The sequence below is a fragment of the Rhodamnia argentea genome, chromosome 2, assembly GCF_020921035.1.
Source record: "Rhodamnia argentea isolate NSW1041297 chromosome 2, ASM2092103v1, whole genome shotgun sequence".
NCBI classification, from domain to species: domain Eukaryota; kingdom Viridiplantae; phylum Streptophyta; class Magnoliopsida; order Myrtales; family Myrtaceae; genus Rhodamnia; species Rhodamnia argentea.
This window is the reverse complement of record NC_063151.1, coordinates 24,129,266-24,396,521: the sequence shown is the minus strand read 5'-3', so window position 1 is coordinate 24,396,521 and position 267,256 is coordinate 24,129,266. Positions and strand designations below refer to the sequence as shown.

At 41.6% G+C, this 267,256-nt stretch overlaps 19 protein-coding genes and 3 pseudogenes across 46 annotated transcripts; 7 read left to right on the top strand and 15 right to left on the bottom strand.

Moving 5' to 3' along the window:
* The first annotated feature begins 3,557 nt into the window (after positions 1 to 3,557).
* On the top strand, positions 3,558 to 4,629 carry LOC115752669 (B-box zinc finger protein 32). Its single transcript, XM_030690951.2, has one exon. The coding sequence runs from the start codon at positions 3,738 to 3,740 to the stop codon at positions 4,611 to 4,613; it is 876 nt and encodes a 291-aa protein (XP_030546811.1). The 5' UTR covers positions 3,558 to 3,737; the 3' UTR covers positions 4,614 to 4,629.
* Positions 4,630 to 8,592: 3,963 nt separating this feature from the next.
* On the top strand, positions 8,593 to 13,984 carry LOC115752668. 2 transcript variants are annotated; one of them, XR_004016777.2, is made up of 10 exons: positions 8,593 to 9,152; positions 10,595 to 10,792; positions 10,994 to 11,096; positions 11,492 to 11,571; positions 11,655 to 11,732; positions 12,055 to 12,146; positions 12,846 to 12,957; positions 13,265 to 13,390; positions 13,480 to 13,763; positions 13,866 to 13,984. XR_004016777.2 is itself a non-coding variant. In XM_030690949.2 (9 exons), exons 1-9 carry the CDS (start codon positions 8,904 to 8,906, stop codon positions 13,594 to 13,596), a joined length of 1,155 nt encoding a protein of 384 aa, XP_030546809.1. In that variant the 5' UTR covers positions 8,593 to 8,903; the 3' UTR covers positions 13,597 to 13,816. The 2 variants fall into 2 exon arrangements, 1 of the variants encoding a protein (XP_030546809.1); XM_030690949.2 differs by lacking the exon at positions 13,866 to 13,984 and having other exon boundaries at positions 13,480 to 13,816.
* Positions 13,985 to 14,266: 282 nt separating this feature from the next.
* LOC115752665 (uncharacterized membrane protein At1g16860-like) lies at positions 14,267 to 20,079 on the bottom strand. 4 transcript variants are annotated; one of them, XM_030690941.2, is made up of 6 exons: positions 19,637 to 20,079; positions 17,229 to 17,965; positions 17,000 to 17,090; positions 16,234 to 16,389; positions 15,670 to 15,881; positions 14,267 to 14,751 (listed from the first exon to the last, which is right to left on the bottom strand). In XM_030690941.2, exons 2-6 carry the CDS (start codon positions 17,885 to 17,887, stop codon positions 14,559 to 14,561), a joined length of 1,311 nt encoding a protein of 436 aa, XP_030546801.1. In that variant the 5' UTR covers positions 17,888 to 17,965; positions 19,637 to 20,079; the 3' UTR covers positions 14,267 to 14,558. The 4 variants fall into 4 exon arrangements, with proteins under 4 accessions (XP_030546801.1, XP_048129803.1, XP_030546798.1 ...); XM_048273846.1 differs by having other exon boundaries at positions 17,000 to 17,978; positions 19,641 to 20,078; XM_030690938.2 differs by having other exon boundaries at positions 17,000 to 17,965; positions 19,637 to 20,077.
* An 863-nt stretch (positions 20,080 to 20,942) lies between these two features.
* Positions 20,943 to 25,762, bottom strand: LOC115752666 (uncharacterized membrane protein At1g16860-like). Of its 5 annotated transcripts, XM_048274420.1 has the most exons (6): positions 25,277 to 25,756; positions 24,416 to 24,478; positions 23,347 to 24,316; positions 22,361 to 22,516; positions 21,672 to 21,883; positions 20,943 to 21,451 (listed from the first exon to the last, which is right to left on the bottom strand). In XM_048274420.1, exons 3-6 carry the CDS (start codon positions 24,232 to 24,234, stop codon positions 21,259 to 21,261), a joined length of 1,449 nt encoding a protein of 482 aa, XP_048130377.1. In that variant the 5' UTR covers positions 24,235 to 24,316; positions 24,416 to 24,478; positions 25,277 to 25,756; the 3' UTR covers positions 20,943 to 21,258. The 5 variants fall into 5 exon arrangements, with proteins under 5 accessions (XP_048130377.1, XP_048130376.1, XP_030546802.1 ...); XM_048274419.1 differs by having other exon boundaries at positions 23,347 to 24,478; XM_030690942.2 differs by lacking the exon at positions 24,416 to 24,478 and having other exon boundaries at positions 23,347 to 24,401.
* Positions 25,763 to 27,909: 2,147 nt separating this feature from the next.
* On the bottom strand, positions 27,910 to 29,858 carry LOC115752671. Of its 4 annotated transcripts, none has more exons than XR_007197638.1 (3): positions 29,347 to 29,857; positions 28,967 to 29,138; positions 27,910 to 28,213 (listed from the first exon to the last, which is right to left on the bottom strand). XR_007197638.1 is itself a non-coding variant. In XM_030690959.2 (3 exons), exons 1-2 carry the CDS (start codon positions 29,750 to 29,752, stop codon positions 29,059 to 29,061), a joined length of 486 nt encoding a protein of 161 aa, XP_030546819.1. In that variant the 5' UTR covers positions 29,753 to 29,858; the 3' UTR covers positions 27,910 to 28,217; positions 29,024 to 29,058. The 4 variants fall into 4 exon arrangements, 2 of the variants coding, with proteins under 2 accessions (XP_030546819.1, XP_030546817.1); XR_004016778.2 differs by having other exon boundaries at positions 28,999 to 29,138; positions 29,347 to 29,856; XM_030690959.2 differs by having other exon boundaries at positions 27,910 to 28,217; positions 29,024 to 29,138; positions 29,347 to 29,858.
* A 3,328-nt stretch (positions 29,859 to 33,186) lies between these two features.
* Positions 33,187 to 40,246, bottom strand: LOC115752670 (E3 ubiquitin-protein ligase MARCHF1). 4 transcript variants are annotated; one of them, XM_048273389.1, is made up of 8 exons: positions 40,187 to 40,246; positions 38,624 to 38,952; positions 38,308 to 38,393; positions 37,933 to 38,079; positions 36,109 to 36,211; positions 35,064 to 35,176; positions 34,262 to 34,390; positions 33,187 to 33,544 (listed from the first exon to the last, which is right to left on the bottom strand). In XM_048273389.1, the coding sequence occupies exons 2-7, from the start codon at positions 38,856 to 38,858 to the stop codon at positions 34,298 to 34,300; spliced, it is 777 nt and encodes a 258-aa protein (XP_048129346.1). In that variant the 5' UTR covers positions 38,859 to 38,952; positions 40,187 to 40,246; the 3' UTR covers positions 33,187 to 33,544; positions 34,262 to 34,297. The 4 variants fall into 4 exon arrangements, with proteins under 4 accessions (XP_048129346.1, XP_030546814.1, XP_030546812.1 ...); XM_030690954.2 differs by lacking the exon at positions 40,187 to 40,246 and adding an exon at positions 39,723 to 40,174 and having other exon boundaries at positions 38,624 to 38,946; XM_030690952.2 differs by lacking the exon at positions 40,187 to 40,246 and adding an exon at positions 39,987 to 40,174 and having other exon boundaries at positions 38,624 to 38,946.
* Positions 40,247 to 42,967: 2,721 nt separating this feature from the next.
* LOC115752667 (7-dehydrocholesterol reductase) lies at positions 42,968 to 54,019 on the top strand. Of its 3 annotated transcripts, XM_030690948.2 has the most exons (15): positions 42,968 to 43,235; positions 43,766 to 43,988; positions 44,129 to 44,184; positions 45,341 to 45,443; positions 45,538 to 45,603; positions 46,307 to 46,420; positions 46,865 to 46,991; positions 47,276 to 47,376; positions 48,308 to 48,433; positions 48,527 to 48,591; positions 48,912 to 48,993; positions 49,085 to 49,167; positions 49,736 to 49,769; positions 52,774 to 52,933; positions 53,353 to 54,019. In XM_030690948.2, exons 1-15 carry the CDS (start codon positions 43,144 to 43,146, stop codon positions 53,616 to 53,618), a joined length of 1,698 nt encoding a protein of 565 aa, XP_030546808.1. In that variant the 5' UTR covers positions 42,968 to 43,143; the 3' UTR covers positions 53,619 to 54,019. The 3 variants fall into 3 exon arrangements, with proteins under 3 accessions (XP_030546808.1, XP_048129350.1, XP_048129351.1); XM_048273393.1 differs by lacking the exons at positions 42,968 to 43,235; positions 43,766 to 43,988; positions 44,129 to 44,184; ... (8 more) ...; positions 49,085 to 49,167; positions 49,736 to 49,769 and adding an exon at positions 52,327 to 52,458 and having other exon boundaries at positions 52,566 to 52,933; XM_048273394.1 differs by lacking the exons at positions 42,968 to 43,235; positions 43,766 to 43,988; positions 44,129 to 44,184; ... (8 more) ...; positions 49,085 to 49,167; positions 49,736 to 49,769 and adding an exon at positions 52,402 to 52,458 and having other exon boundaries at positions 52,762 to 52,933.
* Positions 54,020 to 54,982: 963 nt separating this feature from the next.
* On the bottom strand, positions 54,983 to 61,417 carry LOC115752664 (V-type proton ATPase catalytic subunit A-like). Its single transcript, XM_030690937.2, has 20 exons — positions 61,123 to 61,417; positions 60,462 to 60,588; positions 60,285 to 60,340; positions 60,140 to 60,196; positions 59,948 to 60,059; positions 59,829 to 59,866; positions 59,614 to 59,715; positions 58,921 to 58,977; positions 58,752 to 58,823; positions 58,560 to 58,661; positions 58,367 to 58,429; positions 58,154 to 58,286; positions 57,726 to 57,832; positions 57,324 to 57,518; positions 56,865 to 56,951; positions 56,616 to 56,720; positions 56,127 to 56,224; positions 55,934 to 56,012; positions 55,491 to 55,579; positions 54,983 to 55,424 (listed from the first exon to the last, which is right to left on the bottom strand). The coding sequence occupies exons 1-20, from the start codon at positions 61,198 to 61,200 to the stop codon at positions 55,310 to 55,312; spliced, it is 1,872 nt and encodes a 623-aa protein (XP_030546797.1). The 5' UTR covers positions 61,201 to 61,417; the 3' UTR covers positions 54,983 to 55,309.
* Positions 61,418 to 64,529: 3,112 nt separating this feature from the next.
* LOC115752675 lies at positions 64,530 to 68,263 on the top strand. 3 transcript variants are annotated; one of them, XM_048275031.1, is made up of 6 exons: positions 64,530 to 64,594; positions 64,638 to 64,660; positions 65,708 to 65,968; positions 66,585 to 66,736; positions 67,062 to 67,210; positions 67,937 to 68,263. In XM_048275031.1, the coding sequence occupies exons 3-6, from the start codon at positions 65,715 to 65,717 to the stop codon at positions 68,102 to 68,104; spliced, it is 723 nt and encodes a 240-aa protein (XP_048130988.1). In that variant the 5' UTR covers positions 64,530 to 64,594; positions 64,638 to 64,660; positions 65,708 to 65,714; the 3' UTR covers positions 68,105 to 68,263. The 3 variants fall into 3 exon arrangements, with proteins under 3 accessions (XP_048130988.1, XP_030546824.2, XP_048130989.1); XM_030690964.2 differs by having other exon boundaries at positions 64,532 to 64,660; positions 67,074 to 67,210; XM_048275032.1 differs by lacking the exons at positions 64,530 to 64,594; positions 64,638 to 64,660 and adding an exon at positions 64,698 to 64,953.
* A 4,661-nt stretch (positions 68,264 to 72,924) lies between these two features.
* Positions 72,925 to 82,649, top strand: LOC115752674 (pumilio homolog 5). 3 transcript variants are annotated; one of them, XM_048273863.1, is made up of 10 exons: positions 72,925 to 73,041; positions 73,686 to 74,502; positions 75,474 to 76,849; positions 76,939 to 77,080; positions 77,181 to 77,288; positions 77,825 to 78,037; positions 78,128 to 78,238; positions 79,849 to 80,043; positions 81,122 to 81,293; positions 82,215 to 82,649. In XM_048273863.1, the coding sequence occupies exons 2-10, from the start codon at positions 73,858 to 73,860 to the stop codon at positions 82,244 to 82,246; spliced, it is 2,994 nt and encodes a 997-aa protein (XP_048129820.1). In that variant the 5' UTR covers positions 72,925 to 73,041; positions 73,686 to 73,857; the 3' UTR covers positions 82,247 to 82,649. The 3 variants fall into 3 exon arrangements, with proteins under 3 accessions (XP_048129820.1, XP_048129822.1, XP_048129819.1); XM_048273865.1 differs by lacking the exon at positions 72,925 to 73,041 and adding an exon at positions 73,346 to 73,449 and having other exon boundaries at positions 75,666 to 76,849; XM_048273862.1 differs by lacking the exon at positions 72,925 to 73,041 and adding an exon at positions 73,346 to 73,449.
* Positions 82,650 to 83,129: 480 nt separating this feature from the next.
* Positions 83,130 to 88,029, top strand: LOC115752761 (RNA pseudouridine synthase 3, mitochondrial). 3 transcript variants are annotated; one of them, XM_030691109.2, is made up of 9 exons: positions 83,130 to 83,567; positions 83,745 to 83,816; positions 84,024 to 84,182; positions 84,486 to 84,533; positions 84,633 to 84,713; positions 86,277 to 86,393; positions 86,523 to 86,624; positions 86,718 to 86,876; positions 87,264 to 88,029. In XM_030691109.2, the coding sequence occupies exons 1-9, from the start codon at positions 83,301 to 83,303 to the stop codon at positions 87,639 to 87,641; spliced, it is 1,383 nt and encodes a 460-aa protein (XP_030546969.1). In that variant the 5' UTR covers positions 83,130 to 83,300; the 3' UTR covers positions 87,642 to 88,029. The 3 variants fall into 3 exon arrangements, with proteins under 3 accessions (XP_030546969.1, XP_048131140.1, XP_048131139.1); XM_048275183.1 differs by having other exon boundaries at positions 83,130 to 83,630; positions 83,751 to 83,816; XM_048275182.1 differs by having other exon boundaries at positions 83,133 to 83,630.
* Positions 88,030 to 88,308: 279 nt separating this feature from the next.
* Positions 88,309 to 102,646, top strand: LOC115752685 (uncharacterized ATP-dependent helicase C29A10.10c). 3 transcript variants are annotated; one of them, XM_030690974.2, is made up of 23 exons: positions 88,309 to 88,691; positions 89,266 to 89,650; positions 89,917 to 90,033; positions 90,130 to 90,209; positions 90,952 to 91,098; positions 91,183 to 91,331; positions 91,438 to 91,568; positions 91,655 to 91,777; positions 91,893 to 91,966; positions 92,320 to 92,910; positions 93,386 to 93,497; positions 93,596 to 93,730; positions 94,236 to 94,574; positions 94,858 to 95,128; positions 95,219 to 96,495; positions 96,752 to 97,154; positions 97,227 to 98,143; positions 98,240 to 98,305; positions 98,387 to 98,512; positions 99,483 to 99,727; positions 99,861 to 101,044; positions 101,248 to 101,411; positions 101,999 to 102,646. In XM_030690974.2, exons 1-22 carry the CDS (start codon positions 88,549 to 88,551, stop codon positions 101,256 to 101,258), a joined length of 7,026 nt encoding a protein of 2,341 aa, XP_030546834.1. In that variant the 5' UTR covers positions 88,309 to 88,548; the 3' UTR covers positions 101,259 to 101,411; positions 101,999 to 102,646. The 3 variants fall into 3 exon arrangements, with proteins under 3 accessions (XP_030546834.1, XP_030546835.1, XP_030546837.1); XM_030690975.2 differs by lacking the exons at positions 99,483 to 99,727; positions 101,248 to 101,411; positions 101,999 to 102,646 and having other exon boundaries at positions 99,861 to 100,080; XM_030690977.2 differs by lacking the exons at positions 88,309 to 88,691; positions 89,266 to 89,650; positions 89,917 to 90,033; ... (2 more) ...; positions 91,183 to 91,331; positions 91,438 to 91,568 and having other exon boundaries at positions 92,348 to 92,910.
* Positions 102,647 to 103,798: 1,152 nt separating this feature from the next.
* On the bottom strand, positions 103,799 to 104,858 carry LOC115752709 (auxin-responsive protein SAUR36-like). The gene has a single exon (XM_030691010.2). The coding sequence runs from the start codon at positions 104,452 to 104,454 to the stop codon at positions 103,999 to 104,001; it is 456 nt and encodes a 151-aa protein (XP_030546870.2). The 5' UTR covers positions 104,455 to 104,858; the 3' UTR covers positions 103,799 to 103,998.
* A 4,821-nt stretch (positions 104,859 to 109,679) lies between these two features.
* On the bottom strand, positions 109,680 to 111,681 carry LOC115752746 (F-box protein At5g07610-like). Its single transcript, XM_030691080.2, has 2 exons — positions 110,333 to 111,681; positions 109,680 to 110,071 (listed from the first exon to the last, which is right to left on the bottom strand). The coding sequence occupies exon 1, from the start codon at positions 111,537 to 111,539 to the stop codon at positions 110,337 to 110,339; it is 1,203 nt and encodes a 400-aa protein (XP_030546940.2). The 5' UTR covers positions 111,540 to 111,681; the 3' UTR covers positions 109,680 to 110,071; positions 110,333 to 110,336.
* A 3,393-nt stretch (positions 111,682 to 115,074) lies between these two features.
* LOC115752745 (U-box domain-containing protein 35-like) lies at positions 115,075 to 120,011 on the bottom strand. The gene is made up of 10 exons (XM_030691079.2): positions 119,574 to 120,011; positions 119,281 to 119,414; positions 119,020 to 119,141; positions 118,414 to 118,616; positions 118,282 to 118,330; positions 117,641 to 117,929; positions 117,244 to 117,345; positions 116,744 to 117,172; positions 115,707 to 116,468; positions 115,075 to 115,520 (listed from the first exon to the last, which is right to left on the bottom strand). Exons 1-10 carry the CDS (start codon positions 119,752 to 119,754, stop codon positions 115,440 to 115,442), a joined length of 2,352 nt encoding a protein of 783 aa, XP_030546939.1. The 5' UTR covers positions 119,755 to 120,011; the 3' UTR covers positions 115,075 to 115,439.
* Positions 120,012 to 122,607: 2,596 nt separating this feature from the next.
* LOC125313946 (U-box domain-containing protein 35-like) lies at positions 122,608 to 126,386 on the bottom strand. 2 transcript variants are annotated; one of them, XM_048275308.1, is made up of 6 exons: positions 126,181 to 126,386; positions 126,053 to 126,098; positions 124,693 to 125,759; positions 124,197 to 124,625; positions 122,944 to 123,705; positions 122,608 to 122,813 (listed from the first exon to the last, which is right to left on the bottom strand). In XM_048275308.1, the coding sequence occupies exons 3-6, from the start codon at positions 124,774 to 124,776 to the stop codon at positions 122,721 to 122,723; spliced, it is 1,368 nt and encodes a 455-aa protein (XP_048131265.1). In that variant the 5' UTR covers positions 124,777 to 125,759; positions 126,053 to 126,098; positions 126,181 to 126,386; the 3' UTR covers positions 122,608 to 122,720. The 2 variants fall into 2 exon arrangements, with proteins under 2 accessions (XP_048131265.1, XP_048131266.1); XM_048275309.1 differs by having other exon boundaries at positions 124,693 to 126,098.
* LOC115752710 lies at positions 125,429 to 127,967 on the bottom strand. Its single transcript, XM_048273499.1, has 6 exons — positions 127,815 to 127,967; positions 127,287 to 127,456; positions 126,822 to 126,959; positions 126,181 to 126,383; positions 126,053 to 126,098; positions 125,429 to 125,759 (listed from the first exon to the last, which is right to left on the bottom strand). Exons 1-6 carry the CDS (start codon positions 127,965 to 127,967, stop codon positions 125,429 to 125,431), a joined length of 1,041 nt encoding a protein of 346 aa, XP_048129456.1.
* Positions 127,968 to 128,863: 896 nt separating this feature from the next.
* On the bottom strand, positions 128,864 to 161,944 carry LOC125313908 (beta-amyrin synthase-like). Of its 3 annotated transcripts, XR_007197620.1 has the most exons (18): positions 161,384 to 161,617; positions 160,175 to 160,450; positions 159,866 to 160,063; positions 159,650 to 159,734; positions 159,190 to 159,356; positions 158,905 to 159,093; positions 158,684 to 158,797; positions 158,409 to 158,528; positions 158,180 to 158,302; positions 157,986 to 158,084; positions 157,726 to 157,782; positions 157,419 to 157,609; positions 157,160 to 157,337; positions 156,966 to 157,046; positions 156,792 to 156,875; positions 156,305 to 156,511; positions 135,061 to 135,070; positions 128,864 to 128,901 (listed from the first exon to the last, which is right to left on the bottom strand). XR_007197620.1 is itself a non-coding variant. In XM_048275073.1 (17 exons), exons 2-17 carry the CDS (start codon positions 161,582 to 161,584, stop codon positions 156,389 to 156,391), a joined length of 2,286 nt encoding a protein of 761 aa, XP_048131030.1. In that variant the 5' UTR covers positions 161,585 to 161,617; positions 161,856 to 161,944; the 3' UTR covers positions 156,096 to 156,388. The 3 variants fall into 3 exon arrangements, 2 of the variants coding, with proteins under 2 accessions (XP_048131030.1, XP_048131031.1); XM_048275073.1 differs by lacking the exons at positions 128,864 to 128,901; positions 135,061 to 135,070 and adding an exon at positions 161,856 to 161,944 and having other exon boundaries at positions 156,096 to 156,511; XM_048275074.1 differs by lacking the exons at positions 128,864 to 128,901; positions 135,061 to 135,070 and having other exon boundaries at positions 156,096 to 156,511; positions 158,409 to 158,534; positions 158,690 to 158,797.
* Positions 137,766 to 142,996, bottom strand: LOC115752711 (beta-amyrin synthase-like). The gene is made up of 16 exons (XM_048275075.1): positions 142,793 to 142,996; positions 141,584 to 141,859; positions 141,275 to 141,472; positions 141,057 to 141,141; positions 140,597 to 140,763; positions 140,313 to 140,501; positions 140,094 to 140,207; positions 139,819 to 139,938; positions 139,590 to 139,712; positions 139,396 to 139,494; positions 139,135 to 139,191; positions 138,828 to 139,018; positions 138,569 to 138,746; positions 138,375 to 138,455; positions 138,201 to 138,284; positions 137,766 to 137,920 (listed from the first exon to the last, which is right to left on the bottom strand). Exons 1-16 carry the CDS (start codon positions 142,991 to 142,993, stop codon positions 137,798 to 137,800), a joined length of 2,286 nt encoding a protein of 761 aa, XP_048131032.1. The 5' UTR covers positions 142,994 to 142,996; the 3' UTR covers positions 137,766 to 137,797.
* Positions 161,945 to 192,104: 30,160 nt separating the features above from the next.
* Positions 192,105 to 199,142, bottom strand: LOC125313909 (annotated as a pseudogene).
* LOC125313907 lies at positions 192,105 to 255,828 on the bottom strand (annotated as a pseudogene).
* Positions 192,105 to 256,196, bottom strand: LOC115734062 (annotated as a pseudogene).
* Between the last annotated feature and the right edge of the window lie 11,060 nt (positions 256,197 to 267,256).

The window sequence follows — 267,256 nt, the reverse complement described above, 5'->3', positions numbered from 1 at the left end:
CCTCGAGAACGATCGGTAGCCCGGCAATCGGTTATGACGTGAGCCGGCGAGCTCGAGGCTTGGCAAGTCCATGCCAAAACTAGAAGGACAAAATTAAAAATTTTAAAAAGAAAAGAGATAAAGATAAAGATAAAGATAAATAATTAAAAAATCAATTTAAAAAAAAATAATAAATTGAAAAGAACAAACATAAAAATATAAAATTATTAAAAGGAATCCATGTAGGAAAATCGACCAATTTTTCATACCAAATGACTGAAAATATTTTTTGAGTCTTTTCATATTTTAGCCAAATATCAAATAACTTTCCGAAAATAATTTTTAAAAAGGACTTTTCTCTTTTGGCTATCAAGTAACTATAAAATCTTTAGTACTTTTCCGACGTTGAACGATTAAAATGTATTAGAAGTTAAAATCCATTCATGAAGTTACTAATTTTCCAAAGGTAATTTTCTGTGCTTTAAAAGTAAGTGTAAGTAGAGATGGTGCAGTTTTTTGGGGGCATTAGAGAATTCCCAATCCATGAATTGGAGGTGAACTGTCAAATCTCACCAACTACCTACGGCTCTTGAGACAAATTTTTTTTTAATTTTTTTTTAACATATTACAATTATATCAATTTAGTTCTAAAAATCGAAAAATATCAAACTACTATTAGTAATGTTCTCGTCGGTGACGTTCTCATCACGTAGGACGATCGATGTTCACGCCAGCAATTTTCGATTAAAAATGGTCAGCTAGACTAAATTTGCGTAAATGCAAAATGTTTTGTTTTTGGTAAGGCGCAAATACAAAAAGTTTATAACTTAATTGGCCAAAAAAATATTCATAACTAAATTAGCACGATTGTAATAAGTTTATGATCCTTTTTTTTTTTTTATGCTTCCAATACAAGTAGGGATGCATTTGGTAGGTAAGATAAAACTTTGGATAGAACAACTTTTTATCATATCCGGTGCTTAGAGCGACGTGAACTTCAGATATAGTCCGTACCAAAAAATTTCACGTAGAGGATGGGATAGATCCGAATAAGATATGTGAAATTTGAAAAAAATATAAAAAAATAAATGGTCACGTGTGCGGAAAGCAACCCGGAGAAGCCTTCCAACGTGTTTGTGATGTAGGAAGGCCTGAGCAAACTCCAATGGCCACCGCTCCTCCCACCGGTGACAACCTGCTTCCCGCCTTCCCCTGCCTGGAAAATCGGTGTTGGAGCTCGCTGGCCTTGCCTCTTCCTTCCCAGAGGAGATCCCTTTGAATCATCTCCTCCTCCTCGTTCCTTCGCAGAATTGACGAAACTTGAAAATGTACCGGACCCAATTAAAAAAAATTTAATAAGTTAAAGATATTTTCGATAATTTTCCGATGAGAACCACAACAACAAAGGCACGTGTCCTAACAGTGTCACTAGTTTTTTGACACGTGGGCTCGCAAACCAATTTTCGACACGTCGAGATCGCTGCTTAGATATTTTTTTCACCTAACGGGCTCTATCACCAGTCGCGATGCGACTTGGCTGGAATCTGCCGCGACGCCGTCTACTGTAGATCCGGGCCCCACTCCTTCCAACGGGCGATCTCGAGCCACAGAAAGAGGAGAGAGAGAGAGAGAGAGAGGGATAGACGCAGCCGCCGCTTTTGGATTCAAAAGCAAAATGAAAGCTCTGGCGTTGTTCTCAGCCAGTGGATTTTGAGAAAGGAAAGATGCGTACGCGAAGGCTCTTCGCCTTTTCCTGTCCAGATTTCTTCGCAAAATCCCCCATCCAAGACGAGATAACTTCGATTTTGACATTCCCAACTTGGCCCGTTATCTCGTGAGTTTAGTCGAGCGGTGCAATACAATACGATGATTGGAATATCACGCTTCGAATTTCATGAAATTTAGATTCTCAATACGTGTTTTGAGATTGAGTTATAGCGAAATCAATTGTTATTTGCTCTCATATTATAGTGTTCGAACATCCATTTACTCCATTAAGATATACTAATGTTGTGATTTTTTTTTTCTCGGGCGCAAGTAAGTACCCTGATTAATTCTTATGTATCACGAATAGACCTGTCTCACATGCAAGGGGCCTTTTTGTACGATAATGAAAGCTCGCCAAAATCCAAAACATAATTTAAACTCAAAACTATTTATTACAAAATTATCTGTGGATTTACTCGTCAGCAAATGAAGACTGCGAAAATTTTCAGAGTTTTGGATATAAACAAAGCCCAAATGCTCGAGTCGCAATATGTTCAAATTAAGTATAAAAAAAAAAAAATTCAGAGCCAAACGGCCCGGTCTCTCTCCATTCTAGAAGAGCGGGGCATTATGGGAAACACAAAGCCGACAAGGCTTTCCTGGTAATATTCCTCGCGAGGTCCTTGTCCTTATTCGTTTTTCTTCTTCTTTCCCTTTTTTTTTTTTTCCAGGCACGGGCACAATTCTGAATGGCGAGGACAGAGGAGGCGGTCAAGGCGCGACACGTGGCGGTCGCCGACGGGTCTCTTTAAAATTCCTGGTAGAGAGAGAGGGGATTTGGCCTGTCTTGTTGAGGAAGGACAGCACTTCGGGGGACGGCGGGATTGTGGTCGTGGGACTGCGCGGCCCCACAGCCTAGGCGGTTGAGGGGGAGGAGATATTTTGCGAGTCCCGACCACATGTATATATTTGAATATGATCACGTCCACGTCACTTCCCATGAAGTCCCTTTCACTTTTCTCTGGTTTGCAGATACGTCCCTCGACTTCCAGGGTTTCGTGCGATCGTCCCCGTGTTGTCGAGAATTACGCCGTTCAAGACCACGTTCGGAAACGAGAGCTCTCTCTGTTTTCACGAGACCGACTTTGCTTATGGGGGTCGATTCGCATAGTTAAGTAGGGTCGTCTTCAATGAATTTGACCATGGTAGGCTAAAGAAATGTCTAAATGAGTGAATGTTGAACAAACGAGAATTCGACGACTTGTTTGTATGATCATCATCAATCTTTACATTATTTGGGATTATAGTGCAATGATAAAAAGCTTGAGAGTCATTTTGAGACGTCAAGGGGGGAAAAAGCCACTTTAACTTTGGAAAGAGATAAAAATATTTCAAAATGTTCTAAACTATTTTGGATGCCAATACTCACTTATTATTAAAAAATCAACACGCTCGGTGATAGTACCAATCACATCTTCAATGTCAGAAATAAAATGTAAAACCCGAAAGTTTAAAGCAAATGTCGTCGTTGAGTAATTAATCATCCGCGGAGTCTCGTTCGAAGATGTTTGAAGAAGCTCTCTCGCTATTCTATGTCAGTTTTCTCCAAAGGGCCAAAACACATTTAGAGGCGACGGAGGGACTAGATTGCAAAAAGTCCAAAAAAGTCTCGGTAGTTTTTCGTGGGAAACGAGGTTTTATGTGGACAAACGGGGAAATATGAAATTCACTGATGAATATTTAATGGTTGTTCCCGAATTTACCATTCTGTCCTCCTACCACCGCCATTGTTGGCCCACCTCGTTTCTCTCTCTAAATCTCTTTCTCTCATGCCATTGTGCCCTCTCGGCCACCATATAATCTTCTGGCCTCCCTTCCATCTCTCTTCCTCCGTCTCTCTCTCTAAAACCCTATTCCGCTCCTTCCCCATCCCCCCGCTCTCTCTCTCTCTCTCTCTCTCTCTCTGCACAACTTCAGGAGGAAGACGAAGAAAAAGGAAATAGCGGAAGCTTGAGCTTCGATTTGTTCTGGCATCCAAGCGGCGGTCCACGATGAGACCAACTCCCTGCGAGCTCTGCAAAGAAGCCGCCTCCGTCTACTGCCCCTCCGACTCCGCCTTCCTCTGCAGCGGCTGCGACGCCCGGGTGCACCAGGCCAACTTCCTCGTCGCCCGCCACGTCCGCCTCCCCCTCTGCTCCGGCTGCGGCTCCCTCTCCGACCACCGCTTCTCCGGCGCCGGCGCCGGCCTCGGCCCTCGCCGCTCCGCTCTCTGTCTCTCCTGCTCCGACCATCTCTCCGTGGACGCCGGCTCTCTCTCCCCTTCGTCGTCCTCCTCGGCTTGTATCTCCAGCACCGAGTCTTTGGCCATCGCTCCGAAGGAGGACAAATGCTCGACTGCGAGTCGGAAGCTCGAGAAGACCAGCCTGTCGAGCTCCCTGACGGGCGCGTCCGGCGAGGGTTCCGATTCTCCGGCGAGGTTCGACGGCGCGACCGCATTCTCCAGCGAGGTCAGCTCGGGGAAGAGAAACGACAGGACCAACGATCGGAGAGCTAGGACCGCGAGATTCCGAGAGACGACGCGCGTAGATCCCAAGGCGGAGGGCGTTTTTGCGATCTGGTGCAGGAAATTGGAGCTGAGCGGTGGCGAGGCGGTCGCCATCGCTTCTCGTGCCCTACGCGTGAGCGGGGCGACGCCAACGGCTTTGGCCCCGAGAGTCGCCATGGCGGCGTCGTTCTGGGTGGCGATGAGGTCGGGCAAGGGCAGGGGGATGTCGACGTGGCAGGATCTGAAGAGGGTGGAGGGCGCATCGGGGGTGCCGGCGAAGCTGATACTGGCGGGCGCGGGGAAGCTCGTCCGCGGGGCTCGGGTCGAGAAAGCGCGGCGGGAGGAGCGACTGGAAGAAGGCTGGGCCGAGTGCACGGCCTGAGACCGAGCCGTACGTTGGCGTATGGGTTGCTCGCCTGTACGTTCGAGGGTAGTTGTCCGTAGCTTAGGTGGTGTTACCGTGTTAGTAGTGGTTCCAATTTCCCATTCCCAAACAGACCGAGTTTTGAGATGATCATTATTGCTTCTTTTCTTGCTCACTGACCCTCCCCCCCCAAACCAAAAAAGGAATTTACAAAATTGCCCTTTTTGTGAGCGGCCAATGTCTTTTTTTTTTTTTTTCGGTCGAAGGCCGATGTCTGGTTTACGTGGTTCTTATTGCAAAATGTGTAAATGCTTGATGTGGGTGTATATTTTGTGGGAATATCTCTTGTACTTGGGGTTCTAAACAAGTGCAATGAAGTAGCTTCTTTTTTATGGGGATCATGTGAGCCGTGGAAACATGAAAGGGGGGCTTGGTGGGTCCACTTCTTTTAAACAAAGGCATAAATTTCTCTCTCTCTCTCTCTAAGATTAAGATTATAAAAATCTGTAATGGCAGGAGATATTGTCATCGCGCGATGAGAAATCATCATCCATTGAGCTCGAATTGGCCTTTGTTTGGATTGTTCGTTCGAGATGACATCGACCAATGATCCGGAGTTGTGAAGATTAAGATTATAAAAATCCGTAATGGCAGAAGATATTGTCATCGTGCGATGGGAAATCGTCACCCCTTGAGCTCAAACCGACCTTGTCTCGATTGTTCGTTCGAGATGACGTCGACCAATGATCTGGAGTTGTAGATTATAAAAATTCGTAATGGCATAAGATATTGTCATCGCACAATGAGAAAATCGTCACTCCTTGAACTCGAACTCACCTTGTTTCGATTGTTCGTTCGAGATGACGTCGACCAATGATCTGGAGTTGGGGAGAGAGAGAGAGAGAGAGGGAGGTGGAGATGACGAGGATCCATCCACCAACCGAAGTTGTTGGCTCTAATGATTTGCGTAAATGCGAAGCGAGCCCAGATTCTTTCTTTGCACAGCGGCGACCGGTATCGGCTGGCAGATAAATTATGCAAAGTAAGAGAGGGAAAGAAGAGGAGCGGCCAGGACTGAAACTCTGGGGATCATCGAACGTGAGGCGGCGGCGGCGGCGGCATTGACGCCAGTTGGCGAGTGGGAGCCCTCTTGTGGTTGTGAGAGAGAGAGAGTTGGTTTTGGGTGGTTTGAGATTCTGCGGTGAGGTGGTCCCACCGGCTCCGTACTTCCGACATTTCTTTAAGGAAGTCAGACTTTGTGGCTGGGTTGGGGTTCCTCAGCGTCACTTGTACATAAAAATCTCTTTCACAAGTGAAATTTGCGATTATCCTCATAACGAGAGCACCTTTTTCTATCAAGTGTAACTCACAAGTGTCCGGACATATTCGTCGATAAAATTATTTAAAAAAAAAAATCAATCTCTCGATATTCCCCTACTTTAAATCTTCTGGTTCGCGTTTCCCACTTCCCAACGCCACAAGTTAGACGCGCCTTCTAGTAGACTTACGATGTTTTAAGTCATGTTTAGGAGGAGGAGAACATGAAATGAGTCGAACTCGGCTCACTGTCCTTTTAGGCTTTTCGTTCGTGAAACGGAGCGAGCGGGCCTGTCGTGGTTACGAGTTCTGGGTACGAGGATCGTCACATTAGTTGGATCCAATCGTGAGTGCTTTGTCGGCTTGGAGGGCCCATTCATTCTCTTAAAAGCTTTTCATCTTTTTCCAGAGTCAGCGCTGAGTGGGAGCTCCAAAAAGAGGGTTGGCATTGGACATTGCCCTGCTCACCGTTAGGCTTCACTCGTGGTGTAGTGAATATACATATACACACACACGACGTCGTGTATAGTGTCTTCGCGGGCCCGAATTATAAAACACCTTGCCGATACTAGAAAACACTTCTGCGTTTTAAGACTAAAACCCCGACCTTTCATTATAAATGAAAGCGGCCGGAGCAATCGCAAGCGGGCTTCTTCTTCTTCTTCTTCTCTTTCTTTTGTTTTTCCTGATAAAGCGGCACATCATTGTGCCAAAATGACGTCATGCCAAATCAGTCATAAAATGAAAGGCCCAATACTCAAAAAAAGGAAAAAGTATTGACAAATTTCTAAATCTATTGCATTTGTAACAATTCGGTTTTAAACTTTTCAATTAGACCAATTTTTCGACCTAAAAAAAATAGACTAATTTAGTCCTAACCTTTACGCATTGGTATCAATTCGGTTCATTCGATCAGTTTTGATCGGAAATCGACCACATAAGATAGCCGACGCTAATGTGGACATCTTTTAATAATATTTTTTCATAAATTAATCTGTATTTACTTTGTAAAAATATTATTTTTACTTAATTTTTCTTTTTTTTTTCCTAAAACTCACCGGCCAAACCCTAAGTTAAAGAAAATAAAATAAAAATACTATTAAATAATATCCTCGTCAACGCCGACCGTTTTACGTGGCATCGCCGACGTCCACGTCGCCGATTTTCGATCAAACTTAGTCGGATGGACTTACTTTGTACTAATGCAAAAAGGTTTAAGACTGAATTGATACAAATGTAATAAGTTTAGGATTTTTTTAGTACTTTTTCCTAAAAAAATCCCCAATTTTAGCATATGTTTCAATTACATCTAGAACTTTTTTTGTCTAATAAAAAACTCCAAACTTTTACTTTTGTTCCAATTCTGCCGACCTAATACCCAAAGAAATCTCAACTTTAACATATGTCTCGATTATATTCAAAATTTTTTCTGTCTCATAAAATATCCTAAATTTTTACTTTTATCCCAATTTTACCACCATTAGTCTTCCATCTATAATCAATATTAATTAATCCTACGTGGTATTTCCATATCGTTAATGAACTATACTTTAACAAAGTTGACATGAAAAACCCCTAACTTTTCTTCCACTTTATGCTTTCTCTACACATTACCGGGAGATACAAAGCCCTCAAGACGGCGTTTTTCAAATTCTCCCCGGCACTCAACGACCCAAAAAATAGCTAGATGTAGAGATTTGATTGTTTGGAGAAACGATCTCAAATTTTGTCATCCCCGAAACCTTGTGCTTTCGAATTTCAAAGATTCGTTAGTAAGTTCAATGAGAAAAAATTGGGCCACGCAGTTTAAATATCAATGATTATGGATGGAAGGTCGACGGCGAGAGAATTGAAACCAAAGTAAAAATTAGAGGGTTTTTTATGAGACAAAAAAAAAAATTGGATACAATTGGAACATATGCTAAAGTTAAGATTTTTTTGGATATTAGGCGGGTAGAATTGGGATAAAAGTAAAAGTCGAGACTTTTTTATAGGACAAAAAAAGTTCTGGATATAATTGAGACAGATGCTAAATTTGGGTTTTTTTTTTTTTTTGTATTAGGCCTAAAATAAACAATGAATAAAGGTTTTAGGGTAAATATCGGACAATTCGACTAAGAAATATAAATTCGAGGCATTAATTGGACATTGTTGACGAATCATCTTCTAGCTCAATCACCGAGGTTATTCCCACCTCGTTAAAAAATCACCGGCCAAAAGGCTTGACCTTAATCCTCAATATCGGAACGATGTTGTCTAGTTGACAACGTGCACTGATTTTATGATAAGAAAATTAGTTTAATCCTGTTCAAATAACCATATAAGATTAGTACTCATCCATGTCGACAATACCAAGCAGGTAATAAATTAAAATTCAGTCGAAAGGCCCTAAATCTTGCTCTTTGCATGAGATATCACGATCGATACCTATCAAATAATTTAACCTCACGTCGTTTTGTTCGAAGCCTCCCAATTGGCTCACCAAGTGTCTATGTCCTAGCTTTATTTTGCCAAAAATGGCTCTCTCTCTCTCTCTCTCTCTCTCTCTCTCTCTCCCCGAAATGGAGTTATCATCAGCTAGCAGAACCCTTCCCATACGGAGTTTGACCCATACCTGCTGTTTCACCGTATAGTAGAAGTGAACGAAGGAAAGCATAGGGAGGGTGAAAATCTACTGATTGATGCAGCAAAAGTAATCCAAAAACCCAAATTTTTCCTTTTTTGGCAAACCCAAATCCGAGTTAGCAAATGGTAATAGACCTGCCTCTTTCGGAGACGGAGGATGTCCTGTCCCGTGCGACCTCAATAGCGAAAGAACGCAGCCCACCGTCTTAGACCCATTACTGCGCAGTAAGCACTGCACGAGCGTAGCTCCTCTGATTCTGCCTCACCAAATCCCCCTTTCTCTCAATCTCAAAGTTCTCGGCTTTTCCTCAAGAAGCGTTTCCTCCGTACGTGCTTTCATCTCTTTTTCTGCGTGCTTTTTGATCCATGGAGGCTTTTTCGAGCAAGGTCTTCGTGTCCCGAGTCCCCGAGACATGCCCAGTTGTGAGCAGCCCCGTTTGTTCGGTCAAGTCGCCCAACCAGCGAATTGGGTGTCTCCGGATGATCGAAGATTGTCACTTTGGCGGGCTCAGAGCTTCCGCCTTGGCGTCCCAGGGGTTCGGCGAGGGCGAGGAGGATGGGCCGTTGGATAACGGAATCGATTTTATATCCGAGGATGCTGTCTCTTCTTCCCAGGTATTGTTTAGTGTTTGTGCAAGTACTCGAGTTATTTTCTCTTTTTTTAAAAAAAAAAAAAACTGTGGTTTTCAATTTGATGACGTTTCTGTGTGGGACTCGTGTCACCTTGATGGGTTATGTTTGTTTTGGCTTGCTTGAGAGATGAGTGGCAGAAAGTTTGGGAGAGAATTGCAAATGTGGTCTGTTCACTTGTTCATTCGGTGCTGAAGAGAGTATTGGTGTGACTAGAATGCGGTAGCATAACCATACAAAACTTGCAACTCTTGGGTGGTTTTTTTTTCCAATTTGGCTTGCAGGAGGAAGTCTCTGATCCAGATGTACATACGGAGGTATTTGATTGTAAAGAAATGAGTTTGATGTTAGGAAGTCACTGGCTGAGCATCTATGTAGTACCATTGACAAACAAGCTGAAGACTTTCTGGCCTACACATGATTCTTTTGGGGGGAAGAATATGTTGCCTATCTGCCCACTCACCAATCTAGGTTCTGGGAATACTGAACGCACCATCCAGATTAGGATAAGACGAGTTCTGGATTTATATAATCGACAATTTAGATGTTTCTATGAAGAGCATAAGGGCAAATGATGTAAGGAGAGTCTCTAGTTACTTGCTGGGAATGGTTAAAAGTGTTTTTATTATATGCTGTTACGTATTATGACATTTGTGGTCCAAGGTAGAGTCGACGTGTCCCAGAGAATTATTGTCCTAGCTAAACAGCCCGAACTCTGAAGAAGCATCCTCTTGCCCTAGGTTGGTATATTATCTGTTTTTGTTTCCATTTTGCACATGGAAGCCGATCTTTCTCTTTGTCATGGTGGGTGGGGCTGTCACTTTTGATCTGAACTTGTTGAGATCAGTTTGTTATTGGATCAGACTTTGCTGAGCATATCAAGTCTCGTGAATTCATAGTTTGGGATGATTGTTCTCTACTTATTGAGGAAGAACAAAACCTGGAGTCAGATTCTCTGATGCTTAGATATTTGGTGAAGTGGTTCATTTAGTTGGATACTAGAACTAATAGACCAGTCAGTGTCGGGGAAATTGTCATTTGAGCTGATTTGGCATATTGATCACTTAGTGTACTCATCTGTGGGGGCTTTGGAGACTACTGAGTGAAAGAAGAGCTTTGTATCTTAACCCTGTGTAAATATTTTCCTCTTGATTATGTTTGAAGCTTTGTATCTTAACTCTGTAAATATTTTCCTCTTGATAATGTTTGATGTCATTTTACTTCTCAGATATGCGATGCTACTCAGATATTTTGCATTTGATGAGATGATAATAGTTCTAGTTTATTTTCCCCAGCTTATTGTCCTTTGCTCATTGCCCTAATTTCAGCCATGTGATTCATGGAAGCTCCTGTTTTAGCGCAGCGTATTATCAAAGGGTTTTGTATTTCTTTGTCAACCTAGTCATTATACATTTTCTTGTCTTAAGGGCGACGTGAGGCTGAACCAACACAGTGAAATGAATGTGGCTAAAACATTGGAGAATGAGATGCCTCTTTCGGTCCCATACGGAAGCGGCACGAGAGCTGGGCTTTTCAGGACACCAATATCTGGTGGGGTCCAAAGTGCAACCTCGGCTCATGGTTTACCTCGGCCAGCGTTGGCAGTTCGCAATCTGATGGAGCAGGTAAGTTCTGATTCTTTGGCTTCACTCATCGTCCATTGCTCATTTCTTTCAGTTTTTTTTTTTTTTTTTTTGGGGTCGAAGATTTCTTTCAGTCTTCAATGAGCACATTTCAGTGGAAGAACCTGTCTTTTGGCCTTTGTTTCCCTCCCATTTGTGTTATTGTGTAGATTCTTCTATGCTAAAGCTGACACATGATTACAGGCCAGATTTGCTCATTTGTGCACTGTAATGTCTCGGATGCATCATCGACGGGAAGGATACCCATTTGGTTCACTGGTGGATTTTGCACCTGATTCCATGGGCCGTAAGTCCCTAGTATTCCTAGTTTCAGTTGGAGACATAGGCGATGTTTGAAATGCAAGTGATATGTGGCGAACTCTCTGAATTGTGCACCTCACTCAAGAGTCTTAACACTATGATTGATTGTTAGTACCAGGTGGTGACCAGGCTCTTGTTTCAATGATAAGGTCCAGTTCAATGACTTTTGGTACATGAGTTTGAAGTGTAATGTGCATTTGGTCTATTCATTAATTTAGACTGCTTTTATTAATTTTGAAAACTTCGTTTGCAACATTGACATTTCCCTGGTAACTTGGGCTTAACATGGTTGACTTGAATATTTTGTCTCAGTTATGATTTTTATTATTGTCTTTTCCCTATCATTTGTTGTAATAGATATTGCGTTGTTTGATATTGTAGACCCTATATTTTCATTTTCACCCTTGGCAATCCACACAAGGAACTTATTGGCTGACCCAAGATGCACCCTAGTTGTGCAAGTAAGGTTCTTATCTTGATGGTCTGATTATTTTTTTCTTATTTTTATGGATTTAATTAATTGGCTGTCCTTTTGTCCCCTCAGATACCTGGATGGAGTAGCTTGTCAAATGCGAGGGTGACCATTTTTGGTGATGTTTATCCCCTTCCGGAAGTCCAGCAGGTGACCATTTTTGGCTTGACAAATGCAAGGCTTTGTTCGAGAGTGTTGTCTTATGGATTTCAACAATTTGTCCCATTGAACTATTGGGAGTTAGAAATGCCACAAATATGAAATACGTGACTCGTGACTTTACTTTCCTTCTCGTCTTATATTGTGGTTTTAATTCGGCAGCTTTTTGCTTCCGGTCCCTTGCATCTGTTTACAAATAGCATTTGCATAAAATATATGGGAAGAAAGTGGGTCCCCCTACCGATACTAATTTCTCTGTATGATATTCCTATTTTGGTTTAGTTATTTTGTTTATGAGCTTGTGTGCTGCTAGGAATGGGCGCATAAGCAATACGTTGCTAAACATCAGCAAGGGCCTTCCCAGCAGTGGGGGAATTTCTACTATTTCAGAATGCAGAATATCAGGTGCTTCTTTGGTTTTATCATGTAAATGCTATCTTTAAAGGGGAGACATGGATATTATGTCACAGATGGTCGTCTTCGATGATAATAATCTTTGCAAAAGCAAGTTATCCATTTCCTATTTTTTTTCTTTGTGGTTTGCTCACGGCCATCCATTTCAAAGGGGCTTTCAGATCTTCACAGAGAGCTAAGTTTTGATCCAAGCAGGAACCATTGGCCTGCTCCTGCATGTAAAAGGATGATGTCGATTACAAAATAAGTTAATCTCTCATGATCTAAAGAATGAGTTCATGTGTGTGATATGGTAATTGGTCATAGCAATCCCATGTCATGTTGGAGCAAGCTCTACTTGTGACTGGAGAGATCCTATTGGTGCTCAGATTTATTTAGATTTACGATCTCATTTCAAATAACTCTTTGGTTGCTTATTTATTGGTTCTACTCTGACTATCAAATTACATAGTTTTGGTCTTATAATCCTCATTCTAATAATATATCCTATCTTTGATGTGTGAAATATAGCACTCGCATTGTAATGATTTGTTTTAACATGCATTTGGACAATCTGAAAGGGAAATAATTCTGACACACCTTTACCATTGGATTAAATGTCAATTCGTTTTCCTGTTCCTTTTGTGACCTACTCTTCTTATCATTATTATGTGTCTGAGTGTGGGAACTAACTTTATTTGTTGCCATCAGTGATATATACTTTATTGGAGGCTTTGGCACTGTTGCTTGGGTTGATGTCAAGGAGTACGAGTCCTTACAACCTGATAAAATTGCAGTTGATGGAGGCGAGCAAAATTTAAAGGTTGAACCATTTGACTTTACTTTCTGATATTAGGTTGTTGCAAGATATGGGAAGCATCTTTTCCATGTATTTAATTGATGCAATTTATCATCACCATCATTGTCGCTGTCGTAGAACTTATATGTGTTTTTTATAAGAATCAGAAGATGATAATGATTTGTTGACGTAGGGTTTTAGATGGATATACTAATTTATCCTTCCTAAATTTCCCTGGACAAGGTTATTCTCGTTGTACTTGTATCAGAGGATAAAAAATTTTCCTCTGTTGTAGCAGGGGCTTTAATGTGGTGTATGTCTTCATCTCTAGGAACTCAATGCAATATTTTCTAAGCCCTTAAAGAAGCTTCTGTCGACTGAAAGTGAGGTGGACGATGCTGCTCTTATATCAATAGACAGCAAGGGAACTGATATCCGCGTCCGGCAAGGTGCACAGGTACTTGCGTCATGTAACGACGTGATTTTGCTCTCTGCATGTCGCTGGAGTGTGGTCCTTTAACAAAAAATTTTGTCCTTTTTTCGCAGTTCAATATACAGAGGATATCGTTTGACGAAGGGCATGCTGTCGAAACCTTGGAGGAAGCTAAGACTGCCCTTTGGAAGCTAATCGATAAGGGTAAAGTGCCATACTTGCAGAAATAGACGACAGGGTTGATGTCAACACAATTTTTGATTTTTCAGGTCCTTGTTCACCAAAGTGGTGATTAGAAGCGAGTGATGGACGACAGAGCTACAGAGCCAATCATCATTGCATCATTCTTTGAGTTTTGCTGTACTTGAATATGTTTGTATAAATTAGGACATGAGAAGTCAAGTAATTAGGTACTCTCGCTGATTCGAATACATAGTTTGTTCTGAGGTTTGAGTTTTGCTGTACTTGAATATGTTTGTATAAATTAGGACATGAGAAGTAAAGTAATTAGGTACTCTCGCTGCTTCGAATACATAGTTTGTTCTGAGGTTCTTGGCAATCGGTTGATTCTTGGTAAATTAACATCGGATCAAAGGATTGACCTATGCCCTGCTCTTACCTGCTGTGTATCGTACTCTCTCAGCAGCCACCCTTTGGTGGATACCGGTTTTGACAGGTTGTGTTGAAGTCGAAAGGATCATTGCAAATTTTTGAGTTCGATAGTAAGATTTTATGGTCTAATACCATCTTAATTATTCAAAAGAATGATCTCTTACTTCTGTTTTGTGATTGAGAACTGAATTGCTGTACAGCGCCCGCAAGCACCAAATGGAGATCAAAAGTCACATTTGAAATGTGACCCGCTGATGAGGCCAAAACCAAGAAATGCAACATGCCAAGTAAATAAACAATCCTTTTGATTGGCAACATAAAAGACAAATCTGCTCAACAACCGAAACATTCCCCCAACTACATCAAAGCCAACACCCATTACAAGAGCTAAAGCCATATAAACAAATGGTAAAAGAAAGAATTTTCTTAAAGCTATACACGAGGGAACAAAAACTCTTCTCAAATCTAAAATCATCCCAACCTGACTGCCCCACGTAACTATAAAACATCGCTACTACCGCCGGCAACAAAGCAAACAAAACATTTGTCGAGAGAAGGAACAGAGTTTTCACACACAGTGCTACACAGGTATTACATCAATTTTAGACGTGTCTTCGCATCTCAGAACAATGCCATCAAGGCTCGCAGGAAATATACATCGCGCCCATTGGCATCCAGTGGTAAATGGCTCAGGGGGAGGCACGATCGTGAGCATGTTCTCATTCCTCTGGACGATACCCATCACGCTGACTGTACTGCCTTCTTTGATGTACCTGCAACAACAGCAAAAGCAAATTCAATGTCATCAAGCGCCGCTTTTCTTTAAGCAGGCAGGTAAAACATACAAATGCATGAGTGATGACTCCTTTGAATAGGACAATATCAAGGACCAAACTACAAGGCAACCCTCTGTAAAGGATCATATTCTGATCAGTTCTAAGGTGAGCATAGAGCATTACATATGTTCATGTCCACATGGTAGTTGAAACTACCGGGATGATTAAATACGAAGTCTAAGAAGCACGCCAAATGACAATATACAGGTCAAAATCTGGCATAGATTACCCACATTTCACTTCAAATTCATCTTTACATCCCTGCATGCACCAGCGACATGCTTGTTTATTTGGAAAAAAAATAGGGACAGATCTTATTCTGTTTCTTAGCCTAAGTATGCCCGACAAATCTCGCAATTCAATTAGATATTCAATGACTAGGGTGCATAAGAAAACAATAAGCAGCGATTATAGGTTCCATGAAAACATGCATGTGCTTTCTTCACTTGATGTTCCAATACATATTATCCATTACAGGTTCTGAGGAAGTTTTATCAAAATATTCGCTGCCACCAAATGCTATCCTTTCAGATAACATATCGGTCAAATGCGAATGCCATAAAAACAAAAAGTTCAGTGTCAAAAGCTGGCCAGACAGCTCTAAAGCTAGAATGTTTGGATGCCTGAGACACAAGGCCTGCTACTATGCTCATAGCTGAAGCACAGCAAGTAAAAACATACAGAAAAACAATTCCAAGGCAGAATTTTACAAGTGAGGAAATCGGTTAAACATTTTGAATACGTGTTCTTTATGGCTAGTAGAGAAGGGAAGCAAAGATATATGCACTCTCCTACAAAGATGATCATGATCAAGATCACATAAGGCCATAAGATGGATATTCAGGAGCTCTTTACCCTTCTTTCAGTCGCATCACACGATCATCACTAGAGAGGTTCCTCTCCCCCAACCACATGATGAACTCAGGAGACATATCCTTATTTGATGGATTAACATCAATGATAATGGAATCATCCACGTAAGGAGTAACCCGTGCACCATAGCCAGTCTTGACCAAAGCTCTCAATCCAGACTGGAAATCAGAGATGTAGAAGTCCACAACATGTCTCTGTCATTAAGCAAGAAGATTATTGCATATAATAACGCCAAAAGCCTTAAAAATCTGACAGAGAATGCTGCTTTACAGCACCAAATATTGTCGTAATAAAACTCAAAAGAACCAAACTCGGACAAGGGTATGAGATCCAATCGAGATGATGATACGATAAGCCAGAAAGTGATGCATTATATATTTTGATGATGGATGGTGCCAAGAAATACATTCAGAAAGAAAAGGTTTCCAATGCGGATTATTATTCAAAGAAATGAATCAAACATGGGAGGAAACTAAAACATAATGATATGATAAGACATACAATGATAATTAACTTATAAAAACAAATTCATGATGTTCAACTTACTTCTGCTGATCTAAGTCCCCATGTAAAACGACGATGTTTAGGATTGGCTGCTTTCGAATCCCAACCTCTATACTCGTACAAACTTGTAGATGTATAGACACATCTAGGCACTTTATGGAAAGATGACTGAAGAGGCACATTACCACATGTGATCACCTGTAAGAATTACACATGATTATAAGGTGAAATCAATGGGATCCGTACTTAACGAAGAACAAATGAGATGAACCCAAAATTAACTTGCTTCATTAATGATATGGACACACAAATTACTGAACACAGCTTCCAAACTTGACTGAAATCCACATTCATAGAAATGCCAAATTCACCAAAGCCTTCATTTGCGCTCTCTCTCACACGCACACAAAGTCATTTCGTGCTCAGTATATATCCACATTATCCATGAGACATGCCTAGGTCTCTACATTCCTCAACCCCTCATTGAAGTACCCTAACTTCTCCCTGCTTTCTTTCACCTTGTAGATACTGTAAATGTATTGCCATTTCTCTTAAAAGCTAAAAGAGCAAACGTATCTCACATCCATATTGTTAAAGAACTGTTCTGACCACCTTCCAAATAGCAAGTTTTAACACAACATTCCAAGAATGTCAGCCATCAGCGCATCAGAGTGCGTGGTGGTTTCACTCTGTAATGGTTAGGTTCAATTACCAATGTCCGGATAGAAATTTCAGGCAAATACATCCACATAATTCCAGCATAGAACATGCAAATAAAGATCCCATAAGGACTTCGAAAGAGGCATACCCCTGAGACCTTCACAAACTGGCCGTTCTTTGCAGTTCTCAGATCGCTATCAGGATAACGCGCGATATAGTCTGTGATAGCCTTTCGTCCCCTGCAAGTATTCCATGTGAACAGTGTGGCAACCAAGGCAAAAAGGGCCACGACCACAATTAGAAGAATGGGATTGCGAACAGCTCCAAGTATAAAACCACCAGCAATAAATCCCATCATGAATATTAGAATCACCGACCATATTATTGACTTCGGCAGGTTCCTCATGAAAGATGATTCACTATCTTGGGTAAGAGTATTAACAGCTTGAAGATGAGCAACAGAGCTTTGAAGCTTCATTGACCCAACAGATTCAAGTGGTCCAGACACTTTTCGAGGGGCCCCAGATGAATTTAGTGGCCCTGAAGAAATAGGACCTGACGTGATTAGACCCGTGGTTGGAAGAACTGGAGGGATAGGGCCAGAGTTTTGGCGAGTAACTCCACCAGATTGAGGACCAGAAAACTTTTTTATAGGTTCTCCATGTTTATTGAGTGGCCCGGAATTTGTCTTCTTCATTGAAGCAGAACCAGACGCCTGACCAGAAGTTACAGGACCAGATGCAGTGTAGCTTGCCCGACCCGAAGTATTATGCATGATAGGACCGGAGTGTGAAGCAGCCCCACCAAAAGATCCAGTCCTCGTAGGGGCACCGGCAATAGGCCCTGATTTCCTAGATTTGGAACCATCTGTAGGGATGTCAAACATTTTACCCAGTTCTCCAGATTTTTTTATGTCACCGCCTGTATAGGGCATGGCAACGGAACTCATGGTCGGAGTCTTTTCCTTCGCCTGCTCTGGCCGCCCTGATACGTATAGGCCATTGCTTAGCTGATGAGATGGAAATCTAGAACCCATCCAGTCTATCTAGAGAGCCCACGACGAAACTGAAGTATATACTACAGATCAATAGGAGTTCAAGTACCAGCAAAACTCCTGCAGATAAGAATGGACAAAAAATGCTGTTTAGTACACTTTCAGGAGACAAAAGTAGAAGCAATAACAGGCATACCCAGTCCCAAGGATAAAAATGTCAAAGGTAAACACAAACTCGACATGTGACTGACGATAAGAGAATTTGAACAAATTAAGAATCATCAGCCGAAGAACATCTGCGAACTTCCATCTGGAGTAGCAATTTAATGACAAAATAACCGATCTGGGCTATACAATTTTGGAAGACAGTAAAAAACATAAGGAAAATGATACCTAAAAGCTTCAAAAAGCACAAAGCAACTAAGTATAGCGACGTACGAAGCCTGTAATAATAAAAGTACATATATAGAAAAGTATCAGTTGGTAAAGCTTTTGGAGAAGGCAAAAGGCATGACAAATCAAGTTTATCGCCAGATCCTAATTTCAAACCAGTTATGCGGGTAACAAAAGATTACTGAAATAGTGAAGTCAGGAATAGCAGCATTAAGAACCTATGACTAGATCCTAATTTCAAACCAGTTATGCGGGTAACAAAAGATTACTGAAATAGTGAAGTCTGGAATAGCAGCATTAAGAACCTATGACTAGATTAGACACACGATTGGACAAATCCAAAAACGCAAGCTTAAACATAGTATGAGAGGCAATAAGTACAATATCCAGGAAAGAAAGGATAAATGAGCCGTGTGCTTGACACTATCACCTCCAGGGTAGCCAAGTGTTTTCATAAAACGAAAAGGCTGAACAGAAAAGGAACCATTATCTAGGAATGATAGATGGTATACTAGCCAAACCAAACAACTATAGTAGATACTAGATAGTATATATTTATGGAACCACCTCGGCTCCAATTTCATAAGGTACTGACTTCTTCACAAGCAAAAATCCAGCAATAAAAAGTCATTTTGGCTACTTCTCTTCCAAATCTTAGCAAGCAATAAGAGTAATATGGTGTTTTCCGATTCCAGAGTCAAAGAATACGGTCCCTGTAAAAGATTCCTACAGAAGAATTTCCCGAACAAAAAATACCAGAAGCATTTCACCACCCGCACCTCCCAAAAGAAAGAGAAAAAATAGCGAGAAACTTGTTAAAACAAAGCAGATCTGGAGTGAAATTACAGACTGAACTTGTAAGCGCACCGTTCGGATCGAAGGAGGTTTTGAGCAACACGGAAAGGAAAAATCCCCAAAAGAAAATGCTCAAGAATGTGTCGTCTCTCCGTTCTATACAAGAGATCCAATCATTTTGCCGAAGCACACGTCGCATTCGCTACACTATTTTCTTTTCCCATTTCCAGCAACACCAACTAAGCAGGAGCCCAGGTGGGGAAACGAAGAATGAAAAGAAGTGGCCAAAGTAAAAGTCAAGAGATAGAGTCCAGACTACAAGATAAGAGAATCAAGTTGAATTTGGAAAAAGGGATGGCTCTGAAAGGACTCACTACCCAACTGAAGCTACAACAAAAATCAACCAAATGGGGCATAACCAGATCTGCATTTTGAACATACCCATTGAAGAGGAAAGAAAAAGAAGAAGATGGGGATGGACAGAGGCGTTAGAAGCAGCCATAACTTGGAAAAAAGGAGCACTTTTTTTTTTCCCTCGGGAATTCAAGAGTTCGAAATCCAAGGAGACCAAGAAAGCAAAACAAGAGAGCGAATGGACCATACCTGCGAAGAAGAAGAAGGAAGACGGGGGATCAAAGAGAAGAGAAGTGGGTGAAGCCGGAGCGAGACTGAGATCTCGTCCACGACGTCACACTCGCAGTCACAGTCTCCATCTCCAATCCATCTCCAATCCGTTCTCTCTCTCTCTCTCTTGCTCGCGCTCGATCTCGAGAGCCGCAACAACTGGTGGTTGTCTTGTCCGACAAAAACCACCAAACAAGTCCCCCCAGGTTCTCCCCCTTCCTTTTGACAACAAAAAATTTAAGGAAGAATACTAAATTATTTCTTAGTGAGGAGCTGAAAACACACCTTCCACCTTCTCCGTCTCATCATGTCCTCTCTCTCTCTCTCTATGATCCTTTTCTGCTCCAAAGTGACCTGATCGTGCTGTTGAATTGTCGTAACTGCCCCTGCGCGGTGGCAAGACCATGGGTTTCTTGGAAAATTCCTCTTGGGAAAAATGATGAAATCGGCCCCGGGACACATAATCGACATTTTCTTTCAAAAAAAAAAAAAAGAAAGACCGGTTTGATGATCCACTCCAGCCAAACTATGGGAGGGCCTCGATTCCGCATTGGCAAAATTGCATACTTTACCAATGGCACTTACATCAAAACCGGTTCGATAAAAGGATAAATAAAGCGCTAAATATATGTCGAACGTGGCATACTACTTTAAAGACTCAATCTTATTTTATGCTTAGCATTATTCATAAAGTTTGTCTCGGAACGGCTCCGATATTATCTCGCATAAATTCTTTGGTTTTAGGCTACTCCAATCTTTAAATTTGAAGCGTACTCACAAAAGATGGAAATTTTTTGGTCGAACTTCGTTTTAGCTCAATTATGGGCGTGCCGAATTTATCAGATATTGGTGTACATTTGCACCGCAGAGAAAGATTTAACCATACATTACGGTATGTTAGAAGCCAAGACTCCCCACCTAACGTATTTAGTTGCTGACATTACGTGGCTGGCAATTATAGACCTTTGAAATGGACATTTCCGCCCCCCTCAAAGTTGAAGGATACGATATAACTGTCGTGCGTTGGTGTTATGTGGGTCGATTGCAAAAACCAAGCTTTCCAAGCAAAGAACCGAGGAGTTCGACCCAAAAAAAAAAAGCAAAGAACCGAGGAGGTGGGACTTCATTGGTGTGTGCAAAAATTAAGACCAGATGTCACTTTTTTCAACACACAACGAAAAGGAAGAGAGTAGCCCTTTGAAAACAGCAGATATACACATTCACTGCACATGAGGGAAGAAGAGATCAGTCCAGCTAATTTGACAATCGGAAGCCCGAGAGGACATACTCAGTAAATGCCAACACTCTTTCTTGACTTACAACATGGAGACAGTCTAAGTCTGCAAAGCGCGAAACCTACGTGAAATCCCCACCCATTACAGAGGCCATAGCCTTATAAAAAACATGAAAACAAAGAATTATCTCCAAGCTATACACAGAAAAGTTAAAAAAAGAGAGGGAGAAAACCCACTTCTTCATGTTAAATCACCAAACTCATTGCACCATATTATCACAATGAAACATCGAAATTACCTTCTCACATTAATAAAGCGAACCATGCATTTGCCCGAGAACAGGAAGACAGGTTCATGAGGAGCCAGTTACACGGGGATTACGTCGATCTTGGATGTATCTTCGCATCTCAAAACAATGCCATCGAGACTTGCGGGAAATATGCATTGTGCCCATTGGCATCCAGTGGTAAATGGCTCAGGTGGAGGCACGATCATCACCATGTTGTCGTTCCTCTGGACAATACCCATCACACTAACTGTACTTCCTTCTTTAATATACCTACAGTAGCACCAAGAGTAGAACTATTCTCAGAGCGGATTATATGCGCATGAGCAACAAATCCTTCATAGCATCAGCTTAAGGACCAAGTCAATAGGGGTATCACTTCAAAAGGATATGATTTATGACAATATACGCGTGACATGTATGTAATGAATTGTAATCTGTTACCAATAGCCTGACGAAACCGAAACCCATAATGCACGTGGTATATCATTACCCTTCTTTCAGTCGCATCATACGATCGTCACATGAAAGATTCCTCTCTCCCAACCACCTGATGAATTCACGAGACATATCCTTGTTCGCTGGATTGACATCAATGACAGTGGAGTCGTCGACATAAGGAGTAACCCGTGCACCATAGCCAGTTTTAACTAGAGCTCTCAGTCCAGACTGGAAATCCGAGATGTAGAAATCCACGACATGCCTCTAAACATTAACCAAATAAGATGGTGCCATTAGAAGTGCAGAAATATCCACACATCAGAGAGGTGACATCATGTTCCAGATTCGAGTCCATTGGGACTAGAAATAGGCACATATAACTATTGTAATGACAAAAGAAATTGTCGAATTAAAATCGAAAAATTGACGATGGAATGAAACTTGGTTTTAAATTTGACATATATGAGAATCATTGCAAGCTGTTTCAACCACATCATTAAAGCCACCAAAATGGTGCTAATATCGACTCCTTGCCTTGTTAGACATTGCTCTGCAGAATGGGTAAAATGTATAGCCAAAAAGCCAAATGGCCAAGAAAGATGTTTGAGACTTGAGACAAATGCACATTTTACGAAGAAAAAACATCAAGCATGGGCGCATTTTTAACAAACTAATCAATCATGAAAATGATCCATAAGATGAAGATGCGATGAAATACACAAGGAACATGTAGGAACTCACTTCTGCTGATCTAAGTCCCCATGTAAAACGACGATGTGTAGGATTGGCTGCTTTAGAATCCCAACCTCTATACTCATACAGGGCCGTAGATGTATAGACACATCTCGGCACTTTATGAAAAGAGGACTGAAGAGGCACATTACCACATGTAATTACCTGAATGAATTAAGCACGGTTAAACAAGGTGTGAGTACAGATCAAAGTCATCTAACGGAAGAAGTGAAAAAGAACCCTAAAGATGGGACTCCTGCAATAAAATTGATAGTGAATGCACAAAATACTGAACACAGTTGAGCAAATTGCTAAATACCATCATTGAAAAACAACTAAACTGACTGAAAGTGCAACTTGAATCTCATATCCATTCTGAGCTAATTGCCCACACCAGGCATGACAGCATTATCAACCAGAGTTGTGTTTGTCGGTCTACTTCCTTGTCCCCTCATCAAGGCAGTAATTTAAACACTCAGATTTAACCATGTTTCCAGCTAAATTGTCTAAATACAATCATCAGAATGCACTCCACATCTTTACACAAAAGTGCTTCAACATTCCCAGCTCCAGTGGTTAGGTCAGTGATGCTGTTATTCCGTCTTTACCACCCTCCCCACACATTGACTTCCAACCTTTCTTTCTGTTCAGGTTAAAACTGTCAATGTGGTGCACATAAAGGTACCTCCAATTTTTGCTTCTACAAGCATACAAGGATTCCTTAGGGCTATCCACAAGAAATGGGAAATGCCCATGTCAAAAAACCACAAATGATTTACAGAAGCACTTATACAAAAATCAAGGTAGATGCCACAGTACAAAAAAATCACCAGAAAATCAAAGAACCGCAGGAAAACTCTGCAATTCACAGAGATATGAGATAACCATTTGGGTAAATCAAGACAAAAATCAAAAAGAACAAATTAAGGAAAAACTGTGCCCACCCCAATATGAAAAGTTAATTAGAACTCTAGCATAGCGAGAGTAATACATACCCCGGAGACTTTCACGTATTGGCCATTTTTTGCGGTTCTGAGATCACTGTCAGGATATCGTGCAATGTACCCTGTGATAGCTTTTCTTGCCCAGCAAGTATTCCAAGTGAACAACGTAGCAACCAAGGCGAAGAGGACCACGACTACGACCAGAAGAATGGGATTGTGAACAGCTCCAAGAATAAACCCACCGGCAATGAATCCCATCACAAATATTAGAATCACTGACCACATAATTGACTTTGGCAGGGTCCTCATAAAAGAAGATTCATCCTCTTGGCTAAGAGTGGTTACAGATTGAAGATGAGCAACAGAACTCTGAAGTTTGACTGATCCAACAGAGTCCAATGGACCAGATACTTTTCGAGGGGCTCCCGATGAATTTAATGGCCCCGAAGAAATAGGTCCAGAAGTGATCAGACCTGTCGTTGGAAGATTAGGAGGAATAGGACCAGAGTTTTGACGCGTGACTCCCCCAGATTGAGGACCAGATGACTTTTTTATAGGCTCCCCATGTTTATTCAGAGGACCGGAATTTGTCTTCTTCAATGAAGCAGAACTAGTTATCTGACCAGAAGTTGCAGGGCCAGATGTGGTATAGTTTGCTCGACTGGAAGCATTATGCATGATAGGGCCAGAGTGTGACGCAGCGCCTCCAAAAGATCCAGTCCTTGAAGGAGCGCCAGTAATTGGCCCCGATTTCCGTGATTTAGACCCATCTGTAGATATATCAAACATTTTACCGAGTTCTCCTGATTTTTTTATGTCACCGCCGGTATAGGGCATGGCAACGGAACTCATCGTTGGAGTCTTTTCTTTTGGCTGCTCTTTTCGGCCTGACACATACAGGCCATTGCTTAGCTGATGAGAAGGAAACCTGGAACCCATCCAGCCTTTCTAAAAGAGCCCAAGAAGAATTTCCACAGTCAAGCACAGCTCAATCCAAGTGGAAGTGCCACAGAAATTTCTTCTGAAAATGTGGAAATATGCAGCCTTTTAGGATCACTTCCAGAAGATTGAAGCCGAAGTGTCTTTGAAAAGATCGCAAGCTAGACCTAGTCAACCATACATATGTGAGGATGAGACAGTTGAGAGCAAACTCAAAGGAGTATCACGTAAGCTCGACATGAGACTGCAGATGGCGGAATGCAAAAGAAGCATCAGAACGAGAAAATTCGGAGAATACAATCTCAAGCTACAATTCGAGCTTAATGAAGAAGCATATGCCCCAGCAAAGCTAAAGGATCCGTAAATCATAGCACTTCACAATAAATCCTATCCTCGAACTATCCAGAAGATGGCCAAAGGTAAAATGAAACAAACAAACGTTCGATAGCAATATAAAAAAATCGTATTGAGCAGAAAATTTACCACCCATAAAATCAAATATCAAAAACTTGAACAGACACAAAGCAAACTCAAGCAATCAATGAGCATAACAACAGGCGAAAACGATTATTTCCAGGAGCACAAGGGTGAATTATCAAATCATGCGGAATTCACCACTAAACAACTGACAAAGCAAGCAGAAGCTAGACATAACGGAAAGAGCAGATCTAGAATTGGCATCACTCCATGATTTAGACTTGAAAACATCATTTGGGTCGAGCCAAAAAAAATAAAAATAAATAAAGTTCCTTAGAAGAGAAAAAGAAAAGGGCACAAAGAACGGAAAAAAAGGCATAGGGATACATCATCGCCAAAAATATATGCATTCTCCAATTCTCATTCTCGAGATCCAAGCCCACAGTATGAATTAAGCCGAAGCACTAAAAGACTGAAGGCTGAGAATGGTCGGATCCTCTGCATTCGCCCATTACCAGAAACCTAACTGGAGCTCAGATTCAATTGCCCCACCCAAAAAATGGAAAATCAAGAACAAGTCGCCGAGCTAGTCAAGAGGGCACGACCACTGAGATTAGTCACTCACCGGGAACCAGAAAAGAGAGGGGAGAGCTCCGGGCTCAACGAATCAGGCGCCACCCAGATCTGCAATCAGGGCACGAAATTCGAGAAGAATCTGATCGATCAGCTGGGCGGGCAACACCCCCGCGCGACGAGAGGAGCGCTTTGTACGCTCGAGAGAACCCAATCGAGAGCGGTGCAGGAAAAAAAGAAAAGAAAATGGAGGACACACAACAGCGACAGCAATGGCTGCTGGCTAACCGCAACTGGAGAAGGTGAAGCAGATTTGTACCCTGGAAAAACAAAAAAACAAAAAGCAATCTTGGGTTGGGTGAAGTGGAAGTAGGAGTGAAATTATCGGATTCACAGCGAGTGGGGGGTAGTAGAGAGAGAGAGAGAGAGAATCCGACGAATCGCAGTCGCAAGTCGCTCTCTCTCTCTTCAAACAGCCGCAACAGCTGGTGGGTTGTCTCGTCCGGCCTAAAGAGACCCCCTCCTGATCAGAAACACCCACCAAACTCCCTTAAAAAAAACAAACAAAAAAAACATCTCATGTTGCTCCTAGTCACAGTGATTACAGCGGGTAAATTCTGAATTTTCATTCGACGTGCGGTATCATTTTATTTATTCGATAATTGTCCTTAGATTTTAGTTTGAAGTGCGATTTAATCTTTAAATTCTTAACTTATTCAATATGATACATGAATTCTTGATAAACATTTAAATTAATCTTCAAACCGTATGAAAAGTATTTAATGCCTTTTTACCATCGATTCGAATTTAGGGACAACATTGAGCATTTTTATACGGTCCGAAACTAATAATGACGACATTACACGTTCAGTTAAAGTTCAGAGACTATGTTGAATAAATTGAAAGTCCATATGCGACATTACCCGTTAAGTCAAATTTTATCGGTCATTTTTGTCAAATTTTTTTCATTATAATGCATGTCCTATTTTCTCTCTGTTTAGAAGATTTGGAATAAATTTAGAAAGATTCTTCGTCTACCATCTATGGTGATCGGTAGGGAGCTGAAATCCAAAAGGGTATGTGCAATTACAGCACACACGTAACCCCTGAATTACGCCAGCCTCGAGACACCACACCGCAATTTGCCCCGATTTGATTCATCCTGGCAGCAAATTGCTCAATCCGTTACCTAACAAATCTTCCAAAAGTAGAGAAACCACAAAAAAAAAAAAAAAAATTATATATATATATATATATATATATATATATATATTTTCCTGTGCAATTGGTTTGGTCCCCGAGCATTAATAGGACAACGGCAGGTGTTTTCTCAGGATATGTCTTCGCTTGTCTCGATGAAACGACAGGCTTTTCAAAGTCCCAGCCTCCTCGATCCTCCTCTTTAGCCGTTTTGTCATATCTTTTGTCGTTTTCATAAATTGTCCCTTTTTCCAACCGTGCAACAACCAAAATGTGATATGATAACCGTTAATGAAAGGCAATGTGTAACCGGAACTATAAACAATTTGTTAAGAGATTATAGCATGGCATGACTCTGCTTTCAAAGTCTCGCCAATTACTTCAAATCAAGTGATTTCAACGAAGAAAGAAGATTCGCTCATAACCTTATCGAGTTGAAATCAAGGTTTATTTCGTCTCGTGAAAAATGAATGATTCGAAATGCATTTTTCTGAATATGATTACTTGTATAACGTGAAATAATAAATCAATGAAAATATTTTCGCCATCATTGATGACTTGCGTTTATATATTTTTCATTGATCCATTCATTTTTGCAAGCGATGTACGCAATCATTTTTAAGAAAATATTTATCTAATCATCTATTTTTCGTGAAATAAGCGAAACATTAAAAAAGACTCTTGACGGATGGAAGCTCAAATTTCTTGTGTATTATGATTAGGTGCGGAAGTAGGAGCAAGAGCACAAGTTACGCAAGGAGTGGAAAGCTAACCTAACGAGCTACCGCCTGTGTCATTAAGACAGTTTTTCACTTCGATCGTGCTCATGCCGTACTCTTGTTCATTTTTCTAGTACTAGTACCGACAGCTACATAAATAGAGCAATTCAGAAAACAGGTGGTCCTGGGACAGTGCCTAAGTTGTCTTGAAAACCAAGAACAAATAGGGGTTGTGAAGAATGTGCGGATGAATGAATTAACAAATGTTCACCCAAAACAGCTGGAAGATGGAGGGAAGCAGCAAGCAAGTCAATCCCTTGCCTCAGCAGCAAAGTAACTCGGCGAAATCCCAGTACCAGTACCAGTACCAGCTCGACGCAAGAAAGCCGATCCAGCTTTTCGCACACTCGGAGATTGGCAGGAAAGTCTGTTTACGTGGTTTTCATTTCGATCCCGACACAGGTGATGTGTGGGGTTAAACATGAAAATAAGCCGAAAAACTTTAAAAACAGACATAACCAAACACGTCTTCGCAATTTCCATTCATGTAAACAAAAGACAAATAGCTGTTTCCAACTCCAATTTCAGGTAAACGGAAACAGAAATTATTCTCACTCGGAACCAAATCGGGGCCCCAGCAAATGACTTTCGCCACGATTCATTCATTGCATCACGAGACTGGAGAGAAGCAGAAACATGCAGGAATGCTGCATGCATCAATCTTCCAATCTCATGCCATATCTCACAGGAAAACAAACAATTGAATGAGCTAAAACCCACACAAATATGAATGTTGTGTATAAATTACACTTACGAGTTCTCACCGAAAGAAAAGATTTCACGTTATGTACAAACCATGAGAAACAAACATCTTACATGACTTTATAGCAGTACAAGGAAGAACCACAAATTTTGATCGAGCGGCAATCATCATGAAGAACAACAGTGTCTTGAAGAAACTACGCTGCCTTTTGCTAGCTATTATCCAGGTCATCTGTACAAGCCTCCCTCTGACCACTTCGCCTGTCAGTCAGTTGATACATCAGCATCCTTTGGCCTTCGTCTAGTTCCTGTGTAAAAATGTATGGATTAGTTTCATGACTACCTAAAATATTAGCAGTCCAAAAGAGAGCCGGTTTTACGACATGAAGAAATGAGCGATATCTCGTAATAAGGGAAATTTCAATCGGTATCCAAGAATCCCAAGCGGCATACATATTGGAAAAGGAGTTTGTGTTTGCTCGGAGAGCTTAAACATTCAACAGCATATCTCAAGAGCATCCGAATCTTGAGAAAACAATGGTGCAGCTAGTCGATCAACGTCAACCTTCCATAGTACCACCACACACGCATTCGACTTCCCCCAAGAGCAAAATGATACCCTTCCAAAACCAGTATGCATAGTGGAATCTTTACAACCAAAACACACTGCTATACTGATCATATCCAGGGAGCAGGGTGAGCATCTAAAAACCACACCTTTGGTCCTCTTAAGATCTGTCTCATAGCAGAAAGACATCCTAATTTTCAAAATTGACAACCTAGGACTTGGAACCATAGTCCAAAATTCCACCTCCCCAAAGTTCTTAGATCATCGGAGAACCCAACTCAACCGTTCAGAACCCTATCGAGCAGGGAACAGAATCCGTCCTCCCATACAACTAAAGAACCAGAAACATCACTTGATTCAGATTCAGTTTCAGTTGAGCAACGCAGAGAAGTGAACCATTCGATACCAAAAGCTGCATCAATTCGAGCGAACTAGATTTCGCCAAAGATTAACAGAACGAATGCAACATTCAAATATTGCTCCAAATTCCTAATCATCAGAAGGTCGCTGAGACACGAAACCAACCCAGAGAAAGGAGAGGCTGTGTCACCTCCGATGCAAGCTCCAAAGCGGGATGCAGTAGCTTCATCCTTCCTCATCCTCAGACTGAGATTCGGTATCTAATGTCTGCACAGCTTCCTCAGGATAAGCAGACGGAAGCGCGCCTGCAACAATCACGTCCGGAGGGAACAATGATAATGATAAGCAAGGAGAATAACAAAACCGTCCGTCAATCAGCTCAAGCAAACGAAACAAGAGGAATCGCAATTGCACATCAAAGATTCTTCCCAGCGAGATCACGAAGACAAGCAAAAGATCAAATCCAAAACCTAGAGGGCGGGCGCGGGAGAGAGTGGGGGAGGGGGGAATTACCGTGGATGAAGAAGGAAGAGGAGGGCCAGCCGTGGGGAGAGGCGGCGGCGCAGGAGGAGGAGGAGGAGGAGAGGAGGGAGTCGGCGAGGGGGGAGGAGGAGGAGGCGAGCCTGCCGATGAGCTGGGCGATGCCGCGGGACTTGGAGCGTGGGGGGACCCAGTAGGAGGAGCCGGGGCGGAAGGGGAGCCAGTCGGGCTCGGATCGGCGGACAATGAGGTGGTGGATGACGTCCTCGAGCTTGCCGAGGAGGGGGTCGGAGGAGGAGGAGTCACCGCCGACGACGACGAAGTCCGGAGAGGAGGAGGAGGAGGAGTGGCTGGAGTGGGCGCGGAGGGCGAGGAGGAGGGAGGAGGAGGTCTTGGGGAGGGCGAGGGAAGGGGAGAGACAGCGAGCCATCGTCAACATCGTCGACCTTCCTAGAGAGAGAGGGAGAGAGAATCTTCGCCAAGTGAGAGAGGATTGGAATTTGCTGGAACGAGAGAGAGAGAGAGAGAGAGAGAGAGAGAGAGAAAGACAGTCGGTTTGCCTTTTAAGGTAGAATTTGGGGTTGGGAGGGACGGTGGATCCTTAGAGAAGTCGCACGATTGCCATTGTTTTTCCTTTTTCTTTTCCTTATTTTTTTTTTTGGGAAATATTTTCGAAAATCCTCATGAAATGGTCCGTTTCTCTAACTTCGCGCCCAAAACTTTATTTTGTTTCGGCATATGATTAAAACTTGAACGCTCTGATTCGATAATTCCATGGAGCGGCGTCCATTTCTCGAATTCGCATATGGAATTGATTTCGTTTCGAAATACCGTTATAAGCTTATTTTACTTTGATCACCTCTTTCCTTTTCGAACTCGAGATTTGTGTATAATCCCGAGCCTATTGTCCCGTTGTAAATAATAGTCACAGGATGAATGTGCGCATTTTACACCTTTCCAAAGAGCATTTTGGTCCGAAAAGTCATTATAACTTGGAAAAATTCCCAATTGATCTTTACCTCGTGCGTTTCACATGCAAAACATGACATATTTGAGTATACTTTTGGGCATGACGTACTCGAACATGAATCGAAAATTTCAAGATGGAGAATCAATTACAGACGTAGGAAGGAGAGCTGGGATAAATTTGCAGCATTTTAACGTTCTTGTTGGACTAGAATGCACTCGGAAAAGGGGTGAAACGTGCACGTGACGAGTAATATTTATTGGTTGGCAAATTATTTTTTTACGGCAAAGAGCTTGGGAGTTCTTAGTCAAACCGCTCAAATGGGAAAATTATCAAAAAAATCTAAAATCTTTTGTGCTTTTTTTTTTTTCAATTTAGTTCTAAATCATTTAAGTTTGTCGATTGATTACTAAACAATCCCACATTTGCCAATTCAATCATATTGACCGAAAATCGCCGACGTGAATGCCGGCCATATTACATGGCACTAATGGAGCTAACGTGAATAATTTTTAATAATAAATATTTTTATTTTTCCTCTACCAGCCATCGCTAGGCCTCATCCTCTGCTAGCCTCAAGCAAGAGCGGCCTTCACTGGATAGTGCAAGGGTCAAGACTATCGTAAATAATTTTTAATAATAAATATTTTTTCTTTTTCCCTTCGCCACCCATCGTCGGGCCTCAACCTCTGCCGGCCTCAAACGAGGGTCGCCCTCGTCGGATCGTGCGAGGGCCGCTCTAGCAAGGGGCGGCCCTTGCCGGAAAAGAAAGGTCAAGGCCGAAGGGGGAAAAAAGGAAAAAGAAAAACACAAAAAATAAAAAAATAAATAAAAATATTCAAGAAGCATTAAAATATCGTTAAATGTCGTCAATGTTAGTGTTAGTGGTGCCATGTAAAACTGCTGGTGTTCACACCTTCGATTTCTAAATAATATAACTGAATTGACAAAAGATGAAAATGTTTAAGACTGAATCAACAAACTTAAAAGGTTTAGAATTCAATAAGTAAAAGTGAAAAAAATTTACGATTTTTTTGATAATTTTTTCCTAATAAAATTTAAAGGTATTTTGGAGGAAAGTCAATATTGAGAGGAATTTCAAGAAAAGGATGTTTCGGTCAAAATGCTAAACTTCGTAAGGTATTTTGAAATCGGTCCAGGATTTTTGAAACTTCCCCCCCTTTTTTTTTGTCCTTGACAATTATAAGTCTTTCTTGATAAGAATTTAAGGAAACTACCAAGGCAAGTCTGGGACGGACTAAGGAAAAAAAAGGCAAAATGCCATAAATGATCCTTGAACTTTGATCCAATCTCTAATGTATTCCATGCATTTTTAATTTAACCAACATGATCCCTAAACTTTAATCTAATTTGCAATGTGGTCCCTAAATTTTTAATTTTACTAATATGATCTCTGAACTTTTGGAACATGTTCAACTTAATCTCTAAACTTAAATCAATGGAAGGATTATGTTGAACATCTTCAAATTGTTTAGGAACTAAGTTGAACATGTTTGAAAAGTTTAGGGACTGTATTGGTCACATTAAAAGTTCGGGGATCACATTGCACAATGGGTTAAAGTTCAACGAACACATTGGTCAAATTAAAAATTCAAGAACTACATTGCATATTAAGTCAAAATTCAAAAACTATCTATGTCTTTATCCCAAAAAAATATTGCTTTCCTTTTACGTGCTGGTCGGGGAACATGGTCTTGTGCTTCAATACTAAGTAAACCACCGAGATCCGTGCACTTCGCACGTAATGGTCGCATCGAGTTAGACGAAAATGTCATTATTTCCAAAGTATTTCAAAAGACTTTTTTTTTTTAAAGATAAAAAACACTTTCCCAGATTTTCGTGATGTAATTTTTTTGGGTCGGATTCATGATTTATTAGTAGCCACAAAATTATGATACCTAAAATTTCTACATATTCACTGACCGAGCGTATCAGATTACCATGTGAGATGCTTGGGTACCTCGGCATAACAAATTGTATTTTGATTTGAACCTTCAAAAGTTGGGTACCTTCGCACATGGTATGCCAAATCGAATCTTCGATTAATCTGTGGGCACAGTCAACCTCCGACCGTGGGCACAGTCAACCTCCGACCGTGGGCAATCACATACAGTGCTTTGAAGAGGCCGAGGTTGATTGATGGTTTTTTGTCGGGGTCTTTCTATATATTGCATGGCCTTGCAATTTATCATCCCACTTGATCCTGGATTGAGTTTTAGCAGCCATGGATAACAACTTGCAGGAGCGATTAACCTCACATCCGAAATTAGGAGAAGACTACAACCACAACTCAAGTTACACCCGAATTCGTACGGGGACATTGCGGATCGTAAGAGCTTCTCAAAGGTCACTAAACCAATTCAACAGAATTTTCTAGCTCTCTCCGGATAAGCACTTCATGAATGCATTTGATCAGACAATAGCAGCGATAAAGACATCACAAATATCATAACTTTCGTATGACATTCACTTGAATACCATAACTTTTCTTTTTTATCACTTAAATTCCACATAAGATATGGCACTTGAGTGGTAAAAAAAAAAGTTATGATACTCAAATATATGGCACTTAAGTGTTCTAAAAAAAAAGTAATAGCACTCAAATTTAAGTTAAGACAGCCTTCCTTTTCCCCAACAATGGCATTATCCACTTTCACCAAAGATCTATAGCAATCTCGCGCTTCGCTTTTGCTTACCAGTTCACGGAGCATGTGAGAATTCTCCACATACGGTAAAATACTAAAAATAACCAATTTCCTTTGACATCACTGTGGCGAGCTCGCTCGGTGTTTCATGGGGAAAAGAAAGAGAGATACATGCTCAAAGTTTGTACAAAATGACAACCGGAAAACAAGAAAGACAAAGAAAGAGAAAAAAAAAAATGCTTGAAGCACCAGCCAATGAAAAATGTCAAAAAGCAAAAAGGATTAAACAAACATTTTCATTCTACACTGATCCTGGCCAAGGAGTAGAAGCACATGCTTCACGTACCAAAAAGTCACGAGACGAAAGAATTCTTTTTTCCTCCTGCTCTTATCCCCAAATTTTCGTATCAGTTCATCTATCCGACTGCTAATGCATTAACAAAGTACGAAAATCTGTACGGTGACCGACACTTTTTACAGCTGTGAAGTTTTTTTGAATCTTACAGTGTGTTGCACGCTCAAACAGGATAACAACTTCTGGTTCCTAGTTTCAAGCACATGTACGAACCAACCAACCAACCAAAGGAGCAAATTGGACCTGGGACAAAGAAAGGAACATGATGAGCTTTAAGCAAACCACAACAGTTGAAAGATCACAGACAACTCAAACAAAGAATCCGTGTGGCTCATATGGCAATTTAAACATAAATTGGAAGGATTGAACAGCAGAACAGCAAGAGACCCGTGTACAAGACTATAAGTAACTTTTGGTTATATGACTGCCCCAGTCCCCAGATATCCGCACTAGATCTCCAGATTCTACAAGACCACAACTAAATAGATTACTGTGCGCATGCATGTCCTCAAGTCAACGAAAAAGTTGACATCTAAGAATTTAGAAGTTGAGAATGCATTCTTACACGGTGATATTAACAGATTTATTCAAATCGGGAACAGTACGTCTTTCTCTTAAGACAGAGTCATTTCCGTTCCCTTTTACTAGGTCCAGACGATGCCTACTTCACTTGGAAATAAAGCTAATGAAAATCAGTTCGGAAACATCTAACCCTCATTAGACAATTTTCATGTTATTCCACTGTTCTTTTTGGTCTCAGCAACTTCATGAAAGCAGTTCAAATGTCATTCCAGTCACACTGCTAACACCCTTTCCCCCTTTTATCCTCCTTTGTTTCTCCATCTCTTCTCTCTCCAATGCAAAAGTAAAATCAAGTCTCGTCGAGAGATTAAGGTCTTATCAAGCAAAACTGATGATGCAATTAGACCTTCAAGCACCAGTGAAAGATAGAATACTCACATATGAACACAATCGAATTTCACAATTATCTTTGAGCTAATAAAGGCCCAACATTCGCAACTCCGACACATGGCTAGGATCGAGTTCAGGGACATCCTTCATTTTTTCACGGTCTTCAACTACATATTCCTGACATATAGAAATAGAGGTCATTCATGAGCACACTCAATAATTTACAATGGGTACAGCCAAAGGTTTAATAAACAATATGTGCAAACGTGGAATATGGACCTTGCCAAACACAGAATGATTCAGCTCCCCCAGAAACGTGAGAAAACCACAGATCGCTGAATTTGGCAAGTCAAGGTAAAAGATGTTTTATGTTTCTTCCGCCCTTCAACATGGACTTAATTGGCAAAAGGGCAAGCATTTGCTGATTCAGCTACTATAGGAAATGATAGAATTGCTGAATTCAAATGATCAACATTTTCTTGTTTTTTGGTCAAGTAATGAACAAGAATTTTATGTGTTCATGAAACACTAGAAAACGCAATTTGAAAATTCATTGTTCAAATGGTAGCATGGTAGGATATTTGTGAACATCTTGTTATGGCATGATATGCATTACTTTGCATTTACATGATAGAGATTAAGTACTGTCTCTCAATCCGATGATAAACGCTCTCCTATCACGAGTATGACATGTTCTGCTTCTTTTTTATCAGTGAACACCACTATCTATCTATACTATCATCTATGAAAGAGGTTTGATAACTAAAATCCCAATGAATGATACCCTGATGTGACAATCAAAACGCAATTCATCAGCAAATTTAACATTAATCGGAAAAATTTAGCAGACCTTTGTCAGTTCTTGTTTGGCAAGAACATGATAATGGCGTTCATTGATCCTCTGTCCACATATTATCGCTATAAAGAAGCCATAGAGCAAACCCACCAAAACAATAGCCAGCACTGCACAATTAAAACGAATCTTTACATTAGACAATTCCAGACCTTCAAAAGTGATGCTCAAAGAAAAAATGACAATAAGATAGGGAAAATGCCACCTAAAACCCCAAACTATGTCCATTGTAACACATTTACCCTAAATTTTTTTATGTGACACCAAAAATACCAAACTTGACCCATGTAACCCATTTACCCCCCATCAAGGTGCTGTCAATGAGCACTATAAAAAATCTGCCTACATGGATGCCGGAAAGCAAATGGTGTTCACACGGAGCCCACGTGGCTTAAGTGAAATAAGAATGATATTGTTTTTGGCTGAAAAATCATCTAACGGAACCTTGACACCGTCAGAGGGTAAATGTGCCACACAGGTTACAAGTCTGGGGTTATTTATGTCACAAGAAAAAGTTCGGGATAAATGTGTCTCGGTGGACATAGTTTGAGGTTTTTCACGTCACCTAAAAAAAAAGTTCAAGATAAATATGTCATAGTGGACATAGTTGGCGTGTTTGGTGGCTTTTTTCCAAATAAGATATCCCAAAGATGAGATGAAGCAATTTATCCCATGCCGGTTAAACTTTTCCCAAAAATGCCCAAAGTTTACAATTTAAAGATGTATTTACATGTTTGCGATATTGTCCTTATGACTAAACATAGCAACATGAAACCCCATATTTCTTCTAGATATTGTGCTACTTTTTAGCTATGAGATTCTTTTAACTAGAAAGAATTCAACTTAGACGTAGGGTGCAGAAGAATTAAGTCGCAAATGAAAGAAACAAAGTGTAAGATTTTATGCAATTAAAATAACATCACAAGCAATTGCAGATAACTGCCCTGTACAGATTTACAGTGGTTCCGAACTTAGCACGCAATAATGCCATATCCTAATAACATTCAACGACATATGCATGCTTTGGTAGAGGTGCCGTTACCAGCCATTGTGTAGAAGCCATATGGGTGTTCTTCGTAACCAAACATTTCCCTTAATTCCTCTCCATAGAACTTGTATACCAGCACACCCAAGGATGCAACAATCTGCCATACAAATGCAGTTATACTTCACTTTTGACCATTATAAATTACTAAAGATGGTAAACATCCCATATAGGTAGAGAAACACAGGATTCTAGTCAAACATCTTATAGCTCAACACATGAACTGTATCAGCCATGAGATCAAGATGCCTAAGCATTAATTGCATTCCTCTGGATTCAGGTTAACATATGCGAAATAAATCAACTCTCCTTTAAGTGACGAAAAGAATAGCAGAATGTTTCGGCTTTCAAAATAATCAGAATCTGAAAGTGAGCATATTTTACCTTGCTGTAGCCATCTTTACAAAATTTAATTCTCTGACTTTATGTCACAGTCGAAAGTTCGCTAGTCTTTCTAACCTATCCAGAATCAGCAGTATTAAAACCACAAAAGTTTACCAACTAGACAATAAGGCTTCGGAGCATAATAAAATTGCTTCCTGAAAAGTCCTATATGACTGATTGACAGTGCTTTGAAAGAAAGCAGCAAGTGGTAAAATTCAGTTACAGCATTAAGTGTTTTTCTAGGAAGAAGAGATGAAAGAGAATAAGCAGACTGTGCACCAGCCCTAGCGATGTTCGGATTAAAGCCAATTGAATTAAAAAAATAAAAAAGTAGTTATACAGGAAAATATACACCAAAACTAAGTACAAGATTGAAGTTCAACTTAAAAAGTGAAAGATGAAATGCCATTATATCCACGATAGGCAGTTGAATGCTGAAAAATTAGTATGTGAGCTTTGTAGTCGCAAATTTATTTATCCAAGCGTGGAATTAACTGAGAAGTAAAGTAAACTGCAAGCTTGTTGCCACTGCTTTCAGTGGAAAATCCAAAGCATTAATATACCTTGAAAGCATATTAGTCCCAATAGATAAAAAAAGATTGAGATACGGAGAGTTAACAGGAATGAATGATCATTTATTCTCTCTATATCATTCTTGAATAGAAAGATTCGGTTCATGTTCCTTGCATAGAAGGCTTTGAATGCACATGCCTTCGGATGATGTTCAGCAGGCTACCTTCCAACCATCGGCCTTCAAATGCATACCCATCTGGTGTAATGCAAAACGCATTTGTGTCGTCCAGCACTAACCCTTGGGTCGTCGAGCATAAACCCATTCAAGACTCGACCTCAAAAGTTCAAGTCCGTTACCTCTGGAGCAGACTTTTAAAGGGTTTATTAACATTGTTATACATTCATATGGATCGATCCAAGTCAATCACGAAGGTTGTTTTGGTGAAAATAGTAGTATATCAATTTGAAGCTGGCAAATTTTGCCTAAAAAGCACCCAAATTGGACAAGCCCTTAGAAGTTTGGACCAGTACATTAACTCTATGGGTCTTCACTTTCTAACAGCAACGTTAGGTCTGAGTTTAACCTTGGAAATCATAAATAAGGTACATCAGAATCAATTACTCAAATGATTATCCAGAAATGTGTTCCCCAAAAATCATTGATTAAAATAGTCAAGTTTGCTAATATGCAGAAGCATCAAGTCAAAACCAGCAATGAACAATATACCTTCTCCAGACTCAACAGTAGACAATTATAGAGTCCACTACTCACAATAGCACGAATAACGGTGTGAAATTCACGCCATTCAAATGTATGCAGACAATTCCATACTTCAGAAAAGTAGCAGGATAACTAGCCTAAGAGATTCCACTTTCTTTCATTTCAACAAACACATCAAGTTCATTTGGGAAAAACTATTATACCAGCTGAACGACTATAAATATGAGTGCGTGATCCCGAGCGACGAGGAATTGGAATTTCAATCTCAGCCACCAGCGATCAGTTGGCACATTTGCACGAAGCAGAAAAACTGCCCTGCACTCTGTACAGTGAGAAAAAGCAAAACCCTCCTGGCATGGTGGAGGAAGCAACTCATAAGTAAAACCACTCCACGTGAGAAATTTACAGAAACTACACTACTTGAATCATTCCAAAAAGCCAATCCACATAAATGGCATTTTACAGAAGCTAAAGCATAATTTAATCCCTCATTCTCGTGTCTCCAAGAGCAGAAAATTGCATATCATCCCCTTAGTAATCACACTGAGGAGATTTCAGCAAAGAAACAAAAAAGTCACCTTCGTGGACCTCCAATTATCAAGACATGATCTATGGACATATTTTTGGGTTCCTTTGCAATGGCATGGAGCAATCAAGTCTTCTCCTGAAAAATTAAGAGAAAAATAGCTTCAGCAATTTGTAGCTAGATGGAGATAGTCACATAGGACCTCAGCAATCAACTTATTTTGCCACAAACAAGTCCTCTCCATAACTGTACCGCAAATCTACATGGGCAGAGAGAGAGAGAGAGAGAGAGAGAGAGGTACTTTCCCACCCTGGTGACAAGAAAAACTAAGAATATAGAAGATACCAAGAAAGGTAGCAAATAGAGACCTCCATTATCAAGGCATATGCGACACTGTGGTTGGTCTGTATGAACCAAACTGCAAGTTTCATCGACATCATCATTTTCTAAATCATCAACAGATACAGCAAATTCCCCTCCGGCAGTTGTTATTTCAGATGAAGACGAAGATCCTTCAGATCTCTCCACAACATCAGTCCGCTGCAAAATGGGTACATTTTCTGAAGAATCTTCCCCATGACTATCATTAGGTGCTAATTGCATTGCGAAGGATAAAGAATCAGGACTGGACAGCAACTATCATTGCGAGCGCAATGGTTCCTGCTAACCATTTCAGCAGCAACCCAAGTACCTGGAAGTCAAAGGAAAAGTTACAGCGGCAGTGAAAGAGGATCCACTATAAGTGTCAAATGTTAATTGTACTATCCATTACTTCATCTGCCATCAATATTAACTATTTGTCCATACTGAATATCGGATAGTTGATTTCTCAGTTGACTCTACCCTTCTTTGATGTAACTGATCATGGAAAACTGAAAGACGTGCCAGTGAGAACTCAAGGCTACTTTCATACAATTGAATATTACTAGAGATAGAAATATGTTCAGCTTTTCTGCCAGACTTCTTGAATGCCAATTTCTGCTTCCATTTGGTTAGCCTTATGCTAGGAGTTCTGCACCAATTACGAAGATCTTATGCACATTTAAAAGAGGATTTAGGATAGAAGTCAAAGAAGCCATCGGGGCTCGGGTGTAGTTCTCTACGCCTGATATGGCGAACATGCAACTAATTTTTGCAAATGCATGCTGGATGAAGAGCTTCGTAGCCGCCTAAAACCATGAAGGCCTTTAACTGAGACGGAAAGAAATCCCTGCCCATAAATGGTTGGCCATCTGTCCCCAACAAGAGGAAACTGGATGGATCAATAGGTGTCGCCACCCACCACTAACGCCCAAAAATCAACCTCTTTAGGATCAATCTCATTGCTAGTTTGTCCGTATATAAACAATCTTCGTAGCTGGCAGAAAACGCACGAATATATAAACGGGCCATTTCCAGGTGTGGATGATCAATTGAAGTTGGAAAAACTTAAAAGAAAACAAAACAAAATCAGAAAACGAGGCCAACCGCATTGCTCTAAATCGGATAAACACTAAGGGGCAGCGGGGGGCAGCCAAGCAACGACGTCGAAAAATTCTCGATCACCGACCGCACAGAAGGTCCGCGAACACGTCGAGGCACGCGGAAACGCAATGCACCATGGAATCGACGTGGAAACCAAGCTCGGCACCCGAAGCGCAACCAGAATTCAGCTCAGGAAAGTCAAGAGAACGCAAAACGCGAATGCACCAAACGACGACGGGAGCGAGAGAGGTTCATCGAGGGGCTGACCTGCTCGGGGTCAACATTCGGCGACCTTGACGAGATTACACCGACATAGACGCATCGCCTCGCAGATGATCCGAGGGACAATCTCGCTCCTGGGGGGCGGGGGGGAAACCGATTCCTAGGGTTTCGAGATTGACGCCAACGAGAGAGAGAGAGATTCAACTGGCGCGACGAGGAAGAGAGAGAGAGAGAGAGAGCTGGACTTTGGACAAACACCGAAATGAATAGTGTTAGAATGGAAAATGAGACTGTTGTTCTCATTCTCTCTCGAAGATGACTAAAATACAAGCGACTAGACCGAGGGTGGTCATAAGGTCACAGCGACCGCCCAATTGATCGGAAGACGGACCAATGGTAGGCTAGCCAAGGCAACGAAAATCGATTTAAACAAAAATAAATAAATAAATAAAATTGGCATGAAAAAAGACGTGATATTCAGTTTTTTGCATTAAACACAGAAATTCTCGCTTTCGGTTCTTCCGTGCCTGGGAAAAAAAGGAGTTTCTAATAGGCATGCGGCTCTACTGATAAAGAATCGAAGGGTGAAGATCCTAGTATTATAGGTGCGGAGTTCGACTCCAGCTCTCTGCAGAAAGCCTGAGCAAATGTATAGAAGGAAAAAAAAAAAAAACCAAGATCAACGCTCTCAAATGCTATGATCCATCTTCGTCAATTTTGACCGGCGAGGATCTCGGAAAGTTTCGATGCTTCCTAAGATCTATATGTGATATGGTTACTGCTAATGGGGACAAATTATGCATATACTTTGTGGTATACTCGATGCTACAATGATCGATCTTGATACATATTGACTCTACTATCCCGATGCAGATTTACATGCTCGATCTAATCTCGGTATATTTGATCGCGAATTATTTCTAAGTCTTCTTATAGAAATAGCCATGCGCCTATCGATGATACTTGACTTTATCAACTTGCTTGCTTATATTCGGTTTGAAGCGGGGGTGGTCGGTTTCTGATTTGATTTCGGTTGGATTCCCGAGCGCTTCAATGTAATTGATAAATTATTAATAAGAGTGAGCAACATGGACATGGAATTTATTATATTAATCAAAATTAAGTTTACATTTAAGAAATAAAAAATGATGGATCCTATCCAGCAATTATGTTTCTCGGTTCCAAGGAGAACTAGACCGGAAATCACCAGCTCCAATTATATGAAACCGAGAGCCGTCCGGTTGGGGTTGAGTCGATACGTCTTGTCTCGATCTTCAAGATTATTATTTTGAGATAATTTTTCTCATCCATTAACAACTAATAATCCGGTATGGATTCCTTATACATAAGATTTTGATTGGCTAATTATCTACGCCGACAAAATGTGATATTTTGATTGATTAATAATCATCGCAAATGTAAGATTCTTTCCGTAATCGAACTACCGCACTTTTTGGCAACCGAGATTTGATTGTACAGATGACCAAATTTTCAAAAATTTCGATCGATTAACTTCGGTGACTACCCGATCTTCCGAATAATCGTCCAACAGTTAGCTTCAAGATTAATTCTCGCGAAGACTCGATCGGAAAGTTTGGATGTCGAGGAATATAAAAGAAGGCCAAGACATCTAGGAAATAGAGAAATCAAGTATTCACAAATCCAAAATTTAAGAGAGCTTTAAGCTTGCTTTGTATTTTGACAGCATTCCAATTGTGATAATTCAAGAAGATTTTCAGCGGAATCTAGCCAGTAGATTGTTAGTGTGGGAGAGTAACTATAGGCTTACACCAAAACGAATCACTACGACCTCCGCGTGCATTGTTCTCTATCTCTTGTTCAAGTTCATTTACAATCAGATAGAAGTAATGTGCCCCTTAAGATAACCATAATCTAATTATACAGCACACCGTGTTATCCGATCTCGCCCATATAAAACTCGACGCTGTTAATATTTTGTCGAGTTCTTTGAAATCACATACAATGTTAGCCAGCAACCCCCAGATACAAGAGGAGCAAGGAGGAATCAATAAAGCAAAGCCAACCCCTGAAACTTAACAGCACAAAGGCGAAACAAATGTGCTTACTCTGAATCAATAAGCCAATCTCAGTTTGCTCATTTTCGTCGGCTCACTCTCTCGCGTTCCTCTTGCGAACTTCTGGCGACCTTCCTCCTTACATCTCTTTCCCAGAAACCTCCCTCTTCTCGCAACCGCACGGGATCTACATCATTGAGACCGAGAGTCAGAAGTCCAGACTGAGTGAGAATTTTAGAGAGAGAGAGAGAGAGAGAGAGAGGAAGACGCTGTGAAGAGACGCACGAATGCTTATAAAATTTGGGTTATTTCACCGAGAAAAAACAAAAAAGGTTACTTACATGTTCGGTCTGGTCCGGGTGTGTGTCGGTTCAGTCCTAGAACGAGGAACTGAACAACAAAGTGCAGATTTCAAATTGGATGGGTTCCCAAGTTGACACGATCCGGTGCTCACCTCTTCTCTTAGACGCTCGTGTGATTAGTATGACGTGATATAGTTAAATATATCATAATTAGTCTCTAACTCGTTGCTATAAATTCTCAAGTGAATATGAGGCGAACAATATATATTGATGAATTCGGATTTGGCCGGTGTCTCGTCTCTTTAAGCAAATCACGTGCCTTCGCTTGATTTTGTACTTGGAATTGGAAACGAGGGAAATGACGAGGAGGATCTCTTTCTGCTTTTCGGAAGTGGCCACAGTAGGAAACAAATCACCAGGCTGCTTCAATCATCGCTCGTCGAAGCCAGCCACCGTTCGCTAGATCACGGACCGAACGATACATCTCAGCCGTCGACCGAAACGATTTTCACCAGTACGCTTTATACAGAAATTTATACAGAAACTCGTTAAGCGCTCGAGATTGCGACGAGTTACGGCCTCGGGGTCACGTGGTATGGTCACGTGGGTCGCCACCTGGCGGGTTTTATCAGGGCCGGTGGGGACCACGAGAAAATAGATTCTCTCCCCGGTCCTCGCCCCGTCGTCGTCGTCGTCGTCTTCGTCTTCGTCAGGCACTTTACCCTCGTCTGCTGGTCTCCGCTGGAGCTTCTCTGCATAGCTTGAGCGAAGTCTTTACTCCAACAAGTCAAGCTAACCATCTCTCTCTCTCTCTTCAATCGAGTTCACTCTACACAGAGAGAGGCGAAGCCGAGGAAGGAGGAAATGGCGGAAGCGACGACCGTGCACTCGCCGCTCGTCACCTACTTCTCCATGCTGTCGCTCCTCACTCTCTGCCCTCCCTTCGTTATCTTGCTGTAAGGACTCTCTCTCTCTCTCTCTCTCTCTCTCTCTTCGCGGAAATCCAGCCGTTTTTGATTTCGCGAATCTTGCATGTCTTCTGGTTCTTTCTCGATTGGAGTGAGTGAACCCTCCCGGTTCTAGATCGCGACGCGCTCGATTACGTGGTCACAATGCCCATCTTCATATGAATGACCGTCTAACCTAGATTCGAGTCCATTTGGGTTGTTTGATTCCCTCGAAGCATTGAACACCGAGCCTTGTTCTTAGACAATGCCAATCTTTGTGTCTGAATATCCAAGGCACTTGATGATCTCCTCAGCATTTGAGATTCTAGTCCATCGGATACTGGGTTTAAGTCGACACCCTTCATTTAGAGTAAAAGCACCTGCTATAGAGCAGTGTAAACGAGCTGGAAGAAAGATTTGATGCATTAGCAATTGACTAGCACACATAGAAAGAAATCATTGACTTCGCTCTGTCATGATATGCGAATTTTTACGAAAAAACATACAGCCACTATCTGAGTGGGGTTTTATCCTTGCAGATGGTACACAATGGTGCATGCTGATGGGTCTATCACCCAAACTTTTGATTACCTGAAGCAGCATGGACTGCAAGGATTCCTAGACATATGGCCCAGGCCAACCTCCATCGCTTGGAAGATCATCGCTGTTTATGCTGCATTTGAGGCTGCGCTGCAGCTCCTTCTTCCTGGAAAGACGGTCAAGGGCCCTATATCTCCTGCTGGGAATCAGCCAGTGTATAAGGTCTCTATATCTTGTTGACATACTTTATGTTTGCCATCCCCTTAGTGGTACACCTTGTGGACCATTTGGCTATGAGCTGTCTTCTCTTCGCATGGGATGGATGCATGGACAATGTTGACTTAAACTATTGGTTCTTGCAGGCAAACGGAATGGCAGCATATTTTGTGACCTTGATCACCTATCTTGGCCTTTGGTGGTGAGTACTTTTCGATAATAATTTTATGTACTTCAGCTGCAACGTGGGTTTAGTTCGAGAAATCAACGTTTGTAGGGAAAATGATACAAATAATTCCTGAACTTTGACCCAATATACAATGTGGTCCCTAACTTTTAATTTATTCAACGTGGTGGATGAACTTTAATCCAATGTGCAGTGCCATTCTTGGACTTTAAATTTATTCAATTGAGTCCTTGAACTTTTAGTACATGTTCAATTTTATTTCTAGATTATATGAAAATTTTCATGCTGTCCTTCCATTAATTCAAGTTCTGTGAACACATTGAATATTCTCATTTAGTGCGGGGACTAAATTGAATACAAATCAAAAGTTTAGGAACTACATTGAACAAATTAAAAATTCAGGGACGACATTGCACACTAAAATAAAATTCAAGGACCATATTGCACATTGAGCCAAAGTTCATGGACCATTCATGTCATTATCCCATGTTCTCATAACATTTTTTTTTTTTTTCTTTTCTACTTTTCAAAATTCCATAAAAGGTCGTCATACATTCTACTTATTGAATATCTGGTGGGGAAGGGGAGCACTTGACAAAGGATTTTTATTTTAGATAGCCAATTTTAGTCAATAATTCTCTCATTCACGCATTTGTTTGTGGAAAGGTTTCAACTCACAGTATCTACCGACATAACGTTTTCCCCTTCTTGGATACAATGAGCTTTCTTTTGTTTTCTCAAGTGGTTTCCTAGGTGCTGGACATATCCTGTTGACAATCTGTTGTGTAAAATAAGCGACTTATCTATACTGTCTTCATCTTTCCTATGCTTTCTGCAGTTCTTGAGTAGCTTTCTCAGTCTGAGCATATAAGTACTTGGATCTATTTCTATAGTCTGAATTTGACGTTATTCACTATCAGGAGGACTTCCTCTTCATCTTTGATACTTGCACTAAGTACCCTTTCTTGGAGGTTCACTGATTCACTGGTTGTCATGCTTTGGGTATTTAGAAGAATTTAAGTAGTTTGCCCGGCTGTTTAAGGCTTTCTGTTACAGATTTTATGCTTTGCCGTGTTTCATTCATGGTACAACTATTGTTTGGTTTCTTGTGTTGTTTGATGTCGTCATCAAATAACATTTAGATTAATTTATCATTTTCCATTTCTTTCAGGTTTGGGATATTTAACCCAACTATTGTTTATGATCACTTGGGCGAAATATACTCCGCACTCATTCTTGGAAGCTTCATCTTTTGTATTTTCCTGTACATTAAAGTGAGAATGCAACCCCAAAGAAAAGCTGACATCTCTTTCCCTTGGGAAAGCTCAAAATCATGTCTGATGTTTGACACATTTTCTTCTATTGAAGGGTCTCCTGGCACCATCGTCTGCCGACTCTGGTTCTTCAGGGAATATAATAATTGACTTCTATTGGGTGAGTGTCTTCAGAAAAATTCAGTTTCTTTGCTGCACTGCATGTTGAAAAGCTCAAGTTAGTTGTTCTGATGTCAAAATGTGGCAATTTGAGAAGAAGACAGATGATTTTTTCTGATCTTTTAGCACATCATGAGGTCTGAAAGTTAAAACGGAATTTTCTGAACCGCATTGTTTGGTTTTGTGTAAAATTAAGCCTCAGAAACTTATCTGTTGTGGGTTTCCTCGAGAAGATTTTCTATGATTTTCATCTGTCACTCTTGAAGCAATTCTAGAATCCTTTTTTGTAACATGTGGAAATGCACATTTAACTAGTTGTGATCCGGGCGTGGTTCGTCTTGTTATTGTTGCTAATGCACCGGATCGCATCAGAACTCTGAAGTTAAGCGTGCTTGGGCGAGAGTAGTACTAGTTTTGAGGATGCTAATTGATTACACTTGTGCAAATCGTGTCACTGATATTTATTCAACCTGGAGATGATGCCAATTATTTTCTAACGATGAACGCTTTTAAAAAACGATACCTTCTTTTGACGTGATATATGAAAAATGTTTATGCGCAAAAAATACTTCAAATTTGGTTCATAATATTAGCCAAATGTATCTTTTGAGCGAAATGGCAAGAACAGCTTTACGGCTTTGCTTCTTGCTACTTTTTCTGGAAGCAGCTTTTCTGTTTTCAGTGACATTTTGACCTTGTTGCAGGGTATGGAGCTCTATCCTCGGATTGGCAAGAACTTTGATATTAAAGTCTTCACAAATTGCAGGTTCGGAATGATGTCTTGGGCAGTTCTTGCTCTAACCTATTGCATTAAGCAGGTACCCGATGCTTTTTTTGGTGACTTAGCAAGAATATAATTGATACCAACGATCTCTGCATTACAAAACTTCATCTAGCAAGGAATGATACATGTAGAATTTTTGACAAACATAGTTGAAGCTTAATTTCTGACCCATCTAATTGGTAATATCTTGGAATGGTCCTACTACAAAAATAGAACAAAGGGTGAAAACAATTAAAACACCAATTTCATTTTCTTAAGATGCCTACCTTTTACTTTCACTATGGTTCTCAGAAATACCTGGACCAGCACTTGAAACATAGTCTCGGAATTTGTCATTTTAAAGAGCGGAAACTGCTTTTACAAATGTCAAGTGATGTCATTAATTCTGATTCCTGTTAGACTGATCTCTTTCTTCTGGGAGTGGAGGTTGATGATTTCTTTGCATCATCTGCTAATAGTCTTACCTGCGTGTTTACAGTATGAGCAGAACGGAAAAGTTTCAGATTCAATGCTCGTGAATACCATATTGATGCTAGTGTACGTCACCAAGTTCTTTTGGTGGGAAGCCGGATATTGGAACACAATGGATATTGCACATGATCGAGGTTGACACATGAGTTATTCATTATGTTCTACGTGCTAACATCAGTTTGTCCATTCAATCATTCGAAATAAGCAACAATCAAGAGACGAGGCTCTAGCATATACAGTATTTCATTCTTGGTTAATTACTAGTGAATTATATATGGCTTGATTTGCAGTAGCCACTCGGCATTTTGTTTATGCAATCTTATTGCTTGGGCAGATTTAGAACACCCACCATAATTTTAGCACCTTCCATTTGGTTTTACTGATGCTCAACTTTTTTTTTTTCAAATGACTTTGGCAGCTGGCTTCTACATCTGTTGGGGATGCTTGGTATGGGTCCCATCCATCTATACTTCTCCTGGCATGTACCTTGTCAATCATCCTGTTAACCTGGGAACTCAGGTGTGGAAGTGCATCTTTTAACTATGTTTACCATTATGTGGACTTCATGAGATTATGAATGTGTGCAAAGAGACAGAAATATACTGTAATTATTGGTCTGGCCTTCAGATTAAGTGGGCAATTTGGTTTGGCTTTTCATTTTAACTTTACATTAAAAGTTAAAAAGTGTGACATTTTTTGGATGAAGAACCCAAATTCTTTAAAGACATAAAAAATAAAATAAAATAATTAGTGTTTAAAGGCTCCAAATTTTTTTTTTCTAGTTTTTAAAATCAATTTTAATTGTTTTTACTGGAAATTCAAATGTGGCTGATTGGAAGGGCTTTAACATCTAAACAGGAGTTTGTTCCTCACAGCTGATTCTAGGAAATACTTGTGTGCGAACCATCAAACAATGGTTATCTTCCTTAGCAAGGTCTTCAAATGTACTCTTAGTTTCAATCAAGATGGTTCAGGGATTTTTTGGGTTCTCTTTGTCATTTGTTCTGTGGAGCCTCTTGCTTGATTTGAAGTAATAGTCCCATATCAGTGGTGTACAATTTATTTGATTGGGTCAACATATGCTAATGACAAAATCTGGAATACGGCTAGGAGATTTTTTGTGGCATGCGCACAATGCTCGATTTAAATTTTAAGGTTCTAACTGTGTCCTATGAAAAACTGGTATTAGTATAAATTGGCACGGGACAATTATCTCCGGATAAACTTGGGGCTGTCTAATCTGTGTTCAAGTCATTAACTGTTGTATCTGAAAGAGAGGGCAAGATTGAACGTTAGGGAAAATTTGCTATCAGATTATCATTAAAATTATCTTTCTTTGGAATATCTTAAATTTCCGTCACATAAGTTTAACAGGCCTAAACATAGGCTTGAGAGGACAAATGCATATCTTCTTTTATATAAGGTGAGTCTGACAGTCCTCTTTTTCCAGCTCGCATTTTATATTTTGGCAGCAGGCATTCTGTGCATATACATCAATTATGATTGCGACAGACAGAGGCAAGAGTTTCGCAGAACAAATGGCAAGTGCTTAGTATGGAGGAAGGCTCCTTCGAAGGTGCTTAGCACTAATATCGTTTTAATTTTTTCTTATGCTTTCAATTGGGTAGAATCTGTCAAATGGAACTGAGAGCTTTGATCTCTTTGACAGATAATGGCTACGTACACTACGACATCTGGAGAGACCAAAACCAGCCTCCTCTTGACTTCAGGATGGTCAGTTTGCCTTTAATTCTTCTGATTATTGGCATGAAGATTTTAAAAGCTACTATAAGAGTCCTATTGTTAACTCCGTGATTAGGCGGTTTACTGCTTATGTTTGCTTTTCGAGAGAAATAGTTCTTTCTGCTTTTCAAGGTGATTGGCTTACATTTTTCCTGGAACATAACGAAATTGTCGATAGACCATTGGGTTAACAGTATGAAATCTATTTATTGGTTAAGTTATGAGTTATATGGGTCTACATGAGATATACATGCTTCTGCTTACAACTGATTGAATGTTCTATGATGGTCACTCACTCATTCCTTCCACAGGTGGGGCTTAGCACGTCACTTTCATTATGTACCTGAGATTCTTGGAGCCTTTTTCTGGACTGTCCCTGCACTGTTTAATCATGTAAACTCGGTTTTAACAGTTTCATTTACTCTAAGTTGTGATTTCATGATGACAGTCCTACTTACCTTTTTTCCCCATTAATCTTCTGCAGTTTCTGCCTTATTTTTATGTGATCTTTCTTACAATCCTATTGTTTGACCGGGCAAAACGAGATGACGATCGTTGTCGATCAAAGTAAGTAAATTGTCTATATGTTTCTCTAGCTCATTCTTGAGGACATCAAATGGGAGCAATGTCTCTCAATCAACTCTTATTCATTTTGTATTCTCTGTGTACTTTGTGATTTAGGACAAACTCCATGCTTTAGGGGTCTTGACATAATAGAAACCAGTCTTCAGACCCTTTGCATCATTAAATGATCTGTATCTTTGTTGGAGCAACGTTCCTGATGCTGGAACATGCAGTAATCTAGAATGAGGAAGAGTACTGTGCCAATGTGAAATCGGGGGTGGAGTGACTTTTGGTCCTATATCTTTCTCATGTTTATCTTCGTCACGATTTTACTAATAGAACACATGAGCATGGACACCGTGTTAATAGACCATCTTTGTGATTGGCCCCAATTGTCTCATGTGTTCCCACAATTGTGCTTATGAAGGTCCATAGCTATTCCTAGTAACAATGAACTTTTGGAAAACGAACAATAAGTCTGCAGTCTCGTCTTTGTGCATCATCTGATTTTACAATTACTTGCTCCCTTTCTCAGACTGAACAGCCGCTTCTGATAATGTTTTCTGTTCAGGTACGGGAAGTACTGGAAGTCATATTGTGAGAAGGTACCATACCAAATTATTCCTGGTATTTACTGAGGTTCAGCGAGAAATCGTGTATGGGGAGATACGGTCGGCAAAAGGAGTCCACAGGGATTGGCTTTGGCTCATCCTCCTGTACTTCAAAACATGTCCCTGTACTTGGTTTTATAGGAGATGCGGCGGTCGAGCTACTTTCCAGGTCTCATAGATGCAGCAGCAGCTAATATTGCGTTTATCTTTGCTACTCTCCAATCCTGAATGACATTGATTCGAACCTGGAGTATCGACACTCGGTAACTGTAGCGTTAGCCTTGAACATTAAGGTTTCCAGACGCAGTCGTCTCTATTTCTGCTTTTGTGTTGATTTGACATTGAAATTGCATGGTGGAACTTATTTCGAAGGCGTGTGATTTAAACGGAGAAAGGACAAAAAAATAAATAAGAAAATTCTAGCTCTTAGCATTGACCGATTTAATCTTGTGTCAACGCATTCTTTTTCATCAGTAAAAGTTGTGCCTTTGATCCCGAAATTTGGTCTCTCGTTCGTTCCTCACAGAAAAAGCTCTCAGGACTTCTATCTCGGCCAAAAGTTTGAACAGAATGGAGAAATCGACTCGAAATTTCGAACTTTCATTGATCGAAACCAAATATGATTTTGATCTTGAACGGAAAGTGTGCGGTACTGGAAACGGAGAGAGATTGTAAACGGATCTTCATTAGACAATAATATATATTCATGGATTATATACTTGAGATGTAAATTTTGCCAAGACACTCGTTGACCAAACTAGAACTGGTAGTTTGACCCCAAAAAAGAAATAAAAAATTGAGCTGGTAGGGGCTATTTTCGCCTCATATATGACTAAATAGACGAAATTGGCCTTAGTGGTTTTCATATCTGCATAGCTTCCTTTAGCTTAGTTATTTGGGAAAAATCACCTAAATCCCTAATTATGTCCACTGTGATAAGACCTTTTTTTTCTTTTTGTTGCGATATAAATAACCCTAACTTATGTCGATACATTTTTCTTCCTTCAAGGTTTAGAGGATTTTTCAGCTAAAACGATATCGTCTTTATGTCACTCGAGGCATGTGGGTGCCATGTTAACGTCATTTGCCTTTGGTCGTCCATGTAGGAAGGTTTTTAAGGTGCTTTCATTGACAGAGTATTGACAAGGAGTAAATGTGCCACACAAGTATAAGTTTGAATTTTCTAGTGTCATGAGAAAAATTTAAGGTAAATGTATCCCAATTGGCATAATTTTAAATTTTTTGTGGCTATTGTCCTAGTTATTTTCGTTCAATAATTTTATGTCCGATTTAAACTTATCTATTTTCCTCTTATTTCGTAGCTTTTTCTTTGGAGAAGTTTTTTTATTTTCTACTTTCATAGGAAAAAATGTCAAAAAAGTATTAAACATTTTGCATTGGTGTCAATTCAATTCTAAACCTTTTGTATTTTTGTTAATTGAGCCCCAATTCGGCCAATTTTGGCAAAAAATTCGCCGAAGTGGATGTTAGTTGTCTTACGTGGAATGACCGACGCCGACATGGATGTTTTTGAATTAGGTTTTAATATCTTTAAATAATTTTAATAATTTTTAAATGATTGAGAAAAGAAAAAGAAGAAAAAAACAAAATATTTATTAAAAATATTTAAAAATATAATAAAAAAATCAACGTCGGTGTTAGTCATACCACATGCGGCAAGATAAATTCATGTCAACGAACTTTCAACCAAAATTGACCGGATTGGCTCAATTAAAAAAAATGAAAAAAGTTTGCGATTGAATTGACATAAATGCAAAAGGTTTAGAACTAAATTGACAGAAATGCAATAGGTTTATGACTAAATTGGTATCAATGCAATAGGTTTAGGATTTTTTTAACACTTTTCTCACTTTCGGAAGTCTAAAACATTCTAGTCTTTTCTTTTATTGTATCAAAGAATTTGAGCTTTTTACTTACTATTTGAGAAACACTTACATAAACACAAGTAAGGTGTTATAAAAGTATCAGTAAGCTAAGCACGTTGATCTGAAAAAAATTTATGCACGTGGAGACATCTTGATATATTTACGTAAATATAACAAGAATGATATTAAGTCTTGTTGATCCAAAATGAATAAAAATTTACCAGCATTTAAAAAAAAAAACTTATCTTACAGAAAGTTTTGATTTAATTAGATTCCATCGTCAAATACTTGAAAGTAACTTTGATTTCTTGTTGAAAATATTTAAAGGGTATTTTTTTTTTGTTTCATTATCCTATTATATTTACGTGCATGTAAAAGATAATTTATACGAAGCAGTTTTGACGGTGATATATACTATATACAATACAACTAAAAGTGCCCAAACTTACTCGACAATTAATCAACAATGGACAAATGTGCTTGATAACGTTGAAAAAAAATAAGTTTCTTAACATTTTCTCTCTTAGACAAGGCTAATTTTTACAGAGGTAAAATGTAAAGGTGTGTATTTTTATCTTTTACGGAGGATGAAAATAGCATCGCCAAAAAAAAAAATTATTAAGAGGCTTCATTTTTTTTAGCCCCATAATAAAACGGGCTATGAACCGATCCGCCTTGACCCGCTTCATGACCCATCGGACTCTGGAAATTTACGTGGGAAGAAGAGAGAGAGAGAGAGAGGGGAAGGGGTTTCGACGCAGTGAAAGCAGCGGGAATTCGAGTCTGGTCGTTTCCAGGTACGATTCTAGGGTTCATGTGCCGATGATTTTATACCGGTTTGAGGTGGCATGCTTGATTCGTCCTCCATCCCTGTGTTTGCTGTTCCCGTCGCGCGTGATCTCAGATTTCGTATCTTCCATCAGAATTCGGCGCATCTTTTTTCCAATCGAGTGATCCGGAAGCACGGCGAATTGGTTGCGAACTTTGATCTCGTCGCGGGGTTTTGGCTGGAACTGGATTTGCTAGTCGACGTTCAAGATTCGATCTTCTTGTTGTTTGGCAACAACGTTTGATTTTTATTTTTATTTTTGTAACGACAGTGTTGGGGGGAGATGTCGGGTTATGAGAGTGTCGTGGGAGGGAAGTTGAAGCTGAAAGGGAAAGCTTTGGATGTGAAGGCTGGAGGAGTGAAGAAGAAGAAGAAGAAGCCAAAGCACCAGCAGCATCAGGACCCCATCTCCGAGGTCATCGAATCCGAGCTCCCCGCCGCTGGTTTGTACTCGTTTTCAACGGCTGCATACCACTTTTACCACCGTGTATTAACAGTTAATTTCGTTTGAATTAGAGCTTTAGTTGACTTGATTCACCGGCAATTTTATCCCATCCTGGGAGAATCTCTTCTGCCGTGTGCAACTGCTCGTGTGGGGGTAGCTGCCATATATCTATCTGTATATTGCTGTTGGAATTTTAAGTATTGTCGAGACTAATGCGATGTACGATGTCAAATGGATGTTCTTATGCGGGTTTGAGGCAACTTCCTGTTTCAAATTATGGTTTAAAATCAGTTTTACTATGCCAAGAAATTAATGGTGAAGTAAATTTTGGGTGATTTATCTGCCTGACTCTACATGTCCAATACCTAGAACTCTCTCGCGTGGCGAGTCTATCTGAGCTCTTGGCTACTCGCGCAGGGGATGACGGTGCAGCGCTGTCGAATGAACCTAAGGAAGGGGATGTAAATGATGAGAGCAAGTTGAGTGAAGAAGGCAACGCTGCTCCGTACGATCATCAGCTGACGCCCTCTGAAAAGCGATACATAGAGCAGAGGGAGCAGATCGATGTCAAGAGGCTGGCAAAGACAGCTAACAAGTCTCACCGCGACAGGATACAGGATTTCAACCAGTACCTCGCCAACATGAGCGAACATTACGACATCCCGAAAGTTGGCCCAGGATAACTGAGGATCGGTTCCATGAGCCATGAAGGTTGCCAGAGCAAATTTCATGTATGTTACTGAGATTTCACAACTTTCTGTGCATTATGTCATTGTTGAACCTTGGTTAAGTATTTCGATCGAAAACCTCAAGTCAGTTTGGCAATGGGTGATGGTGATGGAGCAGCTACAGCACCTTTTTCTTGATTTCTTATTGAAAAAAGATATTGGGATTAGCTCTTGAAATTTAATTGATCCTTTTTTGGCTTTCTTTTCGAGTTGTGTCGGAAATGGTTTTGGATTAAGTACTTGTGATTCTCAAGAAAGTTCTTTGGAGAGAACTAAGAGCATTGGAAGACGTTGAAAATGAATGAAGTATAGAGGGTCCGCTCACATTGCATTGATAAGAATTGAATTGGCCCTCAGCTACCTAACTGAATTTTCACAAGACTTCGCTGAACAACGAGGAAGATTGCAACTTATAACGCCAATAGTTGATGCTGCTTTAGTATCATGTTTCTTCCAGACCTTGGATTCGGAAGCGGCTAGTATTCAGAATTGTTGGCTATGCCGTGCTAACCTTTCTTGCAAAGTTTCTTGCGCATTTCTCTGTACAATCGTCCTGATTACGTCCTTTCAACAAAGCGAGACTATAGTCCAAGTACATGGTTCATGAAAGGTTTTGTTAGAAGCGCCAGACAGACCATTGCTTTCCCCGTTGGTATGTGACTCGAACTTCGTAAACCTTCTGGGTTGCATTTGGTAGCCCGGATTTGAGTCCTGTCCGGGGACCTACTCCAAACTGGACAAATTCGGATTCGTCTGGATAAAAATCTGGGGAAAGAGGTGGGATAACCCTGAATTAGATACGAATTTTTTTTTTGGGATCCAACCGTTCGAAAGTTTTCTCATAGGCATATGTATCATCGGGACTTCGAGATGCCCTCTGATCGTTCCAAAGGAAGATTTCTTGCTCGTGTTCTCTTGTTGAACTAATGGGAGCAGTGCGTTCACCACCTCAAACATAAATGGTTGAAACTCTTCTCCGCCTGCACCAACTCATTGACACGGTGACTCAGTATCGTTGTGGACAAAAAACAGGACTCTGCTCCGGCGCCAGATACCTCGTCGAAGGACGCTGAGTCATCCCCTGCATCTCAGGGGATGACGGTGATGAAGAGGCTATAAATCTTCCAGAGGCAACACAAAGACAATGCCGGTGGACGCCGAAAATTCCGCACTTGATGAATTATATATGTCAATCTTTATTATCCGGAGGATTTGGTATTCCTGTTTAGCATATCCTATCCCAATTCAAACACAGCTCTACTGTACAAGTACACGATCCTCCCGGGCACCAGAACAACAAGGGCAAGAAGTGTATTGTTAAGCTTCATCTCATGTCAAATCACGCCTAATTATCTTTTGTAAACACAAGGGACCGTTGGTCAAACCACATTAAATAAGCACAGACCATTGGGAATCTCAGCATCTTTTTCTCACCGGATGCCCCGGAAGAGACAGAACAGCTTGCATCTTATTTTGTACATCCAACCAAAATGAAAATGCTAGCCTGAGGCTGGAGCTGGCAATCTTTATCTATGGACACTCTTGATTCTGATGCACAGCCAAAGGGGCAAGTGAACTTTTTCAGCGCAGCCGCCAGAACCATCGACCTGATGATCGATAGAAATCTTCGGTATAGAACTTTTGAATCAGCGCATTTCATCCTCTAGATTGCGGAAACCAGCTGTTAGATCCTCATGTAGCTTCTTGAATTTCGCAACCAGAGCTTCTTCTCCTTCAGCTGGATCCTCAAATTTCTGGGACCTACAATTAGAAGATCCAATGAGTCATCTAAGTTCCCTTTCTCATAAGTGCAATTAGTGTACTTACACCAAACGGTAGAAGAGATCTCCCAGCCGATGCTTGACAAGGCTGTAAGTTATCTTCTGACCATCCATACCAGCAGCTCTCTCCACAGCCTGCATAAGTGATCAAGTCTCAAACTCTCGAAAAGGAATCACCAATCACAATTCACTTAAATTGGATCTAAATAGGTGCATATGAAACTGCAATTCCCACTGAATTTGACATCTCTTTTGACAAAGCTAAGCAGCATATCTAATACTGTGACTTCACAAGTGATTCAACATATACTGAAAACCATCATCAGTAACGTTAAGTTCATAGAAAAAAAGAAAGAAAAAGAAATCAAACTAAATGCAACATGCCTATCCTCCAAAGAGGGAAAAAGAGACGAAACATAAGATTATGAAGCATGCAAACAGCCTGAGAGAGAGAGAGAGAACGCAAAATATTGGAAGAAAAAACTTTACCTGGTTGGCCAAATTATAGAAATGGATGATATTGCGCATCATCCAAACGGACTTGTAAAAGGGGCAATATTTATCATACCTGTCAAATTTCATGGAGAACAATGTTCCTCTCAGAAAAGACCACCAAAGGATGTAATATGAAAGTACGACAGGCAAGCCACACCAACGGTGAGCAATGTAATCTTGTACTTACGGAGTAAAAGCATTTTGAGCAAGATAATCCTCCCTCAAGAGCTTTGCAGTTTCCAGCGTAATTTTATCTGCTTCTGCTAAAGCATCTTTGCCCACGAGCTGCAGTTAAACAGAAAGCCAAATATCCATATCAACAGTTGCTTCAAATGTCAGAGGATATGCTAACCCGGAAAAGTAAACATAATCCATGTGAATATCAGTCAGAGGAGTGGTTGCGGGAACGATACGCTTTGGTTACCGGCAAACACTTCGAAAGGCGGCTCGCTTTCAATACTAGTCCTTACCTTACGATGCCATTTTTCCAATATCATTAAATAGCATGGTCTGGGGCTAAGGTAACTCAAGTGGGAGAGCTGTGCTATGGGTGACCTTAATGCATGGTTCAGAGAGCACTTGTATATGTGATGCAACTGAACGTGTACGAAAAAGCTGTCGTAATAGAGTCGGTGAGAGTTTAAACAAAAATGCGATCATCGAAGAAAAAACATACCTGCACAATTTCGTTCAAATCATCTTCTCTCTGAAGCACCTCACGAGCCTTTGTCCTGATGTTGATAAAATCTGGATCAAAATGCTCGTAGAATGATTCCAATGCCTGCGTAGCAAAAATAAAGGGTCTACGTTGAATATGCTTGAAAATGGTGCTAGTGGTGTATTTTCTCCATTTGAGGACAGCCTAAGGTATTTCACAAAAGAACCTATAAGCCTTGCACACATGTACGCCCAGTTTGGAGCTCACCGATGAATACTTTGAGTAAGAAATGAGCCAATTCACAGAAGGAAAATGTTTTCTCTGGGCAAGTTTCTTATCCAGACCCCAGAAGACCTGAGAATTACAAGAAAAACAAATTATACTAAGGCTATGCTGTTAAGCTTCACTAAGGTTAAAGTAAAGATGTATGTGAATGGAGACTAGAAAGATTTAATGTTCAATACTGCCCAACTTTGCTTTCGTGTGTCACAATGGATAAAATCTGTAGATCGTAGCCTAGGCTGCTTGCCAAGCAAGATAGGTGACTTTACCAATTGACCAAAAAAGTAAACATAAAGCTTCAGAAGTTGAAGAGGTTATAAACCAACACATTCCTATCTCGTGCTGCTTTTCCAAAATATTTAAAGATAATTATTTTCGCATGTTAACACTGATCACTACACGACATCTGCATGGCTCAATGTTCAGAAAAAGTTAAAGATGTACCTGGACAATGCTAAGGGTTGCAGATGTCACGGGATCTGAAAAATCTCCTCCAGGGGGAGAAACGGCACCAACAATAGTGACACTGCCTGTCCGCTCTGGCGCACCCAAACATTTCACCTTCCCAGCTCGTTCATAAAAGGATGCTAAACGCGCCGCTAGATAAGCAGGATACCCGCTATCAGCAGGCATTTCTGCCTGTAGGATTTCAAGAATGAGAATTCCATGCACAAGAGATTTTCGTTTCTGATTTATGTGACAACTAATTATAGAAGTGGCCTTGCTCAACTTATTAACTAAACCTGCTGTGTAAAACACAATTGAATCTAGCACAAAGAGCATGGGATATGGCAAAATGATTTTGCAGAGGCTGTCAGGTACAAACGTATACTGAGAGCAACTTACCAGCCGTCCAGAGATTTCACGAAGCGCTTCTGCCCAACGAGATGTCGAATCTGCCATCATGCTGACGTTGTAGCCCATATCCCTGAAGTATTCGGCAATAGTAATACCTGATGGAAATATCTAAGTCAAACAGTGCTTGCATGTCCTTGTCATGTTTCCAATACATTCTCTTACAAGTGAATGCCCGATGAAGACAATGGGAAAATACATGTTGATTCAACACAAGGTAAAAGTATCCTAGTTATGAATCTGAAATCTGTTCCCATGTCATTCTTTGCCCCCTCACAACTGATCCAAATTGATAAGCTGTCATCCTTTATACTGTAGTATCTAATGGAGATATCAGAACACCAATGCAGGCAAGGACCTCAGACACCTTAAAGCCACATAAGGAAGCAAAATAAACAAGTAGAGGATGTAGATTATACCAGTATAAATTGATGCCTCCCGAGCTGCCACAGGCATATTAGATGTATTGGCTACCAGCGTAGTACGCTTCATGACAGATTCTTCGCGACCATCAGGCAATGTCATTGTTAGTTGAGGAAAATCCATAAGAACCTGAAGTATGGGTCTTAAATATATTATCTTAAGCAGACAATAAGCAAAATTCGAAGTGATCAATCTCAACAAGCACATACCTCTGCCATTTCATTTCCTCGTTCTCCACAACCAACATATACCACAGTATCAGAGTTGGAATACTGCAAAGAAGACAATGTGCATAGTTTCAATTAACTTATATATGGGGATACAAACAAAAACTTCTCTGGGAGTATCAACAATATACGGTGGAAGATGCCTAATCGACCTCGAACTGATGGTAACAAGTACCTTCGAAAGAGCTTGACTAATCACAGTTTTCCCACAGCCAAACGCTCCAGGAATGGCACAAGTTCCACCAAGAACAGAAGGAAAAAGTGCATCAAGCACACGCTATCATGAGATAAAGCTACACTCAGTACAGTTTTACAAACACAAGCAGTCATGAAAGTACTTTGGAGTTAATTTTTGCAGAGTCATTACCTGACCAGTGAGCAATGGAGTATCAGCAGCCAGCTTTGATGCAACTGGTCTAGGTGTACGAACTGGCCAAGTCTGAAAAGGTTTACAGAATATGGCTAAGGACTTAAAAAGTGATCAAGCTCTCAACAAAGGCAGTTGCAAAATGCATCCATGAAACAAAAGTTGAAACCTGTAGCATGGTGAATTGCTTTTTGACACCTTGAAACTCAAGTTCTAGCACTGTATCCTGCAATTGCAAACAGATTAAGAAGTCGCCCCATGATGCGTAAGGATCCTTTTACTTATGAGTTCAACAATCATGAGCTGCCTATAGAGGACGAAAGTCCATCCAGCAGTAATGGACTTCTTTAATTAAGTTATGGCAATGGATTCTTTGTTGGGAAGCAAGTGAAATTTGAAAAACTATCAATTACAAATTGAAATACAAAAACTCGAATCTATGGGATGGCATGGGATTAAATCTTGACTGACGAGATTGCTCATGGTCAATTCCGTGTCATCTTGAAATAGGATATACTTAGAAGTCCAAGGTCACCGCAGATCTTGTTCCATTCAACAATAGAACAGGATAAGAATACAGCAAGGAAAGGTTGATGCATAGAATCCCTTATCAGTGAATTGTTCATCAAATGAGCTTCCTTCTTTACAATCAATTGATATACAAGCATGCCCACAAGTACATATGAAGTTCATCAAAGACCAAGACAATATGACACATTATCTACATCTTTAAAATATTAAACATATGCAACATAAATCCCAAGTGCCTTGGCAATTTCGACACGGAATTTAAGAACTGAAGATTAAAAAACCAGTTATAGCTATAACAACTAGGAGAAGTCTTGACAAGAAGCAGACCAACCTTCAACGAATATTGACCAGGTGGTGCAATGTAAGTGATTTTTCCCATGGAGTCAGGAGGCAGCGCAATATGATGTTGCATTAAACTATTCTCGAAGACAGTCTGCCATAACATCAACCCACATGGAAACTCGATTAAAGCAGAACGAAAAGCAAATAAAAGCAGCCCTAATAAGCTACCAACTTCTGTAAATATACTAAATGAAACTAGCTTACAGCATATAGGTCTCCTGCAGTTAAAAGATCACCTTCACCTGTATCCAACAATTGCAAGTCGATCAATGAATAAACATCCATACCAGGTCAGTCCAATATCACTTGGAATTTAAAATTACCGATCTTTTTAGGCTGAAACTCCCAGAGTATGTCTTTGTCTAATGCAGGAACAGATACACCACGAGGAATATAGACGTCACCAGATATTTTGGCAATAGTTCTCAAGGGTCTCTAAAATTGTGACAGCACGTTTAAGAGCCACGAACCAAAGACTAGTAAGCCACAACTAATAGTAAGGAGTTAGGGTAGACCTGAATGCCGTCGAAAATGTTTCCCAAGATTCCAGGACCCAACTCCACTGACAGAGGCTGTAAATGGACATGACATTGTTATATACTAATCGTCGAGAATATGCACTAAATAAATCAAAGGAAGACAAATGAGACAGCGAATCACCTTATGCGTCCTCAGAACAGGGTCATTGACCATCAATCCAGCTGTTTCTTCATAAACTGAAATTAGATAACACGATTTATCTCCATCAAAAGTGCTCCATACACACAGACACATAAGTGCTCCAGACACGCACAAATGTAACATCTGATGGTAAAGAGCGAGAGAAGGAAGATGAACCTTGGATAGTCGCAGAATCTCCCTCCAGACGAATGATTTCACCAATGAGATTATCATGACCAACGCGAACTAACTCATACATGGCCGCCCCAGCCATGCCATCGGCCACCACCACAGGACCCGATACCTGAGATGCGATAGTTTTTTGAGTATTTATTGAAGGATGCAACTCAAAGCACAAAGCAAGCACAAATCAGGAAGACAGACAAAATTTGCCGCCTTCTTCAATTGGAGCAAATTGGCTGATTCGGTTCTAGGAAAGATCCTTACAACCCCGTTTAATGGGAGATAGAACGAGGCAATATTATCCTTCCTGTGCATCAGACTATCATTACATCTACCTCTCAGTACTATCAACAGACAGTCTTGAATATTCTTCACCCAAAAGCGTGCTCCATCTAAGGTAGGCACTGGATGCAGTCCAAGTGAGCTAGAGCTACTGAATAAGTTAAAAAGTCGACTCCTCACCACCCGATCGGACATGCTAAAAAGATAACTGACCAACACAGAACGCAAGATCACAACACACCGATGAGATCAAGCACGAGTCGTCCTACGTCCCCGCCAACCCAAAACGGATACTTCAAGTGAAGGAACTTCGAACCAGAAGGAATCCCGCAGGGAGTAACCACGAAGGAACAGGGGATGGAAAAGGCCGAACCTTTCGGACATATCCGTACTCGGCCTCCTTTTCGGAGTCCTCGAACGTCGTGAGACGAGATCCGTAGGCGGAAGGCATTCCGGATGACCTCGGTCGCAGAAAACCGGCGGCGGGCGTGAAGCGTCTCCCAATCCGAAGCGACCCAGATGGCCGGGACAGACTGCGATTCAGAGAGAGAGATAGAGAGGGGCAAAAAAGGTGAGTGACTTCAGCGCACGGGAAAGTGCAAGTGAAGTGGAGGAAGCTCGCCCGCTCGCTCGCTTGCTGCAGAGATCGTCGTCGTTATGTTGTGGATGACGACGCGGTGGCATGTGGTTGGAGTCGATGGTCGATTTTCTATTTTAAAGTTTTAACTTTTTGCGAATAATTAGCATCCTCGTCCTTTGTCTGCTTTCCCATTCCTCTTGTCCTCACCACGCACATACAACGACGACCGCTAAAAATCTACCACCCCCGAGAAAAATGTCACAAATTATTTTTGAAGTTTGACTTTATATATATTGCGATCTTTAAAATTTTAATTTATTCAACATAATCTTTAAATTTTAACTTAATATGTAATTTTTAATCCGTTCAACGTAATCTCCGAACTTTTTCTACATGTCCGATGTAGTCCCTAGACTATATGAAAATATTATTCCCCGATCTTAGATTAATGAAAAAACGACATTGAACATGGGGAAAAATCCAAAAAGGGGCCCGAAGTCCTCATGTTTTTTCAAATAAGCAAGGAATGTTGTTTCAAAAAAGCCAAGTCTCATTTTTTCAAATAAGGCCCGTAATTTTTCAAATAAGGCAAATGATCAAAAATTTCAAAAGGCCGATTAAGGTATTTTAGTCTTTCACTTATTTAATTTTTTTTTTTATTATTCTTTTTGTTTTTGTTTTCTCACCCAAAAAAAAAAAAAAAAAAATGGACATCACGGCGGGAGGGGCCCCTCCCTCCAGGGTTTTTTTTTTGAATTTAATCAAAAAAAAAAAAATGAATAAAAAATTAAAATGTGAAATACGGAAAGGCCCTTCGTGAAACATTATGAACACTAAACATCATGTCACTTTGGGCCCTTTTTGAAACATAGTTAACTTTGGGCCCTTAATTGAAAAAACAAGAGGACTTCAGGCCCTTTTTTGGATTTTTCCCTTGAACATGTGCTAAAAATTTAGATATCACATTAACCATTAAATTAAAGTTGATAGACCGCATTGAATAATTAAAATTTTCAAGATCGCATTACATATTTAGCTAAAATTCAAGGACCATTTGTGACAATATCGATAAAGGGGTATTTCTTGTCCACTCTTCATTTATTTTGCTTCTAACTAGAATTTGAGATTGCCCCGTCGAATACAATGTGTTTTGTTCGACAATAAAAGAAAAGACATTAATTTTGACTATTCTTAATTTTTTGAATTAAAAGGTATTGAATTTTTTTTATTTTGCAACTACTCAGGTTGATTATTTCCACGGAAGATTTTCTTTTTTATTACATTTCATCCAATTTCATAGTAATGTTGTGATTATGTGTTAGAGTCCCTAGATCTTATGATAAATAAAAAAGAAGTTAATAATTTTTCTAACCGTTACCAAGCCTCTGTATATTACTCAAATATATAATGTGAGTTAAGAATTCGACTTTCAATTTATTTAAAATCAAATTCGAATTAACGAATAGTCTATACTAGAAGTACATATCAACCCATTTTTCCCCCAAATATTCATGTCCCTCGCCATCTATTCCAAACTACCAAATGCCCTTCGAGAAAGGAAAATGGGAACCCCTGTCCCACGAGCGTGCGCTGCGTTGAAATGCACCGAAGTCCCGCATCGAAGTTTCAGGGACGAGTCAAGTGACTTACAGTTCGGTTTGTCGGCTCCTTTCGATTGGCTCTCTTGGGACCGGTGCTGGTGTCTCGGGTCGGCCGATCTTTGGCTGTGGAATAGCTCGTGTGGTGCCCGGTGAGCTTTAGAATATCGGGTCAGCCTTCCTTCCATAATTGTTCATAAGAATATTACAGCAAATCGAATCCACATATTGTATTGTACCACGCTCAATTGCAACCTGCCATGACCTTATCAAGAAAGCGGCATCGGCTCCCGATTAATTTGTACATAGAAAACTTAACTCCATCTAGTAAAAGGAATCACCCGAATTAGACCGAACATGTTAGTTCTGGATAGTTCCTAGGATCACACAACCCAATTTCCGGTTCCGTATAATTGGAACCGGTGAATTCATAGTCTATTTTTGGGTCAATCCGATTTTTTTTTTCTTACAATTTTGAAAAAACCATGTCCCACTATGAAAGAAGCCTAATCGCCATCGTTCTCCACACACGTCATGCTCGCGCCCATTCGCTCACTTTTTTTTGACAAACCTCAGCGATGCAAGCGCTCGAACAGCCTCTCAACTGTACGAGGAATTACTTGGTTGATCTGCTCAAGCCCTCCGTCAATAGTGATTTACTTAAATTCCGATTTGGTCGTCGTCGAAGACATCTTCAAAGCTGTGGCCAACCAGCTTGGGCTTGAGGACAATCGGCGAGTCGAAGTACTACCGCGCGAACTTCACCAAGTACTTCACCGAGGGATCCTAGTCGTACTCGTGTCTCGCTGGTCGGACGCTGTGCTACTTCAGCACGGGGTTGATGGTGATAGACCTGACCAAGTGAAGGTGCGTGGGATCAAATGGTGGATGGAGATCCAGAAGCGGGACCGTATCTATGAAGCTCGGCTCGTTGCCGTCGTTCATCTTGGTGTTCGCTGAGCATGTGGCTCCAAGCATCGGTGGAATCATTAGGAGCTAGGTAGTGGCAACGTCAGGGACAACTTTTAGGAGCAACGCTCGATTTCATCGGACCACCCGATAACCGAATCAGTCGGTCCAATTTTAAGGCCAGGTGGTCCAATTCCTATTTCTTAGGTGAAAGTCGGACCACTTGAGAACCGATCACTCTTAACATAAACCACCTTAACGCCACTTTTACGAATCAATTGTATCGCTCATTGGCGTCGCTCCACTCGCAATGGCACATGAATTCGAGGGAACTCGATCCATTATGTCACGGAACTTTCGGTCCGTGACATTAGGCTGTACAAAATTCTCGATCCATTCTACCTAGTACGAGTAAAATGTTCCCCGATGAACGCACTTTACGCCTCAGTGCTGTATTGTCTTTAATTCAGTTAGTGAGCTGTGAGCTTCAAAATTTAATCTCTTCCATCGCGCAAAAAAATGTGTGGAGGAGAGGAGACTAGAGATAAGAGTGTAGGCCCCCCCCTTTTGATGCCAAAAGCCAGGCGAACATCGCAAAGATTCCTCGGCCCACAGACCAGCCATGAAAACATCCTACGCAACTCCGCGCGTGCTAAAGTACGGGGAGACACGACGCGCCCGACCAGCCACAGCTGTAACCTCCGCGGAGATTGACCCTCGGTCGGCCTTCTCTCCCCCCGCGCTTGACCCGGAGCTGAAACCAACGACAACGCTCCCTTGCGCTCGCGGGCCAACGTCTCCATCTTCTCCCTCCTCTTCTTCAGGTGGGTCACCGTTTCGTTTGCAGTGCAGTCATTTCGGTGCTGCTCTTTTCATGGGAGTTCTCGGTTATGAATTCGGGGATCGCCTGTCGCATTTTCTTCTCGTTCTTGATTGTCTCGTGGGAAGCAGAGTTTGCCCCGATTGAGCTCGACCCTGGTCCTTTTTCATGTCTTTCGTTGCCTTTGCTTTTCCTTTTTCGTCGGAAGCAATCTCTAGATGACAGGATTGGAGACACCGATGTTTGTGGACTTTGGGATTGGTTCATTTCTCGTACGATCATGCGACGCGAAGCTTGGTTTATCTTTCGACCGTGCCCCATTTTTTTTTTGTTTGTCATTTGTTTTCGGTATTGTTGGAGTCAGCTGAAACTGTTGGCCTGTTCCTTAATAGTACCGCATGGCAAAGTGGAGTGGATTGGCAGACTGGTTCTTTTCCCCATCAATTACTGAGGATCAGACTGCTTTGATCATCTTTTGCAAATTTTTTCCTTGCTCTTGCCTTCAAAATGGTTGGGCTGTCTGTGTATTCCACTATCCTGGAATTGCATGCCTTTGTTGGCGCTAGTGGGATTGCATTTCTTGCTGGAATTTCTTTCCCCAGACTCCATCAACTCCATCTCTTCAAGTAACAGATGCCCATTCCCATCTCTTTACACGATTCTTCTTTTGTGGCAGCTCATCCTCTCTCTGTTCACTCATCATTTGTTTGTTCCTCAATCCCTCAGCAGATCATTAGGTGCTGAAGTAAGTCTCTTGGATTAGATGCCTTAGATAATAACTTCACAAAGTGACCCTGCGACTATCCTTTGAATTATTTCCTTCTCTTCATATTTGATCCCTATTTAGCCTTCCTTTCATCAATACAAATTGACACGTACACAGCCCATGTGGAAAATCATCTTTTCCATCCTTTGTCCCAGCATTGTTGATAACTTTTCTCGAAACTCCCTGCTGATCAGTCATCTTTTTCTCTTGTTCAATTTGTCTGAATAGTACTAGGAAGTCACTTATGGACTTTTCTGATTTTGGTCCCTCCAAATCTTATTTCAGAATATCAATGACAAATGGCAGTGATGATGATGCTTTAGTCTCAGGGGATAACTTTATTGGGAAGCTTCCTGACCATCTCTTGATAGAAATTTTCGTCCGGGTCCCTGTCATAGAGTGGGCACAGATATCTTGTGTTAGAAAGCATTGGGCAAACCTATTCCGCGGGGAATGCTTGTGGCGAGCTGCTCTTGTGAAGTCCTATCCTTCGGCTAGCCAAGCAAAACGGTGGCCAGGTCCAATCCCACGAGGGTTGAGCAGACGGTAAAGTTTCATTCTCTGTTTTGATGTTATTTCCTAGTATACACACGTGTGCACACACATACACGACAATATGTGTGTGTGTGTGTCCAAATACCCCAAATGAGGAGTAGAACAGAATATGTGATTTCCATGACATTTGCAATTCTTGTTGAAACATGCATGACAATTTGCAGGAGTCTAACTTTACGCGAACACGTACTCAAAGTATTATTAAATAGACTATTCTTTGTAGCACCTCTCGCCCTTTTATTGGCCACACACTTATGGCTGTCTCCTTGTGGATATGTATGCACCTTTTTAAACAGCTTTATATCACTTATCCTCTCAGTTAATGCATCCCATCACCTCTGACTTCAATGAAATGTCTTTTTAGTTACATAGTTGGTGTGCTAGCTATATTTCATGGTTCACATTGTACTTTACAAGATGCACTCTGATGAGAAAATAGGCTACCTCTGTAAGCTTGTCCAGCCGTGTGATATGATTGGGGTGTTAAAGCAGACTCCTCTAGCAAATTTTGTGAATCCTGAATGTTCGTCTTAGTTTAGCTGTTTTTGAAGAGAAATTTCAATTTGCCAGCATAGTCATGTTTTGACATACTGCCCAATGATCTCAGGAGATTTGCGGCTTTGTATATTAGTAAACAGATTTTTTCTATTGATGGAGATATGGATGAAATAGTGGGCCATGCTTATCTATTTTTGAAAGAGCAGCTTGAACTTTCAACAATGCCACCTCCTTCCGGTGTTCTTCATGGAACAATGATTGGTATGGGATTTTTTTACTCCAGGTCCTCTTTCTGGTTAGGCTAATGTGGTTCAGGTTTGCTATTGGATTACATAAGATGAGCCCTTCCAGTTACATCGATCATCTTTGACAATATATTTGATGCTAGTATTCTACGAAGTTTGACGGTACACGAAAACTTACTATCTATAAAAAAAGGGACTAATAGAGCATGGCTTATGTGCTGAATACCAAGTTTGGCGCCCTATCTAGAAAAAGGATAGTGGCATGTGCATGAGACACATCTGTTGCTGTAAGTGATATTTCTATCTCATTCTTTCTGGTAAGCTCCTAACCTTGAAAGTTGCCCTGTTGGCAGATCAGTTCATAGCTTGTGGAAAGTCAAGAGACGTGGCAAATGAGCTTGCTTCACAGATTTGGATTGCTGTTCTTGACAATTTAGAGGAAAATGAGCACACCTTTCTCTTGCTAAAACGTCTCGCCCAAGAAGCTGATGTGAGTTACTGCTGGATCACTATTCTTTTGCCCCATAATGCGCGTTCTCTTTTCCATAAATGTCGATGGGGCATGTATACATATGTTTCTCTTTTCTTGTTGAGTCAGGGGTTATAGGGCAGGGTAGGTCGCCCATGGCATTTGCGGAGGCTGTGTAGAGTTTATGGGAGGGAAGTTTTGATTGCAGTTGGCATGTACGTAAATATTTTGACTGATATTTATTGGCATCTATTGGTAAATAATTCAAGGTTAAGATATCTTCGGACTCTGTGATAGCTTTCTCTGGTTGCTTAACCCTTGTCAATTATGCATGACTCTGAACTGCTTTCACTTGAAGAAGCATGCCGATATCCTGAGGGCTTCTTGCCATGTCGTATGAAATGATCTGCTTTATGTAACATTGATGATGAGTAACATGGTGTCTAATGTGATTTACTTCAAAGTGAAATTGGTAGTAGCATTCCATTCTGGCAATGCATTGAAAGCGAAGAAGATTTTGGTATTTTCTACTCCCAAGTGCTTCATGAGTACCTGAACTGTGATCATAGTATCTTACATTGAATAATGGTGAATTACTTCCTGTTGTGAACACAACTTCTCTCGAAACTGGGGAATCTTATTATTCTCAAAGCGGTCTTTCTGACGAGGAACGGCGTGGTAATGCTTATGAAATGTGGCATGTGGATTTCCTTGTGCACACTTGAACTCATCCAATGCTGGCCGCAGGTATTTCTCCCATACCCTTATTCGAGATCAGTCAAGGTCCAGTGGAGAGTGTTCGAGAAGCTGTTCACCGATTTCCGCGACTGCTTCAATCACGTGGACTACTACGACATATTGTCGTGCGCCAAGAATAGGTTCCAACCGATCCCATCAGCTTGGCTAGGTTATTAGCCATACTTACTGACACTTGATGTACAGAGCTAAAGGCTCATACCGGTTCTTGCTATCTAAGGTGTAGTTATGCATGTGTAACTGTAGCATATTACATATTCTTTGGGAGCCAAACGAAAGAGCTCTTAGAATCTGCAAGTGGCAGATTGATTTGAGGTATACTCATCTCTGCACAAGTGTGTGCATTAATAGAAGCCAAAGTTGGATGGTGAGAGAGCTCTGGTCAGATTCGGCCCTAAATCCTTCCTCAATGCTTGTTCAGAAATCTGGAAGTGGCAGGTTGATTTGACTCTTTTTTTTTTGTTTCGTTTTCATGAGGGATGTCAATGAGATTCTAAACGGCGGTTGACGCCCGGCTAGTCATCGCTCGTCCGTTGGTGCAGCAGTTATCCTGTCCCTTCGTTCCCGGATCATCGAGGAACAAGTTCTAGGCATGATCGATGAGGGTGCCAAGTCTATTGGCGGGGTTCTGGTAAAGGATTTGTAGACCCGTCCATGGTTAAGAGGTCAAATGTTCTACCAAAGCGGATTCTCAGACGCGAGCGAGCCGAATTGTGCGATTGGTTGTCCAAGAAGAGAACTGCTCGCCTATACTCGACCATTTCACCTTTCAGGCCGACCCGACCCGACTTCGAGCTCGATGGGTAGTCAGGATGAGACCACCTCCATGTGCAAATGCGATGATTCGAATTCAGGCACCGGAGTGGTTAATTCGGCTTTTTATATTGCATTAGCTCGTTCGAGCGAAGGAAGTAGAAACTAACAATAAAATCAAATCATTTACCTACAATTCTACATTGCTCTGCCGAGGCTTCGCTTGTCCGGTATTGAAGGCGACATGTCGGCTACTTCCTTCAATATCAGCCGTTGATTTTGAGGAAGAGAGGACGATGAGCCGCACCTGAGGAGAGTTGACTTAGGCAAGCTGGGGACCCAATGGCGGTGGAGCTGTTTCCTTTTAAGCTTAATTGGTACGTACGTCTTCATTGCTTCCTACGCCAATTTGATTTAATTAAATCCTATTATCATGCAACCATGATCAAACTAATTTGATGCTTTGTTTGGGCTGGTAATTTAATTACTCAATAAGTCAATACTTTTGCTTTTTTTTTTTGTTTCCTTTCTTTTTTTATAATTTGTTTGGAATTTGATTCGAAGTTATCTTCGTCCCCAACCAAACCCATCTGCGAATTGCACTAGGTCTCTCGCCTAGCGGCAATTGCGTAATATAAAGTCTCAATGGATTACTCGACACGAGTCGAATAAAAAAAAAACCAATTGATTTGGTTCACAAGCTATTTCAACTGAATGTCGAGATAATTATCCAAAATATTCTAAACTTATCATCCAACAACCAATTCAGTCATATACTTTTCAAATTGGCCAATCTTGTCCTAAAATTTTTTACGATTTGTCAATTTAGTCATTCCGATTAATTTTGACCGAAAATTGTCAACGCGGCGATCCAATTAGTGCCGATCATCCTGCGTGATATGGCCGCCATTGACATGGACGATTTTTGTAATTTTTTTTCTCCTTTTTCCTTATCTCCCTTCACCACTTGTTAGCCACAGGCGAGGGTCCCAATAACTGGCGAAGGGAAAAAAGGAAAAAAGAGAAAAAGAAAGATTTTCTTCCCCTGCAGGCAATGCCCCAAGTGACTAGTGAGCATGGATTGAACTCTAATGTCGGCGATTTTTTGCCAAAATATGCTAGAATGATAAAATGGGCGAATTGTGAAAAGTTTGAGGACTAGATTAGCCTATTTGAAAAGTTTATGGGTGTATTAGAAGCCATCCGATAGATTTAGGACTTTTTGAACAATTAATCCGTCGAATATTGCCCAATTTGCATTTCATCGAGATACGTGTTTTGAATGACTTAAGTAAGGACGAATACAAGCTTTCACTAAGAGTTCAATACATCGACATGCACCGGATTAAAATGCTAGATTACTCGATCTAATCGTCTCAAACATTAGTTGCGCATACGTATGTTGCACTTTATTTTTTTATTTTTCCAGAAACAACACTTTCTGATTGCATTACCATTATTAGCATCCATCGGATGTAGAAAAGGGGCTGCCGGGAGTTTCTCAGCATGGCTTCCGGGTGAACACGAGCGTGAAATGCGTGATCAACTTAACACCGGCTTTGGTGCGATTCAGGTTGAAGTCGTGAACACCGTATCCAATTTTTTCACACGCCATCGTCGCGAGCTTCGGGAAAGATCGGTGGCGAATGCTTGGGGGAAAAGAAAATGGGTTTTCGATTTCGCGGATTATTCATGGAATCGGGTGATCAATTTCTCGGCGTGTTGGCACGAAATTACTTCAGACTTCGTTTAATAATCCAAGGAAAGGGACATGTGCATAGCCAATTTGGAGGTTGGGCAATCATACGATGAATTTACGCACGACCTGCGGTGGGGGCAGGCAACCTTAAAGAGACACGGAATTCATGCGAGTATTTATTTATTCACCGGTCGAAACTGTGAGTATTTATTTATTTGTATATATATATTTTATTTTTATTTTTTGTGGGGGTGTCATTTTCTTTGAATTTTCTCATGCGAATGAATTTTCACCAACTCACACGGAGCAAAAGGCCGAAACACATCCCCACGTGGGACGCCACGTGTCAGCACGTCGCTTGTTTCTCCAGGGAACAGGAGGCGACGCGTGTCCCAAACCCCAACGGTGGGTTTCTCTTCGCGTTCCCAAATACGCCCAACCTAGTTTGGCATATTTACAGAATTAGCCCCACCGGAAATATCCAAGCGTAGGCCTCTCTGCTGTTAGCATGGGCCAAAACTCAAAAGTGCAAGGTCGATGGCAACGCCGTCTTTTTCGATCCTTTTTTTTTTTTCTTTTTTCTTTTTGGCTTGTAATAGAATTTTGTTTTATCCATTCTCGGGTACGTCGGAGGCGTCTTTATTACACACTCCGCCCCAAAAAAAGGAGGAAATTGCAGTTTGGCCCCTACAACTATAAAAACTGCTCCGTCTCGTCCTCTAAAACATGGAATGTAAATGCGCTCTACAATTCTTTTTTCTCAACGTGGGGGATTTCCGAATCTACTGCCCAAACGATCTCTATGGCTCCGTCGTTACAGGAGAAATGGATATGTCACTCTTCACGTCGCGCTTTTCGAACTTCACACGTGTAGTCATCGACGACACAAAACGAACGAAAACATGCGAAATTTCCAATGAGCGGCGGGAAATAAGGAACAGATAAAGATATGTTATAAGGCTGCGTTTGGTTGTTCGGATTTCTAGTCGGGATAGAATTGGATTGGATAAGATAAGATAATAAATCCAAAGATTTTGTCATATCTTGTCTAATGGTTGGTGAATTGCAAATTAAAAATCGGATAAGAAGAGGTAAAACATGACCGAGACCGGCTCTGTTTTGCTAAAACATTATAATGTTTTAGAGATTATCCAATGATGAGTTTTGATGAGCGAGTTATTGTCGAGCAGATTCCGATGAGCGAGTTATTGTTAAGTATAGGTTTATGCCATTTGAATTTAGGCACGACTTCCCGAGCCGACCCTATAGAACTAGCTCTTGATTTGGAGTCGAATAATTTGAAAATGACTTGTAAGACTTGCTTGTTGCTTTGTTGAGTAAGTAAACATGTGCTAAACAATGAAATTGTTCAGCCTTTTTTAGTAAATTGAACACGCACTAATACAAGTCATCTAAGAGAGCTACCTTGAAAATCGATGTTTAATCTCGAGTTCTTCATAACATATCGAGATCCCTTTCGAATGTTGAAAAGGTTCAAATAATTAAAGAACGATAGATGTGATCTCACACCACGCCAAACAATCGATTAAAGAACGATGTCATGAACATATCCAGTTATATGGAGACTCCAACCTGGCGTTGCCGAAGAGGCAACCACACTTGACGGTCGCCGCAGCAAGAGAGGCCACTCGGTGCTGAGAAGAGGTGGTGATTGTGGGAAAATCTGGTTTTTTTTATATCCGCTCTCTTGACAAATCCTAATCAGATCTATCATGCTCTACTTTTTAGGATTTTTTTTTTATCCCGACTATATCCCCTATACCCTTTTTATCCTATTTTAGATAGCTACCAAATATAAGATATGATAAAATCACAACTACCGCCTCTCCGCAGTGCCGCACCGACAAACGCAGCTTGATTTTAGCTCCACAAGGATTTCTCTTTTCCTCCGAGTCGAACAAATTCATTAGTCCCCGGTAAAGATTAAGAATACATCGCGACCAGGCTCGACAAAAAAAGGACGGATCGCGAGTTGCCATTTGAGCCCATCAGTCATGCGCCGGACTCAAAATTAGATTCGTCGCATCACATGTTATCTGTCGGTCTTACTGTGCCCCGACATACGAAATCTTTCGAATATGCTGATGTCGCACCCGAGGGGCTGGAAGTGAAATCACAGGTTTTTAGGGGACGAAAGAGAAAATTGGCAGGAAGACTTGGGAGGGGCACCCCTGCAATTTCCCCCCCCAAAAAGGGAGGCCCCTCGAGGGAAGGAGGGGGGCTGGGGGTTGTACAGTGCGTTGGTTTTTGGAAGCGACATTTGTTTTTTCCAAACCCGAGAAAAAAGAAAAGAGAAAACATCATCAACATAACAGTCCCCTCCTTCGCCTTCTCTCTCCTGCACAGTGTTTTTGCTAGGACTCTTCGGGGAACTTCTAACTGATGAGTGTTGCCTTCGTTCTCCTCGCGATCACCCCCCCCGTAAGAGAAGGACCCCCCCTCCATCGGCTCTAGGGTTTTTTTTTGGCCAGCAGGTACGAGCGAGCATCCATTTCTGATCCCTCCTCTTCTTGTTCCATGGAAGCAGACCTTGGTGCGGTTTCCGTTTCCGTTTACGTTTACGTTATTCGCGTGAAAAACCTCGGGGGCTCGACCTCCTCTGTCGCAACTCTGTTTTCGGCAGGTTGTTTTGTTGTCGATTCCTGGCTGGCTTGTTGGTTTCTCTTTTTTTCTTTTTTTTGGGTCGGCGGCGGTTTGCGCGGTTTAGGTCAGTGGGGCCTTTGGTCTAGTCGCGATCGCCTTCGGTTCTGCTAAGATGGTTTGGGGTTCGGTTAATCTTGCGAGAAGTAGTAGCCCCTTTGGAGCTTGGTTCGGGGGGAACATTTCTAGGTGATCATTTCGTCATGTCTTGAGAATCTTGATTCTGGATAGGTTACAGTGAGTTTTCTGTTGGGAGCGCCATGTCTTTCTGCTGGTTCCTGTATGCTCATCTGTCTTGTTGGGTTTCAACTTCCAAAGGCCAAGGAGTAAAGCTGATTTTATGGATCAACTGTAGCTCAGTGCGTGTTCAAAGTCTCGATTTCTAATTTCTGTGCGGGAGACTGTCAAGAGCATGGTTCTATTATGCCCAATTACTTGACCCCATTCTGCGAAAGAGAAGTCGACCTTGTTATATGCGATCAGAAATGCTGTTTATACAAAATTCACTTTTTTTTTTTTTTTGGATGGGAATTCTGATGGTTAAGCAGGTCGCCGGTTTTAGCCTAATTGTCGACGCCGTGATACTATTATCGTGATTCAACTAACAGAGTTCTTTCTTGATATTAGGTTGGAACAGGCGGTAGCCAACATCTTGATGCTGTGAGTGTTGAGATTGTCTGATTGCTGTACTGCTTTGGTTTGTCACATTAGACAATAGAACCCGAATTTGGCACTACAGTGGCTTGCTTAGATGTAATCTTGAGAATGTGAAAGTCATTGTAATTCCTTTCCATAAAGAATGGCTACTGAAATCCCTATGAGGATGGTGGAAAATGGTGGGGCTAGAAAGTGCCCTTCTTCTAGGGATCATACGACTTTCAGACCTCCACTGAAGACCACGGCAGCGGAGGAATTAGGTTCTATTTTACGTGGGCATAGAGTACAGGGAAGTGAGATGGGAACTATGCCTAATCGAAGTGGTAGTGCACCACCTAGTATGGAGGGTTCATTTGCAGCTATTGCTAACCTTTTGGCGCGAAATAATGTGAATATGGATGAGACTTTGGCCAATCTTGGCAGCGCTATTGAAGATTCTGAGATTGAGGAAAAATTACGCTCTGACCCAGCATATGTTGCTTACTATTGCTCTCATGTTAATCTTAACCCTAGGCTCCCTCCACCTCTCATTTCAAGGGAAAACCGACGCCTGGTAAGCCATATTGGTGGCCTTGGAAATAGTTGGAGATTAACTTCCTTGGATGACAGTGGCAATGGATCTTTGCATCTGTCTAGAGGTTCCCTGTTTACTCATAATGAGGAGCCTGAAGATGAAAAGTCACTCTCACAAAATATTGAATTTGGGGTAGAAAGTAGAATTCATATGCCCATACAGAATGTGGTTTCTTCATCAGGTCGTCACAAGAGTCTGGTTGATTTGATACAGGTAATTATTACTGCTTTGCATTGCATCATTTATCGATTGATGAGCCATATATATAGCAGCCAAATTTTGGGAATCTCTCAGTTTATATCGTCTGTATCTTTTGATTAGTCTAGCTAGCAGTGGAAGGAAGCCTTTATTGTTATGGTTATTATTTTTTGAATTCTCTTTACTCTATAGTACAATGTTAAAGTGAAGGGAACTGAAAAGCTGATGCTTGGGATGTCCTTTTTAGTCAGTTGCTTGCTTATCTTCTGTGGAGGGACATTTTTCTTCATGATACCTTCCTATATAGAAAAAGATCTTTCAACTGTCTAGTCCAAGTAAGTGCACTTTAATGGGTATATTCTAGCTCAACCAAGGATTGAGCGTCCAAGTAGTACCATTGAGAGCCTTCGCACTTTAATGGGTATATTCTAGCTCAACCAAGAATTGAGCATCCAAGTAGTACCATTGAGAGCCTTCTAATACTAATAGGTTCCTGACCATCCTTTTAGTCACTCAGGGCCCCCTTAGCTCTTCTTGTTATCAATTTTGGTACTTTTTGTTGCTGTAGATGTTGATACAAATTAGGTGTTGTCAAGTGGTATTCTAATGTTAAGCGGTGATTAGTAAAATCAATGCGTTATATGTAATTGAAGAGCAACTTAACTTTCCTCTGTTGAAATTGTTTTAAGTATCAGGTGAAGTTAAAACAAATATTTTAAATATATTAGTTGGAACTACTAAAAGGATATGAAAAGGCTAGAACGACTGCAGCTGCAAAAGCATTTCTAGGCTTCATCTTCAAAATCAGTTTCTTGCTCAAGCTTCATCTTGTTTTTGCTTTTACATTTGGCTAAACCACTCTCCTGAAGTTGCTACTGCTTGCTAGCAGTCACTTCTTTAGAAGCCTTCCTAGTCTCCTGAATTGAATTGAATGTAATTCTCTTGGGCCCTACTCTTAACTCTACATTCCTTTTGCTAATATGTAGGAAGATTTCCCTCGTACGCCTTCTCCTGTGTATAATCAGACTCGTTCGTTGAGCCATGTGAACGAGCAATCAATAGATCGTGATGTCCATGGAATTGCACTGGATGTTTCTTCTTTTAATATTACTGAAGTATCAAAATCGAATTCGGGCTCCATTGATGTAAATGCTGAGTCTTCTAACCTGAATCCACAGGAGATTGAGTTGATATCCAATGGTGAGACATTACATACTCCTTTTGCAAGTTCACCAAATGTTGGAGAGAAATTTTCGACCATACATGAAGATGGAACCATGAAAGAAATTAATGTAGGAAATGAGGCATCCATTAGGGGGTTGGATATTTCTGGAACAGATGAGAGTAATCTTAAGAATGCAGAAGAACATGCCTATAGGAGGAGCACTCCTTTGCAGCCTGCATCCATACTAAATGGCACTCAGCATCGAGGTCCAGTTGTTCATGGACAGGGGAGTTATCAACATCCACCGGCCCGAATGGAGAGATATGCTTTTGGGCACCCTAGGTCCACTCATGTTGAGGGACAATCAACGATGCACTCACCTGGGCTCACACCTCCATTATATACAGCGGCATCATATATCAATTCCAATACGTTTTATCCTAATCTTCAGATGCCAGGTATGTTTGCTCCACAGTATAATATGGGTGGCTATGCCCTGGGTTCTGCAGTTCTTCCTCCATATATGGCTGCATACTCTCCGCATAGTGGCTTTTCCTTGTCGGCTCCAGCCTTAAATGGTCGAGGAAGTGGGGTGTCCACAGGACAAGGAATCTCAAATGTAGGTGATGCACCTCATATGAACAAGATGTATGGACAGTATGGTTTGACATTTCAACCACCCTTTGCGGATCCTCTCCCAATGTCTTATTTTCATCATCCGCTTGAAGATGCTTACGGTGCTCCATCTCACTTTGGTCATTTTTCTAGAGGTGGTGTTGGGGGTTCTATGGATTCATTTGCATCTCAAAATGATGTAGCCTTTACATCGCATTTAGCAGATCAGAAGCTAGAGTTTCAACCTAATGGGAGTTTGAACATTCCAAGTCCTAGAAGCAGCAATTTCTATGGAAGCCCCAGAGGTGTTGTTGCAATATCACAGTTTCCAGGCTCACCTCTTGCAAGTCCAATCTTGCCATCATCTCCAATTGGTGGAATGAGCCACCTGGGTCGGCGAAATGATGTAAGATTTTCTCAGGGTTCCAGTAGAAATGGAGGGATATATTCTGGATGGCAAGGTCAGAGAGGAGTAAATGGCTTTGATGATGCTAAAAGAAATACATTTCTGGAAGAACTAAAATCCAGCAATGCCAGGAAATTTGAGCTTTCCGATATTGTGGGACGAATAGTTGAATTCAGGCAGTGCTCTTATCCAGTTTGCTTTCTTATGCATCTATATTATGTGACTTTCTACACAGAACCAATGCTTCTTGTACTTTTTGTTTCAGTGTGGATCAACATGGGAGTCGGTTCATTCAGCAGAAACTAGAAAATTGCAGTTTTGAAGATAAGGCAGCTGTTTTCAGTGAAGTTCTTCCTCATGCTTCGAAATTAATGACTGATGTGTTTGGGAACTATGTTATACAAAAGGTGTGTGTTTTCGACAGCATGTGTTAGCCTGCAAAGAGACTCCTGCAATTGTGTTTATGTAAGTGTTGTCCTGAGTATGTTATTATGGTGCCTGTCTCAGTTCTTTGAACATGGTAGACCCGAGCAGAGGAAAGAGCTTGCAGATCAACTCACTGGACAGATGTTGCAATTAAGTTTACAAATGTATGGATGCCGCGTGATTCAGAAGGTTTGCTTGTCCACTTGAAACTGAAATTTCTATCTAGTTACCTTAGTGTTCTATTTTGTGGTTTAAGGAACTGTTCTAGGGTTGACCTCAAGGTTATGCTGGACTCCAAAAGCATGGGAAACGTTGAATCCTAAGTGGGGTTAAAACAAGGACATGAATGGATCTTCATATGTTTTTAAAATTGGGGCAGTACATGAACCCCTTAACATGTATAACCTAAGGAAAGAAGTCTTAGATTCTGGCCTCTCCCTGGTGGCCTAACACTTTTCATTTTTGGCCACTAGATCATGCGCAGAAACAATGAAGCGTGAGAAAAGCACTTGAGATTGCATATAGTTACAATTAAAAGGTTGACGTACAGTTTGCTACCCTAAGAGCCGTGAAATATTGATGAAGCTGATCAAAATCCTCCTGTTTTGACCTGCTAGTGATTTGCGCTTTGCTTTACTGAACTTGTCATGCTCCATTGAGGATTGAATTCATGTGCTTGTTTTATGTTGTGGACTGCAATGCTTATTTATAGTGGTTCTTTTTAGGCACTCGAGGTTATTGAGCTTGACCAAAAAACGATACTCGTTGAAGAGCTAGATGGACAGGTTATGAGATGTGTACGAGACCAAAATGGAAACCATGTAATACAGAAGTGTATCGAACGTGTGCCAACTGAAAGAATTGGGTTCATCATATCAGCATTTCGTGGTCAAGTGGCCACTCTTTCAACTCATCCCTATGGCTGTCGTGTTATCCAGGTGGGTTTTTGTTCCTATGCCTTGATATTGCTGATGGTATTAATCAAAATTTATTTGACCAAAAACATTAGCTGTTTGGTTTTTCAATAGAGAGTTTTGGAGCATTGCTGTGACGAAGGGCAAAGCCAGTGTATAGTGGATGAGATATTGGATTCGGCTTATCTACTTGCTCAAGACCAGTATGGCAATTATGTTACCCAGGTCTGTATTTGCTTTAAAGTGCTTGTCTCTTGATTTTTTTTTTTTTTTTTTAAAGTTTACTTGCAATCCCTTCATTCAATCTCTTATGATTCATGAATTAACTCTGCTTTTGATTATGCAGAAACATTCATATGGATGTTGTCTGTAAGAGTGCTGACTGATATATCTGTTTCGCTGGGCACAAGCTATATTTCAATAAGATATAGGGGTTTTTCACTTCACTGTACTACTAATCAGGAAACTAATAGGATATAAGTCCAATTACAGAATAAAAGCTTTAATATCCTTCTCTAACAAACATAACAAGGTGGATGATGGATTAATCACTCAATCTAAGGACACATCCTCAGCCTCTTACCATTAGTTGCAAAGGATAAAGATAGGATTTGTTGTCAGAATAATTCTAGTGGCTGGTGGGTCTAGTGGTTTCCATTTCCATCTCTGCTACTGGACAGTGGTCATTGGGTCTTATTCAGGTTTCATATCTTTTTATTTTTTATTTTTTTAATTTCCACCATTGGAGACTTGGCGGTCATTGTGTTCTTTGTAGAAAGATCATAGAAAAGTTGACAGCAATACATGGGGAGAGAGCAGTGGAAATATTTTTATTTCCTAGTCAGGTGGGTGAGAGGGCCCAGGTTTAGCCATGGTATGTAGTATAATTCTTAAATTGCATATTTGGGCATTGTTGGGTTATGTTTGTTTTACGGAGCAGAGTGAAGTTGCAGAGTAATTTAGTCTAGAGAAGTTTTGAGCTCCAGAGTCGGCGTCTCTACTCTTTCGCCGTGTTGAGGCAGCTTGTCCGAAGCATTAGTTGATGGGGAGAGGATGGCATCTCTAGTGGAAGTATGTTAAATATTTGCCGAGGTCTTATGTCTGGGTACTTGGTACTGATGACATCTTGTTTTCTGAGTCTCTGGACATGTAATTTTTTTGGCGGTAGATGTTGGCTGTTACATCAATTGCAGCTTTTGCTCTTTATTCTCCCGTGCTGTTGGGGTGGTTCCATTTGATTGATAGGATTGAATGTTTCTCAGCACTTGAACAAGTATGGTGCTTGACTTCCCTATTTTGGTGACTCATCTACGGGGCAAGGGATGTACTCTCAACGTGATACGTTCTTACTTCTCAAAGAAAAGCTTTAGGTTCACTTTCCAAACAAGTTTTGTTATTGTTTATATGTATTGCAGCGTCGATAGTTGCTGTTCACCATTTTCCTGTTCAAATTTAGTTTATAACAGACCCTGAAGCGAGTCCTTTTCTTTTGCTCCTCATTTGGAATTGATTAGCAATCAGCTTTGTTGGTTCTCCTGTGGTCTCCTTTTCCATGTTCTGACTAGCACCGAAGTTATAATTTTGGCTACGAGTTAAGATAGTTCACTTTTTAGCCAGAGAAATTTTTACTGTTTCTCTCTTAGTGGTTAGTTTTAATTGCATGATTCTTTTTCTGCGAGCTTGAAGTCGCTGCAGATTTCATTGCCTATCCATGGTTTTTTTTAACCTGAAATTGAAATTGCTCATTTCTTTTTCCTTATAGGAGTTTAGGCTTCATGTTTCTTCTTTTCTCTGTTCAACATGTCAATCTTTATGGTTACTTATACTGTTTACAGCATGTTTTGGAGAGGGGGAAACCCCAAGAGAGAAGCCAAATTATCAGCAAATTGACTGGAAACATTGTCCCACTGAGTCAGCACAAATATGCTTCCAATGTGGTTGAGAAGTGCTTAGAACACGGCGATGCTGCTGAAAGGGAACTGTTAGTTGAGGAAATCATTGGACAATCTGAGGAAAATGACAACCTGCTGGTATGTAAACTTTGGTATTTTTGTTAAAATGCAACGAGAACTCATCTTATATTTGCAGAGGCACTTCATTAAAGCAAATTTACATTTGCAATGGCACTTCATTGGAAATATCTTATATTTGCAATGGCAGCACTAAACCCATTTCAACTTTGCATCCTTCAATCCTAATTCATTCTCCATTTCTGAAACTGTTCGGGAGCGCAACTTCTTTCTTTTATTTTTATTGGGGTGTATGCTCTATGTACTGTGGTAGACTTCAAGTAATAGTAGTAGTCTTCTGGTCATGTCCAGTCAAAGGCAGGGGATAGACCATTTTTCAAGAGGGTTACTCCCTAATCGAGTCCTTAGCAAAACGGGTCAGCCGAATCAAAAGAATCAGCTCATCTTACTTGAAGGTGCCAATTCTAGGTCTTACTGGATTAGGGTCTTCAGGGTTGACTCCCTCAACATGGTTCATCCCCTTCTTGGAGTTCCTAAATCAATAGGGGCCAACCCTCTACCTATGACAGGACAAAAGACATCTTAAAATGGGGGCTGACCATCAATTTTTATTTTTATTTATTTATTTATTTATTTTTGACAATCCAATTTCACAGAAGTACAAGCAGTGTCGTCGAAGTATACCTTGTGCTTTTTATTTCCGTTGCAATCGATATCTCTGAAACCTATTGTTTCATTATTGTAACCGTTATTTTTCCTTAATATGCATGTGAAAATATTTGACAACTAGGGTGAGATTTGTTGTACTTCACAAGATTTGCAGAAAGTCGATGCCAGTATTACAATTGTGAAGCTGTTAAAGTAACAGCTTGAGCTTTTAGAACATATGGATGTGATACCACAAAATTTCCTACTGTGTCAGACTAGGTCCTTTGTTCAAATATTTCCATGTGGCTATTTTGGCCCCTGATTAATTTTTTATGCTTTACTCTTAGATCAAATTCCAGTCCTGAAGGGGAGTGTAGAAAATTATTTTCATATTGAGCTACGCTTTCGTCTAATACCTTAAACAGTTCTCACAAAATTTCACAAAAGCATACGATCTTCTCTAAGTCCTTGACATGTAACTTATGTTCAGGCAATGATGAAGGACCAGTATGCAAATTATGTGGTTCAGAAGATTCTTGAAGTTAGCAATGATAAGCATCGGGAAGTTCTACTTAGTCGGATAAAGGTTCATCTTCACGCCTTGAAGAAATATACTTATGGGAAGCACATAGTTGCTCGATTTGAGCAGCTATCAGTTGAAGGTACGGTAATTTTTGTTTTTGATGTTCCTATTTGTCTGGCAATTGGCCAATTTGTGCATATGTCACCTTGACAAGTATTGTTCTTATAAGTAATGGGGTCTATGAAACGTTGGCGATCTGCTCCTTAATATGAATCATAAGCTGTGGGTTTCTTTACCACGCGACCTTATGATGTTTGATTTGCATTGGGGGCAGTTGCCCTCTCCAGTGGCAGTTTTGCTCCCTTATTTTTTAAGGTGAACTGAGCAAGTAGGATGAGGGACGGAGAGTTTTGAACTGATCCCAAGCAGAGAGGCTAAGGGTGGGGATGGAGCCATCCGTTGGCCACTGTCCCTCATTGTAGAAGCACTCTTGCTTATGTTATCTTTACCAGTCTTGCTCTTTATTTCTATGATAGCATTGTCATTCCCCTGCAAGAAAAATTTCTCTTTAAATGTTGTTTGCTAGATGCAACCTCCCCTCTTCCAGAATTCGCTCTTTGTTCCAGCCTCATGCCAATAAAGAAAATGCCGTTGAATATATTTTCTTTACTGAAATGATAAGATATTGTTCATTAGAAAGTAATACTCGGAGGAAGGGATTGATGGTCAACAATATTTAGTCTGTTCAAGTTCAACCGTTAGTCTGTAGTACTCTGCAGCTGTGATTCTGCGTTGGGAAAATGAATCTTTCCCTTTGTTAGCTCTTTCCTGGAGTGTGCAGTACATAAATGGAAATCTGAGCTGTCGAACGGTTGGTTGACCATGTGGAATCTGATGTTGCCATATTGGCATATCACATGGTCAGAACTCTCTTTCTGTGTAGGCATTGGATAAACCGACATCCTAGGAAATTCCTGTTAGAAGGGGACACGGTTAGATGGCCTTATCTGTCTTTGGGCTTTCGCATGCAATAGTGTAATGTGGATTATCAACCTTGCAGATGGCCAAGCCTTGGAGCCAAGCAGTTCCTGAAGAAGTGGCCAAAACTTTGTTACGCTCTAGGGTTCTGTACCCTTTGCGGGAAGATATCTGAATGCGGGTCAGACTTTGAAACTGTGGAGGTGGATCGCAGGTGCATTCTTTGCTAGATGTTCCGGCCAATGAACTTATTGACGTACAAGCCCACAAGACGACCGAGGAACAATTTAGCAAGGAAAAGCAAAGTTCCGGGCTTTAGGGTGCTTTCGATTGTTATGGATTGTAGGACTAACCTGTATTTATGTGTATATGTACATAGGTCAAATCATGGTGTGATGTAATTAGGATTACGAATAATGTTATTACTTGGGATTAGGTAACTGTGAAGAATTTCACTTCAGGTGTATATATTGGCATGTATGACGATTGTGCTTCTGGTATAGTGCCGAGTTTAATGGTCTTTGCTTCTTCCATCCTCTCTTCCCGAAACAGTTTGATTCGACTACTTTCGTCGGTGCATTGTTCTGCTCGATGTCCACAGGTCGCGGGCTGAAACTTTTCCGATCAAGGACAAGCTCTGCGTTGCTTGATGAACCCGGAATATTGGATCAATTTTTCCTCGTTCCAAAGTCTTATGGGCTGCGTATTATCGTTACTCATAATTTAATTCTGGCATTCGATTTCTCATTAAGGGCGCAGAAAATAATTAGTTTAGTTTCCTGTGGCTATCATCAGGAGAGTAGTATCAGTTTCGATTAATTTACGTTTAAAAAAAAAGAGATCTAAGTCAATCTGCATAATTTCTCTAGGAATATACACTCTTGTCGTAACGCCGCGAAGTTCGACTTGTCGGATCAAGTGGGTGCTGGAGAAATTTGGTCGGACTCCCCTCGGCGTCTGTTCCGACGAGATGCGAACGTGGCAGAAGCAGCACGACATTTTTCAAAGAGGCATAAGGCATCCACCCCTTCTTCACTTTCGCTCGTGCGAATGTAAGTCTCGACGCCGGCTTGAATGTCTCCTCGCAGTCGCACTCCCAAAATACTCCGGCATCGACGCTTGTGGTCACGCTGCAGGGCCCTCATTTCCTGCAAGTAGCGTGCCCTCGATGTGGAACCACTCCTCGCCGCGAAGGCGAGCGGCGGCGTGTGTGGGGATGGCGAGGCGGCGCTACTCGAGGGTGTCGCCGCCGCAGGCGACGGTGGTAAGGTTGAAGAACCACATAGCGAGCGTGGGTGATGGCGGGCCGCAGGAGGGCCCGAAGCCACGTCAGCTGCTGTCGCTTCCCCCTTTCCCTTCTCACCCTCTGCCTGCGTTTTCTTTCAATGAAGCCGCTTCTTCTTCTTCTTCATCCCGAGTGACTGCAATCAGCTGGGTCAAGAATTACTTCCATGGCGCTCACAACTCCGTCGTTCAATCTCATTTCAACAAGGGCCTTGTCTGTACTCTCCCCTCTTTCGAAGTTCCCATTTTTTCATATCTGATGATTTCTCTCATTCTTTTTGTTTTTCTGTTTTCCATGAATAAAGTTCGCTTCTTTTTCCTTTTTCAGGTTCAGATGGAATGCGCCAACTCGGATGACTCTTGCCTGGGACAGCAAGGACAAAGAAAATCTTTGAGAAAGGTATTTTCACAATTTAACTCCTCTATTGTAGCATCTAACTCATTTAGGATACGTTTTTTTCTTGTTCTAGAGTCTTCTTTGTGAAGTCAAATTTCTCGTGTATACGTTCTGTGGGGTTTTATCCTGTGTATGTTATCTGTGTGGCCTCGACAGTTTTTATGTGAATTTTAAAGTTTTATCTACTACAATCATACAGCTGACTTGCAGATCAAGCCAAATGAAGTGATGGAAGCAGGGGACAGATTGTATATACCGGTATCAGTCGCCGAATCAAGGATCTCCAAGCGGTTCGACACTATACCTAGTGGGACTCTCTATCCCAATGCTGATGAGATAGAGTACTTGCAGAGGCTGGTCATGTACAAGGCAAGTCTTTGAAATCATCCCTTTTTGTAGTGCCAGATCTCTGCTGGGGAAGTCTGTCATATTAGTCTCTTCGGAGACATCCGATAAAAAAGTCTGTCATATTACAACCTAGCTTTTGATCCCCAACAGACAGCATTCAGACATCTGCTGTTAACTGCTTCTGGTTGGTCTAATAGAAAGTTTGTTTTGCGGTTTACTGCATTTCTAATTGTGAATTAGGCCCGGGGATGTTCTAGTTTCTTTTGTTGTTGTTGTCTTCACGAAGTTTCTTGCAATTTTCACTTGGTAGCTGCTAATTTTCAGGACTCTGCGGTTATTGTGCTTAATAAGCCCCCAAAATTGCCAGTCAAGGTAAGAACCTCGTCTGTTGTTGTTATTCTTTTCTTTGTCTCTCATACTTTTTGTCATGTTTAGCACAATATTTTATCTCCCTGATTTCTTTGTTTATAGGGGAATTTGCCAGTTCATAACAGTATGGATGCTTTGGCAGCGGCAGCTTTGTCTTATGACTATGACGAGGGTCCTAAATTGGTAACTAACTTTTCAGTTGTTTTCGATCTTTGAGGCGTGTATGCTTGTTTATGCCAAGTTGTATAAGCATCTTCTGCATGGTACTTCTCAGTTCGCCCCTCTCTTTCATTCATATGTTTTTCACGCCTGGACTCTGACGTGGCCAGCAGGCTGTTCTTTCCCTCCTTTGATAAGTTGAAATTGGATGCATTCAAAACTCCAAATTGTCCCTCTCTTTCATGCCTGGACTCTGAAGTACATTTTGGCCAACGGGATTTTCTTTCACGCCTTGACTCTGAAGTACATTTTGGCCAACGGGCTTTTCTTTCCCTCCTTTGATAAGTTGAAATTGGAAACATTCAAAACTCCAAAAGCTGACAGGTTACTACACCTTTACATCTCAAAACTTAGGTTAGACACCCCATCAAAGATGTATAATTGACTTTTTTTTACTGTCCCTGAAAGCCTCAGAGCCAAATATTTCTGTTTTTCTTGGAATTGTGTTTCATTTTCATTTTTCTTTTTACTTGAAATTGTGTTTGGTACCTAACATTGAGAATGTTTAGTAAAAATGAAAATGCTGAAAATATGTTCAGTTCTTAGTAATCCTTCATATAAAAGTAACTAGTTACATCATATCTAATCTTTATACAGATCATACTGAGTTGGCAATAAACAATCATCTTAAGCAGAACATAATTATTGAATAGAACTTCCTTCACTATGCTAAAAATTTTATAAGCCTCAGTTGAATAACCTGACCGAAACTAATGATATGCCAATTTTGTCCTGAAAATACATTAAATGAATTATTTCTCCATGTATAGAGTTGGTCTCCCCTTGTATTCAATGTTTTAAGAGAATAAGAGGAAGCGTCCTTGAATCTTCAAAAACACTGCTCCATTACACCAGAGTAGAGACCATTAGAAGCTTGAAGCTTCAGTATCGCTTCAATTTACTGACAATCCTTCCTCTCGTCTTTATCTTCTCAACGATTTGTCTGTCCTTTGCCTTAATTTATGCTTGCCCCTTGCTTTTGAGTGAGAAAAACAGAGTTGGCAAAATTCTTCTTCAACCTAGTTCAGTTCAACAATGAAGATGAAGAGTTGTAGGTGGACCGCAATGATTTGAGAAGAAATGAATTGGCATTCGAGGAAATATGTCAATAGTTGATGTTCCTTCCTGTCTGTTTTCAGTTGTTATCATTTCTAAGGCTAAAGTCTTTGAGAATAATTCATACCACAGTTTTTCAGTGAGAATTTTTAAATGAAAACAGAAAATTGAAATTTTTGACATTTCAAATGGGGCCTTTATGTGCACCTGTGGACATGGGCCCTTTAGTCAAGTATGTCACTGCTATTCCATTGTCTTGAATTTCAGGAGTATATATTATGTTACTCGAGGAAGTTACCTGCTGTTACACATTAAGCAACTCATCCTTCTTGAGAGACTTGATTTTGCAGTTAGAAGTGGTGGTTATTGAATGAGATTTTGAATGCAGTGCACGTGGCAATAGAGGATGTCCATCTTACTTCCCTCAGGGGCTGATCTTTTTTTGTTCTCATGTGAAAAAATCATCATCAGGTGCATCGCCTTGACAGAGAGAGCAGTGGCCTTCTCTTGATGGGAAGAACAAAGGAAAGTGTGGCTCATCTTCAATGGCTGTTTAGCGACATAAACAAAACAGATTCCTCTTCTAAGGTAAAGGCTTGTGGTGTTACTTTATGCAAGAGAAGTTTGAGGTGGTTGGGTAAATGGTGGATCTTCCATGGAACAGATTATACCCATATCATATTTTCTGTTAACATCTGATTCTACGAGGTCTTCTAGGCTTGGAATGATGCATGTAAAGCAACTTATCAAAGATATTGGGCGCTTGTCATAGGCTCACCTAAGGAAAAAGAAGGTCTAATTTGTGCTCCCCTTTCAAAGGTCTCTCTCTCTCTATCAAATCTTTCCATTAGGATATGCAGTTTTTTAGGTGGTGCGTGCTGATGCAAACATCTTATCTGTTTTGAGCTTAAGGTGCTTCTTGATGATGGCAAAACCGAGAGAGTTATTTTGGCTCGTAACTCAGGCTTAGAAGCTTTTCAAGAAGCTGTGACCGAATACAGGGTATTGGGTCCTACAGTAAATGGATGTTCTTGGATAGAATTGCGTCCTCATACGAGCCGCAAGCATCAGGTAAAGCTAATGACATCGTTTGGAGGATTCCGTTTGATTCCACGACTGTGCATATCTGTCTGCCTTTTTAGTTTGACCTGACAGAACTTCCCTTTATTTGGGAAATAAAGTTGCCTTTTTCGAATGATATTGGAGAACATTTGTCCAAGGCTTTATTGGACCATATTGGCCTTGTCCAAGAACATGCTCGTTTGTGGGAAAATACAGAATCAGTGTCTTCACTGCACTTGTTTGTAGACTGTTCTATTTATTGTTCCCAGTTGAAAGGCACAAATACATGGACAGATTAGCTTATTTCCTAATTAACTGTTAAAGGCGAGAGATTGTACTTTAGAAAAGTAGTATAACCTTGACCTTGGTAACATCGTACCAAATGTTTCCTTGCAGGTTCGCGTTCACTGTGCTGAAGCACTCGGCACTCCGATAGTGGGTGACTACAAGTATGGTTGGTTTGTGCACCAGAGATGGAAGCAAATGCCCAGAGTCGATATCGAGCCTACTACTGGGAAACCATACAAGTTGCGGAGGCCTGAAGGGCTGGACGTTCAGAAGGGAAGCGTTCTGTCGAAAGTTCCCTTGCTGCATCTGCACTGCAGAGAGCTCGTACTTCCCAACATAGCCAAGTGCCAGGAGTTTCTGGATCAGAAGTCAGAAGCCGCCCCCCTTCCTGTGCTCAGCTCCAAGTCCCATATGCTGCGATTCGTGGCGCCAATGCCTTCGCACATGAAAATCAGTTGGAACCTCATGTCCTCTTATCTAGTATGAGGAAGCGCTAGGATACTGATCCGGCGTATGGACACGACGCAAGCTTGGTGCAAGCTTTGTCTGCTCTCCTAGCACCACCTGTAAAATAAGCCGGCATTCCTGACTGCTTGGTGCAATAGAAATGCATGAATCGCCGGTATCCGTTCGTTTCGAGTTTTGGTCATTTTAGAATGGGCTTGATGAGCACTGCATGGCATTTCAAAAAGCAGGAAAAGGAGTGCGCTTTCTCTTGTCAGCAACCCGAAAAACTGATGATGTGCATGTAGGAACGGAAAAATGCTAGTCTTGATGGATGGCGATCCTTCACGATCGAGCTCGATGAAGTGAAACCATACATATAATAACCCTAGCTTCATATAGCGTGACAACATAGGAATTTGTTCTCGTATGATCGGGCTATCAATATCTCATTTTCTCTTTATTTAGTATTCGAGATTGACACATCGGTCTTAAATGTACAAAGGCTATATCAGATTGAATTTGATGCTTATAACCCTTTCAGAGGAGAAAGGATTGGATGCATAAGAAGTTTCAAAATTTATCAGGAAAGTGTAATTGAGTGTTAAAATTTTTAAGAAATGCAATCAAGTCGTGGAATTTTTCAATAATCTTAGTCTTAAAGTTAAAAGCCTGTTAGCATTTTCGTTTGTCACAGAGTTAAGCCAGCCCAAGAGGCACCGAAAGGTCCTGGCGAGGGAAGTGCGTACATATATAAAGGAGCTCTCTTGGCGGGCAGTTTATAGGGAGTTGGGATCGACTTCGGTCCATTTTGGCGCGAGTCGGGAAGCAGGAGCAGAGAAGTTGAATCGTAAACCCTAGTGCCTCTGTCCTGCATCGACGAGAAAGGGTTAAGGGATCAGACGCATGCTCCGGTCGCCGTCTGGCCGGGAGAGCAAATCCGTAGAGAATGTCGCGGAGGATCGGCGGTCGCGGGGATTTGCTGGAGCGGTGGCGAGACATCGAGGAAGAAGAAGAGAGGGAGGGAGGGAATGCGGGTTCTCACGCTTCCGGCTCCAACCAAGTCCGTCTTCACCAGTTGAAAGAGCAATGGTTTCTTTGCCCTCTCTTCTCTCAATCCCCCGTCGACCTCGCACTCTCTATTTCGATTCGTAAAGTTGGTCTCCTAAATTGGCTCGATCGACATTTCTTAACCCCCCCACTCTCTTCTTGATTAAATGCACGTGCGATCAGTGTTGGACTCTCGCTTACAAAGTTCGATTCCATTTCCGGCGGTAGAGATATTACAAAGAATAATCATCTCAATGTGCGGGAAGATCAATATTTGTTTTTGTTTTATCTTCTCCTCAATCCTTTAGTAATTGATGGTTTTTGTTTTTGTACTTAGAATCAAGGTGGGAAGAAAATAAAGAATCGATTCTCTGTAGCTGATTTAGCGGGTAAAAATGAAGTTGACCGCCAGAACATTTGGCGTCTTCAAACTTCCATTTGCTTGCTATATTGACGCTGATCATTGTCAAAATAAGTTCTTATCCTCGTTTCCCTTGTTTTTGAGTGCGTCAAACTCCATGAGATGTGTTGCCTGTTCAGACTGTGACATTTGGCTACAAAGGCTTGAAAGCACTACAGTAAATCAGGAAAATCTCTAACTTTCAGATGATGCCAGGTTTGTGGATGCATTCAACTTTTTGATCTGTTTGCCGAAAGAAACTCACATTTGGTGCGATTCTTGGGATCTAATGGGGCCTTTGCTGGAGACATTCTACAACTACTTTAAGGATGAGCGCCAAGATTCTCCTCTCAGGCTTCTATGGAAAAGAATCTCTGAGGAGATGAAGACATGCATCCGTTGCATTTCTCAGCATCATCAAGCCCTCGAGATGTATAGAATGGAGTATGAGCTAAGTTCAATTGGTCCACTTCTCGACGTGTTGCAGAGTCTGGATGAAGAACGAGTGACTCAACATTTGAGAGAGATCAATGAAAGAATGGCAAGGAAAGACTACTTCCCTGCACATGATAATGCAGAAGTTGTTAGTGTCATGTACGAGGTATGTAATGGCATGCTGCATGTGGATGGCTAATCCTCCAACCACTATTTAGGGCTTCGGGTGCTCGTTGGGATTCTGTAATATTGTGGCGGTTACGTTTGGTTTAGATAAGTTAAACAAATGAGTGCTGCTGGTGGACAAGAACTGTTTGGTAGTCTTCCTAAAATTGGGTTTAATCAAGTCAATGTCTTTTGTGCATTCATCTTCCTTAAACTTCCAGGTGAATACATCTTCACGTCATGTCTTTCCTGTTGATAACATTTCAGGTTCTAATGCATCCTGTTCTGCTCGATGATAAGTCATTGTTCTTTGAATTTGAAGCTTTCATTGAAGCTATTGACAATGTCCATGAATTGGCATTGGATAGAAACCAACAGTTTCCGGTACATTTTACTCAACTTGTCTTCTCCTTTTTGCCTGACAATTTATGGTTATGTTATGATGATTTTTTATTCATTGTCAAATGAATATTCTGTTAGGGCGTTTACGCGTTGTTCTTTTTCAAACGAAGAGTGCGTTTTGTCGCTCATCGATTAGCTGAATCCATGGGTAAACTGAGGTATACTTGCTGTCTTCCAATATGCCTTTTTGAATCGTTATTGAACTTAAGTCGAGGCTTATTGTTTTGCAATTTTCTTTGTGGTGATATGATTAGCATGTATCTGTTAATTTCTTCTCTCTGAATCTCTTAATACTATGTTGTGATAACAATTCTTCTGGCATCTGGAATAGGTAGACAGAGTCTACGATATTCTGAGTTTATCTTGATGTTTGAGGTCCTTTGTTCTCTCTAATTTTCAGCAAAAATTGCTGGCTTTTGCTTTGTCATCTTGTTTGTTTCAATATTCTGATGATCAGCTTTCTACTTCTGTTGGGAAGTCGACCTCTTAAGGCTACTGATTATTGCTTAGAGCATGGTTCTTGTTGCTGTTAAATTCTTGTGGAACTTGTTAATGGCTCGAATAGTTTTAGCATTGCTTGTGGAGGCCTGCCTGTTGTGCAGCGGTTGACACAATTATTTATTTTCCTTCAGTTTATTTGTTGTTCATTATCGTGTTAATTCATATGATCGTTAAACTTTAGGTTCTTCATTCCTTTCTTTTTATTATGAGGACCCTTGGCTACAGTTAAAAAGTATACAAGCTCTATAAGGGTTTTTAAGATGAGTTTTGTCAACACTGCGAAGCGGTGAACTTTCTTCTGAATATACACTCAACCTAGCAGTTACATATTGTGGTACTACCGATAAGAATAGTCTCTGATTCTGTTCTATCTATATGCGATTCTTTGTTTGTGTATAGGAGAGCTGTAGACTTGGAACCTTTGCAGCAGTTGCTTAAGAAATTCATTGGGTCCTTGGAAACAGAAGTGATGCCATCGACAAGTGAAAATTTAAGGCCAAGATTGGAGCTTGATCGTTCTGCTGCATGGATTGGGATTAAATCATTGTAGGTTGGGATGCTGACGTTTTATATAGTCAGGCATTTTAGTCTCTTTGTTTGCTCTCTGATTTTTCATTTCTGATTTTGAAGGATTGGGTTTCTAGAGCCTCCAGCACTGGAAGAAGGGATATTGGAGTCCTATCCTATTTTTCTTGATGTTGTTCTTAACCAAGTCTCCAGTGATTCTCCTGTATTCTCTCATGCGGTCACTTGCTTGAAGCTGCTCTTTGAAATGCTTGGTTTGTTGCTTTCTTTTGATTTGTCCTTTAAGGTACGAAAGCAACAATGTTGCTGTTACAGGAGTCTCATAGTTCTCCTCCTTTTCGTATTTGGTGTTGCTTTAAGGTTGTAAGCTTTGGTTGAGGTCTGCCTTATCTCCAAGCATCATGCGAAGCACACTTGTTGGGCAGTGTTTCCATTCTCGTAATGAGAAAATTCATAAGGACATCTTTGAACTTTTCCAGCCGCTTTTGCAGGCATGCATATATCTCCTGTTCTTCTATTACATTTTTTTCCCTTTCGAGTACTGATGTCTGTGTTGGGTAAACTTTGACTCCTCCAGTCTCTTGAAGCTTGGCAAGATGGCGAGCTTGAAAAGCAAAGAAGGAATTTTCTTTATTTTCTCCTCCAGCAAGTGCCAGTCAGCAGCAACTTCAGTGTTCTCACTAGACAGAAAGCTTGCCAGGTACATATTCTTCTGTAAGTTCAGGGCAACTTCATCTGGCGCACTTGTTTGATTTTATCAATTGTTATTTAACAGGCTGATCTTTCTTGTTACTTATACAATCTCGTGTTTTCAGATAGCTTTTCTTATCATACACAGAGGTTACAATATGAATCCACCTTCTCCCCCTTTTGAATGTTCACATATGTGGTATGACTATATCTACTCTATGTGTGTGCTCTTTTCCCTTCTTATATGCATTTTGCTCTATGCACGCTAAGAGAAAATGATGAGGGCTGCATCTTGAGAGATAATCCCTTGAGTTTAGGTATTCTTACTGGAGAATGAGTTTTTACTTCACAAATGATCATTTAGTAGCCATTTTATGTTTCAAATATTACATCATGGAGGTGTAGCGGCTTTACTCATCCCTCGTTTTCTTGCCTAATGAACGTAGTTATTGTGGACGGAACTTTAGTATCTGATCTCATAGTCTAAAATTTTTGACATATACAAGGCAGAAGGATAATATTGCTCATTTCTGAAAATCCTGAACTGGACAGGGGTCCCTCTCTTGTGTCTTCTCTGAAGGATTCTTCTCTTCATCCTTCTCTGCGGCAACCTGCCCTTGATCTCATTCAAACTATCATGGTCTCTGATGCTGCTGCCTTAATATCATCATCCTTAAGTTTTCACACACGTCCAAGTATTGTTAGAAGTGCAGTCAAGTTGAATGATGCTGAAGATGATGACGAGCCGGCATTTCTTCCATATGGTGTAGAGGAGGAGAAATTTGGTGCATGGCGCGCTTTCAGCTCGCAAAATCTGGTTGTTTCTCGGGAATATAGAGGATGGATGTGCATCCCCATGTTATGGACTGATGTTTTGGTTGAAACTGATCCCACAGTTCTTCCGTTGTCATTTTCCAAGGCTGTCTTTTGGGCCAGATCTCGCCTGTTGTTCGTAGAACCTGATATTAGTGGGGAAACTTATCTTCCAATTCAATCTTGGATTTTGTCATTTGCCGAAGAAATGTCCTCTGCGTTTGGATGGAAGGTTCCTACCGGCTCTGATGATGGTGGAGATGGAAAGCTGTCAAAGAACTCCGTGGAAGCTTCATCTATGTGTCTCCCTTTGATAAAAACATTTAACAGGTTAGAACTTTATCGCATTGTTTATAGTATGTTCTCTGTCCTGTGGGGTGTATCTACATAACAAGACTAGTAATATGAGCATATGAGGTGCTTCTTAAGGTGGATGAGCACTGCTTGAAAGCTCCTGACGATACTGGAGGAAGTTCGGTACGAGGGAATAAGGGAGAAGGCAATTGCAACTCTGGCTTGCATTCTCATCCCTTTATTTGGAAGCAAACATTTGTGCAGTGATAAGCACATAGTAGGGGTTTGAGCTATTACTTTGCTCTTCCATGGGTTGTGCAGATGGTTCGTTCTTTTGATGTTAAAAACATTTCCAATGCGACACCAGAATGAGTCTTGATACTCTTGTGATACTCAAGATTCTTGCCGCATGCCGTAGGTTTTGATAATGACTGACCTCAATTTCATTGTATCATATATGAGATGAAGTGGCTTGTGATTCCCGAAATTATTGAGATGAAGGTTGTTGCAGGTTGACTGGACATTTTCTAGTTCAAATGGCACAAGGACTGCTGCTGAAGCAGTGGACGTGGGAACCCAGGATGAGTGGAAGCTTGATTCTTTTGCTTGCTGATCCCAATGATGTATGTTAATCTTATGATTCGTGTGGTCTTCTTTAGTTACAAATTCCCCTTGCTTGATTGACCTTTTGCCTTGATTTTAATGGTTTCTCATGTTGCAGAATGTGAGACACTCTGCGAAGAGTATCTTGGAACAAGTTTCGGGTACACGAGGTCTCACATGTGGATTGAAATATCTTTGCTCATTCAGCCTTTCTCTATCTGCAGTCCTTTCAGGGCTAAAACATGCACTTCTCGTGAGTCTCAAGGGATTTATTTCTTATTCGGGCTTTCTCCTCCAATGTCATCTTGCATTTTATTATTTTTAGTTGGAAAGGGGTTTCTAGATGGAAAGGGATTTCTTACTTATGCCAGATCATTAGCTAATTCTATATTTAGTTCATAGAACTTTTTATGCCACCATTACTTTTTGCATTTGTTTGTGTAATCTTACGGAAAATCATATAGCTTTTTATGCCACCCTTACTTTTTGTATTTGTTTGTATAATCCTATGGAAAATTGGCTCTTTTTATAAACTTGACCCGGGTCTTTTATCCACCTCTCCATTTGATGTCAACTTTCCTATATGATCAGGATTTTTCAAATATATGGCCTTGGACATCATATGAAGCTGTTACCTAAGGGGATATGGCATAAAAATAATGGGATGATGCTTGACGAAAAATATAGTCTTCACAAGATTATACTATAATTGGTCCCTGTTTGGTGGATTTGTGTTTAGTTGTTTCTTCTGTTTGCAGATACTCCAAGTCCAGTCAGATTCTGTGGGACTGAACTTCCACACTTTGCAACATTTCTTTTTCCTTGTCCGAAAATTGTTGAATGAGGGAAATCCTCCTACTTTAGATGTGCGAGAAGAAATGTCCAGTGAATTGACTGCTGGCAAGCTATCTTCGCAAGGGGGATTTTTGCGGCAGCCCGTTTTTGATTCTTTGACTGCTGACGCAAGTGCTCATTCTTCAAACGCTAGTTGTGACTTGCTTGAGAAATTTAACATTTTACTATCTGAAGCTGCTTGGCCTTCCATAGAGAAGTGCTTGATGATAGGGAAAACATTTATAGACCATAGTATCTGTCAGGTATTGATCTATATTCTATTTTTGTTGATCATTGGTTAAGACCCTTTTTTTATAACTGCGAATATTCCTTCTCATCCTGCTGTAGGATTGGCTACATGTTTATATTAATATTGGTAATTGCCATTCCTCAGGTTTCCTATTTCTTTTCGCCCAATTAAATTACATAAAATTTGAAATCACTGCCTTATCAGGATATAACACATCTAGAGAATCAATATTTTCTTCAGGTACAGCTTTATTTGCAGAGTGAAAAATTTCTTCTTGTAATTCTTGGCCTTTGCAGATGACTTGTGTACGTATACTTGAGCTCCTCCCAGTGGTTTTTGAAAAGAATTGTCGATCTATTGTTGCAACTGGGAATTCAGGAATGTCAATGGAAAAGGTAATGGACTATGGATGGCTTCAGCATTTGATGGAATGGGGAAAATCGTCACTGAATGTCATTGTCATTTATTGGAAAAAAACAGTAATATCTTTGCTGGAATTTCTTAAAGGAGCTTTTAGTGGCGTGTCTTCATCCCTAATCAGGTCTATCGAAAATCTTATCACATCTGGTGAGCTCCGTTGATAAGAGTAATTTTGTCGCTGCAATCTGCTTGTGCATATTTTCTTAAGTTGGACTAATACATATGTTCCCTTATCAGATTCTGTCTCATTGGATGAGCTAATGAAGCAAGTATCATGCCTCTCTGTTTCTTTATCCATGGAAGCTTCTACTGTTGATGGAAAGACAAATTTCAGTTCACATGTTCCGTTTTCTCCTTATTTGTCTGCTGAAAAAGAATACCCCACTTTAGCTGTCCGACCATCTTCTGGTGGAATTTTGGGTGGGCAAATCTTGGAGACAGCAGTTGTGTCGAGTAAGAAAGATCCAAACTACGTTGTTATTTCAGATGATGAAACGGAAAAGCACACTTCACCCAGTTTTCTATCCAGAAGTAAGTCAGAGGATGAAGCCAATGCGTCCGTGACTCAGCCAAAGGACTGCATGCTGGTTGGTCAGAAAGCTGCTTTAGAAAGAAATTCTCCACAAATTTACCATGCCAAGAAGACTTCTGGAACGCGTTCCTCTAACAATTCGCCAATTGTATGCAATTTAAGAGAGACTACTGAGAATCCTAATCTGTCTTCTCGGAGGCAAAATTTAGATACCTTGATCATTGTGGATTCTAAGAGTCGGAAGATTACCTCAGACTGCAGTTTAAAGGGCACGTCTTCTTTCCAAGATGAAGTTCCGGTGCAAACCTTATCTGCTAAAGCTGCTGTGAATGAAAAGAAAGATCAATGTTCAAGTAATGAGATTTCTGAAGCTGGTGATGAAATATTGAAAGAGTTGGTAAGTGATACAAAAGATGATCCCCAGAAATCAGTCACTAGATCTGTAAAGTTGCATCGTGCGTCTCTCACGAATCCCAGCACTACTGCTCCTAAACGTCAACTAATTCAACTGAAGTCATCTATTCAGAATAGAGGCGGGTATTTGCACAGGCGGCAGGCTGGAAATAAAAGGTTTCAGCCACTGAGGCTTGACGAGTGGTACAGACCTATCTTAGAAATAGATTACTTTGCCACTGTGGGTTCATCTAGTATTGAAGATGATAAAAAACTTAGTGAATTGAAGGAAGTTCCTCTGTGCTTTGAGTCTGCTGAACAATATGTTGACATTTTTCGACCGCTTGTTCTTGAGGAGTTTAAAGCACAATTACGCAGTTCCTATCTAGAGATGTCATCTTTGGAAGATGTGTACTGTGGAAGGCTATCTGTGTTGTCTGTTGATAGAGTAGACGACTTTCATCTCGTCCGCTTTGTCCATGATGACCCTTGTTCTGCATCTGGTAAAAGTTTCTCAGAGAATGACCTTGTTTTGTTGACTAAAGAACCTGTGCAGAGTCCTTCCCACGAAATTCATATGGTTGGAAAGGTTAGTAATTGGGTTTTATTCTGCTGAGATATTTTTGGTGATATGCAAGTGCTTCGTGAAATTCATATAAATGCTAATCACTCTGTAAACAGTGGTGCATGCCATGGATGATTGAAGACATCTAATAAACTGTCCAGACTTTGATTATCTGGAGTCTTAGCACAATCTAAGTAGTGGTATAAGCTCTCAGACATTGTACTGCCGTATCTGTTACTTTTTAAAGGATTGTATATGCTTTGGTTTATCTGATTTGCAGGTAGAGAGGCGTGAGAGAGACCACCAAAGGAAGTCAAGCACACTAGTTATTAGGTTCTATCTCCAAAATGCTTCTTCCCGTTTAAATCAAGCTAGAAGGCTCCTCATTGACCGCAGTAAATGGCATGGAAGTCGGATTATGAGCATCACACCTCAACTTCGTGAATTTCAGGCATTATCTTCAATAAAGAATATCCCAATCCTTAAGATAATTCTGGACCCTACCAACAATTCTTGGGGTATGAATGAAGTTAAACCATCACATTTGGGTAAGCTGTCCAGATCTCTGCGGCAAATGCTGGAGGCAACTTTCAATGACAGTCAACTTCAAGCTATCAGTGCATCCATCAGTTCATTGGATTCATGTAAAGATTGCCGGTTATCTCTCATTCAGGGTCCTCCAGGTATATAATTTACCCACTTAGTTTAAGCTGTCGAGAATGATGCCAAATCTGAAGTTGATTTCTTCCATGCAGGTACAGGGAAGACTCGAACTATAGTTGCCATTGTTAGTGTGTTGCTTGCCTCTCTGCAAAGAACAGATGAGACAAAAAGTTCTTGGCATGAGAGCTTGAATGGGAGCAGTACTTCATTTGCCAAGTTCAGGCCAAAAATCAGGGAGTCTGTTGCAATTGCTAGGGCATGGCAAGATGCAGCCTTAGCTAGGCAATTAAATAAAGATGCGGAGAATTCTACAAAACCCATGGAGCATTCTGTTAGAGGAAGGGTACTTATTTGTGCTCAATCTAATGCCGCAGTGGATGAGTTGGTATCAAGAATATCCAGTGAAGGTCTGTATGGCTGTGATGGAAAGATGTACAAACCTTTCCTTGTAAGGGTCGGAAATGCTAAGACCGTACACTCAAATTCCTTACCATACTTCATCGACACACTTGTTGATAAACGGTTGGCTGAAGAAAAGAATTCTACTGATGCCAGAAATGATGTCTCCACTGTGCAGCTGCGTGCAAATTTAGAAAAGTTAGTTGATCGTATTAGGTACTATGAGGCAAAGCGTGCTAACATAAGAGATGAAAATACAGATCTTGCATGTTCTCTGAAGGATGAGAGTAAGAAGTTGGTTGATGGTAAGGAAATGTCTGATGAAGAACTTGAGATGAAGCTGAAAGAGCTTTATGAGCAAAAGAGGCACATATACAAAGAACTTAGCCTCGTTCAGGCACAAGAGAAGAAAGCTAATGAAGAAATAAGGGCACTTAAGCATAAACTGCGAAAATCCATGCTAAGGGAAGCTGAAATTATTGTAACTACATTAAGCGGCTCTGGTGGAGACCTATATGAAGTTTGCTCTGAGTCTATGTCAAATCCTAAATATGGAAGTCCATCTGAGAATTCTCTTTTCGATGCTGTTGTTATTGATGAAGCGGCTCAAGTAAAATCTACATTCAGCCTATTCCTCTATTAGCATTAACATTTTGACCAGTACGAAGCTTCTTAACCTCAATGGCATTCTTTTTCCTCACTGCAGGCACTTGAACCGGCTACTCTAATTCCTCTTCAACTTTTGAAGTCAATGGGGACCAACTGTATCATGGTGAGGAGAATGAAATTGAATTATTTATTGAATTAAATGTTGGTCTCAAGTTATTGCTGAAGCTTGTATTCCTAATTGAAGGTAGGTGATCCAAAGCAGCTCCCGGCTACTGTAATGTCTAACATTGCTAGCAAATTCCTGTATGAATGCAGCATGTTTGAACGTCTGCAGAGGGCGGGTTATCCTGTCACAATGCTTACCAAACAGGTGGATTAAATTGTGTTGTCTTAAACTTCAGAATTAGATTTTTTTCTTGTGCTTCATTTAGAATGTAGTCAACCCCTGCTGTGATTTTTTCTGGATAAATTAATAAATATGCATTTTTGTAAATATTCTGGCTTTGCTGGCTCTTTTGGCTTTTGATTCAAAATGTTGATTAGGAAATGTGAGTTGTTTTTATAATGCATTTACTAGCGGATTCTGTCCAAAAGCTTTACCTATAAGGTAGAGGATGCAAATTTATATTGAGAAAACTTCAAGGGGACTGTAGATTATAGATTTTCTTGCTTATGTATGTTAATATTGTTTTCCATTAGAGAATAAGATTCATCTGTGGCTATAGGATTTTCCTTGTTTGGAATGAGGTCATTGTCTCGGCGGTTGTCTCGCTTTTCTGAATTCATTGAATTGCTAAGTATTTAGCTTCATGATTCCTCATCTATTACTATGTCTGTTGTATTCCTTTTTCTTGGACATTGGATAGGAGAATATTGCTCCATGGTTCCTTGAATTACATAATCCGATGTATTTGTCCACTGCTTTTTGTTGGACATCATTATGTATCAAGTTCTTTGTTCTTTTGTTTTTCCATAGTAGAAGCATATTTTGGAAGAGGGGTGCGACTGGATTACATAATACATTCATACCCATTGATTTCATGCATCTTTTGTTAACCCAAAGGTAGATATAAATGTGGTGCTAGGTCCATAGTGCAAAGTTCAATAGTGTCTGCTGCTCTGGTATTTAGGGAGCAATAGGCTAACATGGTTGTGCTGTACTTCTCAACTTCCTTTGATATCTTCTTTTCTTCATTATTTGGTTGGCTGCTGATTCTTTGCTTGTCCCATCAGTCTAAATGCTATGCTATCACTGCCAAATTGTGTCTTTTTCCATTGTGGATGAGAATAACCCTGCTTTACCAGAACCATGTTGTGAAGAGGCCTTGTATCTTTTGCAGTATAGGATGCACCCCGAGATATGCCAGTTTCCTTCTTCTTATTTTTATGATGGGAAGCTATTGAATGGGGATATAATAGATGAAAGATCTGTGTCCTTTCACCAGACTAAAGGTCTTGGTCCATATATATTTTATGACATTGTTGATGGCGTGGAGATGCATGGTGAAAATTCCGGTGCGTCGTCTCTTTGTAATGAGCGGGAGGTGGATGCTGCCGTTGAACTCTTAAGTTTTTTCAAGAGGAGGTGTGTCCTCTCAATTAAAATTCATTGGTTGGGAATACCCTTGTATGACATTATTGATCATTTTCGCAGAAACTTGTCTGCATAATGTTGAGCACTAACCCCTATTTTTTATGGCTTTTTTCAATCTTCGTAGGCACTCATCGGAATTTGTTGGTGGGAGAATTGGTATAATCACTCCATACAAGCGTCAACTTTCCTTGTTGCGTTCACGGTTCTATAGCGCATTTGGATCTCCTGCTGCTGCCGAAATGGAGTTCAATACTGTGGACGGTTTTCAGGGCCGTGAGGTTGATATTCTGATACTTTCCACTGTAAGGGCGGCTAAACCGGGCTCTGCGATGGGTGGGATATCATCAAGCACTATTGGATTTGTTGCTGATGTACGGCGCATGAATGTTGCTTTAACCAGAGCTAAACTCTCTCTTTGGATATTGGGCAATTCAAGGACATTAAAGACAAATCGCAGCTGGGCTGCTCTTCTGGAGGATGCTAAGGCCAGGAGCTTATTTGTATCTGTTAAAACTCCCTACAGATCTATGTTTGATAAAGCTTTGGGAAGTGAATCTGAACGCTGTTCAGTTGAGCTGAACCATCACAAAAAACTAGAAATTAGCATTCATGGTGCTCAGAGAACCGAGAACTATACAAAGGGGTTGACCAGAAAGAAAGCAGAATATGTAGGCCATGCTGTTCCCCGTAGTCAAAAGGAAACTGGAGAGAGGCGCGATGCTTCAATTCGAGAAGATGCTTTGAGTAAGAAGGAAGGTTTGAAGAGAAAACATTATCTATTACAAAGGGATAATGCTCATTCCATAGGTGCAGATGAAGACGTCATGTCAACTCGTGATGCAACTTTTGCTTCTGAAGAACATGCCATGGATGGCAAAAGGAGGGCCAAAGAGCGTAATGAAGAGAAATACAATAATGCTCTAAGGAACAAGGTGTACAGTAAGTCTAGCAAGAGTGGCCGTGCTGGAAAGAATACGGATGCAGGTGATACTGATAAGCATTTGGATCACTGTGCTTCTGAAAAAGGAATTAAATCATCCGAGCTAGAGAGGAGTCAGAGAAATCTCAATGATTGTCTGCTTGAAGATAAGGTCGGCAATGATTTCAGCAAAGGTGCCGCTCTTGATGGAAAGCGGAATGACTTAATTGTTAAAAGGAAACAACAGCGTGAAGCTGTTGATGCTCTTCTGTCATCTTCTCTTATACCTTCAAAGAAGTCTGAAGCCTCTGGAAAAGCTTTCCCTGCCAAAAGGCCAGGTTCTGGGAAATTAAATACAGGTCCTGGCATTAAACCATCCAAGAGGAGAGGTAATTTTCCATTTGACCGTTTTTTGGAGCAGAGAATACAGTTAAAGAACTCACATATCCACCTTCATTAGAGTCATATTAATTGCCATTTAATATGTAGAACCATCATAAGTTCAGGTCATAATATTATGGGATTGTTTCCCTGCTCGATTCTGACCTTCTTAGCTGCTTAGATGGAATATATCGTTTTTCTTCCCTTGCAGGTACGTCGTAGTCATTCGGAGTGGATCACCTTCATACTCTGGTTCGGATTTTCATGAAATTATCCAAAATGATTAACGGAGAGGAGCACATTTGAATCAATTCACCCTCGTGCTTGTTTGTGTTTTGTGTCACATTGGAAGTGAAGTGCAATGATGAAACTCAGGTATATTCTCAGTAGCATATGAGAGCTTTATTTTTCTGCTGAATCATCACCAATGGATAATACATAGGTAGTTCTTTGTAAAGAAGAAAATATCTGTATCAACATCGAAGCTCATCTTCAGTTATCAATTTGCTCAAAAGTTTACATTCAAACTCATTACAGCCATGCGTGAACAATCAAGCTGGTGATATCACATGTTATGCAGCGTCTTATTTCAGGTTATTTTGATTCACATATTAGTTATTCAGGTAGCTTCGATTATACCTTTATTCTTTTTGGCCCCTATTGTGCAATTTCATGCTGGACTAGACTTTGTATTACCATTCTAGTTGTTGGACTGTGCCTTTATTTCCTCGGCTGTTGCTGGAATCTTTTGAACCTAACCGTAGTTGGAAGTTGAAAATCTGCTAAAACCAATATCTAGTGTTATGTAATATTTCACTTAACTGTTTTAGTGTCATTTAGTCAAGTTTAATTAGTGAACAATGAAAGTGGTTATGACTTCTATTGGCGAGTAGCTATTTGGATTAATTGAATCTCTTTAGCTGGTTTTAATACAGTTTATTTCGTTTCGCCAAATGTATCAGGCATCTGTCGTGATATTATTTCACTCTGTACACTCCTGTCGGTGCCATCGAAGAATGATTGTGAGTTGGCTTCAAGCCGATGATGCTTCAGCGCCAAGGTAGTGGTTGGAGCTTGGGTACTATTATTAAGGGGATGATCTGTTCTCCATCGATGAGTTGGGAATGAGGGCAATGGATATCCAACAAGTGATTCGGAAGACCTACACAGAAGGGTCTTGATGGACTCTGCTTTGTCTCATAAGACATGGCACGACCGGCAAAGTTTGGAATGCCATCTCTTGAATCTCCTTTTCCCCATCTTTTGGCTTACTAGAAAGCTGCAGGCACGGGTAAGAATCTCCTGTCCTTTTGTCAATATACTAGCCATTACATTATAGTAGTGCTTGTCTTCCGAAGTGTCAGGCTAACTGTATTATTAGTCGGGAAAGAAATTTCATTTTGGTGTGCATAGTGCAGATAAAAGTGGACGTGCTCCTCGTAATAAAATGCAGTCAGCAAAATTCATTTGAAGGCCTCCATTGTATAGTATTTTGATCTCTATTTTCATATGGCAACCTTCTGTACAATCTTTCTCGGCATGTACTGAACGTGTTTCCGCAAATATGCCGTAGATATGCTATATTATCCAAACTCGAGCAACTATTTTATTGTCAAACGGTCTTCTTGGGAATATTCTGCGCGCAAAATGACCTTTTCTCCTTTTTCTTTTGCAAATATGGTATCAACTCTAAATTAAAGAAAGAGTTGACTCTCGTCGTCTCATGGGTCTTGATTGTTTTCCTATTTTTAGTATGTTTTCAAATTTTTCCCACTTCATTGTCTTCCAGCTTGCTCATTTTTTCCCCCTCATTTGGTTATATTTTTCTTGTCCAATTAATCTATTTAGCAACTATTCTACATCATTGCGTTGCAACCACTTTTAGGGTGAAAAGATGGATGTTTGTGCGCCTATGGATGCCTTCCCTTAACAGATCTGAACTGAGCTTGAGAAAAAGCCTTGTACTAAAGCCATACTTTTCGTTAATCGTTTTGACAGCTTTAGACAAGGGAGTGCAGAGTACTCTTCGTGACGTGCATTGGGTGACTGTACAATGATACCGAAACCTAGATAAGATAATGTCATGGTTTGGAGAGCTACCTTGAATTCGAAGAATGTTTTCTGAAATCTGATTGACGCCAACCTTTTCTTCGCATGAGTGTCATTGCATGCTTTTTGTCTCTATACTTAAGGCTATGTTTAGCAGCCAGGACAAGGACCGGGATGGAATGGGTTTAGGTATGATAAGAGATTCTCTGGTTGTAGATATGGACAGGTAATCTCATTATGTTATTGGTCCATGGAAGATAGAATTGAAAGAACTTGCAGAAAATTAACTAAATTACTGAAAAGGCCAAAAACCCTAGATGGCGCGGCAAGCACCGCCGTCTCCATGAAAAGAATATAAAGGGAACAGGGTTCGTTTTGGTGACTGTAGGTGGTTGCTAGTTGAACCACCATTGCTGTCGACGGTGGCATCAAGTTGTGACTCCTGCTGGATTTTTTTTATCTAACATTTTATTGGGTATCTTCCACTCGAAAGAAGTCGCCAACATGATCGGGATAAAATATGATCCCAATCGGGCTGCCAAACATAGCCTTAGAGTTTGTGACTCAAGAATAGCAATGGGTAAAAACTCAGGACGGATCTATAAAATCGATATACCGACTAATTGGTTTGGTATTGAATGCCTATTTGCAGTTTGTCATATTATTTAGCGCCTGTCAATTTTGTATGCTAGTGGAGTAGTCTCATACTTATTCCATACCCCGGTTTAGCTCCCATAAGAGGTAAATGCATCATCATATATGGCGAAACTTAATACACCATCCAAAGAGCAGAACAACTAGTTGATGAAGCTGATCAATATGTACATTCAATTCAGCGTCCAATAAGGACTAACCCTCCAAATTCTTGTACTTTAGGTACATGTAGGGCAACAAGGGCGAAAGAAAGAAGCTATCAAACTAAGTTCTTACTCGTATGTTTCTTTGGCTTGGATGTCATTTGGTTGGATCTCACACACCTGGCCAGGATTCCCTCGAAATCTTCTTCCTCACAACAAGGAATCTGAAGCCCCCCCTCCTGCTCGAACCCGACCTCCTCGGCCACCTGTTCCATCAATGTCCTGAATTCCGGCACCGACAAGTAGCTTGCTGGGATCACGAACCTCCTCAACTTCGGCCCTACGTACACCGCCAGGTACCCCTTTGGCACCCTACCCGGCGGCCTCCTGTCGTCCCAGAACTCAATGGCGAGCAGCGACTCTGTCAAATTGTCTCCCAGCGATTTTCTGGACGCGTGCGGAGGAGGCTGGCGGCAGCGATTTTGCTGCGGATGCGACAGTAGCCATTGCTTGAGCATTTTCCTGGGCCACACACCGACTCGTTGGTTCTTCATCCTATCGAAAATGGCCATGATCCAGAACGTTACGCGAATCTCGTCCTAAGAAAGAAAGTGTCCATGCCACGCCGCGAAATGTGTTCTCGGAGTACTACGCAACCCGAAGAGGGCTACCGCCACGGAGAAAACCACCGTGCCATCTCTACGAAAACATGGGAACTCTGTTTTCGGTAGATCTGAAAGGGTCATCAGACGGTGGAGAGATCAGAGATGACCTGGTAATTGGGTCCAATCCTAAGGGAAGAATGAGAAGCGGCGTTAGAATATTGTTTGGTTTTCATTGATTCCGACGTTTCTGCTTTATACGTGAAAGAAAAGAACGGTTGGCGGACAATCAAATCCAGCCAGTAAATGGCCGAAATAAAAGTTTTGGGAACTCTCCCCTGAAAACTCTCACTCTTCGTACTGTCATGAAAACTTAAAAAAAAAAAAAAACAACGGCAACTATAATAACAATGTGTTGCAATCTACGTTTGGTGCGCCAATGTTGGCGGCACACAAGCTATTTTGACGCATGGGGCCTTCTTTTAGGCTCCTCTGTTTGACCCGCTTCAACGTTGTTTCGAGTTTGTTTTTACGTTGTCTGTCTTTGGCTTTGTTTTTGCCGCTGGGATTTTTTTAGCCGTTTCTCGCCATTTTACGTAACACGATACGGACGACCCGTCGATCAGGGTTCATCGAAAGGTGCATGCATTGTCTCGTCCACCGGCCATTTTTCCTCACGCCTCAACCGGCTTCTTCTGGCCTAAGATGATTCGGGTTTTTTTTCCATTTTTTTGGCTGGTGGAACATTTAGACAGTACAAAGCATGACGAGACTCATCGAAATGGACCATACACCCCCGTATATGATTAACTGAGTTACTATAGGGGTTAACTATATCCAATAAATGGGTTTGGACATAATATAAATGTTAGATGGGTCATAAATAGATCGTAAATTGGTTAAATATGAAAATATTTTAGAAATGTGAGTAAGGTCGAACATGAGCCACTAGATTTAGCATTGCAATAAATGGGCCACAAGCGGTTAAGTGAGTCTATTTGGATCGAAACATTTATGACCCGTTCCAAACTTGAACAGACCCATCCGTTTGGCGGACCTAAATGAGTCAACCACCTTTTCTATCGAAACGAATTACTACATACTAATAGCTATATAGCAAACTGAGAAAATTCCTCGTACTAAATACTGACATTCAATGGCCTTTGAAAACTCTAGGAAAGCCATATGCACGCCTACCATGCTAAAATTAGGCGATAGATTAACAGTTGATGTGTCGATCGTACACCGTTTCGTCAACCACGGTGGATGTAGATAATTATAATGTTTAGTGATAGTTAAAGTTAGAGGTGACTTGTTGATTCAATAAAGGAAAACGTATGTGACCAATCAATAGGAACAAACGAGGAAACCTTTGCAAGAGCCATTTACAGCTGAGAAAACCATTAGTACGACCCCGACGAGACTAAGGGCCTGCTTGGTTCGGCGGGGTCGTACTAATGGTTTTCTCAGCTATAAATGGCTCTTGCAAAGGTTTCCTCGTTTGTTCCTATTGATTGGTCACATACGTTTTCCTTTATTGAATCAACAAGTCACCTCTAACTTTAACAAATAGTGTTTGATATAGTATATTTAAAAAATACATCGGGATACAATTTTGATTGAAATGATGCTTGGAAAAATCACACTTTGCAAGCTCTTTTAATTTTATTTAAAAGGAAAAACTCAAAACCGGCCGAGCCGATGCCGGCTTCGCATGAGGTCCCGCTTGAGGTCGCCCAACCTAGGTGGGACCTCATGTGAGGCCGGCGGCAGCTCAACGGTGGTTCAATGGCCGCCCACTAATGGCTGAAAACTTCGCCAAAATTAGGGTTTCCAAGGACATTTATGTAATTATGAAAGTATAGCGAATGTAAAATTGGAAGAAACAAAAGATTTATTTGCATTCCGGAAATGCAGCATTTCAAAGTGCCTCTGAATCCACTTTGGGATAAGGTACTTTAAAGGCATTTGGAGATACGATTGCATTTCCTTAAAGTTGAGCAAAAAACAAACCAAGGGCCGTTTGCATTTGGCCAAGGGACTTTAGAGCCCCAAAGCACATTTGCAATGTTGAACCAAACATGGTCTTAAATCTGACATGTTCATCAATTCAAGGTTATAACTATACGTAACTTGGGCCAACCAGAGCTGGATCGAACAATCTCTCCTAAGACAATGCGAAATTGGTCTTCAGCTGAACGAAAATGAAATACCTCCGATTCAACCATTCTTTTGATGAAGCTCAAGTACAACTGCATTTTGGATTCGGAAGTAGAAGCCGAGAGGAAACTTCATATCTGGACAAATTCGTATATTCCAAGACTGGTTGTCTGACTTTCCTTTGTACAGCTTGGGATTATTATGCAACTGATACTAATTCTGTCTGTCGAAAGACAGAAGTAATCTCAAGGATTAGTCGGCAGAAAAGGATGGCGCAGGTTGTGTTGTAACGAATCCGGCACAAAGAAAGCACAATTAGAAGAAATCTGAAACAGGAGTCCAGCAGGACTAATTTTCGTGAAAACCGACAAAATTTTCGATGTGTGGCTTGTGAATTTTGTTCCAGAATTTGATTGTCGCATCTGAAGTAGCCTTCAGGAGAGCACATAGAACAAGCAGCAACTCACAGTCTACTGTTAGTTTGACAAACATGATTTCCAGTAAGTGCTTGAACTGTGCCGCTCACCCCTTGCAAATCACGAAATAGTCTATTGTGGGATCATCGTACCATGTCATTCTTCTTCTCTAATTTTACGACCTTTTTGCACTTGATTGCCACAAACTATCGTAAAATAAACAATATCGCGTTTTGCGAAATATTGTGCTTAATTACATTGAGATGTCAAGGTAACATTTTTTGTGGCACAATTTTGCAGCATAAAAAGTCCGGCAAATCATCTGAATGAGGTCTTTGATATTGGCTAGCAGTATCACCTACAGTGGGATGAGTAGGTGATCCTAAATAAACTTGATAAATAAATGCAGAATTATAATATCAAGTTGAATATAATCAGGACCAATTGAAATAGAGTGTGAATATGATCAGTGTTCTGATAATTTTCAGCAGTGCAAAGGCTTCTATCAAGTAATAAGTAAATAAGAGTAGAGAGCTAGAAGACATTGTACACAAAGCGGTTTGGTTTGGTGTAAACCTGCATTCACTCTCCCATGCTAACAACTAACTAGCTGGATTCCATTAAAAATCTTTTTGATGTTACCGTAGAATATGCCACTCGTACCCAAATGCTTCTCCCCAGAGCTGGTGCCGCTTATACCCAAGTTGATAGGTCACATTATTTCACACCTAAGCACAAACTGTAACGCTAACAACACTTTCCGAAAGGTAACAAATGAAGCTCACAGAAGGCAAATGTAAAATGTAAAGCTCTCTCTAAATTTGGATTTTTTTGGCTCTTGATCGCTTGCCCTCTTTGGTGCTTTGATATCCTTTTATACTCCTCAGCATCCAATCTTCTTCAAGAGATGAATCTCCAAACTAGCTGGTGGATAATTGTTGAGAAGGTCAATTAGCTGTTGAAGTGAATCAATCAGAGTTTTCGAAGATTTGGTCCCCCGTATAATCAAATATTCCATTTCCATTAACAGAGCAGCTAGAACTATGGAAAGTACTTCGTCTTCATGATGATTCCCAATCTACAAAGATGTTCTTTCTCGTAGAAATACTTTGAGATTGATAATAGATGATACCCTTTCATAAACATACCAGATCATAAGCTATCAAGGGATGAGATAAAAATATCACAAATTAATAATCTTGAGGTTCCTGACGAGATAGTCGCCACAGGTAGAAGCTCTACTGATATTCAGCAATTGGAGTACTCTAATAATATTTAGCGCCTTAATGATATTCAAGCGGTAGCCTTGCCGATATCCAGCTTATACAGGCTTCTGCTGATATCCAAACTGCGGTCATGTTTGGCTTCTTGGTTATATCCAAATGCTTCTCATTGGTCTTCCTCAGTATCTTAGTGATCCAAGACTATAAACTGAACCACCAAGTCTCCACAAACTTTCCGTTCTTCATAATATGTTCACCTCCATAAATGTCCCTCCAATTATCATCAATCTTCACTTCATACTTCAGATACTTCTGATATCGGCAAAGTATATCACCTTCACTTGAGCTTCTATCTTCTAGTCCTTCCAATCATTTTAATGATCATGGCTCTACCTCACTATTCACCTGTCCATGGTCTTTTCAAGCTTTACCGAACTCCCCGTTTTAGGTTTGTTTACCTTCTACTCATGTACCTCTAGCTTGTAGACACCTTCTACTCATGTACCTCTAGCTTGTAGACACCTTTATGCTCAATGCCATGTTCACCATTAATAGAGAGATCATAACCTTTAGATGTTCTATTTGAGCACAATCTGCATAACGGCTTGTGCATTTTTCACCTAGTTCTATTCAACCAATAAATACATTAATAACCTTTTATTTTTTTGTCATCTTCACAACATCATAAGGATTTTTCCAACAGTATTCTCCGGCAGATTTGTTTACAATGATGGTGGCCAGTCAGAGTGAACCTTACATCAAAACTCACTCAGGTAATCCTTTCAAAGGAGAAAAGGATTTGCAGGAAAAAGAAAACTTGCAGAATTTCAACCTTTCAAATCTGGAACAGAGCAGTTGCAAACACCTGCTGTGATCAAGCATAATAGACACATTATTTGCTCATAAAAATTCTTCAAGCCAATGTTTTAGGGTCCTAGAACAAAAATCCATTCAAAATGCTTGAGCTCATTTTGTCAGGTCCATTTCCTTTTTCTGTTTTGGTCAGCATTTCAGCAGTAGAATTGATCACTAATTCATGCACTCTTTCTTAGGAGTTTCTGCAGTTACTCTGAAAAAGAAAAAAACAACATATATTGTTACTGAGAAAAGAAAAAATGATGGTTATTAGCAGTTGCGGCAAGTCAACTGGGTTAGGTTGTGTTAGTTCATTCAGAACAATTAGCTTAGCGAGCACATCAGCCTAAGCAATTCCATTCTTCTTCTAGCTTCAAACACTCATAAGCTTATCATCAGCGTGAGGTTCTTCATTATGAATCTGTCCTTCCAAATTCTCATCTTCGAGATGACCGTTTAGTATATAATTAATGCACCGTGCTGTGGTTTTTTTTTTCTCTAAGATAAATAGCACTATCAATCTATCATCAAGGACTCAAAATGGCGGACTCACTCGCATATCCAGCAACAGGGGAGTGCATGGCAAAGCCTACAACATGAAGGCAGAGAAAAGTTTAGAAGGTAATCTCTCTAAAACAAGAATCTGTCTATATTCTTGCTTCTAATCTTTTGAAAGATAATCATCAACAACAAAATCCTTAGCAATAGCCTATAAGCTCCCACATATGTACTCTAGTGGCTGCCAGGGCTCAAAAGACTGCCCTAGCTAAGCTTAAACGCATCACCTGTTTCCTCCACAGAGAAGGACACGAGATGTTCATCCTTAAACGTGCACCAATTATTTACTCACTTCCCATATATTTCTGGAGCATCTTCCTCTGGCAATACCCATCTTCAGTATCCAAGTCTTCAGTGGTTTCTGAATTTATGACACTGGCAGATTAAACATAAACTAGATAAAACCTGAAATACAAAATACTTTTAAAACATCACAAGCGACAGTTGCAAAAGTACGACTAAGAAACACAATGATGGCAGTGAAAGGATGTGAAACAACATCAGCTAAGAGCCGATTCACTTCACTAGTATACTCTAGGGTATAACTCAAGTAAGTGGTAACTTACAAGGCGGCCTCATTAATTTAAGCAATGGACTAGATTTGGGAAAAGTAAAAAGGTCCAGGCAAATGCCTACAATATCAAAGGTAACAAAGAGCATCCATGTATTGATAGACTCCTTCCCAGGTATATAACAAACCATTTTCCCGTTCAATGCTCTTAAGCTGGGGCATTGAGACACCAACGTCCATGGCCGTGTTTGTCTTGAGATCATACAACACAAATTCGCTGGGGATGCGCAATACCATGAAACACTCTTCCGACTCTCGTACTTGCCTATGAACAATATGCAGGACAGAGAAGCCGTAGGCGGCGACCGTATCCACATTCCTCTGCAGACTCCTCGCTAAATCCCTCGCCACCGCTTCAAGATTGACATGGTACTTCACGAACCAGCCGGAGTAGTCCCTCGCCATCTCCATCACATCAAAGGCAGTGGTGACTGAGCCATAGATCTCCACCAAATAGAGATGGCCTCCTGATTCCGCGAAGTAGCCCGGTTTCCTCTCGGACCACTCTTTGGGGATTGGAGGCATCGTCATCTCCATCAAAACCTCGTCTTTCACGCAGAACCGGAGAGAAGACCTTCCCCTGCCAATCCAGTGAAGTCCACCATTCCAAAACACGCCCCGGTTGAACAACACCTCATCTGAAATGAGGAACGGCATCCCTGACTTCCTCCAGCGGCCAAAGTGCGAGGAGCACACGAGAATCTGCCGGTGCCACGGCGACAGTTCGGAGTCAGCGATGCACACAAGCCGGTAAAGGGCTTTGGAGGGATCGAAGGCGATGTTGATCCCAAAAACGTTCCTGCAGTCGGGCTTGGGGAGAGGGAGGAACTGCCTGGTGGGAGGCGTGCAGATATAGTAAATCCGATCCTCCTCGTGACACCGGAAGCTGCTACTGAGGAGGAGGCCATTGCAGGAATGCTGAATACGCACGCCATTTTCGTCTTTGATCAGATTAGCCAGAGAAGGGTCAGTGTCAGAGTCAGGACCAGAACCAATTGCGGCTTTATTTTGGGGGTCGCAAGAAACGAACTTGAGGGAAGAGTTGAGCTGATAAAGCAAGAACCTTTGGAGGTAGAAGCCGGAGGAGTGGAGGCGGGCGTGGCGGCAAGAGTAATCGGAGACGAAGATGGGGTCGGAGATGAGGTGGCGCCATCGCCTGCAGACGAGCTTGCACCTCAGCAGGGTCTTCAGGGGGAGGCGGACCAGGATGCTGGTCAGCACGTCCTCCTCCACCTCCCCGATCCTCGGCCGGGACTCGACCGGGCCACTCATGGTTTTTTGCGCAGAGGTGATCGCAGAGAGAGAGAGAGAGAGAGGGAGAGGCGTGGGAAACAGGGTGACGATCAAGTAGTCGAGTACCCCGAAGTACGTAGGTCAATGGAAGGAAGAGAGAGCGACATTGCTTCGACGAAGAAGAAGACTTGTTGACGAACCATCTCCTTCGGTCTCGTCACGATAGCCTTACCCCACGACCCGACCCGATCCTCATGCTATATATATATATATTTTATTTCAAATAAGGACTTGAAATGAATTGTATTTCAAATTGAATCTTATATATATCATTCTCAAATAACTGAAGTGACCATAACAATTTCAAATAATGGCATCCCTCGCTGGCTGACCAATGAAATTTTTGTATAAAGAATTAAATAATTCCAAAATTTAAATTTCTTTTTCATTTTTTTTCTTTTTTCCCAATTATATTTTTCTTTGCTGCGGTTGTCGGGGCTGCGACCCTCGCTTGTGGCTTAGAGGATGGCCTTGCCTAGGTGAGGTTGTTTGGCAAAGTCGTCCGATGAGGGTGGCCCTCATCGGATCGGTGAGGACGACCCTCGCTCGGCCCTCTCCAAACATTGTCGGTGGCCGACCACCGCAGGAAAAAAAGGGAAGAAAGAAACCCAAAAAAAAAAAAAAAAAGCATATTCAAAACGTAAAGGATGAAAATCCCCTTATCATCTGGAACGTTAGTCTTTATTTGAGATTATCATTGTCATTTTAGGTTTTTTTTTGAAAAAGGTTTACTTGATATTTTTATTTGAGAAAGTGAGAGCGCTTTAGGCCATCATTTAGAACAATATTCAATTTAAGCCTTTAATTGAAAAAAATGAAAGCACTACATGCCATTATTTGAAAACTTCCCATCTTTTTTCTTGAATTGATGAAAATCTTTTATCATGTTTGCAATCGAATAACAAACATTTCTTTTTGTCAGATAGAAGGGTTAATATCTATTTTAGTTTCGCAATTTTTTGGAACATAAGACGTATTGTGGTTGGCGATGATTGGATGTCCTCAACAATGGAGATAACTAGTCGGAAGGATTGTATTGGAAAATCACACAAAGTGTCGGGTTTTAAATGGTAAAATTGAAGAGTTTATGACTGAATTGATATCCGATAATAAATTTAGAGCTAATTGGGTAATTATCCCCAGATTCCGTTAGTCTACTTCAGGTACGTGATAGAGACGGGGTAATCTTAATGAGCTCCATTTATTTTGCAAAAATTGCATAGAAACTATTTTCCAAAAAATAGTCACTCGTATCACTTGAAATTATTAGTTAATGAACTATATTGTCATTATCGACAGTAATTTGTGTTTAAAAATTCCATGGACGATGCAAATATATTTGATTCATTCATTTATCTGAGTGATACAATATATTATTTTTTAGAAAAATATTTGTCAAATTATTCATTTTTCTCGAAACAAATGCATCCATAAGTCTAGTTATCATACAAGAGAGAGCGGATCAAATTTCATGCCAAACTATTTAATCTAGATGATTAATATCTGAATGACTATGGTAAATAAAAGGAATAAGTGCACAGAAAGTTTAATAACTTGTTACAAAAGTGTAATTAAGTGTTAAAACTTTAAAAAATCAAATTTGTGGAATCAAGTCCTTCCATTAACTTTGATCAACTTGGCTAATGCTGACATGATTTATTTTATTATTTTTTCTCTCTTACGTGGCGGTGACTTGGCTAAAACATGAAATATAAGGCTGCAATAACATCGTTTTGGTAAAAATTTGAGTTCTTAATACAAAATTTGTTAGGATTCGGCACACAAACCATAAACGAAGTAAAACGTAAAACGAGAAAGAAAAATCGAGACACGAGATTTATCTTGATTTAACCTTAAACTAGGGCTACGTCCAACAGATGATTTCACTATAATTAACACCTCACACTTTTCCTTATATCATTCAATTACAAGTGAAAAAGAGTATATACAACAATAGCTATTCATGGGCCAAACTCTAAACTACCAGTGAAAAATGTGGGCTTAAATTGTAAAAGCTCTCTGGTATCAATGAGGTACTACTCCCTTGAGACCCTAGCTAGGGCGGCTCCCTCAGACCCCCGAGCGGGATCCACGTGCCTTCCTATTGATGGGGACTCTGAACCACATCCCAACAAAATTATTTAAATTATATGAAAAATAAGCAAACTTGAAAAAAAAAAAACAGGAGGTAACTGGGACAAAAGCTTGCAGCTCTAGCCAATGCCATCGCCCACCATCGTTGACTCTAACGAAATTTGTATTAGAAATTCAGTTTTGTACCAAAATGAAGCCGTTGTAGCCACGTCAGTGCCACATAGAGGAGACAAATAATAAAAAAGCCATGTCAATATTTTTCATTAGCCAACTTAGATGGAACTAATGGAAGGACTAAATAGCATGTTTTGAAAAATTTTAGGAATCGACTGTACTTTCGTGAAAAATTTTAGGACTTCCAATGGCTTTATTAAAAAAAAAACTTTTTTTTTAAACCATAATAGGAACGGGGATGCAGCTTCATTTGGTCTTTCCAATCTTACAAATGGAACCACGCAAGAGGATACCCGTCAAATGATATGGTAATTTTCCCGTCGCATCTCAAATAGATTTCCGGAGGTCTTGGCTATTGGAGCAAAGCATAGAACTCTTTTGGGCCAATCGAGCAAAACAGAGGATCATGAAAATTTAAGATTGATAAAGGGAAACCTTTCAATGTTGGTTTAGGTAAGTGAGAGCATTGTAAAGTTCCGTTTGTTTCGCGAAAAATTATAATTTTGAATAATATTTTTTAAAAAATGGTCATTTGTACCCTTTACAAAAATAAATGAATAAAAAATGTTTTATCGTCACCGTAAATGTTTAGACATAAATTCTCATCCTTAATTACAATACTTTTTTTTTTGGTAAGTACAATACTTTTATTAACTAGTTATTTCAAGAAATTGTTATTTTCAGCAAAATATTTTCCAAATCATTCATTTTCTGCGAAACAAGCGGAACCTAAAATACGCTTTATTCGATGCTTTACGAGTATTATTTGCGGTGCATCTCAACCATTCCATAGCGGAAACATGTTAGGCACTGAACTGTCCTTCCCCTAAGGTCAATAATTACCCCGAGCCGAAGTGAAGCAGGAAGACCCGTTAAAATTTGGCCCTGGGCATGTCATCCACCATTGCTGAGGCCTATATCCAATGTTCGTTGATAAGACGGTGCAACTATAAGATAAGATCCAAATAAAATGGAAGTTGTGGTTGAAAGATCTCCCGGACCCGTGTTGGCGGGAAGTGGAAGGGGCATGAGGAGATGGACTGTGAAGAAGCGCGGATCAAAGATCAGGCCCTGTACATGCGCTGTAGGCCGTGCGGTCTTCCTCATCGGAGCCGGATTGTTCTGTTAGTGATCGATTCATCGCAGACTTTCTTAGTTTTCAGTGTTGCATTGGATGGTATGAAGGATTCGATGGGCTTTTGTATTCACTCAGTTCTTTCCCTCTTGTTAAGATTCTTGGTTTGCCAAGTACATGTGCCAGTGCAAGCTCTTTCTGTTTCCCTCTAGATGAGTGATGGTTTACTTTCTTCAGAGAAGAAAAAAATGAGGGGAGGCAAAAAATCAGGAACAACCACAGTTCTGTAAATTAGTTTTGCCAGTCATATGTACGGTGGAAGTTGCTGGACCAAAATTGGACTTCCTCAAGTTTCCCAAACTTCCTAACTCCTAGTTTTCTCATGTCCTAAATTCAACATTTCACGTTCCCCAGAGTGGATTCCTATACACTAGTGGATGTGCACGCCCACTACAACAAGGCAATGTGATAAACTGGTCTGTCTCCGCCCGTGCTAATAAACCGCGAAGCGAATAGAATACTTTGCTTCTTGCGAATCAGGTGGTTGTCTGGGCTGAAGTGCTGGAGTAGCCCCTCGAGCTCCCCGACTGTTCCACTAGAGGGTCGCTCATCACCTCCTGTACCATGAACATCCAACAAAAAGTTATGATTCCTTGGTCGTGATTCACGAACACATAGTTCTGATACTTGTAGCTGGAGCAGATCAGCTGTTTCTTTGTTAGATTAACAGGACGATTTGAGCGAGGACTGATAAGGGGTTCATATTCCTAGTTCCAGATGTTAGTGAAGAGGCTTTGGCTTACCTGAGCTGTGGAAATGTAAGAGTGGTGAGGGGATGTCAGTGCACTGCCACCCAATATTGAGCAGTGCTGCAAGTTCTCTTCAGCGAAATCTCTCAACTTGTTGAGCTCTGGCAAGACAACCTTGCTGAGATCCGGCCGGTCTTTCCGTCTCATCTCAGCGCATTGGAGAGCTATCTGTGCGAGGGACAAGGCCTCATCAACGGGCCAGTCAGGTACTTCGGGGTCTAGCATCTCTGAAAAGTTCCCTTTCTCTATGGACTTGCTCACGTGGTGAGTGATGCCCATTGGTGATTTTGCTGTGATTAGCTGCAGAAGCACGATTCCGAAAGAATATACGTCGGATTTCACGCCTAGCATCCCTGTTTGCTGATACTCCGGATCGATGTAGCAGAAAGTGCCTGCGGTTGATGTCATTCGGTATTGTGTCACACTTTCAGCAACCGAAGGAGGAACCAGCCTAGCCAATCCAACGTCGCTAATTTTGCTGACATAGTTGTAATCGAGCAAAATGTTGCCGGGTTTGAGGTCACGATGGACTAGAGGCTCTGGCTTTGTCTGATGGAGGAACAGGAGGCCTGTGGCTATCTCCGCAGCAACTTTGAATCTAAGTTGCCAAGACAGAACGGGGGACTTGCCTCGCTGGAAAAGACGTTCCTCTAAGCTTCCGTTGCCCATGTACTCGTACACTAGACACCCGTACTCCGGGCAGGCTCCCAAGAGAAGCACCATATTGGGATGCCTTATGCGGCTAAGTACTTCCACCTGCATTGCCATGATTAGGGGACAGATTATGTTTGCTAATCTTTGTATTTATATACACAGAGATATGTCAAAGATATATCTTTCCATGTCTTAGATCATTTATTTGGCACCTAAAGATGACTGGCCTGTATGACTTGTGCCTTAACCGGGTTTTACTTTGTCTTTTGGAACTTTTGCCTAGGCTTTGCTCAGATCTCCATAGTTCTTTGGTTGATAGATTTACCGTGAAGAGATGACAGATGCAAGCATTGGTAAAGTCCTCGTCTCTCCCATACCTCTTGTTGAAACTGTGACCTTCCTTGAGCTGCATCTGGACGTAAAACTTTAACCGCAACCGGTGTATGATCAAGGTAACACTTGAACACTGGGCCATAACCTCCCTCGCCAATCTTGTGAGACTCGGCGAAGAAATTCGTTGCAGCTTCAATCTCTTCAATTGTGTATCGCCTGTATCTCGCATCGCTGTTCTGCAGTTCATCCAATACCTTCTTTATCTCTTCCGCCTCTCTGAGGGCCTGCATTTCTGCATTCAGTCTCCTTTGTGCTTCCAGCTCTGCAATTCTCTGTGAAGCCTCTGCTTCTTCAAGGGCTGCTTTGTACTTAGCTCTTTCCTTCTCTGCAATTGACAGCGCGGTTTCCTTAGCAAGTTGCGCCTCATCCAGTCTCCGCTCTTCTTCATATCTCCAGCGTTGCAGCTCCACCGCCTGGAGTTAACTCAACTTAAACAACCGCCGTTTACATAAACATAATTGAAGTACATGGTGATAAACCATACCTTCTGTTGTGCCACCAGTGCCTCCTTGCATGCTGTACTGTACATATGCATTGTTTGCTTCAATTCTAACTTTAGCCTCCTCATTTCAGCTTGTACATCATCCTGTGTATTTTGTACAGTGAACGAAGAAGTTAAAAGTCATTTAGTAATTCTTGATTTTTCACTCATGCAATTAGTATTCTTGTGTTGGAGTAAAAAAATGTAGTATTCTTTCGGCTAATGCGCACATACTTCAAACTTTTTGGAAAACAATCTGATGACAAATTTGAGGTAAGATAGTGATGCTGGTAGGTGTCAAGCACTTTCCAGACCACATGAAATATCTCTCGGTGAGTTTTAGAACATTGAAACTGCTACTTGTAAGTCGAAGAGATGTCTTAGAATAAGAAAACATTACCAGGCTCTGTGATGAGAACGAGCATGATGTTCGCCCACTCTCTTGTGAGATCTGTGACAATTCATATGATGAACCGAAATCGATAAATCTCTGAAGTGAATGAATGGATGACCTATCTGGGCTGGTGGGGAGACTGGGTGGGTAGACGGAGTCCATTCGGTCATAGAGCAAAGAGGACGACTGATCTGTGCTTGATCTTCCAGAGCTGATGAACGATATGTCAGTGTCTACTTCTGGCATCATCCTTGCTGCAAATGCTGAGGAGCCTCTTCCTCTATCCAATGCTGACCTGTTTCATTGTTTTTCATTGAACTCTTTGAATGAGCGTAAACTATTATAAACCAGCAGCGTGAGACCACAATGAGAGTACACGATCTATCCTCCCTCTTCCCCTGCTCTCAAAACTTGAGACTCACGACATTATGTACCCAATATCTGACTTGACATGCATCTAGGATTCTCAAGGAAAGCACTTATTGAAAAAAAAAAAAAAAAGCCACTTGTTCTCGCTAATTATTTATCTATTTGTAAATTGAAACTGTCTATGGACTATAAGCATTTGAAACCCCCATACGCTTTTGACCAAAAAACAAAAAACACATGCATTCTTCCCGGAAATAGTCTAAGATTTCACGACTTACTTTATGGACTCATTGTGCCTGGCAGGAGAAGACTTGATTGATGTTTGATCTGCAAATAATAGAAGGCTCCAACAGTTTAACATTTTTGCCATGCTGAAGGAAGAACGGAAGTGGCTGGTGAGACAAACGAACCTTTTAAACTGTTCAGCAAGTGTTTCTCAGAACCAGCGGTCTGTTCGTTAAGGTTCTGTATTTCGTCAAGAAGAGGAGAGGCGTAAGGAGATGGACGAGAAGCATTCCGCACAGAAGAGACCTTTCCTTTGGAGATGACGTAAACCGTGCAGAAATCCGGTGCCCCTTTTGATACACAGCTTGGGATGTTTGAATGCTTTAATCTGTTCAAAGAAAACCACGGAGTTTAGGCCTGTTTGAAGTACTCATATTGCAGGGTACAAGTTTGGTCCTCTTTATAATGTATCCTTGTTGGATTGAGTGAAGAGCATTTTGATTCTTCAGGGCCTAATCACGTTTCCGTTTTATTCCTCATATCATGTGATTCGCTTCTGAGGTTTTGTCTTATGGATGGTGTTTTCAAAAGTTAGAAATCTTGGTAGAGCTAGTGCAAATAAGTAGAATTTGAAAGCTAAAATAAGATGCTTTATGACCGCCTCTGCATCGCATAAATGAAATACCACAGATGGTTCTGTCTCACATACAGCTTCATTTGTAATGAGATGCCCAAGATGTAGGAGGAAAATTAGACAAAAAAGTAGAATCATAGGAGATAGAAGATGCCACCTGATGAATCCATGACGCTGCGAAGCACCGAGAACCAAGAGCTCTATCCCTGCGTAAGAGACGTATTCTGTAATTGCTCTAGCCACATCCTGGTCCTCCAGTATGACATCTAGGCAATGTATCTGATCCAAGTTACTGAGTTTGTGAATGGAAAGTAACAAATGAGGCAAAGAATGTTGCATCATATGCTTGTTTTGCTTATGAATGACGGTGGAAAAATTGCAGTATTGAAGGGCAAAGACTTCATTGTTAGATGTGTACATCTTTTCGAGTGCAATAACAATGGAAGGTGAGGAACAGGTCCTTGTTTAGCCTCTGCAACTCCTGCTTGCGTGGCGATGGGCCTTCGATACCGCAAGCCGTGCTGGGGTCATAATTATGATGGAGTTGTGGCGCTGCATCCGCCGAAGAGTGAGAGAGAGTTAAATATATGGGTTATCTATCTCCATGAGGTGCCATATCGTACCAGAGCTTCGAAAATGGCGATCAGATCAGCGAGCTTCTGAGAAAGAGAGAGAGAGAGAGCGACTGCAGAAGGTAATAACGTAACGTACAGGAAGCGGAGGCGGAGTTGTGGTGGACATGGATGAGGATGACGGTTTGGCCTTTGGAGAGGATATTATCGGCGGCCCACCGGATGGCGTACTGGCTACCTTTGTCCCTGTCGATGGCGACCGCGACCAATCCATTCCTCATCGCGGCTTTCTTCTCCACATGACCCTTTCCTACCCACATTCTCTCTCTCTTTCTATCTCTCTAGGCAATTAAGCATCAAACAGAGTGATCTTGGGTGGGTGACAACAAAATCTTGGACTGTGTTTGATGATCAGAGCTCCCTCCTGAAAAGGTGTACCCGCTATTTTCTCTTCTTCAGGTGTCAAAGGTTGTTCTTTCCTTTCCTGTTTGTTCCCTCGTCTTGTGCACAAAGGATCGAGCATCATTCCATAAAAATAGCTAAGAGGAGACCGAAATATGAGACTCTCCTCTAATCTCTCTCTCTCTCTCTCTCTCTCTCTCTCTCTCTCTCTCCATTCAAGGTCATCCTGGAACTTCTGTTTGTTTAATATCGTTCTTGTACTTTTAAAAATTGGTTTAATGTGATCTTTCTGTTGAAATTATCGACCAAATGTGGTAATGTTGATGGGTAATCCTCTTTACTTTAGGACTTAACTTGAATAGTTATTCAATTTCGTCCCTATACTTGGTTTATTTGTTCAATTTAGTCCACTGAAGGGCTTTTTTCTCCTCGCTCGAGTCGTGTCAAATTTAGGTTTAATCCTGATACGAATACTCATTGATTATGTCACGATTAACGTCCTATATAAATGGCTTACATGTGTATTTACATGTTGTACACACTTTCAAATGTACCCAACATATGTTTCATGCTAGTACAAGGATTATCTCGAATTGTCAATTCAGACCCGACATTTTATTGTCCATGAATAAAATAGATTGACCAGCTTATGACTTAAATACGGTTAAGTCTAATTACGAACACATTAGCACTTGCCGTGAGTATGTTTTGTCGAAGGGATTGTATGAAAGATTATTTATTCTATTAATGGCCATTGAGGTTTATCTTGCAAAACGTCATATGACCATCGTCAGGCTCGAAAGTTGTTAGAAAGCGGACCAAAAAAATGATAGATTGACTGATTAAGGACTAAATTCAACTGACAAATAAGTTCAAGAATGAAATTGAACGGAAAATAAAAAGTCAGTAACTTTAACAATCACGTCAGCATACTCCTTTAAGTCTATAATAGAAGGACCATAAGATCTAGGGATGAAATTGAAAAAAAAAAAAAGGCTTTCAAGGATAGTTTAGGTCTACTGATGATATCCCGACTATTTTAATCTCGGTTTAGCACGGTTTTTGGACAAAATATGTTTATTAGTGCTGTAAAAATGATACTATAGCAAATAAAACCGCGTCAAATAATACCACGAAAAACCCTAAGCTGGTACATCCGTGACAAATTTATCTCAAACTAATTTATTGACCATCAAAACCCTCAAATTGGTATACTTGTAACAAATTTACCATCCGTTAGTTTTCGTTAAATTTTCCTGTCAAATTCTTGAGTCAGATGACACGTGACAGTTGACAGGTGTCTCGGTTTGGGGTTTTTATACTCCGTTTGTGGTAGCTATGCTAGTTTGTTATTTTCAGAGGTATTAACCCAATTCAACGGAAACTAACGGAGAGTAAAATGGTCACATGTGTACTAATTTGAGATTTTTGACGGTTAAAAAATTAGTTTGGGATAGATTTGTCATAAGTGTACAAGTTGGAGATTTTTTGTGGCAAAAAAATTTAGTTTGTGGTAAGTTTATTACGTGTGTATCATTTTGAAGTTTTTCATGCTATTAAATCTTTTTTGTATGCTTTTAAGATATGTGATTAATTGATCATTTCAACGTCTCCTTTTTCACACTATTTTTGATTGATCAATCACAAAGACAAGAAAAAAACCCATTAAAGATTTCGATCCAGGAGCTGAAGCCCTCGCCCAATACCTTGTCAAGCTCATTAGTAATGTCTGCTTCTCCATAGTTGTCTTCTCGGTCGTTACCGTCGCTGTCTTCGCCATCTCCATCACCCTACCATCCTTCAGATTTTTTTTTTGGTTGGAAAGCCTCCAGATTCAAGTATGCCAGTTTGGGATATTTTATATTTTTTTTGTTTATCTTTTTTCTTTCCCTACACTTAGGTTCGGGATGGCTGAGGCATCCCGACCCTCGCCGGCCCTAATAGCAAGGGAAAAAAAAAGTAAAGAAAAGAAAATAAAAATACAAAAAAATTATTAGAATATTCTTTTAAAATATCCATGTTAACGTTGGTCGTGACTATGTTGCTCGGCGGGCATTCACGTTAGCGATTTCTGATCAAAATTATTTGAATTGATACAGAAACAAAAAAGCTAAGGACTGAATTGACAAAAAAAAATTAATATTTAATTAATACAATTACAATAGGTTTAGAATTTTTTATTGATAATTTTCACTAGGAAAGTCAATCATTTACTACACCATGATGCATCTGCATCATCTTCATCAGCATCCAAGCTCTGCCTTCTTCAAAGCATCAACAAACCTTTTTTGGTCAACGTTTATCAGAAACAAGAAAGTCACATGAAGTTTCCGCTGCTCAACCGTAATGATCTACTCTGAAGCTCCTTAAAAAAAGCAAAACTGACCTAAAGCATGTTTTTGGTGTCTCTACTGAACTTTAAATACAGTGGATACAAGACAGGTCCTTCTGATCATCAAATGCATACGGTGACAGTACACGACAAGACTATTTATTCTGTTTCATCAAAAGGCCCTTGAGGATGGATGAACCCGCCTACGACACCCCCGGAAGCCCACCAGTACCCGCTGCCCCTGGAAACAGCACAGTGCGAACTCATCGATCTCCTGCAAGCAAAGCGTGACTAAGTATATTGGGGGAGCAACGTTCAAGCTTAGAAGATAGGATATGTTCCGTTGTAAGGTAACACTTTTGGGTTCTCGATTAGGCATCAAGTGATTGCATTCACATGAAATGCAGGGGAACAAGTCACAGAAAGTTCCAAACCTTCTGGGATCAATCACTGTCTTCCATTTGTCAATTGATTGGCCCCTTTCTGACATGGAGCAACGTAGAATTGAGAAAACGCAGGATGGTGTTTATGATAAAGATGCTAATAACAAAGTTATACTCTGACTGACTGGCTGTTGTGGCTGAGAGTGTTGGAGTGGCCCCTTGAGCTTCCTGAATGCACAAGCGAAGGATCGGCCATCACCTCCTGCCACGACATTTTGGAAAACAAGTCAAGCCTTCTTATTATGTTGGAAGGGTGCTTTAAGGAAAGATCATAGTGGGAGGGGATGTCTTGGGCCAATTTCCTGATTTTAGTAAAGAGAATTTGTTTTTACCTGGGCATTGGAAATGTAAGAGTGACGAGGAGACAGGGTTGCGGCGCCACCTAATAATGAGCCATTTAGTATGCTCTCATCAGCGAAATCTCTCAATCTGTTAAGCTCTGGCAAAACCACCTTGCCAAGATCAGGCCGATCCTTTCGTCTTAACTCTGCACACTGCAGAGCTAGCTGTGCAATGCATAAGGCCTCCTCAACAGGCCAATTAGGCACATCAGGGTCTAACATCTCCGAAAAGTTCCCGTTTTCTATAGATGTGCTGACGTTATGAGTGATACCCATCGGTGGTTTTGCCGTGATTAATTGTAGAAGCACAATTCCTAGAGAATATACATCAGATTTTACGGCAAGCATTCCAGTTTGTTGATATTCGGGATCGATATAACAGAAGGTTCCAGCAGTCGATGTTATTCGGTACTGAGTCATGTTTTCAGCAACAGGAGGAGGAACAAGCCTTACCAAACCAACATCGCTGATCTTGCTGACGTAGTTGTAACCGAGCAAGATGTTGGCCGGTTTAAGGTCTCGATGGACTAGAGGCTCTGGTTTTGTCTGATGGAGAAACATAAGGCCTGTGGCTACCTCTGCAGCAATTCGGAACCGAAGTTGCCAAGAAAGAACAGGGGATTTGTGTCGCCTGAAGAGACGGTCCTCTAAGCATCCGTTGGCCATGAACTCGTACACTAGACACCCGTGCTCAGGGCAGGCTCCTAAGAGGAGAACCATGTTGGGATGCCTTATGCGGCTAAGTACTTCCACCTGCATCATCATGGTCAATGGACAGATTAACTATGATAATGTGATTTTTGTCACTGCAATTCTGCTTCCTCTTTTCATGAAAATCATTGTGATAAAGAAAATTCTCTCAAACAGATTCGAAATTGAATATTTGTGGGCCTCACTAGTGAAAGAATGTGAAGAATTCTGAATTGCATACCCTTTTCTTTGTCACCAGTGACTTTGAGAGATTCATTGGCAATATTCAATTTTTTCAAGATCTAATTCAACTTGTTTGTGGCGGGACAGATATGCATGTTAGGTATTTTTGAGGTATCTCAATCATGTTTCAGCTGTAATCAAACAGAAGTTAGAGGTCCACCGTTTGCTTCAACTGCCATTTACTTAGCGGCACTTCCATGACATTCTCAGTTCCTCAATTGATGATAAACAGTGACATTTGTGAGTTACAAAGTCAGCAAGAAAGTGTACTGTGCAAGGCTTCAAAAAAGGTGTCAATTCTTTTCTCTTACCTCTTGCTGAAACTGTGATTTTCCATGAGCTGCATCTGGACGTAAAACTTTAACTGCAACTGGTGTATGATCTAGGTAACACTTGAAGACTGGCCCATAACCTCCCTCCCCAATCTTGTAGGACTCGTCAAAGGAATTTGTCGCAGCTTCAATCTCTTCGATAGTGTACATCCTGCATCTTGCATCACTGCGATTTAATGTATCCAAGACCTTCTTCATCTCCTCTGCATCTTTGAGGGCTTTCGTTTCCGCATTGGCTCTCCGAAGCGCTTCTAATTCTGCCATCTTCTTTGATGCTTCGGCTGCTTCAATGGCTGCTTTGCACTTAGCTCTCTCCTTGTCTACAATTGAGAATGCAGCTTCCTGAGCAAATCGTGCCTCTTCAAGACGCCGCTCTTCTTCTAGTCTCCAGCAATGCATCTCCATTTCCTGAAGTTAGTTTGGTTTAAGCAAGTACCCTATTTTCACATGAAATACATACTCGTCTTCTTAGTACCTTCTGTTTTGCTGCTAGTGCTTCTTTGCATGCTGTGCTATACAATTCCATTGTTTGCTTCAGTTCTAACTTCAGCCTCCTCATTTCAGCATCAACTTCGTCCTGCTTGATTTAGACATGGACAGAAAGGTTGAAAGTCACCATGTAAAAATTTTACTAGTACCATATCTTTCCTAGAAACACGCCTATTACTTTGATAGATCTGGGTTTTTCAAGAAACTATATAACCATGACAGAATATATCTACCCGTGGAGTACAGACATCATTGTTATAATCTTTTACTCGTCTATGTGCACCTAACACTTGCCTTTTGTTTACCTTGTATGAATGCAATTTGAGATTTGGTCATCCAGTTCTCATGCCTTGTTTTATACTATTAAAAAATGCATGCTGAACACATACACAACATTTTGAATGGCATTATAATGTAAGGCACTTCCTTGGTTGTAACAGAAGATGATTCTTGCTCAGCCTAATTAACAGTTGTGACTGTTTCTGCAAAAAAGAGTGCAGGAAAATTGCCTACTACTGTCAAAAACTTGTCTGAGATATGCAGGAACCAAGATATGATATCTCAATTTCCTAAGCTTTATACTTCTTGGATTAATATCTCCGAAAGAAGACTGCAAACTCATCATGCTGATAGCTCTTGAACCCCTCTCAGGGTAGGTGGGCATCTCTTAGTTAGTTGCATTAGATAAAATTATTTCCAACTTGTCATGGAGAAGCAATCAATTACCCTGTATGTGGCGAATACTTGTAAGTCTGAGAATGAGAATATATTACCATGTTGTGTGATGAACTTGATGTTCGTCCACTTTCATATGAAGCTGATGAAAATTCCTGCAGAGAATTGAGGTCGGCAAACTTGTGCAGTGAATGAATGGATAACCTATCAGAACTGGTGGAAAGCCTTGGAGGGTGGAAGAAGTCATTATGGTCATAGAACACGGAGGATGGGCGATCTGTGCTTGGCCTTCCTGAGCTGACAAATGAAATGTCAGAATCCGTGTCGGACATTATCCCCGCGACATATCCATATGACCTTCCTCTATCCCATGTCGACCTGTTTCATTATCACTTGTAAAGTAAGTGCACATTCAAAGAAACTGAAGATGTGACAATTGCAGTGACAATACTCAACCAATCCTCTGCCTCTCCCCTCTCATCATTACTACCTCTAATCAAATTCATGTACATCCAAAATGGTCAACACGATATATCATGCTTCTAAGTCATCAGTTTTATTTCTTTGAACTGCACTTGCTTAGGATATGTTGTCTGCAACCCCATATTCCTTGGAGAATTTCCATCTTTCTTGCTGGCAGTAAATAAAGATTTGATATTTTCGAAACTTACTTCATGGACTCGTGTTGCCTGCTGAGAGGTCTAGGTAAGGGTTTTTCTGCAGCCATTAGAAAACTTCAACAGTTTAACATTCTTGTAATGCTGAAGCATATCTGAAGTGATCGAGGAGAGCAATGAACCTCTTAAGCTATTTTGCAAGTATCTTTCTGAGCCGGCTGTTTTCTCTTTAAGGGTCTGTATTTGGTCAAGAAGAGGGGAGGCATGAGGGGCCGGATGAGAGGCTTTCCGCATAGAAGAGACCTTTCCCTTGGAGATGACATAAACGGTGCAGAAATCCGGTACCCCTTTCGAGACACTGCTTGGGACATGCGAAGACTTTAATCTGTTGGAGACAAACCACCAATTTAGGTATATCTACACAAACTCTAGTGTTTTGTAGCATTTATATTGTGGATGATGTCAAAGTCTCATTCTCTTCTTCCTCTATAGAACAATCTTTCATGAAGGGAGGTTTATCTATCAGTGTATGAAGCACCCATTTCTTTCCTCAAAGTATTTTTTGAGTCCTGAGGAGTTGGTGTCAGAAACAGTTCCTGAATGTTGTTTGTGCAAGTGGATTTGCCATCTCTGTTTGGTAAGTCCATACTAAAAAGAAAACTTCAATTAGTTAATATGCGAGTGTTAGTCTTGCTATATAACTTTACAGGTGAAACTATTTGCAGAGCTTAAGAAAAGGATAAACATTTGCTTTTGAAAAAGTAAGCAAAGGAGACAAAACAAGACATGGCCTGCAAATTTTGCTATCTGCGGAGGTTGTTACCTGATGAAGCCGTGCCGCGATGAAGCACCAAGAACCAAGGATTCAATTGCAGCGTAAGAGACATAGTCAGTAAGTGCCCTGACCACGTCTGTATCTTCCAGTACAACATCTAGGCTGTGTATCTGGTTCAAATAAGATCTGTAAATAATAAAAAAGAAAGGGAACAAGGAATGTGGAACACTGAATTCTGCATATACATTAAGGAGTGAAACAACATTATATGAAAGATGGTGGAAAAATATGAGGATTCTGTTAAAGGTTGTCCACAAACAAGGTATTTGTTGAGCATCCAACTAACGAATTTTTTTAATTCCAAAAAACTAACTTTTTCGGTTAATGTGCATAACTAGAGCCTTGAAAATTGGAACTTTGCTTGTCAGGTAAGTATAGCAAGTGCTTCAGGGGTACTTGTTAACATGATCTCAAACATTGTTAATTGAAAGCACTTTGAGCTTTTTGACTTACATCTTTTCGAGTGCAATAACAATGGAAGGTGAGAAACAGGTCCTTGGTTGGCTTGTCGAGGTCCTGTTTCTGTTGGGGGGATGAAGCTCCATGAGCAATGTCAGAAGCGGAATGGTGGTGGTGATGATGATGTTGCTGGTGGTGACGGCGGTGGTGATGTTGGTGTGCGACTGCAACCAAGCAAAAAGAGAAATGGTCAGTCACATGTATGGCTTCTTCACTTTTGTGAATCTGCAGGAGCTCCCCATGTCTGGTAATGGATGGATGCCGTGCAAGGTGATACATATCACCACATTGCTGGCATTTCATGTAATAGTTTGCTTTGCTCGGTCAAATTCCGTTTGTATTCCATTCTGGATATGATGTAACATGATGACAAGTTCATGAAATATTTGCGATGGGCTGGAAACCGAGGATTTGATGTGTGTTCGAGATAGAAATGCGATCTTGATTTCTATGTATAAATAGGTCATGAAAGACATAGGTGCAAATGGAAATGGTATACACACGAGAGGAGTCGTCATGAACATGAATGAGGACGACAGTTTGACCCCTGGAGAGGAGATGATCGCCGGCCCATCGGATGGCAAATTGGCTGCCTTTGTCCTTGTCAACCGCGACGGCGACTAATCCATTCCTGGTGCTGGTTCTCTTCTCCTCATGACTCTTTCCAACCCACATTCTTTCTTCTCTGCGACAAGAGCTCAATGCTTCCTCCTTGTTTTCTGATTATGGGCAATGATAACTGTGGAAATGTGTTTGACCAAAGCTTCTGAACGAAATAATCTGGTGGTTCTCTGTTGTGCAAGTGAAAAAATGCATTAGTTGTTTTGTTCCTTCCATATCAGTGAAGAAGTACCAGACGTTAATGTGGCTAAGAATAGGGGAGCAAATAAAGATGAGACTCTCCTCTAATCTCTCTCTCTCTCTCTCTCTCTCTCAGATATCTCAAATTGAGGAGGACCTTTCTTGTTTCGAAGCTGGCCAAACAAAATGCCACAAGGAGAAAACTCAATCAGTAAGTTGGTTCATCAGGATAAAGAAAGTGCAATATTGTATATATGTGCCTGTCAATGGATCTAAGAACAGTCATTTTAGCCGTCCTGCTACCTTAATCAACAACACCCTTTATAGTTCTAGGTTAGCACATGTTGCAGCACCGTAATTCGGTTTCTGGAGCATCCCACATCGCCGGTTCTGCTTGCAGAAAATTGCTCTGTTAGAGCTCATGATCCCCTGACGTGGCTGGCGAAATCAGCCTTGCGGCCAACATATTATACAAATCGAATGGGCTATATTTGCATATGATAAATCGAAGAATTGTCTTGCCTCGTGTATCGGCAAGAGGTCCATGAAATCAAAACGACACAATTTTCACTCAACACCAGAGAAAGGAATGGGAAAGACACAAATACTCCAACGTGCCGCATAAGGTATAGATAGAACGTGTGGTAACTTCTATTTGATCATCTTGACATTTATTTCAAACAAAGTTTTGGATTATATTACATTGGACTATGGAGACACCGTTGTCGTAGCAAGGATGCTCCGTTCTAGGACAGCAAGTCCTTGGGATATATCATACAAGACAAACCACTTACTTGGGTTTTGAATTCTGAAGCTTATGAAATCTACGTTTTCTCCATATGGAAGCTGTGAATCAAGTTCCTGACAATGTTTCAAGTGATCAAAGAAGTTTTTTTGTAAGATCATATGCGTGGAAATTTTTTCCTAGTTTCTTCCTAGTTGTATCGATAAGTGCACTGGAAATTTTTTCCAGGATACTGGTTGCGGGCACTCTTTTATTGCCTGAGATCCAGTTATGGAAAGGTGCAAACCTGTCGAGGATAATCACCATCTTCCATCTGTGAATTGATTAGGCGGCACGGTGCAGGGGAGTCGGATCCCTCTCTACTTGACAGCTGATGCGATATCAAAATCATAAACTACACATAGAATACCGATTTTCACTATCACCAGAGCCCAAGGAACATTTTGATTGAGTAGGGGAGTCGGATCCCATATCATAGAAGCGCAATGCTCACGATGGAACAGTCATTACGGTTAATTTTGGCTAGAAATCGCTGGCATGCATGTTATGTCGACCGTCCTACGTAGCATGGCTAGCACCGACATGCGCTGGTCGTGCGCTGGCGTGGGAAAATGTTACATTTTCTTAATTTTTTCTGAATTTGTAAATATTCTATTGTTTTTTCTTTCTTTTCTTTTCTTTGTTTCTTCCCTTAAACTGTGGCCGGCGATTCGTCGGCCGACCATCTCCGGCCAAAGGTGAGGACCCACTCTTTGGCCATAGGCGAGGCTAGGTGAGGGTCACTAGCCCGTGCCTGTGGCCGGTGATGGTTTGTGGGCAACCCATAGTTGGGAAAGGAAAAAAAAAAGGAAGGAAAGAAAAGGAAAGGAAAAAAAAATGAAAAAAAAAATCAGAAAAAAAGTTAAAAAAAAAAATCACCTGAGTGTCGGTCATGTTATGTAAAATGATTGACGTATATGTTAGCTATTTCCGGTCAAAATTGACTGAAAAGATCTAAAATTAAATTAGTCCAATTAAAAAGTCTAAGACTGAATTTGTATGTAATAAGTTTATAACTTTTTCGATATACCCGAAGATTAGAACATCAGAATGTGGAGACTGAACATAGCTGCAGGAGTAGACGGTCCCTACTTGTACAGCACCAATAACAATAACTACGCAGGGAAGCAGATTTGGGAGTTCCCTGAAGCTGGCACCGCCAAGGAGCACCGGGGCCTACAACCACCGCCACCACATCAAGCCCTCCGGCGACCTCCTCTGGCAAATGCAGGTACACACGCCTAAACACACATACGCATTGGTTTTCTATTAGAGTCCGCCAATTTCTTTTTTGCTTGCGAAAGACTTGTCGTGTACATATTTACTTTTTGACTTCAAGTTTGAGGACTAATTGAGCCACAGGCTCACAAAGAGGTACCATGCATTGCATGCACGTACGTACCTGTCCAACTCAACACGTGTTTGCATAACATAAAATTGATTACTGGATTTGAACACGTTAGTTGCTGTTTTGGATTTGGTTGTTGCTGGATTTTGGAGAAAGCCTTGATTCATGGTAGGCATCTAAAGAAGACTGAAGATAAGAAAAACTATTGCATGAATAGGAATGAAGACAAGAAGAACGATTCAAGAATAGGAATGGAGATGAAGAAGGAGAAGGCCAACAAAGTCATAGAGTTCTTCCACGAAGGCTACTTTTATGTTCAAATGCATTTATTGTGCGTCTTTATTGGACTTTGTTTGTGTGTTTTTTCATAGATTTTTTTTTGGTATTTCCTCATTTAATGTTATCCTTAATTTGTGCTAAGTTGTCTGTGACACTAGCCACTACAAAAAGGTTGTGAAGTTCAAGAGTAGTAGTAATGCACATCGAAGTAAAAGCATTTGCATTTCAATAAGTTCTCCCTCCAATCTTTATTTGTGCCCTTGTTCTAAATTTTTAGAGTCATTATTATTGTTTTGGTTCCAACAACATGGATGCCTAGAATCAACTTTCAATTTACAGGTTGATTTTATGCTACATATACAACCACCAGCTACACCTTCCACGCAAAAAGAAAGACACCCGGATGGAGAAAATAGCAGACGAATCTTGAAGGACTTCGACTTGCAACCGCGTGTGTGTTTTACATGTCAATCTCAGGCTAATCTCATCTAATAAACTGCAGATGTTCGATCGAGTTCATTCATTTACTTAGAATAGAAGCCTTCGATATTTGCAATTTAACCGTATTGCAGGCTTAATGCCGTTAGCTGAGCAATGTGAAGATCTTAGTTATTTGTTTGATGAAATGCTTAACCAAAACTTACATTTCAAGGGTTCAAGAAGGTGAATTTAAGGTGAGGCCTATGGTGGTGTTGATTGTTGACCGAAAGCTGACAAATCGAGATGATTCCGAATGAAATGGCGCTTTGGAGCAATTTTTAACGCACCCACTAGAGCTCTCCTTCTTGTATTATAATACTGGTTTGTTTTAATAGGTCAAAAAGGTGGTGGGACCCACCTTTAAAGTAAAATAATAAAAAAAAGGGGCTTCTTGAGCCTTCCATTCCACGGCTCACATACGTAAAGGAGGAGAAAAGAAGAAGAAGAAAAAGAAGAAAGAAAGAACGAGAAGAGAGAGAGGGAAAAATAGGAGAAATGATGGCGCGTGTGCGCCACTCGCCACGGACTCCATGTCAAGCTTGTTCTGCTACATGCCACAACGTTAGGTAAGTGCTCGCACTCCTCGTTTACCTAATCGGAATGGTTTTCGTAGCTAGGGCTCAAATTCGGATTTATGGAAAAATTAAGCCGCGAAGTCAGATTTTGGAGTTGTTAAGTCGAGATTCTTTGAGGGAATGATAGTTTAGGGTGTTGTGAAACTGTGGGACTTTACAGAACTCAATTTGAACTTACGGTTTGCCCGGAACAAGTTTTTCAAATCTGGTGCGCTACAGTACACTGCAAACAGCAGACTTTGAAGGCTGATTTCTTTAGTTTCTGATCATCGGTTGGGTTGGCCATGTTAGGGATCTTGTAGTACATCGAATAAGCTTCGTGTGGACTATAAGATCACTTAAATCGGAGCTCGGTGGAGGAAGATATGACTCGAGAGATTTCGACGCGCGCTGTGAACAGTACGCGACCAGAACTGTTGCGCCCGTTTTTGCTAATTTTCGAATAGATTTTAGTCAAGCCGTGTTGGGGCTTTTGTAGTACATTAAAAGATCTTTCTTTAGACTACAATTTTGTCTAAATCGGAGCTCGGGTAAGGGAGTTACGGTCCGTTTAAGTTAGTAGCGCAAGCTGCGCATAGCGGACAACATGCATGTCCGCTATAGGAGATTGTTTTGTTGGTGCGTGGGTGTCACTTTAGCGACAAATAGGCCTCTTTCATTCGAGTTATGCTTTTGGGTAGCATATTACTTGGTTTTTAATACCATTTTTCATATATTTGATAGGATTTCGAACGTGTTGATTCGAGTAAGCTTTATATTTTGCTCTTGGCATTATCGGGTGAGTGATACCATTTCTTCTTTGTATTTGTAAACTCATATTTCAAAAATGATAATACTAAGTATGTTATGATTGGAGAAAATAGCATTATTTGTTGCATAAAACAGGATCGAACATTTACTGTTGTTTTGTTCTATTTGATACGCTTTGCGAACGATTTATGCTACTGGTTTTGAGTTGATTCTGCTACATTCTGGTTATGACGAAGATGTTGTTGTTTGATTATGTAGTGCTCAAGATAACTATGAACCCGGTTGTGGGGATGTGGGTATGCGCATACTATTTAGGATATCCTTGTGGGCCGAGCCACCGGCATTAGAGGTGAAGACCTTGCCAAGGGGCGAATCTTGGTCGTCTTTTGTCACGGGCGTTATACGTGACCATGGTTAGAATCTTGAGCATGAGATTGGCCAATGGATAGACCATTGGCATATGATTTGATGAGATTAGTCAATGGATAGACCATTGATATGTGTTTTGACAAGATTGATTAGTGGAATTAGACCATTGATGTATGCTTCGATGTTATTATCCGATACGACTACTTTTGTTATGAATATATTATGTTAAGATAATATATAACTTGTTTTCATCACAAAGGTTTGATATATTTTGAACTTGATGTAAATACCGTACATTTTGAATATTAAGTGTGCATAGTGATTGTTCGATCTACTTAGAAGAAATGTATTACTCATTGAGCCGTGTTAGCTCACTCCTTCCATTTCATTTGTTTTCGGGTTCAGCGAGTCGCTAGTAGGAGGTGAAAATAACGTTAGTTAAAGGAATTTTTGGGTAGGGGAATTTTTGCTACGAAGTGTACGTAGGTGTGTTGAGCTTTGGAGATAGCTCTTTTGATGAATGCATGTATAAGTTTGTTTGAAGATTATAGGAAGCTCATTTACTGTAACCGCATGATATTTTTATCGTATATATGTGAAATATATATATATATATATATATATATATATATATATATTGATATCAAGTTGAGCAGTTTTACATTTTGAGGCTGTATACTTTGAGAGAAAGGATGGCCGTGTCATTGCCCTATTCTTGTAGGAATTGGGGTGTGGCATGTATCATCATTGGAAAGAGATCGTAGAGAGCTCGTTTTCGCTTTAAGTTTAAGCTCAACTCGGCAAAGCTCATTTGAATTTTATGTCATGATAATTACTGCGTTCATAACTTGTACAAAGATCGGGGTAAGTTTAGTTCGGGGAAAACTTCATGATAAAAAAAAAAAATACTTTCGAGGAAACCATTTTTTAAGAAAATATTTTCCCTTTTTCTGGTTAAGGAATTCATTTTCCCAAATTTTAAGCATGCACATTTGATTGGTTGTAAATACTTTCCGATTTTCAGCAAAAACTAAACACGTGAAAGTCCGTGACCTGATTTACAAAAAATTCTTTCACTCGAACAATTCGACTCTTCAGGTTTAAAGGAGAAGGTTCAAACTTAAAAGTAGATGTCACACTGTAAACTCAAATGAAGTAGGTGTTCGGTTTCACTTTTGGCCTTTGACTTCAATCTTTGGATTTTTAGTTCTAAGATTGAAATGTAGCTATTGGCGGGTTTGTAATGTACTTAATCGGGAAAGAGTCCTACATTAGAAAATGCAAAGAAGCTTATCGTTTAAATGTGAGAGTATTATCGGTTAAGATGTGTCGTCGTAATGAACTGTAAAATCTTCGTAAAAGGCAAGTTAGACAGTGCGCTGGTATTTTAACCACCCCTCATTTCATGTGGGCTAAGCTCTTCAAAGGAGTATTTGATTAACCGTGGTATGTAGTAACAATGCGCACTTTGGTCCATTCCAGCTTCATTCGTCGTCTTACGAACCCGCCAAGAGCTGCACCTTGTCCGAATGCTCTTGCCCTGGCTATCACTCTTTTGCCACTCTTCCATATTTAGTATGGACCTAGTCCGTGCTCAAACCACACTTCTACTGGAGATCACCATTTATGATGACCGGGTCTATTACATGTGAGCCAAGCCTCCAAAAGGAATACTTAAGAGTAATCATGCGGGGTGATGACCATCTACGATTATGTGTTAGTTATGACAGTTTGATAGGCCGTGATACTTGTTTGGCTCAAAATCGATAGTTGTTGACAGTCATTAATCGAGGCACCGAATTGATTCATTATGATAAAGAAAGTAGGACATCGTCTATAAGTCGTGTGTTAGTAGGTCTAAGAACAATCGGTCATAGAATCTTATACATATCGGATGGGCTATACCTGCATATGATAAATGAAAACTCTCTTACCTCGTGTATCATCAAGCGGATGAGAGAAAAGAGGGGGAAAAGACACAATTTTCACTCAACACCATAAGAAAAGGAGCAGAACAAATATAAATGCTCCAATGCGCCGCATAAGGTGTAAATAGAACGTGTGAAAACATTTACATTAATTTAAACAATAGTTCGGATTATATTACATTGAACTATGGTTATTGGATACACTGTTTGTGTCACATCCCGATCTTCGAGCGCGCGGCATCCCTGCCGTATCGTCCGTCGGGTTAGAAGGATAGCGTCCCAAGCACGCTACCAACCCATGAGATTAACTACGCATGCAGAAACGTACAATATTCCCGGACAAAAATATAAGATATGGATAGATCGGTAGGAAAAAGACATTAATTCAAGAACATGATCTTATTTACAGTCACGTCGTGAGTCAACCGAAATGACATGCTAATTGGTCCCATACTTCGGGACGGGGTAGGATCAACTTCGTACCTACTCCAAATAGGGTTACGTTACTTTCATATTTATCGGCTTTTCAAGAATTACTAGCTCTATCACTTAGAATCCGAAAATGGTTTAACAACGATAGGGTGAGATATAAATCTCGGTGAGTTAACACCTAAGCCCGGCTAAGGCGTTGATTCGTTCAGAAGGTCCTATCGATCAATCACATAGTGATATATAAATATCCCAATCACATGCAGCTCACTTGCTAAAAATCACACGGTATGCAATATTCAACATAATATGCCATACATAACAACCCATAGATATCATGTCAATCGCATACGCAGACACCACACGTGGTCCAATTATTAACGGCCATCCGGCCTAATTGCACACGACTAGTGTGACTTTACACTATGATCGACAATGTCTACTGCGGGGACCAGGCTTCGTCCCTTACTTTCGACGATGGCATCCGATAGCCCATGTGATTCGTACGATTGACACGACATGGCACTATCGGGAATTCCTATAGGGGTTTCGGTCCATCACAAGCTGCGACCGACATCCGACAATCCATGTGATCCGTACGACCGGCACAACACGGATCGACGGGCATCCGACAAGTCGTATGGTTCCGTACGACCGGCACGGTACGAACTTGCTAGGAATAATCCATCGTGTGACCACTCAAACATACTCAACAAATAGCCAGTTTATAATCCGCATTTAGTCATATGCTAACGCGATATGCTCACACAACAAAACTTCTTGAGTAATCACATAAATGCACATGTTACCCATGCAACATCGCATCCTTAAACCGAGTGATCGAACTCCAACCAATTAATCAATTTGACTAGCCATCCGCCAAGGCATTTCATCAATTAATCTATATGGATTATAATCAAGCGTAGATAAATAATTCAATGACAAACATTCAATTCAATCGTACGTAATTAAATCCAAATCGTCAATCAATCATGCGCTCATCCTTGACCTATTGTTCACTCGCGATCAAGCAAGGCCAATCAATCAATCAATTATTCAGTCCCCACTAGTCACAATCAGATTAACCTAACTAATTAGGGCCATTTAACCTAAACCGAGTCTCTAGCCTAAACCGACTCTAATTAATATACTTAAACACCTAATAATCTAATTAAACTAATCCAAACGTAATTAACAACCTAACCAAGGATTGGAGGTTGACTCACCGTCAATTACGCGAGGCAAGTAGGTCGGCGATCCTTGAAAATACCTCGACACGAACTTTGGATTTAATCGGATCACGGGCTCCAATTCTTAGACAAATTGGCCTAGTCCCTCGGCCACGGGCCAAAATTATCGGCCAACTTGGCCCACGGAGCCGGCACATGGACCAGGCCCTCGGCCAATTTGGCCGGCCCTCTTGGCCCAGAATCTCGGCCACGGCCCACTCGGTGGCCCACAAAACAGGGCACATCCGAGAGACAGGGCAGGCGCAGCAGGGGCTGAGGCGGCTGTTCGCGCGACTTGGAGGGGCCTCGGAGCTAGCGGCTGGTGGAGGATGGCTTGGGAGACCTCGAGGAATATCGAAGGAGGTGGCCGGTGGCTCACGGTGGCCGGAGCAGCAGCTGTAAGCGGCAAACAGAAGCAGAATCGAAGCAGCTGCAGTAAGGGTCGGGACAGGGCAGGCTGGGAGCAGCAGCTAGTTCAGACTTGCAGCAGCTTTTCCGGCGGTGCACGGTGGTCTGAGGTGATCAGAGGAGGTCAGGGTAGAGGTGTGGTGGTGGCTGAGGCGATGCTGGTGGCCGGGGACTGTTGCAGCAACAGAAATCTGAACAGAGCAGCAGCAGGCGCAGAACAGAGGATGTCGAAAACAGGGGAGGCGTTGGGGCTGCTCAGGCTGGCTCGCGGCGGAACCGGCAGCGGTGGTTGGTAGCGAGGACGAAGAGAGACGGCTAAGAGTGGTGGCTGAAGGCTGGACGGCGGCTGGTGATAGCAGAACAGCGGCAGCTGCAGTAAACGTCGGTTACACCAGCTCGGGCGGCAGAAAACAGGGGAGCAGTAAGCAGGGGCTGTTCGGGCTTCCCGAGGCTGCTGTGGCGACAATGGTGGCTTGGGATGGTGGTGGACGGAAGATGAGAAGGTCGGAGGAGGTGAGGCGGTGATGGTGGTGTGCGGTCGTAGAGGTGTCACGCCAAAACAGAAGAAAAAGAAAGAGGGAGAGGAGGTCGGTTGAGAGCAAGCGTGAGGGAGAAGAGGAAGAAAAAGGAGAGAGAAAAATCTAAAATTTTGACTATGGGTGACTAAGTGATAAGGTGGGTCCCACAACATTAATTTTCTTGTGTTGATATTTACCAAAATCCAAGGGGCAAAATCGTGATTTCCTAAATTGGCCGGGGCATTTTGGTAAATTTGCAACCAATGGCATTTCAGATATCCGGCAGTCCTGTGGAGGGTAATTTAGTCTAATCTCGGGTCGGTTTGATCAGAATGAGGCTCCGGCGTAGGAATTCTTAATTCTAGGGCGCGACGACAAACGATTGAACCCTAAACCATTTCGATCAACCATTCGGAAAATTCAAATTTCCAATACCTAATTCTCTAAAATCCACTATCTTGAATTGAACTGGAGTTCAATCTCAAACCTTTTTATTGGATTTAAACGCCATACGTATATCGAAAATCCAGGATCTCACAGTTTGACCCAAAAAACTCTATGGATACGTCATCTCAGTAGGCAAGCTGTGATGGCATGCCTTGTCTCTTCAAAGGGCTGTCGATGGGAAAGGAACCCGCCTACGATACTCTGCGAGTGCCCACAATGGGAATATGTTCCGAAAAGCGGCAAAGTGTAACATGCAGTTATTCTTGAAAACCCCAGTGATTTCCTGCAACCCAAAGTTATTGACTATTAAGAATATTGGAAGGCATAGTCCATGCTTCGATCATGTTGTTTCATTGTAAGGCAACTCGTACCGATAATGTTTCGAGGAATTAAACAAACTGTGTGCAAGATAATATGCGTGGACTAATATCATCTCTGCGTTCCCCTAGTTGTATGGATTATATTGCACAGGAAATTCTTTCCGTGGATCTTGGTGGTGCGCACTCTTATCATTTCCGAAACATCAACACTTAGCTGAGATCAAGTTATAGAAAGGTACAAACCTGTTGGGGATAATCGCCGTCTTCCATTTGTGAATTGATTAGCAGCTTTGCGGCACGGTGCAGGGGAGTCGGATCCCTCTCCGCCTGATAGTAGATGAAAATACCAAAGTCAGAAACTTCATTTGAATATTGATCGATGCAACTGAGACCCAAACAACAAAATCATCCACTGACCTGCCCTGCGTGAATCAGACCCAGCATAGCCCAACCGGTGTGTACCAGATTCGATTTGTTTCCTTCGAGCGGAACGTATTCCTACATCGACCGATTTGAACATTAGAGAATTCAAGATTTGCATGTTGCCAGAAAAGCGTGCAATGAATACAGCTGAAGCCAAACATGATGTAGAAGGTCCCACTAGAAATTACCTTCTTCGGGCAAGAAAGATAGCTTTCTCCCCACCCGCCATCCTGCAACTGCGTTCGTAGAAGAAAAGCGACTCCTTTGCGCATGGCTGCACAATTGCTATACGTCTTGCCAGCAGTTGCTAGTCCTCCAAGCGCAAACCATGAGCCGTATATAAAACAGACTCCCCAGTCCCCATACCTGCAACAATTGCTTAATTAGTCAGTTGTTTCCTTGATTTATCCAAAATATCCATAAATGCCTAATGGAAAAGGAACATACCACGAGCCATCCGGATTTTGTCTGTTCTCCAGAAACCGTATGGCATTTGGTATGGAACTCTCAATCTCCTTCTTCCTGTGCTCGGGATACAAATTCCTGAACATAACTAACGCACTTATGGCCGACGATGTGCATTCAACATATTCATGCTCGACGACAATGTCAGCTAAGAACTCTGTCGGATTTAGGAGCTGCAAGTGACAAATGACGAAAATAATATCCTCATTTAGCAATTTATTAACAAAGATACATGTCAGTGTCTGTCAGGACTAATCAAGGAATTCCTACAAATTTATTAAACACTTACTTCTAGCCATTCCTGGGCTCCTGCGGGTTCCCATCCAGCCAATCCGCCATTTTTACTCTGGAAAAAGTGACGTTCATGGTTGATGTGATGATAGTATAATTTATAATCATACATGGGAATCTCATAAAAGTTAAGGAAACTCAAAGGAAGACTTGGAGGGCAACATGCGTTTGGGATGCATGGAGCAGACAAAGTTTGGCCAATCTAGATCAAACATTTTCTCAAGTCTTGCTTGGAAAAGAAAGACAATGGTGTACTCACCTGAAGAGAAAGTATGACATTGACAGCATCGTGCAATCTCTCTGGTTCCATCTTCTCGCCAACAATTTCAGGTGGCATCGTTGAGAACAGCAAGCAACACTGAATAAATAGGAAAAGAGATTCGGTGAGAAACAGAGCAATTTAGGATTGGATTGAACCTGCGGATGCAGTGTAGGTGTTCAAAGCAGTATTACCTTCAGGCCTTCTGCGGTGCAATCAGAGAGTTGCCAGCCATGATCTTGATCCGAAAATGTCCAAGATCCTTTAGAAATATGACGGTGCATGCTTTTGAAGTCACCAGAAGGATTGTCCCTGACCTGGAATGTTGTTGACATATCGATGCAGTTCAGCTTATGTTAGGAAGCAAGAAAACTAGGAAAAACTTTGGAGGCAAGCAGATGCTCGCAAGAATCAGATTCAGACCTGAGATTTTTTAATGAAGTCGTGTCCTCTAGCTAATACCGGTGCTATCTCCTCAGTCATATTACTGGCAAGCAAAGCTTGGATGGCGAAGCCCGTATCCCACTCTTGGCTTCCAAAACTCTGCAAATGTATGAGCCAAACACCATACTAAGCTTTCCTCTAGATGGTCTCACTTTACTAAATCAATCTTCTCATCTTTCAAACATGCAGCACAAGTATTTCTCAGTTCAAGTGGAAGCCCGATTCTGTCACGGTTCAGTGACACTACTACTAACCTGCATCTTCATTCCGTCTTCAGCCACCCAAAGGTAGTCCGGTATCCTAGCAAGATGCTTCTTGAAATAGTCACCGTCTGGGTCTTCTACCCAGCAAGCAAGCATGCATAACACCTGTCCAAGTCCAAAGCGAAATATATTCTCATTGATGTTTCCCATGATCTGTAAATTTTGCGATTTTATGTCTCTCTCCACCGTTTAAATGTATGTATTCACTACCTTTTCTACACATCCAATTGTGATATATCGACTGTTCTCGTCTTCGTAGTGAATGTGCTTCATCGTCACCTGAAGAGCCTTTTCTCTTAGTTTATTAAACGGCCAACGGTTGAGAAAAGGCTCGGTGAATATGTACAGACAGTCCCACATCAGATCCTGTACTAATGGATGGGGATAGTAGAGATCTTCCTGCAACAACAATTGGAATCATTCCGTCAAAAATTTGCTGACCCGCATACTATCTGATCCTGGATCGATATTTTGGACCAGCTAGTGATACTTGCCTTGGCGCAATGATGGCGGACTTTTCTCCAGCAAATGGTGTCGTAGGGTTGAGTATGAAGTTCTTCTCTCAACTGTTGAACCAGAGGGGTGATCGGCCCGACGAATCTTTTCCCGTACAAGTACGACATAGGCATGTAAACCAGCCGACAGTAGCACCACATTTTAGCTACATCAATCGAAATTGGACAATTCAGACAACATATCTATGAAATTAAGGAGAAATGCGATTACACAAAACAGAAGTTGAAACTTTCTATCTTCCAAGGGGAATTCTTGAAGGGTGACCGACTTCAATAAAAGGCCAATGCTGTATTCTTGTTGGTGGAGCAAAAGTGTCACATGGTTCTAATTTGAAAATTAGTCCAACAAATTTGTCTTAACACCACTGTACAATTAAATGTACGGGAATACTATAGAATACCATAAAGGAAAAGATCAAGAAAATCTGGGAAAACAAACCTGGATGCACGGGGAGGAATGAAGGCAAGATCCAGAACTCAGGGGGCATTGGGTTGCTTCCAGACCAATCAAAAATTCCGAGAATCTACAGAGCAGGCATGACCAGACAACAAACAAGCACAAGCACAAAGTCAAATATATGATTCACTCAAACACATGCACAGAACAATCCTGAGAACAATTTTTCGACGATCAGTGAAGGAAGAGCGGGAGATTACCGAGAGCCAAGTCTTGCCCCAGGAGGGTATGTAGGTGACCCCGCCGCGGTCAAGAATCCACTTCCTGGCCCGAGTACAAGCATTGTCCAGGCCACCATCAGGCCCTTCCCCGAGAATGCGCATGCATATGTAGCTCAGGGTGGTGCAGAACATGGTGCTGTGACCTTCAATGTGCAAGCCCCAACCACCATCTTCATTCTGCAACAAAATGAGCGCCAGACATAAACAGAGTTTCAAGTCAGAAGTCTTTCAAAGCTCCTCTGCAATTTTCTCCATCCGTGTGTCTTTCTTTTCGCGAGGAAAGAGTACCTGGTGGTTGTAGATGTAGCGGAGAATCTCTTTGCGGTGCTCGGCAGGGAAGACAGCACTGAGGTGGCCGGTGATGTAGACGCACATGACCAGGGGAGGGAGGAAAAAGAGAGGGCCGGTGTTCTCGGCGGGCCAGTGGCCGTCGCTGGCCTGCAGGGCAGAGAAGAAGCAGACGGCCCGCCTCAGCGCGGTGGTCGCCTTGTCGTAGGTGATCTCCTCGCCATCCTCCACCCTTACCGGCGGGATCGTCTGCTCGAACTGCTTCTCCCTCAGGAACTGCCCAGAAATCATGCACCATGCTTCAGCTCTAGCTTGGGCCATCACTTCGTATTACCCCACATGACAAGCTTTAAACCATACGACAAGCAACAACAGTAACGTTGTACTAAACAAATGTGCGCGTGAGGCGAAGTTCCAATTGGTGTTTGAGAGTAGAGTGTTTTTATCATTTTCAAAACACAAGTAGAATGTTGAATTATGACGGGGATTCAAGCAACTCTCAGATTAGTTCACGTCTGATGTATCAATGCTCTAAAGTTATAAAAATGATACCAAGACGTGATTCCACCCCTCAGTGCTAGTAGTGGCCTCGAACGTTATCGGGCTAGTGATCTACAGAGTTCAAGTCCCGAGATCAAGATGATCTCTTCGCTCGATCTCCGATGAGGCTGCCATGCCGAGCTCGTTTTTCACGTTTTGGTGGGCGTGGGGGGTATTGAAGCTAGAGCAAAATTTTCCAAATTGGAAAGAAGAGGAAACGACATAGCCAGGAAGAGAGGCCAAGGTTGGGTTGGATTTTTTTGACCCGAGATGTCTGGTTGCTACTTCGTGTCTCCTCGCTGACCTCCCCCGATCCAAAGGGTCAAATCTCTCCTTTTCCAATCCGACCTCGTCTCCTTCACACCCACAATTCAACCCCACTAGAACAACATCAGGCTATCTACGTGGCCGAAACTTAGATGCCCAATTAGCTAGCATGGTTGAAAACTGATTCTAAGTATACGGGTCGGATCCGACACGTGCGTAGAGGTGCATGTACGGCTTCTCTTCGTGTGCCTGGAGCTCAATGCCGTCCTCAATTCTGAAGTCGACATAAAAATAGAAAGAAAATGAAGAAGACGATTCCTCCCCACCACACACAGAGGAACAGGACAGCGGAGTAGTGTTGTTGGTTGTGCGTGGTTCAGGTGCGTGGGATGTGTTACGTACCTGCGTGCGCCAGAGGAGGTCGCTGCAGGGCTTCACTTGGTGGCGGTGGTCGTAGAAGTGCCGGCGAGCGGCCTCGACATCTGCGTGCTCCTCGGGGGTGCCGGCCTCGGGGTCGAACTCCCAAATCTGCCTGCCCACGTAGTTGTTGGTGCTGTACAAATAGGGACCGTCTTCACCTTCTGCTATCTTCAGCCTCCACATTCTGTATCGGGGTCACACGCAAACCGTCCTTCCTGATGGTCACGCAAAGAAAGAAAACAAAAAAAAAAAAAACAGAAGATAATGAGTTGCTGTCAAACAAAATCTCCTCAGTGAGCTTGTTCATTACATATTCACGAACTGTGCCCGTTTTTCCCGAGACTATATCGAACATCTGCATGCATTACGATATCGAAGCTCTTCGCTCCATGATCTTAGTCCAGCATAGCTGCGAGAGCATGAACCATTTGCACAGAGAGACATCTACCTCTCCTTCTGCTTGCGAGAGATTTGAGGGAGCAGATGAGAAAAGAATCGAGCTTTCCTCTCTGCAAACAAACCAAACCAAAGCGCTGGTTGTGTTCTTGTGGAGAAGGAAGAGGGACCTCTATCTATTTATGCACGCACGTCTTGGGTGGCTGCCTTCTTCCTTTTTCCTTCTCTCAATTAATACAACAAAAGTCCAACAATGCTAGCAGGTTCCCCCCAACAAAATTAAGTAATGTTGGATCTACTATTCGTACGAAATTGAGTGGTATGTCGAATACGGGCCAACCCCCGGGATTGTCATTTAACTAAATTCGCGAGCGGGTGATCTCTGTAACTCGCCACTCACCTACGGGAAGCATGGTCGGAGGAAAAAACACGAGAATTATCCAAAACGGTTCTAAATTTATTATCATTGTGTTAATTCAGTCATAAACTTTGTTTATGCCGATTAGGTTCTAAATCTTTTGCATTTGTGCCAATTTAGTCCATCCGCCCAATTTTGATCGGAAATCGCTGGATCGGCGCTGACGTGAACAATTTCGATAATATTTTCGCGCTTTTTTTGTTTTATTTATGTTTTTTTTTTCTTTTCTCTCTTTCTTTTTTTCCCCCCTTCTTTCTCTAATAGTCGCTGAGTCCGGCGATCGGCCAGAGGCGAGGGTCAACAAGGTCGAGCTCACTTGCCCTTGGCAAAGCTCGCCTTGCTAGCCCGTAGCGAATAGCTCGCTGCAGAGGTTGACCTCGTGGATCCTCACCTCTGGCTAGTTGTCGAGTCCGACAACCGGCTGGAGGAAGAAGGAAGAAGAAAAGAAAGAACAGAACAAAAAGGAACAAGAAAATAAAAAAGTAGAAAAATTTCAAAATTCTTTATAATATTATTAAACATTGTTCACGTCGGCACTTGTCGCGTCACATCATCGATTTCCTATTAAAATTGGGTGGATAGATTGAATTGCCACAAATGCAAAAGGTTATGACTCAATTAGCAAAAAGAAAAAAAAATGATTTAAAATTGGATTGACACAGTTGTAATCAGTTTAAGACTTTTTGTGGTAGTTTTCCCAAGGTAAAATATAGCCCTCCTACAAAGTTAACGGGCCAGATAATGCGTGGCGGACATGGGCCAATACGATCCCGTCCGATCACTTTCCATATCAACACCGTACAATTGACGAGCAAGACATGTGTACATAGTCATATGCCGGATTACAGATGGGCAATTTCAATAGACGTGTCGTCCATATAAAGCTTCCCTTGACGCGCCAATTATCTGAAAAATCAGTCTTGATACGCCTATGGCATAAATGCAGTTCTCACGTTCATATTGGGTGGAAGATAACTAATTAAACCGTCGGCGTTTAAATGTGTGGAAGATAACTAAACCGTTGGCGCTTAATAATAATGCCAACTTGAATTGCCAACATAAGCCTAACACACTTTCGATTACGCGCATTCGTGATGCCTCTCACAACTTAATACATTGAATGATGAATTGGGTGGAAGATAACTAAACCGTCGGCGTTTAAATGTGTGGGAAAGAAGCTAACTTCTATTGTCATCTTGTCGCGTACCAGATAAATTTGGGCGGTCCCTCGAAACGATTTTGGTTTTTTTTTTTTTTTTTTATGTGTTGAACACATCGATAATCTTAGGCACTTAATATTTGATTAGCCTTAGAAGAGTTCGATTCATGATTCCTTGGCACCACGACATGTCGAGCTCCTTCCTTCCCGACCCGACGCGTGCTGCCGATGCTATGGATCATGCACGATCGTTTGAAAGATTGGCACTGCGCATGGCTCCTCAATGAAAACCTCGACACATGTCACTTAGGATACACTAGATTTACACGGGCTAATCTTGACGTACTCGGCATTGATCTGCACATAAATAATGTTGGAATGGGTCGTAAGCCCAGCGATCCTTGCGGTGAGAAATTGTTTTGTACGAACAAATCCGCAACCCGGCAAGTGCTCCGCAATTCGGAACGTACTCACCGAATTCTGCTTCCTTAATGAATGGCAAAATAAATAAAGCCGGCTTTACGAAGGAAACAACAAAAAGGAAATTGGAGGAGGTCGACATTCCGAAAAAAGGATTTCTATTGAAATCAAGGAACGGCGCTTGAGCAAGGGCAAGATAGAAGGCCCAGAATTCATATAGCTCCAAGCGGGAATGTTAGGGAAACTCACCAAAAAAAAAATTCTTAAACCTATTGCACTTGTACTAATCCAGTCCTAAGTAGTTTAATGATTTGTTAATGTAGTCTATGTCACCAACTTTAGCCAAAAATTGTTGACATTGGTACCGGCTTTCCTACGGGTCACGATCGGCGCCGACGTAAATAATTTTTATAGTTTTTTTTTTTTAATTTTTTCCTCCTTTTGTTTTTCCCCATCCTTTTCGCCAATGGCTAGCCAGCCATCGACCACGAGCAATGGCGGACAAGGGTGGCCCTCGAACTCGCCTAGGCGAGACCCGGCAAGGTTGACTTGGCAAGATTTGGCAAGGGGGGCCATTGCGGGCGCTCGCCCTCATCGCTGGCCACAAGTGATGGTCAGCGTTCGCCACTGGTAAGAAAGGAAAAAGAAAAAAAAAGAGGAAAAAATTAGAAAATTTAGCAAAATTTTTCCATGTTAGTGCCACCCATGTCATGTCGAATGGCTTATCTTCATGCCACCGATTTTCGGCCAAAATTGACCGAACAGATTACATTGATAAATTGTAAAAAGGTTTAAGCTAAATTAGCCTAATTAAAAGGTTTATGACTGAATTTGCACAAGTGTAACAGGTTTAGAACTTTCTCGATAATTTCATCCGGAATATTACCTAGGGTTCCAACGTACTGATATAGGTATAGTACCGAGGGATCCAAAGGGCTAATCCCCTGCATGATCACAAATAGCCATCATCCCTCCCCTTTACTTCTCTTAAAGAAAAGCGCTAAGGTCCTAGCTCGCCAACCACTCTAGCATACCATACCGCTTTAGAGTGCGGGATATACACTTTTGATTCCCGTATCTTTAGGAATGATCAATTTTAACTGGCATACACCGTCATTCTCTCAAAAGTATGTGACCAAAATTTCAGCGTCATTTCAATAACAAATGAAAAAATGATTCTAGGATTGGTTTAGGCGAATTATATTATGAATGAGAGAGGACCATTCAATACAAGATTTCGTAAAAATCATGCATCTAATAATTGAATTGTATTGCTATTTCCTAATTAGATTCTCGCATTTAATAATGAAATATCGCAAAATGAATCAAATCTAAGCATCGAAAAGATTGTCTAAAAGTCCTAAACCTAGTATACTTTTGTCAATTGAAACAGTCCTAAATCTTGTAGTTTTCCCAATTAAGTCCCAAATATTTCCACGTTTTGTCGATTGAATCCATCCAGCCAATTATGGCCAAAAATCACTAACGTAGATGCCGGTCGTTCTACGTGGCACGGCCGCCGCCGAAACGGACAAATTTTAATGATGTTTTATTATTTTTTTTTTTTGAATTTTTATGCATTTTTATTTTTTCACTTTATTAATTTTTCTTCATTACTTTTTTTCTTTTTTTCTTTTCATTTTTTCCTTTTTCCCTCTACTAGGCCCCGGCGGAAGGAAAAATGGAAAAAGAATAATACAGAAAAATAGAAAAAAACCAAAAATCAAAATAATGTTAAAATAAATTTAAAATTGTCCACGTCGGTGGTGGTCATGCCACGTAGGACAACTAGCGTTCACGTTAGTGATTTTCCAACCAAAATTGAAAGAATAGACTCAATTGACAAACCGCTTTAGAGGGTGGAGTATCCCCCTCTTCGAGTGACTCCTTTGATTGCTTCCAAATTTCTTCGAGTTCGACGGAAGCCATCCAGTGAGATGCGGTTGTGAAGTCGGATGTGACCGATAAAGGCATATATCTATCTACGGGGCTAATCGGTAGTTCGAGTCAATAAGAGTTAGATGCCCTACTGCTGCATGTGCCGCCTGTTGGCGTGTGAAGCCAAAATATTTCATTAAGGGCTTTTTTTGTCTTTTGTCCTTTTTTGCTCTTAGGTTAAAAGCTATATCTCTTATATTAGTAGTGTAAAGGTAGTAACCGCCATATAAGAGAGAGAGAGAGAGAGAGAGAGAGAGAGAGAGAGAGAGAGAGAGAGAGAGAGAGAGAGAGAGAGAGAGAGAGAGAGGATGTGACGGCATTCTTGAGTATTCTCGATTTCTTTTTTGCCTTGATCTTGTGAGAAGATCATTGGTTGTATTCCTATTTTTCTCGAAGACTAGTGGATTCGCAGAATGCCTCTGCACGGAGACGTAGCCCAAGTTTGGGTGAACTTCGATAACAAATTCTCTAATGTGTTCTTTTGATTCCGTTCTTTCATGATTATATTTTACTAGCGTGGATTGTTTGCTTGGATTATTATTCTGGAATTGGTTCTCGATTTCTAACAACTAGTATCAGAGCCGATGGTTGGTGTTCCATGCGGTTATTGAGCGGGCCCAAAGGTAGACTTCATGGTCATGAGATTGGGCTATTCAACTTGAGATAAGTTGATGCGGAAGGGTACCTAAATTAAGGGGGAGCGGATCGGACTTAACACCGAGCTCACACGTGAGGGGGAGACTGTTAGGATGTACATGTAAGTGAGTTGTGTTAAAGAAATCCCACATCGGAGAATCAAAGTAGTGTAGAGCTGTTAATATACCCATGTTGGCCCATAACTTATTAGCTTAAGCTTTTGAGTAAATGTGGGTTTGACTGAATATGTTAACGGGCTCGGACTTGGGCTTCCTCTTGGTGATCTTTCCAGGCAAAGGTATCGGGCTTCAGTTGTGCACTCCCATCAACTAGTATCAGAGACGGGTTGGCTAATCGAAAACATCGAGGGTTTTTCGGTGACATTAGATTGAAAGCAAATAGTATGGCAGAAGATAAAATCAGAATTGATAAGTTTGATGGGCAAGATTTCGGATGGTGGAAACTCCAAATAGAGGACTATCTTTATCAAAAAGATCTCTATGCACCACTTGAGGGTTGGAAACCCGAACTTGCGGAAGTGGATCCAACAACAGAATTAGGATGGAAAATTCTTGATCGAAAGGCGTTAGGTGCGATTTGTATAGGGTGACGAAAAACACAGGATATCACATCGCGAAAGCGAAGACTGCAAAAGAAGCCATGGATATTCTCACGAATATCTATGAGAAACCGTCCACATCAAATCAAATGTTTTTGCTAAAGAAGTTGGTTAATATGAAATTATCCGACGGAGGTTCTATTGTAGAGCCTATTAACGGTTTCACGTAGGTTATAGGTCGGTTAGAATCAGTAGGTATAAATATGGATATGAAGCTACAAGCTTTGTTGTTTTTATGTTCCCTTCCGGAAAGTTACAATACCGCGGTGTAGGGAATTTCGAGTACCATAAAGGACGATTTGACTCCGGATGATGCTGTGAGTAGTATCATGGATGAAGAGATGCGAAGGAAAGTCTCGGGTGGAGATAAGTTTTCGGTATCTGCATCTTCAACGGCACTAGCAGTAGAGAACCGTGGGAGAAGTAAGAGTAGAGGAAAATTCAGCGGGTATGGCGGGTCACAATCTAGGGGAAAAGAGGTTGCAAAAGATGAGTGCTGGTTTTGTTACCGGAGAGAACATCGTAGATTTCAATGTGAAGCTTATAAGAAGAAGCAACGAGAAGAGAATCAAGGAGCTAATGTGGTAAGCGATGAACCTTTGCTAGAGAATTTGTGCTTATCTCGGGGTTTGACTTAACAACGAGATAAGTGGTTTCTTGATTCTAATGCTTCTTTTCATTGCACCTCGCAAAGAGATATATTTGCTGATTATGCCAATGGAGATTTTGAACAAATGATTGTGGGAAACAACCACATATGTCCAATTGTAGGAAAAGGAACTATGATTGTGAATATATCGGGTGGAAAACGTCTAATTTTGCTTGAAACCGGACATATTCCCTAGTTGAAGAAAAATCTGACTATCAATGAGCTGGCGGTCAAGAGGAATACGATGATCCGGAACAAACTAACGACCACGAAGTATCTGTTTTGAGGAGATCTACACGTTTGAGAAAGCCAAAGGTAATTTTTTATCCATCAACTAATATTGTTCCGAGCCATATCTTATATAAATATTCGGGAGAGCCGGAAACTTATGATGAGGCAAAGAAAAACATATCTCACATGCGGTGGGAGCGTGCTATGAAAAACAAGATGAGCTCGTTACTTCAGAGCAAAACTTGGGAGTTGACCAAGTTGCCCACTGGTAAAAAGTTTTTGTTAAACAAGCGGGTATATAGGATCAAAAGTGAAGCAGCCGGTAGTATCATATACAAGGTGAGACTTGTAGTAAAGGGCTTTTCTCAAAAAGGAGGGATTGACTACTACGAGATATTTTCACCGGTAGTGAAGATGACATCAATTAGAGTTTTATTGAGTATAGTTGTAGTGGAGGATCTTTATCTCGAGCGGTTAGATGTAAAAACATCGTTTTTGCATGGTGATCTAGATGAAGAGTTATACATGGCGCAACCAGAAGGTTTTGTGGTCAACGGTAAAGAGCACATGGCGTGTCGCTTGAAGAAAAGCTTGTATAGCTTGAAGCAAGCCCCGCGACAATGGTACTTAAAATTTGATGATTTTATGGAAGAAAAAGGATTTGCACATTGTGAGGCTGATTATTGCGTTTATTTTCGAAAGTATAGCGATGATGATATTATATATCTCTCTTTATATGTTGATGACATGCTAGTTGTGTGACGTCCCGGAAATTTAGTGTCTATAAGAAAAATTATGAATTCTAAAGTGGAAAATAAAATTTGGATTTTGAGGATTTAAGAGGCGATGATTGGTCATTCCGGGACATACGTCAGAAAAAGTCAAGTTTGAATAGTCAAACGTTGACTCATAGTGTTGAGACCCTTCGCGCGCAACTTCGGTCTTGTCCGAACCCTAAATGCCAAAATATCGGTTTTGCTCTCGATCGATTGAGCCAAATCACTACTGGTACCCATTTTGCCAAATTATCAATTTGCCCTTAGATTTTATTTAGATAAGACAAAAAAATTAATTTTGAAGAGACCATGGCCCCATTCTTTTCTTTCTTTGACCGAAACCCCCCAACTCTTCAATCTTCAGCCCCCATCCCACATGGACACCCATCTCCATCACCTCATCCCATCCCATCTTTTTTCTCTCTCCAATTAATTCTCTCTCTCTCTCTCTCTCTCTCTCTCTCTCTTTTCCCTCATTCTTCACGCCACCAGAGCCCACCCCTCCTCTTGGTTCATCATCATCTTCTTCTCTCTTCTTCACTTCTCTTACGTCTTTCGTTTTCTGCAATCGAGTGACCAACCCCTCCACCATGCGACGCCTAACCATACCGCCACCACCACCCGGTCTACGCCTTTGTCCGTCGTCGCACCACTCCGGCCGGTCGTCCTTCGTGCCGTCGCCTCGCCGGACCGCCACTGCTACATCGAACCCACGACACCGTCGGACCCGAGACCCACAAGACCGCCGTCCTCCGTCTCGTTGCCTCCGACGCCGCCGTGAACCGAGCTCGTCCCGGCCGTCGACGACCACCCCGGCTACCCCCGACGCCGGCCACCCGAGTCCAAGCCGCGAGATCCGAGAACCCCAGCCCACCGGATCCGCGAGCTCCGGCCGCTACCTTCGTCGAGCCGCCGTCCGGCCCGCCCTACCGCCGACCACCAGCCACCTCCAGCTACCCGCGACAGCCCCGACGCCTGCTCCTCCACCCCAACCACCCGAAACCCCCATGCCGTGAACAAGAGCCCACGAAACCCGACTCCGACCGGACCCAAAACTAGTGACTCGACCCAAAATTCGAGATCTGACCCGAACCGCCAACCCGACCTGACCCGAACAATAACCCGAGACCCGATTCAAACAAGTGGCTTGTTTTTGACACCGCCACGCCCGACTCTACATCGAACATTGGAGTTGTGAGTCGACCCCTAAACTCTGATTAGGGTGTTAACCGCATTCGGGAATTAGAATAATTGATGTAGACTGCGATTAGAATAATTAGTGGGTATTAGATGTATTTATTTAAATTATAAATTGTATTATTTGCCTAAAATCGGGTCGATTTATTATTAAAGTGACAATTAATCAAAGCATGGATTAATTGACTAAGATGAATTAATTAACTAAAGTCGGGTTATTAATCAAGATAGATTTAATTATTTATGTTGGAAATTTATTAATTGCTATTTTAATTGTAATTAAATCAGTTAATTAGAATTGTGATAATTATTTAATTGTTAATTATTGGATTATTATTATTGGGTGACTGTGTGATGACCGTTGAGTGTCATGACCGATTACTCTGTTTTTAGATACAAAGTCGGGTGGACAATATGTGTATTTATGTGATCATGTGTGGACTGACATTTTAAGCATGAAAATGGCCTTGAGCCAAGTTTTGAGCACGACTGTTTGTGAGTGTGCATTGGGTTAAATGCAAAGATATAAATTGGTTGGTTGCACGTCGTGCGTGTATGGTCACATAATGGATATCGTCTTCTCGGGTACGTAAGGACGAAGCCGACCCCCGGGTACAAGGGTTCGAGCTTGGTAAGTTCGTGCCGAGGGTACTTGGAACCACATGACTTATTAGATGCCGGTTGCAGCTTGTGATGGACCGACGCTCCCTATAGGAATGCCCGATTGTTAATCCATGCTGAGGGTACTTGGAACCACGGGGTTTGTCGATTGCCGTTGCCGAAGGAATGGAATGGTGCCTGGCTCTGCCAGAAGAGCATGGTTTTACTAGACCGAGAATGGTCGTTAATAACTAGAACATGTGTGGTGCATTATGCATGCAATCTATGATGAGTGTTCCGGTTATGTGCCTTGGTTATATACATATATATGAATTGTTTAATGTGTTGACTAAGGTGGGGTAAGCCTGCATGTGCTTGATGGTGGACTGTTGATTTTGGATCCGATTCTGTGATAGGTAAAGCGTTGCAAAGATCGCACGCTATTGGTTTACCATCATTATTGTATTACATGCTTAGGATGCCTTGAGCGAGTTAATGTCCTACTCGGACTTAGGCGTTGACTCACCGAGATTTTATATCTCACCCCGTTGTTGTTAACAATTTTTCTTTAGGTCCTTAGCTATGGAAGTCGGAAGTGTTCGCGGTTTCTTTTTGAGTAGCACGGAGTAGTGTTAACCCATAATCCCGATTCGGTATTTTTGAGGGTTATAGGAAGTGGCCCCGAGGTAGGGCTTGTATATACACATTCTTCCTAGGGTTAACAGTAAATAAATAAAAAGAATTGTTTGGAGTGATTTCCTGCTTTTCTATCCCTGTGTATTTTATAATTGTTTGGGAGTTACACGTTCCGTATGCACTTAATAATAAGATAAAATAATGGGTCGATGACGTGCCTGGAACGTCGTCCTTTTATGACCTGAGGCGATTTGATAGGGTTGTTGCGGGCCCGGGGATTGGGGCATGACAAGTTGCTAGTTCTAATATGAAGAGAATCGCAGAAGTAAAGAAGATGTTAGCATCGTAGTTTGCTATGAAAGATTTGGGAGAGGCCAAGAAGATTTTAGGCATGAAAATCATCGGGAACAGGAAAAATAAGAAATTATGGTTGTCGCGGGAAGACTATGTGAACAAGGTGTTGAAGAGATTTAACATGGATAAGGCAAAACCGATTGCGACTCCTCTAGCGAGTCACTTCAAACTTCCAAGCATATGTGTCCGAATACTCAAGCTTTGAAAGATGAGATGGCGATAGTTCCATACGCATCAGCAGTAGGACGTTTGATGTATGCCATGGTGAGCATGAGACCGGACATTACACAGGCAATGGGAATTGTGAGTCAATATTTGCAAAACCCGGGCAAAGAGCATTGGCATGCAAGAAAATGGATATTGAGATATCTAGCGGGTACATCAAATTAATCTCTTTGTTATGGAGGTACATCTATGGATACAGATCACTTGGGTGAACGAGATAGTGGTAAGAGTACCACTGGATATAAATTTACAGTTGCGGGTACAATAGTGAGTAGGGTATCTCAACTACAGAAAATAGTGGCTTTATCGATGACAGAAGCAGAGTACGTGGCAATCACGGAAGCCTCTAAGGAAATCATGTGGCTACAAGACTACCTAGACATATCAAGAAGCATTATCACTTCATAAGGCAGCATTAAAAGATAACGAGTTAAAGCTACAGAAGATTGATAGCTCAAAGAATCCATGTTTACCAAGGTAGTAGACAGATAGAAGCATATTTTATGTACTAGTACTATTGACATTACTCCATGTTAATTGATGAGGAGTATTGCAGAGACACAAGTTTCAGTTACTAGTTTTTGAAGAGGATGGATGCAAAGTTGTTTGATGCATTAGATATATTTGTCTTCAAGTGGGAGATTGTTGGCATGTGAAGCCAAAATATTTCATTAAAGGCTATTTTTTTCTTTTGTCCTTGTTTGCTCCTAGGTTAAAAGCTATACCTCTTATATTAGCGATGTAAAGACAATAGCCGTCATAAGAGCCAAAAAAAAAAAAAAAAAGGGGAGAGAAGCGCAAAGTAATGAATAGAGAGAAAAAGGAAAAGAGAGGCCATGACGGTATTATAGAGTGTTCTCGATTTCTTTTTTGCCCCGATCTTCCGAGAAGATCATTAGTTGTATTCTCATTTTTCTCGAAAACTAGTGGATTCATAGAATGCCTCTGCGCGGAGACGTAATCCAAGTTTGGATGAACTTCGATAACAAATTCTCTAATGTATTCTTCTAATTCTGTTATTTTATGACTATATTCTGCTAACGTGGATTATTTGCTCGGATTATTATTCTGAAATTGATGCGCGACTCCTAATACCACCCTCGTGCAGCATGTGTCTCCGACAATAGCCACTACAAAAAGGTCGTGAAGTTCAAGAGTAGTAGTAATGCACATCGAAGTAAGGCATTTGCATTTCAATAAGTTCTCCCTCCAATCTTTATTTGTGCCCTTGTTCTAAATTTTCAGAGTCATTATTATTGTTTTGGTTCCAACAACATGGATGCCTAGAATCAACTTTCAATTTACAGGTTGATTTTACGCCACATATACAACCACTAGCTACACCTTCCACGCAAAAAGAAAGACACGCGGATGGAGAAAATAGCAGAGGAACCTTGAAAGACTTCGACTTGCAACCGCCTGTGTGTTTTACATGTCAATCTCAGGCTAATCTCATCTAATAAATGGCAGATGTTCGATCGAGTTCATTCATTTACTTAGAATAGAAGCCTTCGATATTTGCAATTTAACTGTATTGCAGGCCTAATGCGATTACACGAGCAATGTTAAGATCTTAGTTATCTGTTTGATGAAATGCTTAACCAAAACTTACATTTCAAGGGTTCAAGAAGGTGAGTTTAAGGTGAAGCCTATGGTGGTGTTAATTGTTGACAGAAAGCTGACAAATCGAGATGATTCCCAATGAAATGGTGCTTTGGAGCAATTTTCAACGCACCCACTACAGCTCTCTTTCTTGTATCATCATTGGGAAGAGATCGTAGAGTGCTCGTTTTCGCTTAAAGTTTAAGCTCAACTCGGCAAGCCTCATTTGAATTTTACGTCATGATAATTACTGCGTTCATAACATGTACGAAGATCGGGGTAAGTTTAGTTCGGGGAAAACTTCATGATAAAAAAGAAAATGCTTTTGAGGAAACCATTTTTTAGGAAAATATTTTTCCTTTTTCTGGTTAGGGAATTCATTTTCCCAAATTTTAAGCTTGCACATTTGATTGGCCGTAAATATTTTCCGATTTTCAGCAAACCAAACATGTGAAAGTCCATGAACTGATTTACAAAAAATTCTTTCTCAAACAATTTTGACGCTTCAGGTTTAAAGGAGAAGGTTCATTAAAAGTAGATGTCACACTGTAAACTCAGGTGAAGTAGATGTTTGGTTTCACTTTTGGCTTTTGACTTCAATCTTTCAATTTTTAGTTCTAAGATTGAAATGTGGCTATTGGCGGGTTTGTAATGTACTTAATCGGGAAAGAGTCCTACATTAGAAAATGCGAAGAAGCTTGTCGTTTAAATGTGAGAGCATTGTCTGTTAAGATTTGTCGTCGTAATGAACTATAAAATCTTCGTAAAAGACAAGTTATACGGTGCGCCGGTATTTTAACCACCCCTCATTTCACGTGGGCTAAGCTCTTCAAAGGAGTATTTGATTAACCGTGGTATGTAGTAACAATGCGCACTTTGGTCCATTCCAACTTCATTCGTCATCTTACGAACCTGTCAAGAGCTGCACCTTGTCCGAGTGCTCTTGCCCTGGCTATCACTATTTTGCCACTCGTCCAAATTTAATATGGACCTAGTCTGTGCTCAAACCACGCTTCTTTTGGAGATCACCATTTATGATGACCGGGTCTATTACATGTGAGCCAAGCCTCCAAAAGGAATAGTTAAAGAGTAATCATGCAGGGTGATGACCATCTAGGATTATCGTTAGTTATGACAGTTTGACAGGCCGAGATACCTGTTTGGCTCAAAATCGATAGTTGTCGACGGTCATTAATCGAGGCACCGAATTGATTCATTATGATAAAGAAAGTACGACATCATCTATACGTCGTGTGTTAGCAGGTCTAAGAACAGTCAGTCATAGAATCTTATACATATCAGATGGGCTATACCTGCATATGATAAATGAAAACTCTCTTACCTCGTGTATCATCAAGAGGATGAGAGAAAAGAGGGGGAAAAGACACAATTTTCACTCAACACCACAAGAAAAGGAGCAGAACAAATATAAATGCTCCAATGCGCCGCATAAGGTGTAAATAGAACGTGTGAAAACATTTACATTTATTTAAACAATAGTTCAGATTATATTACATTGAACTATGGTTATTGGATACACTGTTTGACCCGAAAAAACTCTATGGATACGTCGTCGTCATAGCTAGGATCCTCTGTTCTAGGACCCCAAGTCCTTCGGATCTGCCATACAAGAAAAACCACATACATGGGTTTCGAACTCTGTTATGGCGATGAAATCTGTGTTTTCTCAGTAGGCAAGCTGTGATGGCATGCCTTGTTTCTTCAAAGGGCTGTCGACGGTAAAGGAACCCGCCTGCGATACTCTGCGAGTGCCCACAATGGGTATATGTTCCGGTATGTGACATAGTGTAACATGCAGTTCTTGTTGAAAACCCCAGTGATCTCCTGCAACCCAAAGTTATTGACTACTAAGAATAATGGCAGGCATAGTTCATGCTTCGATCATGTTGTTTCATTGTAAGGCAACTCGTACCGATAATGTTTCGAGGAATTAAACAAACTGTGTGCAAGATAATATGCGTGGACTAATATCATCTCTGAGTTCTCCTAGTTGTATGGATTATATTGCACAGGAAATTCTTTCCGTGGATCTTGGTGGTGCGCACTCTTATCGTTTCCGAAACATCAACACTTAGATGAGATCAAGTTATAGAAAGGAACAAACCTGTTGGGGATAATCGCCGTCTTCCATTTGTGAATTGATTAGCAGCTTTGCGGCACGGTGCAGGGGAGTCGGATCCCTTTCCGCCTGATAGTAGATGAAAACATCAAAGTCAGAAACTACATTTGAATATTGATCGATGCGACTGAGACCCGAACAACAAAATCATCCACTGACCTGCCCTGCGTGAATCAGACCCAGCATAGCCCAACCGGTGTGTACCAGATTCGATTTGTTTCCTTTGAGCGGTACGTATTCCTGCATCGACCGATTTGAACATTAGAGAATTCAAGATTTGTATGTTGCCAGAAAAGCGTGCAACGAATACAGCTGAAGCCAAACATGATGTAGAAGGTCCCACTAGAAATTACCTTCTTCGGGCAAGAAAGATAGCTCTCTCCCCACCCGCCATCCTGCAACTGCGTTCGTAGAAGAAAAGCGACTCCTTTGTGCATGGCTGCACAATTGCTATACGTCTTGCCTGCAGCTGCTAGTCCTCCAAGGGCAAACCATGAGCCGTATGTAAAACAGACTCCCCAGTTCCCATACCTGCAACAATTGCTTAATTAGTCAGTTGTTTCCTTGATTTATCCAAAATATCCATAAATGCCTAATGGAAAAGGAACATACCACGAGCCATCCGGATTTTGTATGTTCTCCAGAAACCGTACGGCATTTGGTATGAAACTCTCAATCTCCTTCTTCCTGTGCCCGGGATACAAATTCCTGAACATAACTAACGCACTTATGGCTGACGATGTGCATTCAACATATTCATGCTCGACGACAATGTCAGCAAAGAACTCTGTCGGATTTAGGAGCTGCAAGTGACAAATGATGAAAATATTATCCTCATTTAGCAATTTATTAACAAAGAAACATGTCAGTGTCTGTCAGGACTAATCAAGGAATTCCTACAAATTTATTAAACACTTACTTCTAGCCATTCCTGGGCTCCCGTGGGTTCCCATGCAGCCAATCCGCCATTTTTACTCTGGAAAAAGTGACGTTCAAGGTTGATGTGATGATAGTATAATTTATAATCATACATGGGAATCTCATAAAAGTTAGGAAACTCAAAGGAAGACTTGGAGAGCAACATGCTTTTGGGATGCATGGACCAGACAAAGTTTGGCCAATCTAGATCGAACATTTTCTCAAGTCTTGCTCGGAAAAGAAAGACAATGGTGTACTCACCTGAAGAGAAAGTAAGACATTGACAGCATCGTACAATCTCTCTGGCTCCATCTTCTCGCCAACAATTTCAGGTGGCATCGTTGAGAAAAGCAAGCAACACTGAATAAATAAGAAAAGAGATTCGGTGAGAAACAGAGCAACTTAGGATTGGATTGAACCTGCGGATGCAGTGTAGGTGTTCATAGCAGAATTACCTTCAGGCCTTCTGCAGTGCAATCAGAGACTTGCCAGCCATGATCTTGATCCGAAAATGTCCAAGATCCTTTAGAAATATGACGGTGCATGCTTTTGAAGTCACCAGAAGGATTGTCCCTGACCTGGAATGTTGTTGACATATCGATGCAGTTCAGCCTATGTTAGGAAGCAAGAAAACTAGGAAAAACTTTGGAGGCAAACAGATGCTCGCAAGAATCAAATTCAAACCTGAGATTTTTTAATGAAGTCGTGTCCTCTAGCTAATACCGGTGCTATCTCCTCAGTCATATTACTGGCAAGCAAAGCTTGGATGGCGAAGCCCGTATCCCACTCTTGGCTTCCAAAACTCTGCATATGAATGAGCCAAACACCATACTAAGCTTTCCTCTAGATGGTCTCACTTTACTAAATCAATCTTCTCATCTTTCAAACATGCAGCATAAGTATTTCTCAGTTCAAGTGTAAGCCCGATTCTGTCACGGTTCAGTGACACTACTACTAACCTGCATCTTCATTCCGTCTTCAGCCACCCAAAGATAATCCGGTATCCTAGCAAGATGCTTCTTGAAATAGTCACCGTCTGGGTCTTCTACCCAGCAAGCAAGCATGCATAACACCTGTCCAAGTCCAAAGCAAAATATATTCTACTTGATGTTTCCCATGATCTGTAAATTGTGCGATTTTATGTGTCTCTCTCCACTGTTCAAATGTATGTATTCATTACCTTTTCTACACATCCAATTGTGATATATCGACTGTTCTCGTCTTCGTAGTGAATGTGCTTCATCGTCACCTGGAGTGCCTTTTCTCTTAGTTTATTAAATGGCCAACGGTTGAGAAAAGGCTCGGTGAATATGTACAGGCTGTCCCACATCAGATCCTGTATTAATGGATGGGGATAGTAGAGATCCTCCTGCAACAACAATTCGAATTATTTCTGTCAAAAATTTGCTGACCCACATACTATCTGATTCTGGATCGATATTTTGGACCAGCTAGTGACACTTGCCTTGGCGCAATGATGGCGGACTTTTCTCCAGCAAATGGTGTTGTAGGGTTGAGTATGAAGTTCTTCTCTCAACTGTTGAACCAGAGGGGTGATCGGGCCGACGAATCTTTTCCCATACAGGTATGACATAGGCATGTAAACCATCCGACAGTAGCACCACATTTTAGCTACATCAATCAAAATTGGACAATTCAGACAACATATCCATGAAACTAAGGAGAAACGCGATTATACAAAACAGAAGTTGAAACTTTCTATCTTCCAAGGGGAATTCTTGAAGGGTGACCGACTTCAATAAAAAGCCAATGCTGTGTTCTTGTTGGTGGAGAAAAAGTGTCACATGGTTCCAATTTGAAAATTAGTCCAACAAATTTGTCTTAACACCACTGTACAATTAAATGTACAGGAATACTATGGAATACCATAAAGGAAAAGATCAAGAAAATCTGGGAAAACAAACCTGGATGCATGGGGAGGAATGAAGGCAAGATCCAGAACTCAGGGGGCATTGGGTTGCTTCCAGACCAGTCGAAAATTCCGAGAATCTGCAGAGCAGGCAGGACCAGACAACAAACAAGCACAAGCACAAAGTCAAATATGATTCACTCAAACACAGGCACAGAACAATCCTGAGAACAATTTTTCGACTATCAGTGAAGGAAGAGAGGGAGATTGCCGAGAGCCAAGTCTTGCCCCAGGAGGGTATGTAGGTGACGCCGCCACGGTCAAGAATCCACTTCCTGGCCCGAGTACAAGCATTGTCCAGGCCACCATTGGGCCCTTCCCCGAGAATGCGCATGCATATGTAGCTCAGGGTGGTGCAGAACATGGTGCTGTGACCTTCAATGTGCAAGCCCCAACCACCATCTTCATTCTGCAACAAAATGAGCGCCAGACATAAACAGAGTTTCAAGTCAGAAGTTTTTCAAAGCTCCTGTGCTATTTTCGCCATCCGGGTGTCTTTCTTTTCGCGAGGAAAGCATACCTGGTGGTTGTAGATGTAGCGGAGAATCTCTTTGTGGTGCTCGGCAGGGAAGATGGCATTGAGGTGGCCGGTGATGTAGACGCACATGACCAGGGGAGGGAGGAAAAAGAGAGGGCCGGCGATCTCGGCGGGCCAGTGGCCGTCACTGGCCTGCAGGGCGGAGAAGAAGCAGACAGCCCGCCTCAGCGCGGTGGTCGCCTTGTCGTTGGTGATCTCCTCGCCATCCTCCACCCTCACTGGCGGGATCGTCTGCTCGAACTGCTTCTCCCTCAGGAACTGCCCAGAAATCATGCACCGTGCGTCAGCTCAAGCTTGGGGCATCACTTCGTGTTACCCCACATGGCAAGCTTTAAACCATACGACAAGCAACAACAGTAACGTTGTATTAAACAAATGTGCGCGTGGGGCGAAGTTCCAATTGGTGTTCGAGATTAGAGTGTTTTTATCGTTTTCAAAACACAATTCGAATGTTGAATTATGACGGGGATTCAAACAACTCTCAGATTAGTTCACGTCTGATGTATCAATGCTCTAAAGTTATAAAAATGATACCAAGACGCGATTCCACCCCTCAGTGCTAGTAGTGGCCTCGAACGTTATCGGGCTAGTAATCTCCAGAGTTCAAGTCCCGAGATCAAGACGATCTCTTCGCTTGATCTCCGATGAGGCTGCCGTGCCGAGCTCGTTTATCACGTTTTGGTGGGCGTGGGGGGTATTGAAGCTAGAGCAAAATTTTCCAAATTGGAAAGAAGAGGAAACGACATAGCCAGGAAGAGAGGCCAAGGTTGGGTTGGATTTTTTTGGCCCGAGATGTCTGGTTGCTACTTCGTCTCTCCTCGCTGACCTCCCCCGATCCAAAGGGTCAAATCTCTCCTTTTCCAAGCCGACCTCGTTTCCTTCACACCCACAATTCAACCCCACGAGAACAACGTCAGGCTATCTACGTGGCCGAAACTTAGATGCCCAATTAGCTAGCATTGTTGAAAACTGATTCTACGTATCCGAGTCGGGTCCGACACGTGCGTAGTGGTGCATGTACGGTTCCTCTTCGTGTGCCTGGAGCTCAATGCCGTCCTCAATTCTGAAGTCGACATAAAAAAAGAAAGAAAATGAAGAAGACGATTCCTCCCCACCACATACAGAGAAACAGGACAGTGGAGTAGTGTTGTTGGTTGTGCGTGGTTCAGGTGCGTGGGATGTATTATGTACCTGCATGCGCCAGAGGAGGTCGCCGCAGGGCTTCACTTGGTGGCGGTGGTCGTAGAAGTGCCGGCGAGCGGCCTCGACATCTGCGCGCTCCTGGGGGGTGCCGGCCTCGGGGTCGAACTCCCAAATCTGCCTGCCCACGTAGTTGTTGGTGCTGTACAAATAGGGACCATCTTCACCTTCTGCTATCTTCAGCCTCCACATTCTGTATCCGGGTTACTTGGCAAGCCGTCCTTCCTGATGATCACGCAAACAAAGAAAAAAAAACGACAAAAAAAGAAAAACAGAAGATAATGAGTTGCTGTCAAACAAAATCTCCTCAGTGAGCTTGTTCATTACATATTCACGAACTATGTCCGTTTTTCCCAAGACTATATCGAACATCTGCATGCATTACGATATCAAAGCTCATCGCTCCGTGATCTTAAACCAGCATAGCCGCGAGAGCGTGAACCATTTGCAGAGAGACATCTACCTCTTCTTCTGCTTGCGAGAGATTTGAGGGAGCAGATGAGAAAAGAATCGAGCTTTCCTCTCTGCAAACAAACCAAACCAAAGCGCTTGGTCGTGTTCTTGTGGAGAAGGAAGAGGGACCTCTATCTATTTATCCACGCACGTCTTGGGTGGCTGGCTTCTTCCTTTTTCCTTCTCTCAATTAATACAACATCGGTTTTTCCGAACAAAAGTCCAACAATGCTAGCAGGTCCCCACAGTTCCCCCCCTCCCACACACACACACACACACACACAACAAAATTAAGTAACGTTGGATTTACTATTCGTACGAAATTGAGTGGCATGTCGAATATACTCACCTATGGGAAGCATGGTCGGAGGAAAAACGAGAGAATTATCCAAAAAGGTTCTAAATCACTGTGTTAATTCAGTCATAAATTTTGTTTATGCCACTTGAGTTTTAAATCTTTTGCGTTTGTGTCAATTCAGTCCATCCGCCTAATTTTGATCGGAAATCGCTGACGTGGCGCGATCGGTGCCGACGTGAATAATTTCGATAATATTTTCTCGCGTTTTTTGTTTTATTTATGTTTTTTTTTTCCTTTTCCCTTCTTTCTCTAACAATCGCTGAGTTCGGCGACCGACTAGAGGCGAGGGTCAACAAGGTCGAGCTCACCCGCCTTTGCTAAAGCTCGCCTTGCTAGCCAGCAGCGAATAGCTCGCCGCCGAGGTTGACGTCGCCGACCCTCACCTCTGGCTGGTTGTCGAGTCCGACAACCGGTTAGAGGAAGAAGGAAGAAGAAGAGAAAGAAAAGAACAAAAAGGAACAAGAAAATAAAAAATAGAAAAATTTCAAAATTCTTTATAATATTATTAAAAATTATTCACGTCGGATATCGGCGCGCCACGTGAACGATTTCAGATCAAAATTGGGTGGATGGACTGAATTGTCACAAATGCAAAAAGTTATGACTTAGTTAGCAAAAAAAAAAAAAGATTTAAGATTGGATTGACACGGTTGTAATCGTTTAAGACTTTTTTTAGTACTTTTCCCAAGGAAAAATATAGCCCTCCTACAAAGTTAACGAGCTAAATAATGAGCGGCGGACGTGGGCCAATACGACCCCGTCCGATCACTTTCCATATCGACACTGTACAATTGACGAACAAGACATGTGTACATAGTCATATGCCGGATCACAGACGGGGTAATTTGAATAGACGGGTCGTCCGTACAAAGCTTCCCTTGTCACGTCAATTTGCAGTTCTCACGTTCATATTGGGGGTTGGACTCCAATAATAATGTCTACTTGAATTGCCAACATAAGCCTAACACCCTTTCGATTATGCTCATTCGTGATGCCTCTCACACCTTGATACATTGAATGACGAATTGGGTGGAAGATAACTAAACCACCGCTGGCGTTTGAATGTGCGGGAAAGAAGCTAACTCCCATTGTCATCTTGTCACGTACCAGAAAAATTTGGGCGGTCCCTCGAAAACAATTTTTTTTTTTTTTGTGACGTGTTGAGCACATCGAAAGGCATGTTGAGCTCCTTACTTCCTGACCCGATGTGTGCTGCCGATGCTATGGATCATGCGAGATCGTTTGAAAGACTGGCACCGCTCATGGCGCCTCGATGAAAACCTCGACGCACATCACTTAGGATACATAGGTTTGCACGGGCTAATCTTGACGTGCTCGGCATTGATCTGCACATAAATAACGTCGGAATGGGTCGTAAGCCGAGCGATCCTTGCGATGAGAAATTATTTTGTATGAACAAATCCGCAACCTTGACGTGCTCGGCATTGATCTGCACATAAATAACGTCGGAATGGGTCGTAAGCCGAGCGATCCTTGCGATGAGAAATTATTTTGTATGAACAAATCCGCAACCCGGCAAGTGCTCCGCAATTCGGAAAGTGCTCACGGAATTCTACTTCCTAAATGGATGGCAAAATAAATAAAGCCGGCTTTACGAAGGAAACAACAAAAAAGAAATTGGAGGAGGTCGACATTCCGAAAAAAGGATTTCTATTGAAATCAAGGAACGACGCTTGAGCAAGGGCAAGATAGAAGGCCCAAAATTCATATAGCTCCAAGCGGGAATATTAGGAAAACTTACCAAAAAAAGAAAAATCTTAAACCTATTACACTTGTACTAATTCAGTCCTAAGTATTTTAATGATTTGTTAATGTAGTCTATGTCGCCAACTTTAGCCAAAAATTGTTGACATTGGTACCGGCTCTCCTACGGGTCACGATCGGCACCGACATGAATAATATTTACAGTTTTTTTTTTATTTTTTCCTCCTTTTGTTTTTCCCCGTCCTTTTCGCCAATGGCTAGCCAACCATCGACCACAGGCAATGGCAGACAAGGGTGGCCCTCGACCTCGCCTAAGCAAGACTCGGCAAGGTTGACCTGGCAAGATTTGGTAAGGGGGGCCATTGTGGGCGCTCGCCCTCATCGCTGGCCACAAGTGATGGTCGGTGTTCACCACTGGCAAGAAAGAAAAAAAAGGAAAAAAATAGAAAATTTAGCAAAATTTTTCCATGTTAGCGCTGGCCATGTCATGTCGAATGGCTGATGTTCATGTCACCGATTTTCAGCCAAAATTGACCGGACAGATTACATTAATAAATTGTAAAAAGGTTTAAGCTAAATTAGCCTAATTAAAAGGTTTATGACTGAATTTGCACAAGTATAACAGGTTTAGAACTTTCTCGATAATTTCATCCGGAATATTACCTAGGGTTCCAACGTATTGATATAGGTATAGTACCGAGGGATCCAAAGGGCTAATCCCTTGCATGATCACAAATAGCCATCATCTCTCCCCTTTACTTCTCTTAAAGAAAAGTGCTAAGATCCTAGCTCGCCAAACACTCTAGCATACCATACCGCTTTAGAGGGCGGGATATACACTTTTGATTCCCGTATCTTTAGGAATGGTCAATTTTAACTGGCATGCACCGTCATTCTCTCTAAAGTACGTGACCAAAATTTCAGCGTCATTTCAATAACAAATTAAAAAATGATTCTAGGATTGGTTTATACGAATTATATTATGAATGAGAGAGGACCATTCAATGCAAGATTTCGTAAAAATCCTGCATCTAAATTGAATTTTATTGCTATTTCCTAATTAGATTCTGGCATTTAATAATGAAATATTGCAAAATGAATCAAAACTAAGCATCGAAAATATTGTCCAAAAAGTCTTAAACCTTATTACACTTTTATCAATTGAAACAATCCTAAATCTTGTAGTTTTTCCAATTAAGTCCTAAATATTTTCACGTTTTGTCGATTGAATCCATCGGCCAATTATGGCCGAGAAATCGCCGACGTAGATGCCGGTCGTCCTACGTTGCACGACCGCTGTTGAAATGGACAAATTTTAATGACATTTTATTTTTATTTTTTTGAATTTTTATTTTTTCACTTTATTAATTTTTCCTTCATTACTTTTTTTCTTTTTTGCTTTTCATTTTTCTCCTTTTTCCCTCCGCCAGGCCTCATTGATGCCCGGTGGAGGGAAAAATGGAAAAAGAATAATACAAAAAAATAGAAAAAAACCAAAAATCAAAACAACGTTAAAATAAATTTAAAATTGTCCACGTCGGTGGCGGTCGTGCTATGTAAGACGGCTAGCGTTCACGTTAGTGATTTTCTAGCCAAAATTGAAAGGATACACTCAATTGACAAACCGCTTTAGAGGGCGGAGTATCCCCCGCTTCGAGTGACTCCTCCGATTGCTTCCAAATTTCTCCAAGTTTGACGGGAGCCATCCGGTGAGATGTGGCTGTGAGGTTGGATGTGAGCGATAAAGGCATATATCTATCTGCCGGGGCTAATTGGTAGTTCGAGTCAATAAGAGTTAGTTGCGCCCTATTGCTTGCATGTGCCTTTGTTGGCATGTGAAGCCAAAATATTTCATTAAGGGTTTTTTTTATATTTTGTCTATTTCATTAAGCCAAAATATATGTTGGCATGTAAAGGTAGTAGCCATCATGAGAGAGAGAGAGAGAGAGAGAGAGAGAAGCGCAAAGTTCTTGAGTGTTCTCGATTTCTTTTTTGCCTCGATCTTGTGAGAAGATCATCGCTTGTATTCCTACTTTTCTCGAAAATTAGTGAATTCGCAGAGTGCCCCTGCGTGGAGACGTAGCCCAAGTTTAGGTGAACTTCGATAACAGATTCTCTAGTGTGTTCTTCCGATTCTGTTCTTTTATGATTATATTCTGCTAGCGTGGACTGTTTGCTTGGATTATTATTCTGGAATTGGTGCGCAATTCTTTACAACCGTTATCAGAGCCGATGGCTGGTGTCTCATGCGGTTATTGAGCGGGCCCAAAGGTAGACTTCATGGTTATGAGGTTGGGTTATTCAACTTGAGATAAGTTGATGCGGAAGGGTACCCGAATTAAGGGGGAGCGAATCGGACTTAACATTGAGCTCACACGTGAGGGAGAGATTGTTAGGATGCACGTGTGAGTGAGTTGTGTTAAAGAAATCCCACATCGAAGAATCAATGTAGTGTAGAGTAGTTAATATACCTATGTTGGCCCATAACTTATTAGCTTAAACTTTTGAATAAATGTGAGTTTGACTGGATATGTTAACGGGCTCGGACTTAGGCTTCCTCTTGATGATATTTCCAAGCAAAGGTAAGCTTCCACCGCACGCTCCCATCAACTCGTATTAGAGCCAGGTTGGCTAATAAAAAACATCGAGGGTTTTTCGATGACGTTAGATTGAAAGCAAATAGTATGGTAGAAGATAAAATCATAATCGATAAGTTTGATGGGCAAGATTTCGGATGATGGAAACTCTAAATAGAGGACTATCTTTATCAGAAAGATCTCTATGCACCACTTGAGGGTTGGAAACCCGAACTCGCGGAAGTGGATCCGATAGCAGAATCGGGATGGACAATTCTTGATCAAAAGGCATTAGGTGCGATTTGTCTAGGGCTGACAAAAAAGATAGGGTATCACATCGCGAAAGCAAAGACTGCAAAAGAAGCCATGGATATTCTAACGAATATCTATGAGAAAGCATCCACATCAAATCAGATATTTTTGCTAAAGAAGTTGGTTAGTATGAAATTATCCGATAGAGGCTTTGTTGCAGAGCATAGTAATAGTTTCACGCATGTTACATGTCAATTAGAATCCATAGGCATAAATCTGGATATGAAGCTACAAGCTTTATTGTTTTTATGTTCCCTTCGGGAAAGTTACAATACCGCGGTGCAAGGAATTTGGAGCACCATGAAGGATGATTTGACTCTAGATGATGCTATAAGCAGTATGATAGATGAAGAGATGCGAAGGAAATTTTTAGGTGGAGATAAGTTTTCGGCATTTGCATCTTCAATGGCACTAGTAGTAGAGAATTGTGGGAGAAGTAAGAGCAGAGGAAAATTCGGAGGGCGTAGCAGGTCACAATCCAGGGGGAAAGAGAGTGCTGATTTTGTTACTAGACAAGACATCGTGGATTTCAGTGCGAAGCCTATAAAAAGAAGCAACAAGAAGAGAATCAAGGAGCTAATGTGGTAAACGATGAACCTTTGCTAGAGAATTTGTGTTTATCTGCAGGATTTGACTTAACAACGGATAAGTGATTTCTTGACCGTGGTGCTTCTTTTCATTGCACCTCGCAAAAGGATATATTTGCTGATTTTGCCGGTGAAGATTTTGGACAAGTGGTTGTGGGAAACGGCCACATGTGTCCAATTGTAGGAAAAGGAATTGTGATTATGAATATATCAGGTGGAAAACATCTAATTTTGCATGAAACCGGACATATTCCCTAGTTGAAGAAAAATTTGATTTCAACTAGTAAACTTGACCAAGAAGGCATGGTAAAAACTTTTGGATGCGAAAGGTGGAAGATAACCTTAGGGGCAAGAGTAGCAGCAAAGGGAAAGCGTACATGTACACTTTGCCTTCTATAGGGAGACAATATCAGTGATATGGTTGCAACTACAGTGGCTACAAGTAATTTGTCTATTCTTTGGCATTATCATTTGGGACATCTTGTTGAAACAGGTGTAAAGCAATTACACTCAAGAAAATTGCTTCCAAGTTTGTACAAAGTTGAGTTAGATTTATATGAAAATTGCATTTATGGAAAACAAAAGGCTGTTAGTTTTCAATTAAATGGACGATAGAATAAAAGCCAAAAGCTTGAGTTGATCCATACCGATGTGTGGGGACCAGCTCAAGAACTCTCTTATGGTGATAAGAGGTATTTTGTCACTTTCATTGATGATGCGACAAGAAAGACTTGGGTCTATGCTCCTAGAGAAAAATCAGAAGTATTCGGGGTTTTCAAAATATGGAAGACCATGGTAGAAAAAGAAACAGGTTGTTAGATTAAAGCTCTGAAGTCTAATAATGGAGGTGAATACACGAGCAATGAATTTGCAGAATATTTGAACCGAGAAAGCATACATGGATTGAAGACTGCTCCTAGAACTCCTCAAGAGAACACTATAACCGAGAGGATGAACAGGACTATTTTGAAGCGTGCAAGATGCATGAGACTACATACGAGTCTCCCGTTACACTTATGGGCTGCTACGGTTGATCCACCCGTATATTTGATTAACAGTAGTCCATCTAGTGTGATGGATGGAGGAATACCGTAAGAGCAGTGGTCAGGTAAAAAGGTCAATTATTCACATCTAAAAGTTTTTGGTTGTATTACATATGCTTTGATTGACAAAGAGGACAGGAAGAAGCTTGATGCTAAGTCCCAAAAGTGCGTTTTTATTGGATATGGCGGCGATGAATATGGATATAGGCTTTGGGATTATGAGAATAACAAAGTCATTCGCAATCGGAATGTGGTGTTCCATGAAGAAAAGATATACAAAGATTGTTAGAAAGAGCATGAGACCGCAGTAGAACCGGAATATGTTGAGCTAGACACAATTCCTGTGAAGATGATTCTAGCAGATTGGAGTGCACCTAAAGAGGAGGTTCAAGATGAACATATTATCAATGAGCAGGCAGTTCAAGAGGAATGCAATGATCTAGAACAAACTAACGACCCTGAAGTATCCGTTTTGAGGGGATCTACACGTGTGAGAAAGCCAAAGGTAATTTTTGATCCATCAACTAATATTGTTCCGAGCCATGTCTTATATATAGATTTGGGAGAGCCAGAAACTTATGATGAGGCAAAGAAAGACATATCTCACATGTAGTGAGAGCGTGCTATGAAAGACGAGATGAGCTCGTTACTTTAGAACAAAACTTGAGAGTTGACCGAGTTGCCCACTGGTAAAAAGTTTTTGTTAAACAAGTGGGTATATAGGATCAAAAGTGAAGCAGACTGTAGTATCATATACAAGGCGAGACTTGTAGTAAAGAGATTTTCTCAAAAAGAAGGGATTGACTACTCCGAGATATTTTCACCAGTAGTGAAGATGACATCAATCAGAGTTTTGCTGAGTATAGTTGCAGTGGAGGATCTTTATTTCGAGCAGTTAGATGTAAAAACAACGTTTTTGGGTGGTGATCTAGATGAAGAGTTATACATGGCGCAACATGAAGGTTTATTGGTCAAAGGTAAAGAGCACATGATGTGTCGCTTGAAGAAAAGCTTGTATAGCTTGAAGCAAGCCCTACGACAATGGTACTTAAAATTTGACAATTTTATGGAAGAAAAAGGATTTGCACATTGTGAGGCTGATCATTGTATTTATTTTCGAAAATATAGCGATGGTGATATTGTATATCTCTCTTTATATGTTGATGATATGCTAGTTGCCAGTTCTAATATGAAGAGAATCGCAGAAGTAAAGAAGATGTTAGCATCAGAGTTTGCTATGAAAGACTTGAGAGAGGCCAAGAAGATTTTAGGCATGAAAATCATTAGGGCAAGGAAAAAAAAGAAATTATGGTTGTCGCAAGAAGACTATGTGAACAAGGTGTTGAAGAGATTCAACATGGATAAGGCAAAATCGGTTGTGACTCCTCTAGCGAGTCACTTCAAACTTTCCAAGAATATGTGTCCGAGTACTCAAGCTTTGAAAGATGAGATGGCGATAGTTCCGTACGCATCGGTAGTAGGAAGTTTGATGTATGCCATGGTGAGCACAAGACCAAACATTATATAGGCATTGGAAGTTGTGAGTTGATATTTGCGGAACCCGGGCAAAGAGCATTGGCATGCAATAAAATGGATATTGAGATATCTATCGGGTACATCAAATTACTCTCTTTGTTATGGAGGTACATCTCTAGAATTACGGGATTATGTGGATGCGGATCACTCGGGTGATCGAGATAATGGTAAGGGTACCACTGGATATGTATTTACAGTTGCAGGTACAGCAGTGAGTTGGGTATCTCAACTATAGAAAATAGTAGCTCTATCGATAACGGAAGCAGAGTACATAGCGATCATGGAAGCCTCTAAGGAAATCATGTGGTTACAAGACTACTTAGAGGAGTTACGTCGAAAGCAAACAGTAAGCACACTATGGAGTGATAGTCAAAGTGCAGTGCACTTAGCAAAGAATGCAGCTTATCACTCAAGAACTAGACATATCAAGAAGCGTTATCACTTCCTCAGGTCAACATTGAAAGATAACGAGTTAAAGCTACAGAAGATTAATGGCTCAAAAAATCTAGCCGACATGTTTACTAAGGTAGTAGATAGAGAGAAGCATACTTTATGTACTACTACTATTGGTATTACTCCATGTTAATTGATGAGGAGTATCGTAGAGACACAAGTTTCAGTTACTAGTTTTTGAAGAGGATGGATGCAAAGTTGCTTGGTGCATCGGATATATTTATCTTCAAGTGGAAGATTGTTGGTGTTGACACCTAAATTTTGACTAAATTTTTTAGGGAAAATTTGCATAAAAAAATTAGAGATTAATCTTAGTCTCTAACAAAAATATTTAATTCATTTTCATTTTAATTTTTGCATATCGTTCATTGCATTTAATTGGACCGGCGACGAATGTTTCTGTAATTAATTGGATTGATTGGACTATGCCTGCACAAAGGATCTTGCAAAGACCCATCACATGGCTAATATCTTCAAAAAAAAAATACCCAAGTTGGAAAAGTTGATTTGATCAGCAATAATCTTCAATGAAGAAAAATAATAATCAAGAAGTTATGCACGTATACTCGTACAAGGGAAGACAATATAGAAAAGGGGAATGTGGTCAGCAAAAGGGCAAATATTTTGAATAATATATTCTATGATATCTTCACGTGTAAAAGGGATTTTATTGCTTTATTGAGAATTAGGACTTGCTCGCCTATAAAAGAACATCAACGCTCATTCCAAAGGGGGTTCCTGAGAAAAATTCTGGAATCAAGAAAAAATAATCGCGTGAGAAGAGAGGAAAAAAAAGGAGTTCTTTCTTGTAGCTTTTTGTTGAGCACGATATAAGGAGCTTTTGGAGGAATTCCAGATGGCATCTTTTCATCTGTCCTTCACCGAAGCTTCACGACACGTCGCTCCCTTGTTGCTTCTCCATAGGCGATTGTGAGCTCAAAAGCAATACCAACAAACCCATCATCGTCGACGTCCACATCAAATCCTGACAATCCTCGTCAAGAGGGACTACCTTTGAGTCCTACTGCTGCTCCCTCCGTTAGTTCTTGCGTCGAGCAACATACACATTGCAAAGCCAAGTTCTTGTTCTTGACGTCATTGATCCACCACTGACTTGTGTGGTGTAGTTTTATTAGTTTTGTTTTTTCAAGGTTGGGCCATTACCAAAGCAGGACTAGGAAATTGCAGGAAAGAGACAAAAAGTCCATATCAAAGAATTTCCTCCACGCCATTGATCTTGCCCAAAGCCATTGATTGCCCATCACAAGAGCCGTCACCAAATTTTGCCGCAAACGGACGTGATTTGCAAGCCCCCTCCAGCGAAAATATGTTCGTGCGGTACCCTTCATCGTGCGAGCGACACCTTCGCCGAGCCAGCCCAAAGATGCAAGTTTGATCCGCGAGATTTGGTGCAAATTCAAATTAGGAAAGCATAAATTTGCAAGACAAGGTAAATTTCCTATCTTGAACTTTGATATATTCACTTGCTTATTTTATGATTTATTAGCATATCTTGTACATTGCACCAAAGTGGATATCTTTTTTTAAAATACAGGTTGATTAGGAAAATTTTCTTTCCTAATCCACAACTTGTCACACGATCGAGAACGTCTATCTTTAAGATTATTGATGGAATACTCGATTAGGCAAGGATTTGGGTATAATCGTTAATCGTAAGATTACGAATTAAAGATTGACTCAAATATTCGTGAATATTCCAAAACTTGATTGATATATTCACTTTCTTGATTGAATTGATTGGCATATTCACTTTCCCAAATTGATTTGAATTGCTCGGTTGTCGTATCTTTTTTACAATATATCCGTCGCATGATGTAATCTCAAAAATTCTAAAAAAATTGCATTAATCCATTTTCCATATTTAAAAATTGCATATCTTTTAACAATAGCATCATGTAGATAATTGCATATCTAATCCTTTTTGTAAATATTTAGGTTAGATTGCATCTTAGGATATAAATTGCATGTTTAAATAGAATCTTATGTTTAAAATAATATATCTTCAATATATTAGGGTTTAGGTCAATGTAAACTCTAAAATATGCAAGATAAAAATTGTTTTGGCATAGTTCTATTTTAGGAAATTAATTCATCCGAAAATATAAAAAAAATCATTCATCCTTGCCACGTCATCTTTGCTACGTCATCTTTGCCACGTCATTATTTCTTGCCATGTCATATTAGGTTGCATTTTAGCTTATATTCCGTATTAGAATTGCATGTCTAGGTTTTAATTAATTTACATGTCACATAGTTAATTTAATTAAACCATGGTCTCACTTGCATATTAATTTAATTTGCATGTCATCTTGTTTAGTCTTGCATTTAATTCATAACATTGCATTGCATATAGTATAGTTTTTCATGCATTCATAAAAAAAAATCAAAAATAAAAGAACTATCTTGTGTGGCGCATTCTCCCTTGATTATATTGATTTCTGGATGTTCATTAATTGATTGCGCACCCGCATGATAACCTTTGTTAGTGACTTAGGTTAAAATCAATTAATGTTGCCTTCTTAAATGATTTTTCATGAAATAAAATGGTACCGAAAAGGGCGTTAGAGTAATCTAGCGTAATCAAGTCCCCGAAATCTTAATCTCCGGTTCGTAGGAATAAAATAGTTCTCCCGCTATTTTATTTAGGTTTCTAATCGACCTACCATAAATGATTAGTGGCGGCTCCAAAATTAAAATACATTGCACATTAATCAATTGAATCTCAAGTTGCGATTTGGTATGGACTTGGGAGAGTCCGAGTTAGGTTGGTTAAATAATTAACCCGATAATCCATTAGCCTGAAAATTTTTCTGAATTTTTAGGTCGCGACAGCTGGCATGTAAAACCAAAATATTTCATTAAGGGCTTTTTTTATGTCTTTTATCCTTTTTTGCTCCTAGGTTAAAAGCTATACCTCTTATATTAGCGATGTAAAGATAGTAGCCGTCATAAGAGCAAAAACAAAAAAAAAAAAAAGGAGAGAGAAGTGCAAAGTAGCGAATAGAGAGAAAAAGGAAAAGAGAGGTCATGACGGCATTCTTGACTGTTCTCGATTTCTTTTTTATCCCGATCTTGTGAGAATGTCATCAGTTGTATTTCTACTTTTCTCGACAACTAGTGGATTCACAGAATGCCTCTACGCAGAGACGTAGCTCGAGTTTGGATGAACTTCGATAACAAATTTTCTGGTGTGTTCTTCTAATTTTGTTATTTTATGATTATATTCTGCTAGCATGGATTGTTTGCTTAGATTATTATTTTGAAATTGGTGCACGATTCCTAACACCGCCCTCGTGCAGCATGTGTTTCTCGCACAACCAGAACCAATGTACCCGTCTCCCCGATCAGCGCTCCAATGTTGACTTGACCTGACCAAGATCCGGCGCGTGGGCATTATTGAGCGGCAGACAAAAGGATCGTGTGTATAGGTATTTATAACCAATTTATTAATGAGTAAAACTTAGGCACAAAACGAGGATCATTCCAAGTCGCAAGATTTTATGAAAATGTCGTATCAGAATAATTGAATTATGTTGCTGACATTGATCACTGATCACTGTTGCTGCTGTCTAGCCTTCTTAGGGCTTACTCTTCGAAACGAGAGAGTGGCGCTCTTGATTTTCTCTTCCCTCCTCCAGCAACTGATCGTTGGCGCTCTTACGGGAGTGACCATAGGGAGCGGTCCGAGGTTGAGAACTATGAGAATGAGCATTCCCATGGGTCTGAGATAATGGAAAGCCAATGGAACTGTCGTGCAATCACGGATGCCCCCTAGCATCAGTTCATGTTCTTGGATCCGACTTCTCTAGCTAGCGATCTGACTATAAAAACTCGAGTTTGATTTCCGCTTGCAATGCGCATCTTGTCGCCTTTCGACCATGTTGCCTGGTTATTCGGGGTCAGCACACGTGAAATGAGTATGCTTCCGGGATTGTCGAGTCCGTTGAGATAATAATATGGTAAGAAGGGTTGACATGCAAGTATTGCTCAACAGAAGCGGTAAGTGAATCTTCACTAACATTCCCTATCTAATCATAAGAGAACCACCAAGTATTATACTAACTTAAAAACGGAATTTAAATGTGCCACAATATTCCCTAGCTAATTATAAGAGGTACACCAAAACATTATGCCATGGAAAAGACAGAAAGTAGCATCTGCTCTAGTAAGAGACACTCCAAGCATTGTTTGACAGTGAATTAACGTGGTTAGCACCTCCACATTAACTGTTAAAATATGTCTCGAGTTTGAGCCCGAAGCGAAAATATAAAATTACAGCGATAAATAAATGAATAAGGAAATTGTTTGTTGGGTGAGAATTAGCTTTGATAATTCTCACGTTGAGAATCCAAGATGGAAGACTTTAACGTGAAAAGATAATTGAAGAAAAAGATAAAGATCAAGAAAGTCCCAATTTGAATATTCGTGGACATTGGGACCGCATGTTGTGGAATATCTTCTGTTAGGTGATATCTTGGAGATCTCATTCTTGAATTCGGCAAAGGAAAAAAAAGAGATAAGTCCAAAAGTGAAGAAAACAACAAAAGGATAAGTCCAGCCGTGGACTTGAATAGTTCGGTCTTGGATGTGAGTGTCGTTGACCAATATGTGCAGAAAGACTTTTGCTGGCTTTGCTATATATAAAAAGCAATGAACGTCGCGGATGGTAAGGGTTTTTTTCGAACGCAACAATTGGTATCAGAGCTATGCTTGTTGAATTGAAGCGAATCGATGGTGACGGAAGAAGTAAAAGTGAAAATCGACAAATTTGAGGGGAAGGACTTTGGTTTCTGGAAGATGCAGATTGAAGACTATCTATATCAGATGAAGCTGCACTTGCCCTTGTCTGGGGAGAAACCAGAGACGATGAAGCAAGCTGATTGGGAATTGCTGGATAGACGAGCGTTGGGTGTTATCACCGCATTTTCGGATTGTACGAAAGATTAAGGAAAATTTTTCAAATGGCGACGTTTCTTGTATTGAAAGTTAGAGGTAATTTTTTTTATCGGATGTCTCCGAAGAGACAAGTTAGAGGTAATTGACATTGTATGAAAGTGCCATTTCTTAATTGTCAAGTTAAGGAAGAGGTTTAACCTTAGAAATAAAAATGCCACGCTAATGAATTTGAACTATTCAAAAAGGTGAAAATCATATGGATCTCATCAGATGCGACTGTTCAGATCCAGGAAAAATTAAACTAGAGTTCCGCTATTATTCAGGAAAAAAAAAACAAAGAAATAACGAGAACGGAGCTCATTCCACGATATTCAATGTCAGCCCCACACTTCGATTTTGTGAACCACGTTACGTTCTCGAACTCTGAACAGGTCAAGAGTTATCCGATCCACCAAGTCGAGCTTAATTCAAACTCTTGTATCAAGTCATCGGTGTATCTTTCAAACATAATATGAATTGACGCGGGAAGAGACTTTTCCAAACAATTGTATCATAGAAAAGAAAGAAAAGAAGAAGAAGAAGAAGAAGATTAATTGCATGGACAAACGTGAAAGAGGCTTCATCATATTCCCCATCATACTTTGGTCATATCATCCTTCAATCATTCAACTTTTGAAGGTCTCAGCGATTTAAACCCTTCCTTGGGATTGGTGGAATAAATTCTCAAGATCGAGATAGTCTTTTTAAGAAAAAAGAAAAGAAAAGTCATTGATTGAGACTTAGATATGTCAGTCATAGATCTACTTCTCCACACATATTTGATGAGTTAGACTGTTACATGAGTTAGTTATATTCAATAAATGGATGTAAACTTAATTATATGAGTCATGATTTAATATGGATGCTATATGGGTTTACAAATTACTTAGATTCAACCGATTCCATGTCCGAAAAAAAAAAAAAAACCACTTCCGTGAGTTTTTTCTCCACTCTCTCGCCTATGCTCGACCTTGGCCTCGCTCACTCCTTGCTGAGTCGTCCTAAATTGAGTTAAACGTATAAATATGTTTTTGATATATGTCGAGTCGGATATTGATCGTTAGATATTTATTGTCCGGAAACGGGTCGAAATGAGGTTTAATATGTCATTCTGATCGGTTGGTGGAATAAATTCTTAAGATCGAGATAGTCTTTTTAAGGAAAAAAAAGAAAAGAAAAGCCATTGATTGAGACTTAGATCTATCAGTCATATATCTTACATCAGATTAATCACCGCGTTTTTGGATTGTACGAAAGATTAAGGAAAATTTTTCAAATGGCGACGTTTCTTGTATCGAAAGTTAGAGGTAATTGACATTGTATGAAAGTGCCATTTCTTAATCTTCAAGTTAAGGAAGAGGTTTAAGCTTAGAAATAAAAATGCCACGCTAAAAATCCCAAATGAAGTGGATGTTTGATTTGACTTTTGGCTTCGATGTTTTTACTTCTGGGTTCAACAATAAGATGTGATTGTTGGCGGGTTGGTAATGTATTTGCGTGTGAAAGAGTCATGCATACGATAGCGAGGGCATTGTTGCCCTTTAGCTTCCTGCGATACTTAGGTAAGAGGCGTGGATAGTCCAAAAGGTCGTACATGTTACTTCACTTCATATCCTCGTAATTAAGTGTATGAACATTGTAAAATTATTCGACAACGTCAGGACGTGCTGCTGAATTTTATCGTAAAATAAAATATTACGTAAGTGTCATTTATGCCCTACCTATAATGAATTTGAACTATTCAAATAGGTGAAAATCATATGGATCTCATCAGATGCGACTGTTCATATCCAGGTTAGCATATGTGTTAAGTTCACCGAATAATTTCACTATGCTTTGAGCTTGTATAGAGAGTAAGTGCCTATCCATCTTACGTGCCAAAAAAAGTGCTTGCACATTTCGCAGCTCAAGTGTGAACTCAACAAAATATTCAAGACAAGAGATTTTCACTTTTCTCAAAGAAGGCATGGAGCACTGTGTGATACGAACTCTCTTATTTTTCATCAAAATTCTATTAACACCAACACCAATGTCTCTTGATTAGTTGGATGAACAGTGGCGCGTGATATTAGTGGCACACTTGAAATACTTTGCATTGTACAAGTCATTGGAGTAAATTGGAGGAATAATGACACAAATGATCTTTGGGCTTCGGCACGATATGAAATGTGATCTATGAACTTTTAATTTATTTAATGTGGTCCCTGAACTTGTCTAGTCCCTGGACTATATGAAAATATCAAATGTTTTTTTTTTCCATTATTTAAGTTCAGGTACAACATTGAACATTTTCATTTGGTCTATAGACTAGTTTGAACATGTAACAAAAATTCAAAAACCACATTGAATAAATAAAAATTTAGGAACCATATTGTGCATTGGGCTAAAGTTCATGAATCAATTTGAACAAATCAAAAGTCCAAAAACCGTATTGCGCATTGGATCAAAATTTAAGAATCGTTTATGCCATTTCCCTCAATTGGAGCAGTTAAACGTTTGGTTTAGATCCGGCCAGATATTGTGGTCAAGTCCCATCGCCTCTCACTCATTGAAGTAATCTCGAGAGTGATGCCTGGCCAGCCCAGCAGGATGGAGTGTTATCCGATTCATATCGTGAAAAGTGAGAGAGCAAGATCTTTTGGACACGTTGCTTGCTCTAAGTTATTGACTTGATTCCTCATCTAGGATTGGATGGGGCCTGGTCTTAACCTGTGGTGCAACGATGCCAAACCTCGAGGAAATCGAGGATAGATCATCTTTGATGTTTCGTTCCCACACAAATCTATATGTCTTACGAAGTCATCATCAACAATCAGTTTTCAACCCACCCCACGAGAACCCTAATTTTCATTTTGTCATTTGGTGAAAAAAGAAGAGCATTTGCTTCTGACTGGAAGCTAACTACACAAGCCACGCTCGAATTCACATCAGCAATTTGAATCTGTACCGAGGAAGGCGAGAGATTGTAGTGTGCAACGAATCGTGCGCTCGATCCTACTCTTTTTCCCTCGGCGCCAAGTGATGCGGATGTCATTAGTAGTGCGTTTCTGGATCGATTGGATCGACAGAAATCCAATTGGAAAGCGAAACGGTGTTGCGGCTAGAATCGGCGGATCGGGTCGATGACGTCAGATTGAGCTCAAATTCGGCTGTCTGAAGCGAAACAGTGTCCTGATCAATACTCACGGCCTTAGGCCGTGACTAACGATTGATTTTGGCGATTCGGGAATGTCTAGATGGGTTTTCCTATTTTTTTAGTATTTTTGGGGCTTAATTTTACTTTAGTGGCACTTTTGTAATTTTTCATTTTTTTTAATATTTCGAATTCTAGTTGGACTAGGGTTAGGATAACACCCTATAAAAGGTGTTTATCACGTTTTTGGGAGCAGTTCATTAATAACATTCACAAATTTTTGAGGTTTCTTTCCTTTTAGCAAGGATTTACTTGCAATTTTCGCTTAACGCTGCGTCGGGTGGTATCAGAGCCTATGGCGACCGGCGGTGGTCTTCGTGATGATGCTCGGGAGACCGGAGCCCCAATCCTTGGGGACGACGCGTTGCAACGTTTGGAGCAGCGTTTAATGGAACGCATAGATCAACGATTTGATCAAGGCCTTCGTCGTTTCGAAGAGCGATTTGATGAGATAGCAGATCGATTCGAGGGTCTCGGCGTTGATATGAACCGGAATCGGCGACATGGCAGAAGGCTGGGGGTAGATTTTGCTTGTAGTGACCCCGTTGATAGGCATGTTCCTGTCCGCATGCGGGATAATCCTCTTTATTCAGAGAGTTCGGAAGAAGAGGAGACCGAAGTTTCGGATGAAGAACGTGCTGATTATGCAAACAGGAATCATTATGGAGGAATTCGAAGGGGACGTTACAACGATCGTGAAAGAAGAGATGACAAACGATGCTATGACGATCGTGAAGGTAACGACTTTAAACTAAAAGTCGATATCCCTTATTTTAATGGAGGTCCGGGAATAGAGGAATTTCTTGATTGGTTTGCTGATATAGATAAATTCTTCAATTATATGGAAACACCTAGTGAGAAAAGGGTGCGACTAGTAGCCTATAGATTGAAGGGGGGTATGTCCGCATGGTGGGAGAGATTGCAGAATAGGAGAGAAAGAGAAGGAAAAGAGAGAGTTCGAACTTGGCAGAGGATGAGGAGGTTGCTGAAACGGGAGTTCCTTCCTCCCGATTATGAGCAGATCGGTTCCAGCAATACCAACGTTGCCAACAAGGCAATCGGACCGTACATGAGTACATGGTAGAATTTATGAGATTGGCGGAGCGGAATAATCTGTTGAAGACGGAGGGACAATAGGTGGCTAGATATCTCGATGGGTTGAAACCCTTCATTAGAGATAAGATTGGAGTGCGATTTTTGCGGAATCATGCCGAAGCGAAGAACATGGCGATGAAGGCAAAATTGAAGCGGGAAGAATGGGTAAGAGGGGCTACGAGAACTATAGAGGTAGCGGTTCGAACAGTTCCGTAGAGAAGAGCGGTTTTAACAATCGTTATAACGCAGAGCGGATTCGGGATGATAAAGCGGTGGAGAAATGCCCTATGAACGAGGCGAGGGACAAGGGAACGCAAGCAGAGAGATCTGTGAACCCAAATCCTTTCGCTAAACAAGCGGCGATAAAGTGTTAAAAGTGTAATCAACCTAGGCACAGATCTAATGAATGCCCTCAGAGAATAACAATCAATATGATAGCAAGAGAAGAGGAGGAAGATGGGTATTGTTGTGAACCGGATGGCGACGAGGATGATTTTGAAGAAGAGGAAGAGGAGAAGGTGAATTGTGTTGTGCGCAGGATAATGTTAGCCCCAAAACAGGAGGATGATTCGCAGCGCTATCGGTTATTCCAAACCGGATGCACCATTCTGGGAAAAATCTTTGTTGTGGTCATTGACAGTGAAAGCATGGAGAACATTATCGGGAAGGAGGCGGTGCGTGTGCTGGGAATACCGGTGGAGAAGCATCCTAATCCATATACGTTAGGATGGATTAAATCAGGGGCGAAAAACATTAAGGTAATCGAGCGATGTAAAGTTCCATTCTCCATTGGAAAATATCACGATGAGTTGTACTGTGATGTGGTAAACATGGATGTATGTCATGTGTTGTTTGGGAGGTTGTGGTAATTTGACGTGGATGCTCAACATTCGAGGAGGAACAATCAGTATAATCTCGTGAAAAAATGGTGTGAAGTATACATTGCTGCCCCTGAAGAACAAAGCAAATAGGTTGTCGGAAGTAATTTCCTAACCCTTACACAGAAATTTAACTCTAAAATTAAGAAGACTAGGGAAATTCATGTTTTGATAGTGAAACAGGCAATTGAGACAGAGGCTGAACTACAAGTGGAGGAGCAACCTGAATCGGTTACACCTTTATTGAAGGAATTTAGCGAGCCGATGCCCGAAGAGATTCCGGACAGGTTGCCTCCTATGCGCGATATTCAGTACCATATAGACTTAATTCCTGGTGCTAGTCTGCCTAATCTACCACACTACAGGATGAATTCGAAAGAGAGCAAGATTCTAAAGGAGAAGGTAGAGGAGTTGTTGCGAAAGGAGCATATTCAGAATAGTATGAGCCCATGTGCTATTTCCGCTTTGTTAACTCCTAAGAAAGATAGGAGTTGGAGGATGTGTGTAGATAGTAGAGCCATCAACAAGATAACTGTGGGCTACAAGTTTCCTATTCCAAGATTGGATGACATGCTGGATAGGTTGCATGGAGCTAAGTGGTTTTCTCAAGGCATGCTTTGGTAGCGAGCGTTGATGGCTCTTTACCAATCCCATAGTGTGTATCGATATCTCAAGATATCTTTGCGATACTTGCCTCAATAATTGGGGCCGTCAACAAAATCAATAACTTAAACTTGTTAAGGTAACGCTTAATTTCAAACTTATGCTCTCCAATATCGGTTACTACAATTCCATATCCACAATCCCTTCAAATGGGTTACTTATTAACCCCAACGATTCAAGTTGAATCTTTGCCTTTCGAGGCTTAGTCTATAACAACTCGAAATCATAGTCACACCATCCAACTATTCTCCATCCATAAGAGGACCATTCAACCCCAATGCTTGTACTAGTTCAAATCAAAGCTTAGAATTTCCTAATTCTCACTAGCTTTCTTGCATAGCTTAACAGTGTCACTAGTCGGGAGTATTAAAGAAAGTCAATAATTAAACCATCAAAGCACAACACTAGTTTAAGCTTACATAATCCACAAAAGTACCAATCACCTTATTACAACTCATATTCACAAGTCAAGTCTATCGATTGGCATTCTTCGCTATAACTATCCGTGAGCGATTGACCGTCAGAACATCCTACCACAGACAATTCACTATTCCTTAGCAAGATCTGTTCGGGTTGCCCTGGGGATCATTCCCTCGCAATTGTCCTCCTGGTGGTGATTGAGCGTGCATTCCCCTTTTTCTTTGTGGACAATCCTTCACCTGGTGATCATACCGACCACACCCAAAATGGTGGTGATTAAACCAATTTTTTTGGAGCATACTGTGAATTGATAGTGCCCACCAACAGCTGTCTTTAGGATGGGAGCTTGCTTTGGGTGTGGTCGCTATGATCACCAGGTGAAGGTTTGTCTACAAAGAAAAAGGGGAACGCACGCTCAATCACCACCAGGAGGACAATTGCAAGGGAACGATCCTTTGGGCAACCTAAACCAATCTTGCTAAGGACTAGTGAATTGTCCGTGGTAGGATGTTACGAAGGTCAATTGCTCGCAGATAGTTGTAGCGAAGAATGTCGGTTGATAGACTTGGCTTGTGAATATGAGTGGCAATAAGGTGATTGGCATTTTTGTGGATTATGTGAGATCGAACTAGTACGGTGTTTTGATGGTTTAGTTACTGACTTTCGATAATGCTCTTGACTGGTGATACTATTAAGCTATGCAAGAAAGCTAGTGAGAATTAGGAAGTTCTAAGTTTCGATTTGAACTGGTAGAAGCATTTGGGTTGAACGGTTCTCTTGTGGACGAAGAATAGCTGGATAGTATGACCGTGATTTTGGGTTGTTATAGACCAAGCCTCGAAAGGCAAAGATTCAGCTTGAATCGTTGGGGTCAACGAATAGCCCATTTGAAGGGATTGTAGATTTGGAATTGTAGTAACCGATCTTGGAGAGTGTAAGTTTGAAATTGGGTATCACCTTAACAAGTTTGAGTTTGCTTTTGTTGATGGCCCCAATTGTTGAGGCAAGTATCGCAAAGACATCTCGAGATATCGATACACGCTATGGGATTGGTAAAGAGCCATAAACTACTCTACCAAAGCATGGCTTGAGAAAACGAGGATGTTATTTATCGAAAAAGAGTTCAAGATTTTTCTCTCGCAAGATGATCACTGGTGACGCCTTTGAGAAAATTAGCATTTATAACATGAATTATTTGCAAATTTGGTCGATAAGAAGTTAAATAGTAAGTATTGAATAGTGGAGACGATCTTGATCCCACGCATTTATAAGAAAGAAGTTGGTTCTCAAAGTGTGATGTTTTCAAAAGTGTATGGCATTGCATCTTGAGTGGCGGACAAAAGATGAATGGATTGGGATACGTAGCTAAGCGACGCCATAGTACCTCTAAATTTAAGACAATGTGAGTTAGTTGACAGGCGACTCAATAAGGTCATGGTAAAGTGTATTTCGCTGGAAGATTGTAATCATTGGAACTTTAGGCAAGAATGTGGAACGAAAGACTATGGAGACAAATGAGAGAAGTTGCGACAGTAAGTTATGAGTTCATGGTACAAAGAGGCTTGCTAGCTGGCTCTGTAAGTTGTTAGGATCGATGCTGACCTAGTATAAGGTTAAGATTGCGAGATGTGGCGATTGGAAAAGATAAGTGATCAAGGGCGCAGCGAAAGCTTGGTAAGACCACAGAGGAGCTAAGTGAGATAATGCCCATAAGAGTTTTGCTTGGCACTCGAACTAGTCACTAGTGACGGCTAAGTTGAGGAAGCCACCGAGATATCAAAGGTCGCCTACGACCTGGACCATGGCTCGACCCGCTAGTCGATTGTGTTGTTGATCGAGGTGACGACCTTAAATCAAGCACGAATCGGTAAACAAGCTAGTCATGAATCAAGTGAGGGGCGATTCGTACTAGAACCCCGTACCAACCACGCACTAGTCCAAGGCCGATCACCCTAGGCTATGTGATGTGTTGTTGGAAGAATACGGGTTGAGACGAACCAATCCTACATCAACTTGAGTTGGTCATGAGAAGTGATCTCCATAGTTTTTTATGGTTTTATTAGTCTAGGAACGGGTGATTCCAACCCTAAATCGAGATAATCAAGGTGGCCCTCGACTCGTCGGTTGTTCATGAGTCGAGCTGTCTTGCGAGAATGAGTGGTCCGACTCTCGGTTCGAATAAGTACCCGAAGTCAATGATTCCATGAATATCCCAATGGCTGCCAAGTGATAGTTCTAATCATGGAACATCGAGGAAGAAATCAATCATCGCTTGATTTTGCCCATTAGAATAGAATGCTCAAATTGCCATTAGTGTTGATTGTAAATGGCATCCGTAGAACAAGAAGAGAGGCAAGAACAAGTCCTGTTTGTTGATAGTAAAAAATTATCGATTAATACGTGAGGATGGCTGACCTTGTGGGTGATCGTGGCTACGATATGACATTCGACATTTGATTTGGATGGCAAGTTTAGATGATGACAATTTAAGTGCGTATCATTGGAGTTTGACAACCCAACTTATTTAGACATATAGTGGATGTGAATTGAGACAAGTTGATATTTGAGGAGAGGAGATAAGAATTAATTTGGAGCAAGTATTGTATGATGAACAAAAAGAATGTTATAAGGCGCCGGTGACTTCATCCTTCAAGATTGGGTAGTGGTATAAATTTCGGGGACGAAATTTCCTAAGGTGGGGAGAGTTGTAACTCCCTAAAAATTGGGCGACCATAATAGTAAAATCTAGTCTATGGAACGACTAGAAAATTTTAATTTGATGCCCAAGATTAGAAATTAAGAAATTAAAAATCAAATTGGAAATTTCCGGGATTTTTACTCGAATTGGAATAAATTCCGATTAAATGAGTAATCGCGTCTTTGAATTAGAAAATTTCACATTAATCCTCGTTCGAGCTAAATTGACTCGAGTTCGGATTAAATAATCCTATATCGGGTTTCCAAACGCCCGAATTACCTAGGGTGTGAAATTACCAAAATACCCCCGACCAAAGTGTGAAATTACAAAAATGCCCCTAGGGTTTTATAAGCTAAGAAACAAGACCATTAATTTAGGGGGTCCCACCTTATCCCTCTCCCCCCCCCAATTTAACCGACTTGGCCCCAACCTCTTTTCTTCCTTTTCTTTCTTCATTTTACGGTGATAACCTCTGCTGCACCAAGCCACCATGACTAACTACAACACTCACGTAACCCCCTCGACACCACCATACCACTACCGTACCGCCGGAAAGCCGGCTGCAAGAAGCTTTCCCGACTTGCCCCGTTTTCCGCCGAGTTTGTGCTGTAGGAGCTCTCCGCCCCTATCCCGCCGTCTGCAGCCACCGCCATCAAGTCCTCCGACCACCTCGACCTCCCTCCGACCTCTAGACACCATTTTCGACCATTTGCAGCCGCCGCGAAGTCACCGGAAAGGCTGGAACATCCCCGAACCCCGGCCTGCTCTGTTTCGGGTCTCTTTGACACCGGTTTTGTGTCCAGCTTCCATCCGCCACCATGCCGCCTTACTCCTCCAAAATCCGACCATTATAGACTCCATGACACCCCATCAAACCATCGCCACCAGCCCCACGAAGCCCCGTTGCCGTCGGAGCCCCGGAGCGGCCCCGACCACCTCCCCTGTTTCTGCTTCCCCGCACCCGCGAATTTGCCTGCATCGATTCTACTTGCTGCCGGCGCTTGTTCCGGCCACCACGAGCCACCGTCGACCACCCCCGCCTACCTCACGGCCTCCTCAAGCCTCTTGCCACTTGCCGCCGCCTTAACGCCCGCCAGAAAGGCCGCCACGGCCGCCAATAGCCGACCCTACTGCCTACCCCGTTATGTTGTGCCATGTTTCTAGGCCGGGCTGAAACTATTGGGCCCAATCCGTGGGCCTGCGAATTGGTTGTGGCCCAAACCGATTTGGGCCGAAAAATTGTGTGTTGGGCCAAGTGATTGAGCCTAGTTTTGGGTCCGTGGGCCAAGCGAATTAGGAGATTGGACCGGTTATTGGACTAATTTGGACTCGCAAACCGATCGGAACCGGCGTTTGCGCTGAAGATCTCCGAGGATTGTCGTCGGGCTAACCTCACGCAATTAACGGTGAGTTGACCTCTAATCCTTGGCTAGGTCATTAATTATGTTCGGATTAGTTTATTTAGATTATTGGGTGTTTAGGTAGCTCGATTAGGGCCGGTTTAAGTTAGAAACTTGGGTTAAGTTCAATGACCCTAATTGGTTAAGTTACTCTAATTAGCTAGGATTCTATGGCTAATTAGATTAGATTGATTGATTGAACGATCGTTATTGATTGATTCGGAGTGAGCAATGGATTAGGGACAAGCGTACGATCGATTGATCGATCGAATTGACTAATATTAAATTGTCTTTTGAATTGAATATAATTGCACCTAATTCGATCGGTATTCATTATTGAATTGATTGGTTTGTTTGAATCAATCGTTGTTGACACCTAATTTTTAATCAAATATTTCTTAGTTTTATTTCATAAAATTCACAAAAATTCACAAAAAATCAAAAAATTGAAAAATCAAGTTTGGTAGCCTTGGCCAAGCATAAGGAACCATTTTTGGGCAAAAAATATTTTTTCATATTTTTCGCATTTTTTTAATATTTTCGAAAAATAGAAAAATGTGAGAAAATTCATAAAAAATACTTCCCAAGGTAAAAAAAAAATATAGAAAAATGTTCCATATTTTTATTTTAATTCCCTTTTCATATTGACCTCAAGGAAAATTAAAAATTGAATTCAATTTTAGGTGTTTCTTCACAACACTGAGGGTTGAATTCGCCTAAAAAATACAATTTGAGTCTTTTTATTTACAATTTTTGCACATCTTGAGTTAGGACATTCAATTTCAACCGTCTGCAACTTCAATTTAATCAATTGCACCCTCAATTGCACGAATTACACGGATTGGGCAAAAATCCCCAAAATCTTTGCAATTTAGTCCTTGGAATTTTCAATTTTTGAAATTACTTTTAATCCAGGGACTTTCATGATAAAATTGGACTACCCCCTAAGGTTTTCACATGCTCTGAATCGATTAGCAGGGGTAATTTGATTCAATTTGATCAACTTGGCACTCAATTGAACTCTTCCCCAATTTGGGATTTTAGAAAAAGTTGGGGTTTTTGTAGAAATTGATGGGAACTTTTGGGCAAAATCACATTTCTAGACAATATTTAGGCCCCTAAGTTCAATTTTGAAGTTTAATTGCAAAAATTCCCCATAGATTTTGATTAATTTTGAAAATTACACGTTTGAACCGGTCCAAAACAGTGTTATCTTCTTCCCCGAGCCGGTGCCATTCTACAGATTGGATGATGAATTTTGACGACCAAATTGACGGCCCAATCAGTGGTAATTGAATCAATTAACGTGGGCGTTTTGTTCCTCGGGGTGGTACGCGTCGATTGAGACCAACGGCACAACCAATGGTTGCCGGAGGAGCTCCGATGAGCCGATCAAAGCCCCGGTGCATAGAAAAGTCAACATTTTCAAAAACAAGTGAAATTCATGCTCATTTGTGAACGCCGGAGTGCCAAACGAAGCTGGACGGAATCTGTTCCGTTCCAATTCTTTGTCCAACTCACTTCGCACGTGTGGGTACGTGCGAAGTGAGTTGCACGCGTGCGAAGTGAGTTGGCGATCTCCTCCCGTGCGCGCCAAGTTTTGAAAATTTGGTATAAAAGGCTCGAGAAGATTCGCGAAGAGAGAGGTTCATTTTTGTGCTCGCAATGGACTCAGAGAGCTAGAGAGAGAGAGAGAGAAAGCGAGAGAGAGCTCGTTCTCTCGCCCGAGTGGTCGAGAACTTGAGCTTGAACCGTGAGCACTTCGTCCCGTCAATCCAGAGCAAATCGAGACCTGCAATCAAGTCCAGAAGCTTCGCACCAACTCTAGGAAGCGATCGCACCAGCTCAATTGGCCAGAAACCTCCACAATCGGTGAGTTGATCTCGCGAACTCGGCTCCGCACATTCATGGCATCGCACCGTCACAAGCATGATTGTTGCAATTGTTGTGTGCGTTTTGATCCCCGAATGTTGCTGACGATGATCGCATCTCATTTTTGCATCGATTTTGCTCGAATCACCCGAGTCGAACCTTCCACCTATCGCGGTCGGGTCGAGCATCGGCCGGGCTTTTCTAGCCACAAGAAGCTCAATTAGAGCTCGAGGTAAGTTTCTCGAACCTCCTATGATGCTAGCGTATGAATTAATTGCTTTGATTTGGCCTTAATCTGTATGTTTGAACTAGGCTATGGCTGACTGTGCGTAGTTCATAGATCGTGATTTAGCCGATGAAATTGCTTGATTCCGAGATATGTTAATCTAGAATGTTAGGCGAGTCGACCGGTGTTGGTTTCGTGTCATTCCGGTGAGATTTCACCGTTAGATCTCGCCGGAGGAGTCCCGGCCGTTGGTTGCGTCGGCGGCGAGAGGTTGAAGACAAGCCGACATGGCTTGGTCAGCGAGTCAAAGTCCGATGTGGCGAGCTGCGGTTGGTCCAGGGTGTCGTCCAATCCCCCTAGCCGTTCGTACAAATAGGTTGAGTTGGACCGGATCCAACGGCCGAGATAAATAGGATAGTTTGATTTTGGACCGTCGGATTAGATTTTTGTAATTTCTAATAATTAGTTTATTAGATGGAAAATAAAGAAAAAAAAATGATGCCATTTTGTATAAGTAGTGAGCGACGTCGTTCGGGTTAGAGACAGATGCGTCGTCGTTTCACGCAATAGGCGAGTGAGCGGTCCAGATTAGATCCAAGTTTAGATCGTGGCCATTCATTCATTATTCGATACGGCGTCGTTTAGAATAGGGGGCTAGAAGCGTCGTCGTTTTGATCCAGGATGGGCCGACGGCCCAAATGAATCTCGGGTTTAATCCTGGCCGTCCGTTTTATTTTTATAATTTCGAATATTCAGAAAATAATTTTAAAAATAAAAAAATATATAGAAAATAGATCCGGCGTCGTTTTGAGTCGAGTGAGTCGCGAGTCGGGTCAGGGTTGGGTTGACCGGGCGTTGACCGGGTTGATCCGGTCTGAAAATATTATAAAAATTTATAAAAAAATCATAAAAATTTTCTAAAAAATCCAAAAAATCACTAAAATTCATAAAAATTCCTAGATTTTCCCAAAAAAAATTTATAAAAATGTTTAGGTTGATTCGGGACTCTTATAGTCTGGATCGAGAAGTTCCGAGGTTCGATTTACATTGATCCGGAAAATTTCCTATTCTTCAAAAAATAAATAAAAATTCCAAAAAAATTAGAAAAATCCCAAAAAATTCCAAAAAATCACAAAAAATGGGAAATGGCCATATTCAACTGGTCCAACCCTATTGTGTGATTTTTGGATCCCGAACCTTCAAAATGACCATTTTACCCTTTTGGGCACTTGGTCCCAAAAAAATTTTCCGAACCATCCCGGAACTCGAATGGACTTTTCTTTGGGCCGATAGGGCCATATTAGATGTGCCATGTTTGATTGATTGATTGACTTGATTGAGATTATCTTGATTGCGCATTTAATTTTCTGATTGTGACCGATAGGATAATGAATTCCCGTATGCATGATACCTTGAATCGTTAGAGCCTACCTCGTCCTAAATTTCATCTGCATGAATTCTTAGATTAGAAAATCACTCAATTTCGGTAACCGAAAGGGCGTCGATTCGAATTGCGGCGTAACCAAGTCCCCGGACCCACTTCTCTAGTTCTCGTAGAATCGAACGGTTTCTCCCGACCGCTCAATAGGGTTCTCGGTCATACCCTCCAAAGAATTGATCGGTGGCGACTTCATATGCATGTACATTATACACATGTCACTCGACCACACTAAGGTCGATCTCAATATCCAAAAATCTTCTTTACATCGCGATTCGAGTAATGGGTCTCGGGAGGGACCCGCGCGCCAAGATCCACCGCCAACCGGGTCGGAAGTGTGGCTCGTCAACCTAACCTCGCCCGCCGGCATTTTTCAATAGGGTCGCGACAATCGTCTAAATCGATTATCCGATTGAAGATTTTGACCGACCATTGGTGGATTGGATGTCTTGTTTGGGGGTAAATAGCCCTGTTATACGTGTAGAGCTTACAGGGCAATTTTATACATTCGTATGACTATATTTTGGCATCAATTGCACGTATTGACATGAAAACGGCCTTGGGTTGAGTCTTTGTGTACGATCGTGCGAGCATCAACCTATAAGGAAAGTTGATAAATTGCCGTGATCGATTGGCATACTTGTGTAGCCATGTGATGGTTATCGTCGGCCCGGGGGTACCAGGGGACGATATCCGATATATCTAATATATCCGTCCCGGGGTACCAGGGGGATCATTATCGTCGGCCCGGGGGTACTAAGGGATGATATCCAAGATACCTATTATATTCGTCCCGGGGGTACCAGGGGGATTATGATCGTCGGCCTGGGGGTACTATGGGACGATATCGGATATGTCCGTCCCGGGGTACTAGGGAGACTATCGATTGCCATGGCCAAAAGAAACGGAATGATGTATTGTCTTGCCAAAAAGAGCATCAATTGACTAGAGTATTGGCACCCACCGACTAGCGTGCCTAACTAAATAGCCTTAATTATGTCGATCGAACCGTATGTGGTATTCTATGGATTGATAGCTATATGATATTCTACTAATGAGTTAAATTGGTGCGATTGTCTTATCAAGTTGTCCTCATACCTTGTGTGACTTCCCGGCGGGTAAGTTGCATGTGATTGAGATATCCGTACTATAGGATATGATTGATTGATAGGATGTTTTAGACAAATCAACGCCCTAACCAGACTTAGGCATTGACTCTCCGAGATTTATATCTCACCGCATCGTTAACAAACCTTTCAGGTCCGAGTTGATGGAACTAGTAGCCCTTATGGAGCGGTTAAAGCGAGGGTGGCGTAGACCTTATTTGGAGCAAACACAAGTTGATCCTACCCCGCCCCGAAGTATGGGACTGATTAACGAGTCATCTCAATTGGCCTATGACGTGACTGTAAATAAAATGATGTTTTTGAGTTAATGCGTTTTCCTACTTGCCTATCCCTATCTTATGTTTTTGTCCGGGAATATTGTACGTTTCTGCATGCATAGTTAATCTCATGGGTTGGTAGCGTGCCTGGGACGCTATCCTTATGAACCGAGGGACAAGAAGGTAGGGATACCGCGTGCTCGAGGATCGGGGCATGGCACCTTTTCTGGACAACGTCCTCCCATCTCTTCTCTCCACAATGGCTCTCCTTCAAATTCCGAATCAGAAATCTCAAATCATCTTCCCACGCGTTCTCGGAGAATCCGCTGCTGCGGAAGTATAAAACTTCCAAGTCAAATTCCTCCAACAGAATATGGAGGGGGCGGGGGGGGACATCAAGAGAGCAGGCACGAGGAACGGGAGCATCTCAGTGAAAATCCGATCGCACCAAAACTTATTTCAAGAGGAGGCTTGAGATCGACAACACGAAACACGGCCAAATCAGAGGAAGAAATGAGGCGGCCAGAGCGCAGTCAATGCATAGAGGGACAAAACGTGATCAAACAGAAATAGCTGACCTGATTTGGGCAGACCCGGAGGAGGAAGAGGAGGAGGAGGAGGAGGAGGAAGTGGAGGGAGGAGTAGACCGGAAGAGGAAGGAAAAGAAGATCCTCAGCCTCCTCCGGCAATGCCAGAGGAGCACGAGGAGCAGAGCAACGACAATGGCCCATCCGCCACCTGCGTTCGACCACCATAGGTCCTCCGCAGAGTGCGGCGAGAATACCTGCCCCAATCCGGCTCCGATCGCCATCCCACTCCTCTCTGCCGCTGCAACTCCCGGCCTAGGACCGGTGGCTCCGGATTAACCGTGGTATGTAGTAACAATGCGCACTTTGGTCCATTCCAGCTTCATTCATTATCTTACCAACCTGCCAAAAGCTGCACCTTGTCCGAGTGCTCTTGCCCTGGCTATCACTCTTTCACCACTCGTCCGGATTTAGTGTGGACCTTGTCTGTGCTCAAACCACACTTCTATTGGAGATCACCATTTATGATTACCAGGTCTATTACATGTGAGCCAAGCCTCCAAAAGGAATACTTAAGAGTAATCATGCAGGGTGATGACCATCTAGGATTATGCGTTAGTTATGACAGTTTGACAGGCCTAGATAACTGTTTGGCTCAAAATCGATAGTTGTCGACGGTCATTAATCGAGGCACCGAATTGATTCATTATGATAAAGAAAGTACAACATCGTCTGTACATCGTGTGTTAGTAGATCTAAGAACAATCAGTCATAGAATCTTATACATATCAGATGGGCTATACCTGCATATGATAAATGAAAATTCTCTTACCTCGTGTATCATCAAGAGGATGAGAGAAAAGAGGGGGAAAAGACACAATTTTCACTCAACACCATAAGAAAAGGAGCAGAACAAATATAAATGCTCCAATGCGCCGCATAAGGTGTAAATAGAACGTGTGAAAACATTTACATTTATTTAAACAATAGTTCAGATTATATTACATTGAACTATGGTTATTGGATACACTGTTTGACCCAAAAAAACTCTATGGATACGTCGTCGTCATAGCTAGGATCCTCTGTTCTAGGACCCCAAGTCCTTCGGATCTATCATACAGGAAAAACCACATACATGGGTTTCGAACTCTGTTATGCTGATGAAATCTGTGTTTTCTCAGTAGGCAAGTTGTGATGGCATGCCTTGTTTCTTCAAAGGGCTGTCGACGGTAAAGGAACCCGTCTACGATACTCTGCGAGTGCACACAATGGGTATATGTTCCGGTAAGCGGCATAGTGTAACATGCAGTTCTTGTTGAAAACCCCAGTGATTTCCTGCAACCCAAAGTTATTGACTATTAAGAATAATGGCAGGCATAGTTCATGCTTCGATCATGTTGTTTCATTGTAAGGCAACTCGTACCGATAATGTTTCGAGGAATTAAACAAACTGTGTGCAAGATAATATGCGTGGACTAACATCATCTCTGCGTTCTCCTAGTTGTATGGATTATATTGCACAGGAAATTCTTTCCGTGGATCTTGGTGGTGCGCACTCTTATCATTTCCGAAACATCAACACTTAGATGAGATCAAGTTATAGAAAGGTACAAACCTGTTGGGGATAATCGCCGTCTTCCATTTGTGAATTGATTAGCAGCTTTGCAGCACTGTGTAGGGGAGTCGGATCCCTCTCCGCCTGATAGTAGATGAAAATACCAAAGTCAGAAACTTCATTTGAATATTGATCGATGAGACTGAGACCCGAACAACAAAATCATCCTCTGACCTGCCCTGCGTGAATCAGACCCAGCATAGCCCAACCAGTGTGTACCAGATTCGATCTGTTTCCTTCGAGAGGTACATATTCCTGCATCGACCGATTTGAACATTAGAGAATTCAAGATTTGCATGTTGCCAGAAAAGCGTGCAATGAATACAGCTGAAGCCAAACATGATGTGGAAGGTCCCACTAGAAATTACCTTCTTCGGGCAAGAAAGATAGCTCTCTCCCCACCCGCCATCCTGCAACTGCGTTCGTAGAAGAAAAGCGACTCCTTTGCACATGGCTGCACAATTGCTATACGTCTTGCCAGCAGCTGCTAGTCCTCCAAGCGCAAACCATGAGCCGTACGTAAAACAGACTCCCCAGTTCCCGTGCCTGCAACAATTGCTTAATTAGTCAGTTGTTTCCTTGATTTATCCAAAATATCCATAAATGCCTAATGGAAACGGAACATACCACGAGCCATCCGGATTTTGTATGTTCTCCAGAAACCGTACGGCGTTTGGTACGAAACTCTCAATCTCCTTCTTCCTGTGCCCGGGATACAAATTCCTGAACATAACTAACGCACTTATGGCTGACGATGTGCATTCAACATATTCATGCTCGACGACAATGTCAGCAAAGAACTCTGTCGGATTTAGGAGCTGCAAGTGACAAATGATGAAAATAATATCCTCATTTAGCAATTTATTAACAAAGAAACATGTCAGTGTCTGTCAGGACTAATCAAGGAATTCCAACAAATTTATTAAACACTTACTTCTAGCCATTCCTGGGCTCCCGCGGGTTCCCATGCAGCCAATCCGCCATTTTTACTCTGGAAAAAGTGAAGTTCATGGTTGATGTGATGATAGTATAATTTATAATCACACATGGGAATCTCATAAAAGTTAGGAAACTCAAAGGAAGACTTGGAAAGCAACATGCGTTTGGGACAACGCATGCATGGAGCAGACAAAATTTGGCCAATCTAGATCAAACATTTTCTCAAGTCTTGCTCGGAAAAGAAAGACAATGGTGTACTCACCTGAAGAGAAAGTATGACATTGACAGCATCGTACAATCTCTCTGGCTCCATCTTCTCGCCAACAATTTCAGGTGGCATCGTTGAGAAAAGCAAGCAACACTGAATAAATAGGAAAAGAGATTCGGTGAGAAGCAGAGCAATTTAGGATTGGATTGAACCTGCGGATGCAGTGTAGGTGTTCATAGCAGTATTACCTTCAGGCCTTCTGCGGTGCAATCAGAGACTTGCCAGCCATGATCTTGATCCGAAAATGTCCAAGATCCTTTAGAAATATGACGGTGCATGCTTTTGAAGTCACCAGAAGGATTGTCCCTGACCTGGAATGTTGTTGACATATCGATGCAGTTCAGCTTATGTTAGGAAGCAAGAAAACTAGGAAAAACTTTGGAGGCAAGCAGATGCTCGCAAGAATCAAATTCAAACCTGAGATTTTTTAATGAAGTCGTGTCCTCTAGCTAATACAGGTGCTATCTCCTCAGTCATATTACTGGCAAGCAAAGCTTGGATGGCAAAGCCCGTATCCCACTCTTGGCTTCCAAAACTCTGCATATGAATGAGCCAAACACCATACTAATCTTTCCTCTAGATGGTCTCACTTTACTAAATCAATCTTCTCATCTTTCAAACATGCAGCATAAGTATTTCTCAGTTCAAGTGTAAGCCCGATTCTGTCACAGTTCAGTGACACTACTACTAACCTGCATCTTCATTCCGTCTTCACCCACCCAAAGGTAGTCCGGTATCCTAGCAAGATGCTTCTTGAAATAGTCACCGTCTGGGTCTTCTACCCAGCAAGCAAGCATGCATAACACCTGTCCAAGTCCAAAGCAAAATATACTCTAATTGATGTTTCCCATGATCTGTAAATTTTGCGATTTTATGGGTCTCTCTCCACTGTTTAAATGTATGTATTCATTACCTTTTCTACACATCCAATTGTGATATATCGACTGTTCTCGTCTTCGTAGTGAATGTGCTTCGTCGTCACCTGAAGAGCCTTTTCTCTTAGTTTATTAAACGGCCAACGGTTGAGAAAAGGCTCAGTGAATATGTACAGACAGTCCCACATCAGATCCTGTACTAATGGATGGGGATAGTAGAGATCCTCCTGCAACAACAATTGGAATCATTTCGTCAAAAATTTGCTGACCCGCATACTATCTGATCCTTGGTGCAATGATGGCGGACTTTTCTCCAGCAAATGGTGTCGTAGGGTTGAGTCTGAAGTTCTCCTCTCAACTGTTGGACCAGAGGGGTGATCGGGCCGACGAATCTTTTCCCGTACAAGTACGACATAGGCATGTAAACCATCCGACAGTAGCACCACATTTTAGCTACATCAATCGAAATTGGACAATTCAGACAACATATCCATGAAACTAAGGAGAAACGCGATTACACAAAACAGAAGTTGAAACTTTCTATCTTCCAAGGGGAATTCTTGAAGGGTGGCCGACTTCAATAAAAGGCCAATGCTGTATTCTTGTTGGTGGAGCAAAAGGGTCACATGGTTCCAATTTGAAAATTAGTCCAACAAATTTGTCTTAACACCACTGTACAATTAAATGTACAGGAATACTATAGAATACCATAAAGGAAAAGATCAAGAAAATCTGGGAAAACAAACCTGGATACATGGGGAGGAATGAAGGCAAGATCCAGAACTCAGGGGGCATTGGGTTGCTTCCAGACCAATCGAAAATTCTGAGAATCTACAGAGCAGGCATGACCAGACAACAAACAAGCACAAGCACAAGCACAAAGTCAAATATATGATTCACTCAAACACATGCACAGAACAATCCTGAGAACAATTTTTCGACGATCAGTGAAGGAAGAGTGGGAGATTACCGAGAGCCAAGTCTTGCCCTAGGAGGGTATGTAGGTGACCCCGCCGAGGTCAAGAATCCACTTGCGGGCCCGAGTACAAGCATTGTCCGGGCCACCATCGGGCCCTTCCCCAAGAATGCGCATGCGTATGTAACTCAGGGTGGTGCAGAACATGGTGCTGTGACCTTCAATGTGCAATGTCACGCCCCGACTCTCAAGCCCGCGACATCCCTACCAAATCGCCACGAGGTCACGAAGGATAACGTCCCATGCGCGTTATCGACCTTTCAATAATATACGCATGCGGAAACGGTTTACTCCCGCACAACATATAAACAAGCGGGGATAGCATAGCAGGAGATACATACCAAGACAAATTATCAAAAGGTAATATGTACAGTTACAAGACGGCAGATGAGTCTTAACCCTACTGAGCTACCGAAATACATACAACCCCATACTTCGGGGCGGCTCACTAAGACTTCAAAAGGTTACTAGGTCGGGTAAGGTTAACTTCTCATCTACTCCAAAAGACTACCCTCAACTTGGCCTTGGAATTCGCAAAGTTCCATCACTTGGGACCCGAAAGTGGTTCCCACAACGGGGTGAGATATAAATCTCAGTGAATCAAGCCTAAGCTCGGTTAGGACACCGATTCACCAGAACCTCCTAAACACGAGGATTATAAAAATCACGATATAGACATATATCCAGCCATCATATCACATGACAATAATCACCCACATGCATACTTACCAGCCTTCAGCCACACATGATGCAATGCTTGACTCCACTCAACAGCCACATCGGACAACCAACCGAACACGCATCCCACTCACAAGCATGCACCGGACACCACACAAGTCCATTTATTAACGATGATCGCGCTCACGGCGCCACGGTGATGAGGATCCACGCGATCGGCGTGATCGACTCTCACAATTAATGCGATCTCGCACTCTTCCGGCAGGACCGTGCTACGTTCCTTTTCCCTCTCGGCAACGGCTACTACAAGTAGTGTATCCAGTGCACCCCGCACAGCACGGCAAGTAGGCATCCCTATACGGGGCTTCAGTCCATCACAAGCTGCAACCGGCATCCGATAATCCCTTAAAACCGTACGTACCATACGGGGCGTGAATTATCGTGTTTCTGGCAAGTCGTGTGGTTCCATAAAAATGGTACGATGTGTACAAAGTGAATTTGCCAGGAAAACCCATCATCGTTCCTTCATATGACCATACAGCACACCCGACACATCAATCAATTTATTCTCTTTGATTTAGGCCGGATGCTCACGCAATGTGCTCAAAGACTCGGCCCAAGGCCATTTTTATGCTAAAATATGTCTTTGATTTTGCACACGGTCATATGCATATGCAGATTACCAAATAGACGCTGCAAAGACACATGTGACAATTAATTCCCAAACAAACACCAATTCACTCAACGAGCATTTAGGGTACTCAAATCAACATTTTAACGGGGCGATCCGCCCAAACAAAGCCATCAATTCAACACGAATAAACCAATTCGATTAGGCCACATAAAGGCTCAATTTCGTACCCGAGTCATTAATTAGCCAATTTGATTTATAGTCGCCAATCGATCGCTCGTCCTTAACCTATCGCTCGCTCGCGATCAAATCACAACAAACAATCAAATTCATTTAACAACAATTAGCCACAGACAATTCTAATTTAATCGATTATGGTCATTTACCCTAAATCGGGTTTCTAACTAATCCGACTATAATCAAATCTACCTAAATGCCATACCGACTAACTAACTAATTCTAGGCGCAATTAGCGCCCTAACCAAGGATTAGGGTCAACTCACAATTTTAACTAGCTCGGGCGGTCTTAACTCGAGCGGCGGTGACACGAACTCGACCCGGCCCGCGACGATTATTGGCGATCCTTGAAAATTCCTCGGCACGAACTTTGAGACCGATGTCGAAAATACTGTTCACCGCCGGAGTTACTGTTTACGGCCGGCCGGCGGCACTATTCACGCCGGTTACAATTCACGAGCACTGTTCACCCGAACACTGTTCACGGCACTGTTCCCCCCCGAACGGAAAATCTTGGCTCCACGCTCTCGGGACGACGGCGGGGCTGCGATTCCGGCGGTCGGGACACCCAGATCTAGTGGGTCTTGCGCGAGGAGCAACGGAGGCCGAGGCGAGGGGCTCGGGTCGGCGTCGGGTGAGGTCTCGGGTCCTCGGATCTCGCAGCTTGAGGTGGCTGTGGTGGTACAACGGGCTGGCGGTACGGCAACGGCGGTAGTGCGACCGGGTGTCGGGTGGAGGTTGGCTCGGGAGAGAGACGAGGGTGACGAGGCGGCGAGCTACGGCCTCGGGCGCCGAGAATGCGGGTCCTTGCGACTCGCGATGGCCGAGCTCAACGAGCGGCGACCGATGACGGAGGAGGTGAAGCGGCGGTCGGGATGGCGTGGTGGTCGCTCAAGTTGCAGGAAAAATTAAAAAGGAGAAGGTGAAGTTGAGGGAAGAAGATGAACAGTGAAGGGAGGGGGTTTTCCTCGCAAAAAGAAGAAGAAGAAGAAGAAGAAGAAGAAGAAGAAGAAAAGGAAGAGGAGGAAGAGAGGGGTCGGGCGTGAGAAGAGAGGGAGGGAGGAGAGAGAGAGAAAAAGGAAGAGAGAGTGTGTGTGAGTTGACTTGAGGGTGACTAGTTGGTGGGGGAATTAATGGCAAGTGGCGCCCACCATGGATTTAAATTGTTTTGGCATTATGTGCATTATTGAGAGGGGCGGAAGAGTAATTCAATAAATCGGGACTGATCGGATTTTTGGCTCAACCGATTGGGAGTAAAATTTGGATTTCTACGGGCTAGATTCGGTCCGGAAAAAGTTTTAGGCGCGAGGATTAAAAATCCTAAGTTGCGGCAACTGCGATTTCGAGACCAAATCGAAATGGAACGACATTTCGGGACTCGTCCAAAAATCGTCACTTATGTCCTTGCGATCCCAAAAATTTGCACCGACTAAAATTCAATTTCTTCTTTTTATTGAATTCGGGCAAATTTACATAGTCCAAATTTCCCAGGCGTCACATGCAAGCCCCAACCACCATCTTCATTCCGCAACAGAATGAGCGCCGGTAATAAACAGAGTTTCAAGTCAGAAGTCTTTCAAAGCTCCTGTGCTATTTTCTCCATCCAGGTGTCTTTCTTTTCGCGAGGAAAGAGTACCCGGTGGTTGTAGATGTAGCAGAGAATCTCTTTGCGGTGCTCGACAGGGAAGACGGCATCGAGGTGGCTGGTGATGTAGACGCACATGACCAAGGGAGGGAGGAAAAAGAGAGGGCCGGCGTTCTCGGTGGGCCGGTGGCCGTCGCCGGCCTGCGGGGTGGAGAAGAAGCGGACGGCCTGCCTCGGCGCGGTGGTCGACTTGTCGTAGGTGATCTCCTCGCCGGCCTCCACCCTCACCGGCGGGATCGTCTACTCGAACTGCTTCTCCCTCGAGAACCGCCCAGAAAGGATGCACCGTGCGTCGGCTCTAGCTTGGGCCATCACTTCGTAAGCGTCCGATCTCTGTAACTCGCCATTCACCTATGGGAAGCATGGTCGGAGGAAAAAACATGAGAATTATCCAAAAAGGTTCTAAATTTATCATAACTATGTTAATTCAGTCATAAACTTTGTTTATGCCGATTGGATTTTAAATCTTTTGCATTTGTGCCAATTCAGTCCATCCGCCCAATTTTGATTGGAAATCGCCGACGTGACGCGGTCGGCGCCGACGTGTATGTATATCTTTTTTGTTATAGTAGATGAACTCTGATTTTGTGGACATGTGACCTTTTTATCAAATATATATGAAGGTATATATTTCAACATCAGGTTTTAGTTCGAGCTATGTTTGAGGCTGCGTCCTTTGATTAAAAAGGACGGCCGTGTCATGCCCTTTTTCTCGGAGAATTGGGGTGTGACATAAATAACGTCGGAATGGGTTGTAAGCCGGGCGATCCTTGCGATGAGAAATTGTTTTGTATGAACAAATCCGCAACCCGGCAAGTGCTCCGCAATTCAGAAAGGGCTCGCGGAATTCTGCTTCCTAAATGGATGGCAAAATAAATAAAGCCGGCTTTACGAAGGAAACAACAAAAAGGAAATTGGAGGAGGTCGACATTCCGAAAAAAGGATTTCTATTGAAATCAAGGAACGACGCTTGAGCAAGGGCAAGATAGAAGGCCCGGAATTCATATAGCTCCAAGCGGGAATATTAGGAAAACTTACCAAAAAAAGAAAAATCTTAAACCTATTACACTTGTACTAATTCAGTCCTAAGTATTTTAATGATTTGTTAATGTAGTCTATGTTGCCAACTTTAGCCAAAAATTGTTGACATTGGTACCGGCTCTTCTACGAGTCACGATCAATGTTGACGTGAATAATTTTTACAGTTTTTTTTTTTAATTTTTTCCTCCTTTTGTTTTTCCCCGTCCTTTTCGCCAATGTCTAGCCAGCCATCGACCACGAGCAATGGCCGGCAAGGGTGGCTCTCGAGCTCGCCTAGGCGAGACCCGGCAAGGTTAACTTGCCAAGATTTGGCAAGGGGGGCCATTTCGGGCACTCGCCCTCATCGCTGGCCACAAGTGATGGCTGGCGTTCACCACTAGCAAAAAGAAAAGAAAAAATAAATAAAAAAATTAGAAAAGAAACAGAAAATCTAGCAAAATTTTTTCATGTCGGTGCCGGCCATGTCACGTCGAATGGCTAATGTTCATGTCGCCGATTTTCGGCCAAAATTGACCGGACAGACTACATTGATAAATTGTAGAAAGGTATAGAAAGGTATAAGCTAAATTAATCAAATTAAAAGGTTTATGACTGAATTTGCACAAGTGTAACAGGTTTAGAAGTTTCTGGATAATTTCATCCGGAATATTACCTAGGGTTCCAACATATTGATGTAGGTATAGTCCCGAGGGATCCATAGGGCTAGTCCCCTGCATGATCACAAATAGCCATCACCTCTCCCCTTTACTTCTCTTAAAGAAAAGCGCTAAGGTCCTAGCTTGCCAAACACTCTAGCATACCATACCACTTCGGAGGGCGGGATATACACTTTTGATTCCCGTATCTTTAGGAACGATCAATTTTAACTGGCATACACCGTCATTCTCTCAAAAGTACTTGACCAAAATTTCAGCGTCATTTCAACAACAAATGAAAAAATGATTCTAGGATTGGTTTATACGAATTATATTATGAATGAGAGAGGACCATTCAATACAAGATTTCATAAAAATCCTGCATCTAACAATTGAATTGTATTGCTATTTCCTAATTAGATTCTCGCATTTAGTAATGAAATATCGCAAAATGAATCAAAACTAAGCATTGAAAAGATTGTTTAAAAAGTCCTAAACCTATTATACTTTTGTCAATTAAAACAATCCTAAATCTTGTAGTTTTCCCAATTAAGTCCCAAATATTTTCATGTTTTGTCGATTGAATCCATCTAGCCAATTATGGCCGAAAATCGCCGACGTAGATGCCGATTGTCCTACGTGGCACGGCCGCCGCTGAAATGGACAAATTTTAATGATGTTTTATTATTATTTTTTGAATTTTTATGCATTTTTATTTTTTCACTTAATTAATTTTTCCTTCATTACTTTTTTTCTTTTTTTCTTTTTTCCCTCTACCAGGCCCTTGTAGAAGGAAAAATGGAAAAAGAATAATATAGAAAAATAGAAAAAAACCAAAAATCAAAATAATGTTAAAATAAATTTAAAATTGTCCATGTCAGTGGCGGTCGTGCCACGTAAAACGGCTAGCGTTCACGTTAGTGATTTTCCAACCAAAATTGAAATAATAGACTCAATTGACAAACCGCTTTAGAGGGCGGAGTATCCCCCTCTTCGAGCGACTCCTCCGATTGCTTCCAAATTTCTTTGAGTTCGACCGAAGCCATTCGGTGAGATGCGGTTGTGAAGTCAGATGTGACCGATAAAGGAATATATCTATCTACGGGGCTAATCGGTAGTTCAAGTCAATAAGAGTTAGATGCCCTATTGCTGCATGTGCCGCCCGTTGGCGTGCGAAGTCAATATTTCATTAAGGGCTTTTTTTTGTCTTTTGTCCTTTTTTGCTCCTAGGTTAAAAGCTATATCTCTTATATTAGCGGTGTAAAGATAGTAACCGCCATAAGAGAGAGAGAGAGAGAGAGAGAGAGAGAGAGAGAGAGAAGCGCAAAGTAGCAAATAGAGAGAAAAAGGAAAAGAGAGGTCGTGACGGCATTCTTGAGTATTCTCGATTTCTTTTTTGCCTTGAACTTGTGAGAAGATCATCGCTTGTATTCCTATTTTTCTTGAAGACTAGTGGATTCGCAGAATGCCTATATACGGAGACGTAGCCCAAGTTTGGGTGAATTTCGATAACAAATTCTCCGATGTGTTCTTCCGATTCTGTTCTTTCATGATTATATTCTACTAGCATGGATTGTTTGCTTGGATTATTATTTTGGAATTGGTATGCGATTCCTAACAACCGGTATCGGAGCCGATGGTTGGTGTCCCATGTGGTTATTGAGCGGGCCCAAAGGTAGACTTCATGGTCATGAGATTGGGCTATTCAACTTGAGATAAGTTGATGCGGAAGGGTCTTGAATTAAGGGGGAGCAAATCGGACTTAATACTGAGCTCACACGTGAAGGGAAGACTGTTAGGATATACGTGTGAGTGAGTTGTGTTAAAGAAATCCCACATCGGAGAATCAAAGTAGTGTAAAGCAATTAATATACCCATGATGGCCCATAACTTATTAGCTTAAGCTTTTGAGTAAATGTGGGTTTGATTGGATATATTAATGGGCTCGGACTTAGGCTCCCTCTTGGTGATCTTTCCAGGTAAAGGTATTGGGCTTCTGTTGCACGCTCCCATCAACCGGTATCAGAGTCGGATTGGCTAATCGAAAACTTCGAGGGTTTTTTTGGTGACGTTAGATTGAAAGCAAACAGTATGGCGTAAGATAAAATCAGAATCGATAAGTTTGATGGGCAAGATTTCAGATGGTGGAAACTCCAAATATAGGACTATCTTTATCAGAAAGATCTTTATGCACCACTTGAGGGTTGGAAACCCGAACTTGTGGAAGTGGATCCGACAACAGAATTAGGATGGAAAATTCTTCATCGAAAGGCGTTAGGTGCGATTTGTATAGGCTGGCGAAAAACACAAGATATCACATCGTGAAAGCGAAGACTGGAAAAGAAGCCATGGATATTCTTACAAATATCTATGAGAAACCGTCCACATCAAATCAAATATTTTTGCTAAAGAAGTTGGTTAATATGAAATTATCCGACGGAGGTTACATTGCAGAGCATATTAACAGTTTCACATAGGTTACAGGTCGGTTAGAATCTGCTGGTATAAATCTGGATATGAAGCTACAAGCTTTATTGTTTTTATGTTCCCTTCCGGAAAGTTACAATACCGCGGTGTAGGGAATTTCGAGCACCATAAAGGATGATTTGACTCTGGATGATGTTGTGAGTAGTATCATGGATGAAGAGATATGAAGGAAAGTCTCAGGTGGAGATAAGTTTTCGATATATGCATCTTCAACGGCACTAGCAATAGAGAACCGTGGGAGAAGTAAGAGTAGAGGAAAATTCAATGGGCATGGCAAGTCACAATCTAGGGAGAAAAGAGGTTGCAAAAGACGAGTGATGGTTTTGTTACCGGACAGGACATCATAGATTTCAGTGTGAAGCTTATAAAAAGAAGCAACGAGAAGAGAATCAAGGAGCTAATGTAGTAAGCGATGAACCTTTGCTAGAGAATTTGTGTTTATCTACGGGGTTTGACTTAACAACAGATAAGTGATTTCTTGATTCTAATGCTTCTTTTCATTGCACCTCACAAAAAGATATCTTCGTTGATTATGCCAATGGAGATTTTGAGCAAGTGGTTATGGGAAACGGCCACATATGTCCAATTGTAGGAAAAGGAACTATGATTGTGAATATATCAAGTGGAAAACGTCTAATTTTGCTTGAAACCGGACATATTCCCTAGTTGAAGAAAAATCTAATTTCAACTAGTAAACTTGACCAAGAAGTCATGGTAACAACTTTTGGATGCAGAGGGTGGAAGATAACCTCGGGGGCAAGAGTAGTAGCAAACGGAAAGCGTACATGTACACTTTACCTTCTCTAGGGAGACAATATCGTTGATATGGTTGCAACTACAGTGGCTATAGGTTATTTGTCCATTCTTTGGCATTATCGTTTGGGACATCTTGTTGAAAATGGTGTAAAGCAGTTACACTCAAGAAAATTGCTTCCAGGTTTGCAGAAAGTTGAGTTAAATTTCTGTGGAAGTTGCATTTATAGAAAAAAAAAAAAGGTTGTTAGTTTTCAATTAAATGGGCGACAGAATAAAGGCCAAAAGTTAGAGTTGATCCATACCGATGTATGGGGACCAGCTCAAGAACTCTCTTATGGTGGTAAGAGGTATTTTGTCACTTTCATTGATGATGTGACAAGAAAAAATTGAGTTTATACTCTTAGAGAAAAATCATAAGTATTCGGGGTTTTCAAAATATGGAAGACCATGGTAGAAAAAGAAACAAGTTGTCAGATTAAAGCTCTGAAGTCCGATAATGAAGGTAAATACACGAGCAATGAATTTACAAAATATTTGAGCCGAGAAGGCATACATGGATTGAAGACTGTTCCTAGAACTCTTCAAGAGAATGGTTTAGCTTAGAGGATGAACATGACTATTTTGGAGCGTGCAAGATACATGAGACTACATGCGGGTCTCTCGTTACACTTATGGGCTACTACAGTTGATGTAGCTATATATTTGATTAACAGGAGTCCATCTAGTGTGATGGATGGAGGAATACCGCGAGACCAGTGGTCAGGCAAAAAGGTTAACTATTCACATCTAAAAGTTTTTGGTTGTATTGCATATGCTTTAATTGACAAAGAGGATAGGACGAAGCTTGATGCTAAGTCCCAAAAATGCATCTTTATTGGATATGGCCGTGATGAATATGGATATAGGTTTTGGGATTATGAGAATAACAAAGTTATTCGCAATCGGAATGTGGTGTTCCATGAAGAAAATATGTACAAAGATCGTCAAACAGAGCATGAGATCGCAATAGAACTAGAATATGTTGAGCTAGACACAATTCCTGTGAAGATGATTCTAGTAGATCGGAGTGCACCTAAAGAAGAGGTTCAATATGAACATATTATCAATGAGCAGGCAGTTCAAGAGGAATGCAATGATCCGTAACAAACTAAGGACCCTAAAGTATCTGTTTTGAGGAGATCTACAAGTTTGAGAAAGCCAAAGGTAATTTTTTATCCATCAACTAATACTGTTATGAGCCATATCTTATATACAGATTCGGAAGAGCCGGAGACTTATGATGAGGCAAAGAAAGACATCTCACATGCAGTGGGAGCGTGCTATGAAAAACGAGATGAGCTCGTTACTTCGTAACAAAACTTGGGAGTTGACCAAGTTGCCCACTGGTAAAAAGTCTTTGTTAAACAAGCAGGTATATAGGATCAAAAGTGAAGCAGACGGTAGTATCATATATAAGGTGAGACTTGTAGTAAAGGGCCTTTCTCAAAAAGAAGGGATTGACTACTCTGAGATATTTTCACCAAGAGTGAAGATGACATCAATCAGAGTTTTGTTGAGTATAGTTGTAGTGGAGGATCTTTATCTCAAGCGGTTAGATGTAAAAACATCGTTTTTGCATGGTGATCTAGATGAAGAGTTATACATGGCGCAACCCGAAGGTTTTGTGGTCAACGGTAAAGAGCACATGGTGTGTCGCTTGAAGAAAAACTTGTATAGCTTGAAGCAAGCCTCGCGACAATGGTACTTAAAATTTGATGATTTTATGGAAGAAAAAGGATTTGCACACTGTGAGGCTGATCATTGTTGTCCCTCCCCGACTCTCGAGCTCGCGACATCCCTACCAATTCACCACAGGTCATAGATGATAGCGTCCCAGGCAGGCTATTGACCTACATACTTAAAACGCATGCGGAACGTGCTACACTCCCAAATAATTACAAACAGCAGGGATAGTATAATAGGATAGCTCAACAGTCATTCATTTAAAAGACCTCTTCATTCATTAACCAAAAGTAGATAAACTTTATCCCTACAAAGCTACAGTAGTCACATACAACCCCACATTTCGGGGAGGCTCTCAAGGATCTCAAAACAAAGGTACTAAGGTTAAACCTTCATCTACTTCAAAAGACTAATCCAGCAGCTAAATCTTGGCATCTATGGGGTTCATCACTCGGGACCTGAAAATTTTAGCCCACGACGTGGTGAGAAATAAATCTCATCGAAGTCAACACCTAAGCCCGACTATAACGTTGATTTGCCCAGGGCGTCCTATCAAACAGATATAACATCACAGAGTAGATAATCCATCCACATGCAAGTTTACCCTCTAAAGCCACACATAATGCGATGCAAACTTGACATAACAATCAACCAATCAATTAATTGGCAAAGTATCACACAACTTGCATTCACAGGACACCACATGCAGTCCATTTATTATCACATTCGACCCGTAGGTTCAACACACTAGTCGGTTGGTGCTCTTCCGGCAAGACCAGACATCGTTTTATTCCTTTAATAAGGACGATCGATAGTCCCCCCGGTACCCCCGGGATGGACATATCTAGAATATTAAGTATCGTCCCCTGGTACCCCCCGAGCCGATGATATCAATCCCCATGGTACCCCGGGACGGATATATTAGGCAACTCATGAATTGTCCCCTGGTACCCCCGGGCCAACGATAATAATCTCCCTAGTACTCCCGGGACGGATATATTATACAACTCACGAATCGTCCCCCGGTACCCCCGGGCCGACAATAATTCTCATGTGACCACCCAAGCAATTCGACATTCAACTAGTTCATTTCTTAAATTTAGTCGAATGCTCATACACGCATGCTCAAAGACTTGGCCCAAGGCCATTTTCATGCTAAAATATGCAATTTGATCTCATACATGGTCACATGAATGCACAACTTCATCGACCGATATTTCACACAAAACGAGACGAGCGGTCTCCGAATCAAACATCCACAACATTCAACAATCGATTCAAGCACTCAATTCAATCAATTAATGAGACGATCAAACAATTGAAGTCATTCAATCTTTCCATAATCTCCAATTTCCAATTGACGATCAATTGCGCCCTCGTTCCTAACACGTCGCTCGCTCGCGATCAATCAATCACAATCAATCAATTCTAATTCCCAATTAACCACATATAACTTAACTAATTACGGTCCTTTAGCCTAATCCATGTTTCTAACTAAACCGACCGTAATTAAATCTACCTAAACACCCTAATTAACTAATTAACTAACCATAAGCGCAATTAGCGCCATAACTGGAGTTTAGAGGTCGACTCACTACAACGGCGGTCGATGTCGGGTCGGGCACGAACTTCGAGGCTGGTGTCAAAAATTACTGTTCATCGCCGGTCGGAGGTATTGTTCATGACCAGCGAGGCACTATTCACTATCAAAATTGATGACGAGTTCGTGGTGACGGCGGCAACTAGGCTTCTCGGTGGCTCGATTTATGGGGCTAGACCGAGGATGCTGGATAGTGGAAAGGCGATCGGCGAGGCTCGATTGGAGGTGGCCGTGGGTCCGGCGAGGCGACCGGGTCGAAGCCGGGGGGTGTTGGGGCTTTGGGGTGGCGAGGCGCGACGGCGGTGAAGGCTGGAGGTAGCGAGTGTCGGGTGGGGGTGCGAGACGGTTGGAGACGACGACCCAAGAGGGTAAGGTCATGGGTCCAACTGGTTCGCGAGGCTAGTTGCTCGGGCTCGCGTCGGCACGTATGAAGGGTGAGGGTCGACGACCGGTGGGTGACTTGCTCATAGCTCGCGACTAGCCTCGAGCGAAGGAGGATCGAGGTCGAACGGGGCGGCCGGGTGGCGGAGGATGGTGCAACGACGGCAAGGCGTAGGCAGAGGAGGAGCTGCCGAACCAGAAGAAATGAAGAAGCAAGAAGAAGAAGAAGATGAACGGGAGGGAGAGGGGGCTGGTCGCGCGCGGCAACCAAGGGGAAAAGAGAGAGAGAGAGAGAGAGAGAGATGATGATGAGAGTTATGGGCGATGGGAGGGGTGCATGGGGAAAGGAAAAAGGTGACATGATGGGGTGGGGCCCACAAGCTTGATAACTTTAACTTTTTGCACACAATTTCCCAAGGGCAAAATAGTCATTTGGCATTTTTGGACCGAATGAAATTTTGGCTCAACCGACGAAGGGTATTTTGGTCTTTTCGGAAACCGAGTTCGGTCAAAGTTAGGTTTGGGCGCGCGGATTCCAATCCTTAAACATGACGACTAAGATTTCCAAAACCTATTTTATTCCGACCGACGTCTTAGAGAAAGGTCCAACAATCGTCACTTGCGTCCTTACGATCCAAAATTTTATACGAACCGAAATTCAATATACACCATTTTATTGAATTCGGGTACTTTACAAATTGTGAAATTCCAGGACGTCACAATTGTGTTTATTTTCGAAAGTATAGCGATGGTGATATTGTATATCTCTCTTTATATGTTGATGACATGCTAGTTGCTAGTTCTAATATGAAGAGAATCGCAGAAGCAAAGAAGATGTTAGCATCGCAGTTTGCTATGAAAGACTTGGGAGAGGCCAAGAAGATTTAGGCATGAAAATCATCGGGAACAGGAAAAATAAGAAATTATGGTTGTCGCAAGAAGACTATGTGAATAAGGTGTTGAAGAGATTCAACATGGATAAGGCAAAACCGATTGCGACTCCTCTAGCGAGTCACTTCAAACTTCCAAGCATATGTGTCCGAATATTCAAGCTTTGAAAGATGAGATAGCGGTAGTTCCATACGCATCAACAAGAGGACGTTTGATGTATGCCATGGTGAGCACGAGACCGGACATTACACAGGCAGTGGGAGTTGTGAGTCAATATTTGTAGAACCCGGGCAAAGAGCATTGGCATGTAGTAAAATGGATATTAAGAAGTCTAACATGTACATCAAATTAATCTCTTTGTTATGGAGGTACATCTCTAGAATTACTGGGTTATATGGATACAGATCACTTGGGTGATCGAGATAGTGGTAAGAGTACCACTGGATATATATTTACAGTTGCGGGTACAACAGTGAGTTGGGTATCTCAACTACAAAAAATAGTGGCTTTATCGATGACAGTAGCAGAGTACGTGGCAATCATGGAAGCCTCTAAGGAAATCATGTGGTTACAAGACTACCTAGACATATCAAGAAGCGTTATCACTTCATAAGGTAGCGTTAAATGATAATGCATTAAAGCTACGTAAGATTGATAGCTCAAAGAATCCATGTTTACCAAGGTAGTAGACAGATATAAGCATATTTTCTGTACTACTACTATTGGCATTACTCCATGTTAATTGATGAGGAGTATCCCGGAGGCACAAGTTTTAGTTACTAGTTTTTGAAGAGGATGGATGCAAAGTTGCTTGATGCATCAGATATATTTGTCTTCGTGTGGGAGATTGTTGGCATGTGAAGCCAAAATATTTCATTAAAAGCTTTTTTCGTCTTTTGTCCTTGTTTGCTCCTAGGTTAAAAGCTATACCTCTTATATTAACAATGTAAAGATAGTAGCCGTCATAAGAGCAAAAAAAAAAAAAAAAAAAGGAGAGAAGCGCAAAGTAACGAATAGAGAGAAAAAGGAAAAGAGAGGCCGTGACGGTATTCTAGAGTGTTCTCGATTTCTTTTTTGCCCCGATCTTGTGAGAAGATCATCGGTTGTATTTTTACTTTTCTCGAAAACTAGTAGATTCACAGAATGTCTCTACACGGAGACGTAATCCAAGTTTGGATGAACTTCGATAACAAATTCTCCGATGTGTTATTCTAATTCTGTTATTTTATGACTATATTCTGCTAGCGTGGATTATTTGCTTGGGTTATTATTCTGAAATTGATGCGTGATTCCTAATATCGCCCTCGTGCAGCATGTGTCTGCGACAATAGCCACTACAAAAGGTTGTGAAGTTCAAGAGTAGTAGTAATGCACATCGAAGTAAAAGCATTTGCATTTCATTAAGTTCTCCCTCCAATCTTTATTTGCGCCCTTGTTCTAAATTTTCAAAGTCATTATTATTGTTTTGGTTCTAACAACATGGATGCCTAGAATCAACTTTCAATTTACAGGTTGATTTTACGCTACATATACAACCACCGGCTACACCTTCCACACAAAAAGAAAGACACCCGGATGGAGAAAATAGCAGAGGAACCCGGAAAGACTTCGACTTGCAACCGCGTGTGTTTTACATGTCAATCTCAGGCTAATCTCATCTAATAAACTGCAGATGTTCGATCGAGTTCATTCATTTACTTAGAATAGAAGCCTTCGATATTTGCAATTTAACCGTATTGCAGGCTTAATGCCGTTACCTGAGCAATGTGAAGATCTTAGTTATCTGTTTGATGAGATGCTTAACCAAAACTTACATTTCAAGGGTTCAAGAAGGTGAATTTAAGGTGAAGCCTATTGTGGAGTTGATTGTTGACAGGAAGATGACAAATTGAGATGATTCCCAATGAAATGGTGCTTTGGAGCAATTTTCAACGCACCCACTAGAGCTCTCCTTCTTGTATCATCATTGGAAAGAGATCGTAGAGTGCTCGTTTTCGCTTTAAGTTTAAGCTCAACTCGGCAAGCCTCATTTGAATTTTATGTCATGATAATTACTGCGTTCATAACTTGTACGAAGATCGGGGTATGTTTAGTTCGGGGAAAACTTCATGATAAAAAAAAAATGCTTTCGAGGAAAGTATTTTTTAGGAAAATATTTTTCCTTTTTCATGTTAGGGAATTCATTTTCCCAAATTTTAAGCATGCACATTTGATTGGCCATAAATATTTTCCGATTTTCAGCAAAAACTAAACACGTGAAAGTCCATGAACTGATTTACAAAAAATTCTTTCACTCAAACAATTCGATTCTTCAGGTTTAAAGGAGAAGGTTCAAACTTAAAAGTAGATGTCACAATGTAAACTCAAATGAAGTAGATGTTTGGTTTCACTTTTGGCTTTTGACTTCAACCTTTCAATTTTTAATTCTAAGATTGAAATGTAGCTATTGGCGGGTTTGTAATGTACTTAATCGGGAAAGAGTCCTACATTAGAAAATGCAAAGAAGCTTATCGTTTAAATGTGAGAGTATTGTCGGTTAAGATATGTCGTCGTAATGAACCGTAAAATCTTCGTAAAAGACAAGTTATACGGTGTGCCGGTATTTTAACCGCCCCTCATTTCACGTGGGCTAAGCTCTTCAAAGGAGTATTTGATTAATTGTGTTATGTAGTAACAATGCGCACTTTGGTCCATTCCAGTTTCATTTGTCATCTTACGAACCCGCCAAGAGCTGCACCTTGTCCGAGTGCTCTTGCCCCGGCTACCACTCTTTTGCCACTCGTCCGCATTTAGTATGGACCTAGTCCGTGCTCAAACCACACTTCTATTGGAGATCACCATTTATGATGACCGGGTCTATTGCATGTGAGCCAAGCCTCCAAAAGGAATACTTAAGAGTAATCATGCAGGGTGATGACCATCTAGGATTATGCGTTAGTTATGACAGTTTGACAGGCCGAGATACCCGTTTGGCTCAAAATCGATAGTTGTCGACGGTCATTAATCGAGGCACCGAATTGATTCATTATGATAAAGAAAGTATGACATCGTCTATACATCATGTGTTAGTAGATCTAAGAACAATCAGTCATAGAATCTTATACATATCAGATGGGCTATACCTGCATATGATAAATGAAAACTCTCTTACCTCGTGTATCATCAAGAGGATGAGAGAAAAGAGGGGGAAAAAACACAATTTTCACTCAACACCATAAGAAAAGGAGCAGAACAAATATAAATACTCCAATGCGCCGCATAAGGTGCAGATAGAACGTGTGAAAACATTTACATTTATTTAAACAATAGTTCAGATTATATTACATTGAACTATGGTTATTGGATATACTGTTTGTCCCAAAAAAACTCTATGGATACATCGTCGTCATAGCTAGGATCCTCTGCTCTAGGACCGCAAGTCCTTCGGATCTATCATACAAGAAAAACCACATATGTGACGCCCTAGGATTTTTACGAGCTCAAGACAAGGAATTAAGTGAGGGGTGGCCCATTCTTGTCTCTTTCTTCTTGGTCAAAGGCGGCAGCAACTCTTTCCCTCTCTCTCTCTTCCACGTTTACTCCTCTGCTGCCGCTTCTTTTCTCTTCTCTTCTCCTTCTTTCTTATTTTCTTTCTTCTTCAGCTCTCATCTCGTGTGACCACAGCCACGGCCATCACCTCTAGTCTTCATTTATCGTCCCATTTGCCACTCCAGATCGTCATCACCACCGCCGTCGCCACTGTAGTAGCCCAGAACAGCCGCGAGACGACCCCGCAGCCGGAGTCCCCTGTTTTGTGCCCGTTACTGCTGCTCTGCTCGAACCCTTGCTGTTGCAGCGACACCCGACCCTCAGCACCGCCTCAGCCACCACCTCAGCCCTCCACCGACCTCCAGCTACCATCCTCGACGGCCTACAGCCGTTGCAAAACCGCCGGAGAGCCCTGAACAGCCGACGAACACCATCCTGCCCTGTTTCCCCTGTTTTGGTGCCGGTTCTGTGCTGCTGTGGAACAGCGCCTTCCGCTGCCTTCCTCCACCACCAGCGGCCACCACATACTCCCTAACACCCCCTCAAACTACCAGCGTCAGCCCCACGAAGTTCCACCACTGTCGGAACCTCGAAACAGCCCCGAACAACTCTACTCTGCCCAGCCTCCCCTGTTTTCACCAGCTGCAGCTTCTGTTTGCTGCTGCCCGAGCTCCGTCCGGCCACCGCCAACCACCTCCGACCACCCACACGTCACCCAACATCCCTTCAACCCTCCATCATCGACCCCGGAGCAGCCCACCGTCCGTTGGACCCAAGAACAGCCGCCTCAGCCTCTGCCCGTGCCTGCTCTGTTCTGTTCATGAGTGCCCTGTTTTGGGCCAGGAGCGTGGGCCAATTTCATGGGCCGTGGTCTGTTTTGGGCTGGGCCATGTCCTAGCCTGTCCTGGGCCGCGTCCGGGTAACTTGGCCGAGAGCCTGGGCCGAATGCCCGAAAAAGTGTGCTTATGTGTCCGGCCAAGTGTGCCGAGTGTCCGAGCCCGTGAGCCCAAGTGTCCGAGTCCGTGGCCGAGGATTTGGGCCGAGTGTCCGAGGATCGGTGCGAGCCGTGCCCAAGCTCGAGACTTCCGTGGACCGGCGCCGTATTCATCTCGTACCGTTGACGGTGAGTCGACCTCTAATCCTTAGTTAAGTCATTAATTACGTTTGGATTAGTTTATTTAAATTATTAGGTATTTAGGTAACTCGATTAAAGTCGATTTAGGTTAGAAACTTGGTTTAAGTTCAATGGCCCTAATTGGTTAAGTTAGTCTAATTGGCTAGGATTCTATTGCTAATTATAGAAGATTGATTGATTGAATGATCATTATTGATTGATCGGAAGTGAGCGATGGATTAGAGACGGGCGTACAATCAATTGACTAATCGAATCGGCTAATATTAAATTGTCTCTTGAATTGAACATAATTGCATATAATTCAATCAATATTCATTATTGAATTGATTGGCTTGTTTGAATTGATCGTCTATATCGATTGTCCGATTGAATACTTTGATTGACCATTGATGGATTAGATGTTCAATTTGGGGGTAAATATTGCCTCGTGATGCATGTAGAGTTCGGGGCGTGATTTCGTGCATTCGTATGACTATATTTGGCACCAATTGCATGTATTGATGTGAAAACGGTCTTGGATTGAGGCTTTGTGCACGTCCGTACGATCATGGGCCTATAAGGAAAATTGATAAACCGGCTTGATCGATGGGCATGCTTGTGTGGCCATGTGATGGTTTTCGTCGATCCGGGGGTACTAGGGGACGATATCTAACATACCTAATGTATCCATCTCGGGGGTATCAGGGGGATCATTATCGTTGGCCCGAGAGTACAAGGGAACGATATCTAGTATATCTATTATATCCGTCCCGGGGGTACCAAGGGGATTATGATCGTCGGCCCTGGGGTACCGGAAGACGATTTCAAACATGCCCGTCCCGGGGGTATCAGGGGGACTATCGGTTGCAATGGCTTAAAGAAATGGGATGATGCCTTGTTTTGCCAAAGAGAGCATCGATTGACTAGAGCATTGGCACCCACCGACTAGTGTGCCTAATTAAATAGCCCTAATTATGTCGATCGAACCGTGTGTGGTATTATGTGGATTGACAACCGTATGATATTCCGCTAGTGAATTGCTTTCGGGTGATTGACATATCAAGTTGTCCTTATATGTTGTGTGGTTTCCTGACGAGTAAATTACATGTGATTGATTAATAGGATGTTCCGGACGAATCAACTCCCTAGCCGGGCTTAGGCATTGACTCACCGAGATTTATTTCTCACCCCGTTGTGGTTAACTTTTTTTAGGTCCGAAATGATGGAGTTTAGGGTTCCGTTGGAATTGATGCCGAGGATTATGTTGACATAGCCCCTTACCCGGAGTAGATACGAGTTGACCCTACTCACTCCGAAGTATGGATCTAAATAGTGTATTGTCTTGATTGGATAAGACGAGTCAGTCAATAAAATGATATTTTTGCGTTAACATGTTTCCTGTTTTTCTATCTCCGTGATATGATGTTGTCTAGGAGTGTTATACGTTTTCGCATCCGTACTTAATCTCAAAGGTCAGTAGCGTGCCCGTGACGCTATCCTTTATGACCCGAGAGACGAGTTAGCAGGGATGCCGCGTGCTCGAGAATCGGGGCGTGACAACATACATGGGTTTTGAACTCTGTTATGCCGATGAAATCTGTGTTTTCTCATAGGGCAAGCTGTCATGGCATGCCTTGTCTCTTCAAAGGGCTGTCGACGGTAAAGGAACCTGTAAAATATGGTTTTGACAAAGTCAAAAAAAAAAAAAGAAAAGGAAAGGGTTGAAAAGTCAAAGAAGAAAAGGGGCTCATATTATAAAAGAAAAGAGGGGCAGCAACGGGGAGAGAGAACACTCGGCAGAGAAGAAGAAGAAGAAGAAGAAGAAGAAGAAAGAGATGGCGTACGAGAATCGGATGCCCTTCAAGACGATTCAACTTCGATTCACAAGGCTCGGTAAGTGCTTGCGCTCCTCGTTCGTATAATCGGAATGGTTTTCGTTTTTAAGGCTCAAATTCGGATTTATGGGAAAATTGAGCCGCGAAGTCAGATTTTAGAGTCGTTAAGTTGAGATTCTTTAGGGTAACGATAGTTTAGGGTGTTGTGGTGCTGTGGGACTTTACAGAACTCGATTTGGACTTGTGGTTTGTCCGAAACAAAAATTGGAAGTTTGACACGTGCAGTGAACAGTGCGCGACCAGAACATGTTGCGCCCTTTCTTGTCGATTTTTGGATAGATTCTGGATGAGCTGTGTTGGGGGTTTTGTTGTACATTAAAAGAGCTTTCTTTGGACTATAAGTTCGTTTAAATCGAAGCTCGGAGGAGGGAGTTATGGTTCGTTTAAGTTTAACGCGCAAGCTGCGTGTAGCGGACAACATGCGTGTTCCTCATGAGCGAGCGTTTTGTTGGTGCGTAGGTGTCGTCTTAGTGACAAATAGACATTTTTCAGTCAATTCATGCTGTAGAGTAGCTTGTTATTCAGTTTTTGATACTGGTTTTCATTATATCTGATAGGAACACGAGTGTGACGGCTCGAGTAACAATCCTAAGTTAGTTTTTGGCTTTTCCAGGTGAGTGGTGCTATCTCTTCTTTGAATTAGTAAATGCATATTTTGAAAAATAAAAAGTATGAGATGTATTATGTGAAAAGTGTGATTTCGCTAAAAGGGAAAAGTGATGTTTATAGCATATTTAATGCATAACTTCGGATCGGGCATTTGCTACCTCATTTGCTATTTGAAATGGTTTAAAAAGTCCGTATGACAGCCATTACGAAAGGTTATTTGTACTAATTTGTGAATAGTTTTATAAATGTGTTATGAAAGGTATGGTGAAAGTCATTTTCATTATATACTTGTTTATATACATGTGAATTAAGTTGCAAACTAGCTTGTGGAATGAGTTTCGAAAATGATTTGGGAAGTGCTTTACAAAAGTATTTCTAGCGGTGAGTTTTTGCGAAAAGGCTATCGGTTTTAGTTGAGAAACCAACTTGTGATATTGATTCTGAATTGTTTTGTGAATTGTAAAATACTACTATGAGTTGTGTTGATGCTCAATATCGCTATGAGCCCATTGAGGGACTTGTGGGTATGCGCATACTAATGTTAGGATATCCTTGTGGGCCGAGCCACCGGCATTATAGGTGGAGACCTTGCCAAGGGGGGAATCTTGGTCGCCTTGTCACGAGGCGTTATACGTGACCATAGTTAGATATTTGAGCATGAGTTTGGTCAATAGAATGGACTATTGACATGTGATTTGAGATTAGTCGATGGAATGGACCATCGTCATTGATTATGTATGAGATTAATCAATGGAATAGACCATTGATATTTGATTTGAAGTTTGTTGATTTAAATGAAGATTTTTGATATTTATAAAGTTATTGTAGAAAGATGTAACTCACTTTTGGTTTTGTATATATATGAACTGTGATAACTAAAAGTAACATGTATTTAAAGACTTTGTTATTCACGTGACCGCGTACTTTAGTGTGTATTATGACCGATGAAAGTAAATAATTTATATTTGTAGTTGTGCTCATATTATCAAGTGAGTTTGGGAAAATTGAGTTCGGTTATGATTTTGTAAATATGCATAGTGGGTGCTCGATCCGCTTAGAAGAGGTACGCACTACTCACCGAGCTGTGGTTACTCATCCCTTTCTTTCCCAATCTTTCAAGTTGCCAATAGAGCCAAAGCATTATCAATGGTGATTTTTGGAAGTTCGATTTTGGGTGGCTTAAGGCTGCGTCCTTCGGAAGGGAGGATGGCTGTGTCATTCCCTTTTTTTGCTAGGAATTAGGGTGTTACGGAACCCGCCTACGATACTCTGCGAGTGCCCACAATGGGTATATGTTCCGGTAAGCGGCATAGTGTTGCATGCAGTTCTTCATGAAAACCCCAGTGAGTTCCTGCAACCCAAAGTTATTGACTATTAAGAATAATGGCAGGCATAGTTCATGCTTCGATCATGTTGTTTCATTGTAAGGCAACTCGTACGATAATCTTTTGAGGAATTAAACAAACTGTGTGCAAGATAATGTGCGTGGACTAATATCATCTCTGCGTTCTCCTAGTTGTATGGATTATATTGCACAGGAAATTCTTTCCGTGGATCTTGGTGGTGCGCACTCTTATCATTTCCGAAACATCAACACTTAGATGAGATCAAGTTATAGAAAGGTACAAACCTGTTGGGGATAATCGCCGTCTTCCATTTGTGAATTGATAAGCAGCTTTGCGGCACGGTGCAGGGGAGTCGGATCCCTCTCCGCCTGATAGTAGATGAAAATACCAAAGTCAGAAACTTCATTTGAATATTGATCGATGAGACTGAGACCCGAACAACAAAATCATCCTCTGACCTGCCCTGCGTGAATCAGACCCAGCATAGCCCAACCGGTGTGTACCAGATTCGATCTGTTTCCTTTGAGCGGCACGTATTCCTGCATCGACCGATTTGAACATTAGAGAATTCAAGATTTGCATGTTGCCAGAAAAGTTTGCAACGAATACAGCTGAAGCCAAACATGATGTAGAAGGTCCCACTAGAAATTACCTTCTTCGGGCAAGAAAGATAGCTCTCTCCCCACCCGCCATCCTGCAACTGCGTTCGTAGAAGAAAAGCGACTCCTTTGCGCATGGCTGCACAATTGCTATACGTCTTGCCAGCAGCTGCTAGTCCTCCAAGCGCAAACCATGAGCCGTACGTAAAACAGACTCCCCAGTTCCCGTACCTGCAACAATTGCTTAATTAGTCAGTTGTTTCCTTGATTTATCCAAAATATCCATAAATGCCTAATGCAAAAGGAACATACCACGAGCCATCGGGATTTTGTATGTTCTCCAGAAACCGTACGGCATTTGGTATGAAACTCTCAATCTCCTTCTTCCTGTGCCCGGGATACAAATTCCTGAACATAACTAACGCACTTATGGCTGACGATGTGCATTCAACATATTCATGCTCGACGACAATGTCAGCAAAGAACTCTGTCGGATTTAGGAGCTGCAAGTGACAAATGATGAAAATAATATCCTCATTTAGCAATTTATTAACAAAGAAACATGTCAGTGTCTGTCAGGACTAATCAAGGAATTCCTACAAATTTATTAAACACTTACTTCTAGCCATTCCTGGGCTCCCGCGGGTTCCCATGCAGCAAATCCGCCATTTTTACTCTGGAAAAAGTGAAGTTCATGGTTGATGTGATGATAGTATAATTTATAATCACACATGGGAATCTCATAAAAGTTAGGAAACTCAAAGGAAGACTTGGAGAGCAACATGCGTTTGGGACGACGCATGCATGGAGCAGACAAAGTTTGGCCAATCTAGATCAAACATTTTCTCAAGTCTTGCTCGGAAAAGAAAGACAATGGTGTACTCACCTGAAGAGAAAGTATGACATTGACAGCATCGTACAATCTCTCTGGCTCCATCTTCTCGCCAACAATTTCAGGTGGCATCGTTGAGAAAAGCAAGCAACACTGAATAAATAGGAAAAGAGATTCGGTGAGAAGCAGAGCAATTTAGGATTGGATTGAACCTGCGGATGCAGTGTAGGTGTTCATAGCAGTATTACCTTCAGGCCTTCTGCGGTGCAATCAGAGACTTGCCAGCCATGATCTTGATCCGAAAATGTCCAAGATCCTTTAGAAATATGACGGTGCATGCTTTTGAAGTCACCAGAAGGATTGTCCCTGACCTGGAATGTTGTTGACATATCGATGCAGTTCAGCTTATGTTAGGAAGCAAGAAAACTAGGAAAAACTTTGGAGGCAAGCAGATGCTCGCAAGAATCAAATTCAAACCTGAGATTTTTTAATGAAGTCGTGTCCTCTAGCTAATACCGGTGCTATCTCCTCAGTCATATTACTGGCAAGCAAAGCTTGGATGGCAAAGCCCGTATCCCACTCTTGGCTTCCAAAACTCTGCATATGAATGAGCCAAACACCATACTAAGCTTTCCTCTAGATGGCGTCACTTTACTAAATCAATCTTCTCATCTTTCAAACATGCAGCATAAGTATTTCTCAGTTCAAGTGTAAGCCCGATTCTGTCACAGTTCAGTGACACTACTACTAACCTGCATCTTCATTCCGTCTTCACCCACCCAAAGGTAGTCCGGTATCCTAGCAAGATGCTTCTTGAAATAGTCACCGTCTGGGTCTTCTACCCAGCAAGCAAGCATGCATAAATCTGTCCAAGTCCAAAGCAAAATATACTCTAATTGATGTTTCCCATGATCTGTAAATTTTGCGATTTTATGGGTCTCTCTCCACTGTTTAAATGTATGTATTCATTACCTTTTCTACACATCCAATTGTGATATATCGACTGTTCTCGTCTTCGTAGTGAATGTGCTTCATCGTCACCTGAAGAGCCTTTTCTCTTAGTTTATTAAACGGCCAACGGTTGAGAAAAGGCTCAGTGAAAATGTACAGACAGTCCCACATCAGATCCTGAACTAATGGATGGGGATAGTAGAGATCCTCCTGCAACAACAATTGGAATCATTTCGTCAAAAATTTGCTGACCCGCATACTATCTGATCCTGGATCGATATTTTGGACCAGCTAGTGATACTTGCCTTGGCGCAATGATGGCGGACTTTTCTCCAGCAAATGGTGCCGTAGGGTTGAGTATGAAGTTCTCCTCTCAACTGTTGAACCAGAGGGGTGATCGGGCCGACGAATCTTTTCCCGTACAAGTACGACATAGGCATGTAAACCATCCGACAGTAGCACCACATTTTAGCTACATCAATTGAAATTGGACAATTCAGACAACATATCCACGAAACTAAGGAGAAACGCGATTACACAAAACAGAAGTTGAAACTTTCTATCTTCCAAGGGGAATTCTTGAAGGGTGGCCGACTTCAATAAAAGGCCAATGCTGTATTCTTGTTGGTGGAGCAAAAGTGTCACATGGTTCCAATTTGAAAATTAGTCCAACAAATTTGTCTTAACACCACTGTACAATTAAATGTACAGGAATACTATAGAATACCATAAAGGAAAAGATCAAGAAAATCTGGGAAAACAAACCTGGATACATGGGGAGGAATGAAGGCAAGATCCAGAACTCAGGGGGCATTGGGCTGCTTCCAGACCAATCGAAAATTCCGAGAATCTACAGAGCAGGCATGACCAGACAACAAACAAGCACAAGCACAAGCACAAAGTCAAATATATGATTCACTCGAACACATGCACAGAACAATCCTGAGAACAATTTTTCGACGATCAGTGAAGGAAGATCGGGAGATTACCGAGAGCCAATTCTTGCCCCAGGAGGGTATGTAGGTGACCCCGCCGTGGTCAAGAATCCACTTCCTGGCCCGAGTACAAGCATTGTCCAGGCCACCATCGGGCCCTTCCCCAAGAATGCGCATGCATATGTAGCTCAGGGTGGTGCAGAACATGGTGCTGTGACCTTCAATGTGCAAGCCCCAACCACCATCTTCATTCTGCAACAAAATGAGTGCCAGACATAAACAGAGTTTCAAGTCAGAAGTCTTTCAAAGCTCCTGTGCTATTTTCTCCATCCGGGTGTCTTTCTTTTCGCGAGGAAAGAGTACCTGGTGGTTGTAGATGTAGCGGAGAATCTCTTTGCGGTGCTCGGCAGGGAAGACGGCATCGAGGTGGCCGGTGATGTAGACGCACATGACCAGGGGAGGGAGGGAGGAAAAAGAGTGGGCCGGCGTTCTCAGCAGGCCAGTGGCCGTCGCTGGCCTGCAGGGCGGAGAAGAAGCGGACAGCCCGCCTCAGCGCAGTGGTCGCCTTGTCGTTGGTGATCTCCTCGCCATCCTCCACCCTCACTGGCGGGATCGTCTGCTTGAACTGCTTCTCCCTCAGGAACTGCCCAGAAATCATGCACCGTGCGTCAGCTCAAGCTTGGCCATCACTTCGTATTACCCCACATGACAAGCTTTAAACCATACGACAAGCAACAACAGTAACGTTGTATTAAACAAATGTGCGCGTGGGGCGAAGTTCCAATTGGTGTTTGAGAGTAGAGTGTTTTTATCATTTTCAAAACACAATTAGAATGTTCAATTATGACGGGGATTCAAACAACTCTCAGATTAGTTGACGTCTGATGTATCAATGCTCTAAAGTCATAAAAATGATACCAAGAAGTGATTCCACCCCTCAGTGCTAGTAGTGGCCACGAACGTTATCGGGCTAGTAATCTGCAGAGTTCAAGTCCCGAGATCAAGATGATCTCTTCGCTCGATCTCCGATGAGGCTGCCGTGCCGAGCTCCTTTTTCACGATTTGGTGGGCGTGCGGGGTATTGAAGCTAGAGCAAAATTTTCCAAATTGGAAAGAAGAGGAAACGACATAGCCTGGAAGAGAGGCCAAGGTTGGGTTGGATTTTTTTGGCCCGAGATGTGTGGTTGCTACTTCGTCTCTCCTCGCTGACCTCCCCCGATCCAAAGGGTCAAATCTCTCCTTTTCCAAGCCGACCTCGTTTCCTTCACACCCACAATTCAACCCCACGAGAACAACATCAGGCAGGCTATCTACGTGGCCGAAACTTAGATGCCCAATTAGCTGGCATGGTTGAAAACTGATTCTACGTATCCGGGTCGGGTCCGACACGTGGGTAGAGGTGCATGTACGGTTCCTCTTCGTGTGCCTGGAGCTCAATGCCGTCCTCAATTCTGAAGTCGACATAAAAAAAGAAAGAAAATGAAGAAAACGATTCCTCCCCACCACATACAGAGAAACAGGACAGTGGAGTAGTGTTGTTGGTTGTGCGTGGTTCAGGTGCGTGGGATGTATTATGTACCTGCATGCGCCAGAGGAGGTCGCGGCAGGGCTTCACTTGGTGGCGGTGGTCGTAGAAGTGCCGGCGAGCGGCCTCGACATCTGCGCGCTCCTCGGGGGTGCCGGCCTCGGGGTCGAACTCCCAAATCTGCCTGCCCACGTAGTTGTTGGTGCTGTACAAATAGGGACCGTCTTCACCTTCTGCTATCTTCAGCCTCCACATTCTGTATCCGGGTTACCCGCAAGCCGTCCTTCCTGATGGTCACGCAAACAAAGAAAAAAAAAAAAAAAAAAAGAAGATAATGGGTTGCTGTCAAACAAAATCTCCTCAGTGAGCTTGTTCATTACATATTCACGAACTGTGTCCGTTTTTCCCGAGACTATAGCGAACATCTGCATGCATTACGATATCGAAGCTCATCGCTCCGTGATCTTAGTCCAGCAGAGCTGCGAGAGCATGAACCATTTGCACAGAGAGACATCTACCTCTTCTTCTGCTTGCGATAGATCTGCGGGAGCAGATGAGAAAAGAATCGAGCTTTCCTCTCTGCAAACAAACCAAACCAAAGCGCTTGGTTGAGTTCTTGTGGAGAAGGAAGAGGGACCTCTTATCTATTTATGCACGCACGTCTTGGGTGGCTGGCTTCTTCCTTTTTCCTTCTCTCAATTAATACAATATCGGGTAACCCCCACCCAAACAAAATTAAGTAACGTTGGATCTACTATTCGTACGAAATTGAGTGGTATGTGAATACGGACAAACCCCCGGGATTGTCATTTAACTAAATTCGCAAGCGTGTGATCTCTGTAACTCGCCACTCACCTATGGGAAGCATGGTCTGAGGAAAAACGCGAGAATTATTCAAAAAGGTTCTAAATTTATCATCACTGTGTTAATTCAGTAATAAACTTTGTTTATGCCAATTGAATTCTAAATCTTTTGGGTTTGTACCAATTCAGTCCATCCGCCCAATTTTAATCGAAAATCGCTGACGTGTACAATTTCGATAATATTTTCTCTGGCCTTTTGCTTTATTCATGCTTTTTTTTCTCTACTCTCTTTCTTCCCCCCCCCTCAACCTTTCTTTCTCTAACGGTCGCCGAGTCCAGCGACCGGCCAGAGGTGAGGATCAGCAAGGTCGAGCTCACCCGCCTTTGGCAAAGATAACCTCGCTAGCCAGCAGCGAATAGCTCGCTACCGAGGTTGACCTCGTCGAACCTCACCTCCGGCCGGTTGTCAAGTCCGACAACTAGCTGGAGGAAGGAGGAAGAAGGAAGAAGAAGAGAAAGAAAAGAACAAAAAGGAACAAGAAAATAAAACTTAAATAAAACTAGAAAAATTTCAAAATTCTTTATAATATTATTAAAAATTATTCACGTCGGCACCGGTCGTGCCACGTCGCCGATTTCCGATCAAAATTGGGTGGATGGACTGAATTGTCACAAATGCAAAAGGTTATGACTCGGTTAGCACAAACAAAAATGATTTAGGATTAGATTGACACGGTTGTAATCAGTTTAAGACTTTTTGTGGTAGTTTTCCCAAGGTAAAATATAGCCCTCCTTCGAAGTTAACGGGCCGGATAATGGGCGGCGGACATGGGCCAATACGACCCCGTCGGATCACTTTCCATTTCGACACCGTACAATTGACGAACAAGACATGTGTACATAGTCATACGCCGGACTACGGACGGGTAATTTGAATAGACGTGTTGTCCGTATAAAGCTTCCCTTGTCACGCCAATTTTCTAAAAAATCAGCCTCGATACGCCTATGGCATAATTGCGATTCTCACGTTCATATTGGGGGTTGGACTCCAATAATAATGCCTACTTGAATTGCCAACAGAAGCCTAACACACTTTCGATTATGCTCATTCGTGATGCCTCTCACAACTTGTTGACGCCTAAATTTTGATTAATCTATTTTTTGCATAAAAATTATAAAAAAATCATCTCACATATTTATTTTTAGCGTACATTGCATTGGCATATAATCGGGCAAGTAGAACACTTAATTTAGCATGCGTCTAGACTAGGCACGGGATGGAAAAATACACCGAGAAGATTTGAAACTTCAAGGACTGTATTGCAAATACTTAAAATTTCGGGGACTCGTATTGCAAATACTTGGAACTTCGTGGACCGTATTGCAAATACCAAAAGAAGATGAAGAAGGGAAGATGATGAAGGGAAGATAATGAAAAGAAGATGAAGAAGGGAAGATGATGAAGGGAAGATAATGAAGGGAAGATGAAAATGGAAGGTGAAGAAATGAAGATGAAGAAGGGAAGATGAAAATGGAAGGTGAAGAAATGAAGATGAAGAAGAGAAGATGAAGATGGAAGGTGAAGAAATGAAGGTGAAGAATGAAGGATGAAGAACTTTGCCTATAAAAGAGAGAGCTCTTGAGAAGAGTTTTAGAAGAGGGAAGTGGAAGAGAATTGAGAGAGAGAGTAGAAGAGAATTGAGAGAGTTTTTAGGGAGGTGGAAGAGAATTGAGAGAGTTTTGAGAGAGTTTTTGAAAGGAATTTTTAGAGAGGAAAAAGAGAGTTCTTGAGAAAAATCAGAAGAGAAAATTCGAGAGTGAAGAAAAGAGTTTTAGTCGAGCATCATCTTCGACGAGTCCCGACACATATTTCGCCCCTTGCAACCCAACAACGCCATTGCTTGCCATTTTCGACGACAACCGCGTTCTTCCAGCTCCGAGATCTTGAAGGGAACTATAACGTGTATGTGAGTAAGATTTTGTGTAATAGAAGGTAATCCTTTCCATCTCGATCTACAAAAATGTAATCGTTTGGTTTGAACATTTGTTTGTTTATTTTAGACATGCCACGTGTTCCAAATTTTAGCATTATTACATGTTAATTTATTTTTATAAATACTCGTGACTAGCTGCGTTTTCTTTCTTTCTAAATCACCCATGGTGTATATCGTACAAAGTTCAATGTTTTACATCCCCATAAAAAAGAAGAAAAAACCAAAAAAATTGCATCTTTGAATTTCAAGCAAAATCCATCAAAATAGCCAAATCAAATATTTTTCATGAAAATGGTACCGAAAGGGCGTTAGAGAAATCGACGTAACCAAATCCCCCGAATTCAAAATCTCCGGTTCGCGGAAATAAGATAGTTTTCTCCCGCTATTTTATTTAGGTTTCTAATCAACCTACCAAAAATGATTAGTGGCGGCTCCAAAAAATGAAAAATCTTTTGCAAGATAATCACATGAACCATAAGTTGCGATTTGGTATGGACTTGGGAGAGTTCGAGTTAGGTTAGTTAATTAATTAACCTGATAATCCATTAGCCCGAAAATTAACCCGTTTATTTTTTTTAGGTCGCGACAGCTTGGCGACTCAGCTGGGGACTCAAAGAGGACTTAGGCCAGATAATTTCATGAAAAAGAAATCACTTGATTTGGTAAACTTTGGTTGAATTCTCATTCTTAGGTGTTAAATGTTTTTGCAGATTGGGAGTTATAAGGGGAGGAGTGATCGGCTAACCCTTTGTTTTGCGAGGCTTGGTGAATTGGAATTGTGATTTAACTTTTGAATCATGGAAGCGGTGTTTGCCTTTAATTGTTGTGCATGATTTATCGTATTTGCACTACACTGCACACAACCCGTGACCGGACCTGGGTCACACTAATAGTTTTAAGATGGTATTTAGATGGTGCTTTAACCTTGGCGGTAAGGTTTCGCTAAAGGTTATCCCATCCGGATCCCGAAAATTTTTCCAAAAAATGGCTCAAGGGTCGTTCTCATACACGTGAGGCTACGATGCATGAGAATTGCCCTTGTCGACCGAACCAAGCCGAAGTGATTGGACTCGACTAGTCATGACTATTGTACGCGAGGTTGCGACTAGTCATGATGATTGCGCGCGAGGCTGCGACATGTCATTTCGTTCATCATTTCACTTTGCAAAAGCCTTTTGGATAGATAGAATAAGATTTAAATTCACAATTCATGCGCATGTCTTTGTGATTGGCATTTTCTTCGTATGAGAGGTAATTTCTTGTCTCTTGTACCCTGTTATCTCATTTTTATTTTGGGCCGGTCCATGGTTTAGGTTGATTGTTTAGAAGTTTCATTGTCTTATTTTCAATTTCGCACTTTGCTTCCGTAGCTTTTACAATTTCATCGGTTGTCCTCAATTTTGATTTGGCTTATTCCTGTTGTGCGATTTTTACTAAATTCTACGATCGAGCTTTGAGTAAGTGCCAAACACGAAAGTTGTAGACCTATGTTTCAACTAATATTTTGCAAAATTTCAGAATTAAATTCATAATTTAAGATGGCCCTTCGTTTTTTCAACAACATGCGGTTATAACAGTTTTCTGAACGTGATTGTTTTGGAGAGACACATTAAACTGATTTGATCCGTGCATTTCTAGTCTGATTGGCCAACATAAAAGTTGTTCATCACCTTCTCAACTATAAGCTCGTAAAATTTGGACATGTTTTGATCAACGTACGGATTAATACGAATTTTTTCGTAAAAGCGGACAAACTGAAAATTACATGTTTCAATCCTTTGGCCATAATCACTTTGTTCGTTTGAGTCTAGAGGGATGTCATGGGCCGGCTCGCTATTCTTGCTCCCTATACTCATTTTGGGTTTGTTACTGCGTACAGGTAATTTGTCACGGATCCTCTACACATTACTCGATCGGTCGCAAAGAGGATGTCCGACATCAACGCTATCGTCGTCTTTGCCCTAGACGAGAAACTTGGCTCCTTGATCGAGCGCTTTGAAGGGATGATGTCCCGAAAGATGGAAGAAATTATGGCCGCCTTCACCGCCAAACTTCAATCATCCGCCGCCATCCCGCCGCTTCCCCGCTCTAGTTCCTCCTACGAGACAACTTCGGTAAAGCCCCGGGAAGCTACTCCCTATCCGACAATGCCGGTAGAGGATGTGATCATCACGGGCGTGAGCTCGAGCACGCCGCCCGTAGTCCCAATCCCTCAAGCCAGCCCCGTGGCCCCGGGATTGAATGGTGATACGGCCAAGCTATTGGCCCAAATGGAACGAGAGGATCCGAGAGGTCGAGGGGACTCACAACATACCCCGGTCGACACATGCCTGTCTTTTCAAAGATCATTGTGCCGAAAAAGTTCAAGATGCCCGACTTCGAAAAGTATGATGGAACTTTCAACCCGGTTCAGCATGTCCGGAGTTGTCACAAATGTCAGATTCATGGTGACAAGATTAATGTCCCTCCGAACGAGTTGCATCGATTATCCGAACCATGGCCGTTTTCTATGTGGGGCATTGATGTTATCGGCCCTATCAATCCTAAAGCATCCAATGGGCATCGATTCATCTTGGTAGCAATTGACTATTTCTCTAAATGGATCGAAGCCGCATCTTATTTAGCGGTCACAACACGAAATATCGTGAATTTTATCCGCCGGGATATCATTTCTCGATACGGTTCACCCGAAGCCATAATCACCGACAATGGCTCAAATTTGAACAACAAGCTAATGGACGAATTGTTCAAGGAATTCAAGATCAAGCATCCGAACTCTTCCCCATATCGTCCTCGAGATGAATGGAGCGAGAGAAGCCGCCAATAAGAATATTAAGAAAATCTTAGCGAAGACGGCTGAGAATTATCGCGATTGGCATGAGAGGTTGCCATTTGCACTTATGGCGTATCGGACCTCGATCCGGACATCTACGGGGGCAACCCCGTATTCTCTTGTATATGGAATGGAGGTTTGTTCTACCGAGTTGAAGTGGAAATTCCTTCCTTACGTATACTGTCTCAAGCTATCTTGTGACGGAAGAATGGATCCACAGAGGGCAAGCCAATTGAATCCGATCGATGAAAAGAGAATTAAGGCTATATGTCATGGCCGGTGTTATCAGCAGAGGGTTGCTAATTCATTTAACAAAAAAGTTCGGCCTCGATATTTTCGGATCAATGACCTGGTCTTGCGAAAATTGTTGCCAATAGTCCCACTCCCAGAAGGGAAGTTTGCTCCAAACTATGATGGTCCATATATAGTAAAGAAGGTGCTCCCTAGTGGTACTTTGATTCGGCCGAGATGGATGGTCGTGTATTTACCAACCCGATGAATTCGACTCGTAAAGAAATATTATACTTGATTTACTCGATGTTTTCATAATCGAGTTATAATATTAATACAGATTCACAAGTTGTTCACATTTGGGCATTCGTTTGTTTCATCGCTACCAATTTTCTTTGAGAGATCGTTTCGAATGGGGGGTCTCTCCGGCCCAATTGAATCAGCCATCGGTAGCGTGAGATTTACATATTCACAGAGTAAAAGGGGTTATCTTGCGAAAAAATATGACGACCAAGATGAAATCGGTAAAAACTTGCATTCGTTTCATCCATCGAAAAGCCTTACAAATAGATCATCGGGGTGGGAACGTAAAGCCAAACCGAGCCCTAATGAGCATCACAAAGGAGCTTAACCGGTCCTCCATACAATTGATGCTCCGCCTACACCGATCGCTTCGAGAATCAAGATCCGCCAGCTTAAAGAGGAGGAGCTCACATTTCTCTTTAAGCTCGGCTACCTTGTCCTCGTGATACTCGACAGCAAATTCCAAGTCATGGATCAGCATTCTCCCGCGGGCTATATCCAGGGTCGGATCGTCCATCCTTTCTTCCAGCCATGTGCATTGGAATTTCAAAACAATATTGAGCGGATCACGCTCAAAGATGGTCCGAGACATGGCCAAACGTTCCACCAAGTTCCCCCTCTCACGAATCGGCGGTGAGACTTGATCATTACCGTAGTCAAGGGCTTTCTTATAATTGTCGGCTACAAGATCGGCCAACATCAAGTTATCCGACCGATCCCGATAGCGTGCCCTCACAAGATAGGCCAAAGTAACATCTTGATAAGCATGATTGTAAGCCTCCAGGAAGTTAGTGAAGAGGGTAGGGAAGATCCTATATTCCTCTTCTAACTTGGTACCTTGAATAGAAACGGTGTCCATATCCGTAAACATGAGACGGATTTCGGTTTCGACCTCCGGATGGTTGGCTATATAAGAGTAGCCCTGGCCTAAGAGATTATAAAGTTTCTCCCATTTGGCCAAAACTTCAGCCGAGAAGATGCGTGCGGGGAGGAGGCCATTGTTGCTTTGAAGTTGCTGAAAAAGAGTGGATGCGAAAGAGTGCTTAGAAGGTTGGAGATGAGGATATGGAAGCGATAATCGTCTCGGCGTTAAATCCTAATTTAAAGGGCAGAAAAAGTCATAGCAATAATTATTGTGGGGGCCGAGTTAATTATCCGGGTAAAACTACGGACGTTTCGTCCGTGAATCACGGATCTACCATCTCGAGGCTCACGAAATTCGAAAAGTTGCGAAATGACTTAAAGGTTCCGCCATATTAAAAGAGGGACAAGCATACTGCAGAAAAGATTTGAGGGTCCCACCATGTTAGAAGGAAATGAAGAAGACAGAGCGGGAAACACGAAATCTTGGGAGAAGCAATGGCTTAGTGGTTTTCATCCAAGTTAAAAGGGAGGCTCTGGAACATGCATGTTTACTCAGAAGAATTTGGAGAGAGTAAGCATACAGCGGAGAGTAGAGTGAACAAAAGGCGATAAGAAGTATTTCAATCCAACATGTTTGGAGGCTACCAAAGCACTTACTTGGAGGCAACCAACCTAGACATCCCCGAGAATGAACTGCTGAATTTCGAGGCGGATCCAGCCTTGAAGCCGTAAAACCCAACTCCCTTGGCGGTGAAGTTCAAGATCTCGATAACAAAGCAACAACAATAGCGGCAGCAGCCGTAGTCAACCCCAGAAAAGAAAACATCAAATCAAAGAGCTCGAAGCTGCCTTTAAGGAGTGCCCTTACGTGAACGGGAAACGAAAAAATGAGTTGAGCCGGAAGCTAGGAATGGAGCCCTTGAAGGTCAGGTTTTGGTTTCAAAACAAGCGGGCCCGAGTGAAGGTTCGAAGTGAAAGTCATGAACTTGCGTCTCTAAAGGAAGAAAATGAAGAGCTTCGAGCAGAGATCAAGAGGTATAGGGATGCTCTTAACATCGCTATTTGCCATGTCTCGCAAGCAACCCCATCACCTTTGGTGGCATGTTCCTTGATGAGCCACATCCGAGCATTGAAAATGCTCATTTATCGATTCATCCTCCCGAGCAAGTTCTCGCACAATCGGATTTCGTTGGGGATACATCCCAGAATGTCGGCCTTGCGGAGGCGTAACCGATGCCCTTCGAGGGAAGTAACATGCATCACTACAATTGGAGTTTCCCTGATGTCACAATCGGCCAATTCAACACCGATGAAACTCCGAATCTGTAGCCTACATGAAGCTTGAGTTTTTATTATGGGCTTTCAAAATATCACTCTTTTGAGCATTACTAGCTAGCCCTTATGAATTCTCAAGAGAAGTAGAGACATGCGTGAATGAATGTACTGTTTGTTACAAAGTCCCCATGTGAGACATTCTTCCTTTTACGCCTAGAGTTAATCAAGGGGCAAAGAAACGAATACTATCCGCAAATATCATCATGCTTAAATGCGTGAATTCTTTGTCGATTTGGTCGAACGCCGAAAGGAAAAGCATTAAAAGCCTTCACATAGATAGATGCAAAAGGATTTGAGAGAAAATAGCTGCCTCGTTATTAGAGAAAGCAAAAAGATTCGAGGAAATAACTGCCTCGGGAGGAAGTGAAAAGATCTGAGGAAGGAAATAACTGCCTCGTTCGTAGGGGGAACCGAAAAGATCCGAGGAAGGAAATAACTGCCTCGTTCATAGAGAAAGCGAAAAGATTTGAGGGCTCCTACATATCAGAAAAGGAAAAAGATGACAGATTGAGTGAGAGGCAAGAGTTATTACGAAATGGATCCAAGGCACTAAGACCGGAAAGGAGAGAAAAAGTTGTCCTCTTTCGTAGAAAAAGCGAGAACCTATATGCGAGACTAACAGATCAGAAAAAGTTTATAAATGACCACTAGAACTCGTCACGAAAGACCACCATCACTTTTGTGATTTTCGGGCAGATTGTTTTGCAAGTCCGAGAATATCTAAAGCTCGATCTCCGGGTCGAAACAGACCATTTTTGATCTACATATGGAAGGTTTTAAAAGAAAAACACGTTCATTCCAAAGCGGAAGTATGGGAACCTTCCTATCCCGAAGATCTGCGAGTCATGGTCATTGATGGCAACCCCGTTTCCCTCTCAATCCTCGTTGCTATCTTTGAGAAGTTGCATGTACGGGGTTTTTGCTAATGCGAAAGCAACGGATGCCTTACAAGTACCGAGGCAGTACAAATATGATTTTGACATCGTCGTCACGGCCGTCGTAGGGATCGACATGGACGATTTCAGTCTCTTAAAGATCATTGATTCCGAGTTGGACATACAGGTCATCGTAGTATCAGCAAGTAATGATCAGCGATTCATAACGAGGGCCATATCGCATGGTGCTCGAGACGTCCCGCAGAAGCCGGTCTGCGTTCAAGTGCTCCAAAACATTTGGCAGCATGCTGTAAGGAAGCAATTACTTGTACAAAAAAACCACGACCAAGGCGACGACGACGATTTTGTCCAAAAGAAAAGGCCCCTTTGGTCCGCCAAGCTTCATTCTATATTCATTGAGGCGGTTCGACGGCTAGGAATCAATTCAAGACGACCACCTGGTTGTACATAAAATGATGAATATAGACGGACTCACCATGCAAAGTGTCACAAATCACCTTCAAAGGGTTAGAGATAAGGCGAGGAAGCACGATGCAGCTTGGGACCAAGGCGACCGGACCAGAGTTGGCTGGAAGATCAATTCCGGGAAAACCTACCGAGCAAAAGGTACCCGGCCACTTCCCAATCAAGAATACATGTTATACCAACATTCCGCTGGTGGTTCTAGTAGCGCACCAGTTGATCATCCCTACAAGTTCCCGAGCAACGACGGAGGCTCAAGCTTAAGGAGTCGATCGCTCACACGGAATCATCACCGTAGTTAGCAAGTAACAATGCCCAATTCGAGTATCAATTGCTCGAAAAATCAGAAGATTACTTTGATGATGAGCTTGCTACCTTGATGAGCCTGTTTGGAAATGAAGGACCTCCGGAGCCGTGATCCGAAGCAAGTTATTATGGGTCTTCAAACAACGATTGTTGGTGTTTAGTCCAAGACGAGAATCGGTTGATCGTTGGAATGGCTAGCAAGAGAGGTGGAACCAATCTCGCATGAATACTTCTTTGATTCCATGTATAGTTCCCCTGCGTGGGATATTTTTTTACTTTCTAGCTGTCTAGAATTTGCCTAGAGTTAAAGGGCGAATTTTCTCCTCCCTTATCAAATGCGTGAGTTCCTTGTTAAGCTAGGCCTCGTAGAAAATCAATTTGTGGACGACGCCCCGAACGCCCGTAAAGAGAGATTCCGAATAGCCTTACTTGGGAGAATACGAGTAAAAGGCCAAGCGGACTCAAAGATGGGTAACTCCGTATCGTCCCAATTGGCTCTCAATCATTTCAAACTCGATTTAAGCTTATTTCATTCTCGACAGGAGATTGCCAACCTGTTTTGAGAACAATATAGCAAAAAGCGAACCAACCGTGGACGCCAACATCACCACGACCTAGTGGTTGGGGGAATGACAAGTGGTCCGAGGCGTTCCGGGTTCGATCCCGGGATTTGGCATCAATGTACAAAGATTAATAAAAACCTTTTTGCTTCAGCAGTTCAATGACCGATTGAAGCTCAGCCCGAGATGGTTACAAAACCGGAGAGATAACATCCCGGCCATACAATCCGATCCAGATGAGTTGATCTTTTCAATTCAAAGTTCACAAGAAATTCGTACAAGGGTAAAGCGGTATCGTTTCAACTCGTTTAGGACATGAGAACGTACATTGATGCTTTCCCTTTTGATTTTTACGAGGGTCACCGCCTTTCCCAGATAGGGAAGTATCCATTCTCCCCGAAAAATTAATGAAATAAGAAATTCCCGAAGCCTTTGACAATCTCATGTCTCGAACCGGATAATGAAGTTTTTGCAACTCATTTGCATGAGCGGGGGCAACTCGCGATCCACGCCCCTAAGAAGTTTCTTATGTGCTTGCGAATTCCGTCCACCAAGATAAAAAGTTGTTGCATTTTATATGCTCAAAAACACTCATACATTACAAAGTTTGCGCATGACTGTTCCTCATGTTTAATTTACCAACTCGAATAAGGAATATGAACTACATAAGATACATCGAATGTATGGAATGGGGCGAGCGGGATGATGAAAGGCAATCCTTTCCCAAACACGTCCAATTTTTTCAGGCGAGATGAACGGTGGCAAAATTCCGCATTCCCCGAGGTAAAGAGTTTTCTCGCGAAAGGTACGATAGCCGAAATGACAGAGGCATTCAGTTCTCTATCCCAAACACTACAGGTGATCCATTGATTACCCCTTTTGAGCGGTGGTTTCATTTCTTTACCCCTGTCAAGAACCACCCCACATCGGGGTCCGGACGATTTAATTCTAGCAAGAACACGAGGTAAATGGTTAGAAATTTTCTTGCTCGGACTAACATTAATCTTCGGGTGTTTCTTTGCATTTATACTCGAATTTTAATTCAAGTGCCTTAGGATGATGAAGAGCATTCACTTCTCTATCCTATACACTTCATTCTTTGCATAGCCCACTTGAGCCTGCAAATTCATTTCTTAAACCCCCGTTGGTGATCATTTGCTCATTCCAAAGGCGAAGATAGCATTTTCCCAAGGATTAGAATTGGAGATGGTCGAGTCAACGAGAGAATTCCCGAATGATCATTATGCTTGTTGTAATTCCCGGTTCAAAGTCATGGGATTGTAAAAAAAAAAAGGAGAGGCAAACTCAGCTTAAAGGAGAAGGGCCCGCTCTAAAAAAAAAACAAAACAAAAAAACAAAAAAACAAAAAAAAAGCAAAATAAAGAGATGTCGAAGGGCTCTCAAAGAAAAAGGAAAAGAAATCTTTTCTCGAAAAAAGAAGAAAAAAAGAAAAATGAGAGTCGGGAGTAAGAAAAGCAAAGGCCGATCTCATATGAAAATTTCAAGCATAGGAAAAGCAAAGTGCCTACCAAAAGTAAGGCCAATGCACATTCATTTGTAAAGTACTTCTGGATTTTGAATGTACATTTTTGCATGTTAAGTTGTAAATTCCATGTACATGTTTGCATTGTGTCTCTTGCAAATCCTTGACGGACACTTGTTATGAAGAAGACTCCCCAAGAAATCGGTTTGTAAAGTGCAATTTTCAGTAGAAAACTACCATCCCTCATTCAATGATGGTATTCTTTACGAAGACATTTCCAGAAGACCAAGATCGGTGACTAGTCAACGATGATCACCGACGTCAAGCCCCTTCTCATTTAATTTCCGAGCCAAAACGAGCCTTTTCGTTCCTCGAGTCCCCAATCCTAGCCTACGTTATAACCCTCCAAAGTCTCTTCCGATTAGGGCATTTGAGTTAACGTAGAGTTAAATGATTTTAAGCATCACTCGAAGAAGTTCGAGCAAGATTATTTCTCTCTCATTTTTGCGGGATTCTTGACTTGTAAATCCGGAGCAAATGATGAAGAAATTCATTTCAGCAAACCTTGACTCAACCGGAGTCCCCTTTGTAAACCTTTGACCTAGCTCTCATTACGGTCCTAATCAAGACCTCCCGGATCGACTCGGTCGTATCAATTGCGAGATTACTTGGATCCTTATCGAATGCGATGATGGAAAGATTGAGTGATTTCTCTTGAATCCCGCAGACAGGATAAATAGCTTTTCTCGAGAGTGAGAGAAAGCCCTTTCGGACCTGAAGTCCCCCCATTCAGCTCACATTCGAGGTATTCGTAATGTGAGAACCTCCCTAGACAAAATTGGTAATGCAAACTTGACAGAATGGTTATGCATGAACCATAGTATGAGTGATTGCATTATACTCATTGTTGAATATGTTTGTGTGTGTTACCTCGACATTCTATGATAGGTAATACATTCCCGATGTTCGAGTTCCCTCCCAAGGTCTCGAAATTCTTCCAAGGATTATTGAATGAGCAAGTTTTGCTTTGGCAAATGCCTACCGGGTACGATACAAAGAATCGCTTCGTTCCTTGATTAATCGTTTGGAGAACCCGGGTAAGTTTTCCGAACCCCTTTTCAAATTAACAACTCTTCTCATGATAGTTGTTATGATTCAATTCGGGCAATATGCCCCTTTTGTACTTATCGATTCCATTCGATGGTGCTCCTATCAAATATTGTACAATTCGGGCAATATGCCTCTTCCGTCAAGTCGTGTAGACATATGCACCGGCGATCTTGACATCTTATCAAATCATAACGACGTAGCTCTTATGGTTTCAATCTCGGGACGTGAAGACATATGCACTGGCGATCTTGACATCTTATCAAATCATAACGACGTAGCTCTTATGGTTTCAATCTCGGGACGTGAAGACATATGCACCGGCGATCTTGACATCTCTTCAAATCATAACGACGTAGCTCTTATGATTTCAGTATCGAATCACGAAGACGTATGCACCGGTGATCTTGACCTTTAGTCGGCTCATAATGACATAGCTCTTATGATTTTCGGCTCCTTTATCAAATCATGAAGACATAAGCACCCATATTTTTGATCCAAACCAAATCATAACGACGTAGCTCTTATGATTTTGGTTCCCCTTTATCGAATCGTGAAGACATATGCACTTGGCGATTTCGACATTTAATCAACTCACAACGACGTAGCTCTTGTGAACTTGATCCCACTTCTTTCGACTCACAACGACGTAGCTCTTGTGATCTCAAACGACACACATATCTTGCGCTGTCTTGCATTAGGGAGAAGTCTCCGATAACAGATAGGCCAAATACCTTAAAATCCTTGCATCCGCAAAAAGAAGCTTGGAAATTAAGAGAACCATTAACTTACGAGAAATTTGGTAAAACAGGTATTCTTGTATGCGATCCATGTGCAGGTTTCTCTAACATGAAAAAGGGAAATTATGACACATGTTATTTACGGTCTTGCATATCATGCATCACTTCATTACATTAAAAAAAAATGGGATTAAAACTCCCGCCAAAAAAGTTCATCCATAATTTGCACTATCAAAATTTAGGATTCAATTTTGTCTTTGAGCGGAACCTCTACGAGCCTCCACTCAAAGAGGGGCAGCTGTTGACGCCTAAATTTTGATTAATCTATTTTTTGCATAAAAATTATAAAAAAATCATCTCACATATTTATTTTTAGCGTACATTGCATTGGCATATAATCGGGCAAGTAGAACACTTAATTTAGCATGCGTCTAGACTAGGCACGGGATGGAAAAATACACCGAGAAGATTTGAAACTTCAAGGACTGTATTGCAAATACTTAAAATTTCGGGGACCGTATTGCAAATACTTGGAACTTCGGGACCAGTATTGCAAATACCAAAAGAAGATGAAGAAGGGAAGATGATGAAGGGAAGATAATGAAAAGAAGATGAAGAAGGGAAGATGATGAAGGGAAGATAATGAAGGGAAGATGAAAATGGAAGGTGAAGAAATGAAGATGAAGAAGGGAAGATGAAAATGGAAGGTGAAGAAATGAAGATGAAGAAGAGAAGATGAAGATGGAAGGTGAAGAAATGAAGGTGAAGAATGAAGGATGAAGAACTTTGCCTATAAAAGAGAGAGCTCTTGAGAAGAGTTTTAGAAGAGGGAAGTGGAAGAGAATTGAGAGAGAGAGTAGAAGAGAATTGAGAGAGTTTTTTAGGGAGGTGGAAGAGAATTGAGAGAGTTTTGAGAGAGTTTTTGAAAGGAATTTTTAGAGAGGAAAAAGAGAGTTCTTGAGAAAAATCAGAAGAGAAAATTCGAGAGTGAAGAAAAGAGTTTTAGTCGAGCATCATCTTCGACGAGTCCCGACACATATTTCGCCCCTTGCAACCCAACAACGCCATTGCTTGCCATTTTCGACGACAACCGCGTTCTTCCAGCTCCGAGATCTTGAAGGGAACTATAACGTGTATGTGAGTAAGATTTTGTGTAATAGAAGGTAATCCTTTCCATCTCGATCTACAAAAATGTAATCGTTTGGTTTGAACATTTGTTTGTTTATTTTAGACATGCCACGTGTTCCAAATTTTAGCATTATTACATGTTAATTTATTTTTATAAATACTCGTGACTAGCTGCGTTTTCTTTCTTTCTAAATCACCCATGGTGTATATCGTACAAAGTTCAATGTTTTACATCCCCATAAAAAAGAAGAAAAAACCAAAAAAATTGCATCTTTGAATTTCAAGCAAAATCCATCAAAATAGCCAAATCAAATATTTTTCATGAAAATGGTACCGAAAGGGCGTTAGAGAAATCTGACGTAACCAAATCCCCGAATTCAAAATCTCCGGTTCGCGGAAATAAGATAGTTTTCTCCCGCTATTTTATTTAGGTTTCTAATCAACCTACCAAAAATGATTAGTGGCGGCTCCAAAAAATGAAAAATCTTTTGCAAGATAATCACATGAACCATAAGTTGCGATTTGGTATGGACTTGGGAGAGTTCGAGTTAGGTTAGTTAATTAATTAACCTGATAATCCATTAGCCCGAAAATTAACCCGTTTATTTTTTTTAGGTCGCGACACAACTTAATACATTGAATGCTGAATTGGGTGGAAGATAACTAAACCGTCGACGTTTAAATGTGTGGGAAAGAAGCTAACTCCCATTGTCATCTTGTCACGTACCAGAAAAATTTGGGCGGTCCCTCCGGAACCATTTTTGTTTTGTTTTTGTTTTTTTTTAAGTGTTGAACACATCGATAATCTTAGGCACTTAATATTTGATTAGCCTTAGAAGAGTTCGATTCATGATTCCTTCGTGTCGAGCTCCTTACTTCCCGACCTGACGCGTGCTGCCAATGCTATGGATCATGAGCGATCATTTGAAAGATCGGCGCCGCGCATGGCGCCTCGATGAAAACCTCGATGCACGTCACTTAGGATACACTAGATTTACACGGGCTAATCTTGACGTGCTCGGCATTGATCTGCACATAAATAACGTCGGAATGGGTCGTAAGCCGAGCGATCCCGGCGGTGAGAAATTGTTTGTACGAACAAATCCGCAACCCGGCAAGTGCTCCGCAATTCGGAATGTGCTCACGGAATTCTTCTTCCTTAATGAATGGCAAAATAAATAAAGCCGGCTTTACGAAGGAAACAACAAAAACGAAATTGGAGGAGGTCGACATTCCGAAAAAAGGATTTCTATTGAAATCAAGGAACGACGCTTGAGCAAGGGCAAGATAGAAGGCCCAGAATTCATAGAGCTCCAAGCGGGAATATTAGGAAAACTTACCAAAAAAAGAAAAATCTTAAACCTATTACACTTGTGCTAATTCAATCCTAAGTATTTTAATGATTTGTTAATGTAGTCTATGTCGCCAACTTTAGCCAAAAATTGTTGACATTGGTACTGGCTCTCCTACGGGTCATGATCGGCACTTACGTGAATAATTTTTACAATTTTTTTTTTACATTTTTTCCTCCTTTTGTTTTTCCCCGTCCTTTTCGCCAATGGCTAGCTAGCCATCGACCACGAGCAATGGCAGTCAAGGGTGGCCCTCAAGCTCGCCTAGGCGAGACCCGAAAAGGTTGACCTGGCAAGATTTGGCAAGGGGGCCATTGCGGGCGCTCGCCCTCATCGCTAGCCACAAGTGATGGTCGGCGTTCGCCACAGGCAAGAAAGAAAAAAGGAAAAAAATTAGAAATTCTAGCAAAATTTTTCGATGTTAGCGCCGGCCATGTCATGTCGAATGGCTGATGTTCATGTCACCAATTTTCGGCCAAAATTGACCGGACATGCTACATTGATAAATTGTAAAAAGGTTTAAGCTAAATTAGCCAAATTAAAAGGTTTATGACTGAATTTGCACAAGTGTAATAGATTTAGAACTTTCTCGATAATTTCATCCGGAATATTACCTAGGGTTCCAACGTATTGATATAGGTACGATACCGAGGGATCCATAGGGCTAATCCCTTGCATGATCACAAATAGCCATCATCTCTCCCCTTTACTTCTCTTAAAGAAAAGCACTAAGGTCCTAGCTCGCCAAACACTCCAGCATACCATACCGCTTTAGAGGGCGGGATATACACTTTTGATTCCCGTATCTTTAGGAATGATCAATTTTAACTGGCATACATCGTCATTCTCTCAAAAGTACATGACCAAAATTTCAAAAGTACGTGACCAAAATTTCAGCCCCATTTCAATAACAAATGAAAAAATGATTCTAGGATTGGTTTATACGAATTATATTATGAATGAGAAAAAAGTTAGCACGGAAAGAGGACCATTCAATACAAGATTTCGTAAAACGCCTGCATCTAATAATTGAATTGTATTGCTATTTCCTAATTAGATTCTCGCATTTAATAATGAAATATCGCAAAATGAATCAAAACTAAGCATCGAAAATATTGTCCAAAAAATTTTAAACCTATTACACTTTTGTCAATTGAAAGAGTCCTAAATCTTGTAGTTTTTCCAATTAAGACCTAAATATTTTCACGTTTTGTCAATTGAATCCATCCAGCCAATTATGTCCATAAATCGCTGATGTAGATGCTAGTCATCCTACGTTGCACGGCCGCCGCTAAAACGGACAAATTTTAATGACATTTTATTATTATTATTTTGAATTTTTATGCATTTTTTTTTCACTTTATTAATTTTTCCTTCATTACTTTTTTTCCTTTTTTTCTTTTCATTTTTTTTCCTTTTTCCCTCTGCCAGGCCTCATTGATGCCTGGAGGAGGGAAAAATGGAAAAAGAATAATACAGAAAAATAGAAAAAACCAAAAATCAAAATAATGTTAAAATAAATTTAAAATTGTCCATGTTAGTGGCGGTCGTGCCACGTAAGACGGCTAGCATTCACGTTAGTGATTTTCCAGCCAAAATTGAAAGGATAGACTCAATTGACAAACCGGTTTAGAGGGCGGAGTATCCCCCGCTTCGAGTGACTCCTCCGATTGCTTCCAAATTTCTCCGAGTTTGACGGGAGCCATCCGGTGAGATGCGATTGTGAAGTCGGATGTGACCGATAAAGGCATATATTTATCTGCGAGGGCTAATCGATAGATCGAGTCAATAAGAGTTAGTTGCGCCCTACTATTGCATGTGCTGCTTGTTGGCGTGTGAAGCCAAAATATTTCATTAAGGGTTTTTTTTTATCTTTTGTCCTTTTTTGCTCCTAGGTTAAAAGCTATACCTCTTATATTAGCGATGTAAAGGTAGTGGCCATCATGAGAGAGAGAGAGAGAGAGAGAGAGAGAGAGAGAGAGAGAGAAGTGCAAAGTATCGAATAGAGAGAAAAAGGAAAAGAGAGGCTGTGATAGCATTCTTGAGTGTTCTCGATTCCTTTTTTGCCCCGATCTTGTGAGAAGATTATCGGTTGTATTCCTACTTTTCTCGAAGACTAGTGGATTCGCAGAGTGCCCCTGCGCGGAGACGTAGCCCAAGTTTGGGGGAACTTCAATAACAAATTCTCTGGTGTGTTCTTTGATCCTGTTCTTTTATGATTATATTTCGCTAGCGTGGATTGTTTACTTGGATTATTATTCTGGAATTGGTGTGCGATTCTTTACAATCGTTATCAAAACCGATGGTTGGTGTCTCATGCGGTTATTGAGCGGGCCCAATGGTAGACTTCATGGTTATGAGATTGGGTTATTCAACTTGAGATAAGTTGATGCGAAGGGTACCCTGAATTAAGGGGAAGCAAATCGGACTTCACTCCGAGCTCACACGTGAGGGAGAGATTGTTAGGATGCACGTGTGAGTGAGTTGTGTTAAAGAAATCCCATATCGGAGAATCAAAGTAGTGTAGAGCAGTTAATATACCCATGTTGGCCCATAACTTATTAGCTTAAACTTTTGAATAAATGTGGGTTTGACTAGATATGTTAACGGGCTCGAACTTGGGCTCCCTCTTGATGATATTTCCAAGTAAAGGTATCGGGCTTCATTTGCGCGCTCCCATCAATTGGTATCAGAGCCGGGTTTGCTAATCAAAAACATTGAGGGTTTTTTTATGACGTTAGATTGAAAGCAAATAGTATGGCAGAAGATAAAATCAGAGTCGATAAGTTTGATGGGCAAGATTTCGGATGGTGGAAACTCCAAATAGAGGACTATCTTTATCAGAAATATCCCTATGCACCACTTGAAGGTTGGAAACCCGAACTCGCGGAAGTGGATCCGACAGCAGAATCGGGATGGAAAATTCTTGATCAAAAGGCGTTAGGTACGATTCGTCTAGGGCTAACGAAAAGACGAGGGTATCACATCGCGAAAGCGAAGACCGCAAAAGAAGCCATGGACATTCTAACGAATATTTATGAGAAACCGCCCACATCAAATCAGATATTTTTGCTAAAGAAGTTGGTTAATATGAAATTATCCGACGGAGGTTTTGTTGTAGAACATATTAACAGTTTCACGAAGGTTACATGTCGGTTAGAATCCGCAGGCATAAATCTGGATATGAAGCTACAAGCTTTATTGTTTTTATGTTCCCTTCCGGAAAGTTACAATACCACGATGCAAGGAATTTCGAGCACCATGAAGGATGATTTGACTCTGGATGATGCTGTGAGCTGTATTACGGATGAAGAGATGCGAAGGAAAGTTTTCGGTGGAGATAAGTTTTTGGCATCTGCATCTTCAATGGCGCTGCGATTAGAGAACCGTGGGAGAAGTAAGAGCAGAGGAAAATTCAGCGGGCGTAGCTTGTCACAATCTAGGGGGAAAAGAGAGGTTGCAAAAGAGAGTGCTGGTTTTTTTACCGGACATGACATTGTGGATTTCAGTGTGAAGCCTATAAAAAGAAGCAACGAGAAAAGAATCAAGGAGCTAATGTGGTAAATGATGAACCTTTGCTAGAGAATTTGTGTTTATCTGCAGGATTTAACTTAACAACGGATAAGTGATTTCTTGACTGTGGTGCTTCTTTTCGTTGCACCTCGCAAAAAGATATATTTGCTGATTATGCCAATGAAGATTTTGGACAAGTGGTTGCGGGAAACAACCACATGTGCCCAATTGTAGGAAAAGGAACTGTGATTGTGAATATATCGGGTGAAAAACGTCTAATTTTGCGTGAAACCGGACATATTCCCGAGTTGAAGAAAAAATTGAATTCAACTAGTAAACTTGACCAAGAAGGCATGGTAACAACTTTTGGATGCGGAGGGTGGAAGATAACGTCGGGGGCAAGAGTAGTAACTAAGGGAAAACGTACATGTACAATTTACCTTCTCTAGGGAGACAATATCGGTGATATGGTTGCAACTATAGTGGCTACAAGTAATTTGTCTATTCTTTGGCATTATCGTTTGGGACATCTTGTTGAAAAAGGTGTAAAGCGATTACCTCAAGAAAATTGCTTCCAGGTTTGTAGAAAGTTGAGTTAGATTTCTATGAAAGTTGCATTTATGGAAAACAAAAGGCTGTTAGTTTTCAATTAAATGGACGATAGAATAAAAGGCAAAAGCTTGAGTTGATCCATACTGATGTGTGGGGACCAGCTCAAGAACTCCCTTATGATGGAAAGAGGTATTTTGTCACTTTCATTGATGATGCGACAAGAAAGACTTGGGTCTATGCTCTTAGAGAAAAATCAGAAGTATTCGGGGTTTTCAAAATATGGAAGACCATGGTCGAAAATGAAATAGGTTATCAAATTAAAGCTTTGAAGTCCGATAATGAAGGTGAATACATGAGCAATCAATTTGCAGAATATTTGAGTCGAGAAAGCATACATGGATTGAAAACTGTTCCTAGAACTCCTCAAGAGAACAGAATAGCCGAGAGGATGAACAAGACTATTTTGAAGCGTGCAAGATGCATGAGACTACATGCGGGTCTCCTGTTACACTTATGGACTGCTACGATTGATGTAGCTGTATATTTGATTAACAGTAGTCCATCTAGTGCGATGGATGGAGGAATACCGCAAGAGTAGTGGTCAAGTAAAAAGGTCAATTATTCTCATCTAAAAGTTTTTGGTTGTATTGATTATGCTTTGATTGACAAAGAGGACAGGAAGAAGCTTGATGCTAAGTCCCAAAAGTGCGTCTTTATCGGATATGGCGGAGATAAATATGGATATAGGCTTTGAGATTATGAGAATAACAAATTCATTCGCAATCAGAATGTGCTATTCCATGAAGAAAAGATATACAAAGATCGTCAGACAGAGCATGAGACCATAGTAGAACCAAAATATGCTGAAATGGACACAATTCCCGTGAAGATGATTCCAGCAGATCAGAGTGCACCTAAAGAGGAGGTTCAAGATGAACATATTATCAATGAGCAGGCAGTTCAAGAGGAATGCAATGATCTAGAACAAACTAATGACCCCGAAGTATCCGTTTTGAGAAGATCTACATGTATGAGAAAGCCAAAGGTAATTTTTTATCCATCAACTAATAATGTTTTGAGCCATATCTTATATAGAGATTCGGGAGAGCCGAAGACTTATGATGTGGCAAAGAAAGACATATCTCACATGCAGTGGGAGCGTGCTATGAAAGACGAGATGAGCTCGTTACTTGAGAACAAAACTTAAGAGTTGACCGAGTTGCCCACTGGTAAAAAGTTTTTGTTAAACAAGTGGGTATATAGGATCAAAAGTGAAGTAGACTATAGTATCATATACAAGGCGAGACGTGTAGTAAAGGGCTTTTCTAAAAAAAAACGAATTAACTACTCTGAGATATTTTCACCAGTAGTGAAGATGACATCAATCAGAGTTTTGCGGACTATAGTTGCGGTGGAGGATCTTTATCTCGAGCGGTTAGATGTAAAAACAGCGTTTTTGCATGGTGATCTAGATGAAGAGTTATACATGGCGCAACCTGAAGGTTTTGTGGTCAAAGGTAAAGAGCACATGGTGCGTCGCTTGAAGAAAAGCTTGTATAGCTTGAAGCAAGCCCCGCAACAATGGTACTTAAAATTTGACGATTTTATGGAAGAAAAAGGATTTGTACATTGTGAGGCTAATCATTGTATTTATTTTTGAAAGTATAGCAATGGTGATATTGTATATCTCTCTTTATATATTGATGATATGCTAGTTGCTAGTTCTAATATGAAGAGAATCGCAGAAGTAAAGAAGATGTTAACATCAGAGTTTGCTATGAAAGACTTGAGAGAGGCCAAGAAGATTTTAGGCATGAAAATCATCGGGGACAAGAAAAATAAGAAATTATGGTTGTCGCAAGAAGACTATGTGAACAAGGTGTTGAAGAGATTCAACATGGATAAGGCAAAATCGGTTACAACTCCTCTAGGGAGTCACTTCAAACTTTCCAAGGACATGTGTCCGAGTACTCAAGCTTTGAAAGATGAGATGGTGATAGTTCCGTACGCATCAGCGAAGGGAAGTTTGATGTATGCCATGGTGAGCACGAGACTAGACATTACACAGGTAGTGGAAGTTGTGAGTCGATATTTGCGGAACCCAAGCAAAGAGCATTAGCATGCAATAAAATAGATATTGAGATATCTAGCAGGTACATCAAATTACTCTCTTTGTTATGGAGGTACATCTCTAGAATTACAGGTTTATGTGGATGCAGATCACTCGGGTGATCGAGATAATGGTAAGGGCACCACTGGATATGTATTTACAGTTGCAGGTACAATAGTGAGTTGGGTATCTCAACTACAGAAAATAGTGGCTCTATCGATAACGTAAGCAGAGTACGTGGCGATCACGGAAGCCTCTAAGGAAATCATGTGGTTACAAGACTGCCTAGAGGAGTAACATCGAAAGCAGCCCGTGCGGTGCACTTAGCAAAAAATGCAGCTTATCACTCAAGAACTAGACATATCAAGAAGCGTTATCACTTCATCAGGTCAGCATTGAAAGATAACGAGTTAAAGCTACAAAAAATTGATGGCTCAAAGAATCCAAATGACATGTTTATCAAGGTAGTAAACAGAGAGAAGCATACTTTATGTACTACTACTATTGGCATTACGCCATGTTAATTGATGAGGAGTATCGCAGAGGTACAAGTTTCAGTTACTAGTTTTTGAAGAGGATGGATGCAAAGTTGCTTGGTGCATCAGATATATTTGTCTTCAAGTGGAAGGTTGTTGGCATGTGAAGCCAAAATATTTCATTAAGGGCTTTTTTTGTCTTTTATCATTTTTTGCTCCTAGGTTAAAAGCTATACCTCTTATATTAGCGATGTAAAGATAGTAGCCATCATAAGAGCAAAAAAAAAAAAAAAAGGAGAGAGAGAAGCGCAAAGTAGCGAATAGAGAGAAAAAGGAAAAGAGAGGCCGTGACGACATTCTTGAGTGTTCTCGATTTCTTCTTTATCCCAATCTTGTGTGAAGGTCATCGGTTGTATTCCTACTTTTCTCGAAGACTAGTGGGTTCACAAAATGCCTCTACGCAGAGACATAGCTCAAGGTTGGGTGAACTTCGATAACAAATTCTCTTGTGTGTTCTTCTAATTCTGTTATTTTATGACTATATTCTACTAGAGTGGATTATTTGCTTGGATTATCATTCTGAAATTGATGGGCGATTCCTAACACCGCCCTCGTACAACATGCGTTTCTCATACAACTAGAACCAAGGTACCTGTCTCCTCAATCGGTGCTCCAATGTTGACTTGACCTGAGGCCCGACCAAGTTGTCCATCACAGGATTATGGATGGGAACATCGTGTTTATCAATAGGCCGCCAACCACACAGAAGTACACTTTACAAGCACTATCGGGTTATGTACACAATGATCACACTGTGAAGATAAATCCCTTGATCCGTGGATCTATTAGTACTGACTTCCACGGGGATTGTATCCACATGTTCTATCACAAGTCGGCACCTGCAAAGGCCGAGATAGTAGAACTCTTTTCGGTATAAAAAAAAAATGCAGCTACTGAGCTCACATAATGACAATCTAAGTCCGCAACCAGTGACAGATTCCCCGTTGTCGCTGAAGATGATGTTTAGAAAATATTTTTATGCTTTATAGATGTTGCAAACTGCCTTATCGGCAGGCCTTAACTAATGGAGTCTCGGATAAATATGAGGAATGAGAAATTGTAGAAACGAACGGGAAAGGTTCGTAATGGCAAGTTATAAGTTGACGATATGATGAGATTTGCAACTGGCTCAATAAGTCGTTAGGATCGGTGCCAACCCGATAAAAGGTTGAGACTGCGGGATGTGGCAATTCGGGAAGACAAATGATTAGAGTACGCAGTGAAAGTCGAGTGAGACCATGGAGCTGAAAGAGATGATGATTACAAGAGTTTTGCTATAGATTTGGACCATTCATGAGTGACAACCAAGAGTTGAGAGAGGACATCGAGAGGTTAGAAGTCGCCTTCGACATGGATCATGGCTTAATGTGCCGGTCGGCCGCACCGTTGATTGAGGATCGACCGTGTGACGACCTTGAATCGAGCATGGATCGATTTGAGTTAATCTTGCTTAGCTGTAAGTCGCCCATAGGACCACGCCGAAGTCGACCAGGGATTGATCTGTGGCGGGAGCTACAAGCTAGCGTTGATTGACAAACAAGTTGGTCATGGATCCAGTGAAGGACGAATTGTACTAGAACCCCGTACCAGCCCCACACCGGTCGAGGATTGATCACCCTGGATCGAGTGACGCGTTGTTGGAAGAATACAGGTCGAGACGAACCAATCCCGCATCAACTTGAGTTGGTTATGAGAGGTAATCTCGATAGTGTTCTATTGTGCCATCGGTCTAGGAACGGGTGATTCCAACCCTAAATCGAGATGATCAAGGTGGCCCTCAACTCGTCAGTTGTCCATGAGTCGAGTTGTCTTGGAAGAATGAGTGGTCCGACTCTCGGTTCGAATGGGTACACGAAGTAAATGATTCTGTGAATATCCCAATGATTGTCGAGTGATAGTTTCAAACTCGAAGCATTGAGGAAGGAACTAATTGCCACTTGATCTTGCCCATTTAAATAGAATGCTCAAATTGCCATTAGTGTTGATTGTAAATGGCATCCGTAGAACAAGAAGAGAGGTAGTGACAAGTCCCGTTTGTTGATAGTAAAAAAGTATCGATCGATACTTAAGCATGGCTGACCTTAGAATTGACTATGGTTACCGTATAACATGTGATCTTTGGATTAGATGATAAGTTCAGATAGTAACAATTTAGGCGAAAGCCATTGGAGTTGGACGACCCAAATGGTTGAAACGAGATGAGGATGCAAAAGAACAAGTTGGAGCTTAGAAAGTGCACTTGAACCCGATTGGGATATTAATGGTCCAATTGTGGTCTCAAGACACTGAATGAAGATGAGAGTTAATTTGAAGCAAGTGTGATATGATAAGCGAAAAGAACGATGTAAGGCGTCAATGACCTCGTCATATGAATTGGTATAGTGATATAAATTTCGGGGACGAAATTTCTTAAGGTGGGGAGAATTGTGACGCCTTGGATTTTCGACATCCGTACGGCGTCCGAATCCAATAAAAGGGTTCGAGATTGAACTCCGGTTCCAATCGAGATATTTAATTTTAAGGAATTAGGTATCGGAAATTGGAATTTTCTAAATAGTCAATCGAATTGGATTAGGATTCGATCGATCGATCGTCATGCCTTGGAATTAGAATTCTTGCGCCCAAGCCTCGTTATGACCAACACAACTTGAAATCGGACTAAATTACCCTCTATCGGATTGCCGGATGTTCGAATTACCCTTGGTTACAAAATGACTAAAATACCCCCGATCAAAGTGTAAAATTACCGTTTTGCCCCTAGGATTTGTGAGTACAAGACTAGGGTAATTATAGCCATGGGTCCCACCTTATCTCTAAGTCTTCCCCAAGTCAAACTTCTCTCTCTCTCTCTCTCTCTCTCTCTCTTCTTCCACCGCCTTCCTCTCTCACGTACACCCCTCCTCTGCCTCCTCTTCATTTTCCTTCTTCCTCTCCTTCGTTTCTTCTGTAAAAAGCCACGCGACGCCACTCCTGCTGCCACCGCCATTTCCTCTTCTTCCTCACCACTTCACCGTATCGCCAACCACCTCCCTTCACCACCTGCAACTGCCGCAACCCAGTCTCCAAGCTCGATCTCCTGTTTCTGCAGCTGCTGCTGCTTCTGCTTGGCTTTGGCTGTTGCTGCAACCTCTGTTCTGCATCGTTGTTGCCCCGGCGACCTCCGTACACCTCCAGTCACCATCCCCGACCGCATCAAGCCGGCTGAGCAACCCCGGAGCTGTGAAACAGCTCTGCAAGCCCGACGCCCCTGTTTCGGCGTCCCTGGGCTGCAGCTTCTGTTCCGACCTTTCCAAGCCAACTCCGCCGTTCGCCAACCACCTGCAGCGACCACCTCGAGCCTCTGTCGTCAGCCAAGCTCGCGGGTAACTGGCCGTTGCACGTTTGGACCCCAGAATAGCCCCGGCCAGCTTTCTCTGCACCAAATCCCCTGTTTTTGGCCTGCTGCAGCTTCTGTTTGCTGCTGCCCGAGCTCCCTCCGGCCACCGCAAACTACCTCCGACCACCCACATGTCCACCGACATTCCCTCAAACCTCCACCGTCGACTTCGGAGCCTCCCACCGTCTATAGGCCGTCGAAACAGCCACCGTAGCCCCCGGTCCTGCTTTGTCGTGCCTTCCCTATTTCGTGCCCTGTTCGAGGGCCAGCGAGCAGGGTCGTGGCCGAGATTCTGGGCCGAGTGGACCGGCCAAGTGGGCCGAGAGCCCAGGCCGTGAGCCAGGCTCATGGACCAAGTTGGCCGAGAGTTCTGGCCCATGTGACCGAGAATTTGGGCCGAGCGGCCAAGTTCGTGGGCCAAAAGCCCGGACAACTCCCGACGTTCGTGCCAAGGAATTCCCGTGGATCGTCGCTGGTCTCGCCTCGAGTAATTGACGGTGAGTCGATCCTTAGTTAGGTCGCTAATTATGTTTGGATTAGTTTAATTAGATTATTAGGTGTTTGGGTAGTTCGATTATGGCCGGTTTAGATTAGAAACTTGGCTCAGGTTCAATGGCCCTAATTGATTAAGCTAGTCCGGATAGCTAGGGTTATGTGATTGATTAAATTTAATTGATTGATTAAATGATTGTTATTGCTCGATTGCGAGCAAGCGATAGGGTAAAGACGAGTGTACGATCGATTGACGAATCGGATTGATTAATAATGAAATTACGTACTAATCGGGGCTAAATAATCGAGATTGGAGTGAATCTTCGTATTGATATATTTGGCCTTGATCGAATTGATTGTTGTATCAATTGTTTGATTGAATAGGTTGATTATCAATCGATCAATTGGATGTTCGATTTGGGGGTTAATTACCTTGCTATATATGTAAAGTTGCGTGAATAATTCTGTGCATTCATGCGATCACATTTGGCATCAATTTCATGTATTAGCATGAAAACGGCCTTGGGCCAAATCACGAGCATATGGTATGAGCATATGGCTAAAAATGGAATTATGAACTGATGGATTGCCAAGTGTGTTTGAATGGTCACATAATGGATTTTTCCCGACAATGTCGTGCCGTGTCGATCGGAATTCCACGACTTGTCGGATGCACGCCTTTCCGTGTCGTCGGATTGAGCGGATGCCGGTCGCAGCTTGTAACGGACCGAAGCCCTTCTTGGCATTCCTGGTAGTTCCGTGCCGTGTCGATCGGAATCACACGGACTATCAAATGCTGTCGTTGGAAGTAAAGGACGAAGGCTGGTCTTGCCAATAGACACCGTCGATCGTAGTGTAAAGTCACACCAATCGTGTGCACTGGGGCCAGATGGCCGTTAATAATCGGACCATGTATGGTGTCTGCGTGTGCGATTGACGTGATATCTATGGATTGTTATGTGTGGCATATATGTCGAGTGTTACATATTGAGTGATTTTCAGCAGATGAGCTGCATGTGATTGGAATATTTATATATGATTGACCGATAGGACCCTGCGGACGAATCAACGCCCTAACCAGGCTTAGGCGTTGATTCACCGAGATTTATATCTCACCCCATTGTTGTTAAACTATTTTCAGGCTTTAAGTGATTGAGCTAGTAGTTCTTTGAAAAGCTGATAAGGACGAGAGTGATGTAGCTCTATTTGGAGTATATACGAAGTTGATCCTATCCCGCCCCGAAGTATGGGGCTGATTGACGAGTCATCTCGGTTGGCCTATGACGTGACCGTAAATAAAATCATGTTTTCGAATTAATGTGTTTTCCTACTTGCTTATCTCTATCTTATATTTTTGTCCGGGAATATTGTACGTTTACGCACGCATAGTTAATCTCATAAGTTGGTAGCATGCTTGAGACGATATCCTTTTAACCCAAAGGACGAGATGGAACCGATGCCGCGCGCTCGAGGATCGGGGCACGACATAAGGTGTAAATGGAACGTATGAAAACATTTACATTTATTTAAACAATAGTTCAGATTATATTACATTGAACTATGGTTATTGGATACACTGTTTGACCCAAAAAAACTCTATGGATACATCGTCGTCATAGCTAGGATCCTCTGTTCTAGGACAGCAAGTCCTTCGGATCTATCGTACAAGAAAAACCAAATACATGAGTTTCGAACTCTGTTATGCCGATGAAAACTATGTTTTCTCAGTAGGCAAGCCGTGATGGTATGCCTTGTTTCTTCAAAGGGCTGTCGACGGTAAAGGAACCCGCCTACGATACTCTGCGAGTGCCCACAATGGGTATATGTTCCGGTAAGCGGCATAGTGTAACATGCAGTTCTTCATGAAAACCCCAGTGATTTCCTGCAACCCAAAGTTATTGACTATTAAGAATAATGGCAGGCATAGTTCATGCTTCGATCATGTTGTTTCGTTGTAAGGCAACTCCTACAGATAATGTTTTGAGTGACTAAACAAACTGTGTGCAAGATAATATGCGTGGACTAACATCATCTCTGCGTTCTCCTAGTTGTACGGATTATATTGCACAGGAAATTCTTTCCGTGGATCTTGGTGGTGCGCACTCTTATCATTTCCGAAACATCAACGCTTAGATGAGATCAAGTTATAGAAAGGTACAAACCTGTTGGGGATAATCGCCGTCTTCCATTTGTGAATTGACTAGTAGCTTTGCGGCACAGTGCAGGGGAGTCGGATCCCTCTCCGCCTGATAGTAGATGGAAATACCAAAGTCAGAAACGTCATTTGAATATTGATCGATGCGACTGAGACCCAAACAACAAAATCATCCACTGACCTGCCCTGCGTGAATCAGACCCAGCATAGCCCAACCGGTGTGTACCAGATTCGATCTGTTTCCTTCGAGCGGTACGTATTCCTGCATCCACCGATTTGAACATTAGAGAATTCAAGATTTGCATGTTGCCAGAAAAGCGTGCAACGAATACAGCTGAAGCCAAACATGATGTAGAAGGTCCCACTAGAAATTACCTTCTTCGGGCAAGAAAGATAGCTCTCTCCCCACCCGCCATCCTGCAACTGCGTTCGTAGAAGAAAAGCAACTCCTTTGCGCATGGCTGCACAATTGCTATACGTCTTGCCAGCAGCTGCTAGTCCTCCAAGGGCAAACCATGAGCCGTATGTAAAACAGACTCCCCAGTTCCCATACCTGCAACAATTGCTTAATTAGTCAGTTGTTTCCTTGATTTATCCAAAATATCCATAAATGCCTAATGGAAAAGGAACATACCACGAGCCATCGGGATTTTGTATGTTCTCCAGAAACCGTACGGCATTTGGTATGAAACTCTCAATCTCCTTCTTCCTGTGCCCGGGATACAAATTCCTGAACATAACTAACGCACTTATGGCTGACGATGTGCATTCAACATATTCATGCTCGACGACAATGTCAGCAAAGAACTCTGTCGGATTTAGGAGCTGCAAGTGACGAATGATGAGAAATAATATCCCCATTTAGCAATTTATTAACAAAGAAACATGTCAATGTCTATCGGGACTAATCAAGGAATTCCTACAAATTTATTAGACACTTACTTCTAGCCATTCCGGGGCTCCTGCAGGTTCCCATGCAGCCAATCCGCCATTTTTACTCTGCAAAAAGTGACGTTCATGGTTGATGTGATCATAGTATAATTTATAATCAAACATGGGAATCTCATAAAAGTTAGGAAACTCAAAGGAAGACTTGGAGAGCAACATGCTTTTGGGATGCATGGAGCAGACAAAGTTTGGCCAATCTAGATCAAACATTTTCTCAAGTCTTGCTTGGAAAAGAAAGACAATGGTGTACTCACCTGAAGAGAAAGTAAGACATTGACAGCATCGTACAATCTCTCTGGCTCCATCTTCTCGCCAACAATTTCAGGTGGCATCGTTGAGAAAAGCAAGCAACACTGAATAAATAGGAAAAGAGATTCGGTGAGAAACAGAGCAATTTAGGATGCAGTGTAGGTGTTCATAGCAGTATTACCTTCAGGCCTTCTGCGGTGCAATCAGAGACTTGCCAGCCATGATCTTGATCCGAAAATGTCCAAGATCCTTTAGAAATATGACGGTGCATGCTTTGAAGTCACCAGAAGGATTGTCCCTGACCTGGAATGTTGTTGACATATCGATGCAGTTCAGCTTATGTTAGGAAGCAAGAAAACTAGGAAAAACTTTGGAGGAAAGCAGATGCTCGCAAGAATCAAATTCAAACCTGAGATTTTTTAATGAAGTCGTGTCCTCTAGCTAATACCGGTGCTATCTCCTCAGTCATATTACTGGCAAGCAAAGCTTGGACGGCGAAGCCCGTATCCCACTGTTGGCTTCCAAAACTCTGCATATGAATGAGCCAAACACCATACTAAGCTTTCCTCTAGATGGTCTCACTTTCCTAAATCAATCTTCTCATCTTTCAAACATGCAGCATAAATATTTCTCAGTTCAAGTGTAAGCCCAATTCTGTCACGGTTCTGTGACACTACTACTAACCTGCATCTTCATTCCGTCTTCAGCCACCCAAAGGTAGTCCGGTATCCTAGCAAGATGCTTCTTGAAATAGTCACCGTCTGGGTCTTCTACCCAGCAAGCAAGCATGCGTAACACCTGTCCAAGTCCAAAGCAAAATATATTCTAATTGATGTTTCCCATGATCTGTAAATTTTGCGATTTTATGTCTCTCTCCACTGTTTAAATGTATGTATTCATTACCTTTTCTACACATCCAGTTGTGATATATCGACTGTTCTCGTCTTCATAGTGAATGTGCTTCATCGTCACCTGAAGAGCCTTTTCTCTTAGTTTATTAAACGGCCAACGGTTGAGAAAAGGCTCAGTGAATATGTACAGACAGTCCCACATCAGATCCTGTACTAATGGATGGGGATAGTAGAGATCCTCCTGCAACAACAATTGGAATCATTTTGTCAAAAATTTGCTGACCCGCATACTATCTGATCCTGGATCGATATTTTGGACCAGCTAGTGATACTTGCCTTGGCGCAATGATGGCGGACTTTTCTCCAGCAAATGGTGCCGTAGGGTTGAGTATGAAGTTCTTCTCTCAACTGTTGAACCAGAGGGGTGATCGGGCCGACGAATCTTTTGCCGTACAAGTACGACATAGGCATGTAAACCATCCGACAGTAGCACCACATTTTAGCTACATCAATCAAAATTGGACAATTCAGACAACATATCCATGAAACTAAGGAGAAACGCGATTACACAAAACAGAAGTTGAAACTTTCTATCTTCCAAGGGGAATTCTTGAAGGGTGGCCGACTTCAATAAAAAGCCAATGCTGTATTCTTGTTGGTGGAGCAAAAGTGTCACATGGTTCCAATTTGAAAATTAGTCCAACAAATTCGTCTTAACACCACCGTACAATTAAATGTACAGGAATACTATAGAATACAGTAAAGGAAAAGATCAAGAAAATCTGGGAAAACAAACCTGGATACATGGGGAGGAATGAAGGCAAGATCCAGAACTCAGGGGGCATTGGGTTGCTTCCAGACCAATCGAAAATTCCGAGAATCTACAGAGCAGGCATGACAAGACAACAAACAAGCACAAGCACAAAGTCAAATATACGATTCACTCAAACACATGCACAGAACAATCCTGAGAACAATTTTTCGACGATCAGTGAAGGAAGAGCGGGAGATTACCGAGAGCCAAGTCTTGCCCCAGGAGGGTATGTAGGTGACCCCGCCGCGGTCAAGAATCCACTTCCTGGCCCGAGTACAAGCATTGTCCAGGCCACCATTGGGCCCTTCCCCGAGAATGCGCATGCATATGTAGCTCAGGGTGGTGCAGAACATGGTGCTGTGACCTTCAATGTGCAAGCCCCAACCACCATCTTCATTCTGCAACAAAATGAGCGCCAGACATAAACAGAGTTTCAAGTCAGAAGTCTTTCAAAGCTCCTCTGCTATTTTCTCCATCCGGGTGTCTTTCTTTTCGCAAGGAAAGAGTACCTGGTGGTTGTAGATGTAGCGGAGAATCTCTTTGCGGTGCTCGGCAGGGAAGACGGCATCAAGGTGGCCGGTGATGTACATGCACATGACCAGGGGAGGGAGGAAAAACAGAGGGCCGGCGTTCTCAGCGGGCCAGTGGCCGTCGCTGGCCTGCAGGGCGCAGAAGAAGCGGACGGCCCGCCTCAGCGCAGTGGTCGCCTTGTTGGAGGTGATCTCCTCGCCATCCTCCACCCTCACTGGCGGGATCGTCTGCTCGAACTGCTTCTCCCTCAGGAACTGCCCAGAAATCATGCACCGTGCGTCAGCTCAAGCTTGGGCCATCACTTCGTATTACCCCACATGACAAGCTTTAAACCATACGACAAGCAACAACAGTAACGTTGTACTAAACAAATGTGCGCGTGGGGCGAAGTTCCAATTGGTGTTTGAGAGTAGAGTGTACTTATCATTTTCAAAACACAATTCGAATGTTGAATTATGACGGGGATTCAAACAACTCTCAGATTAGTTCACGTCTGATGTATGAATGCTTTAAAGTCATAAAAATGATACCAAGACGTGATTCGACCCCTCAGTGCTAGTAGTGGCCTCGAACGTTATGGGGCTAGTAATCTACAGAGTTCAAGTCCCGAGATCAAGACGATCTCTTCGCTCGATCTCCGATGAGGCTGCCGTGCTGAGCTCCTTTTTCACGTTTTGGTGGGCGTGGGGGGTATCGAAGCTAGAGCAAAATTTTCCAAATTGGAAAGAGGAGGAAACGACAGAGCCAGGAAGAGAGGCCAAGGTTGGGTTGGATTTTTTTGACCCGAGATGTCTGGTTGCTACTTCGTCTCTCCTCGCTGACCTCCCCCGGTCCAAAGGGGTCAAATCTCTCCTTTTCCAATCCGACCTCGTCTCCTTGACACCCACAATTCAACCCCACTAGAACAACATCAGGCAGGCTATCTACGTGGCCGAAACTTAGATGCCCAATTAGCTAGCATGGTTGAAAACTGATTCTACGTATACGGGTCGGGTCCGACACGTGCGTAGAGGTGCATGTACGGCTCCTCTTCGTTTGCCTGGAGCTCAATGCCGTCCTCAATTCTGAAGTCGACATAAAAAAAGAAAGAAAATGAAGAAGACGATTCCTCCCCACCACACACAGAGAAACAGGACAGCGGAGTAGTGTCGTTGGTTGTGCGTGGTTCAGGTGCGTGGGATGTGTTACGTACCTGCACGCGCCAGAGGAGGTCACCGCAGGGCTTCACTTGGTGGCGGTGGTCGTAGAAGTGCCGGCGAGCGGCCTCGACATCTGCGCGCTCCTCGGGGGTGCCGGCCTCGGGGTCGAACTCCCAAATCTGCCTGCCCGCGTAGTTGTTGGTGCTGTACAAATAGGGACCGTCTTCACCTTCTGCTATCTTCAGCCTCCACATTCTGTGTCCGGGTTACCCGCAAGCCGTCCTTCTGATGGTCACGCAAACAAAGAAAAAGAAAAAAGAAAAACAGAAGATAATGAGTTGCTGTCAAACAAAATCTCCTCAGTGAGCTTGTTCATTACATATTCACGAACCGTGTCCGTTTTTCCCGAGACTATATCGAACATCTGCATGCATTACGATATCGAAGCTCATCGCTCCGTGATCTTAGTCCAGCATAGCTGCGAGAGCATGAACCATTTGCACAGAGAGACATCTACCTCTTCTTCTGCTTGCGAGAGATTTGAGGGAGCAGATGAGAAAAGAATCGAGCTTTCCTCTCTGCAAACAAACCAAACCAAAGCGCTTGGTTGTGGTCTTGTGGAGAAGGAAGAGGGACCTCTATCTATTTATGCACGCACGTCTTGGGTGGCTGGCTTCTTCCTTTTTCCTTCTCTCAATTAATACAACAAAAGTTCAACAATGCTAGCAGGTAAACCACCCCACCCCTCCCCAAACAAAATTAAGTAATGTTGGATCTACTATTCGTACGAAATTGAGTGGTATGTGAATACGGGCAAACCCCCGGGATTGTCATTTAACTAAATTCGCAAGCGTGTGGTCTCTGTATGTCGCGACCCTACCGAAATTTTCGATTGGTGAGAGTTAACGAGCCGATCCTTTTATATGTATGACCCCGGTTGTCGGCGGGATTTTAGGATCGCGGGTCTCTCCCAAGACCCATTACTTGAATCGCGATGTAGGAAAAAATTTCATCGAAATCGACCTTAGTGTGGTCGGATGGCATGTGCAACGTGTACATGCAATTGGAGTCGCCACCGATCAATTTATTGGAGGGTATGATCGAAAAACCCTACCGAGCGGTCTGGAGAAACCGTTCGGTTCCGCGAAAACCAGAGATTTTTGGGTCCGGGGACTTGGTTACGCCGAGATTTTCATCGACGCCCTTTCGGTTACCGATGTTGAGTGATTTTCTAACCTAAGAGTTCATGCGGATGTGATATCGGGCGAGGTAGGTCTTAACAGTTCTAGGTATTCATGCAGATGGGAATTTTCTATCTTATCAATCACAATCATGAAGATTAAATGCGGAATCAATATAATCACAAGCAATCTAATCAATCAATCATACAGACATATCTAAAATGGCCCTATCGACCCACAGAAATATCGAGTTTGGATTCTGGGGATGGTTCGGGAAAATTTGGGGCGATAGGCCCAAAAGGGTAGAATGGTCATTTTTTGGAGTTCGGGACCCGAAAATCACAAAATTGGGGTCGGGCCAGTTGAATGTGGTCATTTCCCATTTTTTGTGATTTTATGAAATTTTTCTAATTTTTCTAATTTTTTGGATTTTTTATTTATTTTCTAAAAATGTTGGGAATTTTCCGGATCAACACAGATCGACCCTCGAAGTCTCAAAATTTTCGATCCAGACTTTATGAGTCCCGAATCGATCTAGAAATTTTTAGAAATTTCTTTTGTAAAAATGTGGGAATTTTTATGAATTTTCTAAGTATTTTTGCAATTTTTTTAGATTTTTGGAAATTTCTTTTTATTTATTTTTTTTTTTTTTTTTTAATATTTCTGGACCGGGTCAACCTGGTCAACGACCGGTCAACCCGGTCCGACCGCCCGTAGACTCACTCTATGTACAAACGACACTTAAAACGGCGCCGTTTATTATTTAAGTAATATTTTTTGATTTTCTAATATTAATTCCTAATATTCGAATATACAGAAAAAGAACGGACGGATGAGATTAACTCTAGAATCAATCTCAGCCATCAGCCCTCGCCTAAATGAAACGACGTCGCCTCGGGCTTGCTTCAAAAACGACGTCGCATTGCTTTTAAAAGAAACGAACGGCCACGATTAGAGCTGGAATTGATCCGGACTCACAACTCATTCGGAACAAAACGACGTCGCATATACTAAAAGAACGGACGGCCACGATCTAAACCAAGATCTTATCAGAGCCGTCGACCTATTTCTACCAAAACGACGACACTTCATTTAATAGCTTGAACGGCTGCGATTAATCCTAGATCCGATCTAAACCGTTCATTCCTCCATAACTAAAACGACGCCGCACATCTCGGGACTAAACGACACCGTTTTTGATTTTCTGTATTTTCTATCTAATATACTAATATCTAAAAAATACAAAAATCAGATCCGACGGCCCTAAATCAAACTCAACTAATTACCTAGGCCGTCGGATCAAGGCCGACTCGGCTCGCTCGCGCCAACGGCCGAGCCGAGTCGGCGGCGCCTTGGACCAATCCGGGTGTGACACGTCAGCTTTTGACTCTTTGACCCGCCACATCATCGTCGTCTTCAACCTCTCGACGACACCTAAATGGACAGCCGAGGCTCTTCCGGCGAGATCTAACGGTGAGATCTCGCTGGAATGACCTCGAACCAACGCCGATCGACTCGCATAATCAAGCGGACCAACATATTCAAAAATCAAAGTATTTCATCCGCGAAATCAACAAGAATCGAGCTCGCACGATCTCGGCATCGCCAAGTTCAAGCATGCAGCGCAGAGCATAACAGGTCGATTCATTCATAAGCGAGCATAATCAAGAGTTGAGAACCCTTACCTCGAGCTCCGATCGAGCTCGCAAAGGCTATAAAGACCTGACCAGCACTCGGCCGGACCGGGATATGTAGAAGGCTCGACTCGAAGTTTTCACTCGAAATCAATGCAAAAATCAAACGCGATCGTGGTCGGTAAGGTTCAGAGATGAAAAGGCACACAATAATCGAAAGAATTACGCTCGTGAAGTTGAGATGCCATGATCGTGCAATGAAGATATTGAAAGCTTGACTTACCGATTCAGGCGGTCTCGGGCGGCGAGGTTGGTGGCGATCGCTTTCTGGAAGTCCAAGGAAGCTTCCGGCGGTGGTCCGGTGCCTCGATTCGGCCCGAGGTGACCGGCCGGACGATTTACTGTTCGCTCTCGGAGCTCCGGCGAAAGCTTCACGCGGGAGTCTCTCTCTCTACTTCTCTCTCTTTCTCTCTCTATTTTGTTCGTGAGCGAGCCAAAATGAACCTCTCCCTCCTCTAGATCCTTCTCAGCCCTTTTATACTCGCTTTCAAATTCGCGCGCACAAAGGCGAGCTTTGCCGAGCTGTCCTCACGTGCCAACACGTGAGTTTTGGCTCGCCGGACGGCGACGGAATCGTTAGGATTCCGTCCCGGTCCGTTAAGCCCTCGTTGAACCCCAAACGAGCACGAATTGCATTCCGAATTGGGAGTGTTGACTTTTTTGCGCAACTAAGACTTTGACCGGCAATGTCGCCGCTCTCCGGCGACGATTGACCATGCCGTCGGTGAGAATCAACGCTCCTCAACCCGAAGAATAAAAGCCCTAAACCAATTAGTTCAATTAGGCACGAATTGATATCCAATTTGATCATTGCAATTCGATGTTCAAACCTGCAAATGGTGCGGGTAAATTGGGGAAGATGACACTGTTTGGACTGGTTCGACCGGTCTAAACCCGGTCAGACAGTGTTCTTTGCAAAATTTTCAAAATTAACCAAAATTGGTTGGGAATTTTTGCAATTAAACCTCAAAATTGCACTTAGGGGCCTGGATATTATCTAAAAAAGTGTTTTTGCCCAAAATTTTCTATCAATTTGCACAAAAACCCCAAATTTTTCTAAGTTGGCAAATTGGGGAAAAGTTCAATTGAGTATCAATTTGATCAAATTGGACCACGAGACCTATGCCAATCGATTTGGAATGCATGAAAACATAGGGGGCCAGTCCAATTTTGCCACGAAAGTCCCTCAATTAAGATTAATTTCAAAAATTGGCAAGTTGAGGGACTTAATTGCAAATATTTTGGGGATTTTGTGCAATCCGTGTAATTCGTGCAATTGGAGGTGCAATTAATCAAATTGAAGTTCAAAGGGACTGCAATTGAATGTCTAGACCTAAAATGTGCAAGAATTGCAAATAAAAAGACTCAATTGGTATTTTTTATGCAAATTCAACTCTAGGTATTGTGAAGAAACACCTAAAATTGAACTCAATTTTCAATTTTTCTTGAGGTCAATATGAAAAGGGAATTAAAATAAAAATATTGGACATTTTTTTGTATTTTTGTGACCTCGAAAAGTATTTTTTATGAATTTTCTAATATTTTTCTATTTTCTGAAAATATTAAAAAATGTGAAAAATATGAAAAGTTATTTTTTGTTCCAAATTGGTTCCTTATGCTTGGCCAAGGCTTCCAATGTTGATTTTTTAATTTTTTTTGATTTTTTGTGAATTTTTACTGGATTTTGGAAAATAAAACTAAAAGAAAATTGATTAAAAATCGAGTGTCAACACCGTAACTCGCTACTCACCTATGGGAAGCATGGTCTGAGGAAAAACGCAAGAATTATCCAAAAAGATTCTAAATTTATTATCACTGTGTTAATTCGGTCATAAACTTCGTTTATACCAATTGAATTTTAAATCTTTTGGATTTGTGCCAATTCAGTCCATCCGCCCAATTTTGATCAGAATTGCTGACGTGGCGCGATCAATCTTGACGTGAACAATTTCGACAATATTTTCTCACTTTTTTGTTTTATTTTTGTAATTTTTTTCCTTTTCTCTCTTTCTTTTTTTTTCCCCTTTTTTCTCTAACGATCCCTGAGTCCGGCGACCGGCCAAAGGCGAGGGTCGGCAAGGTCGAGCTCACTCGCCTTTGGCAAAGCTCGCCTTGCCGCCTAGTAGCGAATAGCTCGCTGCCGAGGTTGACTTCGCCGTTCCTCACCTCTGGCCGCTTGTCTAGTCCGACAACCGGCTAGAGGAAGAAGGAAGAAGAAGAGAAAGAACAGAACAAAAAGGAACAAGAAAATAAAAATTAGAAAAATTTCAAAATTCTTTATAATATTATTAAAAATTATTCACGTCGATGCCTGTCGCGTTACATCATCAATTTCCGATCAAAATTGGGTGGATGGACTGAATTGTCACAAATGCAAAAGGTTATGTCTCAATTAGCAAAAAAAAAATTGATTTAGGATTGGATTAACACGGTTGTAATCGGTTTAAGACTTTTTGTGGTAGTTTTCCAAGGTAAAATATAGCCCTCCTACAAAGTTAACGGGCCAGATAATGCGTGGTGGACATGGGCCAATACGATCCCGTCCGATCACTTTCCATATCAACACCGTACAATTGACGAGCCAAACATGTGTACATAGTCATATGCCGGATTACAGATGGGTAATTTGAATAGACGTGTCGTCCATATAAAGCTTCCCTTGACGCGCCAATTATCTGAAAAATCAGTCTCGATACGCCTATGGCATCATTGCAGTTCTCACGTTCATATTGGGTGGAAGATAACTAAACCCGTCGGCGTTTAAATGTGTGGAAGATAACTAAACCGTCGGCGTTTAATAATAATGCCTACTTGAATTGCCAACACAAGCCTAACACACTTTCGATTATGCTCATTCGTGATGCCTCTCACAACTTAATACATTGAATGATGAATTGGGTGGAAGATAACTAAACCATCGGCGTTTAATTGTGTGGGAAAGAAGGTAACTTCCATTGTCATCTTGTCACGTACCAGAAAAATTTGGACAGTCCCTCGAAACGATTTTTGTTTTGTTTTGTTTTTTTTTTATTTGTTGAACACATCGATAATCTTTGGCACTTAATATTTGATTAACCTTTGTTGACACATGATTTTTAATCAATTTTCCTTTAGTATAATTTTCTAAAATTCTCAAAAATTCACAAAAAATCAAAAAATTAAAAAATCAACATTGGAAGCCTTGGCCAAGCCTAAGGAACCAATTTGGAACAAAAATAATTTTTCATATTTTTCACATTTTCTAATATTTTTGGAAAATAGAAAAATACTTGAAAATTCATTAAAAAAAATACCTCTCGACGTCACAAAAATACACAAAAATGTTCAATAATTTTATTTTAATTCCCTTTTAATGTTGACCTCAAGAAAAATCAAAAATTGAGTTCAATTTTAGGTGTTCCTTCACAACGCCTAGGGTTGAATTTCCATAAAAAATACCAATTGAGTCTTTTTATTTGCAATTGTTACACATTTGTTGTCTAGACATTCAATTGCAGTCCCTTTGAACTTCAATTTGATCAATTGCACCCTCAATTACGCGGATTGCACGAATTGGGTAAGAATTCCCAAAATTTTTGCAATTTAGTCCCTAGGATTTCAAATTCTTAAAATTACTTTTAACCTAGGGACTATCATGGTAAAATTGGGCTGGCCCCCTATGTTTTCATGCATTCTAAATCGATTGGAATGGGTCTCATGGTCCAATTTGATTGAATCGGTACTCAATTGAATTTTTCCCCAATTTGGGAATTTAGAAAAATTTGAGACTTTTGTTGAAATTGACATGAAATTTTGGGCAAAATCACATTTTTATATAGAATTCAGGCCCCTAAGTCCAATTTTGAAGTTTAATTGCAAAAATTTCCACTCAATTTCAATTAATTTTGAAAATTCTATGCGATTCATCATGCGAACCGGTTCATACCGATCTGACCGCCCGTCCGACCGGCCGAACCGGTCCGCAGCTGTTCATCATCTTCCCCAACTTACTCGCGCGAATTGCAAGTTGAAGGCCGAGATTCATCACTCAAATTGAAGATCAATTCGCCCATAATCAGATCAATTGAGGTGGGTGTTTTGTTCCCACGATCAATACACGCCGATTGAGCCCGACCTCGGAGCCAATGGTTGCCGGAGGAGCTCCGGCGAGCCGATCAAAGCCCCAGCCATACGAAAAAGTCAACATTCTGCAAATTTAGCCCAATTCGCGCTCCATTGGCATTGTCGGAGTGCCAAACGGAGCCGGACGGAATCCTATTCCGTTCCGGTCTCCATCCAGCTCACTTCGCACGCATGGGCACGTGCGAAGTGAGTCGGTGAAGCTTTGCCCGACGCGCCAACATTTGAAAAACGAGTATAAAAGGGGCGAGGAAGATTCGCGAAAGGGGGGGCTCATTCCGTTCGCAAGGTGTTGAGAGAACTAGAGAGAGAGAGAGAAAACGAGAGAGAGCTCGTTCTCCCGCTCGCTCGGTTGAGAACTCGAGCTCGACCGTGAGTTCTTGGTGAGGCCAATCCAGAGCGAATCAAGACTTGAAATCACGTCCGGAAGCTTCGTCTAGGCTCCAGGATTCGATCGCGCCGGCTTAATCAACCCGCGAGCTCCTAAAATGGTATGTCGATCTCTCGACCTCGGCCCGGTACGTTCATGGCATCTCACTGTTTTGGACATAATCATTGCAATTATTGTATGTGTTTTGGCTCATGAACGTTGTTGATCATCTTCACATGGTTGTTTTGCTTTGATTCCGTGCAAAAATCCTCAATCGAGCCCGTAAAACCCGACCACCATAGCTCAAGCCGTCGAAGCCTACCTAGGAAATTCTAGGTCACGCGAGCTCGATCCGAGCTCGAGGTAAGCCTCTAGAACTTCTATTTGAGTGTTTTTGTGAAGGAATTGGATTATTGTGCTCTGGATTGTGTGTTTGAACTAAGCAATGCCGAGACCGTATAAGCTTGATTCCCGTTGATTCTCAGGATAAAATGTCTTGATTTTTGAGTATGTTAGTCCCAAGGCTTAAACGAGTAGATCGGCGTTGGTTTGAGGCCATTCCGGCGAGATCTCACCGTTGGATCTCGCCGGAGAGCTCTCAGCCGTCCATTAGGCGTCATCGAGAGGTAGGAGACGACGCATACGTGGCGGTCAATGGGTCAAATTCGCTGACGTGTCGCGTCCCGATTGGTCCAACGCGTCGTTGAGTCAGCTGGCCGTTAGATCGGTTCAGCAGATCGGACGTCCGTAATAAATCGAGTCTTTTAATTGTAGGCCGTCGGATCTGTAATTTTTGTATTTTCGAAAATAGTTTTATTAGATAGAAAATAAAAAAATCAAAACGGCGACGTCTCATATGGGCAATGCGACGTCGTTTTTGGCAGTAGAAGGAATGGACGGTCCAGATCAAGTCTAGGTTAGATCATGGCCGTTCGTGCATTTAAGTAAAGCGTCGTCGTTTTATAGCTAGACGAGGCGACGGCTAGGATTAGTTCAAGGATCAATCGTGGCCGTCTGTCAAATGTTCAATGCGGCGTCGTTTAGTTTAGTAGGCTTCGACGGCTAAGATGAAATCTTGAAGTTTAATCCTGGCCGCCCATTTGATGTTGAGAAGCGGCGTCGTTTTAATGAGATCGAGTCAACGGTCGAGATGGGTTCCAAAGTAGATCTTGGCCGTCCGTTATTTTAGATATATTCGAATATTAGGATATAAATTCAGAAAATCAAAAAAATATACGTATTAAATACGTACGGTGTCATTTGTACGTAGAGCGAGTCTGCGAGCGGTCGGACCGGGTTGACCGGTCGTTGACCGGTTTGACCCGGTCCAAATATATTAATAAAAAAAATAAAAAATAGATAAAAATTTCCAAAAATCCAAAAAAATTGCAAAAATACTTAGAAAATTCATAAAAATACCCAAATTTTCCCAAAAAATTCCTAAAAATTCCTAGATCGATTCGGGACTCATAAAGTCTGGATCGAAAATTTTGAGACTTCGAGGGTCGATCTGTGTCGATCCGGAAAATTCCCAACCCTTTTTTAGAAAATAAGTAAAAAAATAAAAAATAAAAAATTATAAAAAAATTATAAAAATTAGAAAAATTCCATAAAATCACAAAAAATGGGAAATAGCCACATTCAACTGGCCCGGCCCCGATTTTGTGATTTTCGGGTCCCGAACCCCAAAAATGACCATTCTACCCCTCTGGGCCTTCCGCCCCAAATTTTCCCGAACTACCCCCGAAGTCTAAATTTGACATTTACGTGGGCCGATAGGGCCATTTTTAGATATATCGAGCCTTAATTGATTGATTTGATTGCTTGTGATTATATTGATTGCGCTTTTTAATTTTTTGACTGTGATTGATTAGAATAGTAAAATTCCCATCCGCATGAACACCTTAAGATCGTTAGGGCCTACCTCACCCGAAAATCCATCTGCATGAACTCGTAGGTTAGAAAATCACTCAACATCGGTAACCGAAAGGGCATCAATGTGAATCTTGGCGTAACCAAGTCCCTGGACCCAAAAATCTCCGGTTTTCGCGGAACCGAACGGTTTCTCCCGACCGCTCGGTAGGGTTTTCCGATCATACCTTCCAATAAATTGATCGGTGGCGACTCCAAATTGCATGTACATATTGCACATGCCACCCGACCACACTAAGGTCGATGTTCGATATAAAATTTTCTCCGACATCGCGATTCGAGTAATGGGTCTTGGGAGAGACCCGCGATCCTAAAAAATCCGGCTGACAACCGGGGTCATTTACCCACATATAAAAAAAGGGGATCGGCTCGTTAACCGTTAACCTTCGCCGGAAGGAGGGTCGCGACAGCCTCGGAAGAGTTCGATTCATGATTCCTTCGCACCGCGACATGTCGAGCTCCTTCCTTCCCGACCCGACGCGTGCTGCCGATGCTATGGATCATGCGCGATAGTTTGAAAGATCGGCACCGCGCATGGCGCCTCGATGAAAACCTCGATGCATGTCACTTAGGATACACTAGATCTACACGGGCTAATCCCGACGTGCTCGGCATTGATCTGCACATAAATAATGTCGGAATGGGTCGTAAGCCGAGCGATCCTTGCGGTGAGAAATTGTTTTGTACGAACAAATCCGCAACCCGGCAAGTGCTCCGCAATTCGGAACGTGCTCACCGAATTCTGCTTCCTTAATGAATGGCAAAATAAATAAAGCCGGCTTTACGAAGGAAACAACAAAAAGGAAATTGGAGGAGGTCGACATTCCGAAAAAAGGATTTCTATTGAAATCAAGGAACGACGCTTGAGCAAGGGCAAGATAGAATTCATATAGCTCCAAGCGGGAATGTTAGGGAAACTCACCAAAAAAAAAACAAATCTTAAACCTAAGTAGTTTAATGATTTGTTAATGTAGTCTATGTCGCCAACTTTAGCCAAAAATTGTTGACATTGGTACCGGCTCTCCCACGGGTCACGATCGGCGCTGACGTGAATAATTTTTATAGTTTTTTTTTTTAAATTTTTCCTCCTTTTGTTTTTCCCCATCCTTTTCGCCAATGGCTAGCTAGCCATCGACCACGAGCAATGGCAAACAAGGGTGGCCCTCGAGCTTGCCTAGGCGAGACCCGGCAAGGTTGACCCGGCAAGATTTGGCAAGGGGGGCCACTGCGAGTGCTCGCCCTCATCGCTGGCCACAAGTGATGGTCGGCGTTCGCCACCGGTAAGAAAGGAAAAAGGAAAAAAAAAAAAGGAAAAAATTAGAAAATTTAGCAAAAATTTTCCATGTTAGCACCGGCCATGTCATGTCGAATGGTTGATGTTCATGTCACCGATTTTCGGCCAAAATTGACCGGACAGATTACATTGATAAATTGTAAAAAGGTTTAAGTTAAATTAGCCTAATTAAAAGGTTTATGACTGAATTTACACAAGTGTAACAGATTTAGAACTTTCTCGATAATTTCATCCGGAATATTACCTAGGGTTCCAACGTATTGATATAGGTATAGTACCGAGGGATCCAAAGGGCTAATCCCTTGCATGATCACAAATAGCCATCATCTCTCCCCTTTACTTCTCTTAAAGAAAAGCGCTAAGGTCCTAGCTCGCCAAACACTCCAGCATACCATACCGCTTTAGAGGGCGGGATATACACTTTTGATTCTCGTATCTTTAGGAATGATTAATTTTAACTGGCATACACCGTCATTCTCTCAAAAGTACGTGACCAAATTTTCAGCGTCATTTCAATAGCAAATGAAAAAATGATTCTAGGATTGGTTTATACGAATTATATTATGAATGAGAGAGGACCATTCAATACAAGATTTCATAAAAATCCTGCATCTAATAATTGAATTGTATTGCTATTTCCTAATTAGATTCTTGCATTTAATAATGAAATATCACAAAATGAATCAAAACTAAGCATCGAAAAGATTATCTAAAAAGTCCTAAACCTATTATACTTCTGTCAATTGAAATAGTCCTAAATCTTGTAGTTTTCCCAATTAAGTCCCGAATATTTTCACGTTTTGTCGATTGAATCCATCCAACCAATTATGGCCGAAAATCGTTGACGTAGATGCCGGTCGTCCTATGTGGCACAGCCGCCGCTGAAACCGACAAATTTTAATGATGTTTTATTATTATTTTTTTCGAATTTTTATGCATTTTTATTTTTTCACTTTATTAATTTTTCCTTCATTACTTTTTTTCTTTCATTTTTTTTTCCTTTTTTCCTCTTCCAGGCTCCGACGGAAGGAAAAATGGAAAAAGAATAATATAGAAAAATAGAAAAAAACCAAAAATAAAAATAATGATAAAATAAATTTAAAATTG

Bases quoted from the DNA above. Each gene is read 5' to 3' on its own strand.
- LOC115752669 (XM_030690951.2), top strand. From the start codon at position 3,738: ATGAGACCAACTCCCTGCGAGCTCTGCAAAGAAGCCGCCTCCGTCTAC.
- LOC115752668 (XM_030690949.2), top strand. From the start codon at position 8,904: ATGGAGGCTTTTTCGAGCAAGGTCTTCGTGTCCCGAGTCCCCGAGACA. The intron at 11,733-12,054 runs GTGACCATTTTT...GTGTGCTGCTAG, and splicing joins CCCTTCCGGAAGTCCAGCAG to GAATGGGCGCATAAGCAATA. The intron at 13,391-13,479 runs GTACTTGCGTCA...CTTTTTTCGCAG, and splicing joins GCGTCCGGCAAGGTGCACAG to TTCAATATACAGAGGATATC.
- LOC115752665 (XM_048273846.1), bottom strand. From the start codon at position 17,887: ATGGGTTCTAGATTTCCATCTCATCAGCTAAGCAATGGCCTATACGTA. The intron at 16,390-16,999 runs GTATGCCTCTTT...TAATTCTTACAG, and splicing joins AGTTTGTGAAGGTCTCAGGG to GTGATCACATGTGGTAATGT. The intron at 14,752-15,669 runs GTAAAGAGCTCC...CTGTTGTTGCAG, and splicing joins GTGATGCGACTGAAAGAAGG to GTACATCAAAGAAGGCAGTA.
- LOC115752666 (XM_048274419.1), bottom strand. From the start codon at position 24,234: ATGGGTTCCAGGTTTCCTTCTCATCAGCTAAGCAATGGCCTGTATGTG. The intron at 22,517-23,346 runs GTATGTATTACT...TAATTCATTCAG, and splicing joins AATACGTGAAAGTCTCCGGG to GTAATTACATGTGGTAATGT. The intron at 21,452-21,671 runs GTAATGATATAC...GTGCTACTGTAG, and splicing joins ATGATGCGACTGAAAGAAGG to GTATATTAAAGAAGGAAGTA.
- LOC115752671 (XM_030690959.2), bottom strand. From the start codon at position 29,752: ATGTTGACGATGGCTCGCTGTCTCTCCCCTTCCCTCGCCCTCCCCAAG. The intron at 29,139-29,346 runs GTAATTCCCCCC...TGATTGTTGCAG, and splicing joins CTCTTCCTTCTTCATCCACG to GCGCGCTTCCGTCTGCTTAT.
- LOC115752670 (XM_048273389.1), bottom strand. From the start codon at position 38,858: ATGCAATTAGCACCTAATGATAGTCATGGGGAAGATTCTTCAGAAAAT. The intron at 38,080-38,307 runs GTGACTTTTTTG...CCACCATGCCAG, and splicing joins ATAATTGGAGGTCCACGAAG to GAGGGTTTTGCTTTTTCTCA. The intron at 36,212-37,932 runs GTATAATAGTTT...TTTGTATGGCAG, and splicing joins TATTTATAGTCGTTCAGCTG to ATTGTTGCATCCTTGGGTGT.
- LOC115752667 (XM_030690948.2), top strand. From the start codon at position 43,144: ATGGCGGAAGCGACGACCGTGCACTCGCCGCTCGTCACCTACTTCTCC. The intron at 45,444-45,537 runs GTGAGAATGCAA...CTTCTATTGAAG, and splicing joins GTATTTTCCTGTACATTAAA to GGTCTCCTGGCACCATCGTC. The intron at 49,168-49,735 runs GTAAGTAAATTG...TTTTCTGTTCAG, and splicing joins GACGATCGTTGTCGATCAAA to GTACGGGAAGTACTGGAAGT.
- LOC115752664 (XM_030690937.2), bottom strand. From the start codon at position 61,200: ATGCCTTCCGCCTACGGATCTCGTCTCACGACGTTCGAGGACTCCGAA. The intron at 59,716-59,828 runs GTAAGCTAGTTT...ATGTTATGGCAG, and splicing joins CTGCAGGAGACCTATATGCT to ACTGTCTTCGAGAATAGTTT. The intron at 55,425-55,490 runs GTAAGTACACTA...TTCTAATTGTAG, and splicing joins GATCTCTTCTACCGTTTGGT to GTCCCAGAAATTTGAGGATC.
- LOC115752675 (XM_048275031.1), top strand. From the start codon at position 65,715: ATGACAAATGGCAGTGATGATGATGCTTTAGTCTCAGGGGATAACTTT. The intron at 65,969-66,584 runs GTAAAGTTTCAT...CAATGATCTCAG, and splicing joins CCACGAGGGTTGAGCAGACG to GAGATTTGCGGCTTTGTATA. The intron at 66,737-67,061 runs GTATGGGATTTT...CCTTGAAAGTTG, and splicing joins TCTTCATGGAACAATGATTG to CCCTGTTGGCAGATCAGTTC.
- LOC115752674 (XM_048273863.1), top strand. From the start codon at position 73,858: ATGGCTACTGAAATCCCTATGAGGATGGTGGAAAATGGTGGGGCTAGA. The intron at 78,038-78,127 runs GTGGGTTTTTGT...GTTTTTCAATAG, and splicing joins ATGGCTGTCGTGTTATCCAG to AGAGTTTTGGAGCATTGCTG. The intron at 81,294-82,214 runs GTACGGTAATTT...TCAACCTTGCAG, and splicing joins TGAGCAGCTATCAGTTGAAG to ATGGCCAAGCCTTGGAGCCA.
- LOC115752761 (XM_048275182.1), top strand. From the start codon at position 83,301: ATGTGGAACCACTCCTCGCCGCGAAGGCGAGCGGCGGCGTGTGTGGGG. The intron at 84,534-84,632 runs GTAAGAACCTCG...CTTTGTTTATAG, and splicing joins CCCCAAAATTGCCAGTCAAG to GGGAATTTGCCAGTTCATAA. The intron at 86,394-86,522 runs GTAAAGGCTTGT...GAGGTCTTCTAG, and splicing joins AAACAGATTCCTCTTCTAAG to GCTTGGAATGATGCATGTAA.
- LOC115752685 (XM_030690974.2), top strand. From the start codon at position 88,549: ATGTCGCGGAGGATCGGCGGTCGCGGGGATTTGCTGGAGCGGTGGCGA. The intron at 90,210-90,951 runs GTATACTTGCTG...GTTTGTGTATAG, and splicing joins GAATCCATGGGTAAACTGAG to GAGAGCTGTAGACTTGGAAC. The intron at 96,496-96,751 runs GTTAGTAATTGG...TCTGATTTGCAG, and splicing joins AAATTCATATGGTTGGAAAG to GTAGAGAGGCGTGAGAGAGA.
- LOC115752709 (XM_030691010.2), bottom strand. From the start codon at position 104,454: ATGGCCATTTTCGATAGGATGAAGAACCAACGAGTCGGTGTGTGGCCC.
- LOC115752746 (XM_030691080.2), bottom strand. From the start codon at position 111,539: ATGAGTGGCCCGGTCGAGTCCCGGCCGAGGATCGGGGAGGTGGAGGAG.
- LOC115752745 (XM_030691079.2), bottom strand. From the start codon at position 119,754: ATGTGGGTAGGAAAGGGTCATGTGGAGAAGAAAGCCGCGATGAGGAAT. The intron at 117,346-117,640 runs GTAATGTTTTCT...CAAAATACACAG, and splicing joins CGTTCTCATCACAGAGCCTG to GATGATGTACAAGCTGAAAT. The intron at 115,521-115,706 runs GTAAGCCAAAGC...TTCATGGTACAG, and splicing joins CTTACATTTCCACAGCTCAG to GAGGTGATGAGCGACCCTCT.
- LOC125313946 (XM_048275309.1), bottom strand. From the start codon at position 124,776: ATGAGGAGGCTGAAGTTAGAACTGAAGCAAACAATGGAATTGTATAGC. The intron at 124,626-124,692 runs GTACTAAGAAGA...AACTAACTTCAG, and splicing joins CACTAGCAGCAAAACAGAAG to GAAATGGAGATGCATTGCTG. The intron at 123,706-124,196 runs GTAAGAGAAAAG...ATGATGATGCAG, and splicing joins AATCACAGTTTCAGCAAGAG to GTGGAAGTACTTAGCCGCAT.
- LOC115752710 (XM_048273499.1), bottom strand. From the start codon at position 127,967: ATGTGGGTTGGAAAGAGTCATGAGGAGAAGAGAACCAGCACCAGGAAT. The intron at 126,960-127,286 runs GTAAGTCAAAAA...TATTATTTACAG, and splicing joins GTTATTGCACTCGAAAAGAT to ATCTTATTTGAACCAGATAC. The intron at 126,384-126,821 runs GTAACAACCTCC...TGTCTCCAACAG, and splicing joins TCGCGGCACGGCTTCATCAG to ATTAAAGTCTTCGCATGTCC.
- LOC115752711 (XM_048275075.1), bottom strand. From the start codon at position 142,993: ATGTGGAGGCTGAAGATAGCAGAAGGTGAAGACGGTCCCTATTTGTAC. The intron at 139,019-139,134 runs GTAAGTGTTTAA...TGTCACTTGCAG, and splicing joins GAGCCCAGGAATGGCTAGAA to CTCCTAAATCCGACAGAGTT. The intron at 137,921-138,200 runs GTTTGTACCTTT...TTTGGGTTGCAG, and splicing joins ACGGCGATTATCCCCAACAG to GAAATCACTGGGGTTTTCAA.
- LOC125313908 (XM_048275073.1), bottom strand. From the start codon at position 161,584: ATGTGGAGGCTGAAGATAGCAGAAGGTGAAGATGGTCCCTATTTGTAC. The intron at 157,783-157,985 runs GTGAGTACACCA...CACTTTTTCCAG, and splicing joins ATGTCTTACTTTCTCTTCAG to AGTAAAAATGGCGGATTGGC. The intron at 156,876-156,965 runs GTCAGTGGATGA...ATCTACTATCAG, and splicing joins GTCTGATTCACGCAGGGCAG to GCGGAAAGGGATCCGACTCC.